At 36.0% G+C, this 268624-nt stretch overlaps 2 protein-coding genes across 7 annotated transcripts in view; both read right to left on the bottom strand.

Annotated features, from left to right (window-relative positions):
- Nucleotides 1-37607: 37607 nt before the first annotated feature.
- NRK (Nik related kinase) lies at nucleotides 37608-170461 on the bottom strand. 3 transcript variants are annotated; one of them, XM_034649733.1, is made up of 29 exons: nucleotides 170057-170461; nucleotides 162303-162368; nucleotides 109246-109302; nucleotides 107575-107646; nucleotides 100695-100820; nucleotides 97263-97373; nucleotides 95415-95505; nucleotides 92422-92552; nucleotides 90697-90751; nucleotides 83969-84047; nucleotides 82725-82900; nucleotides 81090-81153; nucleotides 79292-80462; nucleotides 76780-76887; nucleotides 73310-73377; nucleotides 71057-71151; nucleotides 67806-67903; nucleotides 66440-66804; nucleotides 64556-64892; nucleotides 60347-60533; nucleotides 59737-59892; nucleotides 56739-56882; nucleotides 54648-54806; nucleotides 50556-50656; nucleotides 48799-48942; nucleotides 48367-48516; nucleotides 45919-46054; nucleotides 42059-42198; nucleotides 37608-40695 (listed from the first exon to the last, which is right to left on the bottom strand). In XM_034649733.1, exons 1-29 carry the CDS (start codon nucleotides 170111-170113, stop codon nucleotides 40600-40602), a joined length of 4740 nt encoding a protein of 1579 aa, XP_034505624.1. In that variant the 5' UTR covers nucleotides 170114-170461; the 3' UTR covers nucleotides 37608-40599. The 3 variants fall into 3 exon arrangements, with proteins under 3 accessions (XP_034505624.1, XP_019664682.1, XP_019664683.1); XM_019809123.2 differs by lacking the exon at nucleotides 48799-48942; XM_019809124.2 differs by lacking the exon at nucleotides 48799-48942 and having other exon boundaries at nucleotides 66440-66678.
- Nucleotides 170462-220202: 49741 nt separating this feature from the next.
- Nucleotides 220203-268624, bottom strand: part of IL1RAPL2 (interleukin 1 receptor accessory protein like 2) — a 592769-nt gene continuing 544347 nt past the window's right edge. For 3 of the 4 annotated variants that reach the window (XM_034649538.1, XM_034649539.1, XM_034649540.1), the window contains exons 6-10: nucleotides 266152-266281; nucleotides 248079-248224; nucleotides 239065-239208; nucleotides 233305-233475; nucleotides 220203-221043 (exon numbers count right to left, since the gene is read on the bottom strand). In XM_034649538.1, the coding sequence (XP_034505429.1) occupies nucleotides 220346-221043; nucleotides 233305-233475; nucleotides 239065-239208; nucleotides 248079-248224; nucleotides 266152-266281 (1289 nt within the window). In that variant the 3' untranslated portion in view covers nucleotides 220203-220345. Of the gene's footprint in view, nucleotides 221044-221818; nucleotides 222810-233304; nucleotides 233476-239064; nucleotides 239209-248078; nucleotides 248225-266151; nucleotides 266282-268624 lie in introns of those variants that run through there. The other variant, XM_034649541.1, reaches the window with a different exon arrangement.

The raw sequence follows: 268624 nt of genomic DNA, 5'->3' as shown, positions 1-268624 counted from the left end.
AATCCTAGAGAAGAACATAGGCAGCAACCTCTACGACATTGGCCAAAGCAACCTTGTTCATGACACATCTCCAAATGCAAGAGGAACAAAAGATAAAATGAACTTGTGGGAGTTCATCAAGATAAAAAGCTTCTGCACAGCCATGGAAACTNCTTCTGCACAGCCAAGGAAACAGTCAAAAACTAAGAGGCATCCCACGGAATGGGAGAATATATTTGCAAATGATGCTACAGATAAAAGACTGGTATCCGAGATGTACTAAGAACTTCTCAAACTCAATACACAAGAAACAAATAAACAAATCTTAAAATGGGCAGAAGACATGAACAGACACTTTTCCAATGATGACATACAAATGGCTAACAGACACATGAAAGACTTTTCAAAATCACTAGCCATCAGGGAATTTCAAATCAAAACCACACTAAGATACCACCTTATGCCAGTTAGAATGGCCAAATTTGACAAGGCAAGAAACAACAATTGCTGGAGAGGATGTGGAGAAAGGGGATCTCTCCCACATTGTTGGTAGGAATGCAAGTTGGTACAGACACTCTGGAAAACAATGTGGAGGTCCCTTAAAAAGTTAAAAATTGAGCTGCCCTATGATCCAGCCATTGCACTACTGGGTATTTACCCCAAAGATACAGATGTAGTGAATAGAAGGGCCATTTGCACCCCAATGTTCATATCAGCATTGTCCACAAGAGCCAAATCATGGAAGGAACAGAGATGCCCTTCAACAGATGAATGGATTAAGAATTTGCCGTCCATAAATAGAATGGAATATTACTCAGCTATGAGAAAGAACGAGTTCTCAACATTTGCTGCAACATGGACGGCACTGGAGGAGATAATGCTAAGTGAAATAAGTCAAGCAGAGAAAGACAATTATCATATGATTTCTCTCATCTATGGAACATAAGACCTGGGAAGATCGGTAGGGGAAGAAAGGGATAAAGAAAGGGGGGGTGATCCAAAGGGGGAATGAAGCATGAGAGACTATGGACTATGAGAAACAAACTGGGGGCCTCAGAGGGGAGGGGGGTGGGGGAATGGGATAGACAGGTGATGGGTAGTAAGGAGGGCATGTATTGCATGGTGCACTGTATGTTATATACAACTAATGAATCATCGAACTTTACATCGGAAACCGGGGATATACTGTACGGTGACTAACATAATATAATAAAAAAATTTTAAAAAAGAGAAGTTTTTATTTAAATTCCAGTTAACATATAGTGTAATATTAGTTTCAACTTTACAATATAGTGATTCAACACTTCAATACATCACCCAGTGCTCCTCACAAGTATACACCTTGATCCCCATCATTTACTTAACCCATCCTGTCCCACCTCCCCTCTTGTAATCATCAGCTTGTTCTCCATAGTTAAGAGTCTGTTTCTTGAATTACCCTCCTTTCTCTCTTTTTTCCCTTTGCTTGTTTGTTTCTTAAATTTCATTTATGAGTGAAATCATATGGTATTTATCTTTCTCCGACTTACTTATTTTGCTTAGCATAAAGTACATTTTTAATGCTGTCTACTGTCTTATTATTTGTTTCAAATTCATTAAATGTCTCAACTATCCAGTTAACTATTTCATAGCTTCTTCATCAAACCTCCAGTACCATCTCTCCCACCCTCTCTCACAGCTGATGACTTTGCTTCCTATTCTGCAAAGAAATTGAAGCAATTAAAGGGGGGAAATTTCCACATACTCTTATCACTAATTCTACACACGTAGCAACATCTACACCATATACTCTAACTTCTGGCTTAATACAAAGATGATTCCTTACTCCTCTCTAAAGCCAATCTTTTTTTATACTAGATCACGTGTCCTTTTGATTACTTTTGCTTAAGCTCCAGTGATTCTTCCTTCTCTCACCTATAAAATTACCTTATTTCTTGCTCTTTAGTGAATCATTCTAATAAACTTACAAATTTCCTATTATTTCTTCCATCATAAAAAAGTTCCTTTATCTCACATTTCTATTAACTGACACCACATTCTTTTACTCACTTGCACAGCACAACTTAAAAATTTATTAATACTTGATGTCTCCAGTTCTTGTTATTCCATTTTCTATTCTTTTTCTTCCAATCTTTCTCTTTCTTTCCCTCACTCATGCATGTGCACATACACTCATTTTGTGTTATAATTTGCATGAATTGAAATAATTATATTTAAAGTGTACAGTTCAATGAGGTTTCACAAGTGCATACACTGTCGAAATTCATCCTCAGTGGAGATATAAAATATTTGCATCAATCCAGAAAGTTTTCTCATGTCTTTTGCAATCAATTTCCACCCCAAACAATCATTATTTCCATTTCTATAACTATAGGTTAGTTTAATCTGTTCTTAAATTAAATGTAAATGTACTCAATAGTCCATTGAGAGACTCTTTAATGTCTAGCTTCTTTAGCTCTTTATTGTAAGGCCTGAAATTCCACATGCTGCCTTGACATCTTTAAGACTCAAAGGGCCCCAAGGAGTTAGTCATGAGTTCTTCTGCTTTCCCCATGTATGTTCTCCACCAAGGCTAAAATGTCCCCCACCTGTCTAATCCCTTTATCAGTGGACCAGCTGTATCCTGGTCTTCAACACAAGGGGTTTCATTGACCTGGCAGCCCATGAAACTTCAAACAAGCCACAGGTTAGTTTAAGGATACTCTTTTGTACACTCCTTCATTTTTATATATTTTATTATAATGTTTGTATAATTTTATAGCAATTATTTGGAATTTGGGCAGTTGTCTGTCTACCTGTTAGATTATAAGTGTCTGTAATGGAAGAGAATGTCTTACTTTGTACCACCAGGCCTCACATACAAAGTAGATGTTCAATACATATTGGTGTAGTTTAATAATTTGAGTCACACATTGTGTTTGAATAATAGGTTGTGCGGAATTATTACAGGTTATAAGAATGAAAAATAAAGTGGTGGTTTGCTTTTGAAATTTTTGAGGAGCATACCAAGAACTTTGAAATGTATTAAAGTAGGGTGTAATTATGTTATTTCATAAGAGAGAGTGTGTAGACCCAGACTACCATGAAAGCACTGAATTTAATTATTTAATGCCTAGATACTATTCAGTGATAGTTTTCACCTATGGAAATAAGACATATCATTATTTCCCTAGTAGGAATGGACATTTAGAATTTGCAATAGTGGAATGCAACTGCATGGATATATCTGAAAAGAAAGAAACTCCATCTTTTCAGTTGCTACAGGACAAAACCATGAAGTTCATTGACCTCTTTCTTTTTTCATGGCCCATATCCAATCCACCAGCAAATTTTGTAGCTCTAACCTCAAAATATGTCCAGAATTTAACCACTTCTTACCACCTACACTGGTTCGAAACAATTTTCTCTTCCTGGGTTATGACATTAGCCGCCTAACTAATTCCCCTCTTTTTTCCTTTGCCCACCTCCCCTTCACCACACATACAATTTATTTTCAACACAATTTGCAGAATGATCTTTTTATAGAATAAATTATATTATGCAGCTATTCTGCTCAAAAATCCTCCAGCAGATTCATATTTCACTCAGAGGGAAAAAAAACCCACAAAGTCTTTATCTATGAAAGCCTTCTTGTTCTGTCTGTTCTACCTGACCTCATTTCCTAGTATTATCCTCCTTTAATCTATTTCATCCACATGTGTCTCCTCGTTGTTCCTCTAATATGCTAAGCATACTCTTACTTTAAGATCTTTGTTCCGGGGCACCTGGGTGGCACAGCGGTTGGGCTTCTGCCTTCGGCTCAGGGCGTGATCCCGGCATTATGGGATCGAGCCCCACATCAGGCTCCTCTGCTGTGAGCCTGCTTCTTCCTCTCCCACTCCCCCTGCTTGTGTTCCCTCTCTCTGGCTGTCTCTATCTCTGTCAAATAAATAAATAAAATCTTTAAAAAAAAAAAAAGATCTTTGTTCCATCTCTTCCTTCTGTTTAGAATGTTTTTCCCCAGATTCTTGTTTGACTAAGGCTTTCACTTCCTTCAAATCTTTGCTCATAAATCAATTTCTCAGTGAAGCCTAGCATGTCAAAGCTATTTAACATTGCAAACTGCTTTTTTTAAAACATTTTTAAACCTTATTTTACTTTGAAATATTACACATATACTGAGAATTGCGTGGTACAAAAACAACAGTCCAATAAGCTATCACAAAGCAAACATCCACATAACCACCATGCAAGAGAACTAGAAGTTTGCTCACTCCTACCTCCTCGCCATGATCACTCCTCCATCCTCCACAAAAGCAACTTCTACTCTTTTATGGTAATAATGTTCTTGTTTTCCTTAAAATTGTTTTTGAAAAAAAAATTTAATTTAAATTCAATTAGCCAAGGTGTAGTACATCATTAGTTTTTGATCTAATATTCAATGATTAATTAAATATATCACCCAGTGCTCATTATATCATGTGCCTTCTTTAATGCCCATCACCCAGTTACCCCATCCCCCAGCCACCTCCCTTTCTGCAACCCTCAGTTTTTTTCCCAGTGTCAAGAGTCTCATATGATTTGTCTCCCTCTCTGATTTCTTTGAATTCAGTTCTCCCCCACCCCTATTGTCTTCTGCACTATTCCTTATGTTCCACATATGAGTGAAACCATATGATAATTGTGTTTCTCTGCTTGACTTATTTCACTTAGTATAATCCCCTCCAGTTCCACTCATGTTGATGTAAATGGTGGATATTCATCCTTTCTGATAGCTGAGTAATATTCCATTGTATATATGGACCACATCTTCTTTATCCATTCTTCTGTTGAAGGACATCTCAGCTCCTTCCACAGCTTGGCTATTGTGGACATTGTGGCTAAGAATATTGGGGTTCATGTGCTCCTTCTTTTCACTACGTCTGTATCTTTGGGGTAAATACCCAGTAGTGTAATTTCTGGGTCATAGGGTGGTTCTATTTTTAACATCCTGAGGAACTTCCATACTGTTTTCCAGAGTGGCTGTATCAGCTTGCATTCCCACCAACAGTATAAGAGGGTTCCCCTTTCTCCACATCCTCACCAACATTTGTTGTTCCTTGCTTTGTTCATTTCCTGACTTGTTAATTTTAGCCATTCTGACTGGTGTAAGGTGGTATCTCATTGTAGTTTTGATTTGTATTTCCCTGATGGGAAGTGATGTGGAACATTTTTCCATGTGTCTGTTGGTCATTTGTATGTCTTCTTTGAAGAAGTGTCTGTTCATGTCTTCTTCCCCTTTCTTGACTGGATTATTTGTTGTTTGGGTGTTAAGTTTGAGAAGTTCTTTATAGATCTTGGATACCAGCCCTTTATCTGTAATGTCAGTTGCAAATACCTTTTCCCATTCCAAAGGTCACTTTTTAGTTTTGTTGATTGCTTCCTTTGCTCTGCAGAAGCTTTTCTACTGGATTTTTTGACTTGAAAAATAACTTTGATATACTATAATATGGATAAATTTTGAGGACATTATGCTTAGTGAAGTAAGCCAGTCACAGAAAGAAAAATACTGCATGATTTCATTAATATGATATAACTAAAGTAGTCAAACTTTTAGAAACAGCAAATAAAATGTTTTCCTGGTGCTAGAGGTAGAGGTAAAGGTAGAGGCAGAGGTGCTAGAGGTAGAGGTAGAGGTAAAGACAGCTTCAATGGATGTAGAGTTTCCATTTGTGAGACAAACAAGTTCTAGAGATCTGTTGCACAACAATATCTGTTGCATACAGTTAACACTACTATACTGTACACTTAAGACGGAAATTTTATGTTAAATATTTTTTAGGAAAAAGAAAAAATGTCAACTAAAACTGAAAAATAAAATCTAACAAATTAAAGAGAAAAAAAATCAACTTGATTTCTGATTTGAGCTGTGACATGAAGAGATTGGAAGTCATCAGTCTCATACTTACAAAAAGAAAGCTAGACAAACTGAAAATATTTAACTTTTTCTGGACACATCAGAGAAATCTGTAAAGACAGGAGAATTCAGAGTCGCAGCCAACTTCTTCCTACCTGGAGCACAAGCCACTAGAACTGTAAATGGTAATTTTGACTGTGAAGGAGCATGAGAGTGAGAAACTTCTGGTGCAACAGTCTTAGGGGTGTTTGAACAGCACAAATTGTTTGAATTGGAATTAATGGAAAACATCCAGCAACTATAGAATTCATATTCTTCTGAAGCTCACATGGAGTATTCACCATGGTAGAGCACATTCTGGGCCACAAAACACAGCTTAGCAAATTTAAAAGAATAGAAATCATACAAATTATATTTTCAAAATACTATGGACTTAAACTAGTAATCAATAACAGAAAGAGCTCTGTGAAATCCCCAAATATTTAGATTAAAACACACTTCTAAGTAAGACATGAAGTCTCAAGAAAAATTTTAAACTATTTTGAACTAAATAAAAATAAAAATTCAAAGAACTAAAATTTTGGTATATTGCATAAGCAGTGCTCATGAAGAATTTACAACATTAAGTGCATATATTATTTTAAAAGAAAGATTTAATAGCAGTAATCTAAGGTTCCACCTTAAGATGCAGAAAAAGAAGTGAAATTTTAGCCTAAAGCTAGAAGAAGAAAAATGAAAAAAATGAAACAAAAATAAAAAAAAAAAAACTTGGAAGAGGAAAGCAATAGAGAAAATCAATGGAACCAAAATCTGGTTTATAGAAAAAAGAAATAAAATTTGTAAATGTCTAGCTAGGTGAACCACAAAAAAAAGGTAGAGGATACAAATAACCAATACAGGAAATGAAAAAGACCATTACTGGTGATCCCATGGACATTTAAAAATAATAAAGGAATATTAGGAACAACTTTATACCCATAAATTTGATAAGTTAAACGAAATGGGCCAATTTCATGAAAACACAAACTAAAAAACTCACAGTGAGAAATAGATTATCTGAATAGGCCTGTATCTATTGAAGAGATTGAAGCAATAATTAATAGTCTTCTAAAAAAGAAATCACCAAGCCCAGATGGTTTGGTGGATCCTACTAAACTTTAAAAGAGAAAACATAATATCTTGCAGAAAACAGAGGCAGAAGGAACATTTTCTAATTCATTCCATGAGCTCAATTTTCCCCTAATATCAAAATGAAATGAAGACATTACAATAAAGGAAACTATAGATCAATATCTATCACAAATATGATGCAAACATCTTCAAAAAATATTAGCAAATCCAATCCAACAATATAGAGAAAGAACTATATACCACCACCCAGTGGGATTTACTAGAGGTATGCAAGTCTGGTTCAAGAGTCAAGCATCAATCAATATATTCCACATCAGTAGGCTAAAGAAGAAAAATCATGACTATATCAATTGATACAGAAAAAGCTTTTGACAAAATCCAATATCCATTAAAGATTAAAAAATCTCAGCAGAATAAGAATAGATAGTAAATTCCTTAACTTCGTAAAGAACATCTACTAAAAATCTTCAGCTAAGATCATACTTAACACTGAGAAACTGGACCCTTTTACCTTAATATCAAGAGAAGGACCATGATATTCTGTCCCACCACTCCTATCCAACATCATAATAGAAGTCCTAGCTGGTACAATAAAACAAGAAAAAGAAGTGAGAAGTACATAGACTGGAAAGAAAAAAATAAAACACTCTTAAACAAATATTGTATATGCAGAAACTTCCATGGAATGGACAAACAATTATGGAAATAATGGTAGTATAGCAAGGTTACAAACTTCAAGGTTAATATACCCCCCAAAAATCAATTCCTTTCCTAAATATCTGCAATGAGCAATTGGAATTTGAAATTTTAAAAATGTCATTTACAATAGGACCTAGTAAAATAAAATACTCAGGTATAGATCTGAACAAAAAAATATGTGTGGGATCTATATGTGGAAAACTGCAAAACGTTGATAAAAGAAACAAAAAAATCTAAATAAATGGAGAGATATTCTATGTTGAAGAATAGAAGATTCAATATCAAGATGTCAACTCAACATGATCTATAGATTCAATGAAAATTCTTTTTTTAAGATAGAGCTTTTTATAATAATATTTTTAATTAGTCACCATACAGATTCAATGAAATTCTCATCAAAATCTCACAAGTTTTTTTTTTGTAAATATTAGCAAAGTGATTCAAAAGTTTACATGGAAATACAAAAGACTTAGAATAGCCAACATAATACTAAAGAATAGTAACAAAGTTGGAGGACACAAACTACCCAATTTCAAGACACATTATAAAACTACAGAAAACAAGACAGCATGGTATTGGCAAAAGAATAGACACACAGATCAATGGAACAGAATAGAGAACCCAAAATGGACTCACACAAATATAGTCAGGAAAGCAAAGGTAATTTTATGGTACAAGGACAGTATTCCAACTAGTGATGCTCCTGGAACAATTGGATTTCTATATACAAAAAAAAAAAGAGAGAGAGAGAAGAAAAGAAAGAAAGAAAGAAAAAGAAAAAGAAAAGAAAAGAACATAGACACTGATGCTGCACCTTTCACAAAAATTGACTCAAAATGGATTATTGGCTTAAATGTAAATCACAGAACTATAGACTTTTAAAATAAAATATTGGAAAAGTCTAGAAGACTCTGGGTTTGATGATGTTTTAGACTCAAAAACAACAGCATAATCCATGTAAAAATTAATTTATGAGTTGAGCTTTAATAATTTAATAACTTCTGCTCTGAAAAGCCACTATTAAGGGAATGAAAATACAAGCCATAGACTGGAGAAAGTATTTTGTGTAATCATATCTGATAAAGGACTTATGTCCAAATATACAAAGAACACCTAAAATTCAACAAGAAACAAATAAGCCAATTGATAGTGGGCAAAGATCTAAACAAATATTTCACCAAAGAAAATATACACATAGCAAATAAGCATATGAAAAGATGCTTGATATACTTGACTTCAAGGAATTAAAAATTAAAAGAATACAATACTGCATTAAAGGGGAAGGTGATGGCAGAGTAGAACCATAAGCTCACCTTGTCCCATGAATACAACTAGATAACTATCAAATCATCCTAAATACTCCAGAAATTGACCTGGAGCCTGACAGAACAAACTCCACAACTAAAGGGAGAGAAGAGGCCACATTGGAAAATGTAGGAAGTGTGGAGACATTGCTTGGGAGAGAAACAGATTCTGGCTGCTGTTGTGGGAAGGAAGACGCAGTCACAGAGAACAGCAAGAGATAAATTAGCACAAAAGACAGTGCACAGGAAAAATGTGCCCCCACAGCAATTGTTTTGGACAGTGAGAGGGCTCAAATTTTGTGAGTTCTTACGAGTGGGCCTTAAAGCCTGGAGTCTTAAAGGTCAGTGTGGCTTGGATATGGGAGAACTTGGAGGATACTGGGGCTGTTCTTGGAGAAAAAGCAAGCAAATAGCCCATAGACACAGAGCATAGAAACAGCTATCTGAAGAGTGTGCCTAGGGGGCACAGTGGGGAGGTTAGTTGCTCATCTCAGAGCGTTTCCCAGAGAGGTAGCATTCACAGAGAGAACCCTCTGGGAACAAAGGAACTGACAGGCACCATTTCCCTCCCCCGCCCCTCAACATAAGCATAGGTCCACCTGAAGGAGCCAGTGCAGTGCTGACACTCACTACCCATCTTGCTTACACCAAGCCCTGCCCACTGTGCTCTGGTGGAACTACCCTTCCTAATCATGTTCACCTAATTCTCAGAATGGTGCCCCCCAACTCCCAGAAAGCTAGCCCAAATCCTTGCCCACACCATTTCTTCCAACCCAAGAGTTTTGTGAGGCCTCAGTTCCAGTGGCAGCAGTGACAGGTCTCATTTCAGAAGCAGACCAGAGCACACCTAGCTAAAATGCACTACACTCAGGCCAGAGATGAAACACTGCCCACAAAAGTCAAAGAGAGCTTCTGCAGATGACTGGCCTGAAGGATAAAGTAGCCAGGACACAAAAACAGAGTACAAGCAGCACACGTTGGAGACACTCCCAAAAGCACCAAGCCCTGGGATACAGGGAACATTACACAGTATGGCATTTAAGACTTCTTCTTCATAAAGCAATTACCCTCAAGAACAGGAGATATAGCTGACTTTCCTAACACAGAGAAACAGGCACAGAGACATAGACAAAATGAGAAGACAGGAATTTTTCCCAGATGAAAGAACAGGACAAGGCCACAGCCAGAGATCTAAATGAAACAGATGTAAATAATGTGCCTGGTGGAGAATTAAAAACAATGATCATAAAGATACTCACTGTACTTGAGAAAATAGTAGAAGAAATCAGTGAGGCCAGTAGCAGAGATAAGGAGTAACATAACAGAGATAAAGGGCTCAATAAATGAAATGAAAAACATGCCTGATGGAATGAACAGCCATCGGGAAGAAGCAGAGGGATGAATTAATGACCTAGAATACTGAGAAATGGAAAAAAGCTGAACAAAGGAGAGAAAAAAGAATTATGCAAAATGAGAATAGAATTAGGGAACTCAGTGACTCCATCAAACATAAAACATTCATATTATAGGCGTCCCAGATGAAGAAGAGAGATAAAAAGAGGAAGAAAATTTACTTGAAGAAATAATAGCTGAAAACTTCTAATCTAGGGGAGGAAACAAATATCCAGGAGGCACCCCCATCAAATTCAACAAAAGCAGATCCACACCAAGGCATATTGTAATTAAAATGACAAAATATACTGATAAAAATATTAAAAGCAGCAATACAAAAGAAGACTTTTACATTCAAAGGAAACCCCATATGGCTCTCAGTGGATTTTCACCAGAAACTTTCCAAGACAGAAAGGAGTGGCATGATATATTCAAAGTGCTGAATGGGAAAGAAACTGCAGCCAAGAATACTCTATCCAGACAGTCTATCATTCAGAATAGAAGGAAGATATAGAGACAAACAAAAACTAAAGGAATTCATTACCACTAAACCAGCCTTGCCAGAAATATTATAGGGGACACTTTGAGTAGAACCTAAAGACCAAAACTGACAATATGAAGGTAGGACACAAAAGAATCAGTAAAAATGAATATTTCTGTAAAAAAATCATCCAAAGAACTCACAAAATAAAAGGTCGTAAAGTATGACACCATATACCTAAAATGTGAAGAAGAGAGGAGTAAAGAATTGGTTCAAACTTAAATTACCATCAACTTAAAATAGACTGCTATATGCAGAATATGTTATATACAAACCTAATGCTAGCCATAAATCAAAAACCACTAATAGGGGTGCCTGGGTGGCTCAGTTGTTGAGCGTCTGCCTTCGGCTCAGGGCGTGATTCCGGAGTCCCGGGATTGAGCCCCACATCAGGCTTCCCTGCTGGGAGCCTGCTTCTTCTCCCACTCCTCCTGCTTGTGTTCCCTCTCTCACTGGCTGTCTCTATCTCTGTCAAATGAATAAAATCTTTAAAAAAACCACTAATAAACATGCAAAGAATAAAGAGAAGGAAATCCAGCAAGCCATGAAAGAGAAAAAGACAAGAAATGATCAGAGAAAATTTTCATTAAAAAACCCAAAACAATAAAATAACAATAAATACATAATTATCAATAATTACTTTGAATGTAAATGGACTAAATGCTCCAATAAAAAGACATAAAGAGGGTGGCAGAATGGATAAAAAGAGCAAGACCCACCTATATGCTGCCTACGAGAGACTTATTTTAGACCTAATGACACCTGCAGATTGAAAGTAAGGGGATGGAGAAACATTTATCATAGAAATGGCTGTCAAAAGAAAACTGGGGTAGCAATACTTAGAAAAAAATAGACTACAAAGCAAAGACTGTAACAAGAGATGAAGACATTATATCATAATAAAGGGGATAATCCAACAAGAAGATATAACAATTGTAAATATTTATGCACCCAACATGGGAGCACCCAAATATATAAAATGATTAATAACAAACATAAAATAACTAACTGATAATGACATAATAATGGTAGGGGAATTTAAAAAAAGATTTTATTTATTTATTTATTTATTTATTTATTTATTTATTTGACAGAGAGGCAGCGAGAGAGGGAACACAAGCAGGGGGAGTGGGAAAGGGAGAAGCAGGCTCCCCCCTGAGCAGGGACCCCCAATGTGGGGTTAGATCCCAGAATTCTGGGATCATGACCTGAGCCGAAGGTAGATGCTTAAGGACTGAGTCACCCAGGCGCCCCTGGTAGGGGACTTTAACACCCACTTGCAACAACGGACAGATCATCTAAACAGAAAATCAACATGGAAAACAATGACTTTGAATGACACACCAGACCAGATGGACTTAACATATATTCAGAACATTCCATCCTAAAACAGCAGAAAACACATTCTTTTCAGGTGCATATGAAACATTTTCCAGAATAGATCAGATATTAAGCTACAAAACAAGCTGAACAAATTAAAAAAGATTGAAGTCCTACCATGCATCTTTCTTTTCTTTTTTCTTTTCTTTTGATATCAAATTTTAATTGGTATTGGCAACTGATGTAATTTTTAAAATGTTGTGTGTAGCAATACCAGACAGATCAATTAGACACAGTCACAGGAACAATTCTGTTATTGGTCCATGCATCTTTTCTGACAACAATAGTATGAAACTAGAAGTCACCACAAAAAAAATATCTGGAAAGACCACAAATACATGGAGTATAAATACCATGCTACTAAACAATGGATGGGTAAAACAGGAAATAAAAGTAGAAATAAAAAAAGCACATGGAAACAAATGAAAATGAAAACACAACAGTTCAAAACATTAAAGATGCAGCAAAAGTTATTCTAAGAGGGAAGTTTATAGCAATAGAAGCCTACCTCAAGAAGCAAGAAAAATCTCAAATAAATAACCTTCCACCTAAAAGAGCTAACCAACAACAAATGAAGCCTAAATCCAGCAGAAGGAAATAATAAACATTAGAGGAGAAATAAATGATATAGAAACAAACAAACAAGAATAGAACAGAGTATTGAAACCAGGAGCTGGTTCTTTGAAAATAATCAATACAAACTATAAACTTCTAACCAGATTTATCAAGAAAAAAATGGAATGGACTCAAATAAATAAAGTCACAAATGAGAGGGGAAATAATAGCCAACCCCACAGAAATAAAAACAATCATAAAAGAATATTATGAAAAACATTATACCAAAAAATTGGACAACGTAGGAGAAATGGGTAAATTCCTAGAAACATAGAACCTACCAAAAATGAAACAGGAAGAAATAGAAAAATTGAAAAGACCAATTAACAGCAAAGAAATTGAAACAGTAATAAAAAAAAAACTCCCAACAAAATGAAGTCTGGGACCAGATGGACTTCTGCCAGGCAAATTCTACCAAATATTTAAAGAAGAATTAATACCTATTCTTCCCAAACTATTTAAAAAAATAGAAAAGGAAGGAAAACTTCCAAATTCATTCTCTAAGGCCAGCACTACCCTGATACAAAAACCAAATAAAGAAACCACAAAAAAAGCAAATTACAGGCCAATGTATCTGATGAACATAGATATAACCCCCCCCCAAAAAAAAACTAGCAAACTGAATCCAACAATACGTCAAAGAAATCATTCACCATGATCGAGTGGGATTTAAAACTGGGTTGTGAGTGTGGTTCAATATTTGTAAATCAATCAACATGATACATCACATCAATAAGAGAAAAGACAAGAACTGTATGATCATTTCAATAGATGCAGAAAAAGCATGACCAAGTACAACATCCATTCATGATAAAAACTCTCAATAAAGTAGGTTTAAAGTAAACATAAAAACTTAACCGTATATCTACAGGGAGGCTTTTCAAACAATAGTTTCAAAGTTGTATTATTGTGTATTAATTTTCAAAGAGATAGTGTGGCTTTATGAAGAGGCCTTAAAGTCAGAAGCACCGAGTTTTAACTCAGATGGACTTGGGCAAATCCCTTACTTATTTTTTTCATTTTTTTTCCTTCTTCCCTTCTTATTTCCTTTTTCTTCCCTTCCTCCTTCTTTCTCATTCTCCTCCCTCCCTCCCTTCCTCCCTCTCTCGCTCTCTTTTTCTCTTTCTTTCTCTTTTTCTTTCTTTCTTCATATTGTGGTATCCAGAATCATGAGATAAAGAAAGGGGGGTAATCAGAAGCGGGAATGAAGCATGAGAGACTATGGACTCTAAGAAACAAACTGAGGACTTCAGAGGGGAGGGGGGTAGGGGAATGGGATAGGCTGGTGATGGGTATTAAGGAGGACACGTATTGCATGGTGCACTGGGTGTTATACGCAACTAAATGAATCATGGAACCTTACAACAAAAACTAGGGATGGTGACTAATATAATATATATAACATAATATAATAAAAATTATTAAAATAAAAAAAAGAATCATGGAGAGAGCTAAGATGGCGGAGGAGTAGGGGACCCCTTTTTCAGCCGGTCCCCTGAGTCGAGCTGGATATGTACCAGACCAGCCTGAAAATCCACAGAATCAGCCTGAGACACAGGAAGATACATCTGGATCTCTACAAATGAACATCTCCAGCACTGAGTATTGAGGTATGAAGCAGGGAGCCGTGAAACCGTGCACAGATATTAGAAGATAAATGGAAGGGGGAGGGAGCCACCGCGTTGGGGCCCTGGGAAGCAGTAGCCACCTGCACGGGGGAGCAGGAGGACTCGCAGACCAGCACTGCGAGAGAACAGACTGAGACCATGAGCTGGGAACACACGCCACCAGATTGATGGCCGGAGATTAGGAGCGCGCAGGAGTGGCTGGCGGCTGGCAGCTAGCGCTGTTAGAAACATAAAGGACAGAGACACGCCAGCCCTGGAAGTGAGGGCTGGGATGCCGAGTGTGGGGCGCACATCCCGGGATGCTGCAGGTTTGAGCAGCACCAACAGTAGCAGAGTTAAAGTGGCCAGAACATCAGTGGAGAATGATCCGCGATCCCTCTGTTCTGAGACGAGGCTGAGATTCGGCCACTGCTGCTCTGACTCTCAGAAGAGGCACAGCAAACCTTCAGGGAAAGCTGCCAGAGAACAAAAGCCTGGAAACACCGGCTCACAGTGTGCCCACCCCGATCCCCCCTCACAAGGAAAACGGAGACTCTACCCAAACAGGGTTGCCTGAGTATGAGCGCGGCAGGCCCCTCCCCTAGAAGGCAGGCTGAAAAATCAAGAAGCCCACATCCCTAAGATCCCTATAAAACAAGGGCACACTGCCTGGGTCCCGGTCAATAATTTGGGCTCTGTACAATGCTGCAACCTCTCCTCATCAGAATGACGAGAAGGAGAAGCCTCCCCCAGCAAAGAAAAGACAATGAGTCTGTGGCCTCTGCCACAGAACTAATGGATATGGATATAACCAATTTATCAGAAATGGAATTCAGAGTAACAATGGTCAAGATGATGTGTAGACTTGAAAAAAGTATTAACGAAAATGTTAATGAGAATATAGAATCTCTAAGGGCAGAAATGAGAGAGAATTTGGCAGAAATTAAAAATTCTATGAGCCACATGCAGTCAAAACTAGAGGCTCTGACGGCCAGGGTCAATGAAGAAGAAGACGTATCAGCGAATTGGAGGATGGGTTAGTAGAAGAAAAAGCTAAAATAGAATCTGGACTTAAAAAAATCCACCCCAAAAATGTAGGGTATGGTAGATTACTGACTTAATGAAACGTTCCAATGTCAGAATCATCGGTATCTCCGAGGGGGTGGAGAAAAACAGAGGTCTAGAAGAGATATTTGAACAAATTGTAGCTGAAAGCTTCCCTAATCTAGCAAGGGAAATAAACATTCATGTCCAAGAGGCAGAGAGGACCCCTCCCAATCTCAACCATGACAAACCTACACCATGTCATGTAATAGTGCAATTCGCAAATATTAGATCCAAGGTTACAGTACTGAAAGTGCCCAGGGCAAAGAAATTTCTCACGTACCTAGGCAAAGGTATCAGAATTACATCAGACCTGTCTACATAGACCTGGAATAAGAGAAAGGGATGGGGGGGGGCATTTTTAAAGGTCTTCCAGAGAAAAACATGCAGTCAAGGATCCTCTATCCAGCAAAGCTGTCATTCAGAATTGATGGAGAAATAAAGACCTTCCAGAATTGCCAGTCATTGACCAATTTCGTAACCACGAAACCAGCCCTACAGGAGATATTAAGGGGGTTCTATAAAACTAAAAAGGCCCCAAGAGTGGGGCCAGAACAGAAAGTCACAATCTATAAAAACAAAGACTTTACTGGCAACATGGCATCATTAAAATCATATCTCTCAATAATCAGTCTCAATGTAAATGGTCTAAATGCTCCCATAAAACACCATAGGTTTGCAGATTGGATAAAAACACATGACACTTCCATTTGCTGTCTAAAAGAGACTCATTTTGAACCTAAAGATACATTCAGAATGAAAGTAAAGGGGTGGAATACCATCTTTCACACCAATGGACCTCAAAAGAAAGCTGGGGTAGCAATTCTCATATCAGACAGATTGGATTTTAAACTAAAGACTATAGTTAGAGACACAGAAGGGCACTATATTATTCTTAAAGGATGTATCCAACAAGTGGATATGACANCCAACAAGTGTATATGACAGCTATAAATATATATGCCCCCAACAGGGGAACAGCAAGATACACAAGCTAACTCTTAACCAGAATAAATAGACATATAGATAAAAATACATTAATATTTGGAGAACTCAACACTCCACTATCAGAAATAGACAGAGAACCCATGCAGAAAATCGACAAAGAAACAAGGGCTTTGAATTCCATACTCAATGAGTTGGACCTCATAGATATATATAGAACACTACACCCCAGAACCAAAGAATACTCAATCTATTCTAATGCCCATGGAACATTCTCAGGAATAGACCATGTTCTGAGTCACAAAACAGGTCTCAACCAAAACCAAAAGATTGAAATTATCCCCTGCATATTCCTAGACAACAACGCTCTGAAATTGGAACTCAACCACAAGGAAAAATTGGGAAGAAACTCAAACACTTGGAGACTAAGAACCATCCTGCTCAAGAATGACTGGATAAACCAGGAAATCAAAAATCAATTTAAGCAATTTATGGGGACCAACGAGAATGAAAACACAGCTGTCCAAAACCTATGGGATACTGCAAAGGCAGTCCTAAGGGGGAAATACATAGCCATCCAAGCCTCACTCAAAAGAATAGAAAAAAATAAAATGCAGTTTTTATATTCTCACCTCAGGAAGCTGGAATAGCAACAGAGGGACAGGCCTAACCCACTCACGAGGAAACAATTGACCATGATTAGAGCAGCCATCAACGAATTAGAAACCAGAAGTACAGTAGAGGAGATCAACAGGATTAGAAACTGGTTCTTTCAGAGAATCAATAAAATTGACAAACCACTGGCAAGACTTTNAACAAATAGTCCTTAAATTTGTATGGAACCAGAAAAGGCCCCGAATCTCCAAGGAACTGTTGAAAAGGAAAAACAAAGCTGGGGGCATCACAATGCCGGATTTCGAGCTGTACTACAAAGCTGTGATCACAAAGACAGCATGGTACTGGCACAAAAACAGACACATCGACCAATGGAACAGAATAGAGAACCCAGAAATGGACCCTCGGCTCTTTGGGCAACTAATCTTTGATAAAGCAGGAAAAAACATCCGGTGGAAAAAAGACAGTCTCTTCAATAAATGGTGCTGGGAAAATTGGACAGCTACATGCAAAAGAATGAAACTTGACCACTCTCTCACACCATACACAAAAATAAACTCCAAATGGATGAAAGACCTCAATGTGAGACAGGAATCCATCAAAATTCTAGAGGAGAACATAGGCAACAACTTCTATGACATCGGCCAGAGCAACCTTTTTCACGACACATCTCCAAAGGCAAGAGAAATAAAAGATAAAATGAACTTATGGGACTTTATCAGGATAAAGAGCTTCTGCACAGCCAAGGAAACAGTCAAAAAAACTAAGAGACAGCCCACGGAATGGGAGAATATATTTGCAAAGGACACCACAGATAAAGGACTGGTATCCAAGATCTACAAAGAACTTCTCAAACTCAATACACGAGAAACAAATAAACAAATCATAAAATGGGCAGAAGATATGAACAGACACTTTTCCAATGAAGACATACAAATGGCTAACAGACACATGAAAAAATGTTCAAAATCATTAGTCATCAAGGAAATTCAAATCAAAATCACATTAAGATACCACCTTACGCCAGTTAGAATGGCAAAAATAGACAAGGCAAGAAACAACAATTGTTGGAGAGGATGTGGAGAAAGGGGATCCCTCCTACATTGTTGGTGGGAATGCAAGTTGGTACGGCCACTCTGGAAAACAGTGTGGAGGTCCCTTAAAAAGTTAAAAATTGAGCTACCCTATGATCCAGCCATTGCACTACTGGGTATTTACCCCAAAGATACAGATGTAGTGAATAGAAGGGCCGTATGCACCCCAATGTTCATATCAGCATTGTCCACAATAGCCAAATCTTGGAAAGAACCGAGATGCCCTTCAACAGATGAATGGATTAAGAAGTTGTGGTCCGTATATACAATGGAATATTACTCAGCTATCAGAAAGAACGATTTCTCAACATTTGCTGCAATATGGATGGCACTGGAGGAGATAATGCTAAGTGAAATTAGTCAAGCAGAGAAAGACAATTATCATATGATTTCTCTCATCTATGGAACATAAGAACTAGGAAGATAGGGAAGAAAGGGATAGAGAAAGGGGGATGATCAGAAGGGGGAATGAAGCATGAGAGCCTATGGACTCTGAGAAACAAACTGAGGGCCTCAGAGGGGAGGGGGGTGGGGGAATGGGATAGACAGGTGATGGGAAGTAAAGAGGGCACGTATTGCATGGTGCACTGTGTGTTATACGCAACTAATGAATCATCGAACTTTACATCAGAAACCGGGGATGTCCTGTATGGTGACTAACATAATGAAAAAAAACATTAAAATAAACAAAATAAAGCAATGCTATGTTAGAATAAAAAAAAAGAATCATGAGAGGTAATAGTAATGCATTGGGAAAGTATAAAGCACTTTCTCCTTAACATCCCTGGTCTCTACACACTGCATGGTGGTAGCACCCACATCACTTATTTGTGACAATGAAAATTGTCTCCAGACGTTGCCAAATGTCCCTTGGTGGGGCGGTGCAAAGTTGATCCCAGTTGAAATCACTACTCTAGGCAATAAAACAATATTCTATAATATTAAAATTGTTGAACATTTTGTAATACTGCAACTGTTTTTAAATAATCCAGTATGAAGTAGAATAATGAAACTGAATGTCACTATATATCTCATCCCTAGGCCTTCTAATTGACCTCATCCAGCTATTCGACATTCCAGTCCTGAATGGTCATTTTGAGCAGGGGAGGGAATTAGGCTTCGGTTTTTGTTATTGTTTTTGGAGAACTCCAAGAAATTCATTGTATTTTCACAAGATAATTGAACTCATGCCTCACATTTCTTATACTTGAGCCTATAGCTCCACTTAGTGGCTAGTGTGGTTCAAAGGAAAAGGAAGAGTAGTTTTCTTCCTAACTCTAGTAGGTAAACAGATGCTATTTCTATGTTCTGATTTTGTGAGAACACTTAAAATAATCAAGTTCAACAGAACTATAATCCAAATATCAAATAGTTGTAGTTTCCTCTAATCTCAAAGAAAAATCATATTCCCCCTTGATAGATAATGCATTAGAGGCCTAAGCTCACGTATCCAAATGAGGGGACTTCTTTTCTCTCATACTGCCTGATTCTGCTCCAAAAACATTTGATCAACCAAGGTAGAAGGGTCAAAGGAAAGGGAGCAAGCAGCTAGTAATAGGATAAAAGAGCTTTAGAGTAAGCGGGATAATGACAGCCAGAAATGCTACGCAGTTTACAAAAATATTTTTTGAGGGAGAGGCCTTTATTATTGTTTTATTATTTAAGTAATTCAGGCATATTACAAATAATTCAGAAAATTATGAAGAATAAATAAGATAATTTATAACCCTACCTCTATGTACATAATTGCTTTTTAACATTTTGGTGTGTATGTGTTTTTTTTATTATAGGCACAAGGTCTAAAGGGTAATCATTGTTCTCTATGAAACTAATAGATTAAACGGAAGATTAATTTCACAATTGAATAACACAACATCCATTATTTGGTGATTTTTTTTTATAATTGAGAAAGTAATATAAGGGCATGACTAAAAATTCTAAGAGTAAAAAGAGATAGAAAATGAAAAATAGACATTTCACCCACTCAGACATTATTTTTCCTTTCACAGAGGAAATATGTGTTAAAGTTAAAAGTTTTTATAAAATAAATAAAATATAAATATAACATAAATAATATATAATATAAATATACAAATTACTACTTTATTACATACATATAAATGTAGTAAGTATATATTACTGTAGTATAAAAGATAATATAAATAATATAATCCTTAATTATATGGAGTACATTTTTGCACCTTGAATTGTCCCATTAATCAATCTGAGAAACTTTACCATCATGGCCCGCTTCGATATGCTGTGTTTTTTTTTAAGATTTTATTTATTTATTTAAGAGAGAGAGAGAGTGCGTGAATGGTGGGGAGGGGCAGAGGAAGAGGGAGAAGCAGATTCCCTGCTGAGCAGGGAGCTTGACTCTGGGCTTGATCCCAGGCCCCACGAGATCATGAGCTGAGCCAAAGGCAGTCACTTAACTGACTGAGCCACTCAGGCACCCCAGATATGTTCTATTTTTGTTAATGGCATCTTTTCTGCTTTAAGAAATTTTTTATTCTTTTTAAAAATTCCATTATAGTTAACATACAGTGTTATATTAACTTCAGGTGTACAATATTGTGATTCAACAATTCTGTACATCACTCAGTGCTCATCATGACAAATGCACTCCTTAATCCCCATCACCTATTTCACACATCCTCTCACCCACCTCTCTTCTGGTAACCAGCAGCTTGTTCTCTATAGTTGATTCTGTTTCTTGGTTTGCCTCTCTCTCATTTCTTAGTCTTTGCTTCTTTGTCTTGTTTTCTAAATTCCACATATCAGTGAAATCATATGATATTTGTCTTTCTCTGGCTGACTTACTTTGCTTAGTGTTATACTCTCTAGCTGCATCCATGGCACTGCAAATGGCAAGATTTTATTCCTTTTATGGCTGAATAATATTCCATCGTGTGTGTGTGTGTGTGTGTATATATATATATATATATATATATATATATTTACCACTTCTTTATACATTCATCAAACAATGCACACTTGGGCACTTGGGCTACTTACATATCTTGGCTCTCATAAATAATGCTGCTATAAACATAGGGGTCCATGTATCCCTTTGAATTACTGCTTTTGTATTCTTCGGGTAAATATCTGGTAGTGCAAATACTGGATTGTAGGGTAGTTCTGTTTTCAACTTTGTGAGGAAACTCCAAACTCTTTTCCACAGTGGCTGCACCAATTTGCATTCTCACCAATAGGGCATGAAGGCTCTTTTTTCTCCACATCCTCACCAACACCTGCTGTTTCTTGTGTTTTTTATTTAGCCATTCTGACAGGTGTGAAGTGATATCTCATTGTAGTTTTGATTTGCATTTCCCTGGTAATGAGTGATGTTGAGCATGTTTTCATGTGTCTGTTTGCCATCTGGGCGTCTTCTTTGGAGAAATCTCTATTCATTTCTTCTGCCCATTTTTTAATTGGATTATTTGGTTTTTGGGTGTTGAGTTGTATAAGTGCGTTATATATTTCGGATACTAACCCTTTATTAGATATGTCATTCCCAAATATCTTCTCCCAGTCAGTTAGTTGCCTTTGACTTCTATTGATTGTTTTCTTCACTATATGAAACTTTTTTATTTTGAGGAAGTCCCAATAGTTTATTTTTGCTTTTATTTCCCTTGCCTCAAGAGACATATATAAAAAAATGATGCTACAGCTTATGTCAGAGACATTACTGCCTGAGTTGTCTTCTAGGATTTTTGTAGTTTCAGGCCTCACATTTGGGTCTTCCATCCATTTTGAGTTTGTTTTTTTGTACGGCATAAGAAAGTGGTTCAGTTTCACTCTTTTGCATGGAACTCACCAGTTTTCCCAACACCATTTGTGGAAGAGACTGTCGTGTCTTTTCCCCCATTGGATATTCTTTTTTTAAAAAAAAGATTTATTTTATTTATTTATTTGACAGAGATAGAGACAGCCAGCGAGAGAGGGAACACAAGCAGGGGGAGTGGGAGAGGAAGAAGCAGGCTCATAGCGGAGGAGCCTGATGTGGGGCTCGATCCCGTATGGTGGGATCACGCCCTGAGCCGAAGGCAGACGCTTAACCACTGTGCCACCCAGGCGCCTCCCCGTTGGATATTCTTTCCTGCTTTGTCAAAAATTGACCATATAGTTGTTGATTTATTTCTGGGTTTTCTATTCTGTTGTATTGATCTATGTGTCTATTTTTGTGCCAGTACCATACTGTTTGATTACTATAGCTTTGTAACATAAATTGACATCTGGAATTGTGATGCCTCCAGCTTTGCTTTTCTTTCTCAAGATTGCTTTGGATATTTAGAGTCTTTTGTGTTTCCATACAAATTTTAGGATTGTTCCTTCTAGTTCTGTGAAAAATCCTGGTATTACTTTTATTGGGATTGCATTAAGTGTGTAGATTGCTTTGGGCAATATAGACTTTTTAACAATATTTGTTCATCCAACTCATGAACATGGAACACCTTTCCATTTCTTTCTGTCTTCCTCAATTTCTTACATCACTGTTTTATAGTTTCCGGAGTATAGGTCTTTCACCTCTTTGATTTGGTTTATTCCTCAGTATCTTATTATTTTTGGTACAATTGTGAATGGGATTATTTTCTCAAATTCTCCTTCTGCTGCTTCATTATTAGTGTATAGAAATGTAACAGATTTCTGCACATTGATTTTTTTATCCTGCAACTTTACTGAATTCATTTTTCAGTTCTAATAGTTTTTTGGTGGAGTCTTTAGTGTTTTCTCCATACAGTATCATGTCCTTTGCAAATAGTGAAAATTTGACTTCTTCCTTGCCAATTTGGATTCCTTTTATTTCTTTGTGTTTCTTTCTTTTGTTGTCTGGTTGCTGTGGTTAGGACTTCCAGTGCTATGTTGAATAAAAGTGGTGAGAGTAGACATCCTTGTCTTGTTCCTGACCTTAGCGGAAAACCTCTCAGTTTTTCCCCATTGAAGAAGATGTTAGCTGTGAGATTTTTGTATATGACTTTTACTATGTTGAGGTATGCCATCTGTAAACCTAGTTTTTTGAGTGCTTTAATTGTGAATGAATGTTGTATGTTGTCAAATACTTTTTCTGAGTCTACTGAAATAGTTACATGGTTTCATCCTTTCTCTTATTGATGTGATGTATTATGTTGATTGATTTGTGAGTATTGAACCACCCTTGCAACCCAGGAATAAATCCCACTTGATCATGGTGAGTGACTTTTTTATTTAAGTTTTTATTTAAGTTCAATTTAGTTAACACATAGTGTATTATTAGTTTCAGGGATAGAATTTTGTGATTCATCAGTTGTATATAACACCCAGTGCTCATTACATCAAGTGCCCTCCTTAATGCCCATCACCCAATTACCCTATCCCTCTCTACCCACCTTCCCTTCAACAACCCTTAGTTTGTTTCCAATAGTTAAGTGTTCCTTATGGTTTGCCTCCCTCTCTGTTTTTACTTATGTTCTTTTTCCTTATTTTTCCCTATATTCATCTGTTTTGTTTCTTAAATTCCACATGAGTGAAATTATATTGTATTTGTCTTTCTCTGACTGACTTATTTTGCTTAGCATAATATCCTCTTGTTCCACCCATGTCATTGCAAATGGCAAGATTTCATTCTTTTTGATGGCTGAGTAATATTCCAATATTTATAGCAGTGATATCCACAATAGCCAAAATATGGAAAGGACCAAGATGTCCATAAACTGATGAATGGATAAAGAATATGTGGTGTATATACATACAAGGATGAATGATTTTTTAAATGTATCATTGGATTCAACTTGCTAGTATTTTGTTGAGGATTTTTGCATCTAGGTTCATTAAAGATATTGACCTGTAGTCTCTTTTTTTGGTCATCTCTTTATCTGGTTTGGTATCAGGGTGATATGGGCTTCATAGAATGAATTTGGAAGTTTTTCTTTTTCTATTTATCGGAATAATTTGAGAAGAATAGGTATCAACTCATCTTTAAATGTTTGGTAGAATTCACCTCTAAACCCATCTGCTCTTGGACTTTTGTTTGTTTGGATTACTGATTTAATCTCCTTGCTGGTAATCAGTCTGTTCAACTTTTCTATTTTTCCCTGCTTCAGTTTTGGGAGGTTAAATGTTTCTAGGAATTTATCTAGTTCTTCTAGGTTGTCTAATTTGTTGGGCTATAGTTTTTCATAATATCCTCTTGTAATCCTTTATATATCTGTGGTGTTGGTTGTTATTTCTCTTCTTTCATTTGTGATTTTATTTATTTGGGTCCTCTCTCTCTCTCTCTTTTTGGATGAGTCTGTCTAGAGTTTTATCAATTTTGTTGATCTTTTCAAAGATCCAGCTCTTGGTTTCATTGACCTCTTCTTTTAAGATTTTATTTATTTTTGAGAGAGAGAGAGAGAGAGAAAGAATGAGCATGAGCAGGGGGAGGGACAGAGGGAGAAGGAGAAGCAGGATCTCAGCTAAACAGAGATCCCAATACAGGGCTCGATCCCAGGGCCCTGGGATTATGACCTGAGCCAAAGGCAGATGCTTAACCAACTGAGCCACCCAGGTGCCACTGATTGATCTTTTGCATTTCTTTGTTTCTATATCATTTAATTCTACTTGAATTTTTATTATTTTTTTCCTTCTTATGGTTTTGGGGTTGTTGTTGTTGTTGTTGTTTTCTAGCTCCTTTAGGTGTAAGTTGAAGTTGTTCATAGATTTTTCTTGCTTCTTGAGGTAAGTCTGTATTGCTATAATCTTCTCTCTTAGAACCACCTTTCTGCATCCCTAAGGATTTTAAGTGCTCTGTTTTCATTTTCACGTACTTTTTCATTTCTTCTTTGATTTCTTGTTTCACCCATTCATTGTTTAATAGCACGTTATTTTACCTCCATGCATTTGTAGTCTTTCCAGACTTTTTCTTGTGGTTGATTTCTAGTTTCATAGTGTTGTGTTCAGAAAAGGTGTATGGTATGACTTCAATCTTTTAAAATTTGTTTAGGCTTATTTTGTGGCCTAATATGTGTTCTATTTGAGAGAATGTTCCACGTGCATATAATACATATTCTGCTGTTTTAGGATGGAATGTTCTGAAATATCTGTTAAATCCATCTGGTCCAGTGTGTCATTCAAAGCCACTGTTTCCTTGTTGAATTTCTTTTTGGATTATCTGTCCATCAAAGTAAGTGGGGTATTAACGTTCCCTACTATTATTGTATTAGAATCAATTCATTCCTTTATGTTTGTTACTAATTGTTTTATATATTTGGGTGTTTCCATGTTGGGTGCCTAAACATTTACAATTGTTTTATCTTCTTATTGGATTATCCCCTTCATTATTTTATATTGTCCCTCTTTGTCTTTTTTTACCAGCTTTGTTTCAAAGTCTTTTTCGTCTGATATACATATTGCCACTCTGGCTTTTCTTTTGACATCTATTTGCATAATAAATATTTCCATCCCCTCTCTTTCAATCTTCAGATGTTTTTGTGTCTGAACCGATTCTCTTGTAGGCAGCATATCTTGTGTTTTACTCACTCTGTCACCCTATGTCTTTTGACTGGAGTCTATTTACATTCAAAGTAATTATTGATCTATATGTATTTACTCCCATTTTGTTACTTGTGTGGTTGTTTTTGTGAGTTTTCTCGATCCTTTCTTCTTTTTCTCTTTCATTGTTTGCTGGTTTTCTTTAGTGGTGTACTTGGATTCCTTCCTCTAATTTTTGCATATCTAGTACTGTTTTTTCATTTGTGGTTACCATTAGGTTTATATATAATATGTTCGACATATAGCAGTCTATATTAAGCTGATGGTCACTTAATGTTGAACTCATTATTTACTCAGCTCCCCTCCATGTTTCAGATATTTGGTGACACATTTTGTATCCTTTTATTTTATGAATCACTTTATTGATTTTTACAGAAGTACTTATTTTTACCGCTTTTGTGTTTTTTACTTTGTATGTTCTCACTTACAGTTTCTCCTTTCTACCCAAGTAATGCCCTTTAAATATGTCTTGTGGGGCTGGTTTAGAGGTCATGAGCTCCCTCAGTTTTGTTTTGTTTTATTTCTGTCTGAAAAAAATTTTATCTTTCCTTCTATTCTGAATGATAGATTCTTGGGATAGAGTATTCTTGCCTATAGATTTTTCCCTTCAGCACTTTGAATATAATGTGCCACTTTCTTCTAGCCTGCAAAGTTTCTGCTGAAAAATCAGCTGACAGCCTTATGAGGTTTCCTTTGTATGCAACTGTCTTCTCTCTTTTAACCTTTAAAATTCATTCTTTGTCACTGTTTTTTGACATTTTAATTACCATGTGTCTTGGTGTGGACCTCCTTGGGTTGAATCTGTTGGGGGATCTCTGTACCTCCTGAATCTGGATCTCTGTTTCCTTCCCCAGATTCGGGAAGTTTTCAGCCATTATTTCTTCAAATACATTTTATGTCCCCCCTCCGATACCTATAATGTGCATGTTATTTTGCTTGATGGAGTCACTGGGTGTTCTAAGTCTATTTTCATTATGCAGTACTTGCTCGTCTGTCCCCTGCTTAATTGCTTTCCATTACTTTATGTCCTCCAGGTCACTGATATGTTCCTCCACTTCCTGTATCCTACTGTTTATTCCAACTATTGTATTTTTAATTTTGTTTATTGAATTCTTCATCTCTGATGTTATTTTTTACATCCTTTTTAAGGGTCTCACCAATGTTTTCCACCTTTCCTCAAGTCCAGTGACTATCTTTATGATCATTCTTTAAATTCTCTTTCAGGCATACTACTTATTTCTCTTCTTAGATTCTCCTGCTGTGATTTTGTTTCATTCTTTCATTTGGGACAAATTACTGTCTCCTTATTTTGTCTGCCTCTCCATGTTTGTTTCTGTGTGTTAGGAAAGTCAGCTACAACTTTAGCTCTTGAAAGTAGTGACTTTATGAAGAAAGAGGTCCTATAGTGCCCTGCAGTGCAGTGTCCCCTGTTCACCAGAACCTGGCACTTCAGTGGAGTTTTCTATATATGTTGCTGCATCCTGCTATTATGTCTCAGTTGCTTGCCCTTTCAGTCCAGACATCTGCACTGACCGTCTGCCTATTGTAGGCTGTGCTTGCTCTCTGCAGTATTAATGAGACCCAAGAAGGCTGGCTCTGAGGGCACATGATCATAGAAGGGCTCAGGAGTGGGGCTGTGGTGTTATCAAAATTTGTATTGAGTCACTAGTCTTAGACCAGATCTCCTGAAGCATGGTGGTGACCTGGTGCATGGCATGCATTACTGGCAGTAGCCAGGGGCACGGCACTCTGCTGGGCATTGCACATGACATCTGTGCATGTAGAAGCTGGACATGAAGCATGGCAGTGGCTGGAGGCTTGTGGTGGCTGGGTGGTGTGCTCGAGGCCTTAAGAAAATTTGCCCTGAGCCACTAGTCTTAGGCAGGATCCCCTGAAGTGTGGTGGCTCTGGGGGCATGGCATGTGGAGGCAGTGGTTGGGTGGGGTGTGCATGGCCTTAACAAAATTTGCACTAAGCCCAGAGTGGAAGCCAGCAGGCTTGGAGTGTGCAAGCCCTCAGGAGAATGTGTGGTTGGGGTGCACTACTAGCAAGTTAGATAGCAAGTGTCTGTGCAGTGCTGCCTCCCACAGGTGGCCCTCTGTTTATGCTGGGGGGCAGGGGAAGAAAATGGCAACTGTCAGTTCCTTTGTTCCCAGAGAAATCCCCAACACCTTCTGAAATCAGTATAAAGAGTTCTCCCTATCGTTGTGCAAGCTTCCTCTTCTATGTTGCCTCTCTGCAGGCTGTAGTCTATTTAAGATTAGGGACCTGGCTATCACTCACCCTCCTGGATCTCCCAGTGCTGAGTCAGCTGACCTTTAAATCTCCAGCCTCCAAGTCCTGCTGGTTATACAAACTCAGGGAATTCAGCCCCTCTGGTTTTCAAGTCCAGATGTTATCAGGATTTATTTACCCTGTGTGGGTTCCTGGTGCTGTCCCCTCTCCATGACCACAGCTTCCTTCCCTCTATCCTGCAAGCAGGTCCCAACTGCCCTTTCTGCCCTTCCTAATAGCTCCTATGTGTCTTCTTTTCTACATTTAGTTGTGGAGTTTATTCTTCCAGTCTATGGATCACTCTCTAATTTTTTTTTTTACTGGGATTTGAGTGATATATAGTTTTAAATGTAGGACAAAGTCTGCAATCTTCCCAAGGCTCTCTGAAATCAATTTTATCAACATATTTTATTAAACCTAATTATCCAAAATATGATTGTAACCTATGATCAATACAAAACACTTATTAATAGGTTATCTTACATTCTTTCTTTCATACTACATCTCTGAAATCCAGTACGTATTTTAGAGATTCAATACATCTCAAATTGGATGCTAAATTTTTATTGGCAATAATGATCTATATTTAGTTAGGTTTCTTAAAACTTACCCAAAAATGTTGAAATGATCTGACAAAGATTTTTTTTGAAGACTTTATTTATTTATTTGACAGAGAGAGACAGCCAGTGAGAGAGGGAACACAAGCAGAGGGAGTGGGAGAGGAAGAAGCAGGCTCCCAGCAGAGAAGCCTGATGTGGGGCTCAATCCCAGAACAACGGGATCACGCCCTGAGCCAAAGGCAGACGCTTAACGACTGAGCCACCCAGGCGCCCCCTGACAAAGATTTTAAAGGAGTCATAAAATATTTCAAAAATCAATTACAAATTTTCTTGAAACAAATGAAAGATTAAAAAAATCTCAACAAAGAGATAAATGTTATAAATATAATCAAAATGTTATAGAACTGTAAAATAGAATCATAGAAAGAAAAAGAAAGCATTCTAAATGGGTTCAAGAGTGGAGTGGAGATGACAGCAATAGAATCAGTGAGTTTGAGCACAGGTCAATAGAATTTCTTCAATCTGAACAATAGAAAGAAAATAGACTAAACGAGTAAAAATGGACAGAGTCTCAAGGACTTGTGGGAAAATAACAAAGAGCTAACATTTGTACTATCAGGGTTGCAGAAGGACAAGAGAGAGAAAAAGAGGAATGGAAAAGAATACAAAGAAATAATCACTGAAAACATCCCAAATATGGTGAAAAGTACAAGCCTAAGAATTCAAGAATCTGATAAAATTCAAAATGGTAAGTCAAAGGCAAATACCCAAAAACGTAGCATAATTAATTTTCTGAAAACAAAACATAAAGCAAAAATCTTGCAAACATCCAGAGATAAAGAATGAATTACCTATAGAATTGCATCAACTAGAATGAGAGAAGATTTTTCATCTAACACCATGGAGGCCAAATGGAAGTGGCACATGCTTTTCAAGCACTGAAAGAAAAGAACTGTCCACTTTGGATTCTATATCTTGTGAAAATATTCTTCAGAAATGAAGGTATAAATAAATTCACTCTAGGACTAAGGAAAACAAAAAGAATTGGTCTCTAGAAGACCTACACCTAAAGATCAGTAAAAGGAAGTTCTTCCAACAGAAAGGAAATGATGCAAGAAAGAATCTGGAGACTCAGAAAAAAGAAAGGAAAAAGAAAGAGCAGAAAGATAATAATACAATGAAGTATTTCTTCCATCACGAGCTGTATAAATTGTAATGATGTTTAGATATTGTTATGTGAAATGATAAATAATTTACATATCATTATATAATAATGATAATTGAAAGGATTGTAACACCATTTGTTAAGTCAATGATATTTTCAAATGAGGAAGGTAAAGCAACCTATGTGGAAGTAAGGTTTCCACATTTTACTTCACGTGGCTAAATAGATTATGGGAAGTCACATAAGTATACTTTAATACTCAGTGTATCCACTACAAAAATTATACAAAGCAATACATTAAAAATCATTATAAATAAATCAAGATGGAATCCTAAGAATATTCAAGAAACACACAGGAAAAGAAGAAACAGAAAAAAGAGAAGTAGATGAAAGAGAAAAAATAATAAAATTGCAGAATTAAGTTCTAACATATTTGTGGTACTAGATGCTTACATTAGAAATAAGGGGAGGTCTCAAATCAATAATGTAAGTTCTTATATCAAGGTAATAAAAAAAAGAGCAAAATAAATCCATAGCAATCAGATGAAAGAGATAATAAAGATAAGAGCAAGGGGGGAAAAAAAGCAAGAATCAATGAAAGTGAAAATTGGAAAACTATGAGAAAATCAACAAAACAACAGCATGTTCCTCCAAAAAAGCAATAAAATTGAGAAACTTCTGGTAAGAAAGACAAAAATAAAGAGATAGAAGACATAAATCACCACTACCAAAATTGAGTCAGAATATCACAATTGAAAAGGGAATAGTATGAGCACCTTAGAAGAATGGGATATTCCTCAAAAAACAATAAACTAATAAAAACTATTACCAAGATGAATTAAACAATCTAAATAGTCCTGTAACCATTCAAGAAATTAAATTTATAATTTTTACATTCCCTCCCACCCAAAAAGAAATCTTTAGGCCCAGATGGCTTTGCTGGATAATTCTAACAAGCATTGAACGAATTCACACTTCGGCAAATTTTCTTCCAGAAAATAGATGAGGGGAAAATGTTCCCCAAATAATTTCATGAAGTCAGTATTATTCTGATACCAAAGCTAGATAAACATAACCCCCAAATGAAAACTGTAGATGAATATTTCTCATGAAATTAAATACAAAAAATATTCAACAAAATATTTGGTAACTGGGGGCGCCCGGGTGGCTCAGTCGTTAAGCCTCTGCCTTCGGCTCAGGATGTTATCCTGGCTTTCTGGGATCGAGCCCTGCATCAGTCTCCTCTGCTGGGAGCCTGCTTCTTCCTCTCCCACTCCCACTCCCCCTGCTTCTGTTCCCTCTCTCACTGGCTGTCTCTCTCTCGCTCAAATAAATAAATAAAATCTTTAAAAAATATATTTGGTAACTGAATCCAACAGTATATAAAAAGAGTTATGCACTGTCACAAATGGGATTTACTTGGATGCTGGGAAGTAAAAGGCATCCAAATTGTACAGGAAGAAATAAAACCATATCTATTCACAGATGGCATGGTCCTATACATAGAAAATCATAAAGATTCTACAAAAACTATTACAGCAAATAAATGAATCCAACAAAGTTGCAGGATACTAGATAAACACATGAAAACAATAAACTATATAAAAGGAAAGTTTTAAATATAGCTGTCTTTATTAGGAAATAATTATGTATATAATAAATCTTAAGGAATCTACAAATAGCGCCTAAATCTAAGTTAATTTAGCCAGGTGATAGGATAACAACAAAGCCAATAAACAAAATTTAATTATATTTCTATATAGTAGCAAGAAGCAATTAGAAAACAAAATTACAAGGAATATAATTTATAAAAATTTCAAAAAATTAAATATAGTAGCTGAATTTGTATTATGGAGGATACATTTTATGTTGTCTTTTGCTGGATATGCTTAGTTATCTTTTCACGAATCTTACATCTCCATACATTTAAAATATATTTATTGTTCTCTTTGGATTTATTTTGAGATATTTGGGTTGAGCTTAATTTACTTCTTTTGAAATGTTAGCAGTTAGCTGTTTACAATCTTAGTGCAAATACGAAAATAATTTTTAAATGACTTTTGAACTATATTTCTCTCTCCCCTTCTCTCTCTCAGTGTTGTGGAATGTGAAATACTTATCTTTTTTATTGTTTGCATTAAGTGCCTGGCACATAGTAGGTTTTTAGTCAATTGTTAAATGGTTATGCAATCAATATTGTGCTAGGAGGCTGATAAAACTCAGGTGTAAAGCTTTGGAATTTGCTCACTGAGAAATTAAAAACCTAGAATTTCAGGTAATATAGTTATAAAAAGGAAATTAAGAAAAGAATTCCATTTACAATGGCATCAAAAAGAATGATATGCTTAAGGATATATTTAACAAAAGGAGTGTAAGATTTGTACACGTAAAACTATAATACATCAATGAATTAAATTAAAGAAGACAGAAACAAGTGGAAAGTATTTTCCATGATGTGGAGAAACTGAAACCCTCATACATTTTTGGTGGGGATGTAAAATGGTGCAGCTACTTTAGAAAACAGTTTGAGAAATCCTAAAATGTTAAGCATAGAGTCACTACACCCCCCAGAAATTCTACTCTTAAAGTACACACCCAAGAGCAATAAAAATATATACACACAGAGATGTGAGCACAAATGTTCAACATTATTCATAATAGCCCAAAGTGGAAACAACCCAAAATGTCTATCAACTGATAAATGGATAAATAAAATGTAGTATATTCATACCATGGGATATTATTCAACAAGAAAAGAAATGCAGTACATGCTACAAAGTACATTAACCTGAAAAGCGTTTTGCTAATTGAAAAGATCCAATCACAAAAGACCACATATTGTATAATTCCATTTATATATACTGTCCAGAATAGGCAAATGTATAGAGACAGATAGCATATTAATGGTTGCCTAGGGTTGTGAAAGGTTGGAGGGTTGATGGTGAGTGACTATTAATGGATATGAGGTTTCTTTTGGCGGTAATAAAATGTTCTGTAATTTGTGGTGATATTTGCACAATATGTAAATATATTAAGAGGCAATGAAATGTGCACTTTAAAGTGGTAAACTTTATGGTATGCAAAGCAGTAGGTTATATAAGTCTGGAGCTCAGAAGAGTGGTTTAGGCTAGAGATAATTATTTGGGTGTTGTCAGTGGAGAGATAGAGGACATAAAAATGTATGAAAATAGATGCTGTCATCTATGGAGATATTGTAGATAAAGAGATATAAGATATTAGAACTGAGCCCTGAGATACAACAACACTTAGAGATTAGAGGAATGAGAAGAAAACAGTAGAGGAGACAGAAGAAATGAGACAAGTTAGCAGAATTGTATATTTTTCTACAGTCACAATCAACTGCACTAATGATGTAGGAGACAAATCAGAAGAGAGTGGTATCCCAGAAGCCAAGAGAAGAAATTGTTTCAACGAGGAAAGAGTGATCAACTTTGCAGAACATTACTGATATGTTAAATGAAAGGGGATTGGGAAGAATTGGCATCGTATTTAACATTGTAGAGGTCATTGATGACCTTGAAAAGAGCTCTTTAGCTCTTTGCGTGGAGTAGTGGGGATGAAAATCTGACTGGAACTAATACAAAACTGATCTGAGTAAGAGGAACTGAATAAAATCAACTTGTGGGTGGGTAAGAGGGTGGTTGGTTTTATTTTCTCAGTGAAGTGTGACTAGAGGTCATTAGGTGAGAATGAGAATGAGGGAGGATATTTGGAGATTTTGGAGGATTAAGGAAAGAAAAAAACATATGAATTTTTAATCTTAGATGTGAGTGGACTAAGGGAATGAATCACAATACTGGGTGGCATTGCGAGCCCACTGGTGGCTTTCAGTCACGAATTAAAAATGAGACCAGTAAGCACACTTGTGTATTTCCTATAGCCACAGTCAGCTGCACTGATGTGGGTGTGGAAGGGATGAAGAGTTCAATTCAAAGATAAAGGATTGATTAGGTTGCTACACCATGAAATCTTAGCTGAGTAAGTAAAAGAGTGAGAACTTTGGGTGAAGGTGAAAAAAGATGTTAAAATCAAAGGATTGTGGGTCCATATGAGGTCAAAGAATTTTCAGAGTCCAGTGATAGAGGGAGTAAACTGGAAAAATTAGTGATATGAGAGTGAGATAATTGAAAATAAGGTTATAAGAGAAGCATAGTTTCTGGTAATTATATGGTCCAGAGTATATTACTGTGGAAGTAGGTGGCTGAGATAATATGGTCAAGTTTATTTGGATAGGAAGTCATGGATTACAGGAGGAAGATAAGTAGATAGTAGATATTAACTTTATCAAGAATTATTAGTGTTGGAATAAATGACAGCCAGTGATAACATTTTTAAAGAATGCGGAGGAATGATGTGGGGGTCTATACATGACTGCAACAAAGAAGGGGAAATGGATAATATTATTTGATAGCAAGAGATTCAGAGGTGGAGGCTATCAAGGAGAAAGAAGGGACAATGAACTAGTAGGGACAATGGTTTGGAAGCTGCAACAGGACATAAAGGAAATTATATCAGGGTATGAGGAGGGGGATTGTAGAGATGGTAATGAGAGATGATAAGAAATTTCTGGACTTCCTCATCGTAGCAATAATAGTGTTTCTTTTTCAAAATTTTCATTTATTTGATTGCATTAAGTTGAATTCTTTTTCATATGACACAATTATGTTAGGTCATTCTCATGAAGGAAAGGAAAAGAGGTAATTACATTTTGTAAGGGATGAGGTGGGAACAAAACCACAAGAGTTTAGGGGGGAGAGAAAGAGATTCATCAGGAATAAGAAAGATACAAGGAATTCGGGTTAGTGAAAAGCAGGGACTCATGCTCACTCAGCACCCAGGGAAATAGTGTGACCAAAGTAGATATAACCCGAGTTTTCTGGACTCCCTGCTTTGCCAAAGATTTCCATGGACATACATAACACCGAAGTATCAGAGTCACCGCAAGGGAGCAATATCAATATTGACTTGGGTAGACTGTAAACCAGTGGGGGTACCCCTCAATTTTATGATTCCTCCAGACATTTGTATGACCTTAATGGATGAATGAGGAAAGTCCAAACAATGATTAAGATTAAATTTCCTCTTAGACTGTTGGGATAAGAGTTGGAGTTCAAATAATCATTTTTTGTTTTACTGGTGTATTCACAAATATGTTTTACATTTTCGGATATAACTTTTTCTTAATTAACGTTTTTCTTGTTTGTTTTAGTTTTTGCACATTCAAGTTTGTGGAGTAAAATTCACAAATATGTTTTACATTTTTGGATATAACTTTTTCTTAATTAAGGTTTTTTTTAAAGATTTTGTTTATTTATTTGACAGAGAGCAAAAGCAAGAGAGATCACATAGGGAGAGGGAGAAGCAGACTCGCTGCTGATCCTGGGACCGAGCCCCACATCAGGCTCTCTGCTCAGCAGCAAGTCTGCTTCTCCCTCTCCCTCTGTGATCTCTCTTGCTTTTGCTCTCTCCCATGACCTGAGCCAAAGGCAGATGCTTAACTGACTGAGCCACCCAGGTGCCCCTAATTAAGTTTTTAATTCTAATTCCAGTATTGTTAATGTACGGTGTTATATTAGTCTCCAGTGTATATAGTACAGTGATTTAACAATTCTCTACATTATTGGGTGCTCATCATGATAAGTGTACTCTTTAATCCCCATCACCTATTCCACCCATACCCCCCACCCAGCTTCCTTTTGGTAACCATCAGTTTGTTCTCTATACTTGAGCCTATTTCTTGGTTTGTTTCTCTCTCTTATTTTTTTTTCTCTGCTCATTTGTTCTGTTTCTTAAATCCCACATATGAGTGAAATCATATGGTATTTGTCTTTCTCTGATTGACTTATTTCACTTAGCATTATACTCTCTAGGAAATGGCAAGGTTTCCATTCTTTTCTGTGGCTTAATAATATTCCAGTGTGTATGTGTGTGTGTGTTTGTATCTCCCATCTTCTTTTTTTTTTAATGATTTTTTATTATATTATGTTAGTCACCATACAGTACATCCCCGGTTTCCGATGTAAAGTTCGATGATTCATTAGTTGCGTATAACACCCAGTGCACCATGCAGTACGTGCCCTCCTTACTACCCATCACCAGTCTATCCCATTCCCCCACCCTCCCCCCTAAGGCCCTCAGTTTGTTTCTCAGAGTCCATAGTCTCTCATGTTTCATTCCCCCTTCTGATTACCCCCCCTTTCTTTATCCCTTTCTTCCCCTACCGATCATCCTAGTTCTTATGTNGATGCTTCATTAGTTGCGTATAACACCCAGTGCACCATGCAGTACGTGCCCTCCTTACTACCCATCACCAGTCTATCCCATTCCCCCACCCTCCCCCCTCTGAAGTCTTCAGTTTGTTTCTCATAGTCCATAGTCTCTCATGTTTCATTCCCCCTTCTGATTACCCCCCTTTTCTTTATCCCTTTCTTCCCCTACCGATCCTCCTAGTTCTTATGTTCCATAGATGAGAGAAATCATATGATAATTGTCTTTCTCTGCTTGACTTATTTCACTTAGCATTATCTCCTCCAGTGCCGTCCATGTTGCAGCAAATGTTGAGAAATCGTTCTTTCTGATAGCTGAGTAATATTCCATTGTATATATGGACCACAACTTCTTAATCCAGTGATCTGTTGAAGGGCATCTCGGCTCCTTTGACAATTTAGCTATTGTGGACAATGCTGCTATGAACATTGGGGTGCATATGGCCCTTCTCTTCTCTACGTCTGTATCTTTGGGGTAAACACCCAGTAGTGCAATGGCTGTATCTCACATCTTCTTTAACGTGGCATCTGTAAACCCACTACTCTGTTTGAGAATGATAAAGTTACTAATATCAACTTCTACTAATTATCTACTGTGTCCCCCATACTTTGGTAAAGTGTTCCTAGGATAATGTCCTCTTTCAACCTTGGGTCATCACCCTGCCCATTCTAACTCCAAACTGTGATGATATTTTTTATTCCTTGGCCCACTGCCCCTTAAACTAGTTGAAGTCTGTGGGTTCTATATATCAAGCTGAATGAATCAATTTGATCATAGAGGCACTTTGAATTTAGACTCTAAAAGCCTGGGTGAGGTTGTCATGTCCAGGTAACCCAACTCGTGGATGCCTTGCCACACTTGACAAATTAGGACCACACTCATCTGACCCTAATGGGAGAGCTTGATAAACTTCTCTCCAAAATGTTCTGAGACAATAGAATACTCATGGGGCCATACCTCTAATGCTTGTGACCTGCAGAGAGAAGTGTCATTCCTCTTCTCTTCCCAACTGAAGGACTCAGCTTCCTTGACAGCCTGCCATAATTATTCTGCCTTCCATTTTCAACCATCAGCCTGCACTAAACCCTTTCTTGAATGCTAAGAAACTATAAATCTTTTACTCTACTCTTTGGATAATGTTTCTCCTCCTACTTCTTCACTGGACTTCAGGACACTGGGGTGGGATGGGAAAGGAGTCAAATTAAAATTTCCTTGGGTTTTACCCATGCTGTGTGATGCTGTGTATCTCTGTAAACTCTCACACATTTTGAGGAAAATTAATCTGTTTCTAATTCCACCATTGTACCTAGAAAAATTTTAGTCATATCAATATAGCCCTCCTTAGCCAAATTCTTAATGGAGCAACAAGCAAAACTCCTAACACCTTCCAATCAGTGCCTTATTACATACTTCAAAGGAATGAATATTCCCTGAATGAATCATAATTCTTAGGCATTAGACAAACATATTTCAAATAATGATATCATTCAATAATTTTTAAAATGTTTATTTTTAGAGGTTGAACAATGGTTCATTGCAGATTTTTTGATGAAACAATTAACAGTCTCAAAGATTATTTCAATAATTTTTAAAGTTAAAGCACAGACTGAATACAAACTGATTTAAATAGGCACAGTTTTAAAAAGAATTAAAGAGTATTTAAAGGATCCCATTGAATGCACATGGTATTATTCCTAGTTTTATGAATACTGTTTCAGTTAAATGAGTTCTGGCAGAAAACACCTAGTGATTATTTTCTCTAGAAACTGGTAGCACTGAAAATATTAAAAATTACGCATTCTAATGGTTTGTGTATATGCATGTGTACATGTGTGTATATGCACACGTGTGATTTCTGCTTTGCCTATTTTACTATCTAAATGATTATCCTTTCCTACTTTTTCCTCTGAGGCTCTTAGCTTATTTCAACAGACCTAATCACTCAGAGCTTTTCTTGTCAATCCTTTTCATATGTTATTTTCTAGTTTTCAAATATTTCCAACAGTGCCTTTTATTTTGGACAAGGGCTTTGGTGAAAAAACTAAAGTACACTGAAATAAAACTGTATTCTGTCCCAATGTTACTCACAACCTGCTAGAACTTTCATGCTTTCAATCACAGGGCTAGGGGAATTGGCTGGTCAGGAGTCCCCCTTCACTGCTTCTGTAATGAGCTGGGGCTTCCAGGTGCTAAACTATGAAGTGAGGTATAGTTATAATTTCTTCCATTATTGTGCACTGACTATGAAATTTAATTTTCCCTTCACTTTCTTGTTTCAGCTGGCAAAGGATATAAAAATTCCAGATGGAATAACATCAAAATTGGAAATATTCATTACCCATGAACCACTTTAAATATCTTCAATCCTTTCTATTGGGCTACCCAACATTTCAATCTCCCTTCATGATATGTGCCCAGCTTTCTTTCTTCATTAACACCTCATCCTTTAAAGCTCAATTACACATCTGCAATTTTTCTTGTTTATGTACTTTGGGATGTCTCCGTAGATTCAGTTCACTATGGTCTCTGTTTAGTAGAATAACAGCCACAAAGCACAATGGGAGTTGACTTCTTAAAATAGTTTACTGTCTTACTACCTTAAAAATATGATTTTAAGATAAAACTTATTTTTGAATCTTAACTTTGAGTAAATATTATGAAAAAAATGAATTCTTAAAAGACTTGATTCTACACACTACTTAAATGAGAAAATTTTCTGAAATTCAAACATAGCAAGCTCCATTTGCTCAGCAATGAGGTACTTGCACAAAGTTCCCCATGGCTTTTTGGTGTACAAATTTATAATAATGAAGACTACTTCTAAGGAAATAATTTGACATAAATGTTTGTTTTCTCTTTAAACTACTGCATTTAAAAAGTCATTTGAGTTGTAAACACTCAAGGATAAGCCAGTTTTATGATCACATTATTGTGTCACAGTAACAGAAATGTGAATCACATTTATTTCTTTAACTCATGGATTCAGGTTCTCCTAAATTCTCATTTTGAGCTACTACACTCTTGATATAAGTTGTTAGGAAAATCCAAATCATCATTCTTGGCACCAAGGTGTCAAGAAATAATGTGCTATCATGAAATCACACATAGTCAGCTGCTTTTGTATTTTGGTTAACCAGGTAGTTTGAAAATTACTATCCCACTAGCACTGTCTTCATACTTATGAAGCAGACCTAGAGGAATGATACTGAGGTATACTTCGTGGTAGTTCTGTTGCTTCTCTATTGACCCAGAACTAACCATGGTATTGAGGATGGATATGCAGAAATTATGCTTTTCACCAGGTAGCAGTTACCATAGGTGACCAACACCACCTATCTATGGCGTCTATAACATATTGGGTGATGGACTAGCATGATTTTCACCACTCTAAATTTGATGAATCATACTTTTTTTCAACTTCTTTCTTTCTTTCTTCCTTTCTTTCACCTAAACATTAAGTTCCAACATGTGGACTTATCACTTTTAGATTAATTTCTGATTTTACAGAAATAGAAATAGGAAAAACATAAATAGTAGCAGCCAAGGTTTTTGTTGTTACATTTTGTTCTTTTTGTTTATAACTGGGGGAAACTTTTATATAGTTTAATCTGGGTTGGGAAAATATTCAATGTTGTCTGATGGTCCCACTGTTGGCCAGATAAAAATTTTGATAAATCAGTCAATCTGTCTTTGGGGGTTAGAATTTGACGCCTACTTTAAAGTATTTAAAAAAAAAACTCATTCTACAGTACATGTGTATAGGAGTTCAGTCCTGTATTCAGGCTTCCAAGTGTATTATTTGGTGTTTTTTTTTTAAACAGCTATTGCACATCTTCAGGGTTTCTGAGGAAAATCAAGCATCTAAAACTTTCTCCCTCCTTATCAGGAGGAAACCAGCTTAACATGGTATAAAAAAACACAACTGATCGTTGACTGGGGTCTTAACTGTCAAGGAACAATAAGAACGGGTGGCCCTTTCCCCTTTATCATTGTAGTTTTCTCCAGGCATGCAGGTTGTTCAGCCTTAGTCTGGTTTATAACATAGTCCTTATTATTTTTATTTAATAATCTAAACTTTGGTTCTTTATATGACTTTGCAAATGTGCATATAGTTTGTTGTTATTTTTATTTTTTTCTGAAAAACCTCTCTCAGGAACAATTATTTTGAAAGCTATTTGGAACCTAACTCGTTACAGGTTTCTTTACTCCATGTAGTAAAATCTGAATATAGATACTGTCCAAACTGTCCAAAGAGTAATATTTGAATTCACAGTAACAACAGTTACAAAGTTTGTGCAAAAGACATTGTACACCATTGGAGTACATAGAGCTTGCTATAGTTAATTTTAATAAAGCTGCATTTCTCATTAGAACTATTTTGTGCTACATTAAAAGTAAAGTATCTGATTTAATTTTTCCCTAACAATAAAACTGAATGCTCATTTAATCTCAGAAATGTTAAGCCGCAAATTGCATATTTATGATGTTTGTAAGTGTTGTAATAAATCATTGGAACCTTTTAAACACCATAATTGCTTTGGAGCTCTTCAAGTTTTCCAAGGGTCATGAAGTAAACCCGGCTGTGGTGGTTACGCAGGGTAGAGGTAAAGAATAGCTGTAAAAAAGAGAGAAAGAGACACCATCAGTAAATATTTAATATATTGTAACCTGATATTTCACAGATACATCTATAATTTCAATTATTCCACATCAACCAATTAAAATATTACACCATACTATATACTGGACAGGATTTACTGAAAGAACAAGACTTTAAATTGGTATGGAGTCTAAATTATATATTAAAAAACAATATTTTACCATATTCTATGTAATTGCACTTCATATGGTTTAAATAAAATTAGGTTTCTGTTGTGGAACTCATCTGCTGGCATTCTTGATTGGTTTTGTTTAAGGATTCTCTTTGCTTTAAAAAATCTACTTTTACTCGAGTTGGCTTTACTTTTTCTTTTCATATATGGAAATGATTAAATTATTCAATGTTGTTCACCATTGTTGCTGATGTTTAAATGGCCACTGAAATTTTCTACTTGGTGGGATTTTCTATTTCAGTGGAATGGACTAACATAAATAGATTGATATTATGAGTTAAACTAACCAGCTTAGAGAGGAGCATGTCTTATGAATATGGTCTGTGCCTCAAAGAAAATTAAAACAGAACATGAACATAAATAGCAAACAGAGGCCTCCTTGTTAGGACTAAGGCTTTCCATATCCGCAATGAATATACTTAGAAGGGTTTTGACATTGATGATGATGATGATGATAACACTAGCGACCCTTGACTTAATACATTTTATGTGCCAGGCAATCTGTGAGATGCTTACTATATATACATTATCATTAATTTTCAAAATTGTTACCAGAGGAGTTATTACTATTTGCATTTTGGAGATGAAGGAACTAAGACTCAAGAAGATTAATCAACTTCCAAGTTCTTACACCTCATTAGGTGGCAGACCTGGGACTGCATGCTAAGTCTATCTGACCTTGAACACTGGTTCTTCCTTTTATATCCCTTCATATTGCAAACCAGTACTTCTCATTCATGTACAATGCTTTACCCTGGTTGTTCTGATACTAATTTGAATCCTCTGCAATGTCTTCAAAATGTGGGTCTTTCCTAGTTTTATTAGGATTATTTTTTCATGCTATTATTTCTCATAGTATGTAGAGACTGTAATGATTTTATACTATGCATATTTTCCATTTAAACTATCTGAATTGGTTGTTAAAATTGATCACATTACACAAATAATTGACAAAGCTCAATTCTATTTTTCTTTCCTGTAAAATGGGATATTACTACTGCAAAATAAAAAAATTGTTTTTATCAATGGTTTGCCAATTTGGGAATTACATCATTAATATATTTATGGCCAGAAGGAAATGGATTTTCTTACTTAATTTTCATTATCTGCTTTATTTTTGTTATAACTGGGAGATATAAACAATACCTTGTCACCTCGGGTACACAGAAATCTCAGCTTCTTAATTGACCTGCGCTTCAGTTCACTTTCCAGAACCCTTGATTGCAAAGAGCGGACTTCGATGGCCTTTTGGCCCCATCCTGTGGTTCGCTGTGTACATTCAAAAGCTATAATAAAAATGTAAAAATCAGAAAAATACAATTTCTTTTCTATTAATAATAGTAAATTACTATTTTTTAAAACTTTTTTATTACGTTATGTTTGTAAAACCACAGTCAACATTTGATTATTAAGAGGCTCATTATTACAGTTCAGGTGAACACATTCTGTTTTTCCTCCTACTATAGTCATTTGACCATTATGCTGCTCAGTAGTGGTATTCAAGCATGCTATCTACTGTTATAGTTGTGATCAAAGTTGAATAACTAGATCTTAATTAGTTTTTGTATCCCTATTCTCTAATGCCACAGAAAAAGCTAAGCATTAATTCTACCCGGTTTGTAGAAAGTAAAATCTACCGACAGCCATTTTTTAATTTCCAATTTAGTTGAGGTACAGCATTCCATAGGGTTTGTATTTGTGCTCGAGTGACATACATAAAAACTTGATTAACTTCAAAATTAAAACTGTTAAAAATGACTTGATCAAATAATGACTTTAGCAACTCTAATGAAAGTCAATGAATGATCACATTATAAACAGAACTAAACTTAATTTGATACCGTTTAGGCTGAGTCTGACTCAGGAAATTTTATTAAGATTTTAACTTTTGGACCCTGTGTCACCTACATGGTGACAATAAAGATTATGACAATTGGATGCTGACAGATAGTGACTATACTTATAGTGTGGAGCATTGAGTAATATACAGAATTTTAAAATCATCATGTTGTATACCTGAAACTAATATAACACTGTATGTCAGCAATACTTCAATTAAAAAAAATATGACAGTTGCCTTAAAGCAGAAAACCTAATTATGTAAAGAGCCATATACTCAGGGGCACCTGGGTGGCTTAGCCTAGTAAGCGTCTGCCTTGGGCTCAGGTCATGATCCCGGGGTCCTGGGATTGAGCCCAGCATCAGGCTCCCTGCTGGGTGGGAGGCCTGCTTCTCCCTGTCCCACTCCCCTTGCTTGTGTTCCCTCTCTCGCTGCCTCTCTCTGTCAAACGAATAAATAAAATCTTTTTTTAAAAAAAGAGCCATATACTCAGCTGGTGCTGTAAGGTATTTTCTGACATAGGGAGCAGTATTATTGTTAAATGTTCAACTTTTAAGTTGATTTTACGTACTTCATAAGACGTAAATTTCCATAAATAAATTCAGTCATGTACTTAAAATAATATCAAGATTTTGAGTCAAGCTGAAATAGTCTAGAAAACACCAAAACAAAGCACCTTCATTCCTGTTATAAACTTGACTAAAATCAGAATTCAGTTCACTAGACTTTCTATTTTCTTCTATTGTAAACACAATAAACTGAGTTGTTAAAATCATACTATAGTCTTAAAATTTTTCTTTATCATTCTCAAAAGTTCTATAATGCCTTTTTTTAAACCAAAATTTACCTGGCCTATATATGTATACACTAAATATGCATAAACGGACTCATGAAACAATTATTAAAGCTTTGATAAAAGTGACTTTTCATAGGCATAGTATAAGGCATTTTGAATTCCTCAACTAAAACTTAGCTAAGCATTTATAATCTCCTGTTTCCTTTTCATTACAATTCATAATATTTATGTGTATGAAATTGATCACAAAATTGTAATTAAATTACAACTGCATTTTTATAGTTATATAAATTGTATTTTTATTCAGACAAATGGCTTTCCTGGAAGAAGACTTTATAAATCCAGTTTCAAACTGGAATTAAAATCACTCCATACACAAAGAAAGTGAGGGAAATCTATGACCTGAGTGACGGAAATAAATAATAAATTTAGTCTATCCGGATTTGAATTTTTGTCACCTATGTGAATACTTCATTAAAATTGGTATACTGTCAACAATCACACAGAGCAAAAAATTCTACATTTAATATTTGCTGAGTCCAAGCACACTGTTCATATGGCATTACATAATTTCCACCTTAATTCTGAAAAACATTAATTTGTCATTTAACCTAGCAACTGAGTTAGCTTGCTTATGAAATGGGATCCACTGATTTGGAGTGGGAATGCTTAGTGATACCTGCTGTGATTGCTAAGCTTCCATATATTTGTTTGAAAATGCAAAGCAATGATCTTATTATTATAGAAAACTTCTATTATATCTCAAGAAATGTAAATTTTAGATTGGGGAAATCTGGATCTAGGTTAGTTTCAAATAGCAAAGTAGTTGTTTTTAGACAGAAAGGGAAATTAATTTCCTTAATATAAATGTTATACTGTAGTCTTTAGTATATTCTCAAAATATCCTTAATACACAAATCAAAATATCACATTCTTATAGTGCTATAGTTTATTTTACATAGAGAGAGATGTTTTTCAAATTCTTGCAACTTAAAATAGCTTTTCGTTTTAGGTCAGAAATTGTCCTGCCTAAGGACGAGAGTTACCAGATGAAATTTTAAGACCCCTTTGATTCCTATGATTATCTAGTGGCACAAATATAGGGGTTTGCTCAGTTTCCCATTTGAACTGCATTTCCTTATTTCAATTTCTGATTAACGTATTGATCACAAAATTACCACTGTAAAGGTTAGAACAAGATTCACTATTTTCAGTTTCTTTTGCCCCAGATCTATCAATTATAAGCATTTACTTCTGTCACTTAAAATGTTTTTAAGCCCTTGAGAGTTCTTCCGTTTGAAGAAACTGGAAGAGGTTTTCAGGACAATTGTTGACACTGTGTGCAAAGAGAAAGGATTCTACAGATGCAGTGCAACGTGTCATCATCCCATAATGAAAAAAATGTCCATTAAAAAGCAGTTCAAACTGGCCTTTAAAGCTACATAGGGATCACATTTAGCCACTTCATAAAGATTTCAGAAGCTTCTGGCTCCTTAATAGACTAACTTTCTCTATCTCTCCTTCCTTCCCTTTACTTCTCCTTCCCATTTCTCCTTTACTTGCTTCATTAATCCCCTCTTCTTTTCAGGAACTTTTACCCTCCATCAAATCATTCTACTCTCCTTAATATTTGTACTGTTCATATGCATTCTTTTTCCTGTCTAGAATCACCTTTGTAGTCACCAAGCCTCAGGGACATCCATAAGAGTCTCAAGTTATTCATATTTTCCAGATCAGCAGTCCTGCATTCGTCAAGAAGAAAAAAAATGTCCTGGCCTGATGAAGATGAAAGGTAGTTTTCTTTATGTTGCCATCTGGATAGTACCTAATAGGCATTCCAGACAGTCATATTTATCACTTTTGTAAATGAAAGATGATGAAATCTTAGTGACAACCAATATGTCACATGCTTAATTTGTATTTGATTCTTCACAGGATTACCACTCTCTAAATAGAACACTATTTACTATATGAAATAGAAATATTCTGCTCTTCTTTTATGATTATTTGGCAGTCTCCTAAGATAAAGGTAAACCCCAAAGATCAATGTGAGGGAATGGAGCATTTCCAACATCTGCATAAAATCTGCAAGCAAAGTGAGTTAAAATAAAATTATAGATTATTGTGGAAAGGAATTCCTTCCCTATTTTAATTATATAATTATTGCACATGAACAACTAAGACAGTCAAAATTAGTCTCTTTGTGGTAGCCTTGTGAATTTATTAATCATATGGCAGACATACATACCTTACTAAGGGAATAAGGATATAGTATCCTAAACTAACCTGATATGCCTTGAAAAAATGTGATATTTCAGAAAACAGAAGTTTCTCTGAGATCATATAAAAGAGAAAAATTTTTGTACACACCTACTGAAGATGGTATGTCTTTCCACACTTCAAGGATCTTCTTGAAGAGTTGTTCATTTGCTTCCATAGAAAGGGCTTCAGCATTGAAGGTGAGCATCATGCCAATTCCCAAGGAATCAGGTAAAATGATGATATTCTGTGGTATAATGATTTCCAGGGGCTGGAATTATGTTTCATAAAGATTTATATGTCCAACATTTTATCACTACTACTTTAATTGAAGCAGCTTGGCTGAGCAATAAAGACCAAAAAGGGGTTCGAAGTGCAGGGAGGAAGAGAAACTTCTATATTAATATTAAACAGCATGCTACCCAACACTTGAAAAGAGCCTTTCCTATGTCATAAAGGCATCAGTCTTTAATAGTGTCTTTTATATTTAGGAAAAAAATTTTTGAAAAAGAAACATATATTTCCAACAGAAAAAAATTTGTTGAAATTTAACAAAACACGTATAATGGTAGAAGAAACATTACTTGTTACAGAGTGGGACTTCAGATTCATTTCAGCACATTAATGAATAATTTAGTGATGAATATGTGAACCAACTAATAAATACACAACCACTGGTTATCTAGCCAATTCATTTAAATCAGAAATAGAAAATTAAAATAGATTGAGCTTAAAATGTTTACAAGGGACAACTTTATAATATTCATCACTACTTGAAAATGTAACAATCATTCTCCCTTCACAAAAAATGTACGATTTCTTATCCAATTTATAAATCATAAAATATCTTCAATATATAAATACTGAGATGTATTAGGTGACATAATATGAAATACTAAGAAATATATAAGAATTTGTAAATTTTATGATGCATAAAACAATGTGACAAAATTCAAACTACAGAAATTGCCACATTAATAGTATTTTCCTGAGAAATGACCAATTACATTCCTTTATTTCTCTAAATTAGCAAGTTACAAGAAAAAAAAGGTCAGAAACTATACTTGCCAAACCCAGCGTACTCAGGCCAAGTGCTTGAGGCCATGTCTCAGCAACAACAATCCTTAAAACTAAAATGGGGATCCAGAGGCAAAAAGCAATTTTAATACGTTCCCTGGGCACTTGCATGAGCAATTGAATCAGGAAAGAGATGAAGGAAGAGAGAAAAAGAAATTGCAAAAAAGAAGGTTGTCTCAAAAATGAATTTGTTTAGAATAAAGCTGAACTGCTGTAAATCCAGAAAGCCCCAGAGGTAATTCCTTGCTTCTCAGATGATTCCTGCAGTAACCAGATATCTTTTAGCACACATGGCTCCCTTGTAGCATTACAGGCTTTGTAATCTGGCACTCTTGGAAAAATATCATTTTTAGTACATTCTGTTTCAGAAGACACTCCCCTCCCTTTTATTAGAGTCCTTTCTCCTTTAATGGGTCAGGACACTAGGGCATTTAGCTAAAAATACTATTTTTGAATATACCTAAGGTAACCTAATTAGGTCAGAAAATAATTTTTTTAAAAAACCGATCTCTCATTCTTGCTTCTACGATAATGAACTGATTGCTTCAAAAGGAAATAATTCCCTTTGCTTGGTAATCAACTGGAACACAGACTGCAATCTTCTTGAATGACATTTCAAATAAGTATAAACTTGGACCAATATTGCAATGTTTAATATGACACTAGCTTCAAAATAAAGGCAATCTGCCATTACATAAAAAAAAAAGGATGCAAGAAGCTATGGAACACTCCAACTGAAAAGTACTATAATACTTACATTAATATTAATCTGAACTCATACCTAAGTGGCTTTGGCTGGGCTTGGTTCAATTTTTTCTACATTATAAACAGGATGATTTCTATATACTCATAGGTGACAACTGAATGATGAACTAATTAGATTGTTAATATGACCAAAACTTTTTTAATGTTTCCACTAATAATTTCCACTAATAATTTGACTAATAATTTGTCAGAGATGTATGAGACAATTCTGAAAGCTATAATTTGCTATATATCACAGTTAAAGTAGTACAATTTGGTAAAGAAGGGGATAATAATGCTGCAATACTGGTGTATTTTTAAAGAATCTGTTTATGTATTATGGAGTGCAGAGGGACTAAAAGCAAAGATTGCAAACTCATTCATCTATTAAGACTGGTTATTATAAATATATAAAGGTAGATACATAGGCAATGTGTAGTATATATTACATTTAAAGGGGGGCAGGCATACAAAAATAAAAAAATAATAAAAAAAAGAAAGGGGCAGGCATGAATCATTTCCAGTTGATAATGGCCAGATACTAATAAGGGCCAGATGTCTGGACTAAGAAACCATCAGTGATTTCTGTTTAGCCCTTACTACTTTCTGGTACTCTATACTTACCTTTTAGGTTTCAGTTCTGGTACAGATATTGATAATCATATTTTTAAATCTTTAAGAGTTCTGACAGTTGAAAAAACTCAAATTGTGGTGTACAGTAATTTCTAGGGATCTTACGTTATTTGGCAGAGTCACATCAGACATAACCTCAGATTCTGCATCAATGATGTGATATCCATCTGCTGAGCTGAAGAAAATCTTTAGTCTTTTTTCAGAACCAATAGCCAGGTCAACTGTCACTGGCTTATGACCAACTGTTGGAAACACCTGTAGATATAAAACCAAATATGGCCAAAAGGCCAAAAATGACACTCTGACTAAGGCAAAAACTCCCCCTGCCCTTTTGTTTAACAGGTTTATAAAACCTGTTTAAATTACATAATATATTTGGACTATGTATTATGAATTTTTCTTAGGTCTGTTACTACCACAAGAACATAATTATATTCAGGTTCTAAATTTTGAGTTTCCCTTCAGAGGCCAAATCTCCAATGATCATAAGAACCTTATTTGGCCCTGCACTCTGTTTGTTGTCTTTAAATTCCTTGCCTTGAGCTTCAGCAAATGAAGGAGCTCATCTGGTCTCTTAAACCGGTTCGCTGGATCAGCTGCCTGTATTTTTGCCAGTATTCGTATATAAGCTTCATAGGACATGTAGTCTCCTTCGGAGTCTGCTGATTGATCAATGCATACTTGGTAGGGAATGAAAAAGGCCAGACATGTTAACCTACCATAGACTGGATGTACTCTAGGCTCCTATGGTTCCTAGTCCAAGGAAACAAAAAACCAAACAGGATTCATTGCCAAGTTCAGGTCACAGTAGAGGACTGGGCATCACAGGATTCACCATACTGTAGTCATGAGGTGAGATTCAAGAACTGGAGGGAGGACTTAGACCAGGAACTGTATATCAGGCTAGACAGACTGTTGGTACTTATCTTCTTCGTTTTCCAGCTCCATATCAGGCAGCTCTGACCAATCAGCAGACAGCCAAGAACAAACCCATATCCAAATACGGACAGCTGACCCAAGGCCCAATTTAGGGAGATCAGATCAGAGATATAATTTGTGTCAGGGCAGACACAGACTGTCTATATAGTAGTCTGTGTTACTTACAAAAGAACATATTTATTGTGCAAATAGATATCGAGAGGCAGTCATAAAAATTAGTTCATCTTTATTGCATATATGTGATGTTTTGGCTGCAAAATATACCATGTAAGACCTTGACCTAAGATACAAAAATATGTCATAAATACCTTGCTGGAGTCTATCATGATGTGTCCTTAATCAGTGCTTTGTAAAAACTTGTCCATGGACCAACTAGTTCAAAGTCACCTGGAACATTTGCTAAAAATATAGATTTCCAGGCCCCACTCCAGACCTACTAATTCAGCCTGAGGTTGGGTCTGAGATCTAAAATTTTAACAAATGCTCCAGATGATTCTGATGTATACTCCAGATTAGGAGTTACTGGACTCTATACAATGCTCCCAGTTCATTAATCAGTCCTCACTGTTATGGAATAAACACAAAATAATCCTATTTACATAGAATTCTGGAGTATCATTAAAAAAATAAAGATAAAAGGAGTCCCCAGTTTATGAGATGATATTAAAAAATCATTAGCAACATAACTGTTTGGGACACCAACTGGTTACCTTAAGAGGGTGATCCATAGAAGTTCAGTTAAACCATAATAAAGGTGGAAATATTATGGTAATCCAAATAAGCCTAACCACCATTCCTTGCAATAGTTCTGGAGAGAAATGTGTTTAGAGTTCCAGCTTGGAAGAAATATAGTCCCACCCTGCCCTTTCCTCCCCAACCCCATCTATTGTAGCCCTGGTAATTAGAGCAAAGGCTTTCTCTTCCCTCATTCCTTTCCCAGTGGGGCTCCCCCCTCTACCATTGCCACACCTTTCCTTACCTTCCCTCTGCTCTCCACCCCCCACTAAGAGAGAACAGGGACTTTCTTAGCTTCAAGTCATTGGGGTGGCACACAAAGCCTGTGTTTGGGGCTCTAGAAGAGAAGGTCTTCATGTTGACTACAGGAATTGGGAGAGAGGAGCTGGTAGGGAGGTCCTCTAAGGGGAGGGGTCAGGGGTTTCCCTCACACTCTCCCTTGCTGTGGTGCCTGTGAATTATCTAAAAAAGGGTCAAATGATAATTATTGACATGGTATAGTCAAATTACATTAATTGTAGAAGAATGGTATATATTTTTGCTACTACATTTCAAAATATTTCTCTGTTTACAATTTCTCAAAAGAGAAACCATATTATCCAAAGAAGGAGACCACTTACTTTAATAGCAGTGTTTTCATCGAAGGACTTTGGTGCCCAAGCATAAAGGTGAATTGATGATTTCAAAGCAATTGCAATATATGTTGTTTCTTCATGTTGGACTACAATGATAAAATACAAAGAAGTAACAATGCCACAGAGTTAACAAGAACACTCAGGTATTTGTATTGGTCATTAAAAATATTATAACCATAATATAAGAACACATATCATATATATTTAGAAAAGCTACTTAGTTACATTTTGGTGCCCCCCCCAAAAGGTGACAAAACTAACTATATAGTTTTATGAACTGTATGCATTAGCCTTCAAGAGCACTCTGTACACTGAAAACTACAGAACATTGCTGAGCGGAATTAAAGAAGACCTAAATAAATGGAAAGACTTCCTTTGTTAATGGATGGGTAGACTTAACATTGTTAAGAGGGCAATACATGGACGGACCTAGAGGATATTCTGCTACGTGAAATAAGTAACACTGAGAAAGACAAATACTTATGACTTCACTCATGTGGAATCTAAAAATCAAAACAAATGAATAAACAAACAAAAAGCAGAATCAGACCTATAAATACAGAGATCAAACTGATAGTTGCCAGAGGGAAGACATGTGGGGGATGGGCAAAATGGTGAAGGGGAGTGAGAGGTATAGGCCTCCAGTTAGGGAATGAATAAGTCATGGAAATAAAAGGTACAACACAGGGAATACAGTCAGTGATATTATAATAATGTTGTGTGGTGACAGATGTTAACTACACTTGTGAACACAGCATAACATACAGAGAATTTGAAGCACTATGTTCTACACCTGAAACTAATGTAACATTATGTGTCAACTATATTTAAAAAATCCAGCTGAGCCCCGGTCAGCTCAAAGACTTATGAGAAATAATAAATCACTGTTGTTTTAAGTCACTAAATAAATAAATAATAAAAATGTCCAGATTCAATGCAATTGCTATTAAACTCCCAATGGCTCTTATGCAGAAAGGTAAGTACTGGTCTTAAAATTCACATGGAATTGGAAGAGGCCCCAAATAGCCAAAACAATCTTGAAAAAGAAAAACAAAGTTGAATGACTCATACTTCCCAAATTCAAAACTTACTACAAGCTACAGTAATCAAAACGGTGTAGTACTGAGATAAGGATAGGTATATAGATCGACAGAATAGAATTGGCAGTCTACTGATAAATCCATACATCTATGGTCAATGGTATCCTGACCATTCAATTGGGAAAGAATACTCTCTTCAATAAGTGGGACTGGGACAACTGAATATCCACATACAAAAGAATAAGTTGAACCCTTACCTCACATCATATACAAAAACGAATTCAGAAGGCCCAAAGACCTAAATCTAAGAGCTAAAACTATAAAACTCTGAGAAGTAAATATAGGAATAAATCTTCATGGCAATGGATTTTTGTATTTGACACCAAAAGCATAAGGAACAAGAGAAAAAATAGATAAATTGGGTTTCATCCAAATTAAAATTTGGGGGGTATCAAAAGACACTCTCAAGAAAATGAAAAGATAACCTATGAAATGGGAGAAAATATTTGAAAATCATATATCTGATAAGGTCCTAGGATCCAGAATAGATAGAATGCTTACAACTCAACAACAAAAAGATGATAGATGATAGATAGATAGATGATAGATAGATGATAGATAAATGATATACACATACATACTTGACAACATTAACTATCAGGGAAATACAAATCAAAACTATAATAAGATGCCACTTCACACCCACTTGGATACCTAGAATCAAAAGACAGACATCTACAAGTGTTGGAGAGGATGAAGAGAAAATGGAGCCTCCATACTTATGGCAATGTAAAATGGTGCAGCCACTTTGAAAAACAGTCTGTCAGTACTATCCAAGAGAAAAGAAAACTTGCATTCCCATGTACAGACACATGTATGAAATGTTAATAGCAGCCAAAAACTGGGAGGAGTACAAATGTATAAACAGTGAATGTATAAAAATTGTATAAACAAAAGGTATATCTATACAATACAATACTATTCAGCAATAAAAAATAAGTACTGATACACATTATACAGACTACAGCATGCATAAACCTTGAAAACATTATACTAAGTGACAGAAGCCTGTCACAAAGACCATTTATGATTCCAGTTAAATAAATTGCCCAGAAAAAAATACATATAGCAAAGGAAGGTAGATCAGTGGTTATTTAGGACTATGAGGAGAATAAGGTGAATGTAAGAGGAATGGAATGTGGAGTGATTGCTAATGGCTATGGGGGTTCTTTTTGGGATAATGAAAATTAGATTAAGATAATGGTTATACAACTCTATAAACATACTAAAAACCATTGACTGTACATTTCTAAATGGGCACATTTTATGATACATAAATTATTCCAATACAGCTGTTTTTAAAAAAAGAGAACAATGAATAAGAAGTATATGGTTTCCCTCAGATAGACCTTCTGATTCTTATGGAATATGTTGGCTAGATTTATATTTTGTGCTAAAACCCTTCTTCCTTAGCAGGAATGTTGCTTCTTTCCTTTCTAGTCAGATTTCATCAGAGACCAAATAGAAGGTTTGTCTTTCTATCCCCCCTTCTCTTATTCATATTCTATATTTCTCTGATTCTAGTTTTTTTTTCTTTTTATTTTACACTGTTTCCAAGTAGGTCAAAGAAGCATGATTAATAAACCCCCAACAAGCAAAGAAATTCTCTGTTAAGCAAACACTTCCTAGAATTTTAATACATGGCAGTAGTTGGTGTCAGTCAATTATTTTACGGATCTTGAAAGGCTATGAAACACCATGCAAGTATGAGTACATGTCCCACTGTATGAAGATGCTACTGTTTTACCTGTCAGTAGACAAAGGTTTCTGGTTGTTATGGGAGTTGGGGAGGCTGGAATGGGGTCAGCCAGGAAAACACAACTTAACTAGTCCATCTACTTACCAAGAACACAGATTTGCAAGATATTATTGTAATTCATTTTTGTAAACTCTTATTGAATTAAAAAATTTACAAGTTAATAGGAGGCAGGCAATTCTGCTATATAAACTCCTTCTTTAACATCTGGGGATCTCTTTCACCTTTGGCTATCAAATACAAATAATATGATTTAGAGGAGAGTAGTGATACATAAAACTAGAAGAAATTAGTGTATTTATTTAATTCCTGGTTTGTCTGGTACTCATTTCTCCCTTTAATGGTGTATGTGTACTTATAAATCTATTCTGGAAAAGCATATTATTTGCAGAACAGAAATGGTCAGTCAGAATAGCAATATTCTGCTAAAACTCATATTATGTGATTCCAGCTATCTCTTACCTATTCCACTAGCTCTGTCTGAAGAAGCAATTAATGAAAAGTAAAGAAGAAAACAAAGGGTAAGAATAGAGGGGATTTGCTTCAGAAATAGAACAGAAGGGGATAACATCAATTTCTAGTTGTTGACAGATGAGTGAAGGATTCTGAGACCATGGAGTTGTTACTTCATTTTGCAGGGAATGGTTGTAAAGAGATAGGACATATGAAAACACTTTAATCAGACAGAAAATATTTAGCAATTATACTCATGAATATTGACAGCGGGAGCAAGAGCCAGCAAACCACAGAAGAATTTTCTATTGGACTCATTGCAAAGTTTTCTGGTCAGTATTAAGATAAAATTTCCAATTTAAGAAAGTAGAATTATTATGTGATTCTATTTTACTACTGTTCGGAAGAAAAGAGAGTATCATATGAATCTCCTTGCAGGTTATTGAAGATACATCAAGAACATTTATATCAAGGCAAGAAAAAGAAGTATCAGTTCATCGGGACCAATTAGAGTGACTGAAATGGGAAGAAAGGTGAGAAAGTAAATCAAACTTAACTTCAGTAACTGTTTAAGTCACTGAATATTTTCTCAACAGCCATGATTGTGACATAGAAGACCTGGAAACTGTCTCAGTGAAATTCACTCATTGTTGTATAGAAAGTTGCAAATTCTTTTCTTTATCTACTTTGCCTCTCACAACAATGTATTTTACTAAACGAAGGAAAGCAAACTTTATATAGCTACAGTAAACATAAAATGGGACTTACGGACACTGAAGTGTTCACAACCTGTCAACTTATCAATAGCTTTGCAGGCTTCCTCTGTCTTTAACATTTCCTCTTGTCTTCTTTTACTTTCTGGATCGTCATTCAAAATCTTGTTCCTCAGCCAGGTCAAATGATACACCCTAAGTCTGTTCTTATGGCCTGATAGGTAAGATATGGTGTTTTAATTCAGTCTATTTTTTCATATATTAGAAAAACAAAACAATGAAAGTATTTTGCCCTTTTAACCAAATGTTCTCATTAAAGTAAAAAGCACTTTTAGAAAACGCTACACTAACTAGATTCTTCCCTTCAGAATTTGTAAATATGATAGCAAAGTCTTTCTTAGTCTCTCACTTCCAAGAGATAGTCAAAATGTCTATCAGCTACCTATGTGCCTGTCTGAAGAGAAGTAAAATACTTCTTTGGGACAAGTTAAGACTGCCATGGTGCAGCAACAGAATTGCCATCCATTCATTTATATTTTGGCTTTTATCTAAGTCATGATCCTTCTGGGATTCGGAGACCCAGAAGCTGTCCTTGGTAGCATGTATGTATAAGAGGAACGTCTTATGTATTGACTATTAGGAATTCAGAGCTAACGGGAAGGGTCTCTTTGTGCTCTTTCATTCCAGCATACTTACAAAATAACTAAAGTTTTATTATTTTTTCCTCAATCAAATTTATCTTTGCTGCTTATTTTCTAATTGTAAACCCCAGTGAATTCTTACAATTCTTCAGGAAAAACAGGCCTTTGAATTACACATTTGTTTTCATACATAGTGACTTTATATTCATTTTTTACAGTTTATTGTTATAAGATTTCTAAGCTCAACAATAAGATTCTTATGTGATTAATCTTACATATGTTTTTGCATGACATTTTTTGAAGCAGCATTAGAATTCAGACATCTATGTCTGTTTCCATTCTATTCTTAAGTGGTAGAATAAATGTGTGCACTAAACTATTAGGTATCTTTCTACACTAGTGTTCTCAGTGTTACTCGATGCAAAAACAATCCACATTTGAGAAAAACTTAAGCATTAAAAAGGGCATGTTTGGGTTAGAGAAAACTGGATAAAAAGTAAAGAAATCTGTTATCCAGATGTGCAGTCTCTAAGCTACCCAGATGATTTCAAAATCTAAACGTTACATCTGTGGACCTCAAACAATTATAAATGAATGAAAATGAAACATGATTAAAAAATCATGAAGCTTTAGCATATCTATAGGGGATTTTCTCCCCTAACCAAAACTTAAAGCAAAGTTAATAATTTTTAGGAATATACATAATCATTAATTAATGTGCCATATAGCTATTAAATTAGGTATAGACAGGAAGCATGAAAACACATATAAATAACTATAATTAGCATAATTTAATTCTACAGTGAAACCATTTTTTAAACTTTTTCTATCACTTTGTCAGTTGTCTTTTGCCTATATTTGACTTTAGTACTAGTGTTTTCTAATACCAAGTAATGCTTAGTAATGACAATTATTATTAACATCTGTTTACTTGCTCTTTCATATTCAGAGATTCAGGTTCTGACTGACCAAAAATATGAAGTTCAATTATTATGTGGGAAGAAGTTAGACATCTTAGGGTATCCATTCTTGTTACTAATCCTATCTGTAGGCCCTCATGATAGGTAAGGCTGTGCCAGGGACAACAGAGTTTCATTTTTATCCAAGTATTGCCCACTTTGTTCTTTGTTGCTTCTAGCACATCACAGGAAAGTATATGATGGATGTGGTCATCTGCACATGGGTGGGTGAAATTGTGAGTTGTAAAATTGCAGGTGGCTGCTCAGAAAGGACCTGAAAGATGTAAATGGCATGTTTTTTCTGTCTTATCAAATGACCTAGGTGAAGTGTATTACAGTCAAATATCCAGACATCAAAGGAGAGTGAGAAGTTAGTTTAAACTGTAAATAGATAAGAAAACACAAGTAGGAAAGTTTAGTGTCCCAATTTAAGGTTATATTTTAAGTGCTTTCCTATGAACATTTTCACCTGAGAAAGTCTTTAGCCTAGTTTGGAACCTAATTAATCTACATAATTACTTAGCTAATTTTAGTTCTTAAACAAACCGGAGATGGTAATCAGCAAATTGAGTGGCTCTACAACTTGAATCTGACGGAATGGTCTTCGCTTTATCAGTTTAGTGATGTCTGCCTTTCCACTTCTGTCCATCAGATACAGATTAGATCGGGTTCCCAACAGCAAATTCACTCCTGTTTGCATATAAAAAGAAAGGTTCTATATTAGGTCAGATTACATTTTTATAATTGAATTTATATTAGTACTTTTGCAATTCCAGTGTGCTGATCTATGCAAAGATAACATACTACTTTAGGCTGATGTTAACTTCATACTGTGAAACAGTGAACTCTCTACCAACAGAACAAATTTCTCTGAAATACATTAAAATGTAGAAGATAATACCTTCTGGCAATATTTTACAGGCTGGTGTCTGGTGTGGCATCTCAAAAGGAGAACTTTATAAATATCTCACCACCATTTAGCAGTGTCCCAAACTTTATAAAAATTAATCAATCCTTTTGAAAATTACCATTAAACCTAAAGGATGTCTAGTGCATATGAAGAATTCAATTCAGTTGATTCCTCATTCCTAATTATAAGGGTTTAATGCTTTTACAGTAATTATATATAAATTGTTTTTAAATTGAGTGAGTCTCTGTTCATGCATATATTAAAAAAGCTTACACTTCAAAATAACTATGAAAGTAGTTCCTACTTTTATGTACCTAAATTCCTATGCTCTCTTTGTCTCCTGGCTCTATTCAAATATAAACACTGTTAAAAGACTGAATGAGAGGACTGAAATAAAAGATTAAGCTAAATTAGAATACACTTCAAACCACCTTGGGAGTTTTCCCCCATAACCTGAGACATAGGAAAAACTCAGCCAATTAATAAATGGAGAACACTTCAATGTTTTCCTTCTGCTTGGAGACTATTTGTGTTTCAAGAATATAAGAAGAAAAGACAAGTGTCTCTGCTTTCATTTTTCTATCCTGTCCTTTACCAGTTAAGTAATGGCCTGTGCCAGATTTAGGAATTCCATTTCCCCCCAAAGGGTAATCAGAGAGGGAGGGGAAAGTATAGTCAATTTTGACTGTAATCTTTTATTTTTCAAAATATAAAACCACAAGTTATAAAAATGAATTATTAGACATTAATTAGATCTCTGGGTAGTTGCCTGACTGAAATGATGATGAAGTAAACTCTGCTTTCTTGTTATCTGACACAATATATTAGCTTTGAGGGTAACATGATTTTTCTAAGTTATTCAATACATATAACTACAATGTTTGCTACACTGCTCTATCTTTAATTTAAAATTCTGTCCCCTGTTCAAACATACATTAAGCAAAATCTATGAAATTGCCAATCAGAGGTTGGCATTTACTTTGAACTTCTCCCCTCCTTCCATTTATCTATTCTGTTTCATATATGATTCACACTGGGTTGAGGTAAAATATTGTCTGAGCCCTACCAATGTGGTTATAATTCTTCTAGAGCAAAGAATTGAAAAGTCTATCAAATTTAAGACATTATCAAAGGTCGTACAGATGGCTAATAGACATGAAAAGATATTCAACATCACTCATCATCAGGAAAATACAAATCAAAAATACAATGACATACCACCTCACACCTGTCAGAGTGGCTAAAATTAGCAACATGGGAAATAACAGATGTTGGTGAGGATGAGGAGAAAGGGGAACCCTCTTACACTGTTAGTGGGAATACAAACTGGTGCAGCCACTCTGGAAGACAGTATGGAGGTTTCTTAAGAAGTTAAAAGTAGAACTACCCTATGATCCAGCAATGGCACTATTAGGTATTTACCCGAAGAATATAAAAACACTAATTCGAAGGGATACATGCACCCGATTGTTTACAGCAGCATTATCAACAATAGCTGAATTATGGATACAGCTTAAGTCTCCATTGACTGATGAATGGATAAAGAGGTGATATATATATGATTATATATACATATAATATCTATATAATGGATTATTACTCAACCATCAAAAATAATGAAATCTTGCTATTTGCAGTGATGTGTTTGGAGCTAGAGAGTATTATGTTAAGTGAAATAATTCAGTCAGAGAAAGACAAATACCATATGATTTCACTCATTTGTGAAATTTAAGAACCAAAACAGATGAACATAAGGGAAAGAAAAAAAAAGAGAAGGAGGCAAACCATAAAAGAGACAAAACAAACTGAGGATTGCTTGAGGGGAAGTGGGAGCAGTCTGGGTTAAATGGGTGATGGGCATTAAGGAGGGCATTTGTTGTGATGAGCACTGGGTGTTATATATAAGTGATGAATCACTAAATTCTCTTCCTTTTCTTTTTTAAAAAAGATTTTATTTATTTGAGAGAGACACAGAGAGAGCACGAGCGAGGGGAGGAGCAGAGGGAGAGAGAGGAGCCGACTCCACACTGAGCAGGGAGCAGGATGCAGGGCTCTATCTCAGGACCCTGGGATCATGACCTGAGCCGAAGGCAGACATCTAACTGACAGAACCACCCAGGTGCCCCTAAATTCTCTTCCTGAAAGTAATATTACACTATATGTTAACTAACTAGAATTTAAATAAAAACTTGAAACATTAAAAAAGAGACATTATTGAAAGAACTTTCTCTACAAATCTACAAGATTAACAAAAACAAGAACATACAGAAATATGTCTTGTAATATCTCATTAGGTATTAAATGCTACATACTACCTTAAAGTAAAAATACTAAGCTCAAATTTTTAAATAATCATAACCTAGTCCAATTTTATGTTTTAGTAAAGTCAATTCAAGTTAAAAAGAAAAACAATAAAAAAGGGAGGGAATGCCAATTCAAACACCAAACTGCACTGAGTGAAAATAAGTCAGTAAAAGAAAGGAACAAATTCGTTATTATAAATATATATATTTTTTATTTGTTTGATAATGGTTTGGTAATAACAAATATTTTACATCTATGATTTTTCACCAGTTTGCTGCTTTGATAAAAAATATATTCTTTTAAAAAAAGAATTTAAGAAACCAAACTTACCCCACAAAGAACCACAGCAGATCTCAGAAGTGAATTCCTTTTCATACATGTGGATTAGTGGTTTTTTACATGCAGGAGACACATATAGTGGGTTAACATTGACTTCAGAGGATCGCTTAGGTGATTTCTCAGGTGCTTCCACTAATCCAGCATACACTGTGAGGAAGTAAGGGGAAGATATTCGGAGAAATGACTTGTGTATACATCATGTGTGCTTGAATGTTTCCGCAAATAAGACACAGCCTAGAAAAGTTTCTTTTCCTTTATTGCATTTTCTTTTTCCTGGAGGTATCATTGCAATAACTCCTAAACCATCAGAAAACACAAATCATGTTGGTTAAAATACATCTGAATATGAAAGTATTTCCAGTTACCATGATTAGATTGCAAAAGAAAATCCAGATGAGGGACACAATTAGTCAATTGTAGTTTAAATTTAGGTGCCATAAAGACTCAGTGAGGAGTATGTTTTTTAAAGCATGTATCCATCTGAATTTATGTTAACTGAACATTGGAATGATTTCATTCTTTTCAGACCATGAACCAGTGGTCAAACACTGTAACGTGTGAACAGACTGCAGCATTTGGAGATTATATTAAACAGACTTACAGATGGAACTGGCAAAGTCAGCATTTGCAGCCCTCCCAGAACCATTGGAAGGAGATGAGTGGGTGGCAGAAAAACCTGATTGTGTTGATGCTTCTGATATGTCAATGCTGTCATTCTCGTCATCAGGTGCTGTTGGTGCAGCAACTGAGGCAATGGCATTTGAGGCCTCGCTTCTACTACTGGGCTCCTAAAAGACGACCGAAAATCAATTTGACTTTATTCAGAGATTAACTGTTAAAGAAATATAATATGCCTAGAGGTCATTTGAAAAAGCGAATGCAAAATTTGTAGCATCTATAATTCTGCAACCTTTTAAAATCCACATCTATCAGAAGAATTCAACAATGTTATCAGAAGAGAGAGAACCTATATTGAGACAACTGATGTCAGAGGAAAAATTCAAGGAGCTGAAAATCTCTAGCAGTATGATTTGGGACCTAATATTAGTGGAATTTTTATCATATACTAGCTATATTGCTGGTTATTTACATATTATTGCAAATCCTTACCAACAACCCAAAAAATAAGTGTAATTAACTCCATTTTACTTATAAGGAAACAAAAACTTAACAAAATTAAATAATTTATTCAAATCATAGAGATAATGTAGGGGAACCAGAGTTAGAAGTCAAAGTCTGATTCTAAAGCTTATGTTCAACTATGCTATCCTAAACAGCCACTTGAAAAAATAAAAAAGCATCAGAGTTAGGGGTATTAATTTCACTTTGTCAAATGACAAAGCTTGTGATGGAAAATCAAGCAACATAAATTCAGGGTGTGACCATGCCTCACTGAAAATCTAGTTGGTTTCCATTAACTTACGTAGAAGAAACTCAAGGATAAAATCCACAAAATGTGACAGAATTTATGTGGGATGCCATATCCTGTGGAAAAACATACCAACTGTTTTTGGTAAGCCTGTCTGTTGATAAGCATTTTTTTGCATCTAAACAGTGATTCTTGGGATCCAAAGAGCTGTACTGCCCTGTCAAAGACTTGTTTTTATGACCTTTCCAACCACAAAAGTGTATAGCAACATGTCCTTTCAAATTAAAATGTAAGGAATGCCTACTCACTGTGTAAATGTCAAAAACATTCCTTGCAATAATTGGAGATACCCGAGGGAGCTATGAAAAGGATGATGGGACATCCTGTTTTAATGTCTTTAATTAAGATAGGTAAGTAGGGAGGGAGGGAGAGAGAAAGAGAGAGACGGGGTTGGGGGGAGACTTTCCCAACTCATACTGCTATCCCATTGGAAACTATCCAGGAAGTTTCTTTCCTTCATCGATTTCTTCCATAATTATTGTGTCTATCATAAACCAAGTCCCAGGTTGGGTCCTGGGATTGGGTGAGTGGGTAGAGAAAAGTAATCATGAATGGATTAAACATAGTTCCTGCCTTTTAAGAGTTCACAATCTAGTATGACAGAAAAGCAAGTTAATAACCAAATACTATGTCACAAGTACTAAAATGAAACTATAGGCAAAATGCTTGCAAACACAGAGGGAGGGGTATATAATTCCATCTTGAAAAGTCGAAGATTTTATATAAGTTGGATCATGAGAATGACTAATAAACCAAGCAGAGAAGACATGAGGGGGCAGCCTTATAGACAGAGGGAACAGCTCGCACAAGGTCACTAATTCACGAAGGAACATGGCATCTTGTAAGCCAGTTTGTGTGATAAGACAACAGGCTGGAAAAATGGAATGGTCTTTCCTCTGTAGGGAATCTCACCTGTGTTTTCAGATATCCAGATACTCCCTATTTGTCAAGAATTAGTTCAAATACCACATGCTCCAGGAAATCTTCTCTGTGATCATTCCTATTGATCTAGCATTGGTGAAACAATTTGAATATTTTTTATTATGTTCAGTTAGCCAACATATTTAGTTTTTGGTGTAGTGTTCAATGGTTCATTAGTTGCATATAATACCCAGTGCTCATCACCACACATGCCCTCCTTAATACCTATCACTCAGTTACCCCATCCCCCCACCCTCTTCTTTCTGTAACCCTCAGTTTGTTTCCTGGAGTCCAGAGTCTCTCATGGTTTGTCTCCTTCTCCGATTTCTTCCCATTCAATTTTCCTTCCCTTCCCCTGTGGTCCTCGGCAGTATTCCTTATGTTCCACATATGAGTGAAACCATATGATAATTGTTTTTCTCTGCTTGACTTATTTCACTTAGCATAATACCCTCCAGTTCCATCCATGTTGATGCAAATGGTGGGTATTCATCCTTTCTGATGGCTGAGTAATATTCCATTGTATATATGAACCACATCTTCTTTATCCATTCATCTGTTAAAGGGCATCTCAGCTCCTTCCACAGTTTGGATATAAGCAAGATGTTAGAGATAGACTTCAGGGTAGCAATCATGAAGTCAATAGCTAGGCTTGAAAAAAGCATTAGTGACAATATAGAATCTCTGACAGAAATGAGATCTAATCAGGTCGAACTTAAAAATGCTCCTACATTGTTGGTGGGAATGCAAGTTGGTACGACCACTCTGGAAAACAGTGTGGAGGTCCCTTAAAAAGTTAAAAATTGAGCTACCCTATGACCCCAGCCATTGCACTACTGAGTATTTACCCCAAAGATACAGACGTAGTGAGGAGAAGGGCCATATGCACCCCAATGTTCATAGCAGCATTGTCCACAATAGCCAAATCGTGGAAGGAACCTAGATGCCCTTCAACAGATTAATGGATTAAGAAGTTGTGGTCCATATATACAACGGAATATTACTCCGCTATGAGAAAGAATGAGTTCTCAACATTTGCTGCAACATGGACACCACTGGAGGAGATAATGCTAAGTGAAATAAGTCAAGCAGAGAAAGACAATTATTATATGGTTTCTCTCATCTATGGAACATAAGAACTAGGAAGATCGGTAAGAGAAGAAAGGGATAAAGAAAGGGGGGTAATCAGAAGGGGGAATGAAGCATGAGAGACTATGGACTCTGAGAAACAAACTGTGGGCTACAAAGGGGAGGGGGTGGGAGAATGGGATAGACTGGTGATGGGTAGTAAGGAGGGCACGTATTGCATGGTGCACTGGGTGTTATACGCAACTAATGAATCATCGAACTTTATGTCAAAAACCAGGGATGTACTGTATGGTGACTAACATAATATAATAAAAAATCATTTAAAAAAATGCTGTGAATGAGATGCAGTCTAAACTGGCTACTATTTGAGAATTTTTTTGTAATTTTTTATTATGTTATGTTAGTTATACAGTACTTCATTAGTTTTTGATGTACTGTTCAACCTATTTATAAATTCAGTAATGTTTTGTGAATGATAAATTCATTACCTAACACAATACATTACTTACATTTAAATTGTGTTAATAGTTCCTCAAAAAGTTAAAATGGAATCTAACAATTCCACTCTAGCAATTCTACATCTAGGAATTCCACTCCTGGGTAGATAACCCAAATAATTGAAAACAGGCACTCCAACAACAGATAATTATATACCAATATTTACAGCAGTGTTATTCATGATAGACAAAAGGTGAAAACGACCCAAGTGTCCCGCCACGGATGAATGGATAAACAAAATGTGACATATTCACAGAAAAGAATATTATTCAGTGTTAAAAGGAAGAAAATTCTGATACATGCTACAACATGGATGAACCTTGAAAATATTATGCTAAGTGAAATAAGCCAGACATAAAAGGACAAATACTGTATGATCTGCTTATATAAGGTACTTGGACAGAAAGTAGAATAGAGGTTACTTGGGACTGGTAGGAGGGATAATAGGGAGTTAATTGTTTACGATGATGAAAAAATTATAGAAATGAATAGTAATAATGGTTGTACAACATATTGAATGTACTTAATGCCATTGAATCATACACTTGAAATAGTTAAGATGGAAAATTCTGTTATGTAAATTTTACCACAATGATAACTTCCCTGAAAAAAAATTGTATGTGTTAAGAGACACTATCCCAAATGTGTGATCTGAGTAATGAAGGCAAACAAAAAATGCATTTTTGTCCCTGGAAGTAAATAGGAACCATCCAAATGAGAAGAAGTAAAGATCTACAGCTATATATTAAAATGTTTAAGGTTTTGGGACAGAAGTTAAAAACATGTTTGGAATGACTGAAACTGTGACATATCACATGAAAAAACAAATATACAAGGAGAGGAATTCATTCTCCTTTTCAAATGGTGTATTACCTCCTGTTGATATCCAAAGTCCTGGGATGTTGGTCTCTCCAATCCTTGACCATCTGTTTCTGAGCAATTTTCTCCTCCACTGGGTTCAAGGGCTCCACTTTCTTCATTGGTTCCACTGATTCCCTTACCTCCATTAATTTCCTTAACTCTTGTTCCATTGCTTACATTGGCTCCAAGTTCTTCATGGTCTCCAATGGCTGCACTGCCCCCACTGGCTACACTTTCTCCATGGCCTCTACTGACTCTCTGACTTCCACAGCTGCTACAGGTCTCTTCTCCACCATCACTTACATCTCTACCGTCTTGCTTGCAGCTTCCATCTCTGCCACAGCTTGGTCTGACAACAAGATCCAATTAATGATAGAAAGCCACTGAACACAAACACATTTGAAAGTCAGCAAATAAAACAGAATTAAGATGTATCTGATACATACGTACTATCTCTAGGAATGTTTTTGCTCTACGTGAACACTACCAGTATGATATGGACAAGAAAATTATCCCTATATCTTGTCAATCTTAAATACTGAATTAACACCATAGCCACCACCAATTCCCTGACTGCACATGGATGGCAGATGGAAGTGAATTTGCATACTTTATTAGGAACATGTGTTAGGTTAGCAGCAAAAATATGTTTTGTTTTGGGCGGGTTGCTTAAATAATAGACTACATGCATTAGCAACTTCACAGCCACAAAAATGATTAAGCCCATATTTTTGGCACAACTACAACATAATTGAATAATTGTTTTTGCAATATATTTAATTTCTGTTAATTTTAACATGTGCCTTGGTTTTCTAATGTGTACTGACTACTTTGCTAAAGAATCCCATTGATTTTTCTATTACTACCACCAGGAAATTCAGTAATATAGATCTCATTAAGCTAAGATAGTCATTTACTTAGTTGCTGAGAACACCAACCTTACCAAATGTCACAATGATTTTTTGCATTAAGAGACAACATATCCAGGTACTTATGATAATCTTAAAAGCAAATTTATTTGATGATGGAATTCCTGGTTGATTTTTTTATTTGGCAAAAAAGAAAAAATGTTGAATAATTTGTAGTCGGTTCTGCCATGTATATCCACCCAATAACATTTGAAAATTAACAAAACAATATATGGGTTTCGATATTAAAAAGCAAACAATTCTCTCATTGTTAATCATTTTTCTACAAGTGTAAACATTTATTATATTAAGTAATCTTTTTGAGAACAGTTTGAATACAAACCATGAGCATATGTAAATAAGAACAGACTGGCCTGTTTAGAATAGGAGAAAGGAACTATATATATAGCAAACAACTGGTGGCATGCCAAAAATATCACTTCACTAAATATTACCACTTTTGGCAGCTGCTATGTAAGAAGATAAAATTGAATGAGTACTGAATTTAGTTATAACAGTTTGCAGAATTCCAAGAATAATGGTGTGAGTACATTTCAGCCTAAAATTATCAAGTGAAAATCAAGGTTGCAATTCATTTTTCTCGGCGAATTTGGAGATTTTGTTTGCAAATATCAGGGCTTCATCTTACAGTAATTAAGTAGCACACTATTTGTCATCTCATTTCATATACTCACTGTGGTTTTAGAGGATAAGATGATTCAGTAGCATTAATTTTAATAGAAACATCAACAACTGCAGTTATAAAGAACTTAATACTTGAATACAAATAAAATATAGTATACAAAATGCAAAATTAAGTGTTTTGTATTAAAATAATTTAAAATCTATTATTGAAAATCAACCATTTAATAATATGCAAGTGCAATTCATTCACCATCTTGGTAATAAAATCTGAAAGTAAAACAAAGATGCAAATAGTTCTGAAATTCCAAAACTTTGGTAGTGCAAATAATATAGAAAAACCAACCTTGGCCAACAAGGAGCATCATCATGATTACTGTCTTTGTCATCAGTATCTTCATCGTTGTCATTATCATTATGATCTTCATCAACATCATTAACCTGATCAACCTTGTTATCCAAGTCATCATTGCCATTGTCATGGTCATAGGTGTCCTCGTAAGCATCATTAGAATCATCATCACCACCATCAGTATCAGCACCAGTATCATAGAGTTCAACATAATCACCATCCTCTTCAGGTGGCTGAATGACAGGTGCAGGAGTTAACCAATCATTCCGGAAGATTTCAGAGAGTGCATTATAGCCTACCCATTCATTTGTCAAGTAAACAGGGGGTGATATTTTTCCTACTTTAAATCCATCTGGAACCTGTGTGCACAAGAAAGGTTAATGTAGTCTCCAGTAGCCTTTCATTTTCTAGAATTCTAGATGGGAAAGTTTCCAGGCTGACAATATTTTAAAATATATTTTCAACTGAAATGAAGGTGTTTACTCACTAGATAAAGCAACATTTTTGTGAGGATAATATGCCAAAATCCAAACTTTAGGCTATGATCAGTAACAGTCTTTCTGGCTCACACAGGGCGAAATTTACTCTTTTTTATTACCCTTACTTTTCTGCTGAGGAGTAGATATTTGATTTTGGTGATAGAGAGTAGAACAGCTTTGATATTCTATAGAAGATACAGCTATTTTTTTCCTTTCATTTTATTCTGTGATATTAAGATTAACACATAGCTCTTAAAATTGATATGTTAATTTCCAAGCTCAGTTTTGTACATAGGTTGTCTTAAAGTCAAACACTTCCAAGAAACAAATTAATATAAATCCACCTTTAAGTATGGTAAGTTTATAAGCAACTTTTAGGCAATCTGAAAGAAATGTGTATGTGGTAGGGTAGGAAAAATTCCAAAAATAAAATGGAATGACCTGAAAGCACACTGCAAAAACAATTGGAAGAATGTTTATGCTTTCAGAGGGCATTTTATTTCTTCCCAAATGTTTATTTTTATGCATTGCCTTATTATCCAAGAAATTATATTAGACAAAAAGTGAACATCTAGCTTCTACTCCTTGATTTGAGATTAGCTTCTACAAAGACTTTTTTTTATCACTCCACTCTGAATATATTCTGATAAAAGAATGTGAATATAAAAATTTTATGATCAATTAAATGTTTCTCCATTTCAAACTTAATTTCTAGATTTCATATTCTGTATATTCACATAGCAATGGAAATCTATCTTTGAAAGATTAATTAAAAAATTAACACTTTGGTCTTTCCCTCAAGTGAAGATGAAAAAATATAAGTCTAAAGATACTAAAAAAAACCCCAGATAAATGTGTTAAAAGTTAAATTGGAAACTTACGTGGACATCAACCAGCAACTTCTGATCAATAGTGGAATAAGGCGGTGATGACTGGGACCTCCTCCCGGTCACAGGACTCTCTTCCTCAGAAGAAGATTCTGTGGAATGACAAAAAGACATTAGTAAGAGTTATGATTGCAGCCATTGCCTTCACTTTTATAGTGTACCAGTTCAATACCTTGGTATTTTCCTTGTAGCCCTTTTCCCCTCAGGAAATATCACCTAATAAATTCTCATGGGGCCAGGATCCTAGATTCTGTTTGCAGGGGTAGTGACAGGCTCAAATTTGTTGTCTGTAGATCTACATGGCTTTTCTGTTTTCAATATTAAGTGTACACTTGCTAAATATTTCTATTTGTGTGAGAAGATTCAGTAAGACTGGTAGACAGTTTCATTTAAAAAATAATATGGGGGTACCTGGGTGGCTCAGTCATTAAGCATCTGCCTTTTGGCTCAGGTTGCGATGCTGGGGTTCTGGGATTGAGCCCCACATCGGGCTCCCTGCTTAGTGGGGAGCCTGCTTCTCCCTTTCCCACTCCCCCTGCTTGTGTTCCCTCTCTCACTGTCTCTTTCTCTATCTCTGTCAAATAAATAAATAAATAAAATCTTAAAAAAACAATATGTATCAAGAACAGGAAGGGGCTAGGTGGTATCACTGGCCTCCCATATTAACCAGTAGAAAAAGAGCCCAGCAGTGCATTAGAAGATGATAGATTAGACAAAACTCTCAAGAGGACAGTTGACCCTGCAATCTTTTTTTTTTGCTTATTAAAATTATGTTTTATTAATTTGAAAGCTTGAATAATACATTCATATGGATCAAAAATTAGAAAAAAAACACAAAAATGTATATGCCCCCTATATGACCCTGCAATCTTAATCCCCCAGTTTCCACTCAATGATATATCCTGAAGTATTTCAATACAGTTGAAAAGCAAACCACTGAAAAGAGACAAAACTTAACCCTTTTTATAAAGCTGGGAATCTTTCTATAGTGATATTGTGCACTAGAACTTTTTTCAGTAAGAGAAATGTTCTGTATCTGCATGTCTAATACAGTAGCCAGTAGTCTCACATGGCTCGTGAACATTTGCAATATTGCCCGTGTGCCTGAGGGGTTAACATTTTAAGTTTAGTTTTAATTTGGCCAGTTGCTATCACAATGTGCAGCTAAATCCATAGTGTAAATATTTCCATTTAAAATGCAAATTTAGGAGCCCCTGGTTGGCTCAGTTGGTAGAACATGCAACTCTTGATCTTGGGGTTGTGAGTTTGAGCCCCACATTGGGTGTAGAGATTACTTAAAAATTAAAAAACGATCTTTAAAAATGCAAATGTACCTGGATTAGAAGTGTGGATTTTTTTATATTAAGATTTATGGTACAGTAAATAACACCTGTGGTTAAAATTCAGTGATAGTATTTAGGCTCAAAAATCAGTAGATCTGGCTGAGTATACTTAGAAAAAGCTTCACCGAGGGGGCACTTATATTCCTGCTTATTTTTTTATGTGCTTGGATTTTAAGATAAATAGTCCTATCCCTTTTTTATTTGCAACCTTGCTATATATAGTCAAGGTATAGACCCTACAACTCCAAAAATCATGTATTTACAAATACTGTTATCCTTTGAGTGTATTATCTGGAATACATCCTGCAATTTGTGTCTGCAACTTTTGGCATTGTACTTTTGCGGTTTATTGTCTTTCTTCAGAAAATCATTTTTTCTCAAGTCCCTGTGTGTGTTGTTAGACTAAATAAGAAGTTTGGATGAGTGTTTGAGATTTTGAGGCAAATTTGTAGTATGGTGTTCTGGTTTCCTGCATAATAAATTATGTAATTTCGTGGGAACTTCAAATGGTCTAGGTAGAGCACACACAAAAATAATAGAATTTTAGAGCTGAAAAGAACCTCAGCTATTATCTACACAGAAGCTATCCCCTACTCACTCTCCTCCCAACCAATGTTCATGACTGCTTTGGGACCTAATCTAGAATTTCTTTTTTTTTTTTTTTTTTTTTTAAAGATTTATTTATTTGACAGAGATAGAGACAGCCAGCGAGAGAGGGAACACAAGCAGGGGGAGTGGGAGAGGAAGAAGCAGGCTCATAGCGGAGGAGCCTGATGTGGGACTCGATCCCATAACGCCGGGATCACGCCCTGAGCCGAAGGCAGACGCTTAACCGCTGTGCCACCCAGGCGCCCCCTAATCTAGAATTTCTTGATTTGGGAAAAGGCAGAATGAATAAACCTTAAATTTTTAGGTGTTTGCCCACTATTAATAAAATTAGTCCTAGCCAAACCAGAAAGATTCTGGGGAAAATATTCTTAAAGTTTCTTTTGATTCAGGTTTATTTTATTTCTTGTAAGATAATATTTCTGCATGAAAGGACTATTAAAAGAATTCTACCATTATCTGAGTCTCCCAAGAAGAACGGGTTTTTTAAGTTCATGTCTTCAAAATATTTGATTTTGGTAGAGTATACCTATATATCTTTGTTATTATTAACATTTTAATAAAGTCTGTATTCTACATTATTATAGATGACTTGAGAACTCAGTCAGGCATTTTGCCCTTGCTGAACTTATTTGGATTGCTTACAAGTACACAATGCCAGATTTTATAATCTAAATCCTAACTTTTGGCTTTGTTTATTTCAATATTTCAAAAATCTATAATTTATTTAAACTCTCAAAACACTTGTTTTGAAATTCATATCACAAATTGTGAAGTCATTTCCTATGATTTTATTACTTTTTCATGTATTTGAGTAAAAACATCAATTTGTAACATTTAGGTATGTTTATGAGATACTGTATATATTTTACTTTGGGGTGGTGAAATAAATAGATAAATAAAACACATGCCCACAACTACTCCATCTACTACTTCAATATGTTTAAGGATTGCCTATAAATTTTAGCCTGTTAGAAAGGCCTCTTCCAAGTTCCTTTTCCATGTTTTTCACATATGGTACAGAGACCAAAGTTGGCACCCCCCACCTCCCTAGACACATTCCTAATTACTACACAACTTAAAGAAAAAAACTTTAGAAAAATTACTTTCCATTTCTCAAAGGTCACCACTGACCACCCAATTGCCAAATTCAATGGCCTCTTGGTCTTAATTCTATGTGGCTTCCCTAACACTTTTGATTCATTCCTTTTTGAAGTTCTTTCTTCACTTCTGCAATATAAACTGTTAAACATTAGCTCTGTGTTTTGACTGTTTAAAGTCTGTTCTTTGAATCACCTGATGCTGCTGGGCAATTTTGAGGATTTTGCGAACTCCTTTGTCTGATGTCAATGGGCTTCTGAGCTTGTTCCAAAACAGACTGCTGAGGAACACTAAATGAAAAGACAGAAAAGCATATGCCATGTCCTAATATTTATAAAGGGAATGTACAGCTCAAAATCAAGACCAACACAAACTTTTAGGTATATGGGTATATATCAAACTAAAAAGAAGTAGAGCTTAAGCAATATTTCTAAATTTCCATTTTTCCTCAAATGTGCTATTTTATCTAGAACAGAGAAACAATTTCCAAAATATAAATAAAATGTTTCCATATAGACTATGTTTCCTTCACATATCATATTTAATTTCTAAAAATTCAGACATTATTATATACCTAGTAACAGTGATAAAAATAATAGTGTACATGAGGATTTTAATAAGATGAGAAGCTGTTACTGTTATGTCAAATATTCCACTATTATCATTCTGATTTGGAATTAGCATTTTTTAATGTCTTGTTCCTGATTTAGATAGATGGATGGACATACAAATAGGACACTTTAGTTTTTAATATTCAAATTCAGGGAATATTTAGAACGCTTTTTTGGACTGTTGCTGCTAAATTTTATGTCACTTTGTAATTTCTATATAGGAAGGGCTTTGGTTATTGATCTAGGCCTAGAACAGACAAGAGTCTTTTCTATGACCCCAAATTTCAGGAAAAACTCAAGATAATATGTTTGCTATTCATAAATTTAAAAATATTTTTATAATGGGAATAGCCAATTCTAGTTTGACAGTAATATTAATTTTTATGTATTGGATTTTATTAAAGATATATCCTATGATATCAAAAAGATATACAGAATTAAACTGGTTTCTCCCTTGTGGTCAGAAGGAGCATGACAACTTATTCACTGAATAAAGAGAGAGCAAAAGTTCCTAATCTTGCTTTCTAATTTTCCAAGACTTCTGCATACCTAAAATCTAAAGACATAAATATATGGGGTTTTAAATAATAATGAGGTAGTAGTATACATACTACATACCGTCAACTCTGTGCAATCTGTCCAGTATCTTGAATATAACAGACGCTCGATAAATATTTAGTGAATGACTGAATGAATGAATATAGGCTAAGTTTTCTCCATTATAATCTGGAGTTGGAGGGGATATGATTTTCAAGGAAAATCTACGTTAAAATTTAGCTTTCAGGGGCACCTGGATGGCATAGTCAGTAAGCGTCCAACTCTCGTTTTTGGCCCAGGTTGTGATCTCAGGGTTGTGAGATCAAGCCCCATCAGGCTCTGCATTCAGCATGCAGTCTGCTTTAGATTCTCTCTCCCTCTCCCTCTGTCCCTCCTACTTGTGCTCTTTCTCTCTCTAAAATAAATAAATATTTTTTTGAAGATTTTATTTATTTATTTGACAGAGAGACAGCCAGCAAGGGAGGGAACACAAGCAGGGGGAGTGGGAGAGGAAGAAGCAGGCTCCCAGCAGAGCAGGGAGCCCAATGTGGGGCTTGATCCCAGAACCCTGGGATCACGCCCTGAGCTGAAGGCAGATGCTTAATGACTGTGCCACGCAGGCGCCCCCATAAAATAAATAAATCATTAAATAAATAAACAAGTAAATAAATCTATTTAGCTTTCAAATATAACGCTTTGCAAATAACATCTAAAATATGAAATATGATCTTTGAAAATTACTGATGATCACCAATATTACAGAGCTAAAAAATAGTTACCAGTACAAAATATCATTGATGTAATACGAGTTTTAGATTTGATTTTTCCCATAGGTCATTTCAGGCTTCCCCATTCCATGGCATTAGTTTCTGAAATTAGGAATTGTGTGTGTATTTTAACATGTAGTACATGTATATGATATTCATGATGTACTGCATGGTAAAATGTATAACTGAAGTACATGATACACATGAAGTTTCACATCTTTTTATTATAAAGTACTAACTGAAAGCTGTCAAAGAATTCCTTGACATTTCTTTTAATAAATTGTGGATCTTATCAGCTATTTATTAAACTAAATGACACTGAGACTGCAGTATGTCCAAATATGAAAGATCTAGTTAATGGGTTGCTGCAGTTAAGGTTTTAAGTACAGGCTGATGGTATCATTAGTGATGATGTTTTTATTAATGTTTTAGTTTTGACTTTACATAAAACTTAGTGTCAAATATATATGCTTTAATTTTCCGTGTGATAGTAAATTATGAGTAATTTGAATATAAAAATCAGAGACACATACTTTGAAGAGAACTTGACACGGTGTGCACAATTCTGATTGTAAGGCACTGAAGTAGATCTTTCTTGGACCTTAAAGACAATGCAATACTTTGGTGAAATTTTTTACCATAAATTCTTTTGAGTTATTAATTCATTGCAAAAATTCATTTCTTTATATAGAGAGAGTTCACTAAAAATCCAACTTATAAATCTGATTTTCATAACTAAATTGTATTTTCATAATTACTTATAACATTAGAACTGCTTAACCATAATTTTTTATGGTATCCTGGAATTTTAGTATAATAACATATTCTGGAGATTATATAACCAAACACTCTAATTTTATTTTTGAGGAATCTGTACCCCAGAGAGGAAAAATCACTTTTCTAAGAATTTTACATCCAGTTAAAGAATATCTATAATCAGAATGTAGGTCCCTCAACTGCTAACTTAATGCTCTATGTTTTCATATTACTTTTATATCAAGCCCAGATTTCTCATTCAGAATTTAATCTCAAACTGCTCAATCACCTTTTTAAGTTAACTCTAGATTTTTAAAAGTTGTAACACACATACAACACACCAATTAAATCTCTCAAGTGTCGAAAGTGTCCCACCTTCAAGAAATTGTTGTTTTCACTTTACAATTGGACTGTAATGTCATAATCAGTGTTCTAGTACTTTTTCAATTCTAAATGAATTACTTTGGTTTCTATTAATTATTCATTCATCTAATATAGCAAAATACTTGAGAAAGAGCACATATAATAAGCCAACATCCATCAGTGAGGCAGATTTATTTTCTGTCAACATTAGTAGATAGGACCATGTAGTATTGTCTTGCCTCATTTAGTTTTATATCATCAGGTTTCTACTTAAAATAGTTTTTAGCTAGGGGTGCCTGGGTGGCTCAGTTGGTTAAGCGTCTGCCTTTGGCTCAGGTCATGATCCCAGAGTCCCAGGATCAAGCCCCACATCGGGCTCCCCGCTCAGCAGGGAGTCTGCTTCTCTCTCTGATCCTACCTCCTCTCATGCTCGCTCTCTCTCTCTCTCACTCTTTCTCTCTCTCATGTGAATAAATAAATAAAATCTTTAAAAAAATAGTTTTTAGCCAACTAAAAAAAAGGCTATTCTGACATTCAATAAGGCAGTCACAGTAGATTCCTTAGAAAGAAAAATTAAACGTGTTACTTTTTTTTAAATCTATTATTTTCATGCTGATAAAGTCACTCTATAGTTTCTAGAGACTGCGCTAACATTACTACACTATTTTCTATGTAGTGACTTATCAAGGTTATCTTTAAACTCTGACAGATGGGTAAGAAATGAGAAATGTTAATTGTTCACATGTTTTGCTAATGAGCACTTCCAAATATAACCAGATGTTTGGCAGTATGCACAATAAGCATCTGACTTTTTCCACATTTGATTCAGATACCTGGCATTGTATTGACCCAGTTTAGGCCTCTTGGTTTATGAAACTGATCTCAGAAAGTTTATTGACACTAGTAAACCAGAGACCAGGATTACTCAGAAAAGATAAAGGCCAAAAATAAGAAAAGCTAATGTCTGATATGAATTGGCTGTATTTTGTCCAAAACATGGAAAGATGATTAGTAAGAATAGCATATATAAGGCAAATGATGCATTCCAAGTCAATCAGGCACAACTCATTATATTTCCTGCTGAAAAACACACGCTTAAGGTAATAATCATTATTTGAGAGTAGGAATAAAGTCATAATTTAATAAGGCAGAGAGAGAGACATAAGGCCTATTGTAATTAAATAATACAATCCAGCTTATGTTTCTTCTGCCAGTGGTTAGTATTTATAAAGCAATACTCTGTTATTCACTTGAAAGGATTGTTAGTATCTGAAGTAACATATTTAAAAAGGAAAAATGTCCATGAAAGACATCATAGTGGAGTACGCTGAAGCATCTAGAAGAAAAATATATAGTGAACTTGGGCCCTTGTGCAGATTAAGAGCAACAATGAGACTCCTGGCCCACTATTAGTAAGGCATGAATTTCTGTTTTTCACCAGCAACCTGCTCATCCTTGGTGACCAAGAAATTTTTAGATGGCTAGCTGTTAGGAATGCTGGCTATGGGGGCACGTGGATGGTGCAGTCGTTAAGTGTCTGCCTTCAGCTCATGGCATGATCCCGGTGTTCTGGGATCAAGCCCCACATCGGGCTTCTCCGCTGGGAGCCTGCTTCTTCTTCTCCCACTCCCCCTGCTTGTGTTCCCTCTCTCACTGGCTGTCTTTCTGTCAAATAAATAAATAAAATCTTTAAAAAAAAAAAAGGAATGCTGGCTATGATGGTAATACCCTGTCCACGTGGAAACCGAAACTGCAACTTGGGCCTCACCAATACCCTAAGCTAAATGCTTGTTAATATAGTCGTGAAAACAGAAGTCAACCTGGACATGTGGACTGACTTGATTATTCATATAAGTGTAAAAAAATAAACCACAGATTAAATGACCCAGACCCTGTCATAAACTACATAACAGAATAATCAAGGGAAAGATATGTGTGATTGTGTTACAAGCTGAACTACACAAGGATTTTATGGGGAATATTTTTACTTAAAAGAATGACTGACAATACAAACTATGATTATTCAACTTGGGTATTTGGCAGGCATTTTCTTTAAAATCAGTGAAGTCAGCCTGGCAATTCAAGGGGGAAAATAACTGATTTTATTTGTTAGCAATGATAAAATTGAGCTTTGACGTGAAAATTAAAATTTTAAATTTATTATCTGTCACCACACACTTGACTTATCAATACTCAATAATTTTTCTGATGAAACTGGTAACATTAACAAATGCTATTTATTGACATTGTAGAATGAGATGTGTACATACTTGGAAAGATCTACATACACACTGAACCAATGTTTTCCAACTGGCCAAAATATAAAAATACAAAATTGTACATGAGCAAAACATCTATTCATAGCATACAATAGAACATTGGATTTTAATATTTCTGAATATGCAAAATTTCACTGATAGGGTTTTAAATTCCACTTCTGTAGTTTTGGTATATTATCAAAGAATATCCACAATTATTTGAAAAAGCTATGAAAATCCTCCCTTCCCAACTACTTATTTGTGAGAAGCCAGGTTTTACTCATATACTTCAACGTAAACATATGGCAACAAATTGAATGCAGAAGCAGATATGAGAATCCAGTTGTTTTCCATTAAGTAAAACGGAAAATAGTTATTTTTTATTAAAAGTATGTTTCTTATGTTGACATGTAATACTTTTATTTACTTTGAAATGAATGAATAAATATTTTAAAATTTTTATTTTAATTTCTAATTCATTAAATATTGAATGACACCATCCACATAAACAATTTTTTGGGGTCTTCATTATTTAAGAGTATAAAGATACCCTGAGACCAAAATGTTTAAGAACCACTGTTCTAGGCACTTATTAATGTCAAAGCAACACATACTGAGAAACTTGCCTCATTTCCTTTAGGATTTGGAACGTATGGTTGCAGTGGTTCTATTTGGACTTCAGCTTGAATTGAATGAAATACTTCATCATTGTCTGATGATTCATCTCCTTTGTCCTTTGAAACAAAAAAGGAAAATAAATATTTTAATTGTTGTTAAAATGCAAATGATAGGAGCAACTTTATCTTCACAATGTACAACTTTAAAGAATAATTTTCAAATATTAAAATTGATTTAAATCAGTAGATTCTAATAGTTTTTGATTCTGGATTCCCTTTAGTATCTGAGGAGCATCTAACTGCATATAGACACACATGTCTGCATATATTTTCAGGGGGATCATTGACCACCTGTAGCTAATCTATTGGACCCAGGTTAAGAATATTTGATTAAAGCTTAACTCATAACCCCAAACTGTCACATTTAGTAGGCAGTTAAAACTATGAAGTTTGGTCCTCCTGTGCAATGAAGATCTGTAATACAGCAGTGCAAATATTTCTCACTAATTGAGCTCCAGGAGTTTAGGAAAGTTTCTGTTTTCATATTTAAGCCAATCAACATTATTTCTTCAACTCATACAGAGTAATGAAAATGAGTTTTCTCTCCTTTAGTTAATTGAAGAATTCACATACATCTCTAAATACTAACAAATTTTTAGGCAATTCAAAAGATCTATGACTTTGAGTTAGTATAAATTACTTTTTTATATTTTCTTTAAAAATCACACATAAAATATGAATGCTTATACAAGATCCTAGGGTCATGGGACTGGTAACTTATTTATTACTTTTTCTTCCATCTTATTTTTTTATTATTATGTTCAGTTAGCCACTAGCTTTTGATGTAATGTTCAATGATTCATTAGTTACCTATAACACCCAGTGCTCATCACAGCACGTGCCCTCCCCCAATACCCATCACCTTGTTACCCCGTCCCTCCCCCCACCTGGTCCCCTCCGAAGCCCTCAGATTCCCCCCCCCAGTCCATAGTCTCTCATGGTTCATCTCCCTCTCTGATTTTCCCCCCTCAGATTTTCCTCTTTTCCCCTATGGTCCTCTGTGCTATTGCTTATGTTCCACATATGAGTGAAACCATATGATAATTGTCTTTCTCTGTTTGACTTATTTCACTTAGCATAATCCCCTCCAGTTCCATCCAAGTCCATGCAAATGGTGGGTATTCATCGATTTTAGAATGGCTTCTCACATGTATATTTAAAACACCGAATGACAATAAGCATGTGTCATGCTACCAATGCTATGAGTCTTGCAGGGCTGCATACGTCTTTTCCATAAACACAAAACCCATTAGATTTAAGTGTTACTAGTCCTCATTGAAATTAGTCACTAGCATTTTTAGATGCCTTAATTTCAGGCAAATATCCCTACTCTAGACTCATATTTTCACTTCTCTATATGGTTTCTTTCTCTATCTCCCCCTCTGTTGGGAGTAGACATCCATTTCCCCTTTTGGGCCTTTGCTCACTGCTTTTACCTTTTCTCAAGTTAAACATGTTAGGGAAATAACATTTGCTTAATTGGCTCAATGGACAAGCCAAAAGACTCACTTATCCAGACATTCAGACAAGATACATTTGTAACTACTACATTAATTATTATTAGATAAGTGAATGCTGATACCAGGGTTTAATTTAGGATTCCTTTATTTAAATGAATGCTGTGAAGTATTAGAAAACAAGTGCTCTCCTAATCCCATTGACCTCATTAATGCGCTTATAAAGCCCACAAACCCTTCAGTGTCAGATTAGATCTGCCTGATTGAATTCATTAACTCCAGCCAAATTATATTCATTTATATTAGAGAATTTGAAAGAATGAAGCTTTGACTATTCCAAAATAAGATAAAGATATTAACATTTTGCATGTCAAAAGAGTACAGAGATGAATTTAACTTGTGTCATGTTCTATGCAGAGACTTCATTGACTAATTATGTAAAATGGTGGAAAATTAGTGAGACAAGTCATACATGTAGCAAATACAAAATGTTTTGGAAACTGCTTTTCTGTTTCATTTTAACCTTGATTTAAACATCCTGAAATTAAAAATTAAAAATTCACTTAAATAGAACAGTTCTGCATTCTATGGGAAGAAAGACAAATTAACTTAGAGGTTAGGGAACAAAACCAAAATTGTTTTATGTGTTTACTTTAATGACTTATATTTGAAATTTTGAACTATGACAGTAATTTTCAAAGATCCAAAATAGTAATTTTAAATGTCCTTATGTTGTCCCTTCATTGGTTAATAATTAAAGCTATGTCTCTACAAAGACACTAAACAATTACCTGAATCATTCAAGCCAATTTTTCTTTTTCAAATTTAGTCATAATTATCTAAAAATGTTAAGATAATTTATTTGAAGTACAAATTATTAAATTAATATTCTCTGGGACACAAGGAATATTTATTTCATTTGGTCTTAACATAAGGAAACATGAGCATGAACTAGCGCGTTTTCTCTGCATATTTGATTCAGTAAAAATATCAGAAACTCTTACATTTGCAACTTGTCTCAAATCTTCCTCATGCTGATTAAAGATATCCTCCCATCTCCGCTGGCGCCTTCTTCGCCTGCAGGCTTCTAAATCTGAGAGCTCAAACTCTTCAGGTCTCCTTGATAACTTTGCCCGGAACCTCTTTGGTGATAGTCTTTTTGCCAAAGCCTGCCTTAAACTAGAAACTTTTGATTTTTTCTTCTGTGCCTGCTCTGGTTGAGAGTAAAACATGTTTGAAGACAGGTTTTCCATCAAGGTTTGCAGTGGACCAAGTGGCTTTGAGTTATGTGAGTTTGGTGCTCGAAGTAAGTCTCTTGATAATCCCTCCATCAGCTCTTGAACTGAGCCAACTGCCTGTGGGGGCTCTAGTGCCCAGGCCTGTGCTTGAGGTGACCCTTCAGTTTGCCCCTCTACTGGAATGAGTACCTGAGTATCCAAATGTAGTGGCAACAGCACGTGGTGGTTCTGTGACAATAGGGGCAGGAACACCTGGGCATGTACTCGTAATGACTCAGGTTCCTCTGACTCAGTCTCTGCCTGGGTGGGCTCAGCAGCCTGTTCCTGTACTTCTGGCTGTTCGGGTAACTGGTTCTGCTCCAGCTGCTGTTCGGGTACCTGGTTCTGCCCCTGCTGTTGTTCAGGGGCCTGACCCTGCCTTTGTTGTTGTTCAGGTACCTGATCTTGCCCCTGAAATTCCTCTGGTACCTGGTCCAGATCCTGTGGTTCTTCTGCTGTCTGGGGCTGGGCCTGAGCCTGCTGCTCTTTTGGTACCTGGGCCTGTACCTGTAGAGGCCTAGGTGCCTTAACCTGAGCCTGTAGTGGCATGAGCATCCAGGCTGCCCTCCGTAGTCGTGGAGGTGCCTTAATCTGCATCTGTAGGGGCCTAGATGCCTTAGCCTTAACCTGAGCCTGTAGTGGCATAAACACCCGAGCTGCCCCTTGCAGTCGCTGAGGTGCCTGGGCTTGCCCCTGTAGAGGCCTAGGTGCATTGTCCTGAGCCTGTAGTGGCATGAACACCCTGGCTGCTCCCTGTAGATGCTGAAGTGCCTGGACCTGTGGCTCTTCTCGATCAGGTAACCACCTTGGCTGAGAGGGTTCTCCATGCAGAACTCTAAGTGGTCTGCATCTACTGCTGGTTGGCAGTCTCAGAAGCTCATGAGTACAAGAAGGTCCTCTAGAAATAAACATACAAATAATTGCTATATAGTAAGAATTGTCAGTGGAGTGAAGCCACTTGAGGGAAATGCTTTTATTTTTAAAAATGGTAATTTTGTGCAATAAAGATATTTTCAGTAAATCTTTTTTTTTAAAGATTTTATTTATTCACTCAACAGAGATAGAGGTAGACAGCGAGAGAGGGAACACAAGCAGGGGAGTGGGAGAAGAAGAAGCAGGCTCCCAGCAGAGGAGCCTGATGTGGGGCTCCATCCCAGAACGCCGGGATCACGCCCTGAGCCGAAGGCAGACGCTTAACCGCTGTGCCACCCAGGCGTCCCTCAGTAAATCTTTTTTGAATCATTCCTGTAATGTCTGAAATAGTCTTTGTATTATTAATATACTCAATATTAACTATCTAATAATCTACTTGATCATTCTATTGCCAGAAATTAAAGAATATTTGAGTAGAAATAACAATTTTTCCTCAACATTTCCATTTGAGTATCTTTTGAAAATATAGAGAGCTGTTACTTGTTGTATCAGAAGGGATTAAGCTCTTCTGAGTCAAATGCCAACACTATAGAATCAACCATCTTACATAAATTGCTAACAACAAATTATATTTATAATTTATCTAACACACCTGAATCTTCTCATGGTGTATTGCTCCTTAATAGCTTCTTCTCTTTCAAAGATCAGAGGTATTCCTTTTTATAAAAGAGAAAAAAATAATGAAAAAAATGAGCAGAGATTAGTGTAATCCACCTTAGTGAATTTTCACCCTTTAATGCTCAGGATGCCAAGTGAATTACAAGGACAAGAGGGTAAACCTTCAAATCACACTTGGTTGGTAATATGGACAATATCCTAGTTCCTAGGCCCAGTTTTGCAGCACAGTGAAGCTATTGCATACAGACTAATTTCTCTGGGCACAGGAAAGGAAATTTAGCAATTTAGTAGCTGCAATTCTAAAGAGAAATAATTGAGAAAAAGGGAGAAAGAAACAAGAAAAACTCTATAGATGGGTGTTGAACATGGCTTAAAGGTGTGTGATCTAAATGTGAGGACTTTATGGCTTGGGCCTACCCTATCTTTGGTCCTTTCAATGAGGATCATTGAAAATGAAGATCAAGATCTTTGCTCTTTCCAATGAGAAGGTAGAAATATAAATTCTGGATTTTACGCTTAACACATTCAACATATTCAGCTTCTTTCATTTCAGCTACGCTCTACTGAAACATAGAAGTTTACAAACAAGAGTGCTCTTTTGAATTTTCTAAACAAAAGTGTTTAGGGCAGCTGTATTTACATCTATGTAATTCCCACATAAATGTGACTTTTCCTGCAGGTAACATTTTGGAAGTCTTGCAACTCTGGAAATTAACAAATTCTCAAGCAGAAATGGTTCTTTCTGCCCCCATTTGAGACTAGCTGGTTTTTGTGATGCTGGTCCAATGAATTTTCACCTATGTTTAAATAAATTAATTTCTGCTGCTTCTCACTCCAAAATAGTATACATATAGTTATGTAGATGGAAGAAACTCTACTGCAGTCAATCCTGTAGCTATTCTGAGAATGACTACTATTAGTTTCCAGTTTCCCCTTTTCCACTATATCACCAGTATCAATACTGCCTATGGTGCCCCAAATTAAATGTGGAATATGCCATACAATACAAAGTTAAAATTTCCTAAGTAGTTTAATCTGGATTTGATGAAAGTCCATCCTGCCATTTTTGGCATTAATATATAGAAACTAAGTTTTAGTTGTATAAATTAGTCCTTTTAATTACTTCTTGTAGCTGGAGATTAGTGCATAAAACAAAGTATGGTACACAGAAATTACTTCAAGATTAACAGTCAATAGATAATTACAAATCTATTTATCTCACTGGAGTTAATTAAACTATCAACCAAAAAAGAACAGTAAGATATAGATTTTGTTACCTTTTTATTTATTTTATCTTTTTAGTTAGGAATTTTCTTAAAATAAAATTGGCACATCACAAAATTCTTCTTGATGCTTTCAAGGTTTTTATAAATATGAACACTTGCCAGTTGTAATTGGCAACAATTTATAATCATATATATACAGATGATCAGGTGAGAGATAACTAATTAACTGCATATGGCATATTAGTGGAAAGACTAAATTTGGAAGGCCTCAGAATCTTTACATTCAATTTAATTCTTAAATATTATTTTTTCTGACAAAAATGAATAAACTCTTCTCTCATCTAAATATTCATTCCAGTAAATGAAAGTTGACATATTCCGACCTTTTTTCTGTCTCTTTTTAATGATTCCAGTAAGATGCTTCTTCAATGACTCAACAACGTGTCCTTCATTTTTTATATTCCGAACAAAAGGGTGATGAAGCATGTTTGCAGAAGTAGGACGAAATAGGAAATTTTTTATCATGCACTTTTCCATGAAATTGTGGAACTTGCGAGACCTAAAAGAAATAAGTCAAAGGGATAAAAAAACATTCACAGGCCTGCCATATCTTCTCCCACCCTCACACACATGCCACTCTGCAGGTCATATTTTTGGAGAGAGTTGCCTCTAGTTATAATTGTCTTTTCAATTGCCATATGTGCTGCAGCTTAACAATATACATTATACAACAATATCACTCATACCCCAGATGAGCCAGAGTCAATGGCATTTAAATAGTAGCAGAAACTTCAATGAGTTCAGAAGCATGTACATGATAAAAAGTCAAGTGGTGGGATGGCAATAGAGTGGTTAATGGATATATGTAGAACACGCATCTAGATTGGTCAGCCCACAGAAGTCATACTTTGAAGTCTGAATGTTTCACTTGACTACGGGCATTTTGAACAACATAGCTGTAAATGTGATGATCCAAAAAAAGGTGTTAATAGCACCAGGACTAACTAATCTTATAAAATGGCCCATGAATACAGAAGAGTCCAGAAAGCCTGAATCTGTGGGAAGGGTTAAATTGAATCACAAGGAAAAATGTCAGCAATCAAATCACAGCCACTACTTTCAGGAGGGCAAGCAATAAATACTAAGAATAAGCAAGAGCTTCTGACACTCAATCAAGAAGCTCCAGTATAAAGGGTTCCCAAGTTAGTTGCACTGTAACACCCTGGGAGAACAAATCCTCTTCTCTAAGTCAATGGATGTTTAGTTTAATGGGCTGAACAACTGAGCTGTGTATCACAATCACTGACTCCCTATCTAGGCACAGTGAGAAATGTCACAAATGATTTCTATTGGTCTATGCCATTAATGGAGAAACAACTGAACATGCCATTAATTCCAGGGCAGTGATGTCATCATACTATACTATGGAAGGTATTACTTATGTCTAGTTAGCTAGCTAGCTCTTAATAAAAACTAATCATTAAAACCCCCTACTTAATGTATTAGTTTTCAGGAAATACTGTCCAACAACGATGTTGAAACAGGACTAAAAAATTAATTAAAACTCATTTGCTACATAAAAAATGTCAAATTAATGTGTCTAGGAGATTAAGTCATTCATCTTTACCATCCACTGGATTTGACTTTGGGGGCAGAGTCCCGCAAAATAACAAAGAGGGCTTCCAAAGGCTGAAGGTTACACAGGGCTGCAAAGGAAAATAGGTAAGTTTAGAATGAGTGAAAAGGGTAACAACAGAGCACACTCCTCATTCCAGAGGGGGTTCTCAGTATTCTTTCACATATCATGTTGAATAAACACTAAGGAATAAATAGATACAAAATAATGTAGCTACAAGAAAAGTTAATTTTAATGCAAACGGTCCATTATATAAGATCCTCAAGCTGCACCATTGCCAAGTGTGGCAAATTAATAATAAACTACACTGGATAAAAATTTCAAAATGTATGGTGATTTCTATCTAGAGAAGTAAACAAAAAATAGAGACAAACACTCTTCTGTATTTTGTGTTGTGGGTATCTATGCTTATAAAATTGAAATATGTAATTATAGGCTTAAAAAAGTCAACAGAATTAGTAGCTAAGCACAATAATATATAAAGAATCATTTAGCAGTCTAAAAAGATGAGAAAAATCTGTTTTGAAAACTGACAGTCCTAGGAAAAGAGGTAGATATAGTGTAACTATATCTAAAACACACCCTCTAAAGTAAGATCACCTGGGTTCAAATCCTAGCTCTTCCTTTGTGACCTCAGGCAAATTACTTAACCTATCTGTGCCTTGGTTTCTTTATCTGAAAAAAAAAAATCAAGAATTCCTTCAAAGAGTTGCCATTAGGATTAACCTACATGTAAAAGTGTCTGTCATAGAGTAGGCACTTAATAAATATTAGGTATTTGTATTATAATAAAGATTAAGTATCTAACACTTGAAGTCTGTGCCAAATTACAGGACTTCCATTCACCTTTTGAAACATACAGCTATACAAAGAAAAACCTATTCCACTATGTGCTATATAAATTCATTATCTTTTTGGTCTGAGAATTTTTTGTAAGCTTTCTTAATAAGCACTTTAATATGTGTTTCACTTCACTATTTCCTCTTGAGTTTTGATTAAACTGGCAGTGCAAAAAATCCCCAAAGGAGAGCTATAGCTTAAATTTCTTTTTTCTTGATATATTGTTAAATTTTTTTGTTTTTAATTTTAACTCCAGTACAGTTAGCACACAGTATTATATTAGTTTCAGGTATACAATATAATGATTCAACAATTCTCTACATTACTCAGTGCTTGTAATAAGTGTACTCTTAATCCCCTTCACCTATTTCACCCATTCTCCCACCTCCCTTCCTCTCTGGTAACCATCAGTTTGTCTTCTAGAGTGAGAGTCTGTTTTTTGGTTGCTCTCTCTCTCTCTCTCTCTTTTTGCTTGCTGGTCTTGTTTCTTAAATTCCACATGAGTGAAATCATATGGTATTTGTCTTTCTCTGACTGACTTTACTTAGCATAATACTCCCTAGCTCCATTCGTGTTGTTGTAAATGGCAAGATTTCATTCTTTTTTATGGCTGAATAATATTCATGTGTGTATATGTGTGTGCGTGTGTGTATGCCACATCTTCTTTATCCACTCATCTATCAATGGGAACTTTCATAATTTGGCTATTGTAAATAATCTTCAATAAATGTAGGGGGTGCATATATCCTCTCAAATTAATGTTTTTGTAGTTTTTTTGGTAAATACACAGTACCACAATTATTGGATCACAGGGTAGTTCTGTTTTTAACTTTTTGAGGAACCTTCATACTGTTTTCCACAGTGGCTGTACCAGTTTGCATTCCCACCAACAGTGCAAGAGGGTTCCTTTTTCTCCACATCCTCACCAACAAATTTCGTCTAATACTACAAGTGTGTCATTCATGTGAGAACAATTTGATATTAATGACTCTTTAGAGTCACCCTTTCTCCTCCAAAATACATATCCAGAAAAACTATAATGCCAAACTGGCCTCTTATAATAGTAGGAAAAACTCCCAGGGTTATTTCATTAGAGTGATAAAGGCAATTGTTCAAAGGTCAAGCTTTTTTTCAATTATATAGGTATAAATTAATAGAGGTACAGGTTTAAAATTGAGGGCAGAATTATCCCAAAACTGAAAAGACCAGGATCAGGGGTGCCCGGGTCGCTCAGTGGGTTAAGCCTTCAACTCTGTTTTGGCTCAGGTCATGATCTCAGCGTCCTGAGATCGAGCCCTCTATCAGGCTCAGTTCAGAGTCTGCCTGAGGTTCTCTCCCTCTCCCTTTCACTCCTCATCTGCCACCCTTTCCCCAACTCATGGGCTTGCATCTGCATGCACACTCTCTTTCACATGCTCTCTCTCCTCTCTCTCAAATAAATAAATAAATTTAAAAGATGAGGATTATATTTGATTCTTTGCATTCCTTTACACTGTCCAGTGAGTCATCAGATTCTGTCTTTAAATATATTTTAAGTGAGTTTGTATAATATTAAGCAGTTGTCATTTATTAACATTTGAGCATCACACAGTCAACTATCAACATCCCCAGAGGTCAAGAGTTAGAGCATAGACTAGGGAAGTTTTCATTAAGGGAAATGAGAAGTCCACAAAAGAATGGAACGTGTGAGTACAAGAGCTATGTCAAACGGTAGATGTTTCCTATATAGTCTAATTTTAAGAATGCCAGTAGAAGCTCCCTTTATCCATATCTAACATGCCTAAATATTTCACCATTAGAGTCTCATTCCTTTGAAATAGCAAATATCCTTTAAAAATACATTTCATAGAGGGTATAATGCTAAGTGAAGTAAGTCAAAGAAAGACAGACACCACTTGATTTCAGTCATATGTGGAATTTAAGAAACAAAAGAAAGAAGAATGAACCCAAGCACTTAAGAAGGTCCTGGTGTGGAATGATACAGATCTTCCCTCTGAGAGCCTCTACAGCACCCTTTCAGTGAGAAATTATTCTCCCTTTCTTTTTACTTCTCTGGGAGAAACTCACCAAAGAAAGAAAGAAATTTTGTTGTCTGGACGTCAGAGGCAATTATCAAATAATTGTCACTTTGGAGGGCCACCCCCTCTGAGATTATAATTATCAAAACCTGGAGGATTTCTGTGGTTAAATTAATGACAATCATTTCCATCCAAAGTAATACTCCAGGCAATATAGGAGGCTAGCGAAAAACCAATGTTTTAGCAGTGTGGCTATTTCAAGTTGCTGTGATCAAAGTGGCAGCATTCTAATTATTTAGTTAGGCGTGTTGGTCCTATTTTTTTTTTCTCATTGTGAATTAAGAATCTCCTGGTCCTTACACATCTTTTGTAAGAAGTTTACCATTTGTGTACTCCATGGAAAACTCCTCTGGACTGGAGAAAAAAAGATGGTGGAGGAGTAGGCGACCTTTTTTCAGCTAGTCCCCTAAATTGAGCTGGATATCTACCAGACTATCCTGAACACCCACGAAATCAGCCTGAGACGTAGGAAGATACATCCGGATCTCTACGAATGAACATCTCCAGCACTGAGTATTGAGGTACGAAGCGGGGAGCCTTGAATCCTCACACAGATATCGGAAGATAAACGGAAGAGGGAGGGAGCCACCGTGCTCGGCGCCTGAAAGCAGTAGCCACTTGTACTGGGGAGCGGGCCGGACTCGTGGACCGACACCTGAGAGAAAGCAGATGGAGACCGTGAGCCTGGGAACGGGCGTGTGACCAGACTGAAAACCGGAGCTCCGGAGTGCTCACTTGAACTAGACTGAAACCAGAGATCCGGAGCACGACCGGACCACACTGAAACAGGGAGCTCGGGAGCGCGCGCAGGAACCGGGGCGGCTGGCAGTGTTAGAATCACAAAGGACAGAGACTTGCTGGCCCTGGGAGCAAGGGCTGGGAGAGTTGCTGTGGGGCCCACAACCCGGGACGCTGCGAGGGTTTTTAGCAGCACCGACAGAAACAGGAGTTAAAGTGGCCAGGAGAGCTCTGTGGAGAGCTGACTGCGATCTCTCTGTTCTGAGACAGATGCTAGGATAAGGCTACTGCTGCTCTGACTCTCAGAAGAGTCACAGAAAACCACCAGGGAAAGCCGCCAGAGAACAAAAGCCCGGAAATACCGGTTCACATTGTGCCCATCCCCACCCCCCCTCGCAGGGGATGGGGCAACGCTACCCAAACAGGGTTCCCTGAGTATCAGTGCGGCAGGCCCCTCCCCCAGAAGGCATGCTGAAAAATCAAGAAGCCCACATCCCTAAGATCCCTATAAAACAAGGGCGCACGGCCTAGGTCCCGGTCAGTAATTTGGGCTCTGGGCATCCCCAGAACCTCTCCTCATCAGAATGACAAGAATGAGGAATCTCCAGCAAAGAAAGGAGACAGAGACTGTGGCCTCTGCCACAGAACTGATGGATATGGATATAACCAAATTGTCAGAAATGGAGTTCAGAGTAACAATCGTCAAGATGATGTGTAGGCTTGAAAAAAATATTAACAAAAATATTAACAAGAATATAGAATCTCCAAGGGCAGAAATGAGAGTGAATCTGGCAGAAATTAAAAATGCTATGAATCAAATGCAGTCTAAACTAGACGCTCTGATGGCCAGGGTAAATGAGGCAGAATAACGAATTAGTGAATTGGAAGATGGGATGATAGAAAAGAAGGAAAAAACGGAAATTTGGCTCAAAAAAAATCCAATCTCAAGAATGTAGATTACGGAGATTACTGACTCAATGAAACATTCCAATGTCAGAATCATCAGCATCCCCGAGGGGGTGGAGAAAGAGAGAGGTCTAGAAGAGATATTTGAACAAATGGTAGCTGAGAACTTCCCTAATCTGGCAAAGAAAACAAGCATTCCTGTCCAAAAAGCAGGGAGGACCCCGCCCAAGATCAGTGAGAACAGGCCTACACCACGTCACATCATGGTGCAATTCGCAAATATTAGATCCAAGGATACAGTCTTGAATAGCAGGGAGATTGGTAGGAGAAGGAAGGGAAGAATGTGTGGGGGGGGACAGAAGGGGGAATAAACCACGAGAGACTATGGACTCTGGGAAACAAACTGAGAGCTTCAGAGGGGAGAGGGGTGGAGGATTGGGATAGACTGGTGATGGGTAGTAAGGAGGGCACATATTGCATGGTGCACTGGGTGTTATATGCGACTAATGAATTACTGAACTTTACATAAGAAACCAGGGATGTACTGTATGGTGACTAACATAACATAATAAAAAATTTAAAAATTCCTTTGTACTCCTTCTGTGAGTTTTCTCCCATGATTTAATATTTTGGAATTAAAAAGTGAAACAAAATAAAGATGAACCAGGAAATACAAATCTGCAAAATGTAGAAAGCTAGTTTTTTGAAAAGAAATGGTAAGGAACATTCAGAAACAATAGAAAAAATATACTACTTGATGAAGTCATGTATTCTAAATAAAAACATGCATCAATGCTCATATGAAATTGTGATGAGAGAGAAGAGGAAGAGGAAGAAGAAAGGAGGAGGAGGAGGAGGAAAAGAGAAGAGAAAGAGAAGGAAGAGAAAGGGGAGGGGAAGAGGGAGGAGAAAGAGATAGAATAGGAGGAGAAGCTGCTGATCAATCTAATATAATCTAATCATGTTCACAAAGACAAATAATCAAGAGATGAGGAGGAATAATATGCATCTTCCCATTCTTATTTCAATTTTATATATGTGGTGCATATAATTTTTCCATCATTGATTTTTTTTATTCACCCAACATAGATACTTTGTAGTTTTGGGGAGCACTAAAAGAGAGGCAGCAGCAACTTGATCTTCATATCTGTTGCAGATTTAATCTAAGCCTCTTCTGTGATATTCTAAGGGACACCAGGAATTCTTAACAATCATGTTATCACTATTTCTACCCCTTGAAATTACTCCCATTGGCCTTGAAACACAGTACTAAGATAGTCCAAATTTATAAAGCTTGTTGGGTGGACATTGTGCGGATAGAGTGTGCAGGAACATAGGAACCCACAGGATCTCCTTAGAAAGGTGGAGACAAAGAAATTCCACCCCCACTTGCCTGTCCTCCAAAAGACAGTCCAGGCATTTCTCTCACTTCTCATCCAACAATACCAGGAATGTATTTATGATTTATATCTTTAGATTTAGATATTGAAGACAGTAAATATACTCTGCTTATGGGGGTCATACATTAGATGGTTATCAATCATTTATATCCAAGTTCACATTCATTTTCATTTTCGTCTCAGAAAGCAGTGTCCTGAGAGAACCGGATGCTAACAGATCATTTAAATGATGGAGATGAGGGAGAACAAGAAGAAATTGAGCCTTCTGAACAATTAAGGGCCCGGGAGTGACTAAAAGGAGCAAGGAAGTCACCAAAGGTGAGCTGGACTGACTTCAAATGAAAAGAAAAACAAAAATCTGACTTCCCAAGGTTGAGGATTGGTTTAATTTCACTGAAACACTGGAAGATTTTCTTAACTATCACATTCTGAAGCAGTAGCAGTGTATGGCTTTAAATGTTCAGAATCTAAATATTCCACCAATCACTCTGTACTGAAATGGCTTTAGATTCTCATTAGTCAGGACTATCAGTACCAAATACTTTGAGGCTAAATTGAAATAACACTCAATAGATATATTGAACTCTTTATAGATCTGGACATTCTGACTAGAACATTTGATAATCGCTGAAAAGGCCACCATTCACAGTTTGGCAATAATGTGGCACTGTGTGACCAGTACAAGCTGATTGGTACAAGTGGCAGATTTTCACAGCATGCTTCTCCAACTTTTTAATAAATAAACATTTTTACTCACGAGGAGCCCCCTCGGCCATTTCAATAGCAGTGATTCCCACAGACCACACATCACTCTGCAAAAGATAAAAATGACCCCAAAAAGTCATTAAACAATGGGAAACTAATAGTATTTAGAATCTCAAAACAATCTTTGGATGGGTGACTGTCAAAGTCAGAATCATTTTATGGGTTTTCTACAATGAACCTTCATTATAGGCTGCCATTATAGGAAGACATTATCTGAGCTTGTGAGGAACCAGTGACTGCACTACACAACAGGATGATATGGGACAGGGTTCAGTGTAAGGAAAATTCACCTTGAATGTATCACTATTGTTGCCTTAACTGAAATAGCAAAAGGAGCTTGCTGTGAAGAAATCCTATCACATAGATGTATTAGCTGTGCCATCTTAGGTAAATGATTTAAATGATTTTAAATGATTTAACTCTCTGTACATCAGTTTCACTCTCTATAAAATGGAGATAATAATGATATTCATCTCATAGCACTGATATGAGTATTAAATGAAATAACATATATAAAGGCAGTCAGTTCCTTGAATATAGTAAATTGAGAATATAATTATTGTTATTCTGGGAAATTATATTCTAAGAGGCTCAAGGAAATTATCCTTGCTATTAACTGCACTTTGTTTTTTAGAATGTGGAAAGGGCACAGGGCTGGAGGTACACTCGCTGCCTGGCTGGATGACTCCTACACAAGTTAACTGAATTCTGAGAATCTCGTTAGTAGATTTCTTAGCTTGTGATGGTGTAAGTTGAAGCTTTCTTTCAATTTACATGGGGCTAAAATTAAAAATAAATAATTAATATAAGTGAAAGTCCTTGGAAGACTGCAAAAAGTTGTACAAGTATAAGGCATCCACTTAAAAGTTTTTGACAGCAAGCCACTTAAAAGAACATTATGCTTCCATAGTCTCCATAGCCTGTAATAGTACAAGACTATAAGCTCTCAATAGATTCGCTTGAAGATCAAGCAGAGGGCATTTAAGGGAAAGGGAAAAGAGATGAGACTTGAATTAATCAACTTCAAGTATTGAGTCCTAGGTTCCACACAACAAAAACCACAATGAATTGTTTGGATGACTTATGATGTGAAGAGTGAGTGTGGTTTTTCCAGTCTATAGCAAATGGAGAGTTTTCTTTCCACATCAGCTTTTTTGAAATGTGTATGTAGATGTATATTGCCTAAATTGCAGTTTCAGTGGAAATTTTAATAAATAGCATGAATTGTTACTTAATTTGTCTATTCCACTGATTTTCAGTGGTTTGGAGGTGAACCATGACAAGGATTTTCTCCATTACCCTGAGTAATCAAATTATTATTTTTTTTCTTTTTGGAGCTAAGTTACTGTGGGGATTAATAATTGGCTTTACATTCATTCATTTTTAAGTTTATAAGGTTCTTTGCCCTGGAAGTTAAATTTCCATATAAAGCCACGTAAAATAATATTTTCCCCAAGAAGTTGTAAGCAACATGAACTAGACATTCTTCTTCAAATATAGATAATTCCCAATGGTCTACTTTGTCTACATTCTTAGAAAATATTATATTTATGCATATAGTCAAACCACGTATATGAATAACAGCTTGTATTTCTTATTAGAGTTTAACATGAATGAAGGAGTTGCCTGCTTTTTATTCTTTTATCATCTAAAAATAAACATTAGTCAAAAGTCCTTTCCAAACTTTGATTCCCACTATCTGAATCCTCACACTTACTCTGTAATCATAGGAGCGTCTCGGATCTTCATCACAGTCAATCACCTCAGGTGCCATCCAATATGGTGTTCCAATGAAACTATTTCTCCTCCCATTAGTTCTGCTCACCTGGGCACTCACTCCAAAATCCACTTCAAAATTCAGCATATGTCAAAATAATTAATCAGTAACAAAAAGCTCAGTAAGTTATTGCTTTAACTTGGAAAGCCAATACAAAATCCACAATGGATAACAGATTTTCATTCCAGCCCAGAAAACTTTACCATGAAGTCTACTCCAGGAATACTGGGAAATAGGCTTTTGCTGCTATTTATGTTGGAAAGAGACTCAGAAGTACTATTATAAATCTACAGTAGGTTTGGCTGAAAGTTCACCATGAATATTAAAAATAAAGTTCCATCAGTATACCCTGAACCTCTGAAGTGATAACATATGTAGTGTTTGAACCTGCCACCAAGCTGGAGGAAGACCAGCACTATTATAAGCAACATCTAAGAAATCTAAAACCTATTAGTAGTTTATTAGGAAGCCTCGCTCATGACATTAGAAAGTCCTATTACACCAATGAAGAAAAATGAGTTTTCTGCTAGAATTTAGTTTAAGTTCTTCTACAGATCTTCTGAATCAGATGCAAATATTTACTGTGGTATCTATATCTTAGCTTAGACTATAAAAGTTCAGTCTTCTATTCATCTGTGGGATACATTATATGAAAATATTTAGTATGGTATCCTCAGTAACAGACAGAAAAAAGGCTGAAGTAGACTGGGGTTTTTTAGTCCAGAAAAAATAAGATGAAAAACAAAAGTAGATGAATTTTTTCAGGGATGAAAAATGAAGTAGATTTTCTAATTTAGAATGGTTTCCAGGAATCTAAAGGATGGAGAATAACACTGACTGAACAATAGTTTGAAGAACTTAGGAGAAGAAATGAAAAATTAAAGAGTTTACAGTAGTCTTTAAGGGAGGATTTAACAAAACAAAAAAATGTCTGTAATATGTGAAAATTATTATTGGGTGTTGAACAATCTTCTTATCTAGATATTTTTTGAGAATACATTAAATCAAAGTTTAGCGCTCTTACTATCCCGAGGGCTAACTTCAAATGCCAAGAGATACCTATGAAGGCCATGAGCTAATATATATGACATTCAGGGAAGAAAATGAAAGGGGAAAAGACTAGAAGAAGAGTGATGGATGGAAGAAAAGGAAAAAAAAAGAAAAGCTTGAAATTTAGATAAAAGTAGAGATGAGGGGCGCCTGGGTGGCACAGCGGTTAAGCGTCTGCCTTCGGCTCAGGGCGTGATCCCGGCGTTATGGGATTGAGCCCCACATCGGGCTCCTCCGCTATGAGCCTGCTTCTTCCTCTCCCACTCCCCCTGCTTGTGTTCCCTCTCTCGCTGGCTGTCTCTATCTCTGTCGAATAAATAAATAAAATCTTTGAAAAAAAAAAGTAGAGATGAGATCTCAACAGTGCTGCATAGTTTAACCTTTCTTTAATAACCTAGGTACCAGAATGTGAGGATTATTGATCAATTGCAATTACAATACAATCACTTTCCAGTCTCTTTCCTTTCAATGCTCCCTCTGATGTCCTTGGGTTTGCCTTCTGCAACCTTCTCCTTACAATATGTTGCTTCAACATATACTGGAATCTGAGAAATGTAAAACCCAATGTATAATGGTTGTATGTAAAATAAGCCTGATTAAATTCTAATGCAGCACTAAAAGGTCTCTCCTACAGAGTAAAGTACATAACCTTTAGTGCATGGACTTTGTGACAGACTTTTCAGTGGCTCTTCATTTACTTACAATGTCTCTTCTGTGTTGCAAATGGTAGAGTTGGCCAGAAACCTGACCCAAATATATGGGAGTGCTGCCACATGTGAACATAGTGTGTATGTACCTTTGTGACAGACTATCTTTGTGACAGACTATCTCACATTTGAATGTGAGATCCAAATTCCCCTTATATATTAACAGTGTCTTAAAATTACGTCGCTAGCTTTGTAGCTTTTAGACACATAAGACATAATAAATTTTCTTGAAATTACTTTTTTTCTTATTTCAAGAACAATTACTTCAAGACTCTTCCACAAATACTCTAGTCAATGAATGAACAAAATTTCTGCTGTGGTAGTTTTTGTTCATCAGGAAAATGGGAACTATCTTAAGGTCATGCTAGAGGCATGGTAGGCAAGAATAGATTGTCATTTAAAAATAATACAAGATTTAATAACCAGTGATTTATATTCTATATCAATGAGGTTATCTGCCATTGCATAGTACTGACATTATTCATATGGTATTATTTATAAACCAACCAACGATATTTATTTTAAACATTAAAGGATGCAGTAAGTTGTGCTCTTTGTGCCTGTGAGACAATGTGTGTGGTTATTTTCAAATCAATTATGCCATTTTGAATACTGGAATAGAAAGCCAGGGACTTTCTGGTCTTTTGATTTCTAATTCTGAACTTGATTTGGATATTATGGGAGCAACTGATATCAGTTCTTTAACTATTTGAAGGAAAATTCCAAAGAAGCAATTTGTACTTAAGTAATTTAAAAGTTCTTTGATATTATTTGGAAAATATGATTTCGTGATGTGGAAGAATTGCCTTTTTGTTTCCTAGTTCATGGCACAAAACCTTGCACACAATAAATACTCAATTCAGTTACTCAAATAAATATAATATCTATACTTAATAGAGAGTAAAACAATTACCAAAATGTAAGCCTTCCATTATAACTTAAAAGCTTTTAACTACATGATTTTAGAGAAGCAGTAAAAGGTGCATTTTTCTTCTGCTCCACCTCCCTCCCCAAACAAATTTTCAAATTTTGACTGGTTTTGTAAGCAAGGAAAACACAGCCTAAATAAGTAGAGGATATTGTCCAGGGACATGATAAAAAACACAGTTGTCTTGAAAAGGATTCTTCTCCATTAAAATATTGGGGGCCTCACTTAAAGTACAAGAACAAACTTACCAAGTTTTACTTCAGCATTATGAGTCAGTAGCACATTCTGACCTTTGATGTCCCGGTGAATTACACGGTGTGCATGAAGATGAGCTAAGCCCTGCGCATAGGTAGATATATATTTATTTAGAAAGTCACAGCCAGTATATATATTTTCTCTTTTTCTGGTACTGTTCTTAGTATTTTTGGAAGAACTTTTGGTAAGAAAAATGGCCCAGATTTGCATTTTTCAGACAAAATTCTTTCTTTAGGCTGGAATTACTACAACCAGTTCCCAGAAATACTACTTTTGGCTATAAGGAAAGGAAAATAAATCAGGACACCCATGAAAGGAAAAGAACACCAAAAAGTAATGTTTGTATACATTGGGCCATTTACCTTCCTTTCTAGTCTCCATATTTCCAACTAACCATAAGAGTGAAGACCTGGACATCTTAAATATCATAGTTCAGTCATTGTTTTACTCTATTCTTCATCCAACCATTTGTTTAATCCAAAATATTTTCTAGTCAACCTTGTAGGCTGAGAATTTGGGGGAATATGGAAATTCATTTTAAAGCATTTGCAATTTGTATTGGCTTACCATGCTGGATCCAGCCCACTCACCACTAAAACTAACCTGTGACCTGCTTAACCCGTGACCTGGCTTCAGGGGGATTTCTCCAGATAATAACTGGGGATTAATAATAGAAGTAACAGGGGCGCCTGGGTGGCACAGCGGTTAAGCGTCTGCCTTCGGCTCAGGGCGTGATCCCGGCGTTCTGGGATCAAGCCCCACATCAGGCTCCTCCGTTATGAGCCTGCTTCTTCCTCTCCCACTCCCCCTGCTTGTGTTCCCTCTCTCACTGGCTGTCTCTATCTCTGTCGAATAAATAAATAAAAATCTTAAAAAAAAATAATAGAAGTAACAGTAAAAACAGCTAATAATTATTGAGTCCTTTATTTTATTTTAGCTTTTGCCAGGGACTGTGCTAAGTGCTTTACACAGAGGAAATTATGAAATCAACACTTCAATCCTTTGAGGAAGGTACTAATATCACCCCATATTACAGTCAAGAAAAGTGAGATCTTGAAAAATTAAGTAACTGATTCAAGGACACAAAGCTAATATACGGTGAACAAGAATTTAAACTCAGTCCAGAGTTTACACTCAACTAATTACACTATTAGCACAAGTGAATCCAATTAAGATGGGAGGAAGAACATTCTAACATTATATATCAGTGGTGCTATCCAGTTCTGTTAATATCCTCCTCTGGTGACCCTAAGCACTTAAGCCACAAAGAAAAATTTGAATGTGGTAGATTAAGAAGATTGTTCTTACCCAGTTTGGTATTCAAAATAAAACAAGTTTTTAAAGCAGGGTATTATTCAAATAGGATATCTGTCTGCAAAATGGTTATGGAAAGTTTGGGGCCATTCAGTAAAACAACACTGACTTTTGTCTCACTTTTTCTTAATCTCTAATGATAGTGCTATTTTTTTTATTTTAATGTTTTTTTTATTATACTATGTTAGTCACCATACAGTAAAGAACTCTAAAGGTCCGAATAATGTAATAAATATTCCAAGTGGCTATTTCCATGATCCAATGAACGTAACAGTCTAACTCTGACAGAGCCATTAAAGGCCATGATTTGGAAGGGCCTGGCTACCCATCTTGCAATCTACCTAAAGTTAAGGACATCACCTGAAAATCTGCTCTCTCTAAAGCCATTTGGGTTTTTTTGGTATCTTGATCCAGAGGTTATGTTCAGAATTCTTAAACTACCCTATATGGGCAGGTATAAGGTACATTGCATATATCACTCCCAGGTGTTTTCAGGGACAGGGAAGAATGACTATATGAAGACTCACCTGAAGGATTTCTCGGCAGATATAAGCAATCCAATCTTCTTTCAAACTCTGATTTCTGGTCATTCTCACTACATCAGTGACAGAGCCTGCTGCACATAACTCCATCACCATCTGCAGGGAAGCCAGTAAAGTGTCAAGAATTAAAAAGTAATTCTCTGAAAATATCTGGAGAGTTTTAGTCCATATGGCTTGTATTTATATGTGATGTTCAGAGATTAAGACACTGCAAAGACTGGCTCAATTGCCTGGTGGAAGTCTCTAAAGGCTAGTGGAATTAAAAAGAGTTGGAACATATCCAAGGATCTGTGGAAGGAGGAAAGGCAGACATCATACCAGGGTTATTTAACTAGGAGGTGGAATTTTTTTAAATAATTTTTATTTTGTTATATTAGTCACCATTAGTACATCCCCAGTTTTTGATGCAATGTTCCATGATTCATTACTTGTGTATAACACCCAGTGCACCATGCAATATGTGCCCTCCTTAATACCCATCACCGGCCTATCCCAATCCCCCAAGCCCCTCCCCTCTGAAGCCCTCGGTTTGTTTAGGAGGTGGAATTTAAGCTAAGACTTGAAGGATAGATAGTGTTTGAATATACTGAGAAGGAAGAACTTTCAGATTATTGAAAACAGAATGATCACATGCCTTTAGAAATAAGCTTGTACAGGAGACAAGCCTGAGAGATGACTGGAGTTCAAGGGAAAAGACCATTGAGGGAACAGTTTGATGGCAAGTGAAAAAGCAGGAAAGAAGGATCTCAAAAGAATGTACCCCTCAAAATTAAGACTAGATTTGTTTTTATTGCTGTTTTGTTTTTATTTTACGTTCTAGATTATTTTTCCCTAAGATACTGGCAAACTATAATTCCAAGGGGGAAACTATCAATTGCATTCCTATAAGTCATTTTTTTCCCGAATGATTTTATTGCTAAGGAAAGTCTATTTTAAGGCTATTATAATTGACAGCATCTCATTCATTTATTACTTTATTAATAAAACCAATTTCTCAGAAAATTGATCTTTTTGCCATCAATGAATCAGGGGCCCAACTAGTAAATTTCCTTTCTCATTTTAGCTAACTAGAGGACTGGACAATGTGAAAGAGAATATATCTATTATAATCAACCCAGCAACCTTTTCATAAAGCACAGGGTTATGCATTAGTGCCTGTGTCAAAACTGCTATATAAATATAACAAAACATGTCATTTTTTGAACTGTAAGCAAGTTAGTTAATTTTTGCTGTAGAAGAAGGAAACCAAAAAGATATGCCCCAAATCATGAATATTTAAAAGTATACCTTATTTTCTTTTGGAATACTAACATTTTCTTTTCAGAAAATCACTCTTTTAATTAACAACAACTAATATTATTGCATGTCTTTCACCTGAGTATGCTCTCACGAAACAGAAGAGAAGAAACAAACTAACAAAATCAATAATACAGATAAGCCACACAAGTTTAATTTTCATGTTAACTATATTAAATGTGCACAAAATGTACATCTGTAGTACTGGAAGAAAAGGGATTCATTTTAAACCATGGCAAACCTGAATTAAAGCCATTCACTCATATTGCAAGTGAATTGTAAGTTCCTATGGGTCAGGGACATGTCTCTTCAGCTCATCCATGTAACCCCAGAATTTAGCAGGAGTGACAAATTGATGGTGTTTTTTTTTTAAGATTTCATGTATTTGACAGAGAGAAAGCGTGTATGCACAAGCAGGGGGAGCTGCAGATATAAGGAGAGGGGGATGCTGGCTCCCTGCTGAGCAGGGAGTCCAATGGGGGGCTCGATCCCAGGACCCTGAGACCATGATCTGAGCCAAAGGCAGATGCTTAACCAACTGAGCCACCCAGGCGCCCCAAATAGATGGTTCAGAATGAATATGTTAAATGATTGAATGAATTGAGTACTGATAAATATATCTAAAAAGGAGACTGCTATACAGTTAAGAGGAAAAAAAACTTGTAAGTAAAAATGTATTGAAAGACAAATTTTGTGGGGCGCCTGGGTGGCTCAGTCGTTAAGCGTCTGCCTTCAGCTCAGGGCGTGATCCCTGCGTTCTGGGATCGAGCCCCGCATCAGGCTCCTCCTTTGGGAGGCTGCTTCTTCCTCTCCCACTTCCCCTGCTTGTGTTCCCTCTCTTGCTGCTGTCTCTCTCTCTCTGTGAAATAAATAAATAAAATCTTGAAAAGAAAGAAAGAAAGAAAGACAAATTTTGTATGCCAAAAATATACCAGTAGCCATTAAAACTGTGCAGCAATAAAATGTCAACTGGTTGTCAGACAACAGAAGATATACTTAACTGGACATCTGGAAGAAAATAGAGTTAAAGTGAAGATTCGAGGTTCTCAAGCTGTGGTACCCAGACCAGTAGCATCAATATCACCTGTGAACTTATTAAGTTCAAATTCATGGACCCGCACCCCACACTAACTGAATCAGTAACTCTATGGGTGGAGCTCAGCCATTCGTGTTTTATCAGGCTTTCCAGAAGATCCTGATGCATGCTAAAGTTTCAGAACCACTATCTCAATTCAATCCCTTGTTGAAAACCTTTCTATAATGTCCACTGTCCTTCCTAAAGTCCATTATATGAAGTGTAACAATCTTCCCTTGACAACTGAAGATTCTGAAAAGTCTTGGTTATTATTTTGAAAAAAACAGTGCTATTCTTGACTTGAACTAGAAATGGAAATATAGCCAGCAAGTGTACACTGACCTCACTTATGTTCTAAATATCTCTTTTTAAATAAACATATCTTTGACCAAAGCTCATTTTCTTGTTTTTGACTATTTCTGCTATAGTGGGAAGGAGCAACAATTCTAGCAACTGCAGTGTAGGTTTGAGATACCCTCTAAAACTTACATCTCATTGATCAGTAATTTGTGATAGTATAGCATAAATAGGCTAAGGAAAGGATAAGTCAAGTAACATTTAGAAAAGAACTCCTGGGATTTATGTTTAAACATAAGTGTATATACTTAGAAAAATGTAAATGCACCCATATGTTCATGCCAAATGCTAATTAGAATTGATATTTATCCAGTCATTATTTTTAAGTCCATCAGGTAGTCTCCTTAGCCATACCTCCAATTTACAAGCAAATGTACATAAAAAGTTAAAAGCAGCAAAACTGTATTTGACAAGAAATATGTTAGATATTCCCAGTGTTCATTTGAGTCCTCCCCTATTTTACCCTGAAACCCCCTGCCAGGAACTTAAGTTTCCTGAAATTATTCCATATTTATCACTCCCATCTCCAGGAATCAGAACACAGTTTGTCATACTGCTTTGAGCAGTTAAGTTCCTAAATTTTCCTGTGGTGCACAAAAGTACAAAAGTGACATCTCAGATTATGAAAATGTATTTCCTCAAGTGAGACTTAGTCTTAGGAAATAAGATCAAGGTAATTACATACATACCCAAAGTTGGTGCCTCTGGCCAGGGGGGCTCAGCTTGAAAAAAGCACCATAGAAGGACACAATGTTTTTGTGGAAGGAGTACTTCTTCAAAAGGTTGAGTTCAGTTCTGAGATCCTCTTCCTCATCCTGCAGAATAAGAATAGACAGCAGACAATAAAACTCCTAAGCTATGCCAGTTAATAACTATGGGATTCTAAACTATGGTAGAACAAAGGAAATCTTATGGCTACCCATTATGTCACAGAGAAATTTATAATAAAACCTCAACTAGAAATGTCAGAGAACAGAGACCTCTGGTTAACTGGGAATTTGGGAGAAAACAAAGCTTAATTGAAGATCCTTTAAATTCATTGCCTCTCAAAGTGTGATCCCTGAACCAGCAGCAATCGCCACTGTATAAAGTTTTCAATGAATAGAATCATTACACTTTTGTTTATTTTGTAGCAGTTTTGTTGAGATATGATTTACATACCATATAATTCATCATTTAAAGTATAAAATTCAATGGTTTTTAGTATATTTACAGAATTATACAACCATCACCACAATCCTTTTTAAAACATTTTTATCACCCCAAAAGGAAACTTCATGCTCTTTAGTTATCACTCCCAAATTCTACTACACACACATCCCAGCTTTAATGAACCACTCATATATTTTCTATTTCTTTAGATATATCTTATCTTGGACATCTATGTGGAATTTTCTGACTTTTTTTCCAAGATTCATCCATATTATAGAACATATCATTATTTTATTCATTTTCACTAATCAGTTGAAAGACATTTGGGTTATTTACACCTTTTGGCTATTATGAATAATGCTGCTGTGGGCATTCATATCAAGTTTTTGTGTGAATATATGATTTTATTTCTTTCTGGTCATGCCCAGTAGTGGAATTGTTAGGTCAAATGCTAACTCCGCATTTAACATTTTGATGAAATGCCAAATCGTTTTCCAAATGCTGCACCTATTCATACTCCCAAGAGCAATGATGATTCCAATTTCTCCATAGTCTCACCAACACCTATTATTTTCTGTTTTATTATTATAGCCATCCTAGTGGGTTTCGAGTGATCTCATTGTGGTTTTCCCTTGCAATTCCCTGATGACTAATCATATTAATGATCTGTTCATGTACTTGTTAGCCATTTGTATATGATCTTCAGAGGAATGTCTAATTGAAAACCTTTGCCTCTATTTTCTAATTGGGTTGTCTCTTTATTATTGAATTGTAAGATTTATTTATATATTCTAGATCCAAGTACTTAATAAGGTATATGATTTGCAAACATTTTCTCCCATTCTATGGGTTGTCTTTTCACTATCTTGATAGTGTCCTTTGAGAAACAAAATTTTTAATTTTGATGAAGTCTGGTTTATTGATATCTTGTCTTATTGTTTTTATTTTTGGTGTCATATCTAAGGATCCATTGCCAAATCTAAGGTCATGAAAATTTATTCCAATGTTTCCTTCTAAACATTTTGTAGTTCTAGTTATCACATTTTGACTTTTGATCATTTTGAGTTAATTTGCATATAAACTAGGGGTGTAAGTTAATTCTTTTACGTGTGGATATCTAGTTGTCTCAGCATTATTTGTTGAAAAGAGTATTTTTCTCCATGAATTGTCTTTGCACCCTTGTCAAAAATCCATTGACCATAGATATATGGAAACAGTCTTATTCCACTGATCTGTATATCTATCCTTATGCCTATACCACACTGACTTGGTTTATGACTCATTGCATTTTAAAGGAACAGGTTTGATCTGTGCTAATCTTTTATAAAGGTATGCTTAAAGTCGTTTATTTTCTTAATCACACCAGTGATACATAGGGAAAAATGTATTTATATATATGAAGTTAAATATGTAAATGCTATATACTCACTGAATATTTCCTTCTATTAGTGGTAACAGTTGAGTATATATTCCTCCAATCATTTTTATTCTTCCAGAATATATATATCTCACTACTCTGCAACTTGCATGTCTTATTCAATACCTAGAGAATATGTTTCTGTATCAATAAACATAAATGCACTTATTTTTTATGGATGCCTAGAATTGTGCAGATTAAAGATATGGATCTGCCACCAAGGGGACAGGTCGGGGCTAAAGGTACTATTTTTGAGGATTATCTCTACAGTGATAATTGAAGCTATCCTTTTCTATGGGATCTCCAAGGTAGAATACATAATTTCAAGAGATATTTTTAGTAGAAGACAGTAGGATGTCATCAAAAAAGAGCATCTAGGGGCACCTGGGTGGCTCAGTTAAGCATCCAACTCTTGATTTGGGCTCAGGTCATGATCTCAGGCTCCCAGTGCAGGACCTGCTTAAGATTATCTCTCCCTCTCTTTCCACTTCCTTCCCTCCCACCCCATCTTTCTCTCCCTCTCTAAAAAAAGAAATATCTACATCGGGCATTAGGACACCTGGTTTTACCACTAATAACTAAAAGTTGGAAATTTACTTAATCTTCCCAAAATTGAATTTATCCTCAAAAATCTGATGGAAGTTGGCAGCCATTACCTATCTCCATGGAACATTAATGGAGCCAAATGGGATAATTAACGTAAAGTTCTTTGAAGTCCTTGAAAGAAGAATGTTATAAATGCAAGGTATTATCATATAGTATCTTTGTTACTTGACCTTCTCATTTGCATTAGAGTGTTATCAGAGCTATACACCTTTTTCCACGTTTTGCCCTAATATACAAACATCAGCAACTTTTGTTTCCATCACATTTGTTATACTGGGGTGAAATGGAAAGCTATACTCCCTCCTAAGATTCAGCTGTCCGCTTATACAAGGACAACCAAGTAGTTTCCATATGTTCCATAATCTATCTGTAACTCTTCTTAGCCAATCTGAAAAAAGCTCTTTGCTTCTCAGTAATTTGAAAATCATCAGACTTTATGTGTATACAGGTGCAATGCTTTGGAGAAAAATATCTTAAAATATTAACTTTAAAAAGTAACTTAAATTGTTAGGAATTTCCAACGAGCATATCATTGGTTTACGCATGTAGGTATCATATCCCTAACTTAAAGGAAGTTACATACAAGGAAATAAGATTCACGTACATGAATGATATAACCATTGATGAATCCAGGATAGTGCATAATGAAGTTGAGTGTGATATGAAATCACTCAGGAAGTGATTACACTTGACAAATGGATTAACCACCTGGGTCCTTTGAATTCCTACTAGCTCTAAATTTCATTTGATTAAATAAGAAAGTTCTACTGTATCTATAAAAGTTCAATTCATATAGCCTTTTCAAGAGTACTCTTATTGTACAAAGTAAATACATATAGTAGTATATAAAGAAAAGATTATTTGATCAAAAAGTGTAATTTTTTATTACATTTTTTATTTGAGTATATTTGACATACAATGTTACATTAGTTTCAAGTGTATGACATAGTGATTCAATTTCTCTATATGTTATGCTACGCTTACCACAAGTGTAGGTACCATCTGTCACCACACAACACTGTTATAATATCACCAACTGTATTCCCTATCCTCACCTTTCATCCTGTGACTTACTCATTCCATAACTGGAAGCCTGTATCTCCCACTCCCCTTCACCTGTTTTACCCAACCCCTTACTTTCTCCCCTCTGGCAACCATCACTTTGTTCTCTGTATTTATAGATCTGATTCTGCTGTTCTTTTATTTATTTGCTTTTTTAGATTCCACATGAGTGAAATCATATGGTATTTGTCTTTCTCAGTCTGACTTATTTTACCTAGAATGGCTAAAATTAAAAGACAAGAAATTACAAGTGTTGGAAAGGATGTGGAGAAAAAGGAACCCTCATGCAGCGTTGACAGGAATGTAAATTGATATATCCACTGCGGAAAACAGTACGGAAGTTCCTCAAAAAACTAAAAATAGAAAAGAAGACTTTTTAATTAAAAGTAGTTGAGCTCCTGTTCTGAAAACCAGTGAAAAAGGATACCTTTGACTTCTCTGGGGCAATGAATCAGAAAAGGGCCAACTGGCATGAAAAGTAATTAAGGAATTAACCTCTATCTTTAGTTCTCCCCAGAATTTCCTTCAATTACCTTGACTTGAAGACCTGAGTAGGGGAAAATGTATTTTCATCTTTGAACTGAAATTAATAGGTAGCTGAATATATCTAGTCAGTTATCATTTTCCTTCTTAGCTTATTCTCTGAGACCCAGTAGATAAGATGGACAATTTTTTTTATATTTAGCTGTAGTGTTGTTGGACTTTAAAATTTGTTATGAAATAAATATAAGGCAATGTAGTAGGTTCTGAAATGTCCCCAAGAATTCATAATATATCTTGAAAAAAGTCTGAAATTTCAGAAAAATGACTAGCAGCTGCAGACCATTCTTTAATATTTCCCTGGGATTTTCCGGTGGATTTACCCATAAATATTCAACAACTAGAAAATAAATCTAAATACCTATCTGTCTTTGGGGGAAGGAGATGGGTCCTAGTTTCTCCAGCTGGAAACCCAATGACAGGTTCTCTCTTTGTATTTATTGTGTAATAAAGGTAGAAATAAATAAAACAATCAACTTGTAGCATGAGATTTCTATAGAAGTTCAAGTTCCAGTCTCATCCCAGACTCCCAAGGAAGCTCAGTTAATAAGCTCCCTTTGAATTCCCTTAACCTGTTTTCCACAAAGCTAAAAGTTGATCCTTGTGACTTTCATTCTTGCCATGTAGGACCACTGAACTTTCTGCTTTCTCTCTGATGTGGCTGTCCTTTGAAATGGTAACAACATTTGTCATCATATAGAAAAAAACTCAGGAACTAGCAATTCTGTATGTACATGGACACTCTCAGTCCCTAGCAAGACATCATGGTTGTTTTGAAAGGAATATGAATTCATAAAGAGTGTGATAAATAGGCATGAGATGATGGTGTGGGGTGAGAACACAAAGAACATGTAAAAGAGAAGCAGGGGCCAGACTGAGTCCTTTAATTTGTTTGGTAGTTTGATTATCAAAGAGCTTTTTTTCTTTCTTTCTGAGTTAGAAAGTTCATGTCCTCAAGCAAGAATAGTGCTCCAGGCAGCTATGCAGTTGCATTTGACCATAGTTTTAACCCTGTTTATATAAGTAGGGCAAATATTCTGGTGCCATTTTACCTGTGAGGAATCTGAGGCCTAGAGAGGTAAGACCAGTATTCCAAGTATTTCTCAGCTAAATTTAGGGGCAGACTTGGGATTTAAACTCGTGTGTCTGGATTTTCACATTATTGTTATTTCTATAAACCCTTGACTCAAAGAGATGCATGTGCAGGTCACAAACTTCTTATCCCAAAGGATTCAGGATGATTTAGAGATACTAACTGGCTGATCAGCTAGCAGTTATTTTTCTTACTAAAATATATAATCAGAGAGTTCAAAGTTCCCAACTAGAAAAACTTTTAAGAGTGAGTTTCCCACATAAATGTAAACTCCCCCAAAACCAATAAACCAAGATCAGATATGTTTGGAAAGCATTAGTATGTTTGCCATTCTCAATTAACAGGAAGTTGAGCTTATGAGAAACACATAAGTACATTATATCCATCAGGCCAAGTGGGTAATTTAAAACTCTCACACATATCCCAGTAATATGATGCTATAGCATTTCCTGGCTCAGGGCCAATTGATCCCAGAGTAGCCTGAATATCCTATTTTTTGTCAAAAAGAGGCAGCTCAAGGATACCACAACTTCCTTTATAATTTCACCCAGTTCTAGAACCAAAATATTTTTCCCTGTGGAAAGAATACCACAGGGCATTTGGGGAAGAAAGTGATTTATTAACAGAAATGTTCGATGAAACCGAAATTAGTCAAACAATTATTTTTTTCATGCCTTATCCTTTGCAGCTTCTTGATCTACCAAAGCGTGTTATTAATCAGCACTATATGTTTCATTTGGATATGCTTTGTTTTCTGAGATACTTGTAAACAAAACAGGAACCTGGTGCTTACTAGATGAATCATGAAGCTGTTTATCCATACCTTTCTAATATAAATACAAAGTCTTTCTGAATGTGATTGTGTTAATGGAAAAAGTTATTTTGAATCTTGAGATCATATTTATTAAGGCACAAAAGGTTGAAAATATTTGAATACCAGATAGCTAAGGAGGAAGGTAAGAAATAAAGATATCAATGAGTTATATTGTAAGAGCAGAAATTCCACTTTTAAACCCACAGAATATTTTGATAGATCACTAACATCTACCAAAAAATAATTTTCTTTGATCTTATTCTAGAGTCAGAAAATTATTAGAGTCATAGAGATTGCTTTGTAAGACAGTTAAAAAGCTTCAAGTAGAAAGCATCTTCACACTTCTTTACGTATTCAAGCACTGTGCCAGATGTCTGAAGACTTTTAGGTTGGATAGCCTGTGGTTTTCTGTCTGCTATTGTTCTTAAAATAAAAAAGAGTAGTCCTCATTTAGCTCATATGCAATAGCAATGTTTCTTAGAATCATAATGGGAGACCAGCCAGTCTGGAATACCCTATAAAAGGTGTAAAAAAAGACCTTGCAAAGGCCAATTTGAGGCAAAATTTTCTCTTGGTTTCATTATCTCTTTTGTTGCTACTCAGCTAAACGAGTCTATGTTCTGTGGATATAATCAATCCTTCACCTGCTGTCAACACTTACCTGTTTAGGGAACCATTTCTTCTAGCTCCTGCTTTCTGACAGATGTTAGTGTTCAAATATAATGATTGAATCTATGTGAATGTGTTAAAGGATAATATGTTATCACTTCCAGGCAAGAATATTTTAGTGGTGGCCTTCTACAGATAATGATACAAAGGGTTAGTTTAAAGTTGAAAATTAAAGGAAAGACAACTTGAAAGCTAAAGGGGACTTTCAGTACTCACGCTGTATCTCCATCCGACAGACTTTTGATATTTATTCACTCTCACTCTCCTTCCTATTTCAGGTAAAGGGGTCTGCAAGACCAAGAATAAAATGTTATTAGACCCATTGGTACACTCTGAAAATGATTTATTTTTAAATATTTTGTGTTCTTTTGGCACTAAATTGAAGAGTAACATAATATTCTTCCTGTCTCAATTTTCGCTAATAATTTTACTTAAAAAATCAGATTTTTTTATTATATTATGTTAGTCACCATACAGTACATCCCTGGTTTTTGATGTAAAGTTCGATGATTCATTAGTTACGTATAACACCTAGTGCACCATGCAATACGTGCCCTCCTCACTACCCATAACCAGCCTATCCCATTCCCCCACCACCCTCCCCTCTGAAGCCCTCAGTTTGTTTCTCAGAGTCCATAAAGGGATAAAGAAAGGGGGGCAATCAGAGGAGGGAGTGAAGCATGGGAGACTATGGACTAAAAAATCAGATTCTTATATATACAGAAACTTGGCACTAAATTCATAATAACAGATTTAACTGCCAGATTAATGAGAAAGTTACAATTTGATATTAGTAAAGTGCTATTTCTCCTTACAAAATGAAGTAATTGAAGCTATCTATGGGCTGAACACACTTTTTAAATATTTCAAAAGTTAGAGTATCTAAAATGTAGATTAAATATAAGTCAAAAGCTTTTCAAGTCAAAACAAGGAGCTAAGTATTTTAGAAAGTCGCACTGAAAAATTAATAGGCTGATTATTTGGAAGCCATGGTTTGTTGGCAAAATAAATCCACAAAACTTCAAAATCCCTTGAAATTCACATTGGTTTATGACATTTTTTTCAACATTTGACATTTACTGACAAAATAAAAAACATAAAACTCCTTAAATAGTTTCAGCAATTCACTCCCTGCACAAATTGGAAAGGAACAGTTTATGGCATTGACAACAGTTCAGTGAATATGTATAGTTTTTCAATCATAACATTTGAGAATTTTTCTTTAGGGTATAGTGAAGTGAAAAATTTTTGACCTTTGCTATGTTCATGCTAATATTATCTTGAGAAAGTGAGGCACTCACTCTAAAGAAAGAAGACAGAAATCAGTGCTTAGCAAATCCTATGACAATGTTATGAACCATGACACAACTTTATGAATGTTAGCAGGAGCAGTGCCAGTTAAACTGTCTCTCTTGCTCATCTGTTAGTAAATGCCTGAAAAATGTGCATCTCTGGCAAGGTCTTTCCTTCTACCTGTCATTGAGAATCTAATGGCTTCAATTATCAAAAGGAATGGTTGGGACAGGGAAACGTATGTGATGGAACACAGGAGGATGAACACAATAGTAGAGGAAATCTCTTTGCTATCCCTAGAAATAATCAACTAGAAATAGGCAACAATATAGATATTTTCTTCATTCTTATAGAATGACAAAATATGTAGACCTTTCGTTGTAAAACATTTCTTACGTATAAATATACTAATTCAATAATAAAGATACTATACTAATAAATAGAAATAATATTAAGTGATAAATATAAAAATCCAGATTAACATAACATAATTATAATTATGTATAATAATGACTAAAAAACAAATATTTTCTGAGCTGTTTATCCCAAGACCATAGTCCATTAAGTGAACAGAATATGGACAAGATATATTACCTTACGAGCATTCATCACTTTAACAGCTGTAAATGCACCAGTTTTTTCATGGAGTCCCTGAAACATAGGATAGTAATAAACATTATATGCTATCTATATAATCAAGAAGCAAGCATTCATGGATGAATGGATAAATATATATAATGGATATATATAATGGAATATTATTCAGCCATAAAAATAAGAAAATCTTGCCATTTGCTATAACATGGATGGAGCTGGACAGTATAATGCTAAGTGAAATAAGTCATAGAAAGACAAATACCATATGATTTCACTCATACATGGAATATAAGAAACAAAACAAATGAGCAAAATAAATAAAAACAACAAATCAGAAAACAGACTCTTAACTATAGAGAACAAACTGATGTTTACTAAGGAGGAGGTGGGGGATGGGTGAAAAAGGTAAAGGGGATTAAAAGTACACTTATCTTGATATGCACTGAATAATGTATAGAATTGTTGAATCACTGTATTGTACACCTGAAACTAATATAACAATATATGTTTACTGGAATTAAATTTTTTAAATTAATAAATAATAAAATTAAATAAGGTCAAACATTGTAGCCTATTATGGAATATAGCATATTACATATAGAAGAAATATCAGGTATTATATAGAGAACAGATATATTAAATTGTGAATATTTTATTTTATTTCAAAAGATTTATTTATTTTAGAGAGAGAGAGAGTGCAAGTGGGGGAGGGGAAGAGGGAGTGAGAGAATCTTAAGCAGACTCCCCACTGAGCACGAGCCCCATGTGGGGCTTTATCCCAGGACCCATGAGATCATGACCTGAACTGAAATCACAAGTCCAGTGCTTAATGAATGGAGCTGCCCAGGCGCCCCTAAATTATGAATATTTTGAAGAAATTCCAACCAGCTCACTTGAAAAATCAAGCAAGTTTATGGAGTAGGTTTGCTTTTTTGTGTTTGTATTAAAATAGTGGACATAATTGGCCATTTGAAGGCATTGTTTTCTTTGTATCTTTAGTCAATTTACATGGCACCAGAGCATCGATATGAAAAGTAAAAATTTCTGATTGAAGACAGGGAAAAAGGAGATGTTAATACTCAACATTTTTTCAACTGATTATGTGGTATTATGCAGACATATCTTTTCAATGGACCCCTCTTAAACACTAAACAAGTTTTTCCATAATGATCACAGGTAAAATTGATACATAAGTAATCCAATGTCCTGTAAACTGTTTAGTATGTCCTCAGTCATGAGAAACAATGATATTTCTGAAAGGAAGAAGTTCTGAAAGATTCTTTCTTTTTTTAAAAGATTTTACTTATTTGTTTATTTTAGAGAGACAGAGTGGGAGCAGAAGGAGGAGCAGAGGTGGAGGAACTCTGCACTGAGCATGGAGCCCTATACTAGGCTCTATCTCAGGACCCCGAGATCATGACTTGAGCCTAAACCAGGAGCCAGACACTTAACCGGCTGAGCCAACCAGGGACCCCTGAAAGATTCTTTGTTACTGAAAACTTTATGAATTCTAAAAATTTAGTCTTATCTTAAATGCAAGTACAAGTTATAGATTTATAATTTTCAAAAATGGACATAGATGTTTGGAATCAGAGCTCTCATTTTATGGCTGGGGCCTTTTAAACTATTTCAACTTGTAGGGGCACCTGGGTGGCACAGTTGGTTAGGCATCCAACCCTTGGTTTCAGCTCAGGTCATGATCTCAGTGTCCTGACATTGAGCTCTGGGGCGGGCTCCATGCTCAGTGCAGAGTCTGCTTGAGATTCTCTCTCTCCCTCTTTCCCAGCTCTCCTCTCTCTCTCTCTCTCTCTCTCTCACTAAATAAATAAATAAATAAGTAAAATCTTTTAAAAATATTTCAACTTACAGTCATAGAAAAATTTCAGTTTTGTATTTATATCACTAAGATTTCAACTTAAAATATAATGCCTTATCTAGCAGAAGATTTGATTTGGGGGCTGTAGTGAGTTAGACAGTGTCTCCCCAAAATTTAGATTAACCCATAATTTCAGAATGTGACCTTAATTGAAAATAACGTCTTTGCACATGTAATCAAGTTAAATGAGGTCATACTGGATTACAGTGGCCAATGATTGTAGTCTTGGTAAGAGAAAGGGGAGGGAGATTTAGACACAGAGACAGAGACACACACACAAAGGGAGGATAGCCATGTGAAGATAGAAGAAACTGGAGTGATGCAGCTATAAGCCAAGGGATTCCAAGGATTGCTGGCAACCACTAGAATCTAGGAAGAGGGAAGAAAGGATTTTTCCTTAGAGTCTTCAGAGGGAGAATGACCCCACAGCCTTCTAGCTTTGAGAACTATGAGAGAATAAATTTCTGTTGTTTTAAGCCACCTAATTTGTGGATTTGTTGCCACAGCTGTAGGAAATACAGGGGTATTCAAACAAAAGGACTGTCACTAGTCACAGCTCTCATGTGAAAGACAGCAACACTTTTTTACTTACAGGATGATCAAATGAGGGATGGTGTGTCTGAATAGTATCGTTAATATCTTAGGTAACATGTCAGTGAGTAAATGCAAAATTTCAACTGATTTCAGAAATGTGATCCTTAAATATATTACTTGTTTGATGTCAAAACTCTTTTTATAAAGCATCCATTTTGAAGTATATGAATGCTATTTTTAGACGATTCCTACAAGTTCTCTCATCAAAATAAAGCCAACTCATCAAAGAAAATCAAAAGGAAAAGAGCTTTCTACCATTACCACCAATGTTACATGCTACATAAGTGTGTCAACACTTCCTATTTTTTCCCACTGATGAAACTGATAGGTTTTAATCCCATACATTTAAGGTTATTTCAATCTTATTGACCATGCCACTGTTTGTAAATGGGGTCATATGTCAGAAATGGATCAAAAGTCTTTCCAGTAACTAAAATATCTCTAGAAATGCTGCCACCTTGACTTAACTCCAGTTCTTGCCAAATAATTAAGCATTAAATGATTATACTGGTTAGATGCTTGTAGCACTGATGGGAAGTGGCATGTGTTGCTGTTTTCAGTTTATGGAGTCAGGCCTGAGAGAATTAGGCCTGAGAGAATTAGGCCTGAGAGAATTAGGCCTGAGAGAATTAGGTGTTTTGTGTTGAATTGTGTCCTCCAAAAAATATGCTGAAGTTCTAACCTCTGGCACCTGTGAATGTGGCCTTTTTTGGAAATAAGGTCTTTGCAGATGTAATCAAGTTAAGATGAAGTTGTACTGGACTAGGGCTGGCCCTAAAATCAATGACAAGTGTCCTTCTAAGAAGAGGAAAATTTGGACACAGATACCCAGGGAGAATGCCATATGAGGCATATGAGAAATTGGATTGATGTATATAAAAGTCAAAGAAAATTAGAATGGTTGGCAATCACCCAAAGCTAGAACAGGCAAGGAAGTGTTTTTCCCTAGAGCCTTCAGAGGAAAAATGGCCCAACAGTCTCCTTGACTTCAGAATTCTAGCTCCCAGACTTGTGAGGGAAGAGTTTTTTTTTTTTAACTATCCAGTTTGTGGTAATTTGTTACAGCAGCCCTAGGAAATTGGTACACATAGAAGGATAGCAACTAAGCTAAGGGAATGAACTGGACTTGGGACAGGGTTCAGAAACTACTAATTAATGTAGCAGGAAATGTCTAGAATCAGGTGACCAGTTTTGGGTGGAACATGACAGCTACCAAAAACTAAATTTTTAAAGGAAAGGAAAATGTGTAGGTTATTGACTGGTCAGAGAAAAGAAGTTAATAGTTTAGATATTAACCCCTTATGAGATAGATGGTTTGCAAATATTTTCTTCCATTCTATATGCTGCTTTCTATTTTGTTGATGATTTCTTTTGCTGTGCAGAAGTTTTAGTTTGATGTAGTCTCATTTATTTTTGCTTTTGTTGCTTGTGCTTTTGGTATCATATCCAAAAAAGCACTGCCAAGACTAACGTCAAGAAGTTTTTTCCCCTATGTTTTCTTCTAGGATTTTTACAGATTCAGGTTATTTAAATCTTTAACACATTTTGAGTTAATTTTTGTGAGCAGTGTGAGATAAGTGCCCAATTTCATTCTTTTGCATGTGGATATGTGAATATGTTGGAGACTGCCTCCTTCATTTTCATCTCTGGGAGAAAATATACATTAATATTTTATTTATTTTTCTCTTATTAGGACTTATAAGTTATTGTTTTCCTAATCATTTATGTAAGCTTTTTTTAGTCAAAATTTTCTCACATCTGTATGCACAAATATAACATGTTGAAAACTGATTCTCACACATCCTCTAAAGGAGTTAAAAATGTTTCCTTCCTTGACTCTAAGAGGATATTTATGGGCCAAAATTCTATCCTGTGCTACAAAAATATGTGGCATGTTAGGAAAGATATTATCCATATGTTGTCTCATATGACCAGTGGTTAGTAAGTCATAGAGTTTTTAAAAGGCTAGGTTAGAATATGCAGTTATCATACTCAAGATACACATTTAGTGAGATAACTGAATGTCTTTAAAAGATGCCACCAAAGGCCATAGAACAGACAGAGAATCAAGTTGGTTCTTATTACCTGTGATTTATTCTCACTTGAAAGTTGCATGAACATATTTTGTCAGACCAAGTATCTTAATGTGGGGTTTGGTAAACATGTTCACTGTGTCTGTAGAGGAATTAAATTCCAGATCTTGAAACCATATACTGGGTTAATATGCCTAACCATTATTCAAGCTTTTATAGAAGTCTGGTATATCCACATAATAAGTAACTGGGTAATGGTCATTAAGGAGGGCATGGGATGTGATGAGCACTGGGTGTTATACGCAACTGATGAATTACTGAACCTTACATCTGAAGCTAATGATGTACTACATGTTCACTAATTGAATTTAAATTTAAAAAATGGAAAATTGCCGCCTGTTAGCCTAGCATTTTTGAGAGTTCCCTAACTTAAAATTTTTACTTCAAATAATTTTAGACTTAGAGAATAGTTTCAAAGATCATACAGAATGTTTTTGTTTATCCTTCACCCAACTTCCTCTAATGTTAACATCTTGTATGACCACAGTACAATTGTCAAAACTAAGAATTAATTAAGAGTACAATACTCTTAACTACATCGTAGTCCTCATTCAGATTTCCCCAGTTTTTTCACTAATGTCCTTTTTGTAAGACCCAAACTGGGATACTGCATTCCATTTAGCTGTCATATCTCCTTAGGCCCTTCCAATCTGTGACAGTTCCTCAGTCTTTCTTGTTTTTCATGACCTTGACACTTTTCAAAAGTACTGGTCAAGTGTTTTGTAGAATATACCTCACTTTGGGTTTGTCTGTTGTTTTCTTATAATTAGACTGAAGTTATGGGTTTGGGAAAAGAATGTCGCAGAGGCAAAGTGTACTTCTCACCATGTCTTGTCAGGAGTATATGGTATGGCTATGACTGATCATCAGTGATGTTAACCTTGAGTACTTGGTTAAGGTGATGTCTGCCAAGTTTCTCCACTGTAAAGTTACCATTTTCCCCTTTCATACTGTATTTATTAAAAGTGATTGATGTTGGTTTTGAAAATGAACAACCCTATCCTCCAACAATTATCTAGAGAACCTAGAAGTCATCTTGGGATTAATTGTTCAGTGGTGCCATCTTGTGGTTCACTGGCCATATAGAAGCTGTTTTGTGATCTCAACTGAAGGCATGTTGTCATAGGTTGTTTCCCTCAATGAGATGTTGAACCAAAACCAACAAATCCAATTTCTAGGATGTGTCTTTTTTTCAATTACAATATATGTTTTATAAGAAATTAATTTTAAACACCATTTGTTGAAAACGCACATACAGATGTTAAAAAAAGAAGTTTGGTTTTGGATTCTAGACTGAGTGTTAAATAACCTTACAGTTCTCACTGGTCTTTTTGAATATTATACAGTAACATCACAAAGAAAGCCTTAAAAATGTGGGGTTTTTTTCTCTGTTTTTTTTCTACTATCAATAATATCACTAGTATCACGCAGGAGTCATAGTTGCACTGGATTAACAAAGATTCCTGAAACAGAGTTTGCCTGCAAAGAATGACTTTTTAGTAAATTCTCAAGCATCACAGAGCAAAGAGAAGAAAGTTCTCCTAGCTCTTATTCCTATTATAAGAAAAAAAAAACTGCTGCTTAAATCTGTTTTGTAAGTTCACAGGCCCTCTCATATTTGAGTAACAGAAGAGGATATGCAGTAACAATGATTTGTAGCCATTCTTGACATGAAGCTTAAGCCTACTGACATTCAGAATCAAGTAATCTATATCTTCACCTCAAGCAGCTCTTTGTCTTGTCATCAAGCTCATTCAACTTATTCAAGTTTAATTATTAGTAGATGCATCTCGTATAATATGATTTTAGGTGCAACAGAAGGTCAAGTACTCAAAAAAATCCCCCCTCCATCCCACCACCTGCCACAAAGTACAAAAATCATTATGTCCTCAATTTTATTAAGGTAATAAAGCTCCCTGATTATTCAAATGTTAGCTAAGAGAAAGACCCACTGAGTTATTATTTGTCATTAACACTTGAGCATGAGTTAGATGATCAGATTAGATAACTGCAAGAATGGCAATGAACAGTTCAGGTGTTGGTGGAGGCAGAAGGTGGAGAAAGGAAATGATTAGAGTCTGAAGAGTTCCAGGAAAGGTTGTCCCTTAGCCATAATGAAGGCAGCAAGTGCCTGGAATGGAGAGCAAAGTAAATGAGTGAGTGAGAAGGGATACTCAGTGTGAAGGGAGGTAAAAACAAGGGGAAGGTGGAGAAGTGAAAAGACAAAATGTGCCAAGTCATAATTTTATTAGAGGAACTTACGGTTTTTAAGATGTATACACATGAAACAATTAAAGAATAGAGCCAAATGTAAAGATTAATTGACAACATGAATTCTTGGGCCCCAAATACAGTTTAAATACAGTTTAAAGTGTTCAAGAGAATGAATATATGATGCCATGTGAAGGTCTTAAATAAAATCCTAAAAAAAAAAATCCCTGAGTAATTTATGTTGTTACAACTATTTCCTAGGGCTTTACTCTAAAATATAGTAATTGGGACAAATGTGTATTATTTTTCCAGGACCATTTGAAATTATCCAGGAAAGAACATAAATTCCTCAATGTGTTGATTTCAATTTAGCAAGAATTTGTGTTCATAAGTAATCAATTTAGATAATCAAATTAGCAGCATTATTTAGTCTGCTTCCCCCAGGCAAAACAGTTTATTACTGTTCTATTGCTCTGCAATGGCTCCAAGCTGAACATTAGCATTCTGGGTCTGTCCTATGAAGAGAAAATGTGGCATGTTCCTGAATACTGGTCACATAAAAAAAATTGTTAAAAGGTATATGCGCCTGCTTTAAATAAAAATCAATGCAGGAATATCTTGATATATGTAACAAAAAATTAAGGGGTGGTCATAAAAGAATTCATTAGTTTACAAGTGGACCTGTACAGTTTTCATTAAACACCAAACTTCTCAAATTTATTTTTGGAAAATCAAATTACTACATTTCAGATTACTTCCAATTTAGGAGAATATCTCAAAAGTAATAAAGTGGGTCAACTTGTACATTGGGGATCCAGAATCAAACTGTAAGTTACCCAATTGTTGCAGGAGAAAATCATAAATTGTCAGTATCCTGGTCACTTGAGACTTAGCCTTGCTGACTTCTAACTGACCAACCAGTCCACTATACTTCCTTTTGGCACACATAATCTTAAGATTTCCATTTTTGAGGGGTGACTGGGTAGTGCAGTCGTTAAGTGTCTGCCTTCGGCTCAGGGCGTGATCCCAGCATTCTGGGATCGAGCCCCGCATCAGGCTCCTCCGCCGGGAGCCTTCTTCTTCCTCTCCCACTTCCCCTGCTTGTGTTCCCTTTCTCGCTGGCTGTCTCTATGTTAAATAAATAAATAAAATCTTTTTTAAAAAATTCCATTTTTGTTTTATAGGCTTGTCCTGTGCTTTGGCCCTGTTCAGATGGAGATAAATAGCTGTTCCAGTTAATCATTATTTCTATTAGCAAATCTAGGAGATAGATGCAGTCATGGAAGGGAGAGTAGAGAAAGGGGTAGTGGTAGAGCAGGGAATAGGTGATAAGCCCTAGGTTGGATTCAGTCTTCTCAAATCCTTTATAAGTTCAGAACCACATTGACAATAGAAAGGTAAATTAATTACATAGGACAATGATAATAAAAAAATACATTAAGGTAACAAAGTCTAGTTATGAAGCACATAGTTATATTAAGGATTTAGTCACTCCATCAATAAAATCCAGTGAAACATAAAAGTTCTTGAAGTCTTGGAATATATTTCTTATATTTTGTTATCCCTAGTGCCTATCACAATGATTGGTACATAAGACCATTTTAATAAATAATAGTTGAGTGAATGATGAATAGAGCAACTTAAAAGCTTCCTGAAAAAGGTAGAATATCAACTGGACCATAAAAATGGCATAACATTTTTAAAAATTCTGGAGGGTAGGGTGGACCCAATGAATGACACGCCATGAGCAAAGGCTGCGAGACAATGTTGAGTATAAAGCACAGCCACCAAAGAAGAAAAGAAAAAGAAAAAGTGGGAGTGGCCATTAAAAGAGAGAAGAATGTGAGAGTACACCTGTTTTTGCCATGCTAGAAACTTCAGTGCACAAATTTTTTTTAAATAAAATCTGGTTGAAAATAAGACAGAAGTGATCATGGAGTAATTAGCCATTCGTTGTTTAGTATTTTATGACTGACTTCTGTTAGTTAATGGTCTGAATGCAAAGCTCAGAGTTGTTAAGGCACTGAAAAACTAGTACTGAATTGCAGTAATGATCAATTTCTTGGGGATTACACATTTTAAACCATAACAAATGATTTAAAATAGCAGTTGTGACAGCTGTGTTGGAAAAGTCCATCATTCTGTGGCAGTTAATTACTATGTTTTTCCCCAGAAAGAATACAAGACAGTCCTTGATGGCCTTGTAATTTCGACTAGGCTAAAAACTTTATTTTTAATCATGCAATTAAGGAAACTGTTGTGGAGAGACTGTCAACTATTCAGCACTTCCTACATTGTCCTTTCAGTTATTTGCTTTGCCTTCTGTTGGCAAATCTAAACCACATAATCCCTAGGGCATTCTTTCATTCTTTTCAATTGGTTTTGTGGTGGCGGAAGGCCACAAGGCACTCACTACACTCATGTCCATTTGGTAGCCTTGTTTTTTATTCACAGTTTTGTCCTTCTAGTCATTTGTTTGAATGCCAGCTTTCTCCTAGCAAACAAACCAACTGATGCTTCAAGGCCACCAAGAGTGCAGCTGTAAACAGCATCTGGGAGTACTTTGTGCTGTGCTGTGGATAGATGAGACAATATGGCTAACAGGATAGTTTATGTCAGCATTGTGTTTGCAGAAAAATAAAGACAGGAGGCTGGAGAGGACTTTCAAAGATTAGCAAGTCCATATCCATGCCTCTAAGCAGGGCCTTTAGGCTGAAATGAGAAGTAATGGTGATTTGGCTATTATTTGGAAGTCTTTTCATTTTGTTTCCCTTTTTAGTATTAATCACCACCAGTAAGCTCAACAACCCCAAAGGGACTGATGGATTTGGAGCAGTTAGGGTTTGGAGGTATGGCTGAGATAGGAGAGAATCTAGTACAGACTGGTAGTAGTGACAAGTGGGTAGGGTTGGGAACACACAAGGGAACATGTCAGTCACTCTTCAACTCATACCTTATCCACCAGTAAGATTTATTTATTTCTAAAGATTGTCAAAGGAAGAGATGCATCCTATTTGTAGAGCTCCTTAAGGGACTTCTTTTTTTTTAATTTTTTTTATTATGTTATGTTAGTCACCATACAGTACATCATTAGTTTTTGATGTAGTGTTCCATGATTCATTGTTTGCATGTAACACCCAGTGCTCCAGGATTTCCACAGACTTCAAATTTAGATTTGCTTTAAAAGTTTTAAGAAACTCACAAATGTGTAAATGTTTGATAAGTACTATTTGATAACTGACAAGATTAAGGCTCACATTTTGTATAACTCCTACAAAGCCTAGTACAGTGCTAGGCCACAAAAATCATGCTCATTACATTTGATTTAGGGGCAACAGTCATTTAGCTGACAAAGAACACCGAAGAGAGTTTCTGATTTGACATTTGCATGAGCACTCCATCATCACAAAAGTTTTGATACAGCCAAGCGTATGAAAATTGGAAAATTCATTTTGGGCGTGACTTTCTCCTTTTGGAGAGAATTCAGAGTAAGCAGCAGCAGATATTTCTGGCTTTGAGCAGATAAAGCCTGGAGTTACATAAATACTATTTTAACCTTGGCACTTTAGGATTGAAGCCTTCTGTAATCAAGCTGCTACAACTTTTAAGGCAAACATTGCAATTCAGGAGTGGGGGCAAAGGAGCTACTCTTCCTCCAAGAACAGTAACAAAGAGATTGTCGCTGGACTTTATATATTTTTTATGAGACAGTTGTCACTTTTATGTCACTATGAAGAAATGTACCTTTAAAAATATAGGAATAAATCTGCATTCAAATTGATTTAGCAACACAAATGAAACTTACATTATAAGCTGGTCCATCATAATCCTGAGGCTTCATAAATTCCTCTTTCCTAATTATTGTTGACCCTTAAACAACACAGGTTTGAACTGCACAGGTTTACTTACATGCATATTTTTTCAATAAATATATAAAACTTACGATCCAATAAATACAGTAGAGTACTGTAAATGTATTTTCTCTTCCTTATGATTTTCTTAATATTTTATTTTCTCTAGCTTCCTTTATTATATACAATACAGTAATATATATATATATATATATATATATATATATATCTTACAAAATATGTGTTAATCAACTGTATGTATTATCAGTAAGGCTGTTCGGAGCAGTACACTACCAGTAATTGAGTTTTGGGAAAGTCAAAAGTTATACATGGATTTTTGATTATGTGGGAGGGTTGGTGCCCCTAACCCCCAATTGTTCAATGGTCAACTGTAGTCTATTTACCTATGCATCTCACTATTAGCCTGGAAGCTCTCTAGAGGCAATTTTTTTTCTATATATCTTTAGAGTCTAGCACAATGTCTGGCATATAACCAGCATCCAGCAAATGCATTGAACTAAACTAAATCAATCTCCACATGGGGCTCTAAGTTGGGAGGAGGTGTATAGGCAAAGGTGTTTATATGTATATGTGTGTGCGATGGTAGACAGTACACAGTTTTTATGCCAGCTTATGTGGGAAAAGAGTTAGAGGGAGCCCAAAGTCCAATGTGCCCCATGATACATTGGGGTTTCCTGACAAAGACTGTGAAATGCTACACTGCAACAGAGTACTCCAGGAACTCAAAGGCCATTATTTGTCTACAGGTTAATTTAATTTTCCTGACTCTATAATCATCTTTGTGGTTCCACTGTGAAGCCACTCAAAATTCCTCAGAGCTCTCTTCAGTCAGAGAGCCTCAAGGGAGAAGATATGAGCTGTTCAAGGTCAGGGCATGAACCTACAAAAGTAATAAAATTGCCAAGGCTTTTGCCAAATTGGTACAAGTTTGGTTTGTCAGGTGATATTACCTAACTGTTACCCATACTTCCCCTAACCCGTGGCTACTACTCCCAAAGTTTCTTCACCAAAAATATGCTGTTTATTCCCGTTGTGGTTATGTCAACTGTGAGTACATGAGATGCTGAGAGCTCCAAGTTCCTCACCTCTTTTTTTTCTTAGCAAACCCCCAAAATTACCCAAACCTTAGCTAAATGGAGCCAAAGAACATGTACTGAAACAGAAATTTTGTAGTTAAAAAGCTCCTGAACCACCAGCATAATCCAACAGAATAATGTTTCTCTTTATCCAGAAATATGGGACAGTCATGGTCATGCTTATTACAACTACAAAAGGAGTCGGAAGAGGGCCTTCGTGGTTTCAGTGGCTTTGTAGCTTAGAAACTGCCCTGTAATTTGAGGCAGTTATGTGTGCTTATACAGCAGCTTCAACTGAGTTTTATTACCCTTGTTAATACTCCTTCAGGGAAAAATAGGTCAAAATATGTAGTAACATCATTTGCAAATGGAACTGCTCTCTATTGCGTTACAGCATTCAAACAGTGAATTGCACAAAATGGAAAATAAAGTAAAGTGTTCTTGGCCGCAGGATACATACAACATTTTCTGGAAATAAATGAATAGCTACTAGTAGGCAACAAAGGAAAGACCTCAATGCACTGCTTTGTGAGAAGCACATCACTATCTACAGGGGACAGAAGTACAAAGGTACTGATGGTTGGTGCTAGAAATGGGTGACATTATAAAACCTTCATTGCTGGTCACAAATTCAAGTTTAAAGTTACAGTCTGTAAATGTGCTCACGTGAAGGAAACTATACAGGAACTCTGTGACACTAGGGTCCATTCTATGTCAAACACTAAAAACATTCCCAATACTTTATAAAGTAAAATCATGATCTAGAGGAAGATGACAATTTAGCTCTCCATGTGGGAAGCCTCCTTCCCCCACAATATTCTTTTTTCTCTCTCAGAATGACCATACACTACAAAAATAAAAGGGAAAAAATAAAAGGGAACTCAAAAGCCACCTTTGTATCAAGATTTTTTTTTTCCTTTTAGTTTTCATGTTCTCCCATTGTCACAGTATGCTTTTTGTCTTTAAAGTTTTTCTGGGCTTGACCATGGGGGTACTGTGTGAGGGCATGGACAAAGGCAAAGAGTTAAACCCTCTATAAGCAAACAGGTTTCAGCACACAACAGAAAATGCTTCATTACAATGTCACAATGTTTTAACACAGATTGCTTTCTTTACGCAATGCATGAATCAGTTAACACTCATGCAAAATGCATTCCATCTGCTCAGACAGATGTAAGCTGCAGTCTTTCCAATTCTATCAAACGGCACAACCAGTTGAAAGAAAATCACTGAGACAGATGGATGATGGGGAAAGAGAGGGACTCAACCAAAAGAAGCAGCTTTACCTCGAAATCTACCCAATCAAAACAGGATTCTCAAGTCTCCCAGGTTTATCACAGAGGGACATACACAACAGCACTTAGCATGAAGCTAAGGTAAAGAGGATGTTGATGCCTTACAGAAAAAAAGTCCTTATAAACAGAATTGTCTCCAAAATCTATAGCAGTGATTAGTGGTTCTCAAAGGCACCTTAAAAGCACCTGCATTTGACTGGGATGGAACTAAACCCTGGGGAAATGCCAAGGAGGAGGGAAAAAGGGAAAAGAAAGTAGCAGTGGGAAAAGTAAGAGAACAGGCATGGCATATAAGAGATTGAAAAAGGAGATGAGAAGAAAAAGGGCTTCCATTGAAGATAGACCAAGAAACACCAAGAGCCCTTAGGATCTAATCAATGCTATAAGGCATAGATGTAAAGAAAGTAAAGGATATCTTCCATCAATATCAATGTGGTAATTTACCACTAACTCCCAGGCCCTGCCAGCCTCAAAAAATTGGGAACTCCTCATTCTAGCCTTAGGTTGATTTTAAAGCTACTTCTCCTTGAATTGACCTTGAAGTGACCTTTGTGGATAATGCTCTATGCTTTAGTCAGATGTTTACTCCCTTAATACTCCACTCTGCTGCCCCATTTCTTCAGGATCCTGCTCTGGCCTTTTCAATGTCAAAGCATTTGGAGGCCTTTTTAACCCTATGGAATTATCTAGGTGATGGGAATTTCAGCACATTTTGGGTACTATAGTGCTGGATTTGCCAATAACAAGATGTTTACTTCAAGCCTACAGAAATGAAATCTGAAGAATGTGAAATCAACTAAAAGGCTCAAAGTTAATCCCCTCAGTGTATTGAGTTGTGTGGCAAACAGAGAGGTAGGTTCAGGGAAAAGGACAGTGGGATATAGCCACCCAGAAAATGCTGAGCTGAAATTTGTAACATGATAAAAAGAGAATGATGCTAATACACAGGAAAATAAACCACAAGTACAGAAATATCTTAGTTAAGGCTACCTGAAAGAGGAAAGCCACTGAGGCAGGTCAAATCTAGCAATGTAATATGGAAGACTAAGAGACAAAGGCAATAATAAGGCTGATTAATAAGGCTGAAAATAAGGCTAAAAATACACATTTATATAAAATATCTGCATATTTTAATAAAATCTGCATCTCTGTGAGTGTAAAAACACATACACACACACAAAGGAGGACTTAGTGGGAAGCAATGTGGGTGCATAGCAATGATTTCCAGATTTGAAGGAAAGGAACAAGTGAAATCTATGGGGATCATGAGAGCATGAAGAAACCAACTTTGCCTTCGTCACAATTTTGACTCTTTTCTTTCCTCCTTCAAACAGTTTTGCCATTTTTGTTTCCTGCTACATTTTCCACTACTAATCTCCTAGATCAGTAGCTTAGCCACAATTTAGTCCAAGATTCCTTTCCATACTCTGATGCTCTTTTCACTCCTTCACACAACTTCCACATTTAAGAAGTATTTACTAAATTCTACCTATATGCTGGACACTAGTTAAGACATTATAAAAATTAGTTACCAGATCTACTTTTAAGGAGATTTTAACATAGTAATAAAGATACACAAACTACCATAATACAGGAGACAATGTGGCAATTTTCATAAAAAGGGTGCAAATGAAAAGTTGCAAGATCCTTGAAAGTATTAGAATTATTTTTAAGATTTTCCTATTGAAGGGCGCCTGGGTAGCACAGTCGTTAAGCATCTGCCTTCGGCTCAGGGCGTGATCCCGGCGATAAGGGATCGAGTCCCACATCAAGCTCCTCGGCTATGAGCCTGCTTCTTCCTCTTGCACTCCCCCTGCTTGTGTTCCCTCTCTCACTGGCTGTCTCTCTATCACATAAATAAATGAAATCTTAAAAAAAATTTTCCTATTGAAAATATTTCACAAATCCAGACCAGTATTCCCCCCAAATCAATGAGATTCTATGTATTTGACTATTTTCAAATATCCAGTTTATATTTGAATTTATATATAACAGTTACATTTTGTTAGGTCATAGGTTCTATATGGTCTCATATTGATTGTAATATCACATATTACTGTTATAATCATAAGCTTCATGATGGATCCATGATTAAATCCAATGGAGAAAACTGCTAATATTTGGAGAATATTAAGAAAACATGGGGTATAATAGGATGATTGAATTTTTTTATGTTTTAATTTCTATTTATAATGGAAAAAAGAATTTTATTATAAATATTTCCATGAATTCAAATGCTGGTACAAGCGCATTATTTAAATATTACCTTAACCAGCTAAGTGTTTACCTGACAATGTTGGGACATATTAAATAATAAAAATAAGTTTGATGAGATTTATTTTCAGGGTGGGTTTGTAAAAATCAGGGACTGGAACCCAATTATTAGTCTGGAATTAGGCCATGTTTAGGTGGCCTATCTATAATCTTAGCTAGCCCCACATGACTAATCATCAGACCTTTCAAAAACCATACATTCATTCCTGGCTTAAAATCACAGTATGGAGTCTGAGAAGGTATTTCACCCATACCTGACTTGGACAAGAGAACATCTGTAAGATGTTGTTTTAAGGGTCACTTTACCTTTTTGAAAAGATTAAACAATTATATTATGCTTCATTAATTCAGCAGAACTTTCAAGAAGGCCAATCTGAATTATTTTAAAATCTAAATTGAAGTAACTTTACTATATTGATCCAGGTTGCCTAATAGACAAACTTGGAGAATCTAGTTTAATGACCGGGTAAGAATGATTTTCAATTAATTCATCAACACTATACCAAGGTATAGTTTTTCACTATTTTCTACTGCATTCAAGCCAACAAAAACTAATTGAATGATTATTTGCAAAACACTGAGCTAGGAAGTATGTGACAGAAAATCTAGTGCTGCCAAAGGACTTGAAAAAATTGTTCTTCTAAATACATTAAATAATCTTCTTACTATTGTTTATTATATTCATTTGTTTTGACCACACATTTTTCCAATCAATCAAGTATTTATGAATTATTATGCAATAGGTTTATTTACTATAATTTTATATGCATGTAAGATTCAAAATACTCTTCCTATTCAATTGAAAGTATTATTGGATTGGATAAATACCTGATTGAATAAATTTTTTATTATGTTAAAATATTTATTGCTGTATGAATTATGTACATATGCATGCGTTCAATTTCTAAATACATGAAGGTTTTGTTGTTTCTAAATTGCACTGAATTTTGGCCAGAAAGTATGTTCTGTAGTTTACAGATTTTTTAGTACTTAAGGTTTTCTTTATAGCCAAGCATGTAGTCAATTCTTTAAAATGTCTCTCAAGTGCTGGGAAAGAATGTTTATTCTCTAATAGCTGGTTGCAGAATTCTACATATTTCTATGAAATCAAGCTTGCTAATTGCATTTTTATTAATTTTTTGTCAACTAGATCTGTTAAATTCTAAGGCTTCAAAAATTGTCACTGTGATTGTGGATGGATCAATATCTCCTTGTAATTCTATCAATTTAGCTTCACTTACTTTTAGGATATAGTTTTTGCTGCATTTACATATACTTCTATATGCATGTACCAAAAATGCATATGCCAAAATTTTTTACCAAAGTTTTTATCATTATGCAATAAACTTCAAATTTTAATTTCATCAATATGCAGTAAAATTTTTTCAACAATAAAAAATATTTAAGCTAAGAAAAAGTATTCATTTGGGACTTCATAACTGAAATTAAAACTTATAAAAAAATCTGTTGACTTTTATTACTTTTTGCTTTGGTTTGTTTTAAGTGCCTGACTTAATATTTTTTGAGAGCTATGCCACCTAGAGTATTCCCTAGGCTAAGCAGTATTTCTTGGGCCAAACTTTGAAAAAATAACTGACTGAACTGGTTTTTCCCTGAATTGACTGACAAATGGCTATGTTAACAGAATCTACAGGAGGAAAAGATCATCTTGCCATTGCAATGACTACAAGGCTGTAAGACTAGTATCTTTTTCCTTAGTAAGTCTTTGACAAATACAAAGAAAGGTAGCAAAGGCAGATGATTGATTTCTTTATATCAATTTTATTTATTAATACACAAAATCCAACTCCTTTCAACCCCAAATTACAATATTTACATAAGTAGTAGCTCAGCAGCCTTTGCCATTTGTGTGGGTTTAAATGTTTGTTGCACTCCTTAACAGTTGCTGAAATATTGCAGTTTCCAATTCAGCAAGACAATTATAAAAAAAAAATTCACTATCTCTCTAGGCTAACACCTGAACTTCCACCAAAACAAAGTACTCTGGTTCCAAGGGTCTTCATTGTTGTTTTGGTCCTGAGTCACTGTGAGTTAATTTAGAAGTTGCTCTTATTTATCCTACACTATACCTTTATTCCATCGTGAACTATGAGAAGTCAGAAAATCCCTATATATTTATGGGACAAGTACTGGCAGTGAGCTCAGGGGCCTCCTTAAAAAGGATACTGTACCTGTATAAATTAAGCTTTCTCTCCAAGGAACACTGTTACCTTCCACCATCTCTCTTCTCAGTCTCCCCCTATTTACCACTCCAGGTGTGAATTTTAAGAGACAGTGAGATTGTTTCATAATTGTCATGCTGAAATGGACCCCCTGCAATATGTTTCAGCAGCTGTTAAAGAGTGCAACAAGCATTTAAATGTAGGGGAGATTCACAGGTTATAATAGATATTTAAGGCAATCTTGAAGGGGGAAAAGATCTCCCAAGAGTATTCTAAGGGGGAGCTGTGTAGAACAGAGGAGCAGAACCAACCACATTGACTGGGTGAAGGTGGGTGGTGGTGCCGATGGGATCATTAGAGGTAGGCTGTCTTCCAGGCCAAACTGAAGGGGGTTGGAGAGAAGGGGACAAAGACTGAGGTGGAGAGAGTGGAGGGGAGAAAAAGAAGGAGGAGGAGGAAGAAAGAGAAGAGGAAAAAGCATGAGGAGGAGGGGGAGAAGGAAAAGAGAAGGGAAGGGGAGGGGAAAGACAGACTTTATTTTGAGAGTGGGAAAAGTCTGCAGCCAAAGCATTTCATCTTACTAGTGCTTTTTGTCTAGCACCTATAACATTTACTAGCTGCTCAGCAAAATTCAGACACCCAAATGATCTAGTTTCATTCTCCTGAATTAATTCTGGCCTGACAAAGCCCTGTCTTACAGAAAACCAAATGGAAACTAGCTTTTTTACCTCAACAAGCTAAAGTACTAAATTGCACCAATAAGATTATTCAGGTATTAAGAACCATACATATGTGTGCATATGCATATGAGTGTTTCATTTAGTACATATACATTAACTTTTGAATGGCTTGATGAGTCTTTGCCACCAGCTAAAATAAATTGTGATTTTATATAAAGATCCAATTTCTTCTTCTAGATGGTATATTTGAGGGTTTAGAGTTTTTCCACTAATACTTACTTTATTCTTTTAAATTGTAAAGGATTTAGAAACTTCCAGCTCAAGCAAGATTTCTCTAATAAACAGGGTGAGTAAATTCGCAGAATTGGCCAGTTAGACTGGGCAGTGGCCCATAGATATTTTAAGATCTACTCTATATTAATGAGGTAACTGATGTACTACACAGCATTACAAACTAAGTATCTGTGTTTTATCCGAGTCTCATCTAGATTTTTGAAGCTAAACAACATGAAGAACTGTGTGATCCTTTTTATAGGAATTTGTAACTCTAAGCTCTACCCCTTCAGATGTATAAATTAAATTCAGCATATCACTGAAGTATATATACTAAACAAATTTATAGCAATAGGGAAAAAGCCTTTTAACCCAATTTTTAAGTCTTCATCCAAACTACTACTTTATATTGTTATGCATGGCATTGAATGATCATGGATAAAGGAAAACTTAGATTGTCCTCTTGCAAAAAGTGATTGAATTTGATTAAACAAGTTCTTCTCCTGGGTTAATGGCCAAATTGACTCCAACGGCAAAAGCCTCTGAGAAATGCTTTGGCATAAGCTTTGCTAATATAGTTTTCAGATACGATCATACATGGTGACAAAAAAAAAAAGCAGTCTGAGAAATGTCAAGGTGAGAAATGGAAGTCTCCTAGATAGAATTCTGAAATTTTAGGCTTTCTCTTTCAACCAAAAAAGTAAAAAGAAAGAAAGAAACAAAACAAACAAACAAAAACACAGACTCTTCTAAGGAGACTCCACTTAAGCCAACTGGAGTATTACTAACTTTTAAAGAGAAGAACACCCTTTCAAAAAGAAAAATAGAAATAACTAAAGTGATGGCAAGTGAATCTAGGAGAGTTCAGAGATACTAAAGTTGTTGAGCTGAGTGAAGAGAAGGTTCAATGGTAACCTGGAAGATTGTCTTCAAATATATAGAAAGGGGCGCCTGGGTGGCTCAGATGGTTAAGCAACTGCCTTAAGCTCAAGTCATGATCCTGGGATCCTGGAATCAAGCCCCATGTCTGGGCTCCTGGCTCAGAGGGAGTCTGCTTCTGCCTCCCCCCTGCTGCTCGTGTTCTCTCTATATATATCGCCCTGTCTTGAATAAATAGAATTTTTAAAAAAAATATAGAGAAGGTCATGGATGCTTCAGTAACTGCAGGAAACTGAAAATAGGTTTTAATTAAAGCGGGAAAGATTTTGACTAAACATCAGCAAGAACTCTGACAATTAGAATGATAACACATGGGAATGGGTTACTTTCTTCTCACAGAGACTTTTAAAAATTGTGTGTGTGTATGTGTTACTATCTAACCTAAAAGTTTGAAGTTTGGCCAGCCTAAACAGAGGGTATCAGAACAAAACTCTCTATTCCCTGATAGTAACAGTATTTAATAATACAATTGCTTTTTTTTTTTAAACCTTTTGTGACTTCAGCATCCTTAGAATTACCCCAAGCGTTTTCACAGTGTCTTTCCTTCTTCCCTTTCAGGAAATGTAATCAATATGGTACAAAAGCCTGGGCTCAGATTTCATAAAAATCATATAAATCATGTACCATACCATCCCATAACTTAATTGTTATTCCTTGTTCACCATTTATACAACAGTGGTTGTTTTTCCCAGGCCTCTTCTGCAGGATAAATGGAATATAATCTCTTTTGCTACTTCTTAACTTTTTGATGACTAAACTCCTAATTCTCAAACCAGCCACTCACTGTTCAGATGACTTAAGGACAGTTAAAGTATGAATTAACTAATACTACGTGGTGCCCCTCTTACACAAATATATTATCCACTGAAAACAAATTTATTCAACTTGCTTAGATGCATTAAGAGCACAAATAAACACAGGCCCCTCCATCCTGGTTTTAATATCTGCCACTAATCGTATTCATTGTAAATGTTGATTTAGGAAAGTTAAAGGCACAAACACATCCATTTTAGAGCCAACTTTTTCTCTGTATAGTTTGTACATCAAATGATCTATATCATAGTACCAAAATAGTCTGTCACCCATTATTATTCTTTGAAATGAAATTCAGTCAAAGGAAAAATCATAAGAAAAGCATTTCAGAAACTAGAAAAATATATTTCTTCTTCATTTTGGAGATGAGTGACAACTTTCCTTTTATTCTTATTTGCTTTTAAAAATGTCTTATGCTTCTATTTAATTTGTATAGGATAATTACCAGGCTGATTTTTCTTTGTCCCTTTATAATGTTAGTGGTTAACCAATATGAAATTCTTGCATTTAATAGAAGGAGTCAATGGTGACATTTATATATAACCTTATTCAAAACTAGCTCTTGGGTAATCCATTTCACAGTTAAGCTTAAACTTTAGTAGAAAATAATTTACTGTAACAAAGACCCAAGTGTAATTATTTTCAAAGTTAGAAACCATTCACATTTTCTTCCTTGATGACAATATTATTTCAATAATTGCTTTACTCTGGGTAAGGATGGTTTGTATCTTATCACCATTTCATCTAGTGTGAAATTCAAATATCTAAATCAAACTCATAGCAGGCATCAAAAAAGCTCTGATAATTAGATGAAATTAACTTAAATAAACTCTTACATTTATATTTATGGCCAAGTGATTGTTGACAGGAGTATCAAGATAAAGATGGAGAAGGAATAAGTCTTTATAACAAATGGTGTTGAAACAACCTGCAAGAATGAAGTTATATCTCTCCCTCATAACATATACAAATACTAACTTGAAATGGATCACCTACTTAAAATGTAAGGGCTAAAACCATAAAACTCTTAGGGAAAAATATACAGGTAAATCTTTGTAGCATTGGGTTAGCTAATGTTTTCTTAGCATAACTGAAGAAAATATAGATAAACTGGACTTTATCGAAATAAAAGAAAACCCACAGAATAAGAGAAAATATTTGCAGATCAAGAAGTTGTATAAGCAAAGGATTTTAAATAGACATCAACTCAGGGGAGATATACAGTGGTCAATAAGCACATGAGAATATACTCAAGATTATTAGTCATTAGGGAAATGCAAATTAAAACCACAATGAGATAGCATTCTATAACCACAAGGATGGCTATAATAATTTTTTTAATGGAAAAGAGTATTGGGGAGGATAGAAAGAAATCAGAATTTTCATCTCTGTTAATGAGAATGTAAAATGGTGCAGTCACTGTGGAAAACAGTCTTACAGTTCCTCAAAAAGTCACATATAGTTACCATATAACCCAGCAGCTCCATCCCAAGGTATACGCCTCCTAGGATTGAAGACATATATCCATGCAAAAACTTGTACATGAATCATCACAGCAACATTATTAATAATAGCCAAATCACTGAAACAACCCAAATGTCTCACAAAACTGAAGAATGAATGAATAAACAAAATGTGGTATGTCCATACAATGATACATTATTCAGCCATAAAAAACGATGCACTGGTTCATACAACAATATGATGAACCATAAAAAGTAGCACCACTATTTGTTTTCAAAAATGTCTTATGCCTCTATTTAATTTGTACAGGATTTATCTGGCTAAGTGAAAGTAGCTAGTTACACAAGATCACATATTATGTGATTCCATTTATGTGAAATTTCCAGAATATGTAAATATTCTGAGACAGTACATTAGTGGTTGCCAGAAGCTGGAGAGAGGCAGAATGTGGGATGATTGTTAATGTGTACAGGGTTTATTTTGTGGGTCATGAAAATGTTCTGGAATCACAAAGTGATCATGGTTACACAAATTTACGAATATACTAAAACACCCAAATTATACATGTTTAAAGGGTAAACGTTCTGTGAAGTTTATCTCAATAAAGCTGTTACTTAAAAATGAGCATAAATTAAATAATGACCGTGGGAACTTTAAGTATGAATTTCCTCTAGTCTTTACAGAACAATTTAGCAAAAGAAATAGCTTAATAATTATTAGTAATGTATTAGAGGAACACATTAATATATGGTTAATCTCTTTGGACAGTGAAGCAAGCTCTGCTATGGTAGAAAGAGTTATGTTGGTTTTTTAATTTTAGTTTTTATTATATTATGTTAGTCACCATACAGTACATCCCAAGTTTTTGATGTAAAGTTCCATGATTTATTACTTGCGTATAACACCCAGTGCACCATGTAATACGTGCCCTTCTTACTACCCATCACCAGCTTATCCCATTCCCCCACCCCCTCCCCTCTGAAGCCCTCAATTTTAGCTTTTTACCATGACCTAACTATGTGACCAGTCATAGACAAGTTACTTGACCTCTGTCTGTTTCCTCATCTGTAAAATAGGAATGATGCTACCTTTCTCACAGGAGTGTTTTAGAGATTAAAAGAATATACATGAAAGGAGTAGCACAGTGACTGACACATAGCAATCACTAAAAGAATATAAAACCAAACAACTAATTTATTTACTGCAAGGTGCTGGGTGGGTTTAAGCTTCCAAAACAAATTAAAGTCTAGGACTTCAAGAGGTTCGGGGTCAACTAGGCTATTAGAAATTACCATCAACAAGTTTTATTATTCTTTACAAGCTTTCTGTGTGGCAAGGGATCCCCAACTACCCATATTGCCCCCTCAGAAAGTTTCTGCACCCTCCCACCCTCCATAATCACACATGTGATTATGGGAACACCAAATAAGGTAGTGCAAAGAATTCTACTTATGCATGTGGCTATTAAGTGAACACTGTAAAGTAGTTATCTCTCATTGGGGGTATCTGTAATATATTTTTCAAAAGTATTTTCCAGTAGAGGCCTGGGTCCCTGCAATCTGTTGAGGAACACATCCCAGTGTGTTTCTGAGATATATGCAGTCTTCTCAGTTGCTGCAGTTCTGTAAACTCAAGCCAGATTTTATCTTAATCTTAATTTTATCTTATTTTATCTTAATTCATAACCCTTGTTGGGTTATGAATCACTAAAACCATGCTGACACTGGCTATATACAATTATTCACAAGTAATAAACATAAAAGTACTCTAACTTATCACTGGAGAATCTTATCTGGTAGGTTTCATTTATAGATGCTATTTATAGGTTGAAGACAACCAAGTTCAACCAAAGAATATGGTTTGCTTTGGCCCCTATTATTTCTTTTTCAAATTATCATCTTACCAAGTTTGTTATTTTTTTGTAGGACTATTTGTGCGTGGGAAAGGAAACTCAGGTCTCCCAGACATAATCAGGTTATATTACAGCACATTCAATATTGCTCAATGAATCACTCTTTCACATTCTATACTGATGCAATCAATGATACAGGTTTTTCTTATTTCTCTAATTTAAAGAGATCTATTTGAGCAAGCAATTACAGGAAAGCAAGCCAATAAAATATTCATAATATAATAACTGTTCATCTTAGAGCCAATCTTTACTCTTCTAAGATAAGTATACTTCTCTTACACTGAGAATAACTTCATTAACTTTCCTCTTCCTCTACTAGCTCAAAACAAAAAACAAAAAACCAACAATTCCCAGAAATTAAAGAAAGTAAAAACAACCCTAAAAACTATAAAACTGATAATAGTTTCTTTTTACACTGGTCAAAATGTCTTGGGTCAATGAGATTCTGATTTCGGCAACCTGATACATCACTTCACCCAGGTGGCTCCATCTTGACCCAGACACTGCTATAGGCGAACAGATGTTTCTCAAATTTCACATGACATTATCCATTCCACCTGTTTTTGTGACAGATGATTTACTTTCTGACACTTAAACAAATCTCCCCAACCTCTCCTTCCACCCTCCCACCAAATCAGGTGACCTCAACAGAACTGTCTGAGCTTTAATGAGATTCTAGTCCAACTCCTTAGGTTTGTAGAGGCAAAAACAACCTCCAGAAAGGGAAAGTAAACTTATTGGTGTCACTTGGAAGAACTCAAGGTGTGGCCGAGCCTGAAATTCTGCTTCTAGGGTCTCAGTCTCAGCGCTTTTCTATAACTACATAATTTTATCACTATTGAGTTTTGGATACCCATCCATCCATTCATCCGCATATCTTTCAAATTCCTCCCTTTCTAATACCAAGAAGAAGAAAAAAATAGAGATGGCACACTTTTTCTAGGCAGGTTTACTGAAGGATAATTTACCTCTTTTAGTGTATATTTCTATTAGTTTTGACAAACATGCAGTCATGTAACCACCACCACAGTCAAAATATAGAATAGTCTCACTATCCCAGAAAAATCCCTTTAGGGGGTATTTTATTCTTACTATGCTGACAGTGCTGGTAATGGACTTAGCAGTTAATAGAAAGTTCTCTTTGACTAAATGTTTAGCTTTAGCTTAATTGTGAGGGAACCAAAAAACACTCTTGATCCCAGTTTTGCTGGAAAGCTTTCTAAAATGCCAGAGTCCATTTATTCTCTTGTTAAGTAGAGAAGAGAAAAGCAGGAGATATAGGTCAATTTACTTGATCAGCTAGGGTTCCTCAGGGGACAAATTTGTGAGGGACTTCACCAAATCAAAGAAAGGAAGGGAAAAAAAAAAGGAAGGGAGGAAGAGAAAAAGGAAGGAAGCGGCAACAAAAGAGGAAAGGGAAATGGCAGAGGAAATTTTGCTTATTCATATATTTTGCAGTCAGTCTTGAAGGTTAATATAGACAGAGGATTTGTGAAACCCTGCTGTGTGCCCACCTGCCAGAAAAGGCCTGGAAATAGCTTTTTAAGCTAGTTTTGTTATTTCCTTCATTGTCCTACAAGTTATTTATGTAACAAAACCCCCAGTAAATTAAGGCTTTCTTTGGTTGGGCTGAACCAATTGAAATATGATTGCAAAAAAAATAGTTTTCTTTCCCTTAAAGTTCTCTACAAATTGATATAAATGCCATCATAATTTTGAGTGGGTGTGTTGTTCTTTTTCCTTTTTTTTTTTTTAAAGATTTTATTTATTTGACAGAGATAGATACAGCTAGTGAGAGAGGGAACACAAGCAGGGGGAGTGGGAGAGGAAGAAGCAGGCTCATACCGGAGGAGCCTGATGTGGGGCTCGATCCCAGAACACCAGGATCACGCCCTGAGCCAAAGGCAGACGCTTAACGACTGTGCCACCCAGGCGCCCCTCCTTTTTTTTTTTTTATTTAGGCCTTGGATTCCAGAAAATCCATATTTTTATTATTCAATTAAACTTATTTCCTTATCTTAAGTTATTGAGATAATTATCTTTATTCTTCTCCTAATTGGTTTTGGATCTCTCATCTTAATCTTAACAATGCATATTAACATTTTAAATGACCTCAAATCCTCTGACAAAAGGCAAGGTTTATTTATAAGTTATTTACATATGGTTGCCTGGTAGCTGGCTAAAGAGTAATGTGCAATATGAATCTGTACCAATCTTTTGCTTTTTAACTGAAAGCGCATATCTTACCAGGGGTGTGATTCTAATCAAAGATCACAGAGCTATACTATATTCTCAATAGCAGATTAGAGCAATAAAAATAATGATGCTTAAAAAGGAAATGAATCAACCTCAATTTCTTTAATATGCTGATTACTGTGTTGCCACTATTCCATGACAAAGGGCCATTAGACTCAAATAACTAATAAAAACAATAAAAATAATTTAAACGGCTGTCTATATACTACATTCTGTTCTAAGAATTGTCACATATATAAATTCAGTTAATCCTTATTACTTACTACTGAAGATTATTATTATACCTGCTGTACAGATGAGAAAATTGAGAGGTCATGCCCAGGATCACATGTGACTGAGCCAAGATACGAATCCAGAAAATCTAGATCCCATGTTTTTAATGATTATATAATGCTGCCTTTCACTATTTGTTGAGTCAAGTAATTTTCTTAATTGAACCTCAGCAACCCACTTACTGATTAAACTTATTTGATTTAGCCTCTGTTTGAAATAGCCTCATATATGTGGATAGTTAATTTTAAATATTGCTGTATCTAAGAAAATAAGACCCTTTTATTTCTATAAGTGGTCCTGAGGTCTCGATTTCTGTCCCTAAAATGTCAGTGGTCCTATGGCAATGCTATCCTTAGCCTGGCATATTATATTTTTCTACTTTACTGAAACTGGAATGGCCTACAAACATAACAGATGTTGATGTTGATCTCTACTGCTGTTGCATCATGAAGGTTTTAAATAACAAACATGCACATTGGCAATATCAATGTCATGCCATAACATTCAAATGTCAAATATCCAGATGTTTAGCATCGTATGTACATGAACACTAACCCTATGACATAATGGACTAAAACGAGATTTTTCATGACATTCCAGGAGCATTAGTGTTACTTTATTACAGACTGTTTACATACCATTGAAGATCAAGTGGCAAAAGTGAAGAATAAACATAATCCCAGAATTTGGAATTCCTTTAAGAACAAGAATTCCAGTGAGAGTTGTTAGGTACCTAGGCACTTCCTCAGCAGAACTTTCTCATAAATTAATTGGTTTCCAAATTTGTTGTAAGCAACTATTAATGTATCTAAAAAAACATATTTAGATCAATTTTATAAGGTACAAGCTGCCCAAAAGATTTTTCTTTAATTAAAGAAGAAATTATTACAGAAAACAGATCAGTAAAAGAAGCAACAAAAATGTTACTACCTTGAATTTTCCTTTCAAGTGTGGTTGATAAACATGAAACTTGAAAAAGTGGTAAAAATTAGATAAAATCATTTTCATGGGTCATATGGCTCAGAGGAAAAACCATAACTATTGTTGATTGACTAATAGGTATAGAGTGACTGCTCATCCTAATTTATTTATTAAATTTGCTATTCTTTTAATGTTAGGCACACTAGTGTGGCATTAAAAAGTGAGTCATGAAGAAAAAGTGTGGCATGAATTGATACCTTAATTACATATTTCATATTCCACAAAAAAACATAATATCTACAGTGGTTTAGAGGATTTCATGTTATCTTCTTTCTGTCAAAGAGCACAATAAAAATTTTACTGCCTCGTCCTAAGGGGGAAATACATAGCCATCCAAGCCTCACTCAAAAGAATAGAAAAATCTAAAATGCAGTTTCTATATTCTCACCTCAAGAAACTGGAACAGCAACAGAGGGACAGGCCTAACCCACTGACAAGGAAGGAGTTGACCAAGATTAGAGCAGAAATCAATGAATTAGAGACCAGAACCACAGTAGAGCAGATCAACAGGACTAGAAGCTGGTTCTTTGAGAGAATCCATAAAATTGATAGACCACTGGCAAAACTTGTCCAAAAACAAAGAGAAAGGACTGAGATTATTAAAATTATGACTGAAAAGGGAGAGGTCACGACCAGCACCATTGAAATTGCAAGGATTATTAGAAACTTTTATCAACAGCTATATGCCAAAAAACTAAACAATCTGGAAGAGATGGAGGCCTTCCTGGAAACCTATAAACTACCAAGACTGAAACAGGAAGAAATAGATTTCTTAAATAGGCCAATTAACTATGAAGAAATTGAGTCAGTGATAAACAACCTTCCAAATAATAAAACTCCAGGCCCAGACGGTTTTCCTGGGGAATTCTACCAAACATTCAAAGAAGAAATAATACCTATTCTCCTAAAGCTATTTCAAAAAATAGAAACAGAAGGAAAGCTACCAAACTCATTCTATGAGGCTAATATTACCTTGATCCCCAAACCAGGCAAAGACCCCCTCAAAAAGGAGAATTACAGACCGATTTCTCTAATGAATATGGATGCCAAAATCCTCAACAAGATCCTTGCTAATAGAATCCAACAGTACATTAAAAGGATTATCCATCATGACCAAGTGGGATTCATACCTGGGATGCAAGCATGGTTCAACACTCGCAAATCAATCAATGTGATACATCATATCAACAAGAAAAGACTCAAGAACCATATGATCCTCTCAATTGATGCAGAAAAAGCATTTGACAAAATACAGCATCCTTTCCTGATTAAAACCCTTCAGAGTGTAGGAATAGAGGGTACATTTCTCAATCTCATAAAAGCCATCTATGAAAAGCCTACTGCAAGCATTATTCTCAATGGGGAAAAGCTGGAAGCCTTTCCCTTAAGATCAGGAACACGACAAGGATGCCCACTCTCGCCACTATTATTCAACATAGTACTAGAAGTCCTTGCAACAGCAATCAGAAGACAAAAAGGGATCAAAGGTATCCAAATCGGCAAAGAAGAAGTCAAACTGTCTCTCTTTGCAGATGACATGATACTCTATATGGAAAACCCAAAGGAATCCACTCCCAAACTATTAGAAGTTATAGAACAATTCAGTAAGGTGGCAGGATACAAAATCAATGCCCAGAAATCAGTTGCATTTCTATACACGAATAACGAGACTGAAGAAAGAGAAATTAGGGAATCCATCCCATTTACAATAACACCAAAAACCATGCGTTACCTTGGAATTAACTTAACCAGAGACGTAAAGGACCTATATGCTAGAAACTATAGATCACTTTTGAAAGATATTGAGGAAGACATAAAAAGATGGAAAAATATTCCATGCTCATGGATTGGAAGAATTAACATAGTTAAAATGTCCATACTACCCAGAGCAATCTACACTTTCAATGCTATCCCGATCAAAATACCGAGGACATTTTTCAAAGAACTGGAACAAATAGTCCTTAAATTTGTATGGAACCAGAAAAGGCCCCGAATCTCCAAGGAACTGTTGAAAAGGAAAAACAAAGCTGGGGGCATCACAATGCCGGATTTCGAGCTGTACTACAAAGCTGTGATCACAAAGACAGCATGGTACTGGCACAAAAACAGACACATCGACCAATGGAACAGAATAGAGAACCCAGAAATGGACCCTCGGCTCTTTGGGCAACTAATCTTTGATAAAGCAGGAAAAAACATCCGGTGGAAAAAAGACAGTCTCTTCAATAAATGGTGCTGGGAAAATTGGACAGCTACATGCAAAAGAATGAAACTTGACCACTCTCTCACACCATACACAAAAATAAACTCCAAATGGATGAAAGACCTCAATGTGAGACAGGAATCCATCAAAATTCTAGAGGAGAACATAGGCAACAACTTCTATGACATCGGCCAGAGCAACCTTTTTCACGACACATCTCCAAAGGCAAGAGAAATAAAAGATAAAATGAACTTATGGGACTTTATCAGGATAAAGAGCTTCTGCACAGCCAAGGAAACAGTCAAAAAAACTAAGAGACAGCCCACGGAATGGGAGAATATATTTGCAAAGGACACCACAGATAAAGGACTGGTATCCAAGATCTACAAAGAACTTCTCAAACTCAATACACGAGAAACAAATAAACAAATCATAAAATGGGCAGAAGATATGAACAGACACTTTTCCAATGAAGACATACAAATGGCTAACAGACACATGAAAAAATGTTCAAAATCATTAGCCATCAGGGAAATTCAAATCAAAACCACACTGAGATACCACCTTACGCCAGTTAGAATGGCAAAGATAGACAAGGCAAGAAACAACAATTGTTGGAGAGGATGTGGAGAAAGGGGATCCCTCCTACATTGTTGGTGGGAATGCAAGTTGGTACAGCCACTCTGGAAAACAGTGTGGAGGTCCCTTAAAAAGTTAAAAATTGAACTACCCTATGACCCAGCCATTGCACTACTGGGTGTTTACCCCAAAGATACAGACGTAGTAAAGAGAAGGGCCATATGCACCCCAATGTTCATAGCTGCATTGTCCACAATAGCCAAATCATGGAAGGAGCCGAGATGCCCTTCAACAGATGACTGGATTAAGAAGCTGTGGTCCATATATACAATGGAATATTACTCAGCTATCAGAAAGAACGAATTCTCAACATTTGCTGCAACATGGACGGCACTGGAGGAGATAATGCTAAGTGAAATAAGTCAAGCAGAGAAAGACAATTATCATATGATTTCTCTCATCTATGGAACATAAGAACTAGGAGGATCGGTAGGGGAAGAAAGGGATAAAGAAAAGGGGGGTAATCAGAGGGGGGAATGAAACATGAGAGACTATGGACTGTGAGAGGCAAACTGAGGACTTCAGAGGGGAGGGGGTGGGGGAAGGGGATAGCCTGGTGATGGGTAGTAGGGAGGGCACGTATTGCATGGTGCACTGGGTGTTATACGCAACTAATGAAGCATCAAACTTTACATCGGAATCTGGGGATGTACTGTATGGTGATTAACACAATATAATAAAATAAAATTAAAAAAAAAATTTTACTGCCTCAAAAAAAGTGAGGCATAAGTATCTTCTATTGACAATAATTTTCCTTCATTCTTTTGTTTTATAAGTTAGATAAAAATCATCATTTAGAAGATAGTCACATGAGGAAATAATCAACTATGTATGCTACAAATGCAGATTTGTCTCCCAAGTAGAGGAGGTGAGATGTTGTAAGGAGAAAACTTCCAGAAACTCCCCCACCCCTAATCTTCTCAATCAGAATAATTTCAATATGTCTTTTCTTCTTTCTCTCCCACAGCTCTCACTGTCATTCCTAGCTCTTTTTATAGCACCTATTACAATATGCACTGTACTACAATGATTTCTGAATTCTCCCCTAGTTCAATTGTAGAGATATCTTTCCTCCTCCTCCCAATCCTACTTTTTACTTCTTTCCTCAGAAATCTGTACTTCCATTTTACCATTTGGTACTGTTTTCTCCAGTGAATCAAAACCTTTGTTTTTATCCTCGTTATTAAATCAGATCACAGAGACGCCAACCTCAGACTCTTTCCCCTTCTCTTCCTCTCTGTTCAACAGCTTATATATTACCATACATGAAGCTCATGACTGATTCTGTCAGGAAGACAAACAGTATACACCCACAGGTCACCAGGACAACTCCATGTTTATGCCTATTAATTTAGATTCTCAAGTGTAGATTCCTAAAAGGGGATAACTAGAATCTACCAACCCCTTCTTAAGTACCAGGCACAGTGTCTTGTGAAGTAAATATTGCCATCCTTAATTTTACAGATGAGGAAACCTGAGGCTCAGATAAATTAAGTAATTTACCTAACATCACCCAGAAAGGGGCAGAGTTAGGGTTGAAATCCAGGTCTAAGTGACTCCAAAGCTCATGCTTTCTGCAATATAGTATGCAGCTCCCCAAAGCAATCCTGGTTTTATTTATTTAAAATAAGAATTAAGGAAAACTAATACAACTTAAGATTCCCTTGTAAGTACTGAAACTCAGCCTAGAGAGAGCAGAGTATTTATCAACTGACATGTGCACTTATAATGTTATGTACCAGATAGTGAACCTGGGTTTAGTCAACTTGGTTACAGGTTAAAAGAAATGTAGGTGAAGTGTACTAGACTATAAAAAGTTTGGTGCTTCCTGTGACTCAAATGATTAAGTTTCATCTGAAGCCCATTAACCAAACATAAAATTATATTCATGTGGCTTGCAGATGTTAGTGTTTTCTCAGTTTCTCATTAGGAATATATCGAACTTAGGCTGTACCTTGAGGCTATGTGTTTTGAATGAAATAACCAGCCATACAGTTAATCAAGAGTTAATTTAGTCGAACAACTGGTTTGACAAAGTTTCTTTTTTATTATTAAGTTGATTGACCAAGTTAACTGGAGTAGACCAATCTGGCAGCAAAACAATGAAGTTCCTCAAATAATCTGCAAAGTATCTCACTCTATAAATTCTACTAGGAGAGGGGACCATACAGCTCTCTCCATTACCAACTGCAGCTTATGTCCTTTCTGAGAAATCTTGCCCAGGTTTTCAGATCTGAAAGTTCTGCAGAAACATTTAGTCAATTGTAAGCCATCATCTTGGGGAAATTTACTACAGAATGCTGTTACAGTGCTCCAAACCATGGCACTAAGCTGCCATCATTAACTTGCCAAGAAAGAATTTTGTGAAGACAGCCCCAAAATGCTACTCAACTGTATATTAAGATGTAAGGAACAAATTGCTTAAGTTTCCAATTCACTAACAGGATACATATGCAAAGCAAGGAAAAGTAACTAATTCTATAATCAAAACCAGGGCTACATGTATTTCTACATTTTTAGGGATTTGTGGTGTGGGAGTAGAGGAATCAGGAGATCTGCTTTTATCAATGCCCAAGGACATGCTTTCATAGTTTATTAGTTTATTTTTTATTATGAAAGAGAGTCTTAAATACCTTCCTGAGAAGTCTATATCCTCTAAGAACTTAATGTGGAAAATAATGTATGTCAATGCATATGCCTGACATGGGGACATGTAGTATGTGCAATAGGGGAAAAAAAGAGCACCTTCAAGGATGGTATACAACTAAGAAATGTACTAAGGCAGTGGCTCTTCTACTTGGTGCATGCATCAGAAATATCTCATCTGTTAAAACACAGCTCGCCTGCTCCCACAACCAACACTCCTTCCCTAGTTTGAGTTTCTGATTTAGTAGTTCTGGGGTGGCAACCAAGAATTTGCACTTCTAAGGAGTTCCTGAATGATACTGGTGCGGCTGGTCCAGAGGCCAAACTTTGAGAACCACTGTACTAAGGGCATTAACACGTGAAAGTAGAATCTGTGAATCAACCACTCCAAAAGGTCATAAAATAAAGACTAAAGAATCATTTCAAGGATGGCTGCAACACAGCACTGAACTTTACAGGAAGAAACTGGTAAGCCAGAGAAGGAAAAAATTAATTTCATTACTTGGTTGACAAATTTAGTTCACAAGGGTATTTGCAATAGGGTATTCAAAAAATTTTTTTAATTCACTATATCTCATGTACCTTTGCCACCAAGACTGTTAAGATCTTGGTGGTCTGGGAAAGTTTGAGCATACTTCCAGTAAATCCATACTGACTAGATTGTAATTCCACTATGTTTTCTTCCAAGACTTCAGTCCTGGCTTCTGGGCTTCCCTTAAGAAAGTGGTCCCTACTTATAGTACTTCAGCTGACTTTCTTAATTGAAAACATTGGTGCTGCTTTAGGAATAGATGCTAACTTTGGGGTGGGAGGGAAGTAAGAAAGAGAGCTCATGCACTTGGCTTGGTTTAAATCCTGCTGCTTAGATTTGCTACATGCTTTAATCCCTCTTTTACATGGCCAAATATAAAAAAGAAAAAAAAAGTCCAAGATTTAAGTCATCTGAACAAAGAGCAACTGGATGACCCAAGAACAGATCAAAGAAAACCACATTTTTAAAGGGAATATAGTCTCTTAACTACATGCTATTCAGGATGTCTGGACAAATGTGCTTTATTGATATCTGGAAAGAAAGATAAAATTCATGGTAAAATTCATGATTACCAATGTCCCAAAACTTTTTACAACCAAGACCAGAACTTTTACTATTTCACCTTTTTTCAGTTAACTACAGCCAAATCTATGTGAACATTTGCCCCAACCCCTTTATCCCCCCTTCAGCCTAGATCCCTGAGCTTGCATCTTCAGCATATTGAAAGGTTCTGAGAGTATTTTTCTTTCTCCCAAGAGTCAGTTCTCCTCTCTGCCACAACTCTGGCCCACAACTCTGGCTGAGATTCAGGTGAGCAAACAGAAAATGGCATTTGCAAAAAGATTGAGAAAGTTGTTTCTCCATCAGTCTAATATAGTTTAACTTTTTTCTCTGAATTGACAAACAGTTGCTTTGAATATGTGTGTGTGCGGGCATGTGTGTGTGTGTGTTCTCTTCCCAGAACAGGCCAAATCGATCAGCTGTTTAATACGTGTAACCTAAATTGTAGGATTAAGTCCCTCCAGGCTTTCTCCTTTTGCTGCTTTGCATTTAAATGAACCAAGGTCAGTGGTGGGTCATTCTGAGCAAGAGATACTTGAGCCTGAAAGAGGGAAAGAAGCAGTCTCCCTTCTTCAAGGGCAATTGGATAACCTCTGGCAAAGTGTATTTTGCCTTCATCCCCCTGCCCTCCTTCCACTGGCCCCTCCAATGCTGCCTTTAAGGCTCTCTTCTTACATAGGTACTACATCTGGCTTTGCTTTCCTTGGAAAAACTCCCCATGTTACAAAAGTCTCCCTCTCCCCTCTCTTAGAGCCATCAAAAATAATTTACCTGCCTTGTGCCTCATTTCCCTTGGGATTAAGGTGAGACCTAATCTCATCTGTGATAAAGTGTTAATTAGTGGTTTAATGTATTATTTAATTTAAAATATGCATGTGAACAGGTGATTTTTCCTAAGAAGTCCAGAGGAATGACTAATAATGGGAATTTCAAGGAATGTGGCAGGTTTGTCTGTAGGACATATTTTTGGTCTGGGATATCTTTCCTGCAAATCACTCCATCATAAATCTCTAACTTCCCAGCACATATACTTAATTTTTTCCACTTCTAAAAAAAAAAAGTAAACCCTCTCTGAGGTTTCTAGTATACACCTAGAATCTCAGTTTCAGATAGGCAGTGGTTCCCAGTCAGAATCTCTTAGAGTGTGTCCTGAGCATTTACTTTTTTCAAATTGTTCCACCAGAGGATTTTGATATATGCTCCTGCTTGGGAGCCATGGAAATAGAGAAATAACAGCATTCTGCTCCATCAGAAGGCAGCAAGTCCAGGGCTGATACTGCCTCTGCTCACAATGTTGCTTAAACACAGTTTCTCAATTCATGTCAAATTATGAATTTCTCTGGAAAGAATGCAACATTAACATCCATGAGTATATATTCTTTCATTTTTCTCTCTCACTGCCTCTCATCCCTCTGCATATCTAGTATCAGTGGTTATTTGACATGCTTACAGGGCCATGTAAGGAGCAATACAGATAAACTTTTTAAGGTGAGGCAGGCCAGGCCTTTACTTGATTTCACTGCTTTCAAATGTTCATTGCCACCTAATAGACTTGGGACAAGTTACTCAAAATTTCACATAATAATGCAAAGCACATGGAAATAAGCATAGTGGAAAAGTGATTCTAGAAATAAGTTTCTTTTACGTTTCTCCAGATTCTGTCCAAAAAAAAAAAAAAGGACTCACAGCAGAAAAGGCCATTTACCATACTTAGAATTGGTAATATCTTAAAAAAAAAAAAAGAGGGGGGATATAAAAAAAAGATAAAAGAACTTGTCAAGGGAAAGAGATTTGAAGGGGCCTGATATGAGCTGAAGATAGAGGTTTAATTTTTCAGAGGCTGGAATAAGTAAATCTTAATTTATGAAATATTTTCTCTTTGTGTTTTGATGAACACCAACAGGACTCTTTTTTATGTTTCAAGTTTTTATTTAAATTCTAGTTAGTTAACGTACAGTGTAATATTAGTTTCAGGAGTAGAATTTAGTGTTTCATCACTCATATATATAATACCCAGTGCTTATCACAAGAGCCCTCTTTAAGGCCCATCACCCATTTAGCCCAATGTCCCCTCCCGCCCACCTCTCCTCCTGCAACTCTCAGTTTGTTCGCTGTAGTTAAGAGTCTGTTTTATGGTTTCCCTCTCTCTTCCCCCCCCACATTCATCTGTTTCATTTCTTAAATTCCACATATGCGTGAAATCATATGGTATTTGTCTTTCTGACTGACTTATTTCGCTTAGCATAATACCCTCTAGGTCCATCCACATCATTGCAAATGGTAAAATTTTGTTCTTTTTTTTATGGATGAGTGATAGTCCATTGTATATACTACATCTTCTTTATCCATTCATCACTCATTGGACATTTGGGCTCTTCCATAATTTGGCTATTCCAACAGGCCTCTTTAGTGTAAATTTAAAAATATCCTTTACTCATAGCTGTCACTCATAAGAGTCTGGAGGTACATTTGAATCATTTCTGGTTTTATAAAAATTATAGTTTTATTGGTATAATATGACAATACATATTACTATAAATTCTAATTATCACCACTTTAATTTTGCACAATCTGGTATGAGAGGGGAAATCAGATATTTTATCTTCAGTTCCCCAGGAAGAAGTAGGATACTTAGGGGATAACCACCTGGAAGTTAGAGCATTAGTTACTATCAGGGAAGCCTTGAACAATTGAATGTGAGTTAGCAAGGGATAGGAACATTGTACTTTGTTACCAAAGTGAGGCTTTATACCTTTAGTTATTTACCTTAGGCAAGTCACTTCCCCTCTCAGAGCTTGAGTTTTGTCATCTGTAAATAATACTACCTCTAGGAAGTCCTTTTATATCTGTCCTGCATTAGAGTTGAATTCTTCCTCATTTGCCTCAGTTTTCTGAGTAGTGAATATTAAAATAAAATTTATATGAAAGAAAGGCATTCCTCCACCAATTCCCCCACTCTCAGTGGAAATAACATTGTTATAATGTTTTCAGTATTGATGACAGGCTTTTTGCATGTTCTCTCATGGGGATAACAGCAGCTACACTGTATAATCAGTTTTATTGTCCTCATTATTTTTGTGAAACTGTGGCTTAGAAATTTTAAGTCACCCACCTCCTGGTCATTCACTTCATGGAGTTAAGTTCACATCTGTGTGACACCAAAATGCATGCTGCCAGTGTGGCATGGCAGGGGACTAGGGAGATTTGATTTTATAAGGAAGGAAGCTGCATGTTTTAAACTTGTGTCAAAATAAGTTCCTACATAAATTTTTAGCTGACTACTTAGAATCTATTCCATGAACCTAAACCAATACCTCCCTGGCCAGGGCCCTCATTAAAGGGGTTAGTCTTTTAAATAGTATGTGTCTCCTGTCTAGTTTTTTGAGGGAAGAGCTTTCCCCCTTGAAACTGTATAGCACAATATCAGTATGTCTAATTTATTTCTGTTCTGGTTGGTTCTAAAACCTATATTGTGCACCAGACACTTTGCTGTTAAAAGATTTTACATAAAATTTGTTCTTAAAAATAAAAGCTACCTCTCAGTGAGAAAATTAAATTGAATCCTTCTTAAGTATTTACTATTCAGAACAGGCACTTCGTGAACAGCTTATTAATTTCTTATGTAGCTTCTAATGTTCCCTATAAAATGTACCATGTAATTTGACTTTGTCAATTGACTGAAATGATAATTCTCTAATTCTCTCTGTCTTCATCAGAAAGGCTCTCTGAGATTGACTAGAGGAAAACAATAATGCTACTGAAACTGGGAGTGTTGTATACACTGGAACCTCATCATAAACACGTCCTGGGGGCCTGGTGGATCCAGCTTCCAGGTTCTCATGGATCCAACGATATCATGTAGAAATTGTACTTAACCATCTTCTCATAGTTTTATTTAGCATAAAGATGAGGACTTTGTGGGCCAGAGAGATCTGGTTTCAAACCTGGCTTAGCCACTTACTGCATGATTTTAGACAAGTTACTTAATTTCTCTATGCCTCACTTTCATATACATAATGAAAATAACATTTATACATTATGGGATTTTTATGAGGATCAAATGAGTTAATGCCTATAAAGTATATAGAATAGTATCTGATATATAGCAAACTCTTAACGTTAACTTGAATTGTTACTGGCTAGAATTGAAGACTAACTTATTTTGTATCTGTACATTATAGTATGTGCATGGCTTTCTCAACTTCTTATTTAGGAACTACTTTTTCCTGAAGCTCTAGAAAAGGTTGATGATGGTAGAAGTTCCAGCAAATAGAGTCCTTGGCAAAGCTGGAAGACAATTACATTGTTTCAGGCCCTATTTCCCTCTCTGCTGGGACTCTTGGCAAATTCAGAGAGGGTATAAGTAACAATACCACATCAGCTGCAGACATTCAGTATTTTGCTGCCTTTTGGGGGATCTTCACAAAATCTACAGAAGCATTATTCCTTTGCAGATTATCGGTTGTCCTTAAGAAAACATTATTTACAAAAGGGAAAGAATAGGTAGTACATTCTCTGAGCCATCCTGAGGGAATTAGGAGCAGCCTGATATGATGGCTGTATTTAAATAGTTCTGGTGGCAGTCTGCCTCTATTTTGCACTGTAGATCAGTCATGCCCCATAGATCCTTCCTTAAGGTAAACCTCCCAGTACCACAGGCCAAATGAATGATTTAACTCACAACTCCCAAAGGAAACGGACCACATGCAACAGGGCTCTAAATAACAAATGGTCTTTCAGTGAACGGTCTGTAGATTGTAGCCAGTGATAGCCTGGCCTGTGAAATAGAAGAACATAAGGTCTTTCACCAAAAACAAAACAAAACAAAACAAAACAAAAAACAAAACAAAACAAAAAATCATTGATTGCTGTTGACTGCTGTCACACTAGGTTCTTGGACCCATATTAGGCATGATAAAAGTGGAAAATGACTAATCAAGTCAGCAGCCCAGAATCCTTCCACTTTTGGAGTAAGAAAAAAAGAAGTGATATTGATTTTCTTCTCTAGCCCAGGGGACTGAGCAGGCAAAACGCTCTTCTTGGCCTGTCAAAGAGAAAACTCTCCTTCTTTCCCCTACTCAGCCCCTCAGTAAGGAAAGAATTAGTCACTTGAACTCAGTGGCCCTTACAAATACGAGCAATGCAGTTTTGCTATAGAGCTCTGAAAGTAGTACCAAACATTTGCCAGAAGCAGGGAGGAGTGGTAGCTGTTTTAGGCCCAGAAGATCACCTCCTCCCCACCCTTTGGCAACTTCTTAGATAGAATGAACTGGCATTCTTTGCTATATCACATCAGGTAGGAGGAATAATCTTCCTCTTATTTCTTAACATAGGTTTGGAAGGTGGCAGATCTGTGACCCAGGTAAAGTTGCTTCTAGATAAGGTTGGCAGATAAAGTACAGAACAAGTCCAGTTAAATTTGAATTTCAAATAAACAAGTAATTTTTTTAGTGTAAGTATACACTTTGGGGACACACCAACACACACAAAAGTGTGTAAAATTCAAATTTAACTGGGCATCCTGTATTTTTATTTGTCCAATCTGTCAACCCTGGTTCTAAGATCTTTCTTTCTCTCCCATTCTTCTCTCCATTTCCTCTATCCCCCTAACTGATTATAAAGAGCCCTGGAATATAAGATTCAAATAAAGAAAACCACAAAATATAGAATTAAGCAAGAAAATTTGATTCAGCACAGTGCTACCACAGGGAAAGTTTAAAAAGCAGTATATATTATCTAGTCCCTGCCCTCATAGCTTTCCTAGAATGAAAAGTTTGATTGGGGCCAGGAGAAGTTGCTTGGGTCCACATCTCATTCTGCAGGTTTTAATCCAAATGGAGGGTAAATTGCATCCTTAAAGACTCAAGCGACTTTTGCTCCAAATAAACCTGAGATACATTCTCAGGCACTGAATCTCTGCTACCTTAACTGTATTGTAATTCTCTACCAAGTACATAATGATATATAAAATTTGGGTAAATGAAAATGTAATTCACAGCACCAACACACCTCAAAAGAAATATTTATAAAGCAGTTGAGAGCACATAATTGTATATACCAGTTGCTGTAGAGAGGCAGATCTTTTGCCTATTTAGAAAAATACAAATTCTCCTGATCTGTAAAGCGTAAGGAAGGTTTCACACCTCAGCCTCAACAGAACCATAAAAAATAGTTACTTTGCTATTTATTTCTTTAAGCAAATTATCTTGAATAAATTAACTGGCCCTACTCCAATTGGTTTCTGTAAATCCCCTTCCAAACCAACTCACTTATCATTTACACCACTGTTTCCAAAAAAGTTGAGAGAATGGAGGAGGTTAATTTGGAAAGTTCTGGCCTCATACCAGAGCATCGTATTTGAAGGGCCTCGGGGAGGTAGGCTGACAGTAAATTGTGCTTCTCTGATCTCCCTCTCTTGAAGTCCAAGCATTAAAAACTGCCTGAGAAGTCTCTTCCAGAAAGCATTTTTGATGCAATGTAGAGCACCCATTTTCCATTTTAGTAAGGCTATATGCACTGGATGCCAACAAACATTTTGGTAATTTCTGTCAAATAACCAGTCAATTAATTCTGTCTGTATATTTTTGGAGGGGGTGGTGGTGGTGGTGGTGAAGAAATTAGTCAGACCAATTGTCACATTGTCCTGATTGGAGTGAACATAGACTATGCCCACTACAAATATGATATATCTGTATCTGTTTCCACTTTTCTTAAATTAGTTTGCACCTTTCTAGTCACATCTGTTAGTTCCACCCTCAGTGCAGTTGAGGGGAGGATACAACTATCTCTTACTCACTGATATATTGCTCAAGTGTTCAAAGACATAGATCAAGCATGTATGTATGATATCCTAGACTGATGGAGGTTTCCTAGGACACAGGACTAGAAAAATATCCAACAAACCAAGGTTAGTTGGTCAGTGTGCATGTATATGTATATATATATATGTATATATGTATATGTATGTTTGTGTGCGTGCGTGTGTGTGTGTAAGTGTAGAACCTGCAAAATCTACATTACTAAAAATTTTAGAGTTTAACATTTGGGGGCATTTAATTTTTTTTTTTGAAACTTAGTAAAATTTCAGGTAGTTAAAAAACCCATTACAGCAACTGGCAAGCGTGGGTAGAAGGCTAAGAGAAGCAAGGACATTTGTAGGCTCTTATTTATGTGTTTTTCTTTCTAACGGCTGCCAATCTTCCAAGTCAGGAAATATTTGCACATGTTCTAGACATCTTCCTGAAGGTATGAGGCTCTCTTGAAACCATCCTTATACTTGGCCATGCCAGCAACACTACAGCAAACTACAGTACCCTGAGAAAAAATATACTCTTTCAAACTTCCTAAATGACTCATTCAGCAGAAAGTAATAAAAAAAAAAAGTAAGGCTAATATTTCCATCCTTTGGAAATATTTATCTCTACACAGTGCCACCTTTTTTATAGTCAGGATAGAAAGTTACTTAGGTGGTATAATTTTGAAAGGCCAACCTGTCTCCAGCATTGGTTTCGGAGCGTGTCATTAGTCAATTCTTTCCATCAAGGCACATCTGCAGAGAGCGCCTGTTAAAATATGTCATTTGGGAAGGGGTCACTTTTGTACACATCTTTTTAGTCACACAAGAAATTGTGCCAAGCACCCATATGTATTCTGCTAATTTCAAAAAGATTATATAGGTGATTAAGATAGATTTTCTGGAGACATCTAATTTTTTCATAATACCTACTTGTACAATGACAACACTGATAATAAATGGAGCAGGCAATAGAAAACATACTACATCTACATTGCAAGTTTTGCTTGTCATATATCCCTGATGCCCTTGTGCCTACTATGTGCTAGGCACTTTATTAGGTGCTCTGGAGGTATAGCCAAAATTAAAAAGTTCCTGTCTGTCCCTGAAGAAATTTGCAAACTAGTTTTAAAGACTAATAAATTCTTAAGCATTCACTCTAAGACTTGTAGCTGGTTTTCTACTATCGTTCCAAGGCTTTATTTTGTGACAAGGTGGGAGGAACTTGGCAGCTTGAAAAAGTCTTGTAGAGGTTAACCACAGGAAAGCCTCAAGATGTAAGTTCTGTTGAAACCTGTATGCCCATTTGATGGGACAATATCCAGAGAATTTTACTTAAGCAGCACACCTGTTATATACATTTCCTCACCTCAAGGCTAAATCTGCCTCCATCTACCTGCTCAATTCTCTTCTGCTGCCATCCTCTAACCTTTCAAGCTATAGCCACTTAGTCCCTACATGTAATTTATTCCAGCCTAGACTCTGGGAGAAATTCTATTGTTAGGCAGGAAACATACAAGGGTACCCTAAATTATATATATAAATTATTATATAATTTATAAAGTATATATAAATATCATAAATAATAAATATAATAAATATTATATAGATGTTTCACCCATGTTCCTACCCTAAATTATATTTATCTATCTAATTTTCACCATGTTCCTAGAAATGTATGTTAGAAAATACCTAAAACTTTTAAAATTTGTTAATTTTTAATATCCCTACCGATCAGAAACCAATCACCCACAAAGGAGATGCTGAAGTTCTATTTTATCTTTGAGAGGCACTAAATTTCAATTATCCTTTGTTGTCTCCCTCTTCTCTGGGGCTCCCAGCAGGAGCAGTAATTGAGGCATAAAGCCCTGGAGACAGGCCCCTGTTCACTAGAAAAGAATAAAGAAGTGACAGCAAGCAATCTCTGCTTTCCTAGGGTTTTCAAGAGTCTGAGTAGGAATTTTGTCACGAGCTTCAAGTGTCCTTCAAAGGCCATCTGATTTGTTCCTGTCCACTTCTGAAATTCTAAATCCCAGAAAAAGTTCCTCAGACTTGAGTGTGTCTTAGTGCCTGTCATGAAGGTATCAAATATGCTGAGGGACACATCATGAACAATCTTCATAACTGACCTCTGTTTACCAGGTTCCTATATACTCCCTATACTCGGGCAGATATTTTTTTTTCAACTGGCTGATATAGTTGAATGCTTTTTGACTGTGGCTTGTATATGCTGAGCTGAATAAAATATAGTAGAGTTAAGAGCACAAACCTAAGAGCCAGGAAAATTTTGGTTTGACTCCTGACTTTGCAACTTACTTTTGTGAACTTGTTTAGTAATTCAAGTTACCTCAGTTTCCTCATTTATGAGATGGGTGGAGGATGTTAACAATGGTGCCCACATCATAACCCTCTTATGAAATATAAATGATAAAATGCAAATTTAGCACTAAGAACAATGTAAGCATTCAATAAATGTTACCCACTTTTAGGACATTAAGCTCACTATCTCTAAAGTAACTAAATTTCATTTTCCATCTTTTTTTCTTCCTCATCCAATTTGTATACCAACTAATGTTATTTAATTTTAATTATTTTCTCAGAGCCAAGAAAAGCTATCCTTATGTAAGAACTCTTAAACTTGTCCTTTTTGATTATGGTGGTGTTTTTATTTTATTTTGTTTTGTTTCTCTTCAGTTAATGATTTATACGAAATGTTACTGGCAATGCTTAGAATATAATCAATCTTCTTTTCCCTCAGGGGACCCTGAATAATTCAACCTCCTTTCCCTATTCATAAAGGGACTCTGCCTATAAATGACATACCTAAAAGGAGCTTTCCTATTTTTCCAACACAAATTACACATAAACCACTTCTATGTCATTATTTCTCTAACTGAAATGACACACAATTTATACCTAATTTCCCCCCTCTTTCTCCATGCTCTGATGGAGGAGGAATTTGTTATAACCCGGGTGTATCTGAGCAGGGAAAAATAAGACTGCAGGTTAAAAAAACTGCTTATATATTCTGATATTATTTGATATTTTAGCACAATTTTACTCACAGGCTTCTTTGTACGAACCTGCCTTCCATATAGCCCCAGCAACATAAAAATGTAAGAGCTTCCACTTTTTCTTTGACACCTCCAGAGAGCTACCATGGCACATTCATTTCTAAATGCAATTTTAGCATCATTCACAAAACTACATTAGACATAGATACACAAATATGGTAGGATGTTGGAAATTCTTAAAACTGAGTTAAGACTTTTTATTTCAAGACTTAGAATTGCATAAATGCTATTTTCTAAACTGTCTGTTTCATAAAATGTAGTGGAAACCTAGCTAACTATTTTTTAGTGGCCAGATACTAGAGGATCAAGGAAAGCAAGAACTCTTGATTCTTCAACCACCTTTCTCAAATTTACTGAGAATCTGACCACAATCCTATTTATCCATATATCTATATGTAATTTATATTCTATGTAGTATAACTTATGTATATATACACAAAGATATAGTATATATGTGCACATATATGTATTTGTATATATACACATATGTATATACGTAATAATCTACATATATAATATATATAAATATGTATGTATATATGTATATGCAAAATAAAACAAAACTAAATTTTTAGTTTATTAGACACAGAGTACATTAATGTTTCTAGCACTGCTCCCACTCATTTCCATCTCTCTTTAAAACGCTTTATAAAGGGGCACCTGGGTGGCACAGTTGGTTAAGCATCTGACTCTTGGTTTTGGCTCAGGTCATGATCTCAGGGTCGTGAGATTGAGCCCTGTGTGGGGCTCTGTGGCTCAGGTCGTTATCTCAGGGTCATGAGATTGAGCCCCGCGTGGGGCTCTGCGCTCAGGGTGGAGTTTGCTTAAGATTCTATCTCCCTCTTCCTCTGCCCCTCCTGCTCACGTTTGCTCTCTCTCTCTGAAATAAATAAATAAATCTTTAAAAAATAAAATGGTTTATAAAAGCTGTCCACATAAATTTTCCTAGGACTCACAAATTAGAAAGAGCTTTAAGTGTATAAACTAAGCATTGATCATGCAATTTTGTATATCTGTAAGGAGCCCCACAGAGATTTATGTGTATATTTTATAAAAACTTTTGTAATTGGAATGCTCTTATCTGATTGACCAAAGACACAATGCTATAATTTATTTGACTTAGATTTTGTTTAGAAATACATATTTGCCTCCACACATTTGAATTTGTCTTTTCTATCCCTAGAACAACTTCGTAAAGTCAACTTAATTAGAAATCAAAGATATGAGATCATAATTTTTGCATTACCACAACACACCAAATATAGAATTTGAATTTCTCCCCATGTATATCTGTGAACTTGTTAAACAGATTAGAGTAGTTGTGAAAAAAATTAATTCTGGCCTCCTAAGAGCACAAATCCCACATATAACTCTTTCACCTTTTGGACCTATGATGCTATTGCTTCTTCCCCCCTCAAGATTTATCAGGAGGTAGAAGTAAGGTATAATACAAAAATGAAAAGACAAGCCTACAACTCAGAGCCTAGGTTAGATTCCACAGCTGGAGAGATGTCATGGTCAAGATAGAAATATTCCATTTTTTTCCCAAGGCCTTTAAGCCTCAGTACCTCCCACTAATTTGGTCCCCTGAATCTCAATTTACTCAGCCTATATTAGCTCTTTTCACCCCCATTGCAAATATTCAACCTCAGTTCTCTTATTGAAAAAAAAAAGTTTGTTTCCTGGAATTTCGGTTAGAAGCTTCATTATACTTTCTACATTCAGGGAAAAACAAAACAAAACAAAACAAAAAACTGACATCCTTAATTCCTCCCTCCTTTTGCCCAATCTCACCCTACCTCTCCCTTTCCCTCCTGTTACATATCACTCCCTCCTCAAATGTAGAGGCCACAATCATAGGGAAAATAACTTCCTTCCTTAGGTCTACTAAAACTAAATCAATAAAAGCACCCCCAAATGTTTTCTGATCATTCTAACTAGCACCTAGTGACTAACACAGTGCTTGGGACATAGTAGGCATTTGATGAATATTTTTTTAAAAATTTTATTATGGAAAAATTTAAACATTCAAAGCAATGTTTTTATTTAAGGGATAAATTTAATATTTCTTACGTGGAGCAGCAGGAGGTTTACTTAAAAAAGGCCAAGCCCCACTTTTGAGGCATATTATCGTAAGGAGGTGATGCCACAAGAAAAAGGCAGAACCAAGAGAGGGCTCTGGACTTATGGTACTGCAGTAGGAAGGAACCACAACCTAGTAAGCCTGTAGCCTCAAGTCAGCTTCTGCTTCAGCTCCTGCTTCTGAGGCTTGCAATGTATAATAAAATGCACAGTGTTATGCACTTTATGGGCGCTCAAGCAGTATTTGTTGGCTGACTTAATTGAGCTATATTTGCAAAATGGCAAGGATGTGAGGAAACTTTCCTACCTAAAAAGAAAGCATTCACAGTGCTAGACATTTGGTAGGCAAATAAACAGTATAATTTCAGCCTAAAAGGAAAAATACTCAAACCCCCTTCCAATAGGCCTAGTGGCTAGGCAACCCAAATGTCAGCATGTTTCTGAAACTTAATTTAAAATATCATAAATTGTACGTCATCAACTTTGAGGATATTTCTTTTTGCTTTTCTGTTCCCATTCCCTGCTCCAACTTCAAATCCAGAAAATGTAAATAATAAACCTAAATCCCACCTGTCTGGTAAAGTAAAAGTAATGTGTCAAAGAGTGATAAAAAAATTTTTAAAGTGATACATTTGACAGTGTTTTGAAAAGAAATTTCCATATTCAACAGTGTACTTCCACAGTGTAAGCAATTCAGGAATTTGCTTGTGATTATAATGCCACACTTTCATTTATCTGACCTAATCTGCTGACTACGAAGGGGCAGATAATTCCTCTACTATCTCTCAAGGATAAATGCTTCCTTATGCCCAAGGTATATTTTTTAAGTTTTAGAACAAGAAGATATTTGGGGCAGTCCCTTCCTTCTTCCAGCATTAATTTCATTCCATTAGGTACCAGGCACATGTGACAATTAAGCTCTAGACTCAATTATAGAGGTTTACCCTATTTCAGGTAAACTTTTCCTTTGCTTGAGATGGTTGCCTTAAACCTTTTCCTACTGCCTTTTCTGCCCTCACCACCTTAAAATGGCAACATGGAAATAGATGATTGAGATTAAAGTTGTAGTCAAGACTCCATGAAGATCAAGGCAAAATGGTTCATTTTGGAGATTCAGTTATTTGTCTTACCCCACTAGTATTCTGCTTAACAAAATGGTGTTAGTTAACAGTAACATATAATGAAATATCCTACCTTCCCAATACACTGGCTACCCAGTTTTATCTTTTCATTGGGTATTATAGTAATTATTGACCTAAAATATGAGGCCTTTTTATCAAGTGGTAGAGAAAAGAATAGAAAAACATGATGACAATCATTTTATTTGGTGAAATGAGGAACTACTTCAACTAACAGCCAATAAGGAACTTCTATTTTGCAAGATGGTGAAGGGGATATAAGACAGTTACAAGTATGCTGTTATCAGTAAGAATAAGATTAGTTTACATTTTATTGAGTTCTAGGCACTATGCTAGGTGTATTGTCAAAAAGCCAGATGAAACCCTTGAGATTATCTAGTCTAACACATTGATTTTAAAATTGAGGAGATTAGCCCAGAAAAGTCAAGTTACAGGTATAGTGTCAGTTAGTAGGAGAGTCTGTTTGCCACCCACCATGCTACCTTAAAGGGTCTTGGTCTCCTTCTTAATATTTCATAAAATAACTGTGGTCTCTCTGTGTACATTGCTCTTTGGGAAATTGTTTATTTTTCTAATAGTACCTTTAAAAAACAAGTTCCAACCTACTTTCTTTCTACTTATATGGTCTCACATGGGAAAATTCTAAATATTCCTCTACTTCAAGTGACGACTCTTAAGCTATGAGACTAGCAGCTAAAGGTGAAGAGGAAACTGTATTTTCTGACTCTACTAGGGGGAAAAAAGGAAGAATGATACTTTCTCCTGAAAAGAGAAAGAAAAATAAAACCCACTATTTTAAGTGAGGTTTGTACTGGCAGAAGGTGGGAGAGGGTAGAAAGATAGGCATCTAATTAGAAGAAAAACAGGAAAGTAAAAGAGTTACAATGTGGAGTGTGCAACTCAGCCTTCATTTCAATGTGCACAGACCTCAGCAGACAGCTGGAAACCTGCCAGAGAACAAGGCCTTGGAAACAAGCTGGAAGACATTGGAGAGACCTTAACCAAAACAAACACCAGCAGGGGATGTGGTTGGCGGCACTGAAAAAGCAAAGGACTCTATGAGTCACTCTGACATTAATTTTGAATGGTATCATGCTTCCATTTTGTTGTACAGGGTATTTATACAGCATTTGGTACTGTCTAATACATACATACACATGTATATTTTACTATATATGCACAAATATGTATGTTCTTTACCTAAATAATATAACATTACAAACATTAGAAATATAGAATAGAAAACATATGGAATAGACAATTACATGCAGTATCTCACTATTCTATTTAATATACCATTTTTCACATGCATGGTTTTTTAACCAGAGTGTACATATAATAATATGGAATACTTTGCTTAATGTATTAAAGACAGTTCCGTGGTGCTAGATGTCTTCATAAACACTTCTTTTCAGAGCAATGAAATTGACTGAGTAGGTATTTACTTCATCTTATTTTTTACTATTTAGGATTTTGCTGAATTTGTGTTTTCACAAATAATAACAACAGTAATACACTGTTTTTAAATTTTATCAAATCTTGTAAGATGTTATTAGTTCCATTGTATAAATAAGGAATTATATACTCAGAGGTTAAGGGACTTGCTCAAGGTCATAGCTAATTAATGGTCAAGCAAGTACTGAATCAGGTCTGCCTTGTTCCAAAGGAGGCCCCCTTTTCACTACAATATGCTACCTTTCTGTTAAAATAAATCTTTATGCTTTTTCTACATTTTTGGTGTTTATCATATATTTCCAAAAGTGGGATTATTGGCATAAAAGTATGAATATTTTAAAAGCATTTTCTATATACTCAAGATTATTTTCCAAGAAGGAGGTATTGATCTACAGTAACACCATCCCAAGACTTTTTAAATAAGGAAATTAATTTGAGGTAGAAAAAAAGAGGTCATATCAATGAGTGACAAAGGAAAATATGCCTAATGTAAGTAAAGCATCTGTAATCATCTACCTTCTGTAACACAGAGGTTTCTGCTTTGAAGATTTAATGGTAGAAAGTGTTCTCTATCTCTGGATCTGAATAGATACATATGAAATTCTTAGGAATTACAAATATGTACAGGACCTAACATATGGTAGATGCTTCATGAAGATTCAGTTAAAAGGAATTGACATGGACTTCTGGCTCCTGATGAGAATGTGGAAAGTTGGAAAGAGTGCCACCCCTACCCTAGCAACAAGAAAAAGCTGAATGATCTACAAAATCATAACTTTTATAGAACCCAGAGAGAAGTCTCAAGGCAACCACCTAGCCTGATGTCTGAAGAAAGATAAGCATCTGCAAGGAGAGATGGAACATGAGCACAGGCTCACCTGTGGCTGCAGAGGAAAAGCATGGTCATCATAGAAGGTGGTATAAAGAATTCAGCTAAATTTTTAATGAACTGCTAAAGGCCAAGTATGGACTAGCCTGAGAGTACAATACCCTTGGGCGCCATAGATATAAGAGGAATTTATACACATTTACAGGCTTTGCTCCATGGATTTACAGTACTGACCTAATAGAGAGCAGAAGCCATTGCAGTAGGAAAAGCATGAAACCATGTCCAATTCCTTTCTTCCTAAGGACTAAGAGCCCTAAGCTTTAAGGGAAAGGCAGCAAACTGTTCCGCCCAGGTAATAGAGGAAGACCTACTAACAATTCCTCTATTTCTGGGAAGGGGCAGGAATTAGTCCTGGACCCAGACCATTAAGAAGTCTCCTACCACTAGCAGAGGGAAAGAGTAACTAAGAATGTCCCACTTCCATGACCCAGAGGCATAAGATCTGCTTAAGGCTGAGGCTGAATCGAGAAAACAGAGAACTCCTCCCTGTCCCACACCAGAAAGAAAACAGAGAATTCCTCTCTGTCCCAGGCTAACAAGCACTTAATAAGAAGCAATACTAGCATACCATTAGAGAGGCACAGGAACGTGAAGAGAGAATCTTTTTGAAGCACAGATGCACAGGGGAGGTCCAAGGCTGAGGGTAGAGCAGGAATATGGAGAACCGCACCACCATGTTAAGCACATGGTAACAGAGGAACTCGAAACTGGTGATGAACTGAGGGTACCCATACCAACAAAATAACCCAAACATAGTTCATCGTATTAGATTGACTCAACCTCCCATATTAATGACTTAGAAGAACAAGTGTGCCCATTTCCAAGCATAAATACATTTACTTCAATCTCTACTGTTCCACTAGTGATGTCTGGCATTCAAACAAACATTTTAAGAAACAAATAATCAAGCAAAAAATTAAAAAAAGCTCACTCTTAAGAGACAAAGCAATCGATATGACCAGCCTTAAAGGTGACATGGATATTCAAAGTATGAGACAAAATTTAACATGACTATAATTAATACGTGAAAGGTTTTAGTGAAACATATGGAAAACATGCATGAACAAATGGAAATTTCAACAATGATGTTAACTATAAAAAGGTCAAGTGAAAATGCTAGAAATGAAAAAAATAAAAGAGCTAAAAAATGCCTTTGACAGTCTCATCAGTTGGCTTAAAAAAGGTTGAGAGAGGAATCAGAAAACTGAAGATAGGAAATAATGGATCCAAAGTGAAATGCAAAGAGGAAAGAGAATAAAAGAAAATAAACATATGAACACATACACACACACATAAGAAACAAAATAGAGCATCAAAGATCCGTGAGTTAATATCAAATGGCCTAACAAATATAAAATTGGTTTCTACAAGGAGAAGAAAGAGAAGAAAGCAAAAAAAAAAATTGAAGAGATAAAGGTCAAGAATTTCTCTCCCAAAATAAAATATGTCAAATTATATATCCAAGAAGTTCAGAGAACCCCAAGGATGATAAATAGCCCACCAAAGGTACACACACACACACACGTAAAAAACAAAAACCCTAGACATTTCATATTTAAACTGCTAAAAAACAAAGTTAAAGACAAAAGTCTTAAAATCAGTAAGAAGAAAAATACAAAGGAGCAAAGATAGGAATGGCAGTAAACTTCAGAAACTATGCAAGCCAGAAGAAAATAGAGTCCTATCTTTAAAGTGCTGAAAGAAAAATAAAATATCAATATAAAATTATATATCCAGTGTAAATATATTTTAAAAATGAAGAAGAAATGAGGGATTTTCACACAAACCAAAGCAGAGAATTCATTACCAGGAGCCCTGCACTATACAAAACATTATAGATAATTCTTCAGGCTTAAGAAGTATAGAAACTTGGATTCGCCCAAAGAAATGAAAATTCCAGATATGGCTCAAATGAACAAAAATATAACTCTTTCTTCTTTATAATTGCTCTAGAAGATAATTAAGTAAAAAGTAATAGTATTGAGTATAGGGAACAAAGTAGTAGTATTGTGGGTTTATATCACACATAAAGGTAAAATATATAACAAATATAACCATACTACACAATCCGAGACAACACACAGCAAAAGCATTACTTGAAGAATATTACTTGAAGGTATACTGTATATTTTAAAATGTATTGGAAAAAACTTGATTCTGGTGATAGTTACTTGACTAAATGACTACATGACTTGTCCAAACTCATGGAATTGTATATTTAAAAGGGCAAATTTTACCAAATGTAAACTATACCTCAATAAACCCTAGTTTTAAAAAAGAGTTACCATGCACAACTCACCTTTTACCCTCTTGACTTTTCTTCATTTTATGGCATCACAGTTCTGATGACTGATGATGAAAAACCATCTTTTTGTGTTATCTAACCTTACCTTTGCTTTTTACCTCATATGATTGATGTTTTTATTCCTAAAATCTGGTGGTGGAGAGAGCTGTATTCCTTCAAATAAAAAAAAAATACAGAAACACACACACACAAACACACCCCTCACGATATGGAGTCATAGAGATTGTAAATATAACATAAAGAGGTGAAGAAGAACTTCTGTGTATGTAGGTGTATGTATCTATGTATATGGTGACAAAATTCACCTAGATCACACAATTGTTAACTAATCATTCAGTCTGAGATGCAAGTGAGGTAACACAAGCAACATATTTGTGTTTGTATCACATCACTGTCTATAGCTTATTGATTTTGTTAAAAGGTAAAATCAAAATGGTTTTTAAAAAGTGTCATGAATATTGGCATTCTCTCTGTTCCCTCTAGGGAACAGGTTCTTTCTGCTTTTAGGAGCCTTCCACAATGCTATGCTTACTAGTCAGCTTTGGTGCTATAGGTACATTTGTGCAAATTTTAAAGATCTCCCCCACTCCAACTTGGGTACATGATTTTCTTTTAAAAGCCCCTTCTAGGCAGATGCAACCTAAAAGTACAAGGCTTGGCAAGCAGAGGGAACGTTGTCTAAACTAGAGAGAAGCCTCTTCCACTGGACCTATACCAGGACACCTCTATACAACCCGTATGGAGGGCTGTGGTTAGTCTACACTAAGGATCAGCCTAGGGACAGTGATTTGGTTTTTGAGGGGCAGGCTTGGGGAAAAGGAACACTGTATTTGTACAGAACCTCATAAAAGATTGAGAAAAATGTCTAATCTCCATACTAGAGTGTGGAGGAAGGTGATAAAGATGATAGGACCTTTAAAGTAACCCCATCTCCAAGCCAGCCCTCAACAATATCCCTGCTTTACCTGTGCATCAACATTATCCTCAACAACCATGCAAGGAATATATTACAACTGCAAATATACAGTTATTTGTGCGCTTACATACATAATATATGTGCCTCTCCCAATCCTTCCCACACACATACACACATTTAATCACTTATACATTTTTAGACCATAAGCCCTGGAAGAGCAGAGATAATCTGTTTTGGTTATCACTTTATGTCTAGAGGCTGTGACAGGGCTCAGCACACACTTTGTGCTTAATAAATAATCATTAAATAAATGCAGAGTTTTTCTTATTAGATTATTTGGCTAATTCTTTTACACACATGTGCACGGTATGATACAGAATGTCGTGGAAATGTTCATTTTTGTAACATTCAGTTTAAAGGTTGAATGTAATTTGAATGATATGGGTGTATAAACATAAAACAAATGATATTTTTATTTGGGTACATCTAATTTGAATTAATTCCCTTTTCTGTTGATGATTTTATTAATTTTCTACTAATAATTTTTAGATCTTATGTTTGGCCTGTTGGTTCACTATAGATTTCCAATCCATTTCTTCTGTAATAATTCCCACAGATATCATGAGCTATCTCAATTTGATTCATCTCTCAAAGTGAAATGCTTTTGTCATTATTTGCTCTCCAATATAGGGATTTCACTTGCAATCATTGTTATTAGAAAATGAAGAACCAATACATAATCTAACTCCACTTACCAAATAGATCCTGCCATAAGTACCAAGGCCAATGGTTTTATCCAGTGAGAATATTCCAGTTGGATCCTACAAAAATGTAGAACAAAAATTGTCAATCTTCTTGGAAAAGTAGGCAAGCATTCAATTACCTAGAATGGTATTTTCAATCTGCCTTGCTTCCTTAGAATTTCCATGGGAGGAACCTAAGTGTCACTTACCAAAACAATAAAGCATGTCATGATTTTCCTGGACAGAGTATAGTCATTTATGAAAAGGAAACAGTGACATAAACATTAAGCAGTTGTATGACAAATTATCACAAATCTGTAAAATGCTTACAATTATGTCCAGTTGAAGCATATTCATAATGCAAATATAACAATTATTGAAATAGAGATAAATTTATCTACTTGTAATTGACATACTCTTTTAAAACTCATTTTTTGAGTACTAACCAGACAGGCAGAAAGTTTAGCATATAGCAATGATAAGTTGATACTGGATAGTCTGGACAGTTTACATAACAGTAATTCATGAGAAAGAAAATAACCTCTAAATATGAATAACAGAAGATGAGGTGTATATACACAATGGCATATTACTCAGCCATGAGAAAGAATGAGATCTTGCCATTTGCAACAACATGGACGGACCCAGAGAATATCATGCTAAGCGAAATAAGTCAGAGAAAGAAAGACAAATACCACATAATATCACTTATATGTGGAACTTATGAAATAAAACAAATGAGCAAAAAGAAAAAAGAGACAAAAAAACAAACAGAGAACAAACAGATGGTTATCAGAGGGACAGTGTGTGTGGAGGGATAGATGAAGTAGGTGAAGGAGATTAAGAGTACACTTATTGTGATGAACACTGAGTGATGTACAGAATTGTTGAATCACTATATTGTACATCTGAAGCTAATATAACACAGCATGCTAATTATACTTCAATTAAATAAATGAATAAATCTTTAGTGGCCCCCTGAAAAGAATATGTACAGTGTCTTGAATCAGGACAAGTCAATAAAATCAGATTTTCTTTAAAAATTAAAAAATATATATATGAATAACACCAAAAGCATGGCATTAAAAGACTGCAGTGTTTTTTTTTTAAACTAGACAGTTGGGTTTTTTTATTTTTAAGTTAATTTTTGCATCAGCTGAATACCTTTCATTGGCACAAATTCCCTGATGATATTTTCTGTGTCTTAAGCCTGAATGTGGCATCATAGGAGACAAAATAAACATGTTTATGGACAGATTCCTAAGATTTCCATTATTCATTCTTAAAAATTGCCTCTTAACCTTTTCTATGGATATCCCTTTCTTGTTCACCACAAAACATGGTTTCTTGAATTTTATCACTACTTAAACTTTTCGTCTAGCAGCTTATTTTGCTATATTAGCAAAACCAGTATGAGGTATGAGTAGATGCCAGTTTATACACAAAGTGGTAGGATCATTGGCAAATCCTTAGAGAGTCACATGCCTCATATAGAAAGCACATTTTATAAACACAGACTTCGTTTAACCTTGTTTGAAAACATTTTTTATCATTGTGACAAATGTGAGCTAAACAGAAAAACTATTGAGGATATGCAATGTATATGAATGAAATTATGGATTTCTTAAAACTGTCACAGTATTTGTGTAATCTAACAAAACTGTCATAGGGAAATGACACAGATCTGGGATTACTTCAGTCAATAAGTATTCAACTGGACAGAGTCAGGAGACTGGGGGTTTAGCCCCAGCTCTGCCATTAATTAACTATATGACTCTGGGTAAGTTATTTACTCTTTCTGGGACTTAGTTTTCACACATATAAAATGAAGGTTTTGTGTTAGATGACTTCCTAGCTTTAAAATTCTATAGGAAAAAATCAGATTCTAATGTTGTAAAGTCCCAATTAGATTTGAAATGACCACTGTTAGAGAAAATAGCAGCCTACTTTCTTAAAGTCATCATCAAAATCAATGTCACAATAGGCACTCTATTATTATAACCAAATAGTTCAGGGAACATACTCCCAATGAAAATATAAAAGCTATTTAAAATGATAATTTTGAGAATTTAAGAAAAATAAAAACAAATTGTTACAATGGCCTTGATATTAAGCATATCGTTATAACTCATTGAAAAAGTGATGGGAGAAAAGCTGGCCAACAAAGAAGTTGCTAAGGTTTGGCTTAAAGACTTTATCACTTTAGCATATTTCTTTGAAGAATATTATTAAGGGATTTATATTAGACATTATTAATTCTGGAGGAAAAACCTCCGACCATCTGTCAAAAGAATCAAATGTTTAGCTGATTTCTATTGGTAACCCATTCTTTTTTATAGTTAAGGCCACATTTTAGCTTAAAAAACACCACATATTAGAGAATTACTATATTATCTGAACAACTCTATTTCTGAATCTTTGAGCACAAAAGTCCTAAATGTCTTTAAGCCTTTTTCTAGCCTTCAAAAGCAAAATACCTTATTCATATTTGAGCTCAGGTATCTAATTACTAAAACAAAAAACACAAAAACAAACAAAAAAGCCAAAGAAATGGAAGGGGATAATAAAATACCTGTGGAATTCTTAGAGGCCTTATTTTATCTGTATTCATGTTGTTTGGAAATGTTTTCCTGCTCACAAATGACCAAAACATCCTAATTCTCCACATGCTCACATTTTTAAAGAGTGTTATAAACATTTTTCTTCTATTCTTAAAGGCAGCTCAACTTAGCATTCATCTATACTAAGAGTACTTTTTTCCTCAGTTTTATGCAATATTTTTGTTCCCCATCTCTGCACTAGTATCTTTCAAGACTAAATGATTGTCAAATTGGGAAACAAAGAGAGAGGAACTGTGCTAATTATTAGTAGGGTACTATTACTCAATTTCTTATATCAGACTTTCCACTGAATGATAAAGTTTATTCTGGGTTCCCAATGAAGTAAACATTGAAAAGGAACCTCTTTTTTTATATCTGTGAAATTAAAAAGTCCACATCAGAGGGGTCTTCATAATTACTTGGTCCTTTCCTCTGCCCTGCCACTCTAAGAAAACCAGCAGAGGAAAGGTCTTTATATCTATGACTGCTACAATAATTTGGAGATTATTTGGCAGTTTCATATGCTTTGGTGTTCTATTTGGTTAAACAAGAAACCCTAATTTTTAAAAGCTTTTCTTAAAAGAAATTATGAAAATTCTAAGTCTTAAAACATTTTTGAGCCATAAAATGTTGAGCAAACACTTTACACTTTGTTATATTTTTTAGGTATCCAAAATATCTCCTGCAATTTAAAAGTCTTAGTCTGGTTGTTCCCTGAAACCCAGAACTTTCAGGAGTTGTTTCTGTCTTCTGAATTCAAGGAGAGGGGGAAGGAATGAGCACCCTGATGGACAATTTTATTAAGGATAGAGTGGGGGTAACAGGAAGAAAAAGAACCACTAGAAGGCAGTGTTTACTGGTCATGGAGGACACTCAAAAGCAGAGGCTGATCAACAGAACCAAATATAGCAGAAATTAAGAACAAAAGGGAACTGATAAATGGTCAATATGGGTAGCAATAAATTTTAGATTTAGGGCAGTAAAGAAAGTGAACTAAGGAACAAAAGCCATTATTCAGACAGCTAAAGGAAGGGAAAAGATTGAACAGCACCTAGAAGGAATAGCAGAGGCTGTTCTTCTTTTGTTTTAAATATTAGAAATAGAGATTTTATGAAGAGTTTATGAAGAGAAAAACCTGAAAATGACATATATAACACAGTAAGTGCCAGAGTGAATTTCAGGGAAGTACTATTTCAGTTAGAAGAATGGGCTTCACGATTCAAGTGGAAAATTTAGAAAGGAAAATCTCTTCCACAAGACCAGTGCTTCTCAAACTATGGACTGTAGAGATTCTCCCTACTTGAGAATCATCTGGGGAATCGTGTTTAAAATACAGATTACTTGGGGCACCTGGCTGGCTCAGTCGGAGCAGCATGCAGCTCTTGATCTTGGGGTTGTAAGTTCTAGTCCCGTGTTGGGTGTAGAAAGAATAAAAAAAAAATCTTAACAAAATAAAATGCAGATGCCTTGTCCCTACCATGGAATTATGAAATCAGAATTTCTGAGGATGGGTCCCAATCCCCCAAATGACTCTTGTGCATTATTCTTGTGCACTAATATAAAACCGACTGCTCTAGAAATTGGGTGAAAAAAGACTGAGAAAAGAGATTGAAGTACAATGTCATGCTGAGGTGATGTTTGAAATACATAATGGAGGACATGCTGAAAGTTTCAAAACTTGTGGACTAGAAGGTAAAACTGCTTCAAAACAGGGGGCTAAAGTACTTGCTAAAGTGGGAAGGTTCTTACGACTGAGTGTGGAAAGCAGACTTGGTCTGGGTGGTGGAAGACTGGGAGAGCTGACAGTTATATTTAAATATAAACCTAATGTAATTCAAATATAGTTTTTGGATCATGTGCTATTTCAGATCACCTCTGCCACTACTGTCCTCCAGGCCTGTCTAATCCTGACCCCAATATAGATTAGGACTACACATGGCAGTGTCAAATACCAAGGCCACAGCCATGAGGAATGTCATTACCATACTGGGCACAGAAGGCAAAAGGGACTATCATAGTGAAAGACATGCCAGATTTGGAGATGAAGAAATAGTTTCCAGTCCCAAGGATTGAGTGACATAGGCAGAGAAAAAGATAGATAGATATATCTATATATATAGATATAGATATATATCTATATATAGAGATATATAGAGAGAGACACACACACAGGTATTGCTGGCAGGCAAGGTGAAAATAATACAGACATATGTGCATGCACACATGCACACACACACCCCAGATATACATAAAAACATAAGGCTTTGCAATTCTTTTTTCAAAAAAGAAGCACAAACCACAAATCTCTACACTTTCTTTTTTGTTTTGTCACCTATTGGAGATATTTATTCAATAGTAAATCAGAAAAAAAATTACAGCGACCTATTAATTAAATATAGCTGACCTGTCATTCCCTGGTTACGAAATTGGCTCTCTTATTTTATGTCTCTAACTTCAGGGCATTATGCAAAAAAAGTTAAACAATTCCTCTCCCCCTTCTGCTTCCCCAGCTTTCACTCTTGCTTACTATTTTAGGTTTAAAAATAATATCCATCTAACAACAAAAATACCAAATAACCTTCCACCACTTTCTTTAAATCCAAATTTGCACAGCAAGCCTGACCACTCTCAAGGGTCCTTACCTTGTGGTCATTAAGCTGGCCAGCCCCACAAAGGACATAATCTAACAATCTTAAACTAAACCCCTATGTAATTATTTTAAAATCTGCAAGATTATTTTTTGCTTAATGCAAAACGAGGTCTGAATCTCCCTTCATTATCTGGCTATTGCCAAATTGGTATATTTGGTGTTGATCAATGCCAACTTTCTGACCTTCATATATTACGAGGATAATTTTATTGAGGATAATTATCATAAGAGATCCCACCATAAGCAGATTTCTTTGCTTTGTCATCTACTTTGCATCAAAATGCAAACTTCTGAACAGCTAACTTCGATGTCTTTTGACCTCTTCCTTTACTTTTACTTCTTCAGAAACTCAGGAAATAAGTCAAATGCAAAGAAATCTCAAATCATTAAAATATACCTCAGTGACCAAAACAACATGAAATTTTTCTATCTCTAAAAATTTGACAGTAAGGAAATTCTAAAGTGAGTGCTACCTTTCTGCTAGATTTCTTAGGGTTTAGACCTGGATGTTTGGTGAGAGGGGAGAATTAGGCATAATTTGCTCAAATATGCATAATTTGCTATGGTGAAGACATCCACAATGAAATCCTGCATAAGAGAAATTTAGAAATTATTCGAACCTGAAGACTCTATGACTTTCAGGAAGTTTTGTTTTCTCCCTATTCCTACATTAAAAACCAACCGCATCTTTCTCCCTTCCACACCCCCACAAAACCCCAGAAAACTAATATTCCGCTAAACTGCAATGTAAAGATTGCAGCCTTTCCTCTTATCTCCTCAGCTCTCACCAAGTTCTTATGTCCCAGGGCCATGACCGGGTCAGTTAGTCTGGGCCATTTCCCCCCATTTTTTTTGTGGCAATAAAACTTTTTTCCCCCTTGGGTTTGGAACTCCCTGCTCTATCATTTCTATGAGGTCTTTCCCATTCCCCCCTTTAGTTAATGTTAGGGGGAAAAAAAGCTTATTTCAGTTTGCTTATTTGTGGTTTCACATATTTTCCCTAGTTTGCTTTTTTTCTCTTTCCCCCACCCTACATAGAGACTGTTGGAGAAGGGCAACATTTTGTTCATTGGTTTTACACTTTTACTTGGGAGTAAACCTAGTCAAAATATGAAAATTCTGTTCAGAAAGGAAACCACCAATTGAGGCCTCCACATTCCAGAAATCTAACATATGCAAGGTGAAAAAAGATTCAACTTTTAAAAATTTTGTGGATTTATATTATAAAGCTGTATCAATAAGAACAATGCTAATATATGCAATTCAACATGTCAGTATTGAAGTTCCTTTTTTTTAAGGCTGAGCACAATTTGCTAAAACGTTACCCACGTGCATCCCTTCCTCCTCTACACCATTCTAGTGTAAAATTATATAGGTGAGGCTTGGAGAATGCCGCATTTTTGATAGGGACAGGTGTCTGCCTTCATCAAGAATACAATCTTTAAATGCCAAATATGTATAAAATTAAAGCGCCGCGACTTTGAAGAGCCCTATAACCTCAAGGTTAATATTTAGCTTTTCCCAAAGCAAGTAGGCCACTGCCCTGAACTACAGTTGCCTGGCGATCATTCCAGCACGGTGCATGCTTATTCCCTTTCAGAGAGTCCAGGGGCCCTTTGCATTCAAGAGAGGGTGCAAGCGAAATGCCAATCTAAAAAGGGAACTTAAAGAACGGAGCTGGGTGGGATCCAATATCTGCCAGAAACCAGATGCCAATGAAATAAACGGCATCGCTAAAATAATAAGTCTACTAATAACGACAGCGATAATAGCTCACCAATCAATTACAATTATGGAGGAAAGCTGGGCGTTTGGAAAAAGGAGAATCCACAAACGAAAACCATGAGAACAAGCTAATTCTGGTTAGTTAGTGAGCGCAATATTTTCTTTTTTAAATTGGGGTGTGCAGAATTCACTTCTTCCCCAAGCGGCGTCGAGTGCTTTCGCTCCCGCAATACTAACTCGGGAACCGTGCCCTGGCAGAATAAGGTTTTAGAAAGCGCCATTATAAAGTGAGAGAAGTGAGACTCCAACACTTTATAATTTTCTAGCCCGCTGTCACCTAGAGGTAAAGGTCACTCCTCGAGTGGGCATCTCCTTTGGCAAAAGAAGCAAACGACAGGGCGGCGGGGTGATAGGGAAGAGTGCTCTCAGGAAGCCACGCGTCCTCGTGCTCTTTGGCCTCTTCTCGAGCCCCCCGCAAGAACAAGTACCCGAGCACCGCTAGACAAAACGGGCCACATTTAGAAAATAACCCGTAGTTTAGGGTCTGCACCACCCCACTGCCCCCTCATCTTTCTCCCCCACCCGGTCCCTTTGCCTTTTCCTGACTTTGGCTTGGCCCGGGTGCTGGGGGGGGGGGGCTTTTCCGCAAGCCAACTCCCGGGATCCCTTCCCGAACCCGCGACCCCGTCGAAGTCCTGCCCTAGCCCAGCTTGCGGATGTCCTTCTCCTACCCCAGAGCTCAGAACCCGCAGAAGAGAGCACTTCGGAGGCGACGGGCGTCCTCTACTCACCGGCAAGTGGCCCAGATCGGTGACTTCCTTGTCCCTCCAACCCCCAGGTCCCGCCATGGCTTCGAGCCGATCGAAAGCGGGCGACGGAGTCAGGCACGCTCGGGTAGTCGGAGGTGGAATCAGACAATAAGTTGAAAAGGGAGAGGAGAAGGGAGAGGATGGGGAAAAGGAACAGGGGACCGGGGTTTGTGGCTTGGGAGATAGAGGAGGGGAAAGTGGAGGGAAAAGAGTTAGGAGTGGAGGGAAGTCGGAGTTTGAGAGGCGGGAAAGCAAGTTTGGCTAAGGCGAGAGAGGAGCCTGAGCTTCCGTCCTAGAGACCAAGAAGTTTAAAGGGGTGCTCCACGGGCTAGAGCTCAGTGTCTGCCCCGGCAGGGTGCGCCTCTTTCAGGGTGGGGAGGGGGGCGGTACAAGGAGGGGGGCCCCCGGGGAGCAGCTCCAAGAGGATTGGTGCAGCGTCACGTCGCCAGGTGGGCAGCCGCGCGGCGGGGAGGCGGGCTGGGGGGGGGCACTGGCCGAGGGAGGGGCTTAAGGACTATAACGGTTTGCGAGCCGGCCCGGCGCTGCCTCCCCCGCCTGCACGCCCCCTCCCACATCCACCGCTGCGCCCGCCGCCCCCGCCCCGGCTGGCGAGTGTTCCACAGGAAACTTTTTCGAGGCAGCTGCCAGCCCCGGAAAACCGGTCCCGCTCCGCGCCGCTCCCAGTCTGGGCCTCACAGCTCTGCCACAGTCCAAACAGCCCGCGCCCTCCTCTCTCCATGAAGCACTTGTGACTTTTCTAGTCGTCTCTTTTCTCTTTCTGCTCCTCTGACTTTATTGCTTCATTTACTCAAACACCCATCAAGTTAGATAAGGAAATGACTTGGCACTGAGTTAGGGATCAAACCTAGGCGGGTGGGGAGAGAGCACCAAGTGTGCCGCAGGGCTACCACAGCTCGGCCTTCGAAGCCACTGGATGAGGGCAGTGCGGCATGGACAGGGCCGCTGCGATGTCCCCTTGGGGCGGGCCACATCTTTTCTGGCCCGGAGCTAGTTGGTACGAGGCCCGGGCTGCTCAGTCGGAACCGCACCTGTTCACAGGTGCTGGAAGTTAAGAGAGACCGATTGAGTCTCTGAAGCCCCAGCTACCCCGTTCTTAAGTTTGTAGTTTGCTGCGTTCAAAGAGCACAGAGAAAGTTCCTGCGAATTTCCCAGTCTCCAGCTCTCGGGCAGGGTTTCATTCATTCGCTCATTCGTTACAAAATGTTTCTGGGCGCCCAGGCTCTTCGCCTCCGTTTCCCCCACAACGCGCAGGGGATCTGACACACGTTTTAAAAGAATCTGACAACGGGATTTAGCCTTAAGAAGTAAGGCGCCTCTTGAAGAGTTTATGGGAAAGGGATTCGGTGCGTAAAACTAACCGCATTCTAAGCTCTTGCACTGCAAAGAGCACTTTAGAAAAAGTCCCGAAGCTGCTTACTTTCCCTGGAGCTTACAGACTGCTTTCGCGCACCGGCACTCTGAGATTGGAACGCAATGTGGGGGGTTTGTTTCCTGTTTCTTTTTTAATTAAGAAATTTCTACATCCTCTAGGAAGCTTTACACGAATAACTCTTCCTACCGACCTGAAGCTCACCATTTCTGACACAGGCTTCTAACTTTTGTAATTATTCTCTCTATATTGGTGGATTTTGTTTCTTTCGTGTCTGTTTCAAGTTCCGAGTTTGACCTCTTTACATTCCTTAACCTCCAAGCCCCAGTGAGCTCTCTAATGGCCACAGCCTGTCTGAGGAACCGCGTCTCCCTAAATAAATTCTCTGTTAACGGGTGCGGAGAAAACCAACTACAACCCCCCCCAGAAAAGAAACTCGGGTGTTCTGGATCGAATTTTCATGTTAATTCAAATATGATGCAAACCATACAGAAATTGCATTTTCCAAGAATCCAAATCTTGACAACTACACCGCACAAAATCTTGCCCTTCTAAAACACAGTTTAAGAATTCCTGGGTGATTAGAAAAACTTCTGGATGTTGCTAAATATGAGCCTGAAAACAGCAATTCATGGCTAGAGATGGGCAGGTGAGCTAGTTAATAGAAAGTTACAGTTTTGTATACATATCTAGTTTTCTGTAATCAAAACACAGAGTCAAGAAATACAACATTTAAAGGAACTCTTTAGAGAATCTTTGCTAAAGGGAAGAAGTGTTCATAAGTTAAGACTTTTTTTTTCCACAATGCGGTTTGCTGAAGGTAGGGTGTGGGGAAATGCCCCGTGGCCCCCGATGGCAGAGACTGTTTTAGCCTGTCTATTGAGACAAGTCCAGACCAGGCAAAAGAATCCAGGCTAGATCATTGGGCTTTCTAGTTGCAAGGCTCTGTGGGAGGCTAGCGGCTTCATGACTCCATAGGGATTAGCCACCTCGCAGGGTGGGACACCCCCCCCTCCCCGGTGTGTGTGTGTGTGGGGGGAATCTAGGTGTTTGACCAGAACATGTCAGAGAACCTACACATTTTTTAAGTTACTATTATTTTCAAGGAAAAATGAGGCATGGAAGAGCATGGAAACATTATCTTGTACGTTGGCATTATGGGGATTTTTGTGGCCAACTTGGAGAAGGTCAGCCTGGCTAACAGACCAGAAGGCAAAGAGGTGGCCCCCAAGCATAAGGCTTAACAGTGGGAGAAATCTTGAAATAGGGCACTTGTTTTCCACCTTCAGGACTTCCTTTCTCCTCACTCCATAACCATAACTTCCCCTTCCCCTTTCAAAATGTTCTTTTTTCTCTCTTTCTTTCCTGACCTCAAACTACATAAAAACAACCCTAGTCCATTTGGGGTCTAGGAATTTGTCAGGTTTTGTTTTACCCAGAAATAATTTCGCTGCCGACACCATCCATATGTCCCATATTTATTACATCTTTTTCTCCAATCCATTCTGTTATCTTAAGGCCCTGAGAACTTTGTAACTTTTGATTGTTGGTATTTTTTAATAGCTAAAATTTATTGAATGCTTGCTATATGTTCTGGACTGTTTTGTGTATACTATCTCATTTAATTTTGTCGAAAATTCTTCCAGGTTTTTAATTATCTCGATTTCATTGGCAAGGAAATTGAGGCACAGAGAGATGAAGTAACTTTCCTAAAGCCTCTCAGCTAGAAATTAGAGGAGCCTGGCTTCCAACTCAGGCAGTCTGACTCCAGAGCCCACTTGTCAATGACTGAAGGCCGGGTGCATATTTTGAGACTGTGTGAAGAGGAGCCAAATTCAAAAAAGCCTCAGGGTAAGTGAGATCAGATGACATTAGCTAGGCCCATGAGCTATCCAGTTCCCTTTTCCCCCTTTCAGCCTTCAAGCCCTCCTAACAGAAATAACGAGGGCTTTTATAAAAAGAAATGGAACCCAGTTATAGCCCAAGAGTAGCTAGTGACCTGTCTGAGCAGAGATTACCAAGTAGGTCACCTCACAGGGAAAAAATCATGGATTTCAAGCTTAAGAAACTTCCAGAGGAAAAAATCCCAGCAAATTTCAATGCTTGGAAAATATTAAAATCCATACCTATTTCTTCCAGGGAGTTTTTTTGGCTTAGAACAAACTCTATTCAGCGAAGTCTTGAAGGAGGCTGTGTCTATGAGCAATCGTGCTTAGCAGACCTGAGGTGCTAAATGGCAAGGTTATAGCCAGTTAACTTTGGTGGGAGTACTATAGACATGGTGCCAAGGCTATGGCCTTGATACCCCAGAGGGTCAATGTGCATCTCTCCCTTCTTTAGCCCTTGAGAACACCCCCTCTCTGACCAGCCAGTGATGCCTTTTGGGAAAAACAACTCCAAAATCAATACTTCATCTTTGTATACAAATAACTGCATATTCATTTTTTTCATGTAAATTGCTAGTTACCATGATCTGGAGAAAGTATATTGCAAAAACACGTGTGTGTTATAAAATACATAGTTTCAAAAGATTCTAGGCTGCGTTTTCTTATTTTTGTCATTTATATATTTATGATTGGCAATATATATGTTAATAGACACTTCAAAAATGAGTCTCATAAAATGCTTTATTAACCATTTATTAAGCATTTAAACACACAAAAAGTTCTGTCATTTATTGTTTTTTCTCTACTTTGACACTTAATGTATGAAAATGAATATGTTGCCAACTTTTGTTAAGACAAGTTTGCTGTCTATAATTATTGGTGTTGGGTGGGACTGTGAAATAAAGTTATATAGCAATCTTCTCGAAAAAATACTTTCAAACACTTGTGCTTGCAAACACTGAAGATCCAATATCTCCCAGTGCACATGTGAGGGGCCAGGGCAGCATATCTGAAAGAGTCTTAGGAAGTGCTTGTTGAGGGAGGAAACTTCTTGGGGAGCCACTGGGCTAATGGACCTTCTTAACGTTTTCTTTCTTTTTTATGGAGGCACCTCTGCAACTGTAGGATTTCTGCCACAATACCCAACACTCTTACAACCACTCCTTCTGATTTTTTCCTACGAGCCACTCCTCTGGGGACAAAGCAACAAGCCACCTGATGTTTCTTAGGCTAAAGGTCATGAAATGTGCCTTCTGACCATAGTTTGCAAAGCTTCTGTCACTTGTTATGGAATGCTCTTAAGCTCGGTATGATTTGAGCTATGCTTGTTTCTAAAATGAGGCCCTGGAAATCTGATCCTAACTGAACATGGGTCTCGTTGCTATTGAAAAACTGGAATGCTACTCTAAAAAAAGACAATTGTTTTATAAAGAGAACTAAAACAAGGAAATTAAACCCAAAATTCAGATAAATTTCTGAAGTTGGTCATGGGGCTTCCTTTTGTTTTTGTCTTTTCCCTCTTGGAGGCCATGTCATTCTTGTCCTGGAATTTCCATCCCCAAAACTTCAGGCTAGCCATTCTCCCTCACTCAGAACAAACTCACACAAAAGCACATTTATTTACCTTGATACTAATGAAACTTATGCTTCAAGACACCTTACTTGTACTTCCAAGGGCCTACAAATGGCCCTAGTAATCCTGTACTGACAATTTTATATTCCTTTTTGAAGTGGGCTCCCCAAATTATAAAAGCTTCAGATCCAACAAAACTTGGATTTGGCCCTGAATGCGTAATGTGTAATGAACATAGTTGAAGAGTGTGTGTGTGTGTAATCTCCATATCACCGAGGCTTGACAAAGTAAGAGTTACAACTAACAATTCACAACTAGAAAGTGTGTATTTTGAAAAGACAGAAAACTCGAAGAAGGAAAAGAAGAATAACACTGAACTTTAAGAGATTATCCATATATGTAGGAAGGAATACATCACATAAGCAGGATGGATATCCCTTTGATTGAGAATAAAAGGAAAGAGGAAATAATATCATTATGGAAGTATGCTACAGACTAATGATAGGAACTATATGGGCAATATTTTCCTAAATCGAAGTGCAACACTGCCATTGGGGCAGTAAATAATAGTGTTAGATACCATATTTTTAACTTTTTATATTATTATATCCAAAAATTTATAAAATTAATATATACTTATCATAATAGGTCAAAACATTCAAAGGTGAGTGCAGAAAAAGGAAACAGTCTCTACCTTCTCCATCCAATCACACACCACCACCACCACCACTCCTTCCTTCAACATGTTAACAGTTTGGTATATATCCTTCTACACTATTCTCCATGAGAATGGAGACACACATGCACATGTACAGACACACACACATACACATACAGCTTTTTCCTCATCCTTTTGTGTTCTATTATTTGTTTTAACAAAACTGGGATTACATCATATGCACAACTTTACAATTTAACAATATGTATCAATGATATTTTCCAGGTGAAATATGTAGATATAACTCATCCTAAAATTATTCCCTTAAATTTTCTCTAAAAGAATAAACAGAATCTAGTATGTTCTTGAATTGCCAAGCTGACAACTTCACTTATTAGAAGATAAAAGAAACAATGAAAAATGCTTCTACTCTTGATTTAATATGAGGATTGAAGAAAAGTTAGTTGGTGATCTGGAAATTACAGGATTATATTTGGAATATATATTCCAAAAGTGTGGCTCTTGTTTATAGTTCTGTTTTGTAGAGAACAACATATATACACACACACACGTATATACACACAAAATCAAGAATGTTCTCAGAGAACATTAGTTCAACAAAAAATTATTGTGATATACTACACAAAGTTTGGAGAGGTGAGAATTGAGGAGGTAAAGATTGATGAAAAGTACACAGCTGCTGCACTTCAGGGCAAATCTCCAGGCTCAGGAAAATGACAGACTTGAAATAATACAAATGACAAACAAAAACAAAACCCTTCAGATGTGGTGGTCTTTGGATTATCATAGAAACACCACAAGTTTGAAAAAGGGCAAAATTCTTATTTTCAAAACAGAACAAAAAGAAAGATTCCAGAAACTATAAACCAGTAAACTTGATGTTGGTTCTAGGTCAATTCTCACAGAATATTATGCAGTTGGGTCCAAGGAGATGCTTCCCAGGAACAAGGAGGGATATGCTAATAATGAGCCATGACAAACCAGCTTATGTTTTATGTTGAATGGTGTAATAATATCAAGCCTTCAAGGTACCCCCTAATGAACCAGGCATCTTGTTAATATGACCTTGTGTCCTCTCCTTCCACAATGAATCAGGGCTGGGCCTGTATGGTTGATAGAACATAGAAGAAGTGATAATGCATGGCTTATAAAGCTAGGTTACAAAATACACTAAAGCTTCTAGCTAGGTCTCTCAGATTGCTTGATGTGTGATGAGCCATTTGCCAAGCTTTGAGGAGACTGAAGCAGCCCTGTGGTGAGACCCATATGGAGGAGAACTGAGGCCTGTGGACGATAGCCAATACCATCTTGCCAATCATGTGATAAGACACTTTGAAAGTGGAATTTCCCAACCTCATTCAAACCTTCACATGATAGCAGTCTCAGGCAACACCCAACTGCAACTTCATGACAGACCCTGAGCTAAGCTACTCCCAAATTACCAACCTATAGAAAATATGAGAGATAAAAAAAAAAGGTTATTGTTTTAAACCACTACATTTTGGGATGAATTGTTACAAATCAATAAATAACTAGTGATATGATTTTTTCACCAAGTAGACCAGGATACTACTAAAGTCACTATATTTTTATTTCCACAGAGGATCTTATAATATCCCCTTAGACAAGATAGACAAATGTGGTATGGATAAAGTGAAGATAAGCATATTCATGACTAGGGGCGCCTGGGTGGCGCAGTTGTTAAACGTCTGCCTTCGGCTCAGGGTGTGATCCCGGCGTTCTGGGATCGAGCCCCACATCAGGCTCCTCCGCTAGGAGCCTGCTTCTTCCTCTCCCACTCCCCATGCTTGTGTTCCCTCTCTCGCTGGCTATCTCTGTCAAATAAATAAATAAAAACTTTAGAAGAAAAAAAGCATATTCACTACTAGTGAAACAAAACAGTTGACTATTGAATGAATCAATAGCAAACTGAAACGAACATTTTAACATTGATATAAACTTATACTGAGCATAACCAAACACATATTCTAGAGTAGTGCTGTCCAATAGAACTTTCCGTGGTGGTGAAAATGTTCTGTATCTGCACCTTCCAATACAGTAGCCATAAGCAACATGTGGCTGAGTACTTGAAACATGGCTACTACAACTCAGGAAGTGAATTTTTAATTGTATTTAATTTTAATTAAGGTGAATTTAAATTTATATAGACACATGTGGCTAATGGTCACTGTATTAACAGTACAATTCCTTATGATTTAAGAAATCAGGTTTGTTAGAATTTAGAGGAAACAAACAGAATCTTAAAGACAGAAATTCTAAAAGGAATGTGGTACAGATTTTCTGTCCTTGGCCTGGTATTTAACTTATTCATCAATGTTTAAGGTGACAACATGAAAGACATACATATAACTTTTGTCGATGAATTCAAAGTGGGAAGAATTATTAAAAATAGGTTGACGGCATTTTTCCTAATTCTGGCACTCCAAGGTCAGATCAAGAAGGGAGTTGAGCTAAGCAAATGTTTGGGCAGAGACATAAGGTAGTCTTTAGGGTTAGTTCAAAGGAAAGGTCCCAAGGCCAGAACAGGGTAGAGGAGACAAGCAATAAATTGGGCATAGATTTGGGAGGCAGTGAAGCAGACATGCTGAGAAGATAAAACTAGAGATGAGACTGGAACTGACAGGAATGATGAATAAGCAGGGGGTTAGAAAAGGGAGGCAGGGGGCAGACTGAAATGGAGCAAAGAATAAGCACAAATGAGAGCCAGTTCTTGCCGGCTTTGGGCTGCCTTGTTCCTCCTTTTGTTTTTGCTTATGGCATTTAACATTCTCTTTGGGCATGGGCTAGAACATTAAAGTAGCAAGCCCATTCTGAAGAGAATCATACTGTGCAAGAGTCTAGAATTACTGGCCTGAACCAGTCAGAAGATATTTTATAGATGCCAGTATAAAACTTTGCACATAAGTTTTAAAAAACCAAGCAATCAATTCCATAAGCCCAAGAAGTGAGAAATTTGACATTTAAAGGTGAGTCAAGCAGAGAAAGACAATTATCATATGATTTCTCTCATCTATGGAACATAAGAACTAGGAAGATCGGTAGGAGAAGAAAGGGGTAAAGAAAGGGGGGGTAATCAGAAGGGGGAATGAAGCATGAGAGACTATGGACTCTGAGAAACAAATTGAGGGCTTCAGAGGGGAGGGGGGTGGGGGAATGGGAAAGGCTGGTGATGGATAGTAAGTAGGGCACGTATTGCATGGTGCACTGGGGGTTATACGCAACTAATGAATCATCGAACTTTACATCAAAAACCAGGGATGTACTGTATGGTGATTAACATAATATAATAAAAATATATTATTATAAGAAAAAAATAAAGGTAATGTTAATCTAGTATTGCAGTGATACCAGAAAGACCAGTAAAATATCCAAATCAAAACCAATTTTTAAATTGCACCCCATACTTGATAAAGACATCGTGAAGAGGTGTGGTTATTTTGGAGTATTACATTTTAAACAAATGAAATAGTCTCAAAACTAGGGAAAGTACAATAGTGAATAATTTAGAAATCATGACATTTGGAAAGGTTGAGGGACTGGTGATGTAAATTTTTTTTATTAATGATTTTTTTTATTATATTATGTTAATCACCATACAGTACATCCCTGGTTTTTGATGTAAAGTTCGATGATTCATTAGTTGCGTATAACCCCCAGTGCACCATGCAATACGTGCCCTACTTACTANAATACGTGCCCTCCTTACTACCCGTCACCAGTCTATCCCATTCCCCCACCCGCCTCCCCTCTGAAGTCTTCAGTTTGTTTCTCATAGTCCATAGTCTCTCGTTTCATTCCCCCTTACCCCCCTTTTCTTTATCCCTTTCTTCCCCTACCGATCATCCTAGTTCTTATGTTCCATAGATGAGAGAAATCATATGATAATTGTCTTTGTCTGCTTGACTTATTTCACTTAGCATTATCTCCTCCAGTGCAGTCCATGTTAAAGGAGAAGTTTTAGGGAAATGGAGTAGCTGTTTTCACATAATTTTAACTGGAAGTCATAAGGAAGAAGTATCAATAGACAGAGGTTCCAAAAAGGTAAGACTAATAACAATCTAAGGGTGAGCATTCTAACAATCATCACTGCAAATAATTAGCTGCTTTATAAAGGAGAGAGGTCTTTCTAACGGGAAATATTTCAAGCAGAGACTAGATGATCATCTTCCCCAGATTTGTACAAAGAACTCACAGATTAGAAAATAGATTGAACTAAAGCAACTCTAAATCCTTTTCAATTCTGAGAAACTGTACAACTATTATTCTTTTCCTCTGTGTATTGTGGTCTCTGGTTATTTACACAGAAGACATTGCTATTCTGTTTCCAACTTAGGGACATGTACTATCCTTAAGTCACACCCATGAAACTACATTTTATATAAAGTCACAGAACAAATGCTACACTTGGGTAGAACACAAAAACATAACTAGCTATTTTTATATGTGGAGCAAGTGCCAAGCAATGCAAACACTGTCACCACTCCTTCCCTCTCCTTTTAACCCCATCCTGATCCTAGGCATTACCAAACAAAGTGCATTCTCATCATGATCTGCAACTATCTACTTCTATCTTTTCTGTTTTTCTCTTTTTGGTGTTGGAACATTAAAGAGGGTCTTTCAGGTCAAGTAGTGTGTGTGTGTGTGTGTGTGTGTGTGTGTGTGTGTGTGTGTTGCAGGGGCAGTGTGTCATCTCTGAGAATGTGGAACATAAGTTATGGAACATATCCAATCAATTATTCCTCTTACAGTGCTTCCAAGGGAAATCTGTGTAAGAGAGTGGTGCTTGCTTTACATGATATATATTCTTCACCAAGGAGGATGCTGAAAGCACAGTGATGGTATTCATTAAGATATTTTCCATTTATTGGATGTTTTAAAAATTACAATAATCATATATACTTGCTGTAACAAGTTAAATCATATAGGGGTGTTGCAAGGGAAAAGCTAATAATTGCCTCTCCCTCTATTTTACAACATTGAGATAATGTTAACAGTCTGGTTTTATCTCTTCGTACCTTTATATTTACTCATATAAATATGTGCAAACATATACAAACATAATATATTTTCCTTTTTTAAATAATAAGATATACTAAAACTTTCTTTACTTAATATGTTACAGATATCAAAACACGTAAACGTAACTTTCTCTTTTAAGAACTGCAAGAAAAGACTGATAGGTTTGATCACATAAAAACTAAAAACATTAGTGGACCTAGAAAAATATTTGCAACACATATGACCAACAAATGGTTAATAGAACTAATAAACAAGGAGCTCCTACAAACTGATAGAGAAAAAGAAACTCTCCAATGGAAAAATGGGCAAAAGCTATGAATAGGCAATTCACAGAGGAAGACACACAAGTAACCAATAAGTACATGAAAACTTACTCAACTTCATAGGAATCAAGAAAATGTAGAAGAAAGAAAAAGCATATTTCATTAAAATGATGAAATTAATAAAACCTCATGATAAAAGTAGGGTAAAAATAAGACTATAGAGAGGTATAGTGGTATATAAAGAAAAGTATTGTGATGAGCATCGGGTGTTGTGTGGAGTGTTGAATCACTATATTGTACACCTGAAACTAATGTTACACTGTATGTTCACTAACTGGAATATCAATAAAAACATTAAAAAATAAAAAAAATAAAAACACTTATTATCCCCCCAAGAGAAAAACATAACAGTCCCACCTTGCAGTCTCACTTCCCATTAATTAACCATATTACCACACAATACTCCATGCTCTTAAAAAACTAACCAAACCCATAACAAAGTCTATTTTAAAAAAAAGCTGGAACTCCCAAATATATTACCTTGCAACCTGCTTTTTGCATTTAACAATTTTCGTGGACATCTTCCTGGTCAATGTGCAAAGATCCAGCCCATTGTTTTAGATAGCTACATAATATTTCATAGGATATCAAAACTTATTCAACCTCTTGGTGGACTTTCAAGTAGTTTCTGGATTTTATTTCTTTATAAATAATCCTTCAAAAATATGGATATATCCTATGTGTTGATGCTTCGATTATCGAGTACAGAACTCTAAAACTGAAACTTCTGTCTCAAAGGGTATGTGCATTTTAAATGTTTAGTAGCTGTTGCAACATTAATTTCCAAATGTTTGGTAGCAAACATATTCCCACCAGCAGTTTACAAGGGTTCTCATATTTTCAAACATTTGCTCCAATAACGATGCCAATATTTTTTTCTTCTCTTTTTTTGCTTTTTAAAACAGCAATGTATCTTCATGCAGCTTCATTCATAAAGAACTATAATGCTACCAGTGTTTATGCAGATCAATAATTGTTCAGATTTGAAAAGAAATACAGTACATGGCTATATACCTCATGTACAATAAGTGGTGTATGTTATTCAACTCTATGCGCCTAAATTATTGTGCAGGATTTTGGATATTTTTTTAATTAAGATTTTACATTTTTAGGGACGCCTGGGTGGCGCAGTCATTGGGCATCTGCCTTCGGCTCAGGGCGTGATTCCGGCGTTATGGGATAGAGCCCCACATCAGGCTCTTCCACTGGGGGCCTGCTTCTTCCTCTCCCACTCTCCCTGCTTGTGTTCCCTCTCTCGCTGCCTGTCTCTGTCAAATAAATAAAATCTTTTAAAAAAAAGATTTTACATTTTTAGAGAAGTTTTGGGTTCATAGTAAAATTGAAGGGAAGTTACGTGTATTTTCTAGACATACCCAGTCCCCACACGTGCATAGCCTCCCTCATATCAACATCCCTCACCAGAGTGGTACATTTGTCACAACTGATGAACCCACATTGACACATCATAACTACCCAAAGTCCATAGTTTATATTAGGAGTCTTTGTTGGTGGTGTACATTCTATGGGTTTGGACAAATATATAATGACATGTATCCATCATTATGATAGTTTTGCTGCCCTAAATATCTTCTACTGTCCACCCCCTCCTCCAAACCCCTGCCTACCACTAGTCTTTTTACTGCCTACAAAATTTTTTTTAAAGATTTTATTTATTTATGCGACAGAGAGACAGCCAGCGAGAGAGGGAACACAGCAGGGGAGTGGGAGAGGAAGAAGCAGGCTCCCAGCAGAGGAGCCTGATGTGGGACTCGATCCCGGAATGCCAGGATCATGCCCTGAGCCGAAGGCAGATGATTAACGCCAGCGCTACCCAGGCGCCCCTACTGTCTACAAAATTTTAACTTTTTCAACATATCATATAGTTGGAATTATCTGGTATGCTGCCTTTACAGATTGGCTTTTTTCACTTAGTAATATGCATTTAAGGTTCCTCTATGTCTTTTCATGGCTCGATAGACCATTTCTTTTTAATGCTGAGTAATATTCCATTAGTCTGGATATACCACAATTTACTTATTCATTTACCTACTGAAGGAAATCTTGGTTGCTTCCAAGTTTTAAAAATTATGAATAAAGTTGCTATAGACATCTGTCTGCAGATTTTTGTATAGATGTAAGTTTTTAACTTCTTTCAGTAAATAAAGTGCATGATTTTTGGACAGTATGATTAGAGTATGTTTAGTTTTGCAATAAACCACCAAACTGTCTTACAAAGTGGCTGTACAATTTTGCATTCCCATCAGCAATGAATGGGCATTCCTGTTGCTCTATATCCTCACCATTATTTGGTGCCAATGTTCTGGATTTTGGCCATTTTAATAGCCATGCAGTCATAGCTCATTGTTTTAATTTACATTTACCTGATGCCATATGATGTGGATCATCTTATTTTTTAAAAAGATTTATTTATTTATTTTGAGAGAGAGTGAGGAGGGGGAGGGACAGGGGAATGAGAGGGAGAGAGAGAATCTCAGACTCCCTGCTGGGCATGGAGCCCAACACAGGGCTTAATTACATGACCCTGAGATCATGACCTAAGCTGAAATCAAGAGTTTGACACTTAACCAACTGAGTCACATGGGCGTCCCATGGATCATCTTCTTACAAGCTTACTTGCCATCAGTTGTACCTCTTTGGTTAGATGTACATTAAAGTCTTTGGTTCATTTTTTAACTAGGTTGCTAATTATTGAGTTTTAAGTGTTCTTTGTATATTTTGGATAATAGTTCTTTTTTTTCCAAGTATTTATTTAAATTCCAGTTAGTTAACATACAGTGTAATATAAGTTTCAGGTGTGGAATTTAGTGATTCAACATTTATATACAACACCCAGTACTCATCACAAGTGCCTCCTTAATCTCCATCAACTATTTAACCCATCCCCCCACCCACCTCCCTTCTGATAACCATCAGTGTGTTCTCCATAGTTAACAGCCTGTCTCTTGGTTTTCCTCTCTTTTTTTCCCCCATGTTTACGTTTTTTCTTAAATTCCATATATGAGTGAAATCATATGGAGTTTGTCTTTATCTGACTGACTGATTTGCTTATCATAATACTCTCTAACTCCATCCATGTCATTGCAAATGGCAAGATTTCATTCTTTTTTATGGCTGAGTAATATTCCATTGTGTGTATATGAGTGTGTGTGTGTATTTATTTATTTATTTGTTTTATTCATCAGATGTATGTAGTTTTTCCCATGTAGATCTTGTACATATTTTGTTAGATTTATACCTAAGTATTTCATTTTGGGAGGTCCTAATGCAAGTTGTATTGTGTTTTAACTTTCAAATTGTACTTATTCATTGCTGGTATATAGGAAAGCAATTAACTTTTGTATATTAACCTTGTATCCTACATCCTGACTATAATACCTTATTAGTTCCAGTCGTTTTTTGTTCATTATTTCAGATTTTTGGCTTAGGCAATCATGTCATCTGCAAACAAAAACAATTTTATTTTTTCCTTTGCAATCTACATACCCCTTATTTCTTTTTCTTGTCTTATTGCAAAAGCTAGGACTTCTATTATTATGTTGAAAAGGAGTAGTAGAAGGGGACATCCTTGACTTGTTCCTGATTTTAATAGAAAAGCTACTAGTTTATCACCATTAAGTATAATATTACCTATAGTTTTTTGGTATATACTCTTTATCAAATTAAGGAAGTTCCCATCTATTTGCAGTTTACTGAGAGTTTTTATCATGAATGGGTGTTGAATTTTGTTGATTAGTCAATTATGGTGATAACTTTTAGATACAATGCTTTTTCTGCAGCTATTAATATTTTCATGTGGTTTTTCTTTTTCTGCTGCCTCCTCCCCCCAGCTCAGTTGGAACAGAAAAATTAGACTGGGCTGGAGTTGCATATTTCATTTTCCCCAGGTCATGTAAGGTCTGATTATACTCCAGCGGTTAGAGTCTGGTTAACCTGTTTCCCAGGGCGAGCCTTGTTAAGAAAAACAGAGTACTCTGGTGTATCTCAAAATGGTTCCTTTACCATCCTCCTGATAGAAGCACAAGAGGATTTTTTCCCCAATATTTACTGTGAAGAACCTGTTCAAGTTCCCCGAAGTAAATTTCATGATATCGTGGGGCTCCCCTACAGCTGGATACCACTGAAGTTTTTAACTCTCAGACTTACCCACTGAGCTTCCAGCAACTCTTCACTTAGAGTTGAAGTTTTCCTATCTTGGTAGTGGTACCCACAGAAGTTTCTGCCTGTGAGTGTCAGTTTCTATAAACTGCAACTCTTTCACCTGTGTGTCTCTCCAATGTTGGGGGCAGCATTTTGCTTATGTCCTCCCCTCTTATGTATTCAAGAAGAGTTGTTCAGTTTCTAGTCTGTTCAGCTTTTAACTTGTTGTTAGGAGATAGTGGTTACTTCCAAGCTCCTTACATGTGGAACACTTTCTTAAATCTATTGATCTTTTTCTTTAAAGAGTATAGACTTGGGGGAAGGGATGATAATGATGGGAAAATGTGTTTAAATATAGTGAAGTACTATATTGAGGCCTATCACTCATTTCATTTTATCTAACTGCAGAATTCTTGTTTGCAGCTTCTTCCTTGGTGTCTGACAACATTATCTCATCTGGTAGGTTGATAAAATGACTTTCAACTAACACTGTCAATGTGCCAACTAAAATTTAGAATCAATATGTTTGCGCACCATCTGGCTGCACTAGTAGGCTAATCATCATTTCCTGAGGACTTGAGTTATCAATGTGGTAGTATGCTTGTATGGAGACCATTGTGGTTATTAGAACTTAATTGGGTGTTTTTAGGAATTATCCTTTTTTTCCCTAAGTTATCCAATTTTTTAGTATATAATTGTTTATAGTAATCGGTTATCACACTATGTATTCCTGTGTGTCTGTTATATTGTTTTCTATTTCTCATTTTGATTTTTGAGTCTTCTCTTTTTTTTCTTAGTTAATGTAGTTAAAGTCTTGTCAAGTTTGCTTAATTTTTTTTGAAAAACTTGTTATTACTACCAATGTTATGTTATTTGTTCTGGTCTCTATTTTATTTGTTTCTGATTTTTCCTTGTTATTTCCTTCCTCTACTAAATTTTAGCTAAATATCTTCTTTTTCTATTTCCTTGTGGTGTAATGTTAAGTTGTTTATTTGAACTTTTTTCTTAATACAAGCATTTATAGCATAAAATTCCCTCTAACATCTGCTTTTGCTGCATCTCATAGGTTTTGGAATATTGTGTTTTTCTTTTGTTTTGAGACATATTTTGATTTGCCATTTGATTTCTTATTTGGCCCATTGTTTGTGCAGTGGTGTATTGTTTAATATTTACACATAAATTATTTAATATTTAAATTGTAGATTTTCACTTTCGTTTTATTGTTGATCTTTAGTATTTTACATTGTGCTTGGAAAATGTACTTGGTATGATTTCAGTCTTCTTAAATTTGTAATATTTGTTATTTTTTAAATGTAATTTAACCAGGGGATTCTTCTGTATGCACTTGATGAAAATGTATATTCTATTTTTCTTGGATGGAATGTTTATATATATATATAAATTTATATAAATTTATATATATTTATAAATTATTTATATATAAATATCTTTTATATATATATATATAAATATCTTTTAGAACCATGTATTCTGAAGTACACTTCAAGTAAAAAATGTCCTTGTTGATTTTGCATCTGGATAATGAAATTCGTTGAAAATAAAAAAAATAATAATAAATTTTAAAAATTGTTAAGAGACAAAAATCTTACATGGTGATGTATGTCAATTATTTCTAAATAAAACTGGAAAAAATTAAAAAATAAAAAGAAGGTCATAATGCTTAACTTGGGGAAAGAGAAAGGATAGAAAATATTGAATGGTTTTCCAGATTTTAGCTTAGGGCTCCTTAGCCAGATATCTTAGTAACAGCATCAGAACTGCCACCTAAGCCTCTTTCATACAGCCCACAAAGCCCAGTATTTTGTCTCAGACCCAGAAAAGATTATTTGTAATAGCTTTGATTTATTGAATGCTGAAAACATGACAGGCACTTTACTAATGTTTAACATGTATTATTTCACATGAATTATATGAAGATACTATTAATATCCTCACTTTTTGCATAAGAAAATTGAGGTTAACAGAGGTTAAGTAATTTTCTCAAAGCAGAGTAAGGAGTTAGACCCAATTCTGTGAAACTTTAACCTCTATGGTCTATGGCAGGGGTCAGCAAATTTTTTTTTAATAAACAGTTATATAGTAAATAGTTTTGGCTTCGTGGTCCATACGGTCTCTTTTGTAAATACTTCATTCTGCCATTGTTGAGTGAAAGCAGCCATAGATAATGTGTAAACAAATGAGCATGACTGTGTTCCACAGAAACTTTATTTACAGACACTGAAATTAGAATGCCACATAATTTTCATGTGTCATGAAATACGGTTTTCCTTTTGATTTTTTCAACCATTTAAAAACGTAAAAAAAAAAACATTCTTAGCTTATGTGTCATACAAAAACAGGTGGTGGTCCAGATTTGGCTTCTGGGTCCATAGTTTGCTGATGCTTAATCTATAGCATCTCAAAGCTTACAAAGCCTGGCAATCACATAATTGAATGACTTCATCAACCACTCTTCTCTCCCTTAATAGCTCAGTATAGGTCAGTCATGCATGCACACATCTAAGTCTTTTTTGGAGATATTTGTCTATTCAGTACCATATATGTTCTAATTTTATCTGGCACAAAGTAATCCTTTTCTAAGAGTCTATTCAAATATTCTAGCATTCACTGAACAAGTCTGTATTTATTGGATTCTTTTATTTTTTTAACCTGGCTCTTCTTTACTTCACATACCATGCCAAAGGCTTGCCCATCATGCCAACATTTGCTCTATAACATATTCATCCTCCAACAGTTTAGAGGCATTTTCTACACAACGTTAGTGACCCTCACAAAAATAACAAATATGTAACTTTTTAAGTATTAAGAGTGTTTGAAGGATTCTACTCTTGTCAATGATTTCAACAATAGACAGTCTTACTAAAAAGCTCTTAGACATTGCAGTACACTGCAAGAAATGTCCTTTTTCTCCTTAATCCCTTTAAACATCACTCTTATGCACTGCAACCCTTAATACCAAGATAATGAGATCCATGACAGTAAACGTCTTGCTCACCAGTGCCTAACACAGTGGCTTGTCACATAGTAGGTATTCACTTGTTAAATGACTGAATTATTAAGCTTCCCAGGTTAGCTGGAAAATGCACACACCCTTCAGATCATAGACCTTAATAATTTTTATAAGTCATAGTATAAGATTGTCTCTTTAAAAGGAGTTATGGGTCCCCAAAATGCTAAAAGATCAGAGATTTTCTGAAGCTTTGGGTGGGAGAAAAACAGGTGTTTTGAAACCTTTTGCTTTGTCAGATGAGTCTTTGATAGGCCAGAAAACTACTCAAGAATGGTACTGCCTCATCTCTCAGATTTTAGTGATTGATGGAGTGGACAATCCCCCAAGCTATTCCATATGTTGAAAATTAACATTTGGGACAGAATTAACATCTAGTAAGAAGAATTACAAAGTTATTTCTCCCTGCCTGTGGGTTTGGCTTTAGGCTTTGTATGTTCTGTTATCTGAATAGATGTGGGGGGAAAGAAAGGTTAATAAGATAAAAATTGTGGATGTGGTTTCCATCCTGACCTGTTAGCTTTTGCTGTGCTCCACAACTTTAGACCCCAAAACTAACCATTGTCAATTCTATGGTGTAACTATGTCTTCATCACAGGAAGGGGAGAGAGAAAGAGAGAGGGAGAATAGCTCAAAACGAAACTCTCTCCATTACCTTAAAATAAGTTCAAAGCCCATGTCTTACCAGTAGTGGTAGTTCAGAAGTTTTGGTAACCCTGGAAAAGATTTCCAAAGGAAAATAAAAGGAAGGGTAGAGTGACAGATTGTTATGTTAGTGTGCAAAATAGGACAGCTATCTGTCATATCTCTAGGCACTGATGGGCCAAAGCAAGTAGGAAAAGGTCATGGAGTATTTGACTTTCTTTTAAAGAAGTTGGATTCATTCATTTAAGGAGTACCTACTATGTGTCAAATAAGCAAACAAAATAACTGTCTTTTGACAAGTGCTAGGAAAATAATAAATAGGATAGAGAAAGAGAAAAATAATAAGGGGACTTTCCTTACATAAGGTGGTCATATAAAACTTCAATGAAGAGGTGGCATTTAGCTGGGAATGCTACCTGCTGCTTATGCTTCATGCTTCATTTTATCCTAGGTCCAACTGTTTAATTTGGGTGGGGAGAAGCTTTTCTAAATAATTTTTTTTCTACTAAAGGAATAATCTTTCGACATTAAAGAGCATTTTTTAAGATTCTATGTGGAAAGGAAGGGAACTGAAATTTATTGAGTATTTGCCCTAAACCAGGCTTTTTACATATATTATTTCGTTTTATTTATTTCCTATAGTAGCTCCAGGAGGTCTGTGCTATTTCCATTTTGTGGATGAATAGACTGAGATTTAGGAAGGTTAAATAACTTACCCAAGGTAACATAGGATTCTGAGGTTCAAAATTAAGATTGTTTTCCCTCTGAAATCCGCGTTCTTGTCATTATACCATGATGCTACCCAACAAAGTGAGTTAATTAACCAAGAATGCTAGTTAATTGCTACAATTTTTGAAGAGATTCTGTACTAACAACTTTAGGAATGTTATTTTGCTTAAACTACAATGAATTCCTGCAGGAAACACTAACCCATTTTATATATGAAGAAATCAAGGCCTTCGGGAGCTTAAGCAACTTGTTCAAATCACATGACTAGTTAATTATGGATACCCACATTCACTGTGCTAATTTTCAGGAGTTGATCTGTTTTTCAAGATTTAGACCTATGACTGAACTAGTTTGATGTTCCCAAAGTGGTTCTGTCTTAAAGTCACATTGAAGGAAATGATAATTATTCAGTTGGGTTCTCATATTTCCTCAGTCCATGTCCAACTTCTCTGGGACAGAAGTGAGACAGTAAAAACAGATCACTCCTTAAATGTAAAACAAATAGGATGAGATGGGATATTGCTTGTATTTCCCTTTGCTAAAGACAATGCCATTTTCCCCTAGAACATACAACAAGCTAGAAGTCACATAGGAATCTCAGCAAGAGAGTGAATTTGACCTACTGCCAGAAGTGAAATGTTCTCCTGTGAACTTTCCTTATTTTTAAATGCAGCTTACAATACATTACTTCTCTTTTGAGGAGTGTTTTTGAATACTTTTTTCATGAGGACATTTTGCAGCTCCACCCTGAAAACCAATTCTCACAAAACCGATTTGCTAAGCAGGTGGAGAATATCTGTTTCAAGATGGGAGAGGGGATGGACCCTGAAAACCTTGTGAGGTTGAGGGTGTATCTTAGGTTCTACATTGCTCTTCATGCATCCGCTCCCTTCACCTAGAGTGGTGGTGCTCTCCCCATAACACATAACCTCCTCAATAACCTGATGTCTTCTCTGTAGTTTCATTTCCTCATGACCTGTTCTGAGGAATGGAGCTGCTAAATTCAACAGAAAATTATGGATAAAGCTAAATATGATATTTTCTTTCACTGAAGATGTTTGGATTTTAACAATACTAATAGATAACATATATTGCCAACTTAGTCTATGCCTGGCACTGTTCTAAATAGGTTCTCATTTAATCTATATGATAATCCAATAAGGTATTATTATTATTATTACTATCACCTTAATTTTATAAATTTGGGAAGAAAGGCTCAGAGAGATTGAATAATTTCCCGAAGGCCTCCCAACTAGTAAGTGGTACAGAAGTGTTTGGAGTATACATCTGGCTGAATCTCAAGCCTGTATTCTTAACCAATACTACAGTGCCTCAAACCAAAAAGATAAAGCAATAACTGAAATTTAGATATCACCAAGCTAGATGAAGGAGGTATTTGTGAGGTAACGAGGAAGAGGGAAGGAGACAGAGGGTATCTTCGTGATATCTCCATAATCACACCATATATTAGACTGCCTGTTCCATTCACTACCCATAATGATGAGGAACAGCTCTTCTAAGCACAGTGTCTCTCAAGTTATCATATCTGAATAGGTGAAAATGTGATTTTTAAAAATCCTTTCTATGAATGATCCAAGCTGTTTCTATTGTTAAATCATATGTTTTTAGAGGAAAGGGGAAAAAATAAATTTTCCTCTAGAATATTGCTAGCATATATCCAAAGGTGTTTACACCTATATACTACTTGATACTAACTTTTGATTTGTTAACATCCTTTGAAAGTGAATAAACTTTGCTCAATAATGCAATGGAATTCTAAAGTGTACTAAAGTTTACTTTTCTTGATTTTAACCACTTTGACCATCACACCATGATCAGTTTGCAGAATGAAATAGTACCAATTCCCAGAAAAATATATTAAATTCTGAATTGTACAGTACAGCTGTGAATTTTGGGATCTTAAAATATGTTGGTCTTGCATCAGTAAGAGGAAAAGATTGACTCTTTCACCTCCTGGATCTAATGACAGAAAGAATGTTCCTAATATACTTGCTATTTAATATCTTACTTTGGGAGACAAAATTTTAATAACTCATTTCTCTCAAACCCCTGAGTTTATTTCAATGGATTCTTCCAAAAAAATTTTTTTCACAACAAGATCTCTTTTTTTCCCTTTCCCCAACTACTCCCAATTGGATGAGGTGAGTTGGAAGAGGAAGGCCTTGATACTTTAATCATTGTACTCTTTCTTGCCTTAATCTCCTTAGCCAAAAATGAGCTCCAAGTCTCACTCACACCATTAATTAGTCACTTGGAGAAGACTTCTTGATGTTTTGTTAAAAAATATCACCCATTTGATGTATGGAAGTGTTGAATCACTATATTGCACACCTGAAATTAATATAACACTATATGTTAACTAACTGGAATTAATATAATACACAAAAAAATTTAAAAAATAAGAGAAATTATCCATTTAATTTGTGCAAAGAAACATTTCTTAGCAGTGTTACCAGGTTTCTCAGGATGCCCATATATATATCTTTCCCTCACCAGATTAGCCTCCATGCTCAAAGTCTCTTCCACCCCATCATGACATTATTTTTCAAGTAACACTGGTCATTGAAAGTTTTCTGTTTACTTTTATATATACTTACACAGTGAATTTTCCTTTGGGGGAATTTTCAACCATATTTGCACAGGCCTGTTTGGCTACCAAATTCCTTTTTAAATTTTTTTTTGCTTAGTAGGCTAAGGTTTGGCTTCCTTTGGTCTATGCCTCTGGCTTGGAACACAATCTCATCTATGCAAATGAAGACTCCAAGTAATGAGAGATTTTCTGAGAGGGAGGTGTGAATATTCCTCAAATATGAAGTATTTTAAATTTATAAACTAAAATTCTAAGCTATATTATTTCAATATTTTTAAAAAAGTATCTTTAAAACAAACTACTTTGCCAAAAGAATAAACCCTCAAGCTTATCAACACAAATATTGTTTTATTTCTAAAGGAGAAAAAAGTACTTTCAGGTTCATTTAATGCAGTTTTACTCTGATGTATTGCTGTTTGTTTGCTATCATGAATGTTATAAACTTTCACTGTCATTGAAGAGCAAAGTGGAATATTGTGTAATGTATGTATTGTCATAGGCTCAGGATAAACTAAGTTGTAATGAGAAGAAATGCATCCTAATTATATGTCTTTGTTTTTCTCTAAGCATATATTTGGAATATATTACCCTGGTGTCTAAATGTTTTCCGCAGAAATTCTGATGGGGAAAAAAAGTTCATTCTATTTTATTTGTATTTCCAACTTGAATTAAGAGTCTTTTAATATTTTTTTCTCCATTTTATTTGATTGTTTTGTTTTGCTGCCAATGTCACATTCTGTATGAGCTATTTGGTCATTTAGCTGTCAGCAGTCTGATGACAGCAATTTAATGAGGAAGTAGAGGGTTCTATCATATCTGGGTACTTACACATAGTTAGATATCTGGCCTTGGAAGGTGAAATGAGAGGCTTAGCTCTATATTAGATGTCACTGGGGACACCCATTCAAGGATGAGTTAACTTTGTGCAAACGGTCATTATGTGTTTGCTACCTTCTGGTTAACACCCTGCTCCTCTTGGGCAAAGAAGTTGCCTTAGTTCTCATGGTTTCCTGACTGATTCATCCTTGATTCAATATCTTTCCCCTTTATGAAGAAATATTATCATTATTATTTATGTATTTTTTAAATAAAAACTCATGGCATAATTTTTCAGTTAGAAAAGTCCTATCATAGGGAGATCAATACTTGAAAGGATCAGAGGGGAAGATGAACCATGAGAGACTATAGACTCTGGGAAACAAACTGAGGGTTTCAGAAGGGAGGGGGGCGAGGGGATGGGTTAGCCCAGTGATGGACATTCAGGAGGGCACATATTGCAATGAGCACTGGGTGTTATATGCAAATAATGAATCATGGAACACTACATCAAAAACTAATGAAGTATTGTATGGTGACTAACATAACATAATTTTTAAAAAAAGGGTTGGAGTGGGTATATAGATGGGCAAAAGTAGAAAGAGAAGAACATGGCTCCCGTGTTTGGTGACTTTAGGTCTGGTCTCTGACCTAGAAACTGCCCACTCATAGTTCCTTCCTCCTAGACACTCCTTTTACTCTTCTTTCTTTGCAAGTGCCAAAAAATGTGCTGCTTTGTGTGATGTTAGGGTTAGGAGGTGGGGAATGTGTATTATCAGAAGATACACTCTTTCTCCCCCACCCACCCTAATTAGTATTGAATTTGTAAGTTCTTGGCTAATACAATGTTTTTAACCCCATTATATTATTATATTTGTTTCATAGTGTAGTTTATCAACTTTAAAATGACCCTGTTTCTCTGCAAATACATACACTCTACGTAGGCTTCTATGGTGTGAGCTGAAAGACGCTGAAATCACATTATCACCACCATCCCCGCAATGGCTCCCTAGTCCACATGGACCAGTGCCTGAAATTCACACCATAGAGTATCCTTTCTCCCTTTGGAATAAGTTTTTGTTGAAGTCTCCTAAAATGTGTATACCGGGGTTGGGGCGCCTGGGTGGCTCAATCAGTAAAGTGTCCAACTCTTTACTTAGGCTCAGGTCATGATCGCAGGGTCATGGGATCAAGCCCCAGGCCTGGAATCCCCTCTCAGCAGGGAGTCTGCTTGAGATTCTCTCCCTCTCCCTCTGCCTCTCTCCCCTCCTACTCTCTCTCTCAAATAAATAAATAAATCTTAAGAAATAAATGTAAAATGTGTATACCTGAGGGTTAATAAATCATTCTGAGCCTTTAATCTCTTAGCTTATATAAATTTATCATATGTCTAAGTAGCAAACAAACTACTAAGGAATAAGGCAAAGCATAAGGAGGTTTTAACAGGAAGAAATTGGAGAGGAAATGCTTTGAATATTTCTGGAGATTGGGGAGCAAACTGGGAAGCCAGGTTGGAGAAACCCAACAATTTGGACTACTGATTCCAATTAAAAACACACACAAAGGGCCGAACCTTACTTATGTGGCATCATATTGCATTAAACATTGCCTGCCTCAATGCTTTCCACATTGTTATTGTTTCTGTTATTTGTTCTTTTTTCACCTTGTTTCCCACCCAACCCCCCTTTTGCACCCTGAAAACCATATTGGAGGTCTTTCTAAGTCTCTCTCATTTTTAAGAAGACTCATTTGGATTTTCTTTTGAAGGTCATTTGAATCTATTAAATTCTTCATCCCCCAAATGGTTTCTAATTTTGAATAGAGAGATAAGGTTGGACTTGTTTACTGATAGGATAAGGTACTCAGAAAAAAACTGAGAAAATTACTGTTTTTAAAAGCTACCATTTTGTAATTTTTAAAGTATTCAAGGACTAAGTGAATTTTCTTAATTTTCTCTTTTCCTCTCAAACAAGGGAAATTCTATCTGTCTGCTATCCTTTTAACTCACTGAAGGGAAAAGCTACATGAGACTTTAACTATCTCTGCTCAAAGGTTAACATCTTTCCTCCAATCAATAGAACTTATAATAATTAGGCTTACATTGTAGTTTCCAGTTTCTCACCTTTCAGGTCATGGTGGTCTCCTTCCCAAGCTTCTTGGGTGGCACTTTTAATGATAGTTAAGGAATGAAAGTAAGTGGTCAAAAAGAGAAAGTAAAAAGCAAGTTGAAACAAGGAGTGTTAACTGGGAGGAATACTTTTTACAAGGAATAAAATGTAGTATAACAGAAAGAGGCAAGGATATGGGCATTCCAGAAATATCTAAAGGATTTTATATCCAGACTTGAGCTTATTATTGGGAATATTATCAACTGCCTCATGGTGTCATTGTTGGAATTAAAAGAGACATTTTATGTAAGAGCATTTTATAATAAAGAATCACACAAATGTAATTTTGAAAGTCAATCTGCCAGTCTTTCTACCTCTTTCCCCCAGGCCAACCCTTTCCTCTGAAAAGAAGCCCTAAAAACTGTATGGTTCTTTCTTTTTTGGCTAAGAATCTCTCAGAGTGAGCATTGGTCCTGGAGTCGGGTTATCTTGGGTTTGATTCTGAATTCTGTCGCTATTGAACTATGTATTATCACGGACCAGTCTCTTAACTTCTATGGGCCATGATTTCTTCTAAAGAAATCTAAAGATAGTAATATTTACCTACACAAGCATTTAGAGAACTAATAATATGTGAAAAACTTATGCACAGTACTTGGAACACAGTAGGTACTCTATAAATTATAGGATCCTTTCCACTGGTGACCATTAAAGACATGAAGAAAATTTTGTCCAAGTAAAACCTCTATTTTGCCTTACTTATTGAATCCCAACTTTTTTAAATTACAAGATCTCCTAAGTATTTTTGTCTGCATTTTTTTAGTTTGGTTAAGGTGATGATTACAAAAGCAGGTAAATTTATGTTGGAATTTGGAAAGATCAGCCTGCAGCATTGCCCAGTCCTCCTTGTGGGTCTTTCATGGAACTGCACACTTGTTGGAAGAAGCTGACCTTCACAGAGAGAGGCCCATGTTCTTTGGTTAAGGTTATGGGAACAGCTGTGCACTCTTGTGAAGAGCCTCCAGATACATGCATTGGCACTTCTGACAACCTTTTCTCAGTATGTTGACATATTGGCTTTGAATAGCCCTTGATATTTTAATATGTTTAGGCAAATTTGATAGGCCATTTCCTAGCGAAGTAGGACTTAGTTACAACAGAGACTGGTGGTTTCCAACTGTGGACCTTAATATATGAATTATCTTCCAAGGTTTGCTTTTTAATGCTTGACAGGCACATAAATTTACTGATATCAACCTCATCTGTCATTATAATTCCCAAATGAGGTCTTCGTGGATCAGCGATATTCTTGTCTTTCAAACTAGGCATTATCTTCCAAGTATCCCATATGCTCTAAATTTCTTTTTTCTTTTAAGACACTTATGCAAGCTCTGCCAGAATTAAGAGACTATCAAAATTCTAATACAAGCATGGTTTTATTACTGATGTAGGCCAAAGGGTAAAGAACATATCATAGAAATTAGAGTCAAAACTGAGCCTTTCTACACTTCAGCCCCAGTTATAAACATTTTTTTGTGATGCTTTAAACATTAGTGACTTACATGTCCACGCAGGTTTTAAACATAAATTTGAGAGTTTCTGCAAAGCAATTAAGAGGAGGTTGTGAACTTAACATGCAGGAGTACATAGACAGATTGTAGAGATTTTTGAGTGTTTCCCTTTTAAAATATCCCAAGGAATTCACTGGGACCCTTAGTCCCTAAAAAGGATCTTCTCAAGTTTAACCAGACCCAGTGAATCATTTGGGCCCCAGGGTATACTCAACAGGCATAATAATAGATACATTTCAGGTTGTGACTAGAATTGATATGAAGATAAAAGGAACATGAGTATATTTGGTCCATTTTCTTTCCTTCTTTCACACAGACATGATCTGTTCCCCTCCTCATTCGGAGAAAAAAGGAGTGAGAGGGAGATAAAGCATGGGAAAAGTAGAAAAAAAAAGAAGGCAGAGAATAGAGAATATATCAAGATAAAAATATGCAGGGTATCACAGTGGGACTTGGGCAGTAGGAGGAAATGAAAGTTTGAACCAGGAACTCCAAGAGACCAGAGTGTTCTTAAGGGTCATTGTGGCAAGTAGTTACTTAGCTTAGTGAAGGTTCTGGGAATATGAGCTCACTAGAGAACTAGAATTCTACTTTCTTTGTGAAAACCAATTTAAATTTCTAGTTTTGGGTCTTTGGTAATGAAAGTGTCTCCAACTTTATACAGGACAGGACTCACCTATTAAAATCATTTTCTTTTCTTATCCTGGGTGTCTACTCAGCTGAGTTTATTGAAGCAGCCATTTGGATAATCAAGGTCATCGTTATTTCACTGTTGGGAATTTATTTCCTTCAGTGTTGAATTTACCTACCTATGCACATTATCAATGTGTCAATTAAAATATCTTAATCAGTTTAAGAAGAATAAACTCCATCACACCCCAAGAGAATTGTGGTGATTAACCATCACTGAATCTTTGGAGAAAAAAAAAGTCATATATGTTACCCTTAAGGAATTTATAATCCAGCTGGTTTTCTCCCAGAAGTTAAGCAGCTTGCAGAATCCTCTTGGTTTCTCAGTTCTTACTGGCTAATTTATACCATAATAACATGACAAAATCACAATGCTTAAAAATGGCTGACATTTGAGTAAGATCACAGACTCATTTATATGGAAGCTTGATTCCTATTAAATAAGAATGTGTAGAAAACATGGAAAACAGAAAGTACTTGTCTTCATACAGATTGGAAGGTTAAGATAATTGACACTTTTCGAGCAGGGTTGTTCCATCCATTATCTCCTTTCTTTTCTTCACCCAATTTAACTTGTTTTGTAACTCTGAAAAAGTTATTTTATAAGGACTGAGCCTTGAAGCTTTATCTGTATAATGCGGCTAATATTGTTTACATTACAAGGTAATTATGAGAATTAATGGGATAAATGTATAAAATGTATGTAGTAGAAACCATAAACTGTTTCCAAATATTCTGTAGTACACTTCTTCCTTAATAGTAGAATGATTAATTTTATTTTGCCACATGGTCACCCAGAATAAAGACTTAATTTCCTGGACTATTTTGAATCTGTGTGTAGCCATGAGACTAAGTTCTGACCAAATGGATCAGATGAGAAGAAGGAACTGGCAGGAACAAGGGACAACCTTCAGCTAACTGCCAGCAAAGAACCAAATCCTGCCAAGTAACATGTGCATAAGCTTGGAAGTGGATTTGTCCCCAGGCAAATCTTCACATAAAATACAGCCTTAGCCAACATCTTGAGTGTAGCCTTGCAAGAGACTGTGAGAGAGAAGATTCAGCTAAGCCATGCCCAGGTTTCTGACCCATGAAACTGTGAGTTGTTTTATGGTTGTTAAATGTTGGGATAAATTATTATGAAACAATAGGTAGTTGATAAAGTGATAAATGTAAGAGTGGAATGTAGAAAAGTGTGGAATTCCAGAAAGTGTCCTTAAATAGAGAGAGTGTGCTCTTCTGCTCCTTCTTCTTGATAGCTAGAATAAGTATATGTTGGCTGAAACTCTAGCAGCTATTTTGAACCATGAAGTGATAATGGAACAAAGCAAAAAGTGAAAGAGAACCTGGATTCCTGACAGTATTATGTATACTACTACTCTGGATCACTTGCACTTTCCTATACAACAGAGAGATCAATGTCAGCTTTTTGTTTACTTTGTTTATTTTTTATTTGTTTTCATTTATTTTGATTTTTCTGTCACATAAAAACAAAGCTAGTCCTAACTAATGATTGTGTCTGACACTACTCTTTTTTTTCTTTTTTAAAATTTAAATTCAATTAGGCCACATAGAGTACATCACTAGTTTTGAATTTAGTCTGACACTAATCTTAACACCTGATACATATTTAAGAAATACTAGGCTTTTTTCCTGTACATCAGAAAAAAATAAAATTCCTAGGAATAAATTGAACCAAGAAGATGAAAGACTTGTACACTGAAAACTATAAGAAACTAATGAAATAAACTGAAATCACAAATAAATGGAAAGATATCCCATTCTCATGGATTGTAAGAATTAATATTGTTAAAAATGTCCATATATCCAAAGTAATCTACAGATTCAGTACAATCCTTATCAAAATTACAAATGCATTTTTCACAGAAATAGAAACAAACGGTCATAAGATTTGTAAAGAACCACCAAAAACCCCATATAACCAAAGTAATCTTCAGAAAGAACAAAGCTGGAAGCATCACGCTACCAAATCACACTACTGTCACACTATTAAATTTCAAACTATACCACGAAGCTTTAGTTATCAAAACAGTATGTTATTATTATAAAAACAGACACAATGGATCAGTGAAAAAGAATAGAAAGTCCAGAAATAAATCCATGCATATACAATAAATTAATTTATGACAAAGAAGTCATGAATATACAATGGGGAAAAGACAGTCTTTTCAATAAATGGTGTTGGGAAAACTGTACAGCCATATGCAAAAGAACAAAACTGGACTGCTGTCTTACACAAAAATTAACTCAAAATGGAATGAAGACTTGAAAATAAAACTTTAGACCATAAAACTCCTAGAAGAAAACATAAGTGGTAAGTTCTTTGACATCAATTCTGGCAATAATTTTTTGGATCTAACACCAAAAGCAAAGGTAAAAAAAGAGAAAGTGGGACTACATCAAACTAAAACTTCTGCATAGCAAAAGAAGCCAGCAACAGAATAAAAAAGTAACCCGCTAAACGGGAGAAAATATTTGCAAATTGTGTATCTGATAAAGTATTAATATCCAAAAAATATGAAAAACTCATGCAACTCAATAACAAAACAAAACACACAAACAATTCAATTTAAAAATAGGCAGAATAGAATGTGAGGGTGGTCTGACTGTAGCATCTGTCCCCACTTTGCTCTCCAGGGTTGATTTGGCTGATCTGGCTGGCTAGGCTGGTGTCCCCTTCCCTGCTCACCACTCCATGTGTGTTCTTTCCAAAACTACATACTTGGTTGAAGTGGATGACCTTCTCTGACAGAGGAGGACCATTCTTCCATCAAGGGTATATGAGGAGCTGCATTCCCTGTTAGAACCTCCAAATGAGCTCCCAAAATTAGGCAGGATATTTGAATAGACATTCTTCCAAAAAAGACTTTCAGATGAACAACAAGTATATGAAAAGATGATCATTACTAAGTATCAGGGAAATGCAAATCAGAACAACGCGATATCACCTCACACCCATTAGCATGGCTTTTATCAGGACAAGAACTAACTAATTTGTAACTATGTGTGGTGGTGGATATTAACTAGACTTATTGTGATGATCATTTTGTAATATATACAAATATCATATCATTATGTTGTACACCTGAAAGTAATATAATGTTAGATGTCAGTTATACTTAAAAAAATAGAAATAGTAATTATCTTTCTGCCCCAAGTATCATGGAAGAATAAATAGAAAATACCTTGTGGCAAAGTTCTTATCTTTCAGGAGTATACAGTCTAATTTCAACATGGTTTTAATGATTTAGCTAAATTTTTCTCACTGAACTCCTTATCCAGCAGTCTTTCTTTGTTAACATTTAAATATACCAGGATCTCCAAAGAATGCTGAATCCTTTTTTGTAATGGGAAAATTTTATTTTGTGAGATGGCACTTTCACCCCTAATTCTTTTTTTTTTTAAAGATTTTATTTATTTATTTAACAGAGATAGAGACAGCCAGCGAGAGAGGGAACACAAGCAAGGGGAGTAGGAGAGGAAGAAGCAGGCTCACAGCGGAGGAGCCTGATGTGGGGCTCGATCCCACAACGCTGGGATCACGCCCTGAGCTGAAGGCAGACGCTGAACCGCTGTGCCACCCAGGCGCCCCTCACCCCTAATTCTAACCACTGGTTAAAAAGTGTTGACTAATTGAATTTCGATTAAAAAAAAAAAGACCAAGGAAAAATTAAATAAATAAAAGACCAAGAAATGCCAAAAAAATAAAGCTATATACATTTTTTCTTCTTGTTTAAGAAAGAATATTTGTATAGAATCTTTACACCTTTAGATGAGTTCTGGTTATGTCACTGACAAATTGTATGAACTTGCCTATATCCCTTGCAACCTCGGAGCCTTAGTCGCCCCATTAGTAAGAGAGGAATAGTAATATTACCTTCTTTATAGGGTAGATTCACTGAGATAATACACTTAAAATATTTAGCATAGTGTTCCACATAAGTAAACACTAAGTAAATTCAAGTATCCTGTTATTTGGAATGTTATTATCAATACATTTCTGTCGGGCAAATATTTTGTGTTGATCCTGGCCTTCTTTGTTAATTTGTTGGCTCTGAAGTCCCCTGGAGATAATACCTAAACTTGAAAGAGCAAGTCTAATGTTGAAATTTTCAGGTATTAAGGTAGACTAATAAGGTTGATGATGATGATGATGATGATGATGATGATGATGATGATGATTATTATTATTATTTTGGTCAGGGGGTGGACCTTCCCAAGCATCCAACAAATTCCTCTCCATGCAGGAAGACATCATGTATTCTTATGCCTATGGCAGGCCCAATAACAACATATATCTTTTTTTTTCCTTGAAAAACTTCACAGGTGAAAAATCACAGCTCTATCTTACCTTTCTGCAGACTTCCATTATGGATTCTTATCTTTTAGGTGTTCAAGAACTTCTTCCTTAGGTCTTGATTTGTATATCTGGACTCATGGAAAAACCTAGATATCTAGAAGCTGTTCACTAGCTGACCATTAGTGGTATCATTTGCAAATTATACAATGTATATATTTAAGGACAAAATGGTGCTCAAATTTTGGTCCCTCTTATGGATTTTATGCTGCTTTTGGCTGTGGGACTCATCTGTCAGATAATTAATTTTGGCAAATGTTTGCTGGCCTGGTTTTCTGGAAGTAAGAAATTGACATATAATCTGGTCCCAGGTTCATATGAATTTCTCTATGCTGCTCATCCAGCTGCTTTGGCTTGCCAGAGACTTCTCAATGCTAGAATTTTCGTACAAAGCTCTTTGCTCTCCACCCCACCCAAGCAGCTTTGTTCCCTCAGGGGTGTGATCAGAATTGAAATCACTGGAAAATTATTGTAGCTCTAATTGATGATAAAGAAATCCTGAGCTGGTCCCAGGGTTTAACAGGCTCAGATATTTTATAAAAATGAGATTTTGACAAAGCAAATAGCATCTATAGGCTTTAATGTTAATGAAGAAATATATTTTTCATAGAGGATAAAGATGGTCTAATTTGTCATCATGAAATTTGAATGTGGTTTTCTTTCTTTTTCTAGTTGTGTTGCTACATTTGGTTATACATTTTATCTACTCTCCTTTTGAATATTCAGATTAAGGATATATTCCAGATATATACATATACCTGGAATATATCTATATATCTATAACTATATATCTATCTTTATATACATTTATATCTATTTATCTCTCTCTCTATATATATATCCATATCTCTCTAGCTATCTATCTACCTGTACATCTGGAATGAAGTTAACAGATTTTTTTTCTAAAAAGCATGATATTTATGACTTATTGATAATCATGGCTTTAATCAATGGTGCCGTTTACAGATTTTAATGTTCTGGACAGAGGTCAACCAAAGTTTCCACTACTTAATGATAGTGTGCCAAAGTGGACTTGAAGTAGATCTTCTCTCCCTGTCTTATATTGTTGCAAATTATATCTTATTCATACCCACTAGGATGGCAATCATTAAAAAAAAACAGAAAATATTTTTAAAAAAACAGAAAATATTGGTAAGGATGTGAAGAAATTGGAACTCTAGTACATTGCTGGTAGGAATGTAAAACAATGCAGTTGTTGTAGAAAACAATTTAGCCATTCCTCAAAAAGTTATTCACAGAATTACCGTATGGCCTAGCAATTCCAAAAGGTAATTATTCCTAGGTATATATCCAAAAGAATTGGAAAAAAAGGTGTTCAAAAAAAGTCCTGTACATAAATGTGCATAGCAGCACTGTTCACAATAACCCAAAAGTAGAAAGAACCCAATTGTCAATCAACTGATGAGTAGATAAACAAAATGTAGAATATCCATATAATGGAATATTATTCAGCCATAAAAACGTGAAGTACTGACATGTTACAACATTGATGAACCTCGAAAATGTGATGCTAAGTGAAATATGCCAGACACAAAAGATCACATGTTGAATGATTCCATTTAGATGAAATATCCAGAATAGGCAAATGCATATAAATAGGAAGCATACTGCTTCCTGATTTTGTGGTTACCAAAGGCTGGGAGGAAGAGAAAGAAGGAGTGACCACTTAACGGGTGCAGTGTTTTCTTTTGGTGTGATGAAAATGTTTTGGGACTAGATAGAGATGTTGGTCACATAGTATTCTAAACGTACTAAATGCCACCGAATTGTACATTTTAAACAGTTAATTTTAAGTCATATGAATTTCACTTTTTCAAAATGTAAAAAGAAAGTCCCATCTTACTGGTTTTGCAAGGAACTCTAGAGTTCTTTAAAAGGAGGTAGACAGTTAACATTCATGTCGCTTTTGTGGAAATGTGCATTTCAACAGTGAAGTTCACAGTTTGCTCTCCAACATGAATTGGTTTTAGAGGCAGGAGATACAGAAAAAAACTCATTGAAGTGTAGATATTTAGTTTTAAGAAGCAGTGTTAGCCATTTAGCAGCCCTATTATCAGGTTAAAAGGCCTCTTAAGGTCATCTGTGTCAATCTAATCCCTAATTATAGATCTCATGGATGTCACAGATTACAACCATTGAAAATGAATGGACCTAACTGAAATACTAACTTTATTTTGTTTGACTTGTCACATATTATGGTCTAGTAACAATAACCTGTTTGCACTTCTTCAGGCATGCATGTTATTTCACTTCTTGATCTCTTTGGATTAGCTATACTTTTTGCTTGGAATGTCCTTTTTCCATTTGGTCACCCAAAGTGTTACCTCCTCAAGAAGACTTAGTTTCTCCTTCCTCTGTTCTATCTAATATCTTATACATACTCCTATTAATGCACTTAGGACACTTAATTATAATTATATTTTTTCATTTCTATTTTCTCCACTAGACTTCCTTAAGAATAAAAAATTTATCCATTATGCTTTCTCCCATGTTCTTTCTGCCTAGAAAAGTTCAGGGCCTGTAGGAACACATAAAAATATGTTGACACACTTAGTTAAACAAAAGAAAGTGTAACGTTGGTTTCCTTGGAGGCATGCGAATAGTGAAAAGACCCTTGGAAATCTGGTGATATCTGAGCGTGATTTCAGCTCCATAGAATCCTTTTTAGAATGTTATCCCCAAGGAATCCTGTCTCAAAGCCTCAATCATCTATCTCCTCCCAAGATGTAATGTCTCTGCTGTTTTGTTCCCAGTTTCTCCAATTGAGAAAGGTTCCTGATTATTTGTGCTGGCAAGAGTATTTCCTGTAGATGCTCTTAATGTAAAATACAGCATTCTGAGATCATGGGATCTACATTGAAGAACTTCTTTCTCCTTGTATCTGCTGCCATGGCTCAATTGTTCTGAAGACTAGGACACTTTTTTTGTGACCTGGTTTTCTCTAAAAAAGACAACTCCCTCATCCCTAGAGCACTTGAAGGTCTCTAGAAGTTTTAGCAAGGCAGACGAATCCGCCAACCTCAGCACTCTGCCAGTTTCCATCCTGTACATGTTTTTAACCCTCAGGGTAGAGTGAATGCCTGGAGATATTCTTTCATAACATTTGTTTGGCAAGAAAAATAGAAAAAAAATGATAGCAGCCAAGGGTCACAGTTTCCACATTCTGCAAGAATATCTTGAAGCATATTCTGCTTTTATTTTTGCAAAGTAAAAAGCTCATAGCTTTGTGACAATTCCTCGCACTATCTTTTTGTTTTCTTTTGTTTCTGGGATAGGACTATCACAGCTATAATTCTAAATTGCTTACATTCTTTGCATTTTTGTCTTACTTGAAAATGTTGTATTTCCCACCTTTTGTCTTCCTATGCATCCTTCTTCCTATGTTCATTTTTCAACTTCAAGAGGAGGCATTCTTAATTTGGGGACCACTGACCCTTAATGGCACCCAAAGATGAGCTTCTGGAAAAATATGATACCTCTCATATTGTGAGCTGTGCAAAATTATAGATATTGGTATATATGTGCATTTTTCCTGGAAATAAGATCTATAAATTTCACCAGATTATCAACATGGTCCATGAGCCAAAAACTAAACATATGGTTCTGAACATGAACCATCATTGTATACAAACCTAGACAAATCTGCTTTAAAAGTCTTCTTCAGAGAATAAAATAAGGGTCTCTGGCCCAAAAGGACGTTTTTTGGGTTTGTTGTTGTTGTTGTTGTTTGTTTGTTTTCTTTTCCTCAAGGGGAGCTTTCTTTCTTTGAGGAGTTCTCATGAACTGAGATTAAAATTTTGTGGATTGTAAAACTGATTTTGTGATTGCACTCTCACACCTTTAAATTGAGTCTCTTTATTCAAGCTGCTGGAACTTGTAGACTACTAGCTGAGCTGTTAGAAGTCACATAAAAATCACCAGTTGTAACTCCTGAAGGAGAAACAGCAAAGGAACTGTTGCTGGACTTATAAATCTTTTTCAAATATTTGAGGTCCAGTTGTTATTTGTAGGTTGCTGGAGAAAATGTTCCAGCATATTAATATCATTGAATTTATATGTGTAAACCTGTGTACATTTCTTTATCAATCTGCATTTATTCAGCACTCTAAGATGATTTACACCCTCCCAGTCCCTGAAAACCCTGAGGACAGAGCGTTACACATACTCCCAATTATTTATGCATAAAAATATGAGGTTTGGCCATTGGACCCACTGACATAGCTAAACATTTTTGGCCTCCTCACAAGGTAAAGAGTGGAGATGTGGCGGTTTGTGGACTTACATTCCATAGTCTGCATTGGTCTGTGGGGGAAGTGAAGAGTGGGGAGAAAAAGAGCTCCTTCAATTTCTTAGGTTACTCTCTCAGACTTAGGGTTTCATCCATTGAGGTACAACATCAAAATTGGGATATTTTCAGGTTTTGTCAGCTTGGAGCTCTCATTTCTGCTCTTAAGTTATTCCCTTCCCCAATACTATTTCCTACGTATATGTTTGGTTTGGCCACTGGATGGGGAGGGGAGTTTTTACATATGAAATGCTTGCATTTCACACTAGGTACATTTTATTTTTTATCTAGCATCATGAAAGCAAGGGCCACGATTTATACTTTATGAACAAAATGCTCAGCATATAATAGAAACTCAGTATCTACTGATTGATTTCAATTTTCATGTTGACTAGCAGTTTCTGAACTTTAGTGACTTAATAGAATATCTCTAACTCCTAGAGATGAGGTGGTTGAATTTTCATTTAAAGGTATAAATTCAAAGAACAGAGTTCATTAGGCAAATGAGGCTTTGGGTGCCAAAACTCGGTCATTCTGTTCTTAGTTTTGTTCAACTTGGTTTGGATCTAGTAGACTGGACAAGACTACAAGCTTCTAGGACTTGCTTTTATTCACACAAGCATGACAGATGATCCTTCTAATAAGTACACTAAATACACACACAACATACACACAAGAATCCAGTTTCCAAAATTGTTCCACATGTTAAAGTCAGCATTGTTTAGTTCAAGTCATTTTGGTAGTGTGCAAGGAAGTTTTATAGAAGGGCAAGTCAGATAAACTGTGCTTTCAACCAGGCCTTCTTTTCTAGTATATTGGATATCTGTGAAAATGTAAGCTTTATAGGGGTATGATATTTGTACTTGTTTTGTTCACTTCAGTAAGAGCTTAGTGAACAGTACCTATATGTGTAACAAAGTGGTAAGTCTTATGAAAATACAAAGGAAATTTTTAATATGGAGCAGTCTTTATCTTCCATGAATTCAGAATACACAGAAGATGAAATGAATGGATACAAAAATATTGCATGCTAAAACACCCAGTCCAAGAACAGTAAAGTTTGTTATCTTTCTGGCTCTATTACTAATTTGCTGGGTTAGCTAGGACAAGTCACTTTATTTGGGGGTATTATCACTTCCTCATTTGGAAAACTGTGAATTACATAAAATTAGAGATTGAAACTATGATAGTGGTATATTTACCAATTTAAAGGAAACAAGAAATAAAGTGTCTTTTATAATAGCCATGGAAAGAGTCAGGAAAAGATGGGTTAGAACTCAGCCTTGAAAGGTCAGTACCATTTAACTTTGTGGAGGGAATGATTGGGAAAATTTCAGGAAGAAGTACAGTACATACAAAGTCATGGAGTAAAATATAAGTTTGATATAGCTAAGATGTCTTCAGTAGTGGAGAATGTCTTTTGGCGAAGAGGAAGAAATAAGGTTACCAGAAAGGAGGAGTTCAGGTAGTAGGGAGGTGCAAAGTGTCAGAAAAGAGATTTGGACCCAATTCAGGAGAAGAAGCAGTCATATATAAACTGCTTGTGTGTTTGAATGTATATGAATACATATAGTGTATGTATAGTACTGGCACACAGTGAACTTCATACATGGTTCAGCAATTGTGTGTGTCTGGGTGTATGCATAGTATGAAAAGAGAAAGGAAGAGAGGAGAGGGAAGAGATGGGGAAGACAAAGGGAGCAGCAAATAAAAATTGAATGAATTAGTCTGGCAATAGTGTAGTAGGTAGTAGTGTTTGGTGTGGATTCGAAGACAAATCACCTAGATGTGTATTTCAGCTATCTGAGCATATAGCCACAGGGCTACAATCATAGATTCAAGTTGGAAATATTCTTAGATAACAACTATTTTAACCTCACACTTAAAGTAAAAATCCTTTCTGCATTCTCCCAGTCTTTGACACTTTGCAGTGACAGAGTTTACTGTTTTGCAAGACAGGCCATTTTGTTTATGGGTATTTTGTATCCTTAGACAGATCTTTCTGATCCTGAGCCTAAATTTGCCTCCTCATGAGTTCTACTTGTTATCCTGGCTCTCCCCTTGGGGCTACACTGAATATGTCTAATTTTGTCTCCATGTCACATTTTGGCTAAATTTTCTTTTTTTCAGGAAATAAACTTTCAGTTTTTTCAATCCTCCCTCCACAGCATGATTTCAGAAACTTCACCATCTGGACTATCTTCTGAAATCTTTCTAGACTGGTAAAGTTCCTAGTAGAATGTGGGTGCCCAGAAATGAATGCAGCTTACCAAATGTGATCTTACTAGTGCAACTCGGCACTAGTGAACTGGGCATTCTATTTATATAGTGCTCTATTCTAACACTGCATTTGCTTTCTAAGTAGCTACATCACATTATTGACTCATTTCAACTTGTGAGTGCCTAAAAGCCACAACTACACAATGGCTTGTTGACCTGGTGAACTTCCTCTTTATTATTTTGGCCTTTCAAACCTGTTAAGATCTTTGTGAGTGGAAAATCCAAATGACTTGGCAGGTTGAAAAAACTTCTTCTTTCTAAAAAATGTCTAGGGTTGTAATTATTTGGGGGGAGAAGGAGTGTTGAGATACAGTCACAACTCACTAATTCAAGAGTAATTGGAAGATGTATTTACTGAATTAGTGAAAAGGCTGAATTACTTTTTAATTAGAAAAATAATGACATTTGAAAGAAAACAGTAATTGGAATAAAGACTATGATGATATTTTCAAGGAAAGGATGTGCTCAGCTAGTTTTAATAGACACGACTAGTCATTAATAGCACCCTTCCTTACATACATTGCATGGTTAAAATCTATTAAAACAGTCCCAGTGATGCTTGATGTTGGGCATTTATTTGCTGAGCCAACTTTTTTCCCTACACAGCAGGGAAGAAAATACAAGTAACAGCTAAAACCTTTATGGTACCTACTATATGCAAGGTTCTCTTCTAAGCACTTTACATGCTCATTTAAACTTCTCAACCATCTTATAAAGTGGACATTATTGTTATTGTCACCACCTCATCTCTATTTTACAGCTGAGGAAACTGGGGTGCTGAGAATTTAAATAACTTCTCCCAAATGAAATACCCAGTAAATTCAAATATGCAAATTGAATCCAGGTGGTCTGGCTCCATAGTTGATGCTTGTCGTGCTTCTTATATCCAAACACTCATTTCAATCAGAATAGTAAAATCCAAATAATATCTTACAATATCTAGAAAATGTCCTCAACTTGCTTGGGCTAAGAAGACCAAATTTAAGAGTAAGTTAGGCTTCCACAGTTCAGATTAATATATCTTCTGTCCTGCAAGTTTTGGTGGTGGTGGCTGTGGTGGAGGAAGTCTCACAATTGATTCTGGTCCTTTTACGTCTGTAGTATATTTGATTAAATATTTTAGGATCTCACAGACATGACACATAAAGGTGTTTGAAGATATTTAAAGTTATATGAATTGGAAAGGCATTGGCTGCCCTCCACCTGAAAAGGTAGATGGATAGAAAAATATCTTAAGAATCTAGTCGATGAATTAATTTCTTTTTTTTTTTTAAAGATTTTATTTATTTATTTGACAGAGATAGAGACAGCCAGTGAGAGAGGGAACACAAGCAGGGGGAGTGGGAGAGGAAGAAGCAGGCTCATAGCGGAGGAGCCTGATGTGGGGCTCGATCCCATAACGCTGGGATCACGCCCTGAGCCGAAGGCAGACGCTTAACCGCTGTGCCACTCAGGCGCCCCGAGAATTTAAATAACTTCTCCCAAATGAAATACCCAGTAAATTCAAATATGCAAATTGAATCCAGGTGGTCTGGCTCCATAGTTGATGCTTGTCGTGCTTCTTATATCCAAACACTCATTTCAATCAGAATAGTAAAATCCAAATAATATCTTACAATATCTAGAAAATGTCCTCAACTTGCTTGGGCTAAGAAGACCAAATTTAAGAGTAAGTTAGGCTTCCACAGTTCAGACTAATATATCTTCTGTCCTGCAAGTTTTGGTGGTGGTTGCTGTGGTGGAGGAAGTCTCACAATTGATTCTGGTCCTTTTACGTCTGTAGTATATTTGATTAAATATTTTAGGATCTCACAGACATGACACATAAAGGTGTTTGAAGATATTTAATTATATGAATTGGAAAGGCATTGGCTGCCCTCCACCTGAAAAGGTAGATGGATAGAAAAATATCTTAAGAATCTAGTCGATGAATTAATTTCTGAGAGCACGATTGGGATAGCGGAGAGAGAGCTCAATCAGGAATCTTGGATTCTAGCTCTGGCTGTGTCACTAATTAGTTCTCTGGACTTTGATAAGTCACTTAACCTTTCTGAGTCTCAGTTTCCCCATCCTTAAAATAAGAGGATTAGATGGTCTCTCAGGACCCATCTAACTCGAACATTCCATGTTTTTAGAGATTAAAGGAAACCAACTGTAGAGAAGTAGAGAAAGAGTTTAAAACGCTGTGAATAGAGGGAAAAAATCTAGGCTTGGCTTTGCCATTTTTAATCATTCTGGGTTGTAAATGAAATTGAAAAGCAGGGAGGGAGATCAATGACCTTATCCTCCACAATGTAGCTCAGAGCTGGGTTTGCTTATGTTAAAGGAAAAGGAAGGGAAGAGGAGTGGAGGGAAGGAAAGGAAGGGAAAAGAAAAAGGAAAGGAAAAAAAAAGGAAAGGAAAAAGAAAAAAAACACACCCAAATCTTTCAACCCAATAAAGCTAATTTCATGTGAATTGGCATCAGTGTAAAATAAATTAGATGAGTAGTTTACAGTATATCTCCCATAATAATCTGGCTTGTCTTGAAACATTGAGCTTTTTAAACAAGTTTTACTGCCTACTCTATGGCTTTGTGGTTCCACCATGCTTAAGGAAAAATGCTGACAACTTGTTTTCTGTTTCCACTGGCAGCATTACTGTTTTTAAATTGAAATGATAAATGGTCGGACATGGTGCAATGTTTGAACTCTGAATTCTATGCTGATAGTCTATATTTCTCTTAATGCATACATTATTATTTCCAGGTTGATTTCGACTGTGTTAGAGAAAATGGTCATCATGTGATAATTGTAGTCAGTGAAAAATTATATGGATTTTGATCTTAGGACTTGAAAATGGTATGTCTTGATTTAGGCTTTTCTTCATTATATGGGCATACCCTTGAGAAGACCTGGGAACTCTGAGGAGAAAACTACTCGTAGATTTTTCTGCTTGGGGAAAACCAGGTTTGCAGAATATTTTCCTAATTTTTTTTATCCTTCCCTTTCAAAGCATTTGAGAACAGTTGATTTGTATTTTCTCAATACACATCGCCAAAGACAGTGCTAGAGACCTGGAAAGTCTCAGTTTGATCTGAAGGTAGTTTTGCTTGCCACGCACTTATGCAGTTGAGCACTACCTGATAATCAAAACCAACTCTCCGAACCTGAGCTTAGTCCTTTGACGCCTTATTTGAGTCTTTGGGGGGGAAAGCTTAAACCTTTATATCTTCATCTGTCAAATGAACTGATCTAAGTCCCAAACAACATTATACTCTGATTTTTAACCACTGGGGATGATGGAGCAAACACAAAAGGCTGCCATTTGTGTTAAATAATGCATGTATTAACAAAATTATTCATAGGTGAAGCTTAATGATGTTGGGTTCTTTGCTTGGTGTTCACCTAATTCCCTGTCCTATCTTCAGCATATTCCCAGCATTCCCCCTGAACTCAGTGCCTTCATGAATTCCAGAATCCTTCCTCCTTTCTGTCTCTGACTACTTGTACGTTTATCAAAACTTATCCATCAATTACTTCATAATTGTGTGCTTCTGTACTTCATATCACTTGAGCAAGTCATTTACTTTCTGGACCTCAGTTTTCCCATAAGTAAAATAAAGGGATTGAAATAGATGACCTTGAAGGCCCCAACCAGTTCTAAAATTAGAATACCTGCATTAATGTGGTGTCTAGTAAATGTGCTTTGCTTACTGATAGAGGAGTTTGGTGAGATCATAAGGGCCCGATTGTGGCAACTCCCTGGGAATATCATGATTTCACTTAGTTAAAATTACTTTAGAAGACTAATTAATTATAGGCATTTCAGAGACTTCCTCATTAATTTTGTTTTCCTTCCAATCACACTCCATAAATGGCTACCTATTTTGTTTATGCCTATAGTCAATTGTCTTTGTTGCTTTCCAGGTAGCAAATATTATTTCATAAACAGAAGAGAAGATTTATATGTATCCTTTTGGATTTAATTCCTTACATTTAGTTGAGCTCAGATTTTAGGAAATGAACAATATGTTTGAGGAGTTTCTTCAGCAAATTCCTTCTGTTGGTATCATCCTAGCAATACCTCCTGGATAATTCATTATGATCAAGTCTCACTCTAAAAGCAATTGCTTCTCACAAATGCTACTCGTGGATAAGATATCTTCTTAAAGTAACTTTAAAAATCTCCTCTTAAAACACAATTAATCTAGTGATATTATCAATAAATTTACTAATCAGCTTTGGAGCGTTTTAAATTTCTATAACAACAACAACAACAACAACAACAACAAAGAAACAGCTTGATTTTACTCAGGTTAAGGAAAAAGACAAACCATGGTGGAATTTTTTTCCTTTTGGCTTCTCTTTCTTTTAAAACAAAGAACAAAATGACAAATCCAAATTTGAGACATCTGGATGTTTCCCATCATGTGGCTTAAACATCTGCATTTTTTCACTTCTGATCCAGATGTTTTGGTCTTATGTAAACCTAGCTAAAGTGAAGGAGAATATCAAGCAATCATCTGGGGACTTTGATTAACATGGACAGCAAATCTGAATAATCCATGTTCTGAGAGTCCTGTTTTTTGTCTAGTTCAGAACACATTACTAATGAGGTCAAAGTTACTGTAGGTTTGTTCCTTGTAAGGGCCAGTTAGCTCTGATCTGTTCTATGGCCACAGAATGCACCTCTAGCCTCAGCCAGCTGTCTGGAAAATGAGTGTCCTTGGTCCTACAGGCAGTCATGCAAGAAACCAAAGAGCCAATTTCTACCACTTGGAAAGTAAAATAAAAATGCATTTCCCACGGATGGTGGGTCAGCAATGTCATTTTTGTATAATAATAATAACTGTAACAGTAACTCTTATGTAGTGCTCATTTTGTGTTGTTCTAAGCACTTTACATACATTCAATCATACTGTTCACAGCAACCCTATATATTGTATTGTTACACCCATTTTACATGTGAGAAAATAGAGGTATATAAGGTTAATTTGCCCAAGATGAAAATGAATGGCATTCTCAATTTTTCTGTTTATTTCCCCACATCTCCTTTGTCACGAAGGCTGGGAGTACTCACAATGTATTGGCTGTCTAGAAAATATGTCAGGGAGGACAGAAACTTGGATATTTTTGCATCCTAAATTCATTGGTGGAACTGCTACTATGGCACATCCTGTGCTCAGTAGAGGAGGTTAATCTAATCCCTATTATTCCACCCAATATGATAATTATAGGCATGAAAGGACCCCTTGCAAAAAAGAGAGGCAATGTTTTTTGTTGGCAGTGAGTCAATATGTAAAGTACATATTTACAAAAAAGTTCTATGTGGTTAGGAGCAATGAACTCCATTGGGTGGTTTCATAGAACTAAATTGTCTGGATGCTCTGAAGAAGAATGATTTGTTTGACTGGTAAAATGCTTAAGAAACTTTGATCTTCAACCACAAATTGACTTAGAATTCTAAAATCCTAGACCTAGACAGGACATAAAGAGATAATCTAATTCATCTTTTAAATGAAAATAATAAACAAAACTGCTTGCTGAAAGAAGCAAATGAAAAAATATATATATATATCCCTCTTACATTTTTTAAGGAATCCAGGAATTGAAACTTGACAGATTCTCCCAAATTCATTTGTCCTTTTAATCAAGACATGTGATGTGAACACCTACTCCGTGACTAGCACTGTCTTGAGTAATTGAACTAATAGCAAGGAATAATACATGGCCACTGATCTTCAGAAGCTCTTTATTCTGGTGTTTCTTGGTTCTGAAGGTAAAAGCTCTCTTTCCTAAAACTTTCCTATTTTTTTTGTTTGTTTCATCTGGAATTGTGGAAAATAATTGCTCAACAACTTACTAATTGAGATTCTGTTCATTTGTTCATTAAATTCTATTTCTTTTTTCTTCTCAGCAAACATCTAGACTACACTCCCTTACCCTTTAATGTGAGTGGATTTTATGGGCCATATTGTGCCAACTTCCATGCCTTCTTTTTTTACCAATCTACTAGCTGAATAGAGAGAACTCCTTGGACCTAGAGGAGATCAGAGAAACAAAATAAAAAGAGCCTATCTCTGAATGACTGTGGAGCACAGCTTCTCCCCCATGAGCCCCTCCAATCCTCATTAAACTGTGAGGTGAGCAGGCAGTGAATTTTATTGTGTTAAGCTGCAGGATTTGGGTTGTTGTCCTTTAACAACAGTTATCAACTCTTTTTACTTTTTCTGTGCTAGGAAAGGTAATGTTTATTTATTTTTTTATTATGTTCAGTTAGCTACTCTATAATACATCATTAGTTTTTGATGTAGTGTTCTATGATTCATTAGTTGTGTATAACACCAAGTGCTCATTACAACATGTGCCCTACTTAATACCTATTACCCTATTACCCCCTCCCCCCACCCCACCCCCTCTGAAACCCTCAGTTTGTTTCCCGGAGTCCATAGTCTCTCATGGTTCATCTCCCTCTCTGATTTCCCCTCCTTCAGTTTTCCCTTCCTTCCTCTAATGTCCTCCCTGCTATTCCTTATGTTCTACATATGAGTGAAACCATATGATAATTGTCTTTCTCTGCTTGACTTATTTCACTTAGCATAATCCCCTCCAGTTCCATCCATGTCAATGCAAATGGTGGGTGTTAATCCTTTCTGATGGCTGAGTAATATTCATATATATATATATATACCACATCTGCTTTATTCACTCACCTGTTGGAGGACATCTCGACTCCTTCCACAGTTTGGCTATTGTGCACGTTGCTGTTATGAACATTGGGTGCATGTGCTCCTTCTTTACACTACATCTATATCTTTGGGGTAAATACCTAGTAGTGAAATTGCTGGGTCGAAGGGTAGCTCTATTTTTTAAAATATTTTAATGTTTTTTAATTGTATTATGTTAGTCACCATACAGTACATCCCTGGTCTGATGTAAAGTTCGATGATTCATTAGTTGTGTATAACACCCAGTGCACCATGCAATACGTGCCATCCTTACTACCCATCACCAGTCTATCCCATTCCCCCACCCTCCTCCTGTCTGAAGCTCTATTTTTAAAACAACAGTTATCAACTCTTACTAATACAATGTCATTTATAAAATGTCCTTCATAATTTTAAAGATGGTAATCATTCCACATTCAATTTTGGTAAAAATTTGGTTCTTTGGGCTCAAGCTTCACATGGCTGTTAATTCTTTATTTTTCTTCACAGGGCCACTTCGTGGGCTGCCTCTCACCACTCCAACACACTTCAACATATTCCTTTTTGCTCTTTGTAAACCTTGTCCAGTTTATTTTATTTTATTTTTTTCTATTATGGTATTTTTATTATGTTCAAATTAGTGACCAACACCCTCAATCCCTACCTTTTGAAGTTCTCTCTAATTGAACCATTTCAATATCTTTATTTTCAGATCATAATTCTATATGCCAAAGTGAAGTGAAGAATTTAAATAGAATTGGCAGACAGATGAGACCCAAAGGACCAAACTCCATTAATTCCTTTGAGAATTTGAGATTATATTTAGTGGAGTGAATGTAATTATTCATTTCTAAAGCAGCTTTGCAGAAGTACATTGTCTTTCTTAACCATTATTCTCCTGCAAACACTTCAAAAGTTGCTCCAGTAGCAAATACACCTATCATTGTGTTGTCTCTATTCTTGTCCTTATGTCAGGATGCTCAATTAAGAAGGTAAGGTAAATACTCCAAGATAATTCCTTTTGTGCAACTAACTTTCTTGATCCTTGAAGTCTTTATTGACTTTTTTTATTTTCCACTTTTCACTTCACCACATCCTGCCCATTCCTCTTTCTCCTCAGATTTGCCTCTTCTGAGAGTATCCAGTTCACCACTATCTCTTATCACCTCTTATGTGGACTACGACAATAGCATCCCAACTGGTCTCCCTGCCACCGTTCTCTTCCCCTATGTAATTCTTCGTGCATCTGTTACCACATGAATGTTCCAGCACCTCTCCTATCCTTATTTCTTACTATGCCCTCACACAGATTTCTGCTCTTGCTAGCCAGATATGCTTGTTATCAGAAAAAAGGACTTGATTATTTTCTTCTGAATCTTCACATGTGTTGTTCTCCACACTTGGGAAATTGCCTTTCTTCACCACTGTTTTTTCTATTCCAAACCCATCTCTTGCTCAATTTGGGACTGAATCATCCCACCTCACTTATCTACTCTGCACGTAAAATATTAATTTTCCTACACTGGAATGTGTTTTGCAAATACCCCTTTCATTGTGCATATAATGTGTACATTATTTGAAAACAGGGACTTCAAGTTTTAAAAAAATATATTTGTATTATACTTTATGTAATGGGCAGTACATGGTGGGCACTCAATTAATATTCATGATTGACTTTAGTAATATCTGGAGAAAATGTGGTTGATCAAACAGCAGTGAACATTTGAGAAGACAAGTTTAGATGGGTGCAGGTGATCTCACAGTAAAATTAGAATGCTGAATAACCTTCTTAAATTGTCTATGGCTGATTTCAGTTCTAAAAAAGGTAAGTTTTATATGAAAAGCTTTGAAGCTAATGATTATTGTTTATTAGACAGCCCCATACATTCATCAGAGAACCTTAATATTCAACACTGTGACCTCCTATCAGACATCTTAGAACAAAAATGCTTGAGTAATAGAGAAATTTGAGCCAATTTTCAACATGAAATTGTCTCCCAAAAAATAGCAACAACAATTGCTAGTGTTCAGATTTAACTGGTCACTATGGAACTATGTTCTGTCTTAACTTCATTCTGATTTTATCAGGTTACTACCTCACCTTGGGAAATTAATACAAGGAGCATAAAGATTTATATGTACAATTTCTAGTATATTTCCCATGATCATTATTTATTTTTTAGAAAACACTTGGTAAAAACCAACCAATTTATTTAAAAATAAAATGCCAAAGGGCAGTAAATGCTTGAATCCAGTGGTTCTATACTCTTGTAAGCCCTTCAATCACCAAGTGGATCAGTCTCCTCTTTTTTTCCAGAATTTGCTTCTTTCACACACCTGCCATCTTTCAACTTGTTACAAAAGTAATCCACAGGATAGTAATCATTTCCATGTCCTCTTGAAACTCCTCTATAAACTTCTCTTTCATAACTGAATTGTTTCTCCTCTCATTGCAGTTTGTTTTCTACTTTTAAGCCCCACAATATTAGCTACCAATACTCAAACCAATTATCTATTTTTCACATGATACTACCTTGGGTTCAAGCTTTACCAGAAGCCCACAGGTGTCTTTGTACCCATTTTTTAAAAATGAGAGTGATTGAAAGCTGAACAGATTTGGATCTAATTTAATTAAGGCTTAGAGGGGGTGAGAAGACATACCTTCTTACTTCTTTTCAGGAGCCATCCAGCTACCTTTCAGAATCTCCATAGTTAGATTGGAGCTCATAGATTACCAAACTTGCCAGATTTTATATTTTTCCAAATTAAAACCAAGTACATGTTGACCATCTCTTGAGCACTGTTTATTCTTAATGCAGTTTTCACTTCCTATATCTATTGCTTTTGTACATTACTCATTTGTCTCATAATTTCTGACATTTTCAGATTTTTTATCTTAAAGCAGCCTCAGTTTTTTAAAATGTGTACTGTTGATGGATGAGTTAAATAAATTTGCTATGAACATATGGGAACTAATTGCCCTAGTATTTTTCTAAATTTTCAAATCCATTTCAATGAAAAAATTGAGAAGATAGTTTTTCCTACTGTGTAAGCAAGGGGAAGAATATATTATGTTCTAGACTAAATGCTTATTATATCCTATGGGCTATATCTTTCAAAAATCTCAGATGAAAATCAAATTTTGAATTGCCATCTAGAAATAAATTTTTATAGATAGTGTACACATTGGTTCTTGAAAATGGTAGAAAAGGTTTCTTGTCAAGTTCCCCAGCACAAGTGTGAATGCTCTGTTTTTGAGTACTTACTAGTAGTGAAAGGACACATTGTGGCCAGCCAACTCAAATTGCTACCCACGTTTAATCATTGTAAATAAAGGAAGCAGAGAGACCCATGTTATATTTTCAGAACTGGCATGCTCAATACAGAACTATTAGTTTAAAAATACCACTGAACATTCTATTTGAATTAATCTAGGCTTCTGTGAAAAACAAAATAATAAAAAGTACAATTGGTCACTTAAACATATATACTACTCATTTCATGCAGGTTATTAACTTAGTAATTACAGATATCTTTAAAGAACAATGAAGAGTAAATACAACTTTATAACACTTGGAAAAAGGTTTGGAATTGATAAATTTCCATTTTGAAATACCTTTTTTTTTTTTTACAGAAGCAAAATCACCTTCCTCAGTGGAAACAATACATCTAACAATACCTATATGTATTGAACAAGGAGCAACTAATTGTTTCACTATGAAATGAACATGTATCACTGTTAAGCTTTTACATACTGTTGAAGCATAATGCATTTTCTGAGCAGCTGGATATAGAAAAGCAATGGAGAAACAAGTACTTTAAACAAAACTTCCCATGGATCACAGGGAATCAATAATATAAAAAAGTTGAAAGAAATAATCAAAACATATTATCTAATATTTTCTTATACATTTGAGTTTCACATTTACAAGGGTTGGGCAAATTCTTAATTTTCCACACTGTGTACATCTGTCCTTATTTATATTTGTCCAAAAATATGATTTACGAACCATTTGCAAGGTGTCAGAATCAACCTTGATTAAACGTTGGCCCCCACAGGCATCTTGGTAGAGAACACACCAAAACTGAGTAATTGGAAAGAACATGAAGTAGTAATCCACAATAAATACTAGAATAGGGGCACAATCCTTACAGCAAATTCACAATATTTTAGATCATTCACAGGGATTTCCTGGTGTGGTACAATCACAGTTATAATGTGAAGGTGGAGAAGTTTAGTCTATAAAATATACTCTTTGAAGCACCAGGAATAGAGATACTTCTGCAGGAACCTTGCACACATGGCCAAGAAGATAGTGTGTATGTACAGAATAGTTTGTTTCACAACTACATTTCAGATGAGAATCACTGCAATTGCTGCTCTACCACTAGTAAACTTGAATTATTTTGCACTTCATCTGTGAATATTGTTGTTTTACTTCTTTTCTACTGCTGACACTTGCAGTCAATATTTATTTAAATTCAGACTCCAATGATGCTGTTAAAAAGTAGGAAGATGCGCACATCCTCATATAAAGCAAGTCAAGAGATCATTTGGAAAAAAATCCAAATGTGAATTATTAGCAAACAATAAAATGTGCATCTTAAAATGTGTTTTCAAATTTGTAAAACTTTTGTAATAGGCTAGAAAGCCATAAGAGTTCTTTAAAATCATCTTCAAAGAACTAGCAGCCTCTCTATTCATTTGCTTAAGAAATGCATATTTGCCTACCTACCAGTCTGCCTAAAGAAGATGTGCTTCCCTATACAACTATAAGCGGTCATTATGAGCTGTTGATTTAGTTTAGAGAAGTTGCCCAGTATGTCGAAGAAGTTCCAAATATTTCAATCACATTTTTTTCTTAACTGATCTTCTACAATCTTCTAATTGGGGTGCTTCAACACTTCTTTCTTGATAACTCCTGATTTTTCGGTTTTCTGTAGAAGTTCTCTTTTCCCCTTAAACTTAGTTCAGAATTTTCAAATTCAATTCAAGTCTTTAAGTTTTCCTTATTTCAGGTACCATGTAAATACTGAAATATTTATAAATATGGGGAAGATACCTCATCTACAAAGTTTGCAGTCCAAATGGTATCATAAAACCTACTCTAAAACAAAAGGATTTTTAAATTTTATTTTCAGGAAGAAATCAAAACTATACATTGAAACAAGGTACTATACTACAAAAGCAGGTCCTTCTTCCCCCCACCCCCCACTATTCTGGAAATGTAAACAAAAATTTTAAGTACAAAAGGCATTCTGTGCCTTTTACTGTGAACACTTTTTCAGCACCTCAATGTTGTTAGGTGTACTTTATGCCTGGTAAAGCAGAAATTCTGTATGCTCACATACAGGGGACTTCAGAGTTGTTACTACCAAATATCACTGGTGAAGCTAAGCTCTTTGGATGATAAAGGTAGCAGGGAACTGTTCCTATGAAATTCTTGGGTATCTTTCAGGGTACTATTAAGAGGTAGCTGTCCATTGAGTAGTGTCAGAGGCAGGTTGCAATAAGTGTGGTGGTTGCCTAAGGAAGGTACTGGCAAGGTGGTGGTTGGCATCTCGTGTTTATAACCACTGCAACAGTGTCTCATTTGCATTGAATCTGAATGGTGGAAATCAGGGAGATCAGCTTGAGATGACACCAGAGAGGCCGAGGTACTGGTCATGGCAATAGAGGGTATAGGCTGGAGTTCTCCAAAAAGTCCTTGTTCTGCAGAGTCCAGAACATGGCACCGAGAAAGCATTTCTTTCTTCTTGATGGGCATTTCATGTACTAATTGCTTCCAAAACTTAGAATTTAATTTGCTGCTTTTGGGTCCCTTCCACTTGATCAAGGACAGAAGTTTGATGCTGCGCTTTAGTGATTCCACTTCCTGGCAATTCACCTTTCCTTTTAATTCTGTACACTCAATCAAAATCACTTTGATTTCTCCACTGACTAGCATGTTATGGAGTCTGCTTTCCAATTCGAAAATACTCCATCCTCGTCTGAGAATATAGTCTGGAGTTAGCACGATAATAAGTCTTCTGCTTTGCTCAACACATCTTGTGAGATCTTCAATGTATGCTACAAATCACAGAAAGAGAGAAAGAGTAAAACAAAGACATTTCCAGTCTTTAAAGCATTAGGTTTGCAATCTAATATAGCAAAAAGCCAGTCTTTCACTAATGTACATCACATTTTCTTTTCTTGTAGTACACATTCAGAAAGTACATTTCCTAAAAAAAAAAAACAATGGAAAAAAAACCCTCCACTTATAATACTTATTTTCTTTCTCTTCATCATTACTTACAGTGTTCTGTTGACTAATACAAAACTCTGACTTCTTCAGAGCTTAGATGTATTTCAGCTATTTTTATTTATTTAGTCATTTAGTTCAAGGCAGTCTTCCAAATTTTATCTCAATGTATCAACAGCTCTAGGGGAACAAATAATCATCAGATTGATGAAAAGAGAAATGGAGTTGTTTAATGAATGAAAGGTCACTGTATTTATGGGTTTGACTTGGTTTTCCCCGTAGTTTTAAACTACTAAACTACCAAACTACTAAAAAGTTAGGGGGTATGTATATGAACTACTTCAAAGATAACTGATAGAAACAGTGGAAAATCTCTTCTAGAATCATAGCTTGTTCCTCAGAATACCTTTTGTTATCTGCAATCTTAGGTTCTCCATGTTGTCCTTCAAACTGAGAGATAGGGACGTGGTGTTTTTGTGCCCATGTGTTTAATTTGAACCAGCTGCCCTTTGTTCCAGGGAAGAGTAAGGGGTGAAGTTAGAGGTGGGGGATGATGTGGAATGAATGGTAAAAGGATAAAGGGGGAGTCAATCAGTTGAGAAGTCTTTGCCCTACTTTGTGGAGCAATTCTGCGAGTGAGGTGAATATGTTATAGTCCTTTCATGGTAGAAAAACACTCAACTAATTCTAGATTTATTTATTCCACAGAATAATCCTTTTGCAATCATGCTTCCCAAAGTCTTATCCGCCAAAAAGGGAAACACACACATGTGTTAACAAATGGAGACTTGGACACAGGTGCAGCAACAGAGAGCTGTCTTTACTAAGTAGAGCACAAGGCCTTGTCTAATGTACAGTGCCCTCTAGCAGAAGCAGTGCTTACAGAAGCATAGCAACATTTGTCACTGCAAACCTGCCCAAGGTTACAGACTGCTTTCAAGAAGTCACGTCCAGTACATAGTGTGGGGCCACCAAACAGCCCAGTACAAGCCATTTGAAAAGAGAAACTTATTTTACAGATGCATATTTTACAGATATGTCTCTTTTCCAGGGTTTTATTTCCACCACTAGGCAGCAAGAACATTTTCACAAGTGAAAATGAGTAAACTTTCTACACACCCTATAGATAAACAAAAAACTTTTTAAGAGATACACATAAAATTGCCCACTTAACAATTTGTTGTTACTGTTGTTTTGGTTTTTACTTAATACATTTTAGGACTTTCTCATGCAGTAGTTACAATGAATATTTGTAAGGCAACTTCTAAGTGGAGTGGGAACCTCTTAAGAATTTAAAGAGATTATTTATTCAGGGAAAAAATCAGCATTGAAATCTAAAACAAATAAAATAAATAAAAACAAACAAACAAAGCAAAATAAAAACATCACACGAGCAGCAATGGGGAAGTTATCACTCTGTAATTATCACTTAGAGAACTGGTGAAACAGAATGGAAGGAAAGGTAGAAAGTTTCAATAAAGTGGAAAAATTTTATCCCAATGTATCAACAGCTCTGACTCTTCATTTTCTTCCTTTCTTCCTGCTCCCAAAAAGAAAGAAGTTATGTGGGAAGCTTCATCATTAGAGGTTGGATCTGTAAGATACAGTAAAATAAACTATCATGCATCTTTCCCATTATTCTTTTCACCTTTCCTCCACACAAAACAAAGCAAAACAAAACAAAACCCAAACCCAGATTAAGACATCAGTACAAGAGTCCATGAAAATACAGTTTTGCCAGGTAAATTATGAGTTAATTGTTAATTTCATAGAGGAATTCTTTACAAAATAATTTACCAAGGGATTATTCCAAGTAGTATTCTTCCCTTATTAATTGTAGCTTTTCATTTAATTAAAAAAAATGATCTGTACAAATCTTGTAAGGAGCACATCTGTCACATAAACTATGCCTCTATGAGCAACACTTTTTCTATATGTTGGGATGTAGTCTAATTTACTTTTTAACTATACTTTTAAAAACAAAAGGTATGTCTATCTATACATATCTCTACTTAAAGAAAAAAATTACAATCCAGGTGTCCACAGTCTTAAGAGAAACTATATACATACGTACTAATTAGTTTGATTGGGATTTATGGGCTTTGGCTTTTGCTATCCTCTTTCCTGAATGGGGAAGGGAACAGGGTACGTTTTTTCTTCCCATTTGTATGTTTCTCCTCCTTCATCAATCTATTATATTTTGCCATTTGACAGCTAAGCCAAATGCAACATTTAGGGTTTTGGGGGCCTCTTAGAGATTCATTAGACAGAATTTGCATTTGCCTCCAGAAAGAATGACTGTCAGGACAGATCCCACTATGCTCAGCTGCACAGGGTGTGGGTGTTGAAGGGAACCTTGGATAGAGGGAGTGGTCCCTGTCTCCTGCATACTACACTGGCTGTGCTTATCCTGGCAAAGCCTAGTGGAGAGTTGAGGCAACCTTCCAGATAATTCCGGCCGAAAACCTGCTGTGGAAGAAAAAAGGTCTGAATTATCCTGGTTTGCCCTATATATACATTAATCATATGCACTGGAGTCAGTCAGTCAGTACATCAAAATTTTCCCTGGGTAGACACAGACCAAGTGTCCCAAAGAAAACACGAGCCATTTGCTTGGGCCCTGAATTTCGTGTTCCATTTCACTTGGTGAAAAACCAAGTGGAAGTTTTCAGATGTGAAGCCCACATTTGACTTCTTGGGATGGTGATCAGTGGCTGGGCAGCAACCTCAATGTTTGAAAGCAGCTGGGGAGGTGCCTCTAAGAGCTGCCTGGCTCTAAGGAAAAGAAGGAGAGACTGTGCACTAGCTTCCATATTCTGGCTCTCTCTCTGTTTTTCTATGTTTTTTTCTCCACCCCCCAGCTCCTCTCTACCTCTCTCTTTCTCTCTTTCTTTTACTGTCCTGTCTCCTTCTTGTCCTTTTATCTCCCTTTTTTCTTTCTTGCTCACTATTTCTGCCTTTCCCTCTCTTGCTCTCCCTTCCTCTTTTTGTCTATCTCCCTTTATGCCCTTCCTTCCTCCCTTCTTAAGTCTTTACTTTCTGTCTTTTTATCTTTGGGAAAAAACCAGGACCTAGCCATCATGGAAAATGTAGTAAACTAACAAGAGACCAAACAGGTAGGATTAATATTTTTTACTTGCTAATCTTTAGCCAGGGAGTTGTTGCTGGCTTCTATGCAGCAAGTGCCCCAAATAATTTCCCTCTTACCCCCAGGTTGCATGTTTGCATCCAATGACTGTAAACTAGAGCCTGATCCATTAAGAACATGTCCTGTTTTTGTATGGTCTGTGAGCAAGGAATAACTTTTTAAGGGTTGTGGAAAAAAAAAAGAATATGATGCAACAGAGACCATATATGACCCACAAAGCCAAAAATATTTACTATCTGGACTTTTACAGAGAAAGTTTGCTGCCCTTGAATTAGAGACCAATCAGGGTGTTTAGGTTTGGAAAAGTTCCAAATAAACTAAGCAGAAACAGGTATCATGTTAAGACATTGCCAGTCCATAGCTAGTGTAGTCTGTGACAGGCAGTGGTGTTTGCCGTGGTAGAGCTGTGGTTTTGTGGGGGGACATTTTAGAAACCTTCAGAAACCATTCTAAAAAGCTTGTTACCACGAAGAGATAATAAAGAAACTTTAAAAAAAAATCCCCAAATCCACAGCACACATGAATAATCATTAAATCTTGCCCTGACTTATTCAGGAGAATTTAGTAACTGAATACCAGGAATCCCTCAAAGGCTCTTTTTTTCCACATAGAAAAATATAAAATATCCCTTAAATAAAAGGTCATTAAGTTATTTCTTTGCAGATTTTGGTTTGAAGTAACTTATGGTGACAGAAAAGACTAAAGAAGCCTGGGTATGATAGTCTTCTGCTTCTCTAGACAAGGCCGTGAAACCATACCAATTTATCAGACACAAAATAAAGCTAATTACATTTAGTCTATTTGTGATCTTCACAAGTGGTAAAGAAAAAATCCCCTTGACCGTAGTTTTATAGAGGCTTGAGTTGGTACAAATTCATTTTTCACATTATAAGTGCAACTTCAAAGAACCTTTTTTCTTTTGTCTATACTGAGAGTTGATGGAGATTATGGAATAGTGTAGAAAGGAAATGCATTGTCACTAGGCCCTCTGTGGGATGTGTACCTATTAGAGAATGAAGAAAGGTCAAGCCAACAGGAAGCAAGGAAAGTGACTACCTAAAACTATTAAAAGGAAAGCAAATTCAATTTAAAAATTTCTTTCAGGGGCAGTTGTATAAACCAAAATTACAGTGCATTTAGAAAAGTAGAATTAGATCTACAAAAGTGACTTGGAAACAGGACAGTTATTAACAAAGCAGAAAAGCAAACTGAAGAAAGAAATGAAGCAATGAAATAGAAGCAGGAAGAATGGCAGCTCTAAGAAATGGCTTCTAATGGGATGTGTATACTTTCCCCCAAAGAACTCAGTACTCTTCTAAATCTCAGGTGCTGAATCTGCTGCAGATGTAGGCAGAAGAACAAGGGAGGAAAAAGCCCCCCATATATTTAGGAATTTCCATGAGGTCTTGCTACTGCCTACTAACCACCTGCTTTATCAAACTAATCAATTAGCTACTTGTAAATTATCTTATGTCAGGGTCACTGTTAAGGGTGGTTGACATATTTTTAAACAGTTAAAAGACAAATAGTCTGTAGACAAAGACATGATTTACTATTTTTTCAAGTTCATATAATAATAGTTTGATATACCCACACCTATGTACATCCACTATCAGTTAAATAGACAAATCATTAGGATGAGACAGGATGCATTAACATAGATACTACTTCGTTAATTTTTGGCCAACATTATCAACAGTGGTATTTCTAAAACCTATGGGTTAATATTTCAAGACTTAAATTCAAGATTTAATTTCTAAACTGAAATTAGAAATGGGTTCTTTCTAATTGATTAAGTTCTTTCCTTTGACTTGTATGGAGAAACCAGCAAAAATAATATAGGTTTCCTATGTATCAAAGAAAAATGTATTATTCAGAACTATGTATTTGGGAAAAATTATTAGCTCTCTGGTATAACTAGATACAGCAAAGTACTTATACTGTTGTCTCACTGAATATACTATCTGCATTTTAAATAATGATGCTTAATACTAACCTATTGCAAGAGTTATATAGATTGACAACCTGACTCTTTTATCTTGGCTGATATTAGTAAAGATTTGGGTCTTGATTCTGCCTCTGGCAGATGTTAGATTCTGCCTGTGTTGTCTGCCACAAAGATTGAGGCAATAAAATTTTTATTTAACTAGATGTATGTGTGGGAAGGAGGGGCTTTCTAAACAGTGCGTGATATTACTTACCTTACAAAAACTTTCCTTTTCTCCTCCAAGTCCTTGGCTTGATATTTCATAGATAGTTTATTGGGCTAAATTTTTTGGTAGGAGTTTTGTTTTCTACTGACTAATGTTAAGTATACTAATTAATACTTATTGATAGTTTGGTTGATCAATGGTTAACATGGATTTGCTAAGACCTTGTAAGTATAGCGAACTATGTTTATTCACAGTTTTTACTTTGAAGACTGTATTTCTGGTAGTGAATCCCTTACTTTTGCTATTACATTTTACCTGTGGGTGGGTGGGGAAGCATGACAGTAGGCAGAATTTACTCTGGAATATTGTCCACATCTCCAAATGCTTTCTCATCTCTCTTCACCTCTTTACCAAGGGTGGAGGTAGGTAATGGAACACATTCAGAGAATATTGAGGGAAAGATAATGTGGAGAGTAGCAAAAAAAGTCTGCAAAATGTCCTTCCTCTCTCTTTTCTCCCTTAACGTGATGCCCTAGAAGCTTGTAGATAGAACTAATTTCAATCAATGCAATCTTAGTAAATAGGGAACAAGATTACCTGCTCTCTCTTTATATTGTCTTTTCTGTGGCTCCTTTGTACTTAAAGACAGTTTTATCCTGGTCTTATGCTCTCTCTCTTTTTTTTTAAGGTACTTGTTCTTTGTGCCATTCAAGCAGTAGATTTCTTGATTGAAACTCTACACAGTTCTTCCTTAACCTCAAACTTTTGTGAGAAACCTCAGTCCATTGACCTCAGTACATCTGGAGGCATATTGGGGTACAATTCCCTTCTCTGGACTTTAACATGAAGGGGATAGTGGGCATATCTAATTTTATTCCATGTGAGTAAATTGCACACAACGTGTTAAATTTCCATAGTTGTGCATGTCACCCCTGCCTCACACTTTTTAGGTCACAGACATCAGATTGCCTGAAAAGGATTTTATTACTCCCCAAGGAAAATTTACTTGAATGGTGTCCAATATGTCCAGCTATTAGAGGAACTATTGGCAATGAGTACTTACAGATCCATGTACAAAAATATTTTTTGCATGCCTCACTTAGCAGTGACTAGGGATCATCTGACACCAGATGTATTCTCCACTCATTTGTCATTCCATTGTCAGCACAATCACATGGCTAGCACTAAGCATTAAAAAACTGAAGATTAGAATAGTGAGGAAATGCAAGAATGTAATCAGACATTATCATTTTCCCTTAAATTACTGAAAGAGTTATAGGATTCTTGAGTTTCACTCGCTCAATTACTCCTTCAGTAATACTGATACTTGATGCCAAATTCATAAATATAACTTCAACAGACAGAGCTGATCAAACATATGTATGACAATATCTTTAGTTTATTAATGTCTTTCTCTAGTATAATAATGCATGAATAACTCAGTCTTTGAATAGAAGAGAAAATTGAGATAAATGTCTTTGAAGGATTTTTTTTCTCTTCAAATTCCACTTAGATAGTCATAGATTTTTCTAAACCTTCAGAAGGAACTGGCTCAAGTTATAACTGTTAATAAATATTGCATATGCATTTTTAAGTACCTTGATTGTTTTCTCTTAAAGGCAAACAACAGCTACAGGATTGGGTTGTTTCTACTTTTAGTCTTAGAATGTTATTTTCTCCATCTGATCAGTAGCCCTCAGCCTAATTCAGTAACCTTTTATATTTTCATGTTTTTTAATCCCTGCAGAAACACTGAGAGAAGGTGGGATAGAGAACCTAAATGGTACTCATCCAAAAATGTCCCCAGTCTCAGAATCTCAATTGCACAGCTGGGTTCTATTGGTCACATGTCAGCTTCAGAGCACATCTGTTCATTCCTCAAGGATCCACTAGGCCTCATGAACACAATGTGCTCTGTGTACAGTACTTTACACCACAAAACCCAGCAGCTGCAGGGGTGAGAAAATCTCTACGTCTCAAGTTTGTGTCTCTAGGCAGTTTGAGTAGGGTGTTTTCTATCTGGCTTTCTTTTGGTTGCCTGTCAGTTCTGACACTCAGACGCCTGTTGGCAACAAAGTTGCTTTTGCTATTCTCAGGACAGATGTTTCTAGCCTGGGAAGAGACAAACCAAATTTTTACTGGAAAGTAGGAATTCTTGCCACATTCAGGCACCAAACCTGAGAAAACATAAGGAAGATCCTGGCCACAGCCTCAAGAATGGAAAGGTAGGCCACTGCCAGGAAACTAATGTCCAGATCTGAAGACTTTTAGTTTTAGCCTTTAGGAAAAATATTTGTGTCAAATCTTCCCATCTCTGCTGGTTCATAATGGCCAAAGGACACTTCTCTAGTAGAGCATGTGGGAATAGTGCAGACACCACCTTACCTTGGAAAGTGACATCTTTATATTGAAGCATTTTGAGAACCCTTGATCATATGAGGAAGAGAGAGACTGAGAGACAGAGAGAAGGTGGGGGGGAGTCCCCTTCATGTACTTTTGAAATTGTATGCATTGGAAAGGTTTGTGTGTTAATGAGATTGAGTTGGAATACCATGAGAATGGTGCAAAAGAAACTGAAGATACATCAAAACTGAAGACATTAAACATTAATGGGTTAATGTCATAGACTTCATTAATTTGATTCATAAAAAATTATTGTTGTAGATCAAGGATGATATTATGAAGCCTGCTTTTACAGTCCTCAAAGGCCTCGTTGCTAGTTTTTGGAGGAAGGAGTGGTCTTGGGTCAACATATTTTAAATGAGATGTGAGGGACAAACATAGCTTATAATATTGTAACTAGTTTTCCCCCCAGGAATGTGTCTATATTTATATAGCATAACCTGTTAAATCTGTACCAATGGCTGCAAATACAGACCACAGAAGCTTCTTTAATAACACACATACACCAAGTCCAGAATGTTCTACTCTGTCATTCATGTGTAAATCAAGTATATTATTCATATACTTCATCGACTTCCTGAATGCATGCTAAAAATGCCAAGGAAAAACTCGTTAATCGTGACATGGTGACTGCTCAGCCAGCTCTGAAATGTTGATGGAAAAAGAAAAATTGTCAAAGGGCCTTTTTAAGAACTTCTGCAGGTTACACTCGCAAATCGGAATTCAGAGAACATGAATTTCCTTATTCAGGAAGGAAGGATTAAAATCAAACACCCTCCAGTGGTTGCATCTAAAAACTGCATAATTGTCCCAAATGGCTTACTTGTAAAAGGAGTCTTCCTGTGTACCATTGAGTACCCAGGATCCAAGTCCCTGCTCAGTCTGATTGTTGTAGAATCTCAAAAAAAATTAAATTGATCTTCTATGGACTATAGAATCTCTGCCGTCCTAATGACTTCTTGGGTGTTTTTATGTTAAGTTCTTTAAATGTCAGGGTATACTAGGAGATGACTTCTTATCATCTCTTATTCAGTGTGTTATAGTCCTCAACTCAAATCTTGTAATTTTGAGCTAGGAAACATGGTTTATATAAGCCTCACACTCTATGGTCAAGGAGGATGTTCAGACGTGTCTATGATACACCAAAACAACTAGTTAATTTCAATCAATTTAGCCAAACGACTAGCTAACTCAATGAGGTATAAAATATTTTACCACCTATTTGGCTACATTGACACAGTGTGTTGATTCAATTGACCTGTCAGGTCACCAAAATAGACTACATGGGAGCATTAAGAAGACATGATTTTGGGATGCATCTCTTTCACCCTCATGCTGCCTGGGTCTGACTCTCACCTATGCATAATAGCTTCTTCTTTACATAATAAGCAAGTGTCATCTACTGAGTCTTACGTAAAGTGACTCTCCTGTGTTCCATGTTATCCCCATTTCCCTTTCTGATGTACATGATGGTGAAGCAATGTTTTCCAGTTCAGAAGAAAGATAGTCAGCGTTGAAATATTTAGACATGAAGACTAATGTTTTTCAGTCACTTGGTGGTGTAGATAAAGACTGCCTATTGTGGTGCTAACAATTTTGGAATAAGACAGAAAGGCCAGTACCGCATTGAATCCCATTGAAGATGACTTAACAGAGAATATAAATTCCACTTTGGTAATGATGTTACTTTAATACAATTTAGGATATTATCACTCTAAAAATTGATTTTGCAGAATTTCTACATTTAAAAAGTTGCTCTTGGCAAAATAAAAATATAAGTAGTAATCTAATAAATTAAGCAAAAATAGTAAAGAAATGTTTCTAATTTTTCATCAATGTTCAACCCCTTGTAAGTATTCTTTCTAATATCAAAAAAATAAAATAGCTTATTTTAAGTACTGATACTATTCTTATGAATTATTCACAATTTTTTTCTTTCAGTAGGAAAGCTCCTTTTTAGCTTTCACATTTGCCTTGTTAAAGACAAATGCCATTTAGGTACTGTCATGAAAAAAATTAAACCCTAACTTATTTCATTCTCATTATTTCCTCCTATCTTTGACACTGCTCAAACAAAATCAACAAGGACCTATGAAGCATCCAATGAGCTCAAATTTTCTGCTATATGATGACAGGAGTATGAGGATAAATGAAATATAGTCTCTGCCCTCATGGAGCTTACAATCTTGCTGAGGAGGTAAGATATAAATAGATGGGAAATTCTATAAAATAATAAAAGAATGTAAAATATCACCAGGGTAAAAAAGTTTATAGGCCAACAATTGACTGTGCACGGTGACTGCTAGGGCTGGAGAAATTATTATGGGCTTTTTACACAGGCAGTGATATTGAGAAGAGTAAGTAAGATTTGTAAAGGTATAAAAGGCTAGCATGAACAAAAGCATTATAAGGACACACAATGTATATCAAAGGCACAATGCGGTTAGATTAAAAGGTATAACTAGGGGAAATCGTAAGAGACAAGTTTAGGAGACCAGTCTGGGCTAGCACCAGACTACAGAAGTGTTTAGCTAAAGGTTATGGATTTTATCCTATGGGAAATGGTGAAAAATTTAAGGTTGAATGGGAGAGTGACATGATCAAGGAGTTACACATATTTGTGGAAATGGATGGGAAGAAAAATAAAGAAGGCAGAGAGTAATCAACACTGCAGTAATGAGGTGATTAGGGCCTACACTAGAATGGTAGAACTGAGAATGGAAAAGATGCAAGAGACAATGGATTTGGGAGAGAGATACAGAAGAATCAAAAATGACTCAGAGGTATCAGCAGGTTCCTTGGGGTTCAATCAATGTAGAAGTGGTATCTCAAGTCATAAAGATGAAGGGAATTACAGAAAGAAAAGAGTAGAAGACTATGGGAAGGAGTTTGGGGAATTATTATGTTTGTTGTACAGGGAAGTAATGGACCAGTAAATATTGTCTTCTTTGTTCCTTTCTATGTACATTTAAGTGTGCATATTCATATGCATACGGAAACATACTTAGATACATACACATTCTGAGAAAAGAGATAAACAACCAAAGTACAAGTGTTTCAAATTATCTCCTTTCAGTTTAGCAGCCTTGGTAGACTGTTGATAATCTGGATAAATGTTATGGCGTAATAGCATGATCTAGTGGACTTAGAACCAAAGTCAAATAGATCTAGGTTCTAATCCTAGCTCTACCATTTGCCAGCTGTCTGATCTTGGACTTCTTGAACTTACTTTCTCATCTGTAAAGTGACGATAATAGTACCAGCTCTTTTTCCACACAGGGTTATTATAAACATGAAATGAAATTATGTGAAAATATTTTACATACTGCGAAGTATGGAAAACACAAGCCTTTTAATTTTGTTATTGCACGTGTACAAATTACCATATTCTGATTTGTAGTCACATTTTATTTTTTTAAGATTTTATTTTATTTATTTATGTGACACAGAGACAGCCAGCGAGAGAGGGAACGCAGCAGGGGAGTGGGAGAGGAAGAAGCAGGCTCCCAGCGGAGGAGCCCGTTGTGGGACTCGATCCCTGAATGCCGGGATCACGCCCTGAGCCGAAGGCAGACTCTTAACGACTGCGCTACCCAGGCGCCCCCTAGTCACATTTTAATCGCCCCCTCAGTATATTAATATAGACTCGTATGCAAACTAATTCCAGCAGTTTTATTTTCCCTCAATGGCATTTTAAACTCTTTGAGGGCAGGGTTGTATTTTAGGCTTTTCTCTATTCCCCTTATGCTTTAGCCTATACAGCACTCTGAACATGAACAGGAAATAAATATATATTTTTTTACTTGAGCCTGAATTTATTCCAAAAGCTCAAAAACAGCTTTCAATATGCAGCATAATTTAAAAGTAGCATTCAAGCCCACATAGTCCAGAGCTTCTTTAAAATAATTTAAATACACAGTGAAAGTGCTATACCCAATGGCCTCACATACATTTTTTATGTGGATTTTGTTCTATAAATCTGGAAATGAGTAACAAGGCATAATTTCAGTTATTAGTGACAATGAATGTAAGTATAAGTAGAAACACAATGACAGAAGACCAGCTTTGGCAGTGAAATCCATTGAAAAGACTTTGACTTACAGAGATTTTTTTTTTAAGGATCATCATTTTCTCAGAACACTAAGGCAATATAATAAAAAAATACCATTAAGGCATAATTTAAAAACCATACCTAAAATGTTAGTGAAAGTGCCTTTTAAAAAATTTGTGTGCTAGAATGTCAGAACACAGGCATAGTGGAGAAATTTGAATTTAATAAAATCTGTGAGAAACAACTATCTAAATACTTGACTCTGACATTGAAGCCATCATATAACTTCATAAAAGAAACAAAATTTTTAAATACAAAACTTGAAAGTACTTACTTCCACTTGGAATCAGGTCCCTTTCTGGGATGAAGAGTTTATATCCATAGTGTTTTTCCAGGACATCTGGCAGTATTTCAAGAGCAAACTGCTCTTCTTCAGGATTGTCACAGTCTAAAGTATCTTGGTCCACTTTTGTATAAGACAGATAGGCATCATATTCCTTATTGTCTTAAATATAAAGAACAACAAGTGGGTTTAATATATTAGTAGGTTCTCTTTAAGTACTAAAAGTCTATAACCACTAACAGGCTGAACTAAGCACTGTAACTAGTGACTGTCATTAACAATTAGGAAAAAAAAAATAAACCGCATGCCATGTTATAAGAAATCTAGTGCATTTCCACATAACCTAGTCATATGATATGGGCTGAAACTGTTGTGGTAATGGGAAACCTATAGTCAGGACAGAATAAAAGAGAGAATTATTATTTGTGACTTTTGGTGACTATACATATTTGTGATGTTCAGTGATATGTGAATGATTAGCTCAGTGTGTTTGAATGCAGGACTAAATAGACCAAAGTCATGGATTTGAACTTTTTCTATGCCAGTTGGCTTGGCTTTGTTACTTGGTCACAGACTATACCTCTTTTGCACAAATATGTTCAAGAGATCCAAGAGGGGCTGGGCCCTTGAGTGTGGAAGATCAGAATAATCCAGCCTCACTCCTGGAGACACTATTCACAACACATGCCACATTTCCAGTTGGTTAGTATCTTCATCTTCATATACAAAAAGTAGTTCATTACCAAATATTAGAGACAGCAGCTGGGTTTTATACAAGTGCATTGTCTGTTATTCTTGTTCAATCCATGGCCAACTAATTTGACACAAGCTTCCAAAGGAAGTCTTTGTTTCAAAATATACATCCTTCCATTATTGCCAAATTAGGTTTTCCCTTAACACATTTAGTCAGGGAGTTAACTGTGCTTTGAGAAAGTATTTTTTTGCTCCTTTGCTGTACTGGCTCAGAGCCGGCCTCCCCAAAGAGAAAATGTAAAATGTTTATATATTTTTTCCTAAAAATTATTAATGAATACAGCTACTCAAGCTGTTAGTCCCCATTGGTTTTAGAAAGGCCACATTAGAAATGTTATAGTGGTTTTCAAAATTTCCTTATTTATAGAAAATTATTTTTAAAAGTTAATGTAGTGAGCATAGACTTAAGTGAAAATGTTAGTATTTACTAAACCTTGTTACTTGCAAGAAATAATTTTAAAAGATAGGCAAATATTTCAGGATTTGCTTCTAAACCTCTTCAATATTTTCCATTAAAGCAGATCTGATTAGAATATAGCTAAAACCTGACCAAAAGCCAATTTACAGAATGAAGCAGCCACTCATTTATACCATTAATGATTACGTTCTACCTACTAAAGGAGGAATAAATGATATACATATGAAGAGATATAAAAACCTTAGGGTAGAAATACGTGGGACCCTCTGACTATCTAGAGATATCTGAGGCAGGATTATATTGTTCTAATTCTAGTAAGATTCCAGTCTTCACCACCCCCACATGAAAGGAACTCTGGTTATTTATGTTATGATGGTGCCTGAAGCCAAAAGGCTTTTCTTTAGCATGTCCTCTGGCTGAAAAAGGCTTCCGTAAACCTTGGTTGGGTTACTTGATTGCCAAGAAGCAGATGCACATGAAGGACTGCCCTGGATAGTTGAGATCATTTGGCTTACAAATGGGGCACATTCCACTCTTATGCATAAAACACCACTTGGAAGTGAGAATGTTCATAAGCAATGCTAATGTAAGAACCTCCTGGTAATCTTAGCACCTCTGCCCCTGTTCCAATCAAGCTCAGGATGCACCTGCAAGCCCTTGACTTTTTCCAGCTATAATTACTCACCTGGGACTTAGAGCTGCCGATGATACACAGCTGGAAGAATAAAATAGGCCAAAGGACAAACAGATCCATTCCTATGAACAGAATGTATTTCATTGTTCTAATGGATGGTGCTGCTGCCTCAAATTCTGTAATGTCAGACCAGACCCTTGTTTCTTCCGACTTTGATAACTTTTCTACCTCACAAACCTCCCTACTAAATTCAACTACTTATTAATTTCTTCAACAATGATTTGTTGAACATCCACTATGAGCTAGCCATCTGCAATGACTACCTGACCTTTTAACTCATCTGACCAGGCCTTTATACTTTTGCCTCCATTGCTTATCCTGACTAAGACTATTTGCCCTCCAACCATGCCTAAACGCACATATTCCTGGTCCTTACGTACTTCACCTATGCCCTATATAGGTGATGCTACAGACTTTCTTCTAGAAAAATATTGCTATATTTGCATATCCCAAATCAAGTTATAATAAAGAACATGGATGTCTTTGATATGTGTAAACAACCAACACATCTGGATGATAAATTTTACCTAACATCTAGAAACACATCACTCTTTGGAAAAGTGTTACTTCTGGTTTTAGACATGTCCCTTTAAGATGAACTAAAGATAAAGAGCTTATGGTGGCTGGACAGAACAGGAAGAGCGCTCTCAAAGCCACCATGTCAGATGTCCCAGAAGCTCTAGGATGCCAGCTAGTGAGCAAGCAGTGTTGCAGATGCCACAGTTTAAAAAATGCACTTATATAGACAGCCAAGAAAACCTCATGAATAACCACAGCTGTTGCTCACAGAGAGGAGCAAGATGGAAGAGCAAAATCGACAACATGATGCAAATAAGGTTAACAACAAGGCCTGAAAATTGTTTTAAAACCAAATGGCAATTCAGCAACAGCACTTAGCTAGGCAAGGCTAATGAGCCTCCCTCTGTGTTAAATCATGCTGACTAAGCTCATCTAAGGAACCAGAAAATAGAGCACAATGCAGATGGCAGAGCATTATAAGAAAGAGGGCTTGCACAGCAATCACCATAGGTATGTTGTTCCCAATGGAGAAAGAAGTTATGAGGAAGGGAACCAAACTGTCTGTGGAAGAATTTTCCTGTTGTCACACCTGTCCTTCCCAGTTTTTAAAGCTCATTTTAATCTTGTTCACCACCAGGAAGCCATTCCTGTTTACAACCCAGTTCTTCTAGGGCTGTGCTAAACACAGTGCTAAATCCTTAGCTTCTGAAGTGCAAAGACTGTGTCACATTGTTGATTATTATATCCCTAGTGCCTACTATAGTATGTGTGTGTGTGTTGATCCAGATGAGGAATATAAGTAAATATACCATACACAATGCCTACCACATAGTAGACACTTAATAAATATTTACTGAACAACTCAAAGGTCAAATAAATGAAGCAATCATTGTTTGGTGGATAAAAATGAAATGAATTATATAAAAATGGCTAAGAAGTCAAAGTCTGATGGGTTGATTTTATTTTATAAAAATAAGGCATTTTTATAAGAACTTTCAGAAAATTTATGAGATATGAATCAAAGAGAAAATGTAAACAAAAAGTATAAGGGTAAAACTAAGTTGTGTCCATGAGATGCCAAAATATTTAAATAAAGAAATGAAAAATTTGGAAATTATCTAGCTGATATTTGGCATCATGAAATCGAGTATTTCTAAAAGAGCTTTAATATTCATTTATTCATCCTCACCGCATACCTGCTGACTTTTTAGTATTCCATTCAGCTAGTACAGGTTGTGTATTTAAGGTCTAAGTTTCTATGTAGGAATAAAAAATGTTTGAATACTCCTTCCTAATGAAAACCCTTGACATCCCATCCTTCCCCATTACATTTTCTCCCTAAGACAATTGGTTTGGAATCAATACATACAATTCTCTAATCAAAATGCTCTAGATTATTTGTCATCTTTGACCACATGGACCACATTGGAGATGTAGATGCAAAATGGAATATTTTATCCCTGAAATGTCCTATAATAGTAGCATGAATTTAGTCTTACAAATATGTACTACAACTGATCAGTTAATCTGGATTATTGGGTATGGGTGATGAATGTAATTAATTATTGTAGTTTAATTTAATAAATTGTATCATCACTTACAGAGAATATTGACAAATTGCTTATATTCATGACTCAAAACAAAGTAATCACAGGAGCCTCCCTTTCATGTTCTTTCATTTAGACAATGCATCTTTTACATTCCCAATGGGATAATTTAGCCATATGTTGGCACCTGGGAATCAGTGACTTGTCCTCAGTAGCACATTTCATCTAGTTATTTTACATGTGCAGGTAAGAAGTCAGATTTTTCTATATTAATTGCTGGATATAGAAACTGATTGACCACATTTTCATATACATTGTTGGAGCACATAATTATGGTTGGAACAGGCCCTAATCACTCATTTTGAAACAATGTCTGAATAAGGGTATGTAATACTTTTAAATGGGCTGCTATAATAATTAGGTAAATATACTGCTTTGTTAAAGAACATGCATATATATGCATATATACTCACCAAACAGCATATCTCTAATTTACTATGAAAATATAAAAGTCAATTAAAACCCACTCATATCATTACTTACAAAATAGAAAACATAGGACCAATATCAAAGATTCCTCAAAAACTTTTTTTACAGGGGCGCCTGGGTGGCACAGCGGTTAAGTGTCTGCCTTCAGCTCAGGGCGTGATCCCGGAGTTCTGGGATCCAGCCCCACATCAGGCTCCTCTGCTATGAGCCTGCTTCTTCCTCTCCCACTCCCCCTGCTTGTGTTCCCTCTCTCACTGGCTGTCTCTATCTCTGCCAAATAAATCAATAAAATCTTTAAAAAAAAACAACTTTTTTTACAGTCACCACTCTGCCCTTCTTCTACCACTATAAAAAGAAACAAAATCATGAGCTCTTCTCCTTTGAGGTAAGATCATGATCTTAGAAAAACAAACAAGAGCTCTAACTTTGATTATTTCAATATAATGAAAACTAGAATCCAAATCTGACTTTTTAATGACTTACAAATGGACTTGTTTTTAATTTTGGTTTACCTAAGGCATTCCACACATACATTTCCAAGACTTACAGTAGTTTGTGGGTGAGGACTCTATGCCTATTGAATTACATGTCATGATTTCTTATTGGTATTGATTTGAAATACAGTTATTTATTCTCTTGAAAAATTAAATTATTTTTGAATGTTCAAAGAAACAAGGCTCAATACAATGCTTTGTTGATAATTCATTCAAATATTTCCAAGGGCCTTAGATGGCACACATAAGAAAATTCTAAACTACATTCTGAATTTCTATCCTTTAAGGCCATTTTTGAGACTGGTTCTACAATCATCCAAAATATGAGGGTCCAGATGCACTGTGAGCTTTTAAAATAGAATCTTCATAGCTTTTAATCTATTTCCTAAATGATTTGTTTGTTTTTTTCAATACCAGGAATGGCTAGAAATGATCTGTACCTGAATTTGAATTTTCTGGAGGAAAATAATGGAATTGATTCTTAATTTATTTCTTAGTAAGGGGAAAGGTTTTGACAGCAATTATTTTAGTTCCTGATCAATTCATGTCTCCTTGTTAAACTGTTTATTTAGAAATGTCAAACATTACAAAAATAAAATAGTTTAAAGAACATCCATATATCCTTTACCCAGATTCTATTGTTAATATTTTTCCCCTTTGTTCTCTTTCTTGATAAATACACAATTTTTTCTGAACTTTTTGAGGGGTAACTTGCTTTAGTCATAGCCTTGTAACTCTAAATATTTCATCATGTATCTCCTAAGAATAGGGATACTCTCCTACATAATCACAAATACATGCCTTTTAATTGAATTCGAACAATATGAGACAGCTTACCATTGGTAGTTTCATCACTTCCAAAATGCTGTCGGTAGAAGAGCATCAATTCAGTATTGTAGCATTTGTAGATGACCATAAGCAGTACAAGGAGGAGGAAGATTGCTCCCAGGCCTCCTGCAAGTTCAATTTTGTAGATTAAATCTGGAACCAACAGAATAAACAGGAAAGGGTAATTAAATCAGCAACACTTGGGATCTTTCCATATTTCTAGTCTGTAAGATGTACAATCCATTCTACTTTTCTTTCCAAAAGATTCTTGCTTAATGCTGTAAGTAGCTTTGTTCTTGACATATTTGTATAAATCAAATTTTCATAAAATTAACTCTTTTCTAAAGATTTGAGTAATTTTACTGTTGAAAGTGATGTCTATCTGAAAAGGAATAGTCACTCCCAATTTGTTTTGAACACATCTAGATATTACCTATATACTTCTGTTTTAAGTGTATCTCAGGGAACTGTTAGAACTGCCTTTTTCTGTGTCTAAGGCCAATATTTTGTTGTTTCAGTTAAATTACCTTATTGACTTAGTAAGATTACCATCTAGTACCTCTCAGGCTACAGGCCCTATTCTTCTAGATGAGAACAGCATCATAAAATTATTCTCAGAATCAAATAAAATTGAATGAGCTCGCAAGATTTAACTGTTTCATTTAACCCTAGGAAAAGAATCCAATAGAAGGCAACCTAGGGAAATTAGCTTATCCATTTCCCCCACTTATTTGAATAAATGACTATAATATGTATACAATATAATATGCCCAGTGGGGCTAAAAGTGAATGAGAAACCCAGGCTAATAATTTGGACTATTCAGCCAATACTAGGCTACCTGATAGTAGCCCTAGGCTGCTCCAGTGGGTCAACCTTAGAACTGTAATAGCTGGAACAATTAAATCAACACATAATGGAAGGAGACATAATGTATCCCAGGCTCAGGGAATGTGACTTACCTGTAGCTTAATTAGTGATATTAACAAATCTAAGGGGTATCATAAAAAAAGGAGATAGTACCATGGAATTTAGAGAAACGGGAAGTCAGAAGAGAATTTAGAATGTTAATTCAGCAATGTCTAGAAGAGAAATGCTGAATCTGAAAGACACCAGACCAGAGACATATTTTCCCTTGTGAAATTGGGACATTCATTCGTCTTAATATAACATAGATAAAATTGCCTAAAAGATTAGCTAACCTCCCCTAAATCTAATTGCATAATTACTAACTGACTTTTCTTTTTATTACCATTTCTGTTTACCATGTAGCTAGAAACTGGAAAAGAGAGTGACATTCTAGTTTGTTCATCAGTTGTTTATGAGTTTGGTTGACATCAATCAGCCTCCCTGGATGGGTTAATTCTGGGGCACTGTCAAAATCAAATTTCTGACCATGACAGATTGCCACTCTTGAAGGTCTCTTAACAACCAGATTGCCAACCTTTCCCTGGGGATATCCCTTGTCTCTACATAGGCTTATTGCTTAAGAGAAACTAGTCAGGCTCATATGACAATTAAGATTAAGGAAAAAGATAAACATACATAATATATATTACATATAATTTTTACTACACACATACTACATAGTATATATAATATACTACTACATATATATAATAGATACTACATGTAATATATATTATACATAAAATTTTCTACCAGGCTATTAATCTGTTCTGTAAGTAAACCTTTAGCACAAGAATCCTATAGGGCGAATATATAGATGAAGAATCTGAGACTCAGTAGTTTAATTCACTTACTCAAGGTCATACACCTAAGAAGTGGCCAAGATGGGACTTGAGCCCAGATATTCTAATTTCAAATTCAAGATTCCTTTTATTACACCACAGTTTTATAAGCGTCAGCCTGGAAATTGACAGAGGAAAACAAGCCTTCTCCCTTTTGCTCCATAGAACTGTTGGTAATGCTTCACGAGAACATGTGACTTGTAGTGAATTTTGGCTCTTTCTGCCCTTTTAATTCCAAGGAAATAACCTAAACTACAATTCACCAGGCAGAATGAAAGGACTGAATAGGTCTCAGGCACTTCATTAGAGGATACTGAAGAATTCTGTAGCTGTACCAGAGAGAAAAAAAGGGGCTCCCGGGGGTCCCGCATATGAAGAAAAGTTTTAGGTTTCATGGCGAGAGAGGGAATTTGGTCTTGGAAAGGAGGTTGAGTGAGAGAAGAGATGGTAGAAGCCAGGGACAGCATGGCAAATCAGGAAAGTCACTGAATGGAAATGTAAGAAGCATAAATAAATGTTACTCTTTTTGAGTAAGGAAAGAGGGGGGTTGATGGAAAAAGGAAGGGAGTGGGGCTGCTGTGAGGGACAAAATATGTTAAGGAATATCATGAGCAAACCCATAATGAGTAGGGATAGGAAACTGGAATCTATCTCTGTCCTGCCTGCTACAAGAGGTAGTCATTTTGAAAATTGAGCCACAACATTTCAGGTAAAAAAAAAAATCCTACCACACATTAGCTCTGCCTCCTGCCCTCTATATAGAAAGTAGCTTCCCAGGAGTCGCTGCATACCTCTATGTGGTGGTAAGGCAGGCTTGCTTATGAGACCTGTGTGGGCGTACAATATCAAAATCTTTGCTTGTTTTCTCACCATCTTACATCAGTTATGCATTCTTAACAGCCAGTGTTAAATTGACAGAGCAATATGATTTTTTTGTTACTCTAGAAACTAACTTCTCTTTGATCTTAGGACATTGATTGATTTGATTCAACATGCTTTTCCTGCTGTAAAATGTTCATTTTATTTTGTAAATATTTTGGACGTTTTCTCTTTCCATATATTTCTGTTTCTGTCTCTGTCTCTGGTCAGAATAGACTTCAACTGCTTTCAAAGTCACCAAATGGGAATTTTCTTCAGCAATTTCTATGCTATTTACAGAGTAGAGTTACTATTAGGTAGATGGAAAACTTCAGCAGTAGGAACAATTTGTGCTCCCAAGTAGCAGACACCTTTTTTCAGCAGTAAATTTATGAAAGAAAATCATGGTGGTGAAGAGTGCCTTTGTGGTTTGAGGGTCCATTTCATAAAAATGTCTTTGAAAGATATTACCTAATGATGGCTGTTTACGCTGAAAACTGTGTACCTAGTCCTTGAGACTCAACCAGTGTTCTTTCACTCAGCTCAGGCAGAGACGTTAAAAGGGAAACATGCATCCTATAATCAGAGGGCAGAATTGTCATCACCCAGATGACACCTGGATTTTCTTTTGTCTTCTGTTTTCAGCTGCCATTTTCCATCTCAGCAGGATCTATACTTCTAGGGACATTTCCTGAGAAGGTGAAAGTCATTTTATTTGGACTATGTCTTACATACATATCACAAGGATAGCTATATGCAGAAGAGCAAATATTTATGGGATTGTAACTTTTTGTAGGCACTCAAAGTACAAGTGTAGTTCATTTTAACCTTCTTAATTTGAACCCAACTATTTCTTCACTTTGAACATGAAGATCAGACATTATAGAATGGGACAAGTAGCAGCTGAAGCCAAGGGACTAGAGAGAGGGAAGACTGGAAATGTTTTGAGCTAGCTCATAAGTTGGGAAGCAGGTTAGGAGATCCCAGCTGATTGTTTCCTATACAGACTGGGGGTTCGGCATGGGGCAGTAGCACTGGGAATGAACAGAGAGATTCAGTGGTAAGATCTGTTTGTGGGAAAGGCAATATATGCAGAGAAAAAACAGTTACCAGAATTTCCTTAGCATAAATTCAGTCTTGGTTCACACACACACACACACACACACACACACACACACACACACACACAAACAGGATGGACTTCTTACTAAAATGTTAGTTGTAATTGTTGATAATAGTTTATCAGGGAGTGAGCAAGTGGTAGGTGAAAGTAAAAGATGGATAGGTCTTTTTACTCTGAGAAAGCCTGACCCTGTTAATTGGATATATTAGACATGAGTTTTCATCTTATGAAAGGCCTTTTCACTGTATGAAAGGATTCATCAAATCTCCATAATTACCACTTAGGGCATTTTCAGTATTTGACTTACAGCTCATCAGGAAGTTATTGTTTCATAAAAAGAGCCATACTCATATTCCAGGTGGAAACACTGCAGCCACTGAGGCCAGGCTATGCTGGGATAAAGTTTGAAAGGTTCAACTCTACAGGAAACATCTGAAGTTTTGCAAGACAAGCCAGAGCTCAGTCTGATTAGAAACGTTGGAGCAGAGCCATCAGGCTTCTCAATCTTTTCTGGAGCTCTACCATATTGTTGAAAGCTTCTAAGGAAAATGGAATAAGGGAAGATGAACTGCATCCTTCTGCAAAGAACAGTGAAAAAAATTTAACTGCTACCTAAAACAGAGAGTGCAAGCTGGTATACCATGTTCCCCCAAAAGATTTTGTTGTTCTATACAGTATTTCCAAAACATGAATATCAATATTTAAAAATCAAAAGATTGCATACCTAGTCTTTCAACTTAACTTGAAAATTCAGAAGTTCTCATATCGCTGGGTTTACATTTCAGCAATCATGGCAATGATCTTCTAGAAAAGAGTAGTGACTGCCCCTTTAAGGTGAGGCATGTTTTCTCCAGTCTGTGTTTTTTTCCCTAATATCCAGCCTCTTTAAAAAAAAAAAATCACTATCTGCCTGGCCCCTGAGGTATTTACATTTTCAACCTCCCAATCTGGAAAGTGATTTTCTTTAAAAAGAGAAATGCATTTAGATAGCCCAAGGCAGACACTAGTCAAGAGAAAATCACAGAGAAATCCTCTCTACCAATCCCTGTTATCTCTCCCCACCTTATTGCTCTGGCCCTCTAGGAGGAGCATTTTCACCCAACAAATATTTTTGAGCACCTATTATGTTCTATGCCCTAGGGATACAGCAGTAAATAAGGTAGGAAAAGTCCCTGTTCTCATGGAGTTTATATTCTAGTGAGGAGGGGGAGATAAGAAGAAAACAAATACCCTGTCCCCCAACCCACCTCTGTGATGGGCATTAAGGAGGGCATGTGATGTGATGAGCACTGGGTGTTTTAAGCAACTGATGAATCATTGAACACTACGCCAAAAACTAAATGGTGTACTATATGTTGGCTAACTGGATTTAAATAAAGAAAAAAGAAGAAAACAAACATGTAATGAGATCTCGAATAGTAATAAATACCATAAACAGAAATAGAGCCAAGCAAGCGAAAAGAAAGAGAAAGTGTTGGGTGGTTTATCAATGAATGATTAGTTCAAGAAAATATGGTAACGAATATTATTTCCTCTTAAAAAAGAAGGAAATCCTATGATTTACTAAAACATGGATGAAACTGGAGGGCATTATGCTAAGTAAAGTAAGCCAGAGAGAGAAAGGTAAATATTATATTGCATGCTATCACTTACATGTTTATCTTTATCTTAAAAAAACAAAAAACAAAAAACAAACCCTGAAGTCATAGAAAAAGAGAGTAGGAAAATGGTTGTCAGGGGCTGGGAGTATGGGAGGAAATAGGGAGAAATTGGTAAAAGGGTACAAACTTTCAGTTGTAAGATGAATAAGATCTGAAGATCTAATGTATAACATGGTGACCGTAGTTGATAACATTGTATTGTATAATTGAAGTTTGCTAAAAGGTCAGAACTTAAATGTTCTAACAAAAAAAAAAGAAGAAGGTAAATATGTGTGGTAATGGATGTGTTAATTCAACAAGGGGTATCCTTTCACAATGTATATGTATAGCAAATCATCATGTTGTATACTTTAAATATCTTACAATTTTATTTGTCAATTTTACCTCAGTAAAGCTAAAATTTTTAGGCAGAGAAACTGAAGCAGTCCCTGCCCCCAGATCTGGCACTGAAGGAGATGAAATGGACCTGGCACACTGATTTGAGCTGTATTACAATTCTTTAAATTCTAAACAAAAGAAAACAAAAAACAAAAACAAAGGAAGTGATGGGTAGTACTATTTTATATAGTGTGGCCAGGAAAAACTATTGAGTAGGTTTATATTTAAGGCGAGACCTATATGAAAAGAGTGAGTGAGTCAGGGGAACAGTGAGGGGAAGAGTGTTCCAGACCCAGGAAATAGCAAGTGCAAAGACCTTTGGTCAGGACTGTGCTTGGTGAGCACAAGAATTAGAAAGGAAGCTAGTGTGTGTGATGTTTGAGACAGATAGGCAGATTGTAGCAGAAAATGAGATCAGAAATCACAAAAAACTATGTCATGCATTATAGGCCATGGCATAGATTTAGGATTTCATTCTAAGTGTAACAGAGAGGATTCTGTAATTGGAGGGTTCTGATTAGAGGAATATCATCTGACTTATATATTAAAAGGATCATTCTGGCTACTGTGATGAGAATAGATTATAAGTGGACAAGGAAGAAGCAGGGAGACCAGTTAGGAGGCCATTGCATTGAGCCAAGCAATTGATGCTGACAGCTCAGACTAGGGTGGTAACAATGAAGGTGGGGAAAGTCATCAGAGTTTGGACATGTTTTGAAAGTGGAGCCATGGGATTTGCTGGTGGACTAGACTGACTCAGGATTTTGGCCTGACCAACTGGAAGGATGGTGATGGAGATGGAGAAGACAACTGGAGGATCAAGTTTGTAGGGAAGAGAAATCAGAATTCTTGTTTAGGACACGGGAAGCTTGATATGCCTAATAGATATATCTACTAGTGGAGTGTTTGAGTAGTTATTGAATAGGCAGTTAGGAAAACAACTCTGGAGTTTAGGCAAGAAGATCAGGCAGGCTACAGATATAAATTTGGGAGTTGTCAGCATGTACGTAAGTAAGCAAAACCATGAGATGGAGATGGAATGAAATCATCTAGGGAGTAAGTGAGAAGAGGGGTCCCGAACTCTGGGGAACTCTAATATTTGGAGATGAGAAAGATGAGAATTAATCTCAGTTATTCATGCTTTAGACACATTTCCTTGCGGAAGCCATGGGAGGTGGCAGTTATACAGTGTGCCTTGGTTTCTACAGTCAGATTATTAGAAATTTTAAGGGCTGCTAGTGGTTGCTTTCCTTATTAAAGAGAAATGGATTTATTCATTTTTTTAAAAGATTTTATTTATTTATTCGACAGAGATAAAGACAGCCAGCGAGAGAGGGAACACAAGCAGGGGGAGTGGGAGAGGAAGAAGCAGGCTCATAGCGGAGGAGCCTGATGTGGGGCTCGATCCCATAACGCCAGGATCACGCCCTGAGCCGAAGGCAGATACTTAATCACTGTGCCACCCAGGCACCCCAGAAATGGATTTATTTTTAAACACAAAGCTATTCCTATCTCTGCTGACTGAATAATAGGAACCCCACCACCACCATTATTTTTCCTGATTGAAATAACACTATGTATTTGTTGTGCAATTTTTTTGTTTAATGTTTAATGTTTGTCTTTCTTTGCACTTTCACTACTCTGAAGACTATAAGCCCCACACAGGCTTGGGGATGTCTAACTTATTCATCACTCTATTTCTCAGTACTTAGCACAACACTTGCTACACATAATCTTCAATAATAAAAGATAACATTCATTCATTAATCAGATGGGTTCTAAGTACTTATTAGTGGTCAGACATTGCCCAAGTTGCTGAGGATACAGAGGTTCTGCGGACCCTGGCTTGGATGATCTCTGAGCCTAAAATAAGACTAGGATGAGCAGGAACAAAGTGATCTTTGCCATAAGGTATCTGGACGTGATCAATGTCTGCCTTTTACATAGGTGGACTATGTGGTTGCCTAGTGTACTGGAGAAGTTATCCAAGTTCTGCATAATAGCAAACACTGAGTGTGGCATATTTCACACTATATCATTATCATTTGAGCCTCAAAGTATCTCTACAATGTAGATATTATTATCCATGTTTTATAGATAAGAAAACTGAGGTTCAGGATGCTTCTTCAGACAAGTTAGTCCTCTGAACCAAGTAATTGAATCAGTGGCTGAACTCGGATCTCTTCAACCAGGGTCTCCTGATTTCACTTTCTATATTAGATTCCTTCATAATTAAAAACTCCATTATTTTAAGGTGGAATCAAATATAACTGAGTAAGAAATGGTACTAGAAAGATGAAAGCATTATTTTCAGAATAATAACATTTTCCTGCTTCTCCTAGAATTGCTGGTCAAGGTCAAGTTTTAGGGTTGGCTGGAAAATAGAAATTCCATCTTGGTTAAGAGGTACAACTAGTGACCTTGTTGACTGAATCTGTTCTATTACTCTATAGCTTAGACAAGAACACTGATTGAGAACATTTGTTCTGTTACATTTACAAAAACCTTTGCCAGATGCACACATACAGAAATATTTAGCTTTTTGCAGTAATCAAGAGTTGTGGCAGGGTAAGAGCCAATCTTAGAAGCTACTCCAGCTGCTGGGATTGTTGTTCCTATATTTGCTTTTATCTTCTTTATCTATAAATTTAGTTTCTTTTCTTTGTCCATTATATACAATTTCCACCCTATCTGGAACAAAATTTAGAGAGGGATTTCCATAAATGCTGCAATATTTTAAAGAACATGCACCTGTCAGAGGCCTCTTAACACCACCAGGTCATATCATGAAATATTGTTTATAATCTTTATTTTAACAATTACAAGAATATTATGATACTTGTCATTATTTTTTATTTATATTTTAGACTGGGAATAAAAAAGTGGTTTTGTTTCTTATCCAATAATAAATTCCTTAGTTTCTCATTTAAGCAATATAAAATGGTGAAGTACAGAGAAAAATTTGAATGTCAATACCTATCAAACTTTATGTAACACTTATAACCAAGGTACATTTTATTTCACTGAATTTAACACATAACAATATTTCATTTTATTTATCTACTTCCTAATGGATAGAAGATTGTAGGCATTCTATGCTTATATCCATAGCAAAAGAGATATTTTTCCTTAAGAAGATAAAATGTTTAATAGAAGTTCATGCTAAATGATAAAATAAGGCCAGGAAGCATATTTAACTTCAATAGTTACTTGGTAGCTAAACAAACCATAGTAATAATTATAAAAATAAATACCCTTTTTACGCAACAGAACACTGGCATGTTTCCGTCCATTTCGGTTTTCCACATGGCAGGTATAATTTGCCAGGTCAGCCTCTACCACTGAATCAAAGATGAGTGCCAATTCAACTTCTTTTTCTCCAAGATGTTCTTTGAGGAGCCTGGAATAAAGACAGTATTCTTGGTTGAATTGATTTGATTGGGGAGAGAGCAGCCATGCAAAAATTGCAGATGATTATGTAGCTCACAAGGTCTCCAGTGGGCATGGAGAATCTTAACTGGGTGTTATGTATGGAACCTTCAACAAGAAAACACAAAAAGTGACTCTTGTTGTGAAGATCAGATGGAAAAGGAAAGAAGTGGGGAATTCACTCAGCAAAAAGAAATATTACCATACCAGTAGGCTTTGATAAATGAAGCCAACATGATTTGTGTGGCAAAAAAAGGAGTAAACATTGGGCTCTATGTTCTAAGCTGATTTTATGAAAACAAATCAGATTTTTGCACCATGCCGTGAAGGGAAATAATCGATAGGTGTAGTCTTTGTGTTAGAGGTTAGAGTTTTGACAACTGGGGGTAAAAAGGTAAAGAAATGAACCTTGAAAATGGGTATCTTATAAAAAGTAAACTAAAAGGGATTAGTGGCCTTCTATCCCCAAATATACCATGAGAAGTCTGTTCTTTACTTTCCTCTTGCATTTGTCCAATGCAGGCATGTGCTCTGTGCCCTAACATGCCAATGCTGCTAGCCCCTCACCATGGACCTGCCTTTTCCAGACACTGTCCCCAGTTTGTCTTTCTCCTTTCTCCCCTCACAGGGAAAACCCTGCCCTATGTGACATTTTCTCATAGTCCTGCTTTTTGCTTTCTCAAGTGAAGTTGCAAAGGGACTTGAATGGCCAGGAATAAGTGTTTTTTACAGAGTAACTAAGTTGCCAGGAAACTTTCCTAAGAAGTGTGCTTCCTGTTTCTTCAGAGAGATATTCTCACCAATGGTCAGCTGCCTCCTGAGTGAGGTGAAAGCGGGTAGCCTGCTGACTTTTTTGTTTCCTGCTTTTTTTAAAAAAAATATTTTAGTTATTTATTTATTTGAGAAAGAAAGAAAGACAGTGGGAGAGAGCATGAGTGGGGGGCGGGGCAGAAGGAGATGGAGGAGCAGACTCCCTGCCTGACAAAGGGCTCCATCCCAGAACCCAAAATCCAGTTGGTTGCTGAACTGACTGAAGCACCCAGGCACCCCTGGGGTGAGGTTCTTAAATACATGTATTTGCAAGATAGAAAACTGGAACACTGGAGTTAATTCTCACGTCTTTTTTGGACACCTGGTTATGAATGTAGAAAAGAACCCTCTGATTTACAGGCATTAAGTATAAAGTTGGAAAAGACAGCTATGCTCAGAGAAAACTGGGTTCTAAGTACAGGCCTCCAATTTACAAGTTTAAGCTGGATCTTTACAAGGTCATTAAGTCAATGGTGACTTAATTTAACTTACTTTATGTTGGGAAAAATACTTACCCTACTCAACTTTGTCGTGAGGATAAAATGGGTTAAAGTAATTTAAAAAGTAAATAACACTGAACACATGCAAACATGTTATTAAACATCAACATTTCATTATCAAAAGTAGATTGTTTACATTTTGGATCCTACAAAAATATTTATGTTGATATTTATTGATATTTAAAATTCTGTTGGCTTAATCTCTTCTGGTTCCCCTTTGAGAAAAAGAAGGCTTAAAGTTGGGTTGGTGGAGGACAGATCCTGAAATCTAAGTCTCCCACACTGAAATCTGAAGCCCAGATTATATTCCAAATAGATATGCTTTGAAAATTAACCCTGTTTCTGTACCCTCCTGATGATACACATATCTGAGAGTTGGTAATACTGCCATTTGTAACTTGAGTAAGTCTTCTGACCTTTACGTTAATGTACTGTCATTGAACTAGACAAATGTAAGAATTTTCTTAACCACATTTTATTGGTATTATTTTTATTAACTTTTTTCTTCCTTGATAAAGTTGTAGTTTTCCTCTCTCAACATATACCTAACTGAGGGAAAAATGGGAATTTGCCATCTTCATGGTTTATATTGAATTTTACTTTCTCCATTTTCTCCCTGCTGTGGGTAGATCCCACTACACTCAATTCTTTCAGTTCTGTGTAACCTGCTATGGAAGAACCCCCTTTAGTGCCAGAAGCTGCTTAAGCACCACAAATTAAGATTGATTTAAAGCAGCCACAGCCTCTGCCAGGCATGAAGCAGAAAGCTGATCCTTGTCCTTCCAGACCAAGCCTTTCCCTCTTCATTTCTTTTTTTTTTTTTTTTTTTTTTTNTTAAGATTTTATTATTTATTCGACAGAGATAGAGACAGCCAGCGAGAGAGGGAACACAAGCAGGGGGAGTGGGAGAGGAAGAAGCAGGCTCATAGCAGAAGAGCCTGACGTGGGGCTCGATCCCATAACGCCGGGATCACGCCCTGAGCCGAAGGCAGACGCTTAACCGCTGTGCCACCCAGGCGCCCCTCCCTCTTCATTTCTAATGTAGTTTCCAAAAACAGCTCTTCACAGGCTGCAGAAAGAATCTGGAGGGAGGAACTGAAAAATGATCTGTTGTCTATCTATTAATATATATGAGGTGTCTTAATTATCAGCTCTTGAAAATCTAGAAGTGACTTGCTTTTTGGGAGTTAAAGAGTCAGCTGATATTTCTATCTACAAATCACTCAGTAGAGCAATCATAATTTCCTAGAAAATATTGATATATAACAATCTACCAATGATTCTTTGTCAGTCCCCTACTACGTGCCTAGCTCTGGGCTAGACATTTGATGTAAGATAAATATAAACATTAAAAGACCAGGTCCCTGGGGTGCCTGGGTGGCTCAGTCAGTTAAGTGTCTGATTCTTGGTTTTGGCTCAGGTCATGAAATCAGGGTCATGAGATTGAGCCCTGCATTGGGTTCTGTGCTGGGCGTGAAGCTTGCTTAAGATTCTCTCTCCCCCTCTGCCCCTTCTCCTCAGCTCTCGCATATGTGCGCTCTCTCTGTCTTTCTCTTAAAAAAAAAGAAAAGACAAAGTCTCTGCTCCCAGTAAGCATTAACATTTAAACAAGAGACAAGATCTACAAAGTTGAAAAAATATAGATATGATGATGTAAAGAAGAGTGGTACAGTCCTGCTTACAATGGCTTTCAAAGATGGGAGACACTATTTTGACTAAATTAACTGGAAAAGGCTTGAGAAGAGTCTACCTAGACAAAAAGAATAAGGGAGTGTTTTCTAGGATAGAAGATAGGAACAGGTTTTTGCAGAATATGTGAAAGAAAGACACTAAAGAGGCTGGTTTGGGAATGGAGGATACAAATGAGGGGATCCTGGGATATACTTCAAGTAACCTCAGCAACATTTTATTCCAAGGATTAACATTGAAGACAAGTTATATGCAATAGCAAACACCAGAAAAATTAGACAATAATAAGTTCAGGTGACAGAAATCACCACCTTCAAAAATTTTATTTAGTCAAGACCTATTCTTAAAAACTAATACTAAAAAAAGCTTGGAAGTTGTCACTCTCATCCTTATAATAAGAAAAACAGCTGAAGAAAATTAAAATTGACAATTCTTAGATCCATCAGAGAGTTGAGGTCACAGGGCAAACTCCTGCCCCAGAAACCTGAGACAGGCAAATACGGAGAATCACAGTATAGTGGGAGCAGAAACCAAGGAGCAAGAGGCAGTAGAGATAGATACAAACTATAACTGGTAAGTCACTGGTATGACCACTATGCACTAATCTGAGAGATTAAAAACTCCATTAGATCTAATCTTTGGGGTAGCCCACATTTTCAAGAGGTTTGCTTCTAGGAACCCTACCAGGGTCTTAGGGTGAAGATCACAGAAGTTTCCCTATGCTTCTGTCAAGGGAATTTAAAAAAACAACTATCTTGAAATGAGCCCAGAGCCCTCCCTCATCTTAACAAAGGCCTGCCCTGAAAGAAAACTCTTTTATCAGAGCCTAAACTACTTGGATTTTACCAAACCTAACCTTCCTGAGGGAAGGGAAATACAATACCCAACTCCAGCCCCCCTCAAACTTTCCTGTCTCACTTAAGAGGAGGAAGAAACCTGAGAAGGAGTTGTGAAGGTCATAGTTCAGAGGCATAGGCTCACTAAAAGACTGAGACTTTATCATAGGATTATAGAATGCTTACCACCACATCAATCAGGCTTCTGTATGATAACAAGGGCTTTCAGCTGAAAGAACTGCAAAGCTCAGACCCTATTTAAGAAGCAGTCTCTAGGAAAACACAAAGAAAACAGTGGAGACGTAAACAAGAACATTACAGGAAATTTTAGCCTCTTACACCTACAACTATACCAAACACTAAACCCAGCCTAACAACATAAACATAAAATCTCACACTAAAAGCCTATTTACCTCAGTCTCTTTTACCTGATACATAATATGTGGTTTTCAACAACAATAAAAAATTACCAAAAAAAGTTAGAAAAAAAAGAAAAAAAAACCCAACAACTGCCCCCCTAAAAAACCCCCAAACAAACAAAAACCCAAAGAACACAGTCTGAAGAGACAAAGCACGCATCAGAACCATATTCAAATATGGCAGAGATTTTGGAATGATCATACTGGAAATGCAAAATAACTATGTTTAATATGCTAAGGGATCCAATGGGAAAAGTGAACAATATATATCAACAGATGGGTAATGTAACTGGAGAAATGGAAACTCTAAGAAAGAATCAAAACAAAATGCTAGAAATAAAAACACAGTTACAGTAATAGAAATAAAGAATGCTTTTCATGGGCTCATCAGTAGACTGGACAGAGGTGAAGAAAGAATTGGTGATCTTGAAGATACATTAGTACAAATCTCCTAAACTAAAATGTAAAGAGGAAAAGGTCTGAGAAAAATGGAATAAAATATGAAACTACCAAAGGATAATTATAAAAAGGGTAAGACACATGTAATGGAAATACCAAAAGAAAGAAGAAGAAAGAAAGGAATAATTAGAAATATTTGAAGTACTGAGCTGAGAATTTTCCAAAGTTAATGAAAGACTTCGAACCACAGATTGTAGGAAGCTCAGAGAATACCAAGCAGAATTAATACTAAAATACATACACCTTGATATATCATATTTTAACTGAAGAAAGTCATGCAAAGAAAAAATCGTGAAATGATACAGAGGAAATAAAAGTACCTACACAAGAACAAGAATAAGACTTATTTTTAGAAACAATGCAAGCAAGAAGAGTGGAATTAAATATTTAAAGTGTTGAAAAAAACAACCACTAACCTAAAATACTGCATCCATCTAAAGTATTCATCAAAAGCGAAGGAGAAATAGAGTTTCTGAGACAAAGAAAAACTGAGGGAACCTGTTGCCACTAAACCTGTCTTGCAAACAGTGTTAAAAGTTCTTCAGAAAAAATGAAAATGATGTAGGTCAGAAATTTGGATCTAAATAATGAAAGAAAGAGTGTTAGAGAAGAAGTAAATGAAGATAAAATATTTCATTTTTTCTATTCATGATTTATCTAACATGTCACAGTTTGTTTAGAACAATAATAGCAATAACAGCAGTTAAGGAAAAACAAGTTCTGATGATCTATTATATAGCAGGTGACTATAGCTAAGAATATGGTATTGTATACGTGAAAGTTGCTGAGAGTAGATCTTAGACTTTCTCACCACATTTTAAAAAAGAGTTAATTATGTTAATTGTGTGAGCTGATGGATGTGTTAATTATTTTGATCTTGGTAATCATTCTACAAGGTATATGTATATCAAATCATCACATTGTACACTTTAAATATATACAATTACATTTGTGAATCATTTTTAATAAAGTTAAAAATGGGGAAAAACAATAACATTGTTGTATTTGGTGATTATAGTTTATGGATAAGTGAAATTAATGACTGCTTTAAAGTACCTGCACTATATGTGAAGCTGTATAGTATTATTTGAAAGTGGACTTAGTTGTAAATGTATGTTGCAAACTATAGGCCTACCACTTAATTTTTTAAGATTATAATTAATATGCTAAGAGAGAAGAGAAAATAAAAGCACATAAAATGCTCAATTAAAACCTGAGAAGCCACAAAAAGGAAATTAAGAAAATGCCATCCATTAGAAACAAAAATAGTAAAGTACTTAGGAATAAACTTAACCAAAGGGGTGAATGATGTGTGTAATGAAAATTATAAAATGTTGATGAAAGAAAATAAATAAAACACAAATAGATGGAAAGATAGCCTGTATTCATATATTGGAAGAATTAATATTGTTAAAATGTCTAAACATCCAAAGTGATCTATAGATTCAGTGTAATCCGTATCAAAATCCCAAGGGGAAATGAAGCATGAGAGACTATGGACTCTGAGAAACAAACTGAGGGCTTCAGAGGGGAGGGGGGTGGGGGAATGGGATAGGCTGGTGATGGGTAGTAAGGAGGGCACGTATTGCATGGTGCACTGGGTGTTATATGCAACTAATGAATCATCGAACTTTACATCAAAAACCAGGGATGTACTGTATGGTGACTAACATAATATAATAAAAAATATAATTATAAAAAAAATCATTAGCCATCAGGGAAATTCAAATCAAAACCACATTGAGATACCATGTTATGCCAGTTAGAATGGCAAAAATTGACAAGGCAGGAAAAAACAAATCTTGGAGAGGATGTGGAGAAAGGGGATCCCTTTTACACTGTTGGTGGGAATGCAAGTTGGTACAGCCACTTTGGAAAACAGTGTGGAGGTCTCTCAAAAAGTTGAAAATTGAGCTACCCTATAATCCAGCAATTGCACTACTGGGTATTTCGCCCAAACATACAGACGTAGTGAAGAGAAGGGCCATATACACCCTAATGTTCATAGCAGCATTGTCCACAATAGCTAAATTGTGGAAGGAGCTGAGATGTCCTTCAACAGATGACTAGATCAAGAAGATGTGGTCCATATATACAATGGAATATTGCCCAGCCATCAGAAAGAACGATTTCTTTATCCCTTTATGGACTCTGAGAAACAAACTGAGGGCTTCAGAGAGGAGGGGGTGGGGGAATGGGATGGACTGGTGTTGGGTAGTGAGGAGGGCACGTGTTGCATGGTGCACTGGGTGTTATACGCAACTAATGAAGCATCGAGCTTTACATCAGAAACCAGGGATGTACTGTATGGTGACTAACATAATATAATAAAAAAAAAACATAAAAAGAGGGGCGCCTGGGTGGCACAGCGGTTAAGCGTCTGCCTTCAGTTCAGGGCGTGATCCCGGCGTTATAGGTTCGAGCCCCACATCAGGCTCCTCTGCTATGAGCCTGCTTCTTCCTCTCCCACTCCCCCTGCTTGTGTTCCCCCTCTCGCTAGCTGTCTCTATCTCTGTCAAATAAATAAATAAAATATTAAAAAAAAACATAAAAAGAAATAAATGGAGATTCTGGGAATACCCCAAAAAAATCCCAATGGCATTTTTTATAGAAATAGGAAAAATATCTTAAAATATATGGAACCACAAAAGACACCAAATAGCTAAAACAATCTTGAACAAGAGGAGCAAACCTGGAGGGATTGCACTTCCTGATTTCAAATGATATCACAAAGCTACAGTAACCAAACCGTATGGCTTAGTATAAAAATAGACATATAGACAGAACAGTATAGAGCACTGAGAAATAAATCCACAATCCATAGTCAACAAATTTTCAAAAAGCATTTCAAAAATACACAATGGGGAAAGGATAGTCTCTTCAGTAAGAGGTATTGGAAAAACTTTATATTCACATACAGAAGAATAAAATTGGACCCTTATCTCATATCATATACAAAAATCAATCCAAAAAGGATTAAAGACAAACATAAGATCTGAATCCATAAAGCTACTAGAAGAAAACATAAGGAAAAACTTTCTAACATTGGTCTAGGCAATGACTTTTTGTGTATTATACCAAAAGCACAGGCAAGAAAAACAAAATAACAAACAAATCAAAAAGAAAAACAAGTACATCAAACTAAAAAGTTTCTAAAATACCGTATGGTCTCACTTACATGTGGAATCTAAAAAAAGAAAAAAAAAACAAGCTCATACATACAAAGACCAAATTGGTGGAGAGGCAGGGGGTTGAAGAGTGGGCAAAATGGGTGAAGGGAATTAAAAGGCACAAATTTCCAATTACAAAATACATAAGTGATGGGGATGTAATGTATGGCATGGCAACTATAGTTAATAATACCGTGTTATACATTTGAAAGTCGCTAATAGAGTAAATCTTAAAATTGTGCATTATAAGCAAAAAACTAATTATTATGGTGACAAATGTAACTAGACTTATGGTGGTGATCATTTTGCAATATATACAAATATAAAATCGTTATGTTGTACACCTAAAACTAATGTATGTCAATTGTAGTGGAAGAGACACCTGGGTGGCTCAGTCAATTAAGCATCTGACTCTTGATTTCAGCTCAGGTCATGAGCTTATGATTGTGAGATTGAGCCCCATGTTGGGCTATGCACTGGGCGTGGAGCCTGCTTAAGATTCTCTCTTGCCCTCTCCTTTTTCCCCTCCCCCCGCTCTTTCTCTGGGGAAAAAAAAAGAGAGAGAATGGAAAGGTAACTTAGGGAATAGAAGAAAATATTTGCAAAGTATATATCTGATAAGGGGTTAAAATCCAAAACATATAAGGAACTCTTAAAACTCAATATAAAAACAAAACAAAACAAATAACCTTATTAAAAATGGGCAAAGGGCCTGAATAAATATTTCTTCAAAGGAGACATAAAAATGGCTAATGGGTATATAAAAAGTTGCTCAACTTCACTATCATCAGGGAAATGTAAATCAAAATCACAATGAGATATCATCTCCCACCTGTTAGAATGGCTATTATCAGAAAGACAAAAGATAAAAATTGTTGACCAGGATATGAATAAAAGGGAACTCTGTATACTGTTGGTTGGAATATAAATTGGTGCAGCCACTATGGACAACAATCCAGATATTCCTCAAAAAATTAAAAATAGAACTACCATATGACCCAGCAATCCCACTTCTGGGTATATATGCAAAGGAAATGAAATCAAGATCTCGGGTATTTTCACTCTCATGTTCATTAAAGCATTATATAATAGCCAAGATAAGGAAACAACCTGTGTCCATCAATGGAGAAATGGTTTAAAAAATGTGGTTTACATATACAATAAAATATTATTCAGTCTTAAAAAATAAGGAAACCTTGCCATTTGCAACAACATAAGGGAACCTGAAAAATACTATGCAAAATGAAATAAGTCAGAAAATGAAATATACTATAAGATATGATATCACTTATATGTGGAATCTAAAAATGCCAAACTCATAGTAACAGAATAGAATGGTGGTTACCAAGAGCTAGAGGAAGAAAAGGGGAGATGCAGGTCGTTCAGTTATATAATGAATAAGTTCTAGAGACCTAATGTACAGCATGATGACTATAATTAGTAACAAGTGTACTGTATATTTGAAATTTGCTACGAGAGTAAGTCTCAAGTGTTTTCATACACACACAGAAAATGGTAACTATGTATGGTGGTGGATAAGTTAATTAGTTTGATTTGGTTTAGCTTGATTTGCAATGTATACATATATCAAAATATTATGTTAAATACACACAATTTTTATATTTATACCCCAACAAAGCTGGAAATTTTTTTAAAATCTAGCATGAAATAAAGGGAAGAGATTTGATTCCCCCAAAATAAAATAAAATAAAATATAAAATAAAATATCCAATTCCAATTACTATTCATCCTAAATGGTCCCTTAAACCAAACTGAGCCCTCTTGTGATGTCTAGGTATCTTGCACAGTCTCTGGGTTATTATTATGAGTATGAGTAATCATTGTCCAGGAATGATGATTGAGAATATCAAGAATAGGAGTATGTTTTTAAAAACCTCTTAAAATCTTTCTTTTAATGTCATTTTTTAGTACCTATTAAAGCCTTATTAGTGACCAGGATCAAACATATAGTCTGACAAAGTCAGACTTACTGACTGAATGCATTGAGGGTGGGACATTTCAGAGTAACTGTGGATTATTCCTCAATTGAAGGTAGAAAGAAAGCATGTTTTGTAATTTTTGAATTTCCACTGAAAGAGTCTGAGTAGAGTCTAGGGAAGCCCTGATAAATTCTGGATTGGTTGGGGTTTTTAAGGCAGGTTTGGGAAAACGGAGGATTGATTAGGGGTTGAGAACTGTCATGAGGCAAGGATGGCTTAGCAATTGGGTATTCCCAGTAATATATGAAAATAGCAAAGTAGGTCAGGGGCATTACTGGTAAGAAAGCAGTAGTCACTCAAAGGAGGTGGGGGTCGTTATGGCATTTTACAATTGCTGCATGGCCTTGGGAGAAACAGTGTTTTCTGTTAACTTTGCAGCTGGCTTTATCTGTCTGTCCTCCCAGTCTGATTAATAGCAGGACTGCTTATTCTCAGTCCAGACTGATTTTCACTCTTTCAGTCCTGGGCAAGTTTTGACTCTACATCTAAATGTGGTGCACAACAAACCATTCTGGGCAAATGAGGATTCTTGCTAGTTGTGTTTTGATGAATTCAGCCTAGCTCCACTGAACTGTGAACAAACTGCCCAGGGACAGCTCTTCCTCAATCTCTAAACCAATTTCTTTATTCTATAAAATAAACTGATACTATTTACCTCAGATGACTGTCATGAAAATTCCAATGTAATTAAGGATGCCAAAATGTTTTTGCAATTTACTGTGTAGTAAAAAAACATGAAGAGAAATTATTATTATTATTATTTGCTAATTATGGATTCTTGTCTAGAGTAGCTTATAATATAAGACATTATATTTGAGACTGGGCATCTAGAGTCTGCTCAGTAAAAGAAGAGATATAAAAAATATGTCTTAGGTAGGCTTTAAATATTTTATGCATAGATCAAGGCTAAGATCCACTGTGGAACTAGAACTGTGAAGAGTAGAGTCATCACCCCTCTAAAATTCATCCTTCAGATTTAAGCATTTAAGACTGCTCCTAGGTATGCTGCTTATGAAGTTTACTTTCCACTGAAGCCTCCTCATGACTTACAAAATCTACATTCACATATAGGTCATAAGATTTGAAACTTATTTAAATCAAAGTCAAAGTGATCGATCAGTGTTCCTTCTTCCAATGACATGAGCTGTGAATGGAGGAAAAGGAGAGATGGCGTGTGTGTGTGTGTGTGTGTGTGTGTGTGTGTGTGTGTGTTAGCTCAACTTGAGGAAGGCCAGAGCAGATGGGGTGCTTCAAAGCACTGAAAAAGTATGGTGGGAAGTTGCCAAAACAGAGCACATCATTTGCCTTGGGCTGCCTGGGACTTCAATAGTTTATACTTGGGGGACAAACTACATATTCACAGCTCCATATGTTTTTTTAATAATATTTCTTTATTATATTATGTTAGTCACCATACCGTACATCCCTGGTTTTTGATGTAAAGTTCGATGATTCATTAGTTGCGTATAACACCCAGTGCACCATGCAATACGTGCCCTCCTTACTACCCATCACCAGCCTGTCCCATTCCCCTACCCCCCTCCCCTCTGAAGCCCTCAGTTTGTTTCTCAGAGTGTATAGTCTCTCATGCTTCATTCCCCCTTCTGATTACCCCCCCCCTTTCTTTATCCCTTTCTTCTCCGACAGCTCCATATGTTTTTAATTGATTAGTTATTGAAAGGTTACTTTGGGTCTTTACTATAGGCTCACTTTATTTCAAGAATAAAATCTTTTCATACCTGTACCACATTCCCTTCTTTGTTGAGAGCATATTACTCATTCAGGGAAAGGATGTTAAGGTAAAGAAATGGAAACAGAAAGCCAGAACGTGGTGGAAGTAGGAGTGAAGAAAACAAAACTAAAACCAAGCAAAGCCAATATACAACTTGTAGCCTTTCAGTAATTGAAAGTAAATAAAATTATTTGCATTTTAAGAAGCTTATTTAAAAAACCTTAAGATAAATTGAATATGTTTTTCAGCTCAAGAATTATAAAAGATTGGTAAGCGTTTTATGGTATTGCCTAAGGGCAAAAAATATTAGATGTGGATAGGAAGATTTGTAAAGTGAGATTTATAATCAAAAATTACTCTCCATTGATGCAAAGCAATTGCATTGAAATTCATGCAGTCTCCTTTTGCAATCAGATGCAATTTATAATCCTGCAAGTAAGCTTAGAAACTATTTTGTTCTTGTTGTTTAATAGGATGAGTTTAATTTCTCTGACATTTTTTTATTAGCACTGTGGAGTACATACCTTACTAGCAAATTATTTTATTTTCCGAATTCTCAAGACTCTGGTAAGATTAATTAAAAGGAAGTTCTGTAAAGACATGGAACTGGATTGGCCTTTTGAAAATGCTCACACCCAAAGACTACTACTCTTTTTCATGAACTCTCTTATGCCACTCTGCAAACTCTTACCATTAAGCTTTAACAGAGCAACAGAAATTAGGATGTCCTTTCCTAATGATGATTTTCAGTGGGTCTCTTCCCAATGGTAATTTGATTTCTCTGAATAGACATGGTAGAGCTTATAGAGAGCAGCTTGTTGCAATGACTTTAAACTGGTAGAAAAAAATAACCAAACTTGCACAATTGCAGCTTATGCTACTGCACATGCCAAATTCCTTTAACATCCTTACAGATGACATCTTCTGGGGTTATTGGAAAATCTGGGATGCAGTTGTATGGGATAGGCTGGCAGTTGTGAATAGATACTACATTCGGGTTCAGATTTCCTCAAGGCTCACTCAGTCTCTTAGCAACATCAGAGAACTGGAAGGGGAATGCCAATTTGCTGAAGGGAGATAAAGGAGAATCTGTATGCCCAGGGTGGAGCCTGAGTGCTTTGACAATAGATTGCAAGTCAGGAGATGCAAGGAGCCACTGTGGTCAAAGTAACCCAGAGGAAAAGAAAAAAGTAACCCAAAGATTAAACAAATGATAACTCCAAATCCCTCCTCAGGATTTGACCAAATATGATAGTAAAGCTGCAGGGGTACTGCTTTGTACAGAAGTTGCATTCACTCTAGTCTGAGTGACATTTTTTCATCAAGCCTTTGGTAAATATCCAAGTTTTTTCCCTAGGTAGGTGTTTTTTTCCCCCAAAGTTCTCTATTCCTCAGGGGCAATAGTAAGAGAAAAAAAAAGTTGCAACACATACTTCTAGGATCAAGCTGCTGTCCAGGAAATTGAGAACCTAGGCAGTGTGGCCAGTCCTCCTGCCAGATACAGTGCCTTTGTGGCAGGTTCTCCACAAGTCAACTGCTTGGGAGCAATTTATTTCCATCCCCACTTTTTAGATCTATGGGGCAGTGCACTTCTGACATGCATGCACAACATAAGAGCTAATCAATTAAAATATGAAGCAAATACAATACCCTGAGGGAGAACCATGCATCCAGGAGGAAATTTTGTTTCCGGAAATGCTTTCCAGAGGAATCCTAAACTTAACATCTTCAGCATTCTACCATTAGAACTGTTCTCTTTGGAGAAAATGTGTGGGCTATGAAAGAATGCAGATCTTCTCTTTGTTGAACTAATGGTATGATTAGCATTTTTAAAATCAAACTACCAGATTTGTTCCAATCTGCCATGCTGTATAAAAATCTTATATACTTTCTTTCAAGGACATGACTTTGAAGGCTAGAAGACAGAATCTAGTAAGTAACTCCTGTGTTAACATAAATAGCCATATCCTGAAGGAATTCCTGCACCCACACAAGCTCTCAAATAAATCAAGATCATATAATTAATATTACAAAATGGCTGCCTATGTATTTATCTTGGCTAAGAATCCCTGCCTCTTTGTTTACATTTCTCTGAAGCTGTCTCTAGTTGGCTAGAAGGGTTTTGTAAATTTTCAAAACAAGTTCCATGTTACTTTCCTCCACTGCAAATATAGGTATGTTTCCTTTTTTATGGGGAGGGCAGGGGAGAGTGGAGAAAGAAGAGGTAACAAAATCAAATCAACAATGGCATTTTGCAAGTCCTGAAAGGTTGACTTCCTATAGTACCTAAATGTTGGTTAATTTGCACCTAATAAAGTAGCTTGGACTAGACTGAACTGTTTCATATATGTACGCTTTGTCTCTCACCATTCTAACCATTCGCTGCTAGAGAGCAGCAGTAGAGTCTAACTTTTCTTTTGTAAAATGGTATAACCACTTTGGAATATAGTTTGGCAGATTCTTAAAAAGTTAAATAATTCCGGATTAAAAAAGAACAGTAGGTAAAAGCTAATGAAATTTGAATAAAATATGGACTTCAGTTAATGATAATATGTCAATTTTGGTTCATTAATTGTAATAAAGGTACCACAGTAACTTAAGATATTAATAACCGGGAAAGCTGGGTATGTGGTATGTAGCAAACTCTCTATACTATTTGTTATGGATTCAATGTTTGTAGCCCCTGCCCCCAAAACATTCATATTTTGAAATTTTAACTTTTAACTTGATGGTATTAAAAGGTGGGGCTTTTGGGGAGGTGATTAGGTCATGAGAAAGGAGCCCTAATGAATGGGATTAGTGCCCTTACAAAAGAATCTCTGAAGAGTTTTCTTACCTTTCCCATCATGTCAGGATATGCGAGGGTATAGCGAGAAGATGACCGTCTATGAATGAGGAAGTAGGCCCTCATCAGACATTAAATCTGCTGGTGCCTTGATCTTGAACTTTCCAGTCTCCAGAACCATAAGAAATAAATATGTGTTGTTTAAGCCACCTAGTCTATGGAATTTTTGTTATAGCAACCGAAGCAGACTAAGACCTTATCTTCACAATTTTTCTGTAAATCTAAAGTTATTCTAAAAATCGTTTTTAAAACAGAGCTAAAAAATGAACTAATGAAGTTAAATGTACACTTATTATATAACTCAGCCACGCCATGTCTTGGTATTTACTCAAGAAAAAAAGGAAATATATGGGAATGCAAAAATGCATAAGTGAATGTTCATAGCAGCTTTATCTGGAATAGCCCCTGAACTGCAAACAACCCAAATATCCTTCAACAAGTGACCAGACTGTTTATATCCTTATAATGGAATACTACTCAGCAATAAAAAGAATGAACTATTGCTACATTTAACAAGATGGATGAATCTCAAAATAATTGTGTTAACTTAAATAATCCAGACCAAAAAAAGCACGTACTGCTTTATTATATTTATATAAAATTCTGGAATATGCAAACAGATTTATAGTGAAAAATCAGTATTGTGGAAGTAAGGCAGGGGGAGGGATTACAAAAGAGAAACTTGTGGGTGATTCATATGTTCATTATTTTAATTATGGTGATAGTTTCATAGGTGTATACACATATTGGCCCTTACAGATTGTATGCTTTAAATTGTGTACTCTTTATTGTATGTCAACTATATCCCCATTAAATCTGTTCATTTAGAACAATCCAATCAGTCATGTACAAGAGAGATAATTATCTTAGGTTCATATAACTACTACCCTTGATCATTAAACATAGTTCTGAGCTTTTTGGTAGTGGAAATTTTGCTACTATGTACCATTGTACCTACCACTTGTCCTTTGGGGATCAGTTTCTTTTTTTGAAAAATGAAGAACAATCCTCAAAGTCTTATATAGGAAATGCATTGAGAATAATCCTAAACATGTATCTTCTGAAATAATTTAAAAGAAATTCAGTTGCATTAATTTCATAAACCTTAACTTGAAATTTGCTAATAAAATGTTAGTAATTAGGAAACTTAAACTTTATTTTTATTCATTTAAACAATTTTTAAAAGATTTTATTAATTTATTTGAGATAGAGAGATACAGAGAGAGAGAGAGCATGAGCATGGGGAGAGGCAGAGGAAGAGGGAGAAGCAAATTCCCAGATGAGCCAGGAGCCTGATCCCAGGATGCTGGGATCATGACCTGAGTCGAAGGTAGAAGTCTAACTATCTGAGCCACCCAGGCGCCCCAAGGAAACTTAAATTTCAAGTGGGAATTAAGAGCTATGAATTATTTATAAATAGTATATTGATTATTTTTCTGAACATGTTATGAGCCAGGCAATTGATTGGAAGTTTTTTTGAACAGCTTTATTGAGATATAATTTATATACCATATAATTCATCCATTTAAAATGTACAATTCACTGTTTTTTAATATATCCACAGATATGTGCAACCATTGCCACAGTCAATTTTGTAACATTTTCATCACCTTAAAATGAAGCTTCAGACTGCTTAATGGGTACAGGATTTTGGAGTGACGAAAATTTTCTGGAACTGGATAGTGGTTGTGGTTGCACAACGTTGTGAATGAACTAAACGTTACTAAATTGTACACTTTAAAACAGTGCATTTTATGTTATATTGTTTCCACGTCACCAAAAAAAAAATCACCCATGCACTTTAAGTATTTACCCCTCTCCCACCTTCCCCCCAGCCCTAAGCAACCTCCAATCTACTTTCTATCTTTATAGATTTGTTTATTCTAGACATTTCATATAAATGAAAGCATATAATATGTAGGGTTTTTTTCCCCACTGGCTTGTTTCACTGAGTATGTTTTCAAGGTTCATCCATGTTGTAGTGTATATCAGTACTTTATTCATTCTTTTTACGGGTGAATAATATTTCATTGTATGAATATACCACATTTTATTTATCCATTCATCAGTTGATAGACATTTAGGTTATTTCTACATTTTGTCTATTATGAATAATGCTGCAATGAACATTTGTGTACAAGTTTTTGTGTGGATGTATGTTTTTATTTTTCTTGGTTATATACCTGGGAGGGGACTTGCTGATAACTATACACTTAATGATTTAAGGAACCACCAGACTGTTATCCAAAGTGGCTGCGCCATTTTACACTCCCACCAGTAGTGTATGAGGATTTCAATTTCTCCACATGCAAGCCAACACTTGTTACAATCTTTCTGATTATAACCAGCCTAGTGAGTATAAAGTGTTATCACAGGGTTTTAATTTGCATTTCTCTGATGACAAATGACTAATTTGGACACTTTCATGTACTTTTTATCCTAGAAATAAGTTCATCTAGTCAATATTTTGGACAGGCTCTCCTCAATATTATGCTCTCTGGGGTGGAGTTACTGGGTGGACACATGAAAAGAAACTGTCAAGATAGTTATAATAAATTATATTTAATCATGGAAAATAATATAAAGTGTACTTGTTTCTTTTGCACTGCTATATATTCAATAAAAAGTGAAAAAATGCATTTTAACATTAGTTGCACTGACATGTTGGATTGGTTTCCACTACAACATTTTTAATGGGGGTGGAGGGAGAAGGGTCCCAACTCGTATTGGAATGAGAAATGTACACTGTATATCACCACCTCTAAAATCAGAGGGCAACCCGATAGTCTGAGTGAGGTAGGAAAAATTACCTATTCTTTATTTGTACAAATGACATTGTATTAAATAGGATTAGAAAACCAATAGAATAGATGTCTATGTACCAGGGAGGTAACTGACAGGAGAATGAAAAGATGTATAGGGTGGTGCTAACTTGAAAGTCACTTTCAGGATGAGCAGTGGGTACTGGGAAAAATAAACACTATTCAACGAGAGTCAACAGTTATTTTGGCAAGTAGTAGCTTACTACTGTCACTGTAGCTTTACACCTATGACATATGAAAGTTGTCTCTTCCTAGGGAGTAAATAAGCATTTGCCCAGTGGTCTGAGGAGTCACCTACAATGTTTGGATATTTGCTATGGCTGGATGGAGTAACAGTGGCCTAAACTTTGGAAACTCAAAGGAATTTGCTTAAGCGGCTTTGAGGGGGTCATTATACTCCATGGTATATTTTTAGAACCTGAGAAAACCTCCTTATATTGGAAGCTTACACATTTGCATTTCTTAGGGAAATGCACCACTCTCTACACCAGATCAGCTTTTAGAAAATGGAATGATTTGGAGTTGCAATTAAAATTCCAGGCAGAAGCTCTTCTAGGATGTTCCATTGCTTAACTGCAAAGAGAGAAAAGAAAAATAACCAATTCAAGTTCTGTACCTTATTTCACCTTCTCTAATGTGACCTGCCAGTTCTTCAATAAACTTCTCCCCTTTCATCCAGTAGATCATTGGTCCGGACTCTCCACTGAATCCAAAGAACGCTTTGCAAGGGATGTTCAGAGGCTTACCTGAGGATGACAGAGAAAAAGAACTGAACAAATGGCTCCTGGTTATCACTGGGAGACAGAAAAGGACTGTTTAACATCCAAAGGAAAGCTCAGAGGTGACCCATTTTCAACTCTTCTTCCAATCCTCTTATCACTGCACATAAAAAAATTAGTCACAAGAGCTTCTGGGAAATTTAAAAATTAAGACGTTATCAAAAATGAAGAAGTAAAGAAAATTAATCAGTTTTTAGAACTGCTTATTTTTGCTGACTCCTTTCTAGGAACTAACAGGAAGAAATCAAGTGGAAAGAATTCTCCTTTATTTTTCTTTTTTGAGAGTATTAATTACTGATTACTTGGACTTGCCTTTGAAGTTAACATTAATCAAAAGAATAAGTTAATTTTTATTGGTGAGAAAATAATAAGACTATCCACTATTATTAATATTGCATAGGGAAAATATGTTTATTCTGATGCTTGTCATTTTAAGAAAAATTGGATAATACAAATCAAAGGAAGAATTTTTAATTTAAAAAATTTATAAAAAGTACATGCAGGGAAAACAGTCTAAACATGCCTTTTATATTCTTGGAGTTATTTATAGTATTTAAACAATTCTAGGCAATACTGCAGCATTTTTATTCATCTTTGTGATTATCGTTAAAAACTTTGTTTTAATTATAAATTTATCATCAAATATATAAGCTGTTATTTTTTGCTGACATTGATTTTATTTTCTTCTTGCAAAGTAGATTAATAAGGGAAGAATAGTGTAAAAAGCACAGTCTAGACAATTCTGACAAAGGAATCCCCAATTCATAAATCATAATGTAGCTTATCATTTTCTCTATAACATGCAATTTGGCCCACACTGAAGCACCGGATAAATAAATTTCAAAAATATTTTTTCCTTGTAGAGTACATGGTGAATTTGTTCCCATAATCACTCTGAGCTGTAGACAAATTCTCCATTCTATTCTTAAATTGATCTAAAACTTCCATGTTCTAAGAACCATTATTTTCTGGGACTGCTTTCTATTTAATCACCATAACTAGCAGATGGCTTTCTGTGAGGACCATTTTCATGAAAAAATAATTTTAATGGGAGTTACGCTCTACATTAAGACAAAGTGGAAATTAAAATAACCTCACAGACATGTAGATGCTGGATGCTAGGCTGGGCTTAACCATAAGTGACTTGTATATTGATCTTTCTATAGTGCAAATTTACATCTCAGCAAAATGACATGCTGTGGACCTTTGGGATCACTCAATTATGTCAAAACTTTTGGTATCAATAGTCTGTCATATATTTCTAACACAAATCTGAAACAAGGTTATTCATTGTTGCTTTGAACTTACGCTCTGTGATATAAGCTTGTGTAAAATGGAAACATAGTCTGGTAGAGTGGAATGTGCACAGGAGATCTGGATCCTGGTTTTGGATTTATCACAAAAATGCAGATTATCTGGCCCTGGGCAGATTACCTAACTTTTTATAAACTAACTTTTATACATGTAATAAGGAAGGTAATATTCGGAAAGCTCAGATAAGTGTTTACAAAAGTACTTGGTGAATTCAAAAGTCCTATCCAAACAAAAACAAAAACAACAAAACCCTACATAAAAAAACAAAACAAAACAAAACAAAAAAACCCACAAAAATCCCATCCAAATTTAGCATGGGGGTGTTTTCCTTCTGAGGCTTGGTCTTCAAGAAGCTAAATTTGAAGCATATTCTGATGTGGATAATGGGATAGATAAGTGTTAATTTTGGCTCTGCCAATTTCCTGTCCTTTTTAAATTTATGAGCTCCTATGTGGTAATAGCCTTCTCTTATCAATTCTCTATATTTTCTGGATTCTAAAGTAGGTGTGATTTATTCAAGCAGGCGCTGTGTTCTCTAAACCTGAACACAGGGTCTTTTCTATGCCTTACTTCTCTTCATTCCCATGAAATTGGAGGTATTAAAGGACATCAAACCAGATGGCATAAAATCCAGAGACTGTGATAAACATTATAAATAATCTCAATTGCTAAAACTACCAGTATATACATATATACACATAAATTCTGGTTGTTATTATTTTGGGCTATATTTTTTAATGTTTTTTTATTATATTATGTTAGTCACCATACAGTACATCCCTGGTTTTTGATATAAAGTTTGATGATTCATTAGTTGCATATAACACCCAGTGCACCATGCAATATGTGCCCTCCCCACCACCCATCACCAGCCTATCCCATTCCCCCACCCCTTCCCCTCTGAAGCCCTCAGTTTGTTTCTCAGTGTCCATAATCTCTCACGCTTCATTCCCCCTTTTGATTACCCCCCTTTCTTTATCCCTTTCTTCTCCTACC

This window comes from Ailuropoda melanoleuca, chromosome X, assembly GCF_002007445.2.
Source record: "Ailuropoda melanoleuca isolate Jingjing chromosome X, ASM200744v2, whole genome shotgun sequence".
Classification (NCBI taxonomy): Eukaryota; Metazoa; Chordata; class Mammalia; order Carnivora; family Ursidae; genus Ailuropoda; species Ailuropoda melanoleuca.
The sequence above is the reverse complement of the archived record's forward strand: the minus strand, read 5'-3'. Positions and strand labels throughout refer to the sequence as shown.

What these genes read in the sequence shown, in the direction of transcription:
- NRK (XM_034649733.1), bottom strand. Translation starts at nt 170,113, where the DNA reads ATGGCGGGACCTGGGGGTTGGAGGGACAAGGAAGTCACCGATCTGGGC. An exon ending in GACGCTCCTATGATTACAGA is followed by an intron (nt 90,752 to 92,421) that starts GTAAGTGTGAGG and finishes TATCTTTTGCAG; the next exon opens with AGTGATGTGTGGTCTGTGGG. An exon ending in ATTTGAGACAAGTTGCAAAT is followed by an intron (nt 76,888 to 79,291) that starts GTAAGAGTTTCT and finishes TTTGTTTCAAAG; the next exon opens with GACAAAGGAGATGAATCATC.